Source organism: Mobula hypostoma, chromosome 16, assembly GCF_963921235.1.
Source record: "Mobula hypostoma chromosome 16, sMobHyp1.1, whole genome shotgun sequence".
NCBI lineage: Eukaryota > Metazoa > Chordata > Chondrichthyes > Myliobatiformes > Myliobatidae > Mobula > Mobula hypostoma.
In genome coordinates this window covers 11,296,522-11,584,879 of record NC_086112.1, presented here as the reverse complement: position 1 = coordinate 11,584,879, position 288,358 = coordinate 11,296,522, and the positions used below count along the sequence as shown (strand labels likewise).

Here is a 288,358-nt window from a genome sequence, read left to right as displayed (position 1 = left end):
TGCGTGGTCATGCACTTTGGTAGTAGAAATAAATGTGCAAACTATTCCCTAAACTGAGAGAAAATCTGAAAACTTGCAGGTAGAGTTGGTGGTGAGGAAGGCAAATGCAATGTGAGCATTCACTTTGAGATGTCTAGAATATAAGAGGAGGGGTGTGATACTGAGGCTCTATAAGGCACTGGTGAGACCTCACCTTGAGTATTGTGAACAGTTTTGGCTCCTTATCTAAGAAAAGATGTGCTGGCTTTGGAGAGGGTTCAGAGGGCATTCACAAGGATGATTCCGGGAATGAAAGGGTTATCATATGAGGAATGTTTGATGGCTCTGGGCCTGTACTCACTGGAATTTAAAAGGATGGGAGGGGGTCTCATTGAAACCTTTCGAATGTTGAAAGGTGTAGATGTGGAAAGGATGTTTCCTATAGTGGGGGAGTCTAGGACAAGAAGGCGTAGCTTCAGAATAGAAGGTTATCCATTTAAAACAGAGATGCAGAGAAATTTATTTAGCCAGAGGATGGTGAATTTGTGAAATCTATTTCCATAGGCAGCTGTGGAGGCCAGGTCATTGGGTGTATTTTAAGCAAAAATTAATAGGTTCTTGATTGGCCACACCATCAAAGATTATGGGGAGAAGGCCAGGGAGTGGGGCTAAGGAGGGAAAAAAAAAGGATCAGTCATGATGGAGTGGCGAAGCAACTCGATGGGCCAAATAGCTTAATTCTGCTCCTTTGTCTTATGGTCTTAAATCAGCCATGATGGAACGGTGGATCAGACTCTATGGGGTGAATGGCCTAATTCTGCTCCTATATCTAATAGTCTTATTTAAGAGAAGTTTGGGTAAGTACATGGATGGGACTAGTTTGGAGGTATATGGTACGGGTGCAGGTAGCTGACTAGGCAGAAGAACAGTTGCACATGGACTAGATGGGCTGAAGGGCATGTTTCTGAACTAATACTCTATGCCTCTATAATATTCAGTTTACAGCAGATGCAAACTATTTTTGGTCGCAAAGTTTCAAACATGGCTTCTTCCTACTACCTTTCCAGTCTGGCCGGAAACATCAACTGTTTATTCATAACCATAGGTGCTGCCTGACCTGAGATGCTCCAGCAATTAGTGTGTGTTGCTCTTGATTTCCAGCATCTGCAGAATCTTTTGTGTTTATAAAACATATATTTTAGTTTACTAAAAACACAGCTTGAGTAAGTTTTGCATTTCTGAGTTGCTAGTAGACTCTTTATTGGTTGCTTTAGGAGACGAAGCAGTGAATTTTCCGCTAATTCAGCACTTGCTTCGCTACAGGTATAGACAAAAAGAGAGACGTGATATCCATTTATTTATGAAATCTCTTTGGTAGACAGCTCCAGGCATATTCCCTGCTGGGGTCTGTTAATCCTTCACTGTAAACAAACTTAAATATGAATGAATTAAGTCCTGCACAAAGAAGCCAAGGGCAATGGCGGTGTACAGGAGGCCCCAAACTTTAAATGAAGTATGAAACAAAAACCTTCTCTCTTTCCCAGCATCTCAGGACCAACAGAAAGAATTGCCCTCAAGCAAAATAAGCCTTGTCATTTTCCATCCATCAACAGGTTAATCAGCCAGTCCAAATGATCCTGTTCTTGACTTTTACTTTTGAAAGTGCCTTATTCATAGTTTGCGCTTGATGCAAATGAATGCTTTGTTTCATACAATGTGTGTATTTAAATAAATTAAGCAATGTTGGTTCATTATTGGCATCTTACAATGAACAATTCAGTCAAACAGGATGCAAATTGAAAATCATTAACATATGCGACATAGGTGGCCTTGCACCCAAACTGACCCCCAACCTCTTTTTAAAATTATTTCAGATGTTTTGAATTTTAGATCTTGTAGGGATTCAATAGATGATTCCTTGGCTACTCTGATGGGTATAGTTGAGCCGTGCTTCTTTACTGCTGTACCCTCTCCACCCAGGACTATGCGACGAGGCACAGCTCAAATGCGATTTATAAATTTGCTGACGATACAACTAGTGTTGGCAGAATTTCAGATGGTGACGTGAGGGTGTACTGGAGTGAGATATACCAGTTGAGTGGTGTTACAGCGCAATGTATGTAAGACCAAAAAAATGACCGTGGGCTTTAGAAAGGGTAAGATGAGGGAACACACACCAATCCTCATAGAAGAAGCAGAGATGGAAAGAGTTGGCGGTTTCAAGATCTTGGGTGTCAATATCACTGAGGATCTAACCTGGTCCCAACAATTTGATGCAGCTACAAAGAAGGCACGACATCGGCTACCACATTTCTTTATTAGCTTGAGGAGATTTGGTATGTTACCAAAGACTTTTGCAAATTTCTACAGATGTATGATGGAGAGCATTCTAACTGGCTGCATCACCATCTGGTGTGTGTGTGTGTGTGTGTGTGTGTGTGGGGGGGGGGCTACTGCACAAGATCAAAATAAGTTACAAAGAGTTGTAAACCTAGTCAGCTCCATCATGCGCACTAGCCTTTGTAGTATCCTGGACATCTTCAAGGAGCAGTGCCTCAAAAAGGCGGCACCCATTGTTAAGGGCTCCCATCACCCAGGAAGGAGGTACAGAAGCCTGAAAGCACACACTGAAATGATTCGGGAACAGCTTCTTCCCCTCTGCCTTCCAATTTCTGAATGGACGCTGAACCCATGAACACTAGCTCACTACTTTTTTTAAATTTCTGCTTTTGTACTACTTATCTAATTTCACTAGTTACCATACATACAGTTTATATATATATATATACTTAGATGAAAGAAAAGTGGAGGATTGTATGGGAAGGAGCACTAGATTGATCTAGGAATAGGCTTATGTAAGTTGGTGCAACATCGTGGACCAAAAGCTCGATATCATACTGTACTGCTTTTTGGTTTATGTTCTTAAGTGTTGCAATGAGAGAATGCACTTACTTATAATTTCACTGGGTGAATTGGGTGCAACAATTATTTCTATGATGTTTTGCTGATGGCGGGGTGGAGACACGTCTCTACCACAGGAGGTGTAAGGTGCTCCTTCCCTCTGCTAGCCTGCAGGTCACCCTTGGGCAAGGGGTAGCACCTGCTTAACCCACCCCTACCCGATCAGGGTCACATGAAGCCATGGGAGCAGGTGGCGGATGGTCGTATGAGCAGCTGTTGCACATCACAAGTCCTGGTTATGCGACCACTGATGCCAGGCAGACAATCTCTGAACAGTATTGATAATGGCTGTGGTCACCTGTCTTGTAAAGACACTGAGCAGAAGGTGGCAATGGCAAACCACTTCTGAAGAAAAATTTGCCAAGCACATCATGGTCATGGAAAGACCATGATCGTCCACGTCATACGACACAGCACATGATGATGATGATGATATTTTAATGGACGGAGGTGAAGCTGTTTGTTTACTAACACAACACTGTTGAACTGACGTAAAGTTTGAGATTTCCACAATTCCACGGTGTGACATGTTCTGGAAATCATGGCACTCTGATAGATTCGAGCTCCTCTACAGAGTCTGTTACTTTGCACCGCTCTCCAAAGCATTTAAGGGAGAGTCATGAATTTGCCATGGTCAGATATTACAAACTATACTTTCATTAAAGTACCCTCAGACCCTGCATACTTTATACTTTATACTTTATTGTCGCCAAACAGTTGATACTAGAATGTACAATCATCACAGCGATATTTGATTCTGCACTTGCCGCTCCCTGGATTACAAATCGATAGTAAATATTAAAAATTTAAATTATAAATCATAAATAGAAAATAGAAAAATGGAAAGTAAGGTAGGGCAAAAAGACCGAGAGGCAGGTCCGGATATTTGGAGGGTATGGCCCAGGTCCGGATCAGGATCCATTCATCAGTCTTATCACAGTTGGAAAGGAGCTGTTCTCAAATCTGGCCATACGAGTCTTCAAGCTCCTGAGCCTTCTCCCGGAGGGAAGAGGGATGAAAAGTGTGTTGGCTAGGTGGGTCGTGTCCTTGATTATCTTGGCAGCACTGCTCCAACAGCGTGCAGTGTAAAGTGAGTCCAAGGATGGAAGATTGGTTTGTGTGATGTGCTGCACCGTGTTCACAATCTTGTGCAGCTTTCGGTCTTGGACAGGACAACTTCCATACCAGGTTGTGATGCACCCTAAAAGAATGCTTTCTACGGTGCATCCATAAAAATTAGTGAGGGTTTTAGGGGGCAGGCCCGCAGAGCTACGCCGCAGAGTGCTGATTCTTTACAACACAGTTATTCAATTATTTTATTGAAATTTTTTTTAAATGACAGAAATTCATTCCAAACTTAAAACTTCTCAAGAGTGGGCACCATTGAGGTAACCATTCAATCAGCCAATGAGAGCACTTTACATACACTCTGAGCCACTGCGATCACGTATGTATTAGTTCATGCTCTGCCTTCCCCACGTGTGCAAACATTCTTGCCCCTTGCCATTTCATTCCTTTTTTTTTCACCCATAATGTCTGGAAAGCAGCCTGCCACTTCCAGTGATGTTAATGATGGTGACGTTGAAGAGTTACTGCATTCTCGTGGTGACAGCCTTAATAACGAAGAGCATTGAGAACTGGCAGAGCAAAGCATCCCGGGCGAATCTGAGGACACGGATGGAGAAGAAGAAACACCAGCAAGAAACCTCGCCACAAAATTCCCCAGCACTGGCACCACCATGATCAAACGAATCATGGACCGGCTCATCAATAATGACCCTGACTGGGAGTGAAGTAATAAGGCAAAGAGGGGTGTCCTCGACATGATTTCTTGCCACCGAGAACTGCTTCATGAGTGGAAACTTAACCAAAGGCAGTCAAAACTTGATGTCTTCTTGAAGAAGAGGCCCCAGTTAGAGGAGGAGCCACAGTCTGGTCCCTCCTCTACGATGTAAGGACCAACTGCTTCCCTTTGCTGCTGCTGCTGTGATGTGTTACTGCTCCACTGACGCATAGATTAGACCTATCTGTGTGTCTGTTACTCCACAAATTACTGGGTATACATAAAATAATATATCATATATTTTGGTTTGGTTCCCTTTTATCAGCACACATCTTCATTTACACAATATTATAATATCTCCACATGGTGCTGATTTATATAATGCTTCACCTTCGAGCAACACGTCCTCAGCATCAAGTGGTGTCTGAGTGTATTGCAAAGTGACCTGACAAAGATTTGTGAAGCGTGGTGTAAGTCTTTATTATTACTAACAGAATGCTCTAAAATCTTACTATTTAAAACTAGAATCAGGTTGAATATCACTGACATATGTCATGAAATGTGTTTTGTGGTGGCAGTACAGTGTATTAAATGGAAGCTAAATTACAATAGAAATATGTATATCTACAATTTTTTATTAAATAAGTAGTGCAAAAAGAGAGAAAATATATATAAATATCCTCAAACAGTATTTAAAATAATACAACTTTTGTTCGTAAAATACTTCTTTGTGTTATTTCAATTTCTGCCTTATTCTTTTCCTTCATGGTTTGCTCTCAGTAAGAATTGGCTGGTAAGTGAGAATGGTGAAGAAGCTATTGCTAGAAGATAAGGCTTCTTAGAGAATGGTGCCCGAGAACAATTGGTCAGCAAGGGGATGTCTACATTGTGGAGTATCACAGCTTCATTTGATTATCATGGTTCAGGTGACTGTCTCCGCATGATATCAAAATAGCACCAGACATGATTATGGACTACACACAAAAAACTAGAGGAGCTCAAAGTTTGAAGCAACTTATTATCAAAGTATGTATACTTTATTCAACCTCAGCAGGTCAGGCAGCATCCATAGAAAGGAATAAAGAGTTGATGTTTCATAGAAACATAGAAAAACTACAGCACAATACATGCCCTTCAGCCCACAATGTTGTACCGAACATGTACTTACTTTAGAAATTACCTAAGGTTACCCATAGCCCTCTATTTTTTGAGCTCCATTTACCTATCCAGGAGTCTCTTAAAAGACCTATCGTATCCACCTCCACTACCATCGCCAGCAGCCCATTCCATGCACTCACCGTTCTCTGAATAAAAAACTTACCCCTGGCATTTCCTCTTTACCTACTTCCAAGCACCTTAAAACTGTGCCCTCTCGTTTTAGCCACTTCAGCCCTGGGAAAAAGCCTCTGACTATCCACATGGCCAATACCTCTCATCATCTTATACACCTCTATCAGGTTACATCTCATCCTCTGTCGCTCCAAGGAGAAAAGACCAAGTTCACTCAACCTATTCTCGTAAGGCATGCTCTCCAATCCAGACAACATCCTTGTAAATCTCCTCTGCACCCTTTCTGTAGTTTTCACATCCTTCCTGTAGTGAGGTGACCAGAACTGAGCGCAGTACTCCAAGTGGGGAAGACTAGGGTCCTATATAGCTGTAACATTACCTCTCAACTCTTAAACTCAATCCCATGGTTGATGAAGGCCAATGCCCCATATGCCTTCTTAACCACAGAGTCAACCTGCGCAGCAGCTTTGAGTGTCCTATGGACTTTGACCACAAGATCCCTCTGATCCTCCACAGTGCCAAGAGTCTTACCCATTAATACTATATTCTGCCATCGTATTTGACCTACCAAAATGAACCACCTCTCACTTATCTGGGTTGAACTTCATCTGCCACTTCTCAGCCCAGTTTTGCATCCTATCAATGTCCCGCTGTAACCTCTGACAGCCCTCCACACTATCTACAACACCCCCGACCTTTGTGTCATCAGCAAATTTACTAACCCATCCCTTCACTTCCTCATCCAGGTCATTTATAAAAATCACAAACAGAAGGGGTCTCAGAACAGTTCTCTGAGGCACAGCACTGGTCACTGACCTCCATGCAGAATATGACCCATCTACAACCCACTCTTTGCCTTCTGTGGGCAAGCCAATTCTGGATCCATAGAGCAATGTCCCCTTGGATCCTACGCCTCCTTACCTTTCCAATAACCTTATCAAATTCCTTGCTAAAATCCATATGCACTACGTCTACTGCTCTACCTTCATCAGTGTGTTTAGTCACATCCTCAAACAATTCAGTCAGGCTCGTAAGGCATAATCTGCCTTTGACAAAGCTATGCTGACTATTCCTAATCATATTATGCCTCTCCAAATGTTCATAAATCCTGCCTCTCAGGATCTCTTCCATCAACTTACCAATCACTGAAGTAAGACTCACCGGTCTATAAATTTCCTGGGCTATCTCTACTCCCTTGAATAAGGGAACAACATCAGCAACCCTCCAATCCTCTGGAACCTCTCCCATTGATGATGCAAAGATCATCACCAGAGGCTCAGCAATCTTCTCCCTTGCCTCTTACAGCAGCCTGGGGTACTTCTTGTATGGTCCCGGGGACTTATCCAACTTGATGCTTTCCAAAAACTCCAGCACATCCTCTTTCTTAATGTCTATATGCTCGAGTGATCCCTACAATCGGCAAAATCCTTTTCCGTAGCGAATACTGAAGCAAAGTATTCAGTAAGTACCTCAGCTATCTCCTCTGTTTCCTTACACACTTTTCCACTGTCACACTTGATTCGTCCTATTCTCTCACGTCTTATTCTCTTGCTCTTCACATACTTGTAGAATGTCTTGGGTTTTCTTTAATCCTGCCTGCCAAGGCCTTCTCACGGCCCCTTCTGGCTCTCCTAATTTCATTCTCAAGCTCCTTCCTGCTAGCCTTATAATCTTCTAGATCACTACCATTACCTACTTTTTTGAACGTTTCATAAGCTTTTCTTGTCTTCTTGACTAGATTTTCAACAGCCTTTGTACATCATGGTTCCTGTACCCTACCATCCTTACCCTGTCTCATTGGAACGTACCTATTCAGAACGCCATGCAAATATCCCCTGAACATTTGCCACATTTCTGCCGTACATTTCCCTGAGAACATCTGTTCCCAATTTATATTTCCAAGTTCCTGCCTGATAGCTTCATGGTTCCATCAGGATTCAAACGGTCTGAGGCACCAATGGAACCCTATTCCTCTCCATAGATGTTGCATGCCTTACAGAATCCCTCCGGCATTTTCTATGTGTTACTTTGGATTTCCAGCAACTGCAGAATCTCTTGTGTGTATCATGTTCTCACTTGGTAATCCTTGTATCGCAGCAGTCCAGGGAAAAAGAATTTTGGTCCTACAGATTTCACAAATCTCTACACAAAAATTTTGAGGTATAGAATATCATTCACTCTCTGGAAATTTTGCAAGAAGGAAAAGGTCAATAAATAAACACAAAATTTATTTTTTTCCATCTTGCATTTCTTGACACACATGCCAACAATGTGGCTTTGCCTTCTGGAATGCTGCGACACATGCAGATCCCTATCTGGGAACAAGGTCCCTCCCTACAGTAAGGGTTGCAATGTACAATTGTCTTTTGTAAAGAAATCTGGATGTTTATCGCAAACTTTCCAAATTACAGCACTCTGCTGCTACCTTTTCATTTAAGACAAAATAATTCCAAATTTTATCCCTTGGAGTGTGGGAGAATGAGGGGAGATTTGATGGATGTACACAAAATCATGAGGGGTAGAGATTCAGTAAATGCAAGTAGGCCTCTTTCACTGAGGGTTGGAGAGATCAGAACCAGAGGTCATATGTTAAGTGTAAAGGGTGAAATGTTTTAAGAGTAACATGAGTGGGATCTTCACTTTGTGAAGAGAGTGTGGAACAAGCTTCCGGAGGAAGTACTGGATACAGGTTTGATTTCACCATTTAAGAGATATTTGGATAAGTACATGGATGGGAGGGCTATGGTCTGGGTGTGGGTTGAATGGAACTAGGCAGAATACTAGTTTGGTATGGTCAAGATGTGCCAAAGGGCCTGTTTCTCTACTGTAGTGTTCTGAAAGCTCTATGACTCTTCTAGATAATGCAATCGCTTAAATTAATTATAAATCTTCTTCAATTTTCCCTAACATTTTTAAAACAGTTCCTCTTAAATCGATGATTCATATTGGAAAAGATTACATGGACAATGGACAAAGTATTTTCCTTATTTGGTCTCACGTCGTTGAATGTGTCTGACCTGTGGCTTTGAGGAACCAATGAGTGGGAAAGCTGGCCTGACTCTGAGCCAATGTCATCTTCATTGAATTTCTGTTGCAATCTTGGCACACTGCCTTTCATAATTCAAACTATTGTGTGCAGGAATTGGGATGCTATGTTGAAGTTGTTTAAGACGTTCGCGAGACCTAATTTGGAATGTTATGCGCAGTTCTGGTCACCTGCCTCCAGGAAAAATATCAATAAGATTGAAAGAGTACAGAGAAAATTCAGAAGGATGTTACTAGGACCTGAGGACCTGAATAATAGAGAAGCTTTTGAATAGGTTTTAACTTTATTCACTGGAGTGTAGGAGGGTGAGGAGAGATTTCACAAAGGTATACAAAATTATGAGGGGGATAAATGCAAGTAGGCTTTTTCCACTGAGGTTGGGTGAGACGAACTAGCGATCATAGACTAAGGGTGAGAGGTGAACTATTTAAGGGGAAAATGACTGTGAGCTTCTTCACTCAGAAGCTGGTGCAAGTGTGGCACAAGCTGCCGGTGGAAGTGTGGATGCAGGTTCCATATCAACACTTACGAGAAATTTGTACAAGTACATGGAAGGGAAAGTTATGGAGGGCTGTGATCCAAGTATTGGCTATTGGGACTAAGTCGAATAATAGTTTAGAACAGACTTGATGGGCGGGTGGGCCTTTTTCTGTGTAGTGCTCAAGCTACACTTGGAGCTGACCTGGATAATAAGGAAAATTAGGAAATGCTTCTCAACATTTATCAAACTTTGGAGGTGTAGCTACAACGAAACAATAATCCTATGGATGTTAGAGGAAAGGCAGAGGGCAGACAGAATAGCTAATCTTTGCTTGTCATTGTCTTTCTAATATTGCATAATCCTAGAGACAGGTAAAAGCAAATAGCACTGCACAGACATCCCACCCTGCAAAAACTCATTTCAGGGAGGTAGCACCATCAATTTGCGGGAGACTTCCGGGAGAGGTGGGATGTCTGCAATAGAGTAGCTCCTTAGCAGCTGGCCAGCTAGTTTAAATAATGTTAGCTTTGCTAATGAACGAATGACACCTGTTAAACTCACCTCAACATATCTTTTACAGACTTAACCCACCATGGGCAATAGAAAAGTCACTGTTGAAAACAGTGCAGCGAGCAACACTGTCATTATTTTGACCCCTATTAGGCAGGGGTACACTTTAGTGTAATCTGGGGTGACGTACGTTTTATATTTTTTTGGAACACTCTGCCATGGCGCGCTCTTGCTCACGCGTGCTCTCTCTCTCTCGTGGTCGCTCACGCGCTCTCTCTCTCTCTCGTGGTCGCTCGCGCGCTCTCAAGCGCTCTCGCTTGCTTTCTCGCTCGCTCATTCTCTTGCTCGCTCTCTCTGTTTCTCACTCGTGCTCTCCCTCTCTCTCTCTCTCTCGCACGCTCTCTCTCGTGGTCGCTCTCGCGCTCTCTCTTGTTTTTCTCTCGCTCGCTCTCAAAAAAATTGATTTCCGCGATATTGTATATAATTTGCGGGCATCAGGGAGCCACTATTAATATGCGGGAGAGTCCCGGAAGTTCCGGGAGAGGTGGGATGTCTGCATTACAGCGCAGTACAGACCCTTCAGCCCACAATGTTGTGCTGGCCTTTTAACCTACTCTAACATCAATCTGATCCTTCTCTCTCCCATACCTCTCTATTTTTTTTAATCATCCTTGTGGCTATCTAAGAGTTTCTTAAATGTTCCTAATATGTCTGCCTCCACTACCACCTTTCACAGGGCATTCCATGTGCCCACCACTTTCTGTGTAAAGAACTTCACTCTGAAATCCCCCTATACTTTTCTCCAATCATCTTAAAATTATGTCCCCCTGGTGTTAGTCATCCCCTCCTCTGCCTATCCACTCAATACATGAAAAGTAACTCTGAGTTCCTATTCACTTTTGTTTTGGAAAAACAATTGAAAGACTGCAAATAGTAGATTTTCTGTAATTGTCAAACAGAGTCCTCTTCAGAAATGTAGTTAAGAAGGAAAGGATTCTGCCGTAGACAGCCAGGCATGGGTTAAACTTGCTCTGAGTAGTGAGATTTATTGACAGGTTAAGTCACCAGCCAGCCATTTCCTCCATTTAATTCCGAGCCTGAGGCTTAAAGGAAAGAGCTGATGTGATTATCTGGGAACCACCAACCTCATATTGAAGGCTTTTCTGATGTTAGGGCTTTGTAGTGTCCTGTTACAGAGCAAACATGTCTTTAAATTCTGCTTCATCCCATCTGTGGCAGTAGGTTGGTTGGTCGCATTATTTAGATGATTTAGACACCTGAATTTAAAGTTTAGATTTTCTCACTTTTAAAGTGATTCAGTACAAAATACTTATACAATTAACAACAGTTAATTAAAGATTAAACTATTGGCCCATATAAATGATAACATATGATTAAGGACCCTGGATTAGGAAACGTGTCTTTTGAGGATAGGTTGAGCATGGTAGGGCATTTCTCTTTGGTGTGAAGGTAGATGAGGGGGGATTTTTTTGGCTTCTACAAGATTATGAGATATATAGATAGAGTGGACATATAGAGACTTTTTCCCAGGTCAGAAATGGCTAATATGAAGGGGCATACTTTTAAGATGATGAGGCATAGGGAGGATGTCAGTGGCAAGTTTTTTTACATAGAGAATGATGGGTACGTGGAACATCTTGGACTGAAGGACCTGTACTGCACTGTAGTGTTCTTTGTTCTATAACTTGTAGTATTGAATAATGAAGTGGTCTTAAAGATTTGAACAAATGGCAGTAGATTGAATCTTCACAGCTGGAGTTGGTGATTCTCCTCAGAGTAGCCATTGATGCAGCCATTAAAGAGCAGCCAGTCTTAGAATTCCATGCATGCATTAGCAAATATAGAGATATGAGATTTGGATTGCCAGATGGGGCTGTGTCCTTCTGTTGATGGACTGCACATGGAGTTCCACAGAGAGAACCTTTCTTGTCCAACATCATGCTCGGGAGCTGACAATCAGATCCCAAGACAAAGGATCTGGGAATCCATAATCTCAGTGAGGGCTCTGTGTGTGTGGAATTGGAGGCAAAGGGAAAGACAATCTTTAATTCTTATTTTAGTTTAACTTTTTAATTATTTCTGAGCATTTTCTTTTTAAGTGTTCTTTCAAAATGCTTCAATACTTCCTAATTTTATTTTGATATTTTAAAATAATAATTTCCCGAAATCTTACAAACTTTCAAATATTTTGAATGAAGCAAAATTGGAGTTCAGTGACTAGGATGGAGCAAGCTTGATTTTAAGTCATTATCACAGTAGGAGTGTTCTACCTGATAACAGAGTCCTGCACTGACAAAGTACATATATGCCAACATATTTTACTTTGAGGTTAATTTTCTTGCAGATATTTACAGGAGAATAAAGAAATGCAATATAATTTATGAAAAAAACTATACATAAGGAAAGTCTGACAAACAACCAATGTGTAAAAGATCATAAACAGGGAAAATATAAAAATTAAATAACATGAATTGTAGAGTCCTTGAGCGTGAGTCCATAGGTTGTGGTATCAGTTCAGAGTTGAGATAAGCGAAGTTATTACCCTGGTTGATGGTTGAAATGTAATAACTGTTTCTGAACCTGGTGGTGTTGGACATTAGGCTTCTGTACCTTCTACCAGATGGTAGCGTGGGAAGTGAGCCTGGCTTAGGTAGTGGGGGACCTTGATGATGGATGCTGCTTTCTTGTGGCAGCATTCTGTGCAACTGTGCTCACTGACAGGGAAGGCTTTGGCTGTGATGGACTGGGTTGAATCCACCACTTTCTGAAGACTTTTCTGTTCCTCACATTGGTGTGTCTCCAGACCAGAATGTGATGCTATCAGTTAAGATGCAGGCAACTGGTCCCTGTAACTTGGATGGAAAGATTCCTTGAAGATACTCCCACTTAAATATGACATCAGCTTAGGTGGTGCGGTGGGGGTGGAACTGTCTTCAGGTTAAAAAAAAAATCCAGTTCAATTCCTACCGTTGTGTGTAAGGAGTTCGTAAGTTCTCCCTGTGATCTCGTAGATTTCCCCCAGGTGCGCTGGTTCTTCCCACATTCTAAAGGCATACAGATTAGGGTTAGAAAATTGCGGGCATGCTTTATTGGCATTGTAAAACATTATGCTAGCTGCAGCTGAGCAAATGAACACAGATAGGATTAGATTCCTGAAGCATTTAGCCCGCCTGAGATAAAATAACCTGATATCCCGGGCTAAACAATAAGCAGCCAGAAACCTGTAAATTCTTTACCTGCTTTTTCCACAAAATATTATTAACTTTTAAGATTACTGTAAGTACTTGTAAACACCAAAGGAGTAATGCAGAAATATTACAATATGAAAATAGCAGAACTTAATATAAACTAATATATTATTGAAAAGGATTGTACAAACCTCAGCACAATGTTGTTATGTTGAGGGAGCTCAGGTTGAAGTTAAATATGCTTTATTTGGGGCAATCAGAATCAGGTTTATTATCACTAACATGTCATGAAATGTGCTGTTCTGCTGCAGCTGTACAGTGCAATACATAACCTGTACAATAAATTATAGTAAGAAATACAGTGGACTCCGGATAATTGGGCCATTGGTTAATCGGGGCAGATACTTATTTGGGACAACCCTTAAAGAACAAAAACTAATTGAAAAAATAGCCGGATTTTCTTTGTTTATTTGGGACAGGAAACTGTTGCCGAACAGTTTCCAACTAGTGTCAGTCGTGTGCACCTGTGTGGCCGTTAGACAAAACATTATGCGTAGAGTGAACAATTTTTAAATAGCGTCAGTTGCATGTGCTTGTATTCAAAAAGCAGTGGTTTTGTCACTGAGCGTTGGTGAGAAATAAAGAGTAAGACAATTTAGATAGTTTTGCTCACCGTGGTTTCAAGCATTCAGGCTTGGAGATGCGAGAAATGGTCAGGAGTGAAAATGAAATGATTCCACCACTTCAACAAGTTGGGAACTATGAAGAATTTGAAGGTATCCACAATCACCTTGAATGTTACAATGAAAATGAAGATTTTCAGGATAGAAAAGTTTCTAACTAATGCCGGTCATGTGCATTTGTGTAAAATTAGACACTACACCGTGCTTAGAGTGAACAGTTTTTAAATAGCACCAGTTACGTGTGCTTATATTATGCTATTTATTTGGGCTGGCTGATACCGAATAAAAAAGCAATGAGTTTAGACAGTACTATATGCAGGAAGGCAATGAAGGCAGTCCATTATCTGTACTGGTGTCTGCACTGATTTTATTCATTTATAGTTAATCAAAAGAACACAGCAGAGTATGAATTTCTCTGTTGATAACTATTACCAACTAATACACTGTTCCATGGTACTGTAGTTAAACTGGCAGTATTCTAATTTGTTCTGTATTCAATTTAAATACATAATTTGTTGCTCCGTTAAACAGTATTTTGTCTTTTTTGAACTATTTCCATGAAACTTCGGCTAATTGGTACGGCCACTTAATTGGGCCAAAGTGCACTGGTCCTGATATCCCCCAATTAATTGGAATCCGTTGTATATGCGAAAAATAAATAAGTAATGCAAGAAACAGTGAGCTAGTGTTCATGGGTTCGTTGGTCAGGCAGAAATCTGATGGTGGGTGGGGTGGGGGTGGTGAAGAAGCTGTCCTTAAAACATTGAGTGTGTGACTGCAGGCTCCTATACCTCCTCTCTGATTCTGATGATGTTTATGAAAAGAGGACGAATCCCAGATCGTGAGGGTCGTTTGTGATGGATACCACTTTCCTTAGGCATCACTATTGGAAGATGCCCTCTACGGTAGGGAGGGTTGTGCCCAGGGTGGAGCTGCGGGCAGTGGAGTTGGGAATTGTTTTAACGAGAAGGAATTTGAGTTGAAATTTATCTCCAATGTGATGTCACAATAGAATAGGCTGGAGGATGTGTAACATCTCTCTTGTGTTAAGCTGTTCCCTGTAGCATTTTCTTAATTCACTGTCACATTCAATTCACTGTCACATTCCATGGGCTCTTGCTGAGCGTTGTTACAAAGTCATTGGAAGCTCCCTTCTGGAAAGTGCTAGAGGGTAATAAAACATCATGCCATCTTAAAAGTTTCCTCCCCCAGGCCGTTAATCTGATCAACCATTCCAGTTAGCCCCCATCCCCTCAATGCTCTGCAATGTAAACACTTTAAACTACTTTTTGTAATACTGTTAAATTGTAACTAATGCTGGTATTTATGTATTTATGCACATTTTATTCCATATCCATACTTTCTAATTGTTCAGTGCTGTTTTTTGTTGAATGCTGTGCCAACACATCACAGTAAGTTTCTAATTCATGTAAATGTACTGTACATGGCAAACGAAGTTGATCATTGATGAAGGATCTCAGCCCAAAACATCAACTGTTCATTCCCTTTCCATAGACGCTGCTTGACCTGCTGAGCTCCTCCAGCATTTTGTATGCATTACACTGGATTTCCAGCTACTGCAGTGTGTCTTTCGTCCTTAATCTCTTTGCGTTAGGTTGCTTCTGTGGAGGAATAAACACCATTACTGTGTCAGGTCAATTACCTTTAATCACAGCTTAATATGGAGTGGTAATCCGTCGGAGGCTAGAAAGAATTACTTCCTGGTCCAGAGCACTGAACGCCCCAATTGAAGGACCAGGCAATTACTATGAGAGAATATCGAATTCTGCTTGTAAAACAGTTCCTTCTCTAACAAAGGTGTAAGGTGCTCAAAGATTCAAAGTAACATTATTATCAAAGCGTGCATATAGAATACAACTCTGAGATTTGTCCTCCCACAGACAACCACAAAATAAAGAAACACCGTGGAACCAATTCAACTGTAATGCTGTTAAGAATTTTACCGCTATGCTGTAGATATTTCATTTCAGCAGTTCTGTAAGGACAGTCTGTTCTGATTTCAACCTGTTTGGGTTTGACCTAAGATAGCAGGCTTTGTTGTTCAACTTAGGAATGTTGTGTCTGCCAATCAGGATGGTGGAATTGGGGAAAGGTTCTGGAGAACGCTGGGCGGAGAAGTTTTTGTGACGGACTGTGGTGTGGGTCGAGGTCTTTATGGCGGGAAATGGGAGAAGACAGGAAGGATGATGGCTGAGAATGCTGTCCCTGTTGCCCAAGGTGCTTTGGGCTGATGAATGGCTTCAAGGAGGAAGGACCTATACTTCCATGGGGCGCCCATTTGTTCGAGATGGATTTCAAACGATGTTTGGAAGGTGGTGTGTTTCACATAGACTGAGGGTCCAGTGCATGAGTTGTAGACAACTTCAAGATGAACTCCAACTATGTGCACATTTGGACTGGGTTAACTAATGGGCCCTTTCAAATTTTTTTTACTTTTCCTTTTTTACGAACTGTTCAATAAAGCTGACATTCGTAAATTTACTTTCTTTATGATTGTATGCAGTGTACGATCTGTTATTTCCTGCCGACGACTAATTGTATAGGGGCAATTATTCACACAGTATTCATGCAGACCGGGGTTTGGGTGTGCGAGACACCCCAATCTCTCGGGTTTGGTGGGTCACAAGTCACTTCTACCCTAGATGTACGAAGCCCGAGAAAGGCGGTTTTCTCATCGCTGAGCGAGAGCTAACAAGCCGCATCTATAGAGGTGCCTGGTGAAAGGGGTTTCACAAGAAAACACTAAGCACCCAATGTGCGATAAAAGAGTAAATTGCTCAAACGGCAAAAGGCAAACGAACGATACATAGAATATCAAACATCGAACCAGGAGTCCAGTAGTATTCAGATCTCTTTTCTTCCGCGTGCCTGTAGATCACCCTTGGGCAAGGTGTAGCACCTGCTTAGCCCCCCGATCAGGGTCATGTGAAACCATGGGAGTAGGTGATGGATGGTCGTATGAGCAGCTGGTGCACATCACAAGTCCTGGCAATGTGACCACTGACGTCAGGCAGACAATTTCTGAAGAGTATTGATAGTGGTTGGGGGGGGGGGGGGTCACCTGTCTTGTAAAGACACTGCCCCAAAGAAGGCAATGGCAAACCTCTTCTGCAGAAAAATTTGCCAGGAACTATCATGGTCATGTAAAGGCAATAATCGCCTACGTCATAATGATGATGGTGATTATAAAGTAATCGAACCAGAAGCCCCAGTAACATTATGGACTTCAATAAATAGTTAAAAAAAAATTACGAGTCTCTTCTTCTTACAGAGCATAGCAGCACATGTCAATTATTAGCTGCAATTACAGAGCAAGAACTAAAATTTCACTTGGAGATGCTTTTTATCTGAGTAATTTGATGTCTGTTATACCATCTAATTTTTGTCACAGCCATGTCAAGCCCACTTAGTTGTGACATCTGAAAGGAAAAGCTTAGTGGGATTAGTAGTGTCCTCGGGCTGTGCTTTAGAATGTGAAGGAACAGGCCTGGCCTGCCAGTCTTTTGTATGGAAAAATCTGAAGTTCAGGGGGGTGGCTCCAGAATATGCCTCTTGATTACAAGCCTCAATCAGCAAGGTTACCTTTCCTCCTCCTGAAGGAAAAAGTGAGGCAGAAATTCATCCTGGTTCCTGGTGCTGAAGATGTAGTTTAGTACCAGCTGCATACTGGAGTCTGTTATTGAAGTTCAGTTCTGTCAAAGTCAGAAATGACATGGAGCTAAAAACTGAGCCAAACCTTATTGTATGCTTAACGTTACAAATCAAGGGCTGATTTATTCCCTGTCAAGTTTGCCTATTTTGACTGGACTACTATACTTGCAGAGGCCTCTAAGGTTTCTAGAATTTGCAATCATTCGCTGATTTAATTATTTTTGTTCATTTCTTAACCGATTAGGGATATTTGAGATTTTCAGATGGGCACATGGATACAAGAAAAATAAAGCGTTATGGGGGAAAGGATTAGGTTTGGTTTGCGTAGGTCAGCACAACACCATAAGCTGAAGGGCCTGTACTGAGCTGCACTGCTCATGTTCTATGTATTTAGTGCTATTTGCTTTAAATGTGTCCTGATGAGGTTGTGGACTAGGGTGCTAAACGTGGATCCCTGGAGATCTGTGTTCCATTCAAGGCTTACCCTGCATTTATATATTCTCCGCTTTCTTATATTTTTCTGCTTATAAACTCAGTGGCCACTTTATTAGGGACCTCCTGTCCCTAATAAAATGGCCAGTGAAAGTGCGTTTCTAGTCTGCTGCCGTCGTAGCCCGTCCGCTTCAACATGTTGTGCTTTAAAGATGCTCTTCTGCACACCACTGTTGTAATGCCTGGTTCGTTGAGTTACTGTTGCCTTCCTTTCAGCTTGAACTAGTCTGGCCATTCAAAGTAAATTTATTATCACAGTACATACACAAACCTGAGATTAATTTTCGTGTGGGACTACTCAATAAATCCATAATAGAATAAAAACCATAATATAATCAGTGAAAGACCACATGAACTTGGGTGTTCAACCAGTGAGCAAAAGACAACAAGCTCTGCAAATACAAAAAGAAAGAAGTAATAAATAAAGAGAACATGAGATAGGCTGGGGAAACATTTCAATGATGGTACAAGTGAAACTGAGTGAAATTCTCTTTGGTTCAAGAGCCTGATGGATGAAGGGTAATAACTGTTCCTGAACCTGGTGGTGTGATTCTTGAGGTTCCTGTACCTTCTTCCCAATGGCAGCAGCGAGAAGAGAGTATGAACTGGATGGTGGGGGTCCCTGGTGATAGATGCTGCTTTCCTGCAACAATGCTTTTTGTAGATGTGCCCAGTGGTGGGGTGGGTTTTACACATGATGGACTAGATTGTATCCACTACTTTTTGCAGTATTTTCCATTCAAGAGTACTGGTGTTTCCATACCAGGATGTGATGTAGTCAGTCAATATACTCTCCACTACAGATCTATAGAGGTTTGTCAAAGTTTTAGATGTCACGCTGAATCTTCGCAAACTCTTTGAGGCGCTGCCCGGCTTTCGTCGTAATCGCACTTATGTGCTGGGTCCAGGACAGGTCCTTCAAAATAACAACACAGAGGAATTTAAAATTGCTGACCCTCTCCACCTCTGATCCCCCGATGAGGAGAGGCTGATGGACCTCTGGTTCCCTCCTCTTGATATGGCTCTTTGAACTTGCTGACGTTGAGAAAGAGGTCATTTCTGTGGCACCACTCAGTCAGATTTTCAATTTCCCTCCTACAGGCTGATTTGTCACCACTTTTGATTCGGCCAGTGTCAGCGGTGTTGTCAACAAACTTGACACTCTCATTAACAAGGCATTTTTGCTTACAGAACTGCAGCTTACTGGATGTTTTTTGCACCAATCAGTAAACTTTAGAGACTGTTGCATGTGAAAATCCCAGGCAATCAACTGTTTCTCAATAATCTGATTTATAAAAGCAAACTTGTCAAAAGCTTCCTTACAGCCTATCTACCTGTGACACGTCTGTTCCATGTAAAACCCCTATGATTGCTATAAGATTTACAGGATTTAAATTCCTGGGTGTGACTATTTCACAGGACCTGTCCTAGACCCAGCAGGTAAGTATAATTGTGAGGAAAGCACAGAGGTGCCTCTACTTCCTTAGGAGTCTTGGAGATTTGGCGTGGCATCTAAAACTTTGACTAACTTCCATTGATGTGTAGTGGAGGGTATATTGACCGGCCGCAGCATGGCCCAGTATGGAAACCACAGTGCCTCTGAATGGAAAGTCCTACAAAAGGTAGTTGACTTGGCCCAGTACATCACAGTTTAAGCCCTCCCAACCACTGAGCACGTCAACATGAAACGCTGTCATCAGAAAGCAGTCTCCATCCTTAAAGATTCTCATCACCCAGATCATGCTCTCTTCTCGTTACTGCCATCAGGTAGAAAGTTCAAGAGCCTCAGGACTCACACCACTAAGTACAAGAACAGTTACTACCCATAAAATTATCAGACCATTGAATAAAAGGGGATGACTACACTCACTACTTGCCTCATCACTGAAATATTCCTACAGCCAATGATCTCACTTTAAAGACTCTTTATCTCATCATCTCATGTTCTTATTATCTATTGCTATTTATTTATATTTGCATTTGCATAGTGTTTTTGTCTTCTGCGAAACATTGATCCTGTTATAGTTATTATTCTATAGATTTGCTGAATATGCCCACAGGAAAATGAATCTCAGGGTGACATTTATGTACTTCAATAATAAAGTTTACTTTGAACTTTGGAGATTTCCCCTCATTCTCCTGAGTTCCAGGAAATAATGTGCGTAGTTGGGTGTGAATAATGAAGGCCAGTATTGTCTGAAACATGCTTTTCTCACAAAATAATAATTAATGAAAAATAATTGAAAACAAGGAATTTAGATAAGGTACACTTTTACATGAGCTAATTGAAATTAGAAGTAACTTAAAAGGTTCAATGACTTTTTTTTACATTCTAATATCTCTTGCTGATTTATATTTTTGAACATTTTTTCAGATCTTGTAGCAGGAGAACCTGAAGTTGAGAAATCTACTCCAACAGAGCCACTGCCATTATCAGACAGACAGTCAACAGAAAGTCTGACTAAACCAGTGCATTCCAAGATACACGTCGTGCACATTCACATTGATGTGGGAGAAGCAGGCAGTGGAGTGCCAGACTTGTCGGACTTCTTCCTACCACAAGTGCCCACAGCAGCTCCCATTGAAGACGGCCAGCCGCCTCTTAGCTTTATTCCTGGGAAGACTCGGATGGAATTTGACCCGCCATATGGGAAGCTGGACGGCGAGGAGGCCAGGGGAGACCAGGTTGAAAAGGTATCTCCCAGTTTAAGTGCAATACAAGATTTGGATAATACAGAAAAGTACACTGAAATGGAGGAGTATTTGACAATTGAGAGCAAGACTGCTGAAACTGAGGATTTGGGAATTTCCACAGAAAGACCAAAAGTAGTTTCCAGTGCTGAAAGTCCAGCTGAACATACTGCAACTTTTGGAGTTACGGAGGACCAGATGAAAATTCATTTTGGCGCAGAAGGTCCTTTTGAGAGAGAGCATTGGCTCATCTCACCGGCCACCCATGATACGGACTTACCGCGAGGTATAACTGACTCAATAGAAGTGGAACCGCACCTCCTTGGAATTGTTACAACTGCATCAGAAGACATTACTTCACCCAAATCTACCGTGAGGATTACAACTGAAGGCAGCATTTCACAAGAAGCATTTGATAAAGAAGTGGTTGAGGGTTCTGGCGAAGGGCATAAACCAGCTTCAGACAATCTGAGTGAAACCTCAGTGAAGCCAGTTACTGTAAGGAAACCAGAAATATATTCAAAAATCATTGGAAAAGGCTCAATAGAAGAAATAGCAACACCGACTGAAATGCACGCTGAAATTTTAATGATGTCTACACCATACAAACCCGGAGATGCAGAAACAGTAGGTCTATCACCTATTACAAAGTTAACCGTCTCTCCCAGTATTACTGTGCCATCTTTAACCGAGGAAGATCGAGGCGTTATCTCGCAACAACAAACCAAAGATGTCACTGAATTATATGACAGTAGCGATCGCAAGACATTAAAGTCTGAAGAAAGAACAGAAGAACTAAAATATGAAATAGGATCCACTCCACCAATCAAGATGATAACAAGCAGCTTTGCAGTTGTTACCGACAAACCTGCACTGGATTCTTCAACATCAATAAAACCCACTGAGAAGAAAGTACAGCATACTGAGAAAATGGAAGAAGCCCCAAGCATAGAAACAGAGATCGGTTCTGGTGAAGTTCTGACCAAGGATACAATGATTTTATCACTGACGGAGATTCCCACAGTGATTGTTGAAAAGGAAATCTTGAACACATCTATTTCAGTAACAAAAGCAGTGGGTGAAGGAGTTCACCATGATGACCTTGCAACAACCTTTGAAAATAAAACTGAAGCAATCACGCCAGAAGAAACATTAGTGGTCCCTGAGCGCAAAACCATCCCAGGCAAAGCACTCACGGAACCTCCACCAACTGATGAGCATGCTATAACAGAAAAAATTTCAGTCAAACTACCTGTCATCCAAGAGTTTGAGAGTTCTGGTGAAGAAAGGTTTACAAGTGGACACGTTCAGTCTGATCCAGATCTTTCCACACTGGAGGTGAGCAGCACTGTGTCTCCAGTGACGAGCAGAACTGCACTGGATGGGAAAACTCTGCACACCGCTGTGCCAGTGCTGCCTGGTCGAGGGACTGCAACACCTGAGGCACAGAGCGAGAAAGAAGGTTTACTGGTAGAAGTCCACACACAGGTGCCAGACACGTTGGCCACAACAGTTGTGGTTGGTGATAAGGAAGCCAGATCAACATTGGCTTTAATGGCAAGCAAAATGGACGAAGGTGAACTTCCTGTCACTGCAACCCCAATAATTAAAAAAAAGTCCCAGGAAACCACATTGGAAACTGCTTCAGACATCACTGTAATCAAAACCATCCCAGAGAAAGTAGTTACGTCATCAACTGTGAAACCTCCAGCAGCTGATGAATCTGATAGAACGGAGAAAAATTCCATCAAATTTCCTCTTTCTCCAGAGTTTGAGAGTTCTGGTGAAGGAATGTCCACAAGCGGTCAGTTTGATCCAGGTCTTTCCACACTGGAGGTGAGCAGCCCCTTATCTCCAGTGACGAGCAGGATTTCACTGGTTGGGGAATCCCAGCACACTGTTGTTCCAGCAGCAACCAGTCGAGGGATTGGAACAACCATATCTAGATTATCTGAGGCACACAGAGAGAGGGAAGGTTTACTGGTACAGGTGTCAGACACATCGTCCACATCAGTTGTGGAAACCTTATCTACGTTAGATTCAGTGACAAGAAAAATGGACGAAGGAGAACCTTCTGTCACTGCTACCTCAGTAATTAAAAAAAAGTCTGAAGAATCCACATCAGAAATCCCATCAGTTGCCACTGTAATCAAAACTATACCAGAGAGAGTAGATACGTCATCAACTGTGAAACCTCCAGCTATTGTGGAATCATTAATTACAGAGAAAGTTTCAGTTAGAGACATTGCTTCTGCAGAATTTGAGAGTTCTGGTGAGGGACCGATCACATCCAAACAAATTATTGACTCTGGTCCTGATCTTTCCACTGTAGAAATGAGCTCGACTGTTCGACCAGTGACTGCTAAAGTGCCGGTGGATGAGGAAGCGCTCCATAGCACGGCTACAGTGGCAGGTGAGAGAGGGGAGGAATATTCAGGGTCTGGAATGATGGAGACACCCACAGAGATGGAAGGTGTGCCGGTCAAAGTCCACACACAAGCAGCAGACACGTCTACAGCAACAGTTGTGATTGGGGACAGGGAGACCAAGTATCCTTTAGTGTCCATCCCCAGTGAATTGGAAGAGGGATTTCCCCGTGATACTGTTACTCCTGTCATTGAAAAAGCATCTCAAGAATCCACATCAGAAGTTCCATCAATGATCACTGAGATCAAAACCATCAGAGACAAAGTGCAGATCAAGTCAACTGTGAAACCTCCAGCAATTGATGAAGCTGGTATAGCAGAGAAAATTTCCAAATTCCCTCTTTTTCCAGAGTTTGAGAGTTCTGGTGAAGGAATGTTTACAAGTGGACACACTGGTCGGTTTGATCCAGGTCTTTCCACACTGGAGGTGAGCAGCCCCCTGTCTCCAGTGACAGACAGGACTTCACTGGATGGGGAATACCAGCACACTGCTGTTCCAGCAGCAACCAGTCGAGAGCCTGGAACACCCACATCTGGGTTACCTGAGACAGACAAACACAGAGAAGGTTTACCGGGAAAAGACCACACACAGGTGCCAGACACATCAGCTGCAACAGTTGTGGTTGGTGATATGGAAACCTTATCTACATTAGATTCAGTAACAAGAAAGATGGACGAAGGAGAAACTTCTGTCACTGCTACCTCGGTAATTAAAAAAAAGTCTCAAGAATCCACATCAGAAACTCCATTAGTTATCACAGAGAAAATAGTTACATCATCAATTGTGAAACCTCCAGCAACTGTAGAATCTGGAATTACGGAGAAAGTTTTAGTTAAAGAACTTCGTCCTCCAGAGTTTGAGAGTTCTGGTGGCGAACTGTTCACTTCCAAAGGAATTCATCAGTTTGGACCTGATCTTTCCACCTCAAGAATGACTTCAACTGTTTCACCAGCAACGGGTAAAACTTTAGTGGATGAGGGAGCTCCGCAGAGCACTGCTACAGCAGCACATGAGGGAGAAGAGGAACTTTCAGGGTCTGGAATGATGGAGACACCCACAGGGATGGAAGGTGTGCCAGTCAAAGTCCAGACACAAGCAGCAGACACGTCTGCAGCAACAGTTGTGATTGGGGACAGGAAGACCAAGTATACTTTAGTGTCCATCACCAGTGAATTGGAAGAGAGATTTCCCCATGATACTGTTACTCCCGTCATTGAAAAAGCATCTCAAGAATCCACATCAGAAGCTCCATCAATGATCACTGAGATCAAAACCATCAGAGACAAAGTGAAGATCAAGTCAACTGTGAAACCTCCAGCAATTGATGAAGCTGGTATAACAGAGAAAATTTCCAAATTCCCTCTTTTTCCAGAGTTTGAGAGTTCTGGTGAAGGAATGTTTACAAGTGGACACACTGGTCGGTTTGATCCAGGTCTTTCCACACTGGAGGTGAGCAGCCCCCTGACTCCAGTGACGGACAGGACTTCACTGGATGGGGAATACCAGCACACTGCTGTTCCAGCAGCAACCAGTCAAGAGACTGGAACACCCACATCTGGGTTACCTGTGAGACACACAGAAGGTATACTGGTAAAAGTCCACACACAGGTGCCAGACATGTTGGCCACAAAAGTTGTGGTTGGTGAAATCAGATCTACGATAGAATCAATGGCAAGAGAAATGGATGAAGGAGAACCTTCTGTCACGGCAACCCCAGTAATTAAAAAAAAGTCCCAAGAATCCATGTCAGAAACTTCATTGGCTATCACAGAGGGCAAAATGATCCCAGAGAAAGTGGTTACATCATCAACTGTGAAACCTTCTGCAATTGTGGAGTCAGGAATTACGGAGATTGTTTCAGTTAAAGAAGTCCTTCCTTCAGAGCCCGAGAGTTCTGGCGAAGAGCTGTTCACTTTCAAAGAAATTCATCAGCTTAGTCCTGAAATTCCCACCTTCGAGATGACCTCAACTGTTCTGCCAGTAACTGGTAAAATGTTAGTGGATGAGGGAGCTCTCCACAGCATGGCTACAGTGGCAGGCGAAGGTGAGGAGGAACTTTCGGGGTCTGGAATGATGGAGACACACACACAGAGGGAAGGTGTGCCGGTCAAAGTCCACACACAAGCAGCAGACACGTCTGCAGCAACAGTTGTGATTGGGGACGGGGAGACCAGGTATGCTTTAGTGTCCATCCCCAGTGAATTGGAAGAGGAAACTCCCCGTGATACTGTTACACCTGTCATTGAAAAAGCATCTCAAGAATCCACACCAGAAGCTCCGTCAGTGATCACTGAGATCAAAACCATCAGAGACAAAGTGGAGATGAAGTCAACTGTGAAACCTCCAGCAGCTGATGAATCTAGTATAACAGAGAAAATTTACATCAAATTTCCTCTTTCTCCAGAGTTTAAGAGTTCTGGTGAAGGAATGTCCACAAGTGGACACACTGGTCGGTTTGATCCGGCTCTTTCCGCACCGGAGGTGAGCAGTCCCCTGTCTCCAGTGACGAGCAGGACTTCATTGGTTAGGGAAACTCTACACACTGCCGTTCCGGTGCTACCTGGTCTAGGGTCTGGAACACCCACATCTGGATTACCCGAGTCACAGAGGGAGAGAGAAGGTGTACCGGTAAAAGTCCACACACAGGCGACAGAGACATTGACCACAACAGTCCTCATTAGTGATATTGAAACCAGATCTGTAGCAGATTCAGTGACAAGAGAAATGGATGAAGGAGAACCTCCTGTCACTGCTACCCCAGTAACGAAAAAAAAGATCCAAGAATTCACATCAGAAATCCCATCCATCATAACTGAGATGAAAACCATCCCAGAGAAAGTAATCATGTCATCAACTACGAAACCTTCAACTATCTTGGAATCTGGGATAACAGAAAAAGTTCCAGCTAAAGTGGTTCCTGAATTGGAGAGTTCTGGTGAAGGACAGATCACTTCCAAACAAATTGTTGAGTTTGGTCCTAAACTTTCCACCTTAGAAATTAGTTCAGCTGTTCCACCAGTGACTGGTAAGAAGTTAGTGGATGAGGAAAGTCTTCAGAGCACTAGCACCGTGGCACTTGAGAGAGAGGATGGATTTTCAGGGTCTGGTATGATGGAGATACACACACACAGGGAAGGTGTGCCAGTCAAAGTCCACACACAGCCAGCAATGGTTGAGTTTGGGGACAGGGAGACCAGATTAGTGTCCATCCCCAGTGAAACAAAAGAGGGAGTTCCCGGTGATACTGTTACACCCGTCATTGGAGAAGCATCTCAAGAATCTACATCAGAATCTCCACCAGTGATCACTGAGATCAAAACCATCAAACTGGAGATCAAGTCAACTGTGAAACCTCCAGCAACTGATGATTCTGGTACAACGGAGAAAATTTCCATCAAATCCCCTCATTTTCCAGAGTTTGAGAGTTCTGGCGAAGGAATGCCTACAAGTGGACACACTGGCCGGTTTGGTCTGGCTCTTTCCACACTGGAGGTGAGCAGCCCCCTGTCTCCAGTGACGAGCAGGACTTCATTGGTTAGGGAAACTCTACACACTGCCGTTCCGGTGCTACCTGGTCTAGGGTCTGGAACACCCACATCTGGATTACCTGAGGCACAGAGAGAGAGAGAAGGTGTACTACTAGAAGTCCACACACAGGTGTCAGACACAGTGACTGCAACGTTTGGCATTGGTGATATTGAAACTGGATCTGAAGTAGACTCCGTGACAAGAGAAATGGATGAAGGAGAACATCCTGTCACTGGTAACCCAGTAATTAAAAAAAAGATCCAAGAATTCACATCGGAAATCCCATCCATCATAACTGAGATGAAAACCATCCCAGAAAAAGTAGTCATGTCATCAACTGGAAGACCTTCAACTATTGTGGAATCTGGGATTACAGAAAAAGTTCCAGCTAAAATGGTTCCTTTTCCTGAATTGGAGAGTTCTGGTGAAGGACAGGTCACCTCCAAACAAACTGTTGAGTTTGGTCCTAAACTTTCCACCTTAGAAGTGACCTCGACTGTTCCTCCTGTAACCGGTAAAACACTGGTCGATGAAGAAACTCTCCAGAGCAGAACTACAGTGGCATATGAGAGCGAGGTGGAATTTTCCGGGTCTGGCATGGCAGAGACACACACACAGAGGGAAGGTGCGCTGGTGGAAGTCCATACAGAGCCAACAGACACACCTACAGCAACAGCTGAGACTGGCAATATGTTAGTGGATGCTACTGTGACCCATGAGAGAGGGGAGGAATTTTCAGGGTCTGGAATGATGGAGACACACTCACAGAGGGAAGGTGCGCTGGTGAAAGTTCACACAGCACCAGCAGATAAGTCTGTAGTAACAGTTGTGATTGGGGATAAGGAAACCAAAGAGAGGTTAGAGTCGATCACAAGCACAATGGAAGAAGATGTTCCCCATGATACAATTACACCTGTCATTGGAAGAACATCTGAAGAATTTACATCCAAAACACTAGCAGTAATCAATTTAACTATGAAACCTCCATCAATTCCTGATATAACAGAGAATGATTTGGACAAAAATCCTTCTCTCCTGGACATTGGTGAAAGTTCTGGTGCAGAGGACTTTAAAGTCAGGGGAGTAATTGACTTCTCTTCTGATGTTACTCCTTCTGAAATTAGTAGCCAAACAGTTACCCTATTGAACAAATCTTCTTTGGCTGTGGAAGCGCTCCATCCTATGGTTACAGCTGCATCTGGAACAGGGGAAGGGACCTCCACATCTGGGCCAAAGAGCCACACAGGGGTGGGAGATACATTGGTGGCAACAGACCTTGGATCAGAAGACAGATTCCCAGCAATGGGTTTCGATGGCGAAGGAGAAGACAGATCTGTATCGGTTCCAGCCCCAGGTGTAATAGGCGAGGATGCTCACCCTGCTATTGTAACACCGCCGTTTGAACAATCCACGTCTACAGCAACCACAGGCAGTACAATGATTGAACGAATACAAGGGATCATGGTTACAGAGCCTTCTGAGATACCACCAGTAGCCAGTGCAACAGAGAAGGACTCACAGAAACAGGCCCCTTCTTCAGTTGTAAGGGGTTATGGTGAAGAAGCATCATCTTCCAAAGACTTTACCAAGACTTCAGCTTCAGGTTTGACAGGTGCTGTAACATTAGGTGCAAGTGTTCCAACTGATAAGGGAGTCCTCCATACTGACATTACCCTGGCAATGGAAGAAGTCATGTCTGCAAAGCCTGAAGCACACACAAAATCAGCCGAAGGATCCACTGCATCAATAATAGAGAGAGCTACAGAGATTCAGTCCAGGGAAGTTGAAAGTTCAGGTGAAGAAATTCTCACCATGACTGTTCAAACATCTGTCCTGGGTACTTCTGACATAGGTACCAAGGCCAAGGATATCACTTCGGAGCCCAGCCGGCAAATTTCAGTGACAAGGAAACCAACAGCAATACCATCGACGGACTCCTTAGTTGAAATTACAACCACAAGTAAGAAACTTACAGATGTTGAACTGAAGTCTGAGATGAGTACGGTGGGACTAAAACTAAAGGCAGTGTCAGAAGGAAGTGTTGAGTCAGTTCAGTCAGAAGAAGGAGGAAGCAGTGAAAGTGAAGAAGACTCAAGTGAGAGGACAGTGCAGAAAACAAAAGAATCTACAGGAGAAGGATTAAGCACAGGTTCAATAATTGAACAGGAGAGCTCTGGTGAAGAGGAAAGTCAGCCGATCACCATCGCTGCACATGTCATTTCAACACTGGGAACACGAGAGAAAACAGAACATAAATCACAACCGACTGAAACATACGATAGGCGTTCTTTATCTCCCAGGGAACCATCATTAGGTGTTCAAGAAGGAGTCAGTACATTGACTGAAGAAGTAAGTCCTTCTACCTTAACAGCGATAAAGTCGGATGATCAGCCTTCCACTCATTCTATTCCATACCTGACAAGTAAAGAGCTTTTATCAACACCTGTCCCAACTGAAGGGGTAAATGATGGATTTCAACCTAGACTGGTTCAACCAGTAAGCACCAAAGAAGGTGATCTCATGAATTATACCCAAGTCATCCAGAGCATTGAAGATAGTCAAATGGATCACAGGAAATTTGGAATTATGTTGCAAACAGTTAAACAACGGCTGAAGGATGGGATGACAGAGCCTTCAGTGAAGACACCAACATGGTCACCTGTCTTCCTTGAAGAAGATGATGACAAGCTGCCTGCATATGGGATTGGTGTTGGCTCTCCTGAAAATATTAGCATCATTTATATTAATGGGAAGGACAGTGGCATGAGTATTATGGAGGAACAGAAGATTGGGACCACCACAAAATCGGACGGTATGATAGATGCTGATAGAAAACTAGAAGATGTACGACAAGAAATTGAAGTAAAAATTTTGTCTTCAACTCATCTGCCAGCAGATAATGCATCAAAAAGTTCTGGGATTATCCAAGCTGAGACAGTGGAGTATCATGATATTGAATTACTCAGGAAGTATGTTGATGGGTCAGGAGAAATATCTTCACCTTTAAGGACAGTAACACCAGAGCTAACACAAGCAACCAGCACAACTGCTAGAGCAGTTTCCTTTGATGATATCAGAACAGGTGTGCCTGAGCTTCAGACAAAGGACACATTCCCTGTGGTTATGAGTACAATTTTTCCAAGAAGAGTTGAAGACACCTCTCAAGAAACCGTGCCTACTTCATCCACTGAAGAAACCAAGGAGAGTGTATCTCAAGTAGATTCTGGTGAAGAAGAGATGCATACAACTCTGAAGGCTTCTTTGAAGGAAATTGATGGTCCGACCATAGAAGATGCTCAGTCCGCAACTGAGCCTGCAATATCCTATATATTTGAAGAGGAATTTTCTGGAGACAGCATTGCAAGGACTGAAGATAAAATATTCAGCCACGTCCCAGTTGCTGTTAGCACCTCTACACCAACCTCATTTGAACTTGATTCTAAAATCATTATGACTGAAAGTTTACCAGCAAAATCAACTCCTGTGCATTCTACTGAAGAGCCATCTCAAATTTTGACACAGGAACCAGGAAAACATGTTGAAGTATCCACTGACAGCATTATCTCATCCTCTGCTAAAGATTTATTACAAGAAGAAGAAAGTACATCAGTAAAGTTCTCTGAAGATACACATGAGGATGAGTTTAAAGCCACACTACCAATAATACAGGGAGCTAAACTGGTAGAATCAGAAACATTGCCTTCACTGCTGACTTTAGTCAATGCTTCTACAAAGGAGGAGGCAGGAAAAAGCCAGGTAATTTTACAGCCAACCGTTCCTGAAAAGATTTCACAAACGCCAGAAAAGGGGACAGAGGAAGGAATGGATATCATTACTTCATCAGAACTTGATGTGACATCACGACACATGGAAAGCACAACAACAGACTCTGTTCCCCTTGAAACTTTAGAGGAAGGAATAATCACACAAACAATAGGTTATTCAGCAACGGAACAAACAATATCTTTACATGCAGCAAGAAGACCCGGTGAAGAGCTTGGTATAGGAACAACAACAGATTCCCACAGAGTCACGCTTAAAGAAGCAGAGTCAATAACACAAAATATTTATGTTGAGATTTCTAAAGAGACTGTTATCAGTGTAACACCTCTATGGCCATCTACGGAACGGAAAGATGAAAAAGGCGTAGCTGAATCTGTCAGAGTCACAGTTCCCCCAACTTTATATGAGAGCGCGACGGAGAAGCTGAAATCATTTGACGAGCAGGAACCAACGCTGGTATTAACAGGTCATCCGCCAGCGACCTCTGTGGTTGAGTCGTTGGGCCATGGTAAACCAATAACTGGTGAACCAATAACCGGACACGAGACATCATTAACTAGTGGAGAGGCTGTTCACATACCAGGTATGGAATATTAGAATATTTCTCTCTGCAGCTTATAACAGTGAAGAGAAATATTATGTGGAATATGTTTTGAATAAAAATCTCTTTACATTTGTTGGGAATTTATATTTCTTCAGGTTTATAAGGGCATTTTCTGAAAGAAAAATCGCAGGGCTCATTTCCCCACACACTCCTCTTCCCACCTCCCCCCAACTCTCAGCTCTCTAGGGATTGCTCTCTACATGACTCTCTTGTTCATTTGTCCCTCTTTCTTGGGACAGGTACTACACCTGCCCCTAGACCACCTCTCTCACCACAATTCAGGTCCCCAAACAGTCCTTCCAGGTGAGGTGACACTTCACCTGAGGGTTTGTTATGATCATCTATTGTATTCGGAGCTCCTGGTGTTGCGTCCGCTCTACGGGGGATGAATCCTACGTAGATTAGTGGACCACTTCCTTGATCTCCTTTGCTCCATCTGCTACAAAAGGCAGGATCTCCCAGTGGCCACCCGTTTCAATTTGGACACGTCTGTCCATATTCTCCTCCACTGTCGTGATGAGGCCACACTCAGGTTGGAGAAGCAACGTCTCATATTCCGTCTGTGTAACCTCCAACTTGATGGTGTTAACATTGATTTCTCAAACTTCCAGTAATTTCTAACTCCCATCTCTCTTTTTCAGTTCTCCATTCTGGATCCCCTCTTATCCCTTCTGTTCTCACCTGCCCATCACCTCCCTTTAGTGCCTCTCCTCCTCCCCTTTCTTCCATGGTCCACTGTCCTCTGCTAATGAATTTCTTCTTCAGTCACTTACCATTTCTATCTATCCCTCTCACAGTTTCTTACTTCATCTTCCTTCCTCCACCCTCTTACCTTCCCCCTCACCTGGTCTCACCTATCACCTAAACAACAGGAATTCTGCAGATGCTGGAAATTCAAGCAACCTGCCAGCTTTTGTGCTCCATCCTCTCCTTATCCCCTCCCACCTCCTTATTCTGTCTTCTTCCCCCCTTCCGTTCCAGTTCTGATGAAGGGTCTTGACCCAAAAATTTGACTAGATATTCCCCTCCATAGACACTGCCTATTCTGCAGAGTCCCTCCAGAATTGTGTGCGTGAACCTTAGGGCAGAGCCTCATTTGCCCGGAGAAGGGTATTTGGGAAAGATGAAAAATGGGAATTCCTTCCCTCTGTGCCCCAAGTGGACAAGACTCTGTTTCAGTACTGATTACTCAATCCCATGTCCATTTAGTTAAACAGAGAAACTTCAGTTATGGTCTGGTCCACTCTGCCAAATGAAATACTTTAACAAAAATAGCACACAAGTAGAACTGGTTTTGTCCCACATAAGTACCTAATATAGCCTAGGTGTAATATTAACAGAGACTGTAGAAAAGCCTGTTAAGTGGATCTGTCTTGTAGAAAAAATAGTTCTGGATTTTAAGATCATTGCTAGTTTTATTTTATATGCAATGCCAAATATAGCTTTTGATTGTCCTATATAAACTGAATCACAAGGATTCGTTTAACTGTTGACTCACCAAGAAGGTTTGTAGTTCTGAACAGAATAGACAGAAGAGATTCTGAAGAGACTGGAAATCTAGGGTAATGTATACACAAAAAGCTGGAGGAGCTTAGCAAGTCAGGCAGCATCAACGGAGGAGAGTAAACAGCTTCCAGTCCTGATGGAGGGTCTCGGTCCAAAACATTGACTGTTTATTCCTCTCCATTAATGCTGCCTGTCTGGCTGAGTACTTCCAGTATGGATAGCTACACATCTCCCCCTTCAAAGCAGCAAGGCTGATATGGAGGGTTACTGAAAGTATTCAAACTTAGGAACACAAGAGATTCTGCAGATGCTGAACTCCAGACTAAAACACACAGAAGTCGGCCGGTCAGGCAACATCTATAGAGAGGAATAAGCAGTCGGCATTTCAAACCATTCCTGATGAAGCATCTTGCCCAGATATTTTCAACTGTTTTCTCTCTCCATAAATGCTGCCTGACCTGCTGAGTTCCTCCAGCATTTGGTGCACTTGTCTATTCAAAATAATTAAATGTTTTGAAGGAATAGTTCTGTGGACTCACAACTGATAATGTATTATTATCACCATTAAATAACATCAAAGAATGAAAGTTACAGATACGGCTTTAAAGACCAGATAACTTTACTGTTAAAAACAGCAAGATTGGACATGAACATTGTAATGTAACGCATCATTATGTGAAAATTCACTTGACATAAAACAAACCAGTATCTGCAGTATCTCGGGTTTGTGACTACAATAATGAGGAACTATTAGCTGAGAAACATTCTTGCCAATTATTCAGTAAATTGACTTTTACGTAATGTGTATCCCTTTGGAGCTAACATGTGGAGGTCATTATTTAGATTGGTATTGATCTATTATTGTCACATATACTAGGATACAGTGTGCTCGTCTTGCTTAATGTTCATATGGATAAAAACCATTGCAGAGTGCATTGAGCTAGAGTAAGACATTGACAATGCAGAACAAAGTGTTGCAGCTGCAGGGAAGATGAAGTGCACCTAAACAATAAAGTACAAGAGTACATCCACTATCAAAGTATGTAGATGTCACCATACACTACCGCAAGATTTGTTTTCTCGTAGGCATTCACAGTAAATAAAAAGAAACACAATAGAATCAATGAAAGTTGCACAAAACAAGATGAACAGCCAATGTGTAAAAGACAATAAACTGTAAATACAAAAATAAAAAAAAGAAACAAAACTTATAACAATAATAAATAAGCAATAACTATCAAGAATATCGAAGTAGATTGTGAGCCTATAGGTTGTGGGAACAGTTCAGTGATGGGGTGAGGGATGTTATCCTCTCTGGTTCAAGAGCCTGATGGTTGAGGGGTAGTCACTGTTCCCGAACCTGGTGGTGTAGGTCCTGAGGCTCGTGTATCATCTTCCTGATGGGAGTAGGGAGAAGAAAGCATGGCCTGGATGGTGGCTGCTGCTTTTCTGAGACAGTGCTCCTTAGAGATTTTCTCAGTGGTAGGGAGAACGTTACCTGTGATGGACTGGGCTGCATCTACTACTCTCTGTAGGCTTTTCCATTCAAGGGGATTGGTGTTTCCATATCGTAATGTCAAGTGCAAGATCATATTGAGATGGTTGTTTTTATTAGGGACATTCTGTGAAATAAGGTTTGCTGGCTAAATTGTACCTGTGCTTCCTCATTTCTCAATGCTTCTGTTTGTCATAGTACATATTAACCCATGTGACGAAAGCCCTTGCCAACATGGAGGAAGTTGTTTCGCACGGGAAACCAGCTTCATATGTACCTGTTTGCCTGGATATACTGGAGAACATTGTGAAATAGGTAAGAGCAAGATTCGAGACTGCGACACCTAGGTGCTGCTCAATGCCATGATGTGCTTCTATGAGAAAGGTTTAAGGGATATTTGCTTACAATCTGAGCCTTACAGGAATGTTGTTTTAAACATAGTTTTACTGGGTGTGCTCTAGACATTATGCAGGGATTCAATCTTCTTTCCAACAATGCAGGTGAAGAAAGCCCCACTCTGTTTCCATTAATTCTATTAATATTACATTCCATAAATATTACACAATCTAACTTCTTTCCCTCATATGGAAATTGGATGCACGTATTATTACAGTTGTTTCAAACTTGACGTAATTGTGCAAAATGATTTTAAATATCCAATAATATTTTGAAGTTAAACAATGTGCCAGCTTCACCTCATGAACAACACTCTCCAGCATTGAGGAGATCTTCAAGAGGCCATAGCTCGAGAAGGCTGCATCCACCATTAAGGACCCTCACCATTTGGGATACGCTCTCATTCCTGCCATCAGGGAGGAAGTTCTGGAGTATGAAGTCCCACGTTCAGTGATTCGGGAACAGCTTCCTCCCCTCCACTGTCAGATTTCTGTGAACACTACTTTCTTTGCACGGTATATTCTGCAACTTATAGTAATTTCATGTCTTCGCATTGTACTGCTTCTGCAAAACAACAAATTCCATGTTTTAAAAACAGCTGCAGAGGGTTGTAAGCTTAGCCAGATCCATCAATAGCACTAGCCTTTCCATCATCGAGGTCATCTTTAAAAGGTGATGCCTCAGGAAGGTGGCATCTACTATTAAGGACCCCCACCAGCCGGGACATGCCCTCTTCTCATTAATAACTTCAGGGAGGAGCTATGGGAGCTTGATGATACACATTCAATCTTTTAGGAACCGCTTCTTCTCCTCCACCATCAGATTTCTAAATAGTCAATGAAGCTATGAACACGACTTTACTATTTTGCACCACTTATTAAATTTATGTATTCAACAGTCACCTGGTTACATTTTTCTTTTGGGTGTCATAGTAGTATAGCAGTTAGCGTGATATTATCATAGCCTGAGATAGTTTGGAGGTCAATTCCAGTAGCGTCTTTAAGGAATCTGTACATCCTTCCACAGTCCAAAAATATACCAGGGAGATTAGTTGGTTGTTGCAAGTTGTCCCGTGGCTGGGTTTGGGTTAAATCGGGGTTGTTGGGTGTTGTTGGGGTAGTACGGCTCAAGGGCCAGAAGGGTCTACTGGGTGCTAAATCTCTAAATAAATAAGTAGTGTGTTTCACTGTACTACTGCCACAAAACATATGTCAATGATAATAAACCTGATTCTGATGTACGGTAAGACCGTCATAAGCCTAATTCTCAAAACAGTTCTTTTAGAACTACATTCCTCAACCAATAGTTATTAATCTTACCTTTAAACTCAATAGATTTAAGTCAGATTTCTCTTTTGTTTGCACCCACACTTTGAGGGATCATTGAAGAATGTGTGGGGAATTTGCCTTGTTTGAGCCAATAGCATTCGTATGTCTTAATCACAAGGTTATAGATACAAGTCTGCTCCAAAGATTAGAACCTAAACACCTGGACAGGGATTTTAGTGTGCTATAGTCATGCTTTGATCAACATTAATCTAATACCCCATTTAGTCTTGCTTGCCTAGGACCTTTGCACAGTATTGTGTTTGTCAACGTGGAGTGGAGAGCGAGTTTGTAAATCTGGGCAGAGCAAAGAATGTTGGGAATGGTGAAGGATTGGAGCATTGCAGGAGGGTTGTGGGACAGGTGACAGAGGAGGAGTGCCGGGGAGGGGTTGTTGCGGGAGCAGACACACTCAGCACTGAGACACCAGGTAAGGTCATTTGATTCCAAACAATTGATTTCTTGATCATTACAGAAAGTCTCTCTGATGCTTCCTGCTCCCTCCCCTCTCCCTTCCCCCTTTCCCATCATGATTCCCCTTTCCCTACCCAATTCCCATTCTCAGCTGTCAATAGAGATCCATTTTAAAATCAGGTTTATCATCACTCACATATCAAGTCAAGTCAAGTTCATTGTCAGTTAACTATACACCTGTATACTGTCAAATGAGAAAATGTTTCTTCGAACCAGGGTGTAAAGCCCAGTAGTTCACGTAACACACATATAACACACAATAAGGTTAGGATAAGATCTAAATAACCTGGGATAAAATTGTGAAATTTGTTTTTGTTTGTATGTGGCAGCAGTACAGGGCAATGCATGAAGTTACCACAGTACTGTGTGAAAGTCTCAGGCACCCTACCTAACATTTTTACACTGTATGGTATGCCTGCACATTTTATTCTATATCTGTACTTATAATTTTGTTTTGTGTAATTCTTTATTCTTTATAATTGCTGTTTGTCTTGTTATTTGCATATTATGCCAACACACCACAGCAAATTCCTAATACATATAAATGTACAGTGTATGGCGAATAATGTTTGGAAGAAAGTATAGGGCAGGATTTTTTTTTACAGAGTGGTGGATGCACTGTCAGGGGTGGTGGTAGAGTCAGATACTTTAGGGGACATTTGAAACTCTTAGAGAGGCACATGGATCATAGAAAAATGGGGGGCTGTGTATGAGAAAAGTGTTAGTTTGGTCTTAGAGTAGCTTATAAGATCGGCATAGCATTGTGGGCTGAAGGGCCTGTACTGTTCCAAATTCTGTTATATGACCTCATTTAGGTATAACTTCCCTCTAGTGAATTCTGTGTTTCAGTACTCTATAGGTCTGGATGTACTCAAAGTACATTTATTGTCAAAGTCTGTATGCAGTGTACAACCCTAAGATTCGTCTTCCCCACAGACAGCCCCGAAACAAAGAAAACCATGGAACCCGTTCAAAGAAAAACAACAAACCCCCAATCCACAAAAGAGACAAATTGCACAAATGGGAAAAAATGAACGAAAACACAGAATATAAAAGATCAAAGTCTTTGAAAGAATCCAGGCATATCCAATTTAGCTCAGTTAAGTTCAGTCTAGCACCGTGTCGTACATTATTAGGTTTAGGCCACAGAGGCAGTCTGACCCAATCAAAGTCGCATAAAATAGCAACAAGCAAAGGAGTGATCAGATACACATCATAAAGTGAAGTACAGAGTCGAATCCAGTTGGTTGAGAGACTGGATGAGATTTAAGAGCTGAGACCCAGATGCATTAAATAAAATTGACAGTATAAAGCAGAGACCAGCTTGATTCAAGATGAACAGAGAGAGCTTTTTTCCCAGATTATACTGGGGTAGTTAAGTGCAGGGGCATTCGAGACATTACATGTATCCTTGGGAATGAAAGATGAGATGTTGTTTCTCAAGTTTTCATAGGAATTGGAATTGGTTTGGACCTTATTGTAGCACCACAAACAAGGCCACAGAGAGAAAGTATGACTTTATAAAAGGCAGATCATGTTTGACTAAATCATTTTTATGATGAATTAATGGATAGAGTTCTTAAATGGGATCTGACTTTTGACTTCTATCCCTGGCATTGGAGCCCAGATTCTCATAGCTATTCGTCAAAAAAAAACCCTTATAGCTGCTTGACTGTAACCTTCATTCAGAATCAGAATCAGGTTTATTATGACTAATATATGTCATGAAATCTGTTAGATTGTGACAGCAGTACAATGCAATACATGAAATATCCTGTAAATTATAACAAGAAATATATAAGAATAAGTAGTCTAAGAGGAGAACAAAAATACTAAGGTAATGTTCATCAGTTCATTGTTCGTTCAGAGATCTGATGACGAAGGGAAAAAAGCTGTTCCCGAATTGTTGAGTGTTTATCTCCAGACTCCTGTACCTCCTCCATGATGGTAGCAATGAGAAGGGGGAATATCCTGGATGGTGGGGGTCTTCAATGATGGTGTCATTTTTTGAGGGTAATGGGGTGGAGATATGTCTCTACCAAAGGAGATGCAAGGCGCTCCTTATTTCTGCTAACCTCAAGGTCACCCTTGGGCAAGGTGTAGCACCTGCTTCTCACCCCCGCCCCCCCCCCCCCCCGATCAGGGTCACGTGAAGCCACGGGAGCAGGTGGTGGATGGTCGTACGAGCAGCTGGTGCTTATCACACACCCTGGTTATGTGACCATGATGCCAGGCAAACCATCTCTGAAGTGTATTGAGAATGGCTAGTGTTGCCTGTCTTGTAAAGACACTGCCCAGAAGAAGGAATTGGCAAACCGCTTCTACAGAAAAAATTGCCAAGAACAATCATGGTCAAGACCATGACCGCCCATGCTATACGACATAGCACAAAACGATGGTGATGATGGTGATGCCATCTTTCGAAGGCATCACCTTTAGAAGATTTCCTCATGGTAGGGAGGCTAGTGCCATGATGGAGCTGACTGAATTTACCACCCCTGATCTTTCCGATCCTGTACATTGGCATCTACATGCCAGGCACAATCCTCTCCATGTTACATCTGTAGGAACTTACTAGAGTATTTGGTGACATACCAAATCTCCTCAAACTCCCAATGAAATATAGCTGATCATATTCCCACTTCATAGTTGCGCAATATGTTGGGCCTAGGATAGGTCTTCAGAGACGCTGAAGACCTCAGAGAAGTTGCTCTTGACCATTCTGACACTTCCCTGGACACCTGCTGATTTGAAAAGTTAGAGAATATTGTTGTTACCAATTTGAACACATTTTATGGGCAAAGTAGTTAAGTTTCTGGGGAATAAGACTATCTACAGTATTGTGCAAAAGTCTTAGGCATGCTAGATTTTTTATATGGTTTCAGATGGTATGGCCTCCCCAGAGTTCTGATCCCAACATCATCGAGGCTGTCTGGGATTACCTGGAGAGACAGAAGCAAGCAAAATAGCCAACATCTGCAGAAGAAACATAGAAACATAGAAAATAGGTGCAGGAGTAGGCCATTCGGCCCTTTGAGCCTGCACTGCCATTCAGTATGATCATGGCTGATCATCCAACTCATAATCCTGTACCTGCCTTCTCTCCATACCCCCTGATCCCTTTAGCCACAAGGGCCATATCTAACTTCCTCTTAAATATAGCCAATGAACTGGCCTCAACTGTTTCCTGTGGCAGAGAATTCCACAGATTCACCACTCTCTGTGTGAAGAAGTTTTTCCTCATCTCGGTCCTAAAAGGCTTCCCCTTTATCCTTAAACTGTGACCCCTCATTCTGGACTTCCCCAACATCAGGAACAATTCTTCCTGTATCTAGCCTGTCCAATCCCTTTAGAATTTTATACGTTTCAATAAGATCCCCCCTCAATATTCTAAATTCTAGCGAGTATAAGCCTAGTCGATCCAGTCTTTCATCATATGAATGTCCTGCCATCCCAGGAATCAATCTGGTGAACCTTCTTTGTACTCCCTCGATGGCAAGAATGTCTTTCCTCAGATTAAGGGACCAAAACTGCACACAATACTCCAGATGTGGTCTCACCAAGGCCTTGTACAACTGCAGTAGTACCTCCCTGCTCCTGTACTCAAATCCTCTTGCTATGAATGCCAGCATACCATTAGCCTTTTTCATCGCCTGCTGTACCTGCATGCCCACTTTCAATGACTGGTGTATAATGACACCCAGGTCTCGTTGCACCTCCCCTTTTCCTAATCTGCCACCATTCAGATAATAATCTGTTTTCCTGTTCTTGCCACCAAAGTAGATAACCTCACATTTATCCACATTAAATTGCATCTGCCATGAATTTGCCCACTCACCTAACCTATCCAAGTCACCCTGCATCCTCTTAGAATCCTCCTCACAGCTAACACTGCCGCCCAGCTTCGTGTCATCCGCAAACTTGGAGATGCTGCATTTAATTCCCTCGTCTAAGTCATTAATATATATTGTAAACAACTGGGGTTCCAGCACTGAGCCTTGCGGTACCCCACTAGTCACTGCCTGCCATTCTGAAAAGGTCCTGTTTATTCCCACTCTTTGCTTCCTGTCTGCCAACCAATTCTCTATCCACATCAATACCATACCCCAATACTGTGTGCTTTAAGTTTGCACACTAATCTCCTGTGTGGGACCTTGTCAAAAGCCTTTTGAAAATCCAAATATACCACATCCACAGGTTCTCCCCTATCCACTCTACTAGTTACATCCTCAAAAAATTCTATGAGATACATTAGACATGATTTTCCTTTCACAAATCCATGCTGACTTTGTCCGATGAATTCACCGCTTTCCAAATGTGCTGTTATCACATCTTTGATAACTGACTCTAGCATTTTCCCCACCACCGATGTCAGGCTAACCGCTCTATAATTCCCCAGTTTCTCTCTTGCTCCTTTTTTAAAAAGCAAGGTTACATTAGCCACCCTCCAATCCTCAGGAACTAATCCAGAATCTAAAGAGTTTTGAAAAATTATCACTAATGCATCCACTTTCTTGGGCAACTTCTTTAAGCACTCTGGGATGCAGACCATCTGGCCCTGGGGATTTATCTGCCTTTAATCCCTTCAATTTACCTAACACCACTTCCCTACGAACATGTATTTCCCTCAGTTCCTCCATCTCACTAGACTCTCGGTCCCCTACTATTTCCAGAAGATTAATTATGTCCTCCTTAGTGAAGACAGAACCAGAGTAGTTATTCAATTGGTCTGCCATGTCCTTGTTCCCCATGATCAATTCACCTGTTTCTGACTGTAAGGGACCTACATTTGTCTCAACCAATCTTTTTCTTTTCACATGTCTATAAAAGCTTTTACAGTCAGTTTTTATGTTCCCTGCCAGCTTTCTCTCATAATCTTTTTTCCCCTTCCTAATTAAGCCCTTTGTCCTCCTCTGCTGGACTCTGAATTTCTCCCAGTCCTCAGGTGTGCCGCTTTTTCTGGCTAATTTGTATGTTTCTTCTTTGGAATTGATACTATCCCTAATTTCCCTTGTCAGCCATGGGTGCACCACCTTCTGACAAGTTCTCCAAGATTCTTGGAACAACCTACCAGCCAACTTTATTATAAACCACACGACAGTGTGCCAAGGGAATTGATGCATTTTTAAATGCTAAGGAGGTCATACCAAATATTGATTTGATTTAGTATTTTTACTATTTACTGCTCTTTATAGTAAATGTTTTGATATTTAGGAACTTCCCATTTCATCATTTTTGAAAGCATCTCCAGTTTACAGGTTTTTTTTCACATGTGCCTAAGACATTTGCACAGTACTGTATTTATGCTATTTATATTTTAAAAAATTAAAAATCTACTTCTGTTGCACATTGTTACTACCCATGGCAGATGATTCAATGCATAAGACATCCAGTTAATAATGATCCTGTGAAGTGTCACCATGCAAGTGTTGCCCTGCTTCTGGTGTATCTTTGGAATGAAGAAGGAAACTGGAGTACTCAGAGGAAACACACAGGGTCAAGCGAAGAATGTATAAACTCATCACAGACAGCGGTAGCAATCAGATTTAATGGTCTAGTTTGGATTAACGCTCGCTGGCTCTGTATAGCAATTGTGCTGAGCACTACTCTCCCACGGTTCTCAACACAAAATTGTCCTTATTATACATGTACTGCATTTACTTTGCTTATGGGTTTTCTTGCAAGTGAATTGTGACAGTCTGATGTAGTATAAATTTTCAAAGCATTTTTCTCCCAAATACTTATATGATCAGACAGACAATGTCAGAAAAGATTTCGCATCTGGAGTGCAATCTTAATTATTCAAGGTTACTTCCTGAATTTAGAAGACCAGTCCAAGTCTTCAAAGAAGCCACTTCCTGATCTGTACTTTGAAGAAGTGTCTCTGATCTGAATAGATAACTTTGAATACTGATATAATTCTAGTGGGTTTACTGTGTCATTGCAATTGTGAAAGCTGTGCCTGCTTTAATTAACCAATAATCACTTTGTGTTTCATTCAGATATTGATGAGTGTCAGTCGAACCCTTGCCAAAATGGAGCCACGTGCATTGATGGCGTCAACTGCTTCACTTGTGTCTGCTTGCCAAGTTATGGCGGTACTGTCTGCGAAAAAGGTAAGCTGAAAGATGTATTAGACAAGCAACACTGTTCAGTGTTTAAGTGAGGTAACTACACCAGAAGTCTGCACATCTGTCAAAGTCATCCGCTTTCCATCTGCAGTGGTGTGGTGATTGATAGCGACAACAGGCAACATAGCCAAGAGATAGGTGGAGCAGAAAGAAACACCTGCCAAGAGCAATTCAGACACAAAGCCACAAGACACAGGAGCAGAATTGGGCTATTGGGCTCATTGAATCTGCTCCCCCGTTCCATCACATCCATTTATGATTCTTCCTAACCCCATTCTCCCGTCTTCTCCCCGTAACTATTGACACCCATAATAGTCAAGAACTTATCAACCTCTGCTTTAAACATACCCAATAGCTTGGGCGTAACAGAACTTGATTGGTTCAGACTTCAAAAGTCAGCAGGTGAAATTATAAATGGACGGTATCCCAAATTGGTATTGGTATTCCAAAAAACATCAGTAAAGATCCTGGAATTCCAGAGGTAGTTCATGAGAATTATCCTTGGAATGACAAGGTTATCCTATGAGAAGCATGGGATGGGTCTGGGCCTGTGCTCACTAGAGTTTAGATTCTAAACCCTCGCGAGTACAGGTCCAGTTTAGCTACAAGTGTTTAAGTACAAGAACTCCAGTGAGTTCTAAACTTTAGAAGAATGGTGGGGGGGCGGGGTGGGTGGATCTCATTGAAACCTATTGCATAGATAGAATGGATGTGGAGAGGATGTTTTCTATAGTGAGAGAGGGCTCCTTCTCAGAATAGAAGGATACCCCTTTGGAACAGAGATGTGGAGGAATTTTCTTTAGCCAGAGGGTGGTGATTCTGTGGAATTCATTAGTACAGACGGCTGTGGAGGCCAAGTCATTGGGTATGTTTAAAGCGAAGGTTGATAGGTTCTTGATTAGTTAGGGCATCAAAGGTTATGTGGAGAAGGCAGAAGAATGGGGTTGAGAGGGATAATAAATCAGCCATGATGGAATGGAGGAGCAGACGCAATGGTCCAAATGGTTGAATTTTGCTATTATGTCTTATCGTCTTATTCAACTGAACCTGTATTTATCCCTTTCACAAATTAGGTGGCCTGGGACATTGACCACATCCTTACCAATATTTATCTTTTAATCAACATCACGGAAACAGGTTATTTGGTTGTTATCACATCACTGATTGAGGAAGTTGTACTTAAACTGGCTGCGAAGTTTTCTACACTACCACGGTGTCCACACTTCAAAAGCACTTCATCAGCAGTTAAGTGCTTTGAGACATCCCGAGGTCATGAAAAGTACTTTATAAATGCAAGTCAAGTTTCTTTTATGTTGCAAGCACTATGCAAATGAGAACTGTTGCTTTTAATAATCAGTCCCAGCTGTGACATGCCCCAAAATTGATTCGTCTGCTGACACTCACAGTCTTGGCTTATGTTGGAAGGATGCCCAGCTCAAAGGGGTTCTTAATGAGTGCCTGTGAAAAATGAGGAAAAGATAAACGTCATAATTTATTTTCAAGAGCAAAGCATTTTGTATTTGAATCTAACTTTGGATTACTACCTCTCAACCACCAGGCTCTTGAACCAGTGGGGATAACTTCACTCAATTTCACTTGCCCCAACATTAAACAGACTCCCTTTCCAGGACTCTTCATCAAAAGTTCTCAATATTTATTGTTTATTACTTATTATTATTACTTCATTTTGTATTTGCACAGTTTGTTGCCTTCTGCACTCTGTTTGAACCCCCTAGTTGGGTGGTCTTTCATTGATTCTATAAGACAAGATAGAGAAGCAGAATTGGACAATTTGTCCCAACAGGTCTGCTCTGCCATTTTATCACAGCTGATCCATATTCTCTCTCAGCCTCAATCCTCTGTCTCCTCCTTGTATCCCTTCATGCCCTGACTAATCAAAAATTTATCAAGTTCTGCCGCAAATACTCCCAGTGACTTGGCCTCCACAGCTGCCTGTGGCAATGAATTCCACAGATTCACCACTCTCTGGCTAAAGAAATTCTGTTATGGTTATTATTCTGTAGATTTATTGAGTATGTCCACAAGAAAATGACTCCCAGGGTTATATATGGAGACATATATGTACTTTGAACACTCATGTAATATTAACTGTAATTCAGATGCTGCAGTACAATCACTCTCTGTATGATTTGTAGTTGTTAACCCGTCTGTTGATTACTACATGAACTAAGAAGGATTCAGCAAATCTAGAGTGACACATACAAAACACTGGAGGGACTCACCAGGTCAGGCAGCATTTATGGAAGGGAATAAGCAGTTGACATTTCAGGCCGAGACACGGTCAGAACTGGGATACTATCAAATTTTTTGACACGACAGCTAAGCATTCCTCCCCAATGAAATTTAACTTTGAAAGTATTGCCAGCAGGTATGCTGAAAGAGGCAGTAATTAACCGAGCATTAAAATCTATTCTCAGCAAAGATGTAAAAAGTAAACACAACAGATTCTGATTTAAAGTTTAATCACAAAAGGTATAAAGTGGTGGTAACTTCAAAACATTAAATTAATTCAAAGAAACTCACAGGATTCCAAAAAAAATGGGTATAATTCATTCTTTTATGCGAGGCACACATGTATCACGTGGTAGAGTGATGAAGTATGCAATTAACATACTTTTACATGTAACCCATAATTAATTGTTTAAACAACCAAGAATGCTTAATCGATGAATCTTTTAAGAGAAGTTACAAACACAGGAGATTCTACAAATGATTCAAATCCAGAGTACCCCACACAAAATGCTGGGGGAATCTCTGCAAGTCGGGCGGCATCTATAGAGAGAAATAAGCAGTTGAAATCTTGGGCTGAGAGCCTTCATCAGGACTGATGAGTTCTTGGGCTGAAACTTCCAGCTTTTATTCCTCTCTTTAGACCCTGGTCCGACTTGTTGAGATCCCCCAACATATTGTGTAACTTGAGCTGAGTTTCACAGCCCATTATTCATATTCATGTTCAGTGATTGGGGGGCGGGGGGGAAGTAAGTCCTAAATGCATTGGTAGACAGCAAACATGGAAAATAGAAATAAGTCATTTTGCTTCTGGGGAAATCCTTCTGTAGAAATGTTATTGTAAAACTTTCCAAATTCACTCCAATACACATTATAAATGTTTTCTAGCCCTCAGAGGCTTAAATATCTTATTAATTAGGCAAAGCTGAAGATAAAGTATTGCATCAGGATTTCCATTAGGAGTGGTTGTCAATGTTGGAAGGGAGAAAAGGCTAAGGAGTGCAGGATCTCTTCCCAGATTACAAAAATATTTCTTAAACAAGGATTGATTTAGGGGTATCCATGGATATAGAGCAGAGGAAATTCAGTGGCAGACTGCCTGGTTACAAATTTCATATTTGTATGCTTATATTCTTACAGCTATTTTTTTTTTATTAAAGAACCTCTCACTTACGTTGTTCCCTGTTTTCTCCATAATTAAATTGGGGGCTGTAAGCCAGCTCTGGAAAATAGAACAGGGTGGATGTTAGAACCCAGCGGAACTCTCAGGCCAGAGCACTACAAGCCAGATTTACACCACATCAGACAAAAATGTATTTCAAAGCACAGACAGAACTGTCTGGTGTGAGGAGGTGACCACAGAAGTGTATGTCATCAAAAATCTTACAGTATCTATATCTCCCTGCCATACAGATGGTGATAACCGCCCTTTGGTGGTTACATTTCAGGAGGAAAAATGTGCATTTTCAAATTGGAGTGGTGTGTCTGTAGATGCTTATCTGAGAAATGCATGCCAAGTCTGTTTGTCGTGTGTGATTCAGGACTGTGAGAGCTGTTCTAAATATGTCAAAGATCCTTTTAAGGCAGTGTGGGAAGGCATTATTTCTGACTGTTCGACTTCCTTTGTACAGTCTGCAGTTCACTGATCACTGCAGGCTGGGACTACATTGGTAACGTTGCACACCATAACTCACAGCCACATATTTAATATTTACTACATGAAATATTAAAGAACAGTACAGGTCCTTCAGCCCACAATAATGTTGTGTCGATCTTTTAACCTACTCTTAAGATCAATCTAACCCTTCCCTCCTATATACTGCTCCATTTTTCTATCATTCATGTCCTATCTAAGATCAGTCTCTTAAATGTTCCTAATGCGTATGTCTCTGCCTCTACCTCTACCTCCACCCCTGGCAGCACAATCCACACACCCACCACTCTTCGTGTAAAAAAACTACCTGGTCATTCCACCCGATACTTTTCCCCCATTCACCTTAAAATGATGCTGTCTCATATTAGCTATTGCCGGCCTGGGATAAAGGCATTGGCTGTCCACTCTATCTATGCCTCTTTTGATGGAGTGTGGGTGAGTTACCTCACTCAGCACTACTGATTTTATGATTATAATCCATTGTTTTGCTATAATTTAAAATAAGTGTCAAAACCTTGCATTATTCTATGAAGCATTAAGCTCTATCTGCTGGAAGGAGGCTACATTCATTAAGTGCATTTTATGCAAAATAATTTTTTTTCCAAATCTATTTTCTGTTAATATGGATCACTTTCAAATTCCTGTCTCCTTCAACTTTGACAATGCATTTCTAGTTTGATAGTCTGAGAGGTGCCATAAACTTTTTGTTCAAGCACTCTGGACATACCTGTGTACACAACAGACAGGGCAAATGTTATTAACCTTCAAAGAGCAACATCACACACTAACACGAATCAGCTCATAAACACAAGTGAATCTGCAGATCTGTGGCATTAGAGTGGTAGAAAAGTACAGCACAGAAGCAGGACCTTCAGCCCGTCTAGTCTGTGCCAAACCATTTAAACTGCCTACTCCCATCATCCTGCACCGGGACCATAGGCCTCCAAACCCCTACCATCCTTGTACCTATCCAAACTTCCCTTAAATGTTGAAATCAAGCTCGCATGCACCACTTGTGCTGGCAGCTTGTTCCACAATTGCATGACCCACTGAGTGAGGAAGTTTCCCCTCATGTTCCCTTTAATTTTTTTCATCTTTCACCCTTTAACCCATAATCTCTAGTTGTAGTCCCACTCAACCTCAGTGGAAAAAAGCCTGCTTGCATTTACCCTACCTATACCTCTCTTAATTTTGGATATCATCAGATACTGGTGATTCAGAACTTTTCAGGTATGATCTATGGAAGGCTATTTTAAGAGCAAGAAAGCAAATTAGATTGAAGTTAGAGATGGAACTGGGTGCACATCTGGCAGGGTTTGCAGGCCATTGCTTCCTAAAAGGCAAAATCAACTTCATGAGCTGTTGCAGCACAGTAGCATTGCGGTTGGCGTAACACCAGCAACACAGGTTCAATTGTGCTGCTGTCTGTACATTCACCCCGTCAACATGTGGGTTTCCTCCAGGTGCTCTGGTTTCCTCCCACAGTCCAAAGGCATACGGGTTAGTAGGTTAATTGGTCACATGGGTGTAATTGGGTGGTGTGTGCTCATTGCACCATAAGAGCCTGTTACTGCGCTGTATCTCTAAATAAGTAAAGTAGAATGTGCAATAATAACATTAAGGTAACAATTTTCAGTGATATACAGGTGACACTGGGTGGCAGGGTGGAGATACGTCTCTACCAAGGAGAGATTAGGTGCTCCTTCCCTCCACTAGCCTGCAGGTCACCTTGGGACAAGGTGAAGCACCCTGGTCAGGGTCATGTGAAGCCTTGGGAGCAGGTGGTGGATGGTCGTATGAGCAGCTGGTGTATATCACTAGTCTTGCTTATGTGACCACTGACACCAGGCAGACAATCTCTGAAGAATATTGATAATGGCTGGGGTCACCCATCTTGTAAAGTCACTGCCCAGAAGAAGGCAATGGCAAACCATTTTGATAGAAAAATTTGCCAAGAACAATTGTAGTCACTATGATCACCTACATCATACGACATGGCACATAATAATAATGATAATCATAGTAATAATCAGGGTAAACTGTGTACCATGTGTGGGGAAAAAAGAATGACATACGAGGAACACTTGATGGCTTTGGGCCTGTACTTGCTGAAGTTTAGAAGAATGGGGGTGAGGGGGAGGTGGGGGGGTGAGGATCTAGGCCCAGATACAGTGGACATGGCAAGGATGTTTCCTATTATGGGCGAGTTTAGGACTAGAGGGCACAGCCTCAGAGTAGAGGGATGTCCATTTAGAACAGCGATGAGCAGAAGTTTCCCTAGCCAGAGGATGGTGAATCTGTGGAATTCTTTGCCACAGATGGCTGTGGAGACCAAGTCATTGAATATATTTGAGGTGGAGGTTGATAGGTTCTTGAATGGGCAAGGCGTCGACAAAGGTTATGCGGAGAAGGCAGGTGAATGGGATTGCGAGGGATAATGAATCAGCTCTGATGGAATGGTGGGGCAGACTTGATGGGCTGAATGGCCTAATTCTGCCTCTGTGTCTTCTGGTCTAAATTTCCCCTTAACAGGCTTACATAAGTGGTATGAATGATCAAGTTTCGTGATAGAGCTCAGGGGATAGATATTGACCATGACAACTGGGACGTGGAAACTTCTGCACTCATCTGGGATAGCAGATGAAACCTCCTACTTTTTGACGGCTTATTGCTGTACCAGATTACCATCTTCAGTTTTGAGCTCAGGTCCCCAGAGTGAGACTTTAACTCACAACACTCTGATTTATGGCAGAATTGCTTCATGGAGTTACCACTGTAAAACCATTCCTTATAAACAGAGCAACACAGACACAAAATACTGGAGGAACTGAGCAGGTCAGGCAGTATCTATGGAGGGCAATAAAGGGGCCTTATAAATGGATTCACTCTCAATATGTAGAATGCTAAAGGAACTTCCTTCCTCCCTTTGAGCCGTGACCAATATTGTCCATTCTTTATCTAAGGAATTTTATTCTAATATTTCATTTGGATTTGCTCTGCACCTTTAAAGATTCAGCCAAATATTTTAATTTCTATGTGATCTTTTTATTTTTCATTTAAAATTTTAAGTGTAAAGCTTTGCTTTATCACATATACATTGAAACATACAGAGAAATATCCTGATGAAAGATCTCAGCTCGAAATGTCGACTGTTCATTCCTCTCCATAGATGCTGCCTGACCTACTGAGTTCCTCCACCATTTTGTGTGTGTTGCTCTGGATTGCCAGCTCCTCTTGTGCTTATAGAGTGAAATGAGTCATTTTGCAAGGACAAAATGTGATGGGGGCAACCTGCAACTGTTGCCATGCTTCTGGCGCCAACATAGTACGCCCATAACCTTCTGACCCTAATCTTGATGAAGGGTGTCAGCGCACACTGTCAACACTCTAGTCTTTTCCATCGATGCTGCCCGATCTGCTGAGCTCGCCCAGCATTGTGTGTGTATTACTGTGGATTTCCAGCTTCTGCAGAATCTCCTGAGTCTAACTTTAATCCAATTGTCATTTTTTGGAATGTCTGGAAGAAACCCAAGCGGTCACGGGGAGAACATATAAACTCCTTACAGACATCGGTAGGAATTTAACCCAAACCTCAATTGCTGGCTCTGTGATGCACTACGCTAGCCACTATGCCACCCTCGGCTAGAACATGATATATCAAAAAGACTTCTAATGTTTCTTGAAAAAAGATGCCTTTTTTTCCCTCCGATGGCCTGCTGTCTTTGGACATGACTTATAGCTTCTGAGCATTATCACAGGGTTTTTTGTCCACTTCCTTCCTGTGAAATGATGGTGAGTCTCTGACTGGGGTCAGGCAATAAATCTGCAGGGGGGTGGATGGTTCTTTAATCACTTCATACTCTGAGATTAAAGAGCAGGTCGTTTCAAATCCAGGGGGAAATATTTCATTTGGGAAGCTGAAAATCTGGAGAAAGAGATTATAAAGAAAGGATTTAATGAGAGCTTAAAATCATGTTCTCATGAACTGATTTAACACAATAGCAAAGCAATACTTTAAATTTTCTGTGGTTCACAATTTCTTATTTTGTTACACAATTATTGATTTTTAATAAGCCTCTGGTGAGCTTTACTGATTCTTACTTCATTGCTGCTGAGTTGTTGGATGGATTAAAGGTTTGTTGTAGTTCTGTAGGAGAGGCAGTACCTCACACATTTCTTCCCTGCTGCAATTAGGAAGGTGCACTGCCAATTTTGACGTTTATTTCAGCTTTATCCCAATTTGAAAGTAGATTTATTTTTGATAAACCTGTCCTAGTTTGCAAGTTTTTCTATTTAAAGTGCACTTTTAAATGTACCGTGATACAGAGAAGAGCTTGTCTTGTATAGTGTTATACAGATCAATTCATTACGCAGCACATTGAGCTAGAATAAGGTACAACAATAACCATAAGACCACAGGCTTAAGACACTGGGGCAAGATTACACCATACACCCCTTTGAGTCTGTTCCTCCATTCCATCAAGGCTGATTTATTAATCCTCTCAACCCAATTCTTCTGCCTTCTCCCCCCCCAACCTTTATCATCCTGAATTTATCAAGAACCTACCACCTTTTGCTTTAAATAAAGATGCTGAAAAAGTATGAAGGATACTGGAAGAGTGCAGTGCATGTAAACAATCAAGTACAAAGTCATAACAAGGTAGACTGTGAGGTCAAGAGTCCTTCTCGTCGTACAAGCAGCTGTCCTTGAACTTGGTGGTATGTGCTTACAGGTTTTTGTGCCTTCTGTCCAGCTGGAGGCGGGAGAAGAGAGAATGCCCAACTGATTGTCTGAGAAAAAGATAAAACCACACCTTCATTTTTGACATTCTTCCTCCACATCACTTTTCCAATTTTTCAATTTTTTTTAAAAGTTGATCACTTTAACCAAGTTTTTTGAGGAATATTCAATGAAGGGCCTGAAATATTGACTGCTCATTCCCCTGCCTGGGTGCTGCCTGACTTGCTGAGTTCCTCCAGCGTTGTGTGTGTGTGTGGGGGGGGGGGCTCTGGATTTCTATCCAGATTTCTTGTGCTGTGTCTCCTTCCCGTCACCTTGAACCAGTATGACCATTCTCCTCTGATTTCTCTCACTAACGAGACGTTTTCAAGTACAGAACCGTCACTCATTGATGTCTTTCTTTTGTTTTTTGCACCTTTCTCTAAAAACTCTAGAGACTGTTGTGTGTGAAAATCCCAGAAGATCAGCATTTTCTGAGATACTCAAACCACTCTGTCAGGCACCAACACTGAGATCACATTTCTTCCCCGTTCTGATGTTTGGTCTGATTATCAACTGATCCTCTTGAGCATGTCTACATGCTTTTATGCTGCTACGTGATTGACTGATCAGATATTTGCATTAATGAGCAGGTGTACAGGTGTACCTAATAAAGTGGCTCCTGAGTGTATATAGTTAGAAGTGTTAGGTTAAATAATTTCCCCGTAGAGTCTTCCTACTTTATTGCTGAGATGGTAATATGATTTTTGCTGTTGTTTCTCCAGAGCATTGACTCACCTTCCTCCTTTCTGGCATAGTTTAGTCCCATCTTGTACAAATCTGTGTTAGATGCCAGTGACCTACTAATTGCAAGTCTCAAGTAGCTTACACAGATCAGTGTATGCTTCATCAATAAGATTTTACTCTTTGCATTTTAAACTAGTCATCTCCTTGTGCTTTAAGCATCTACACATAAGTAAATAAACTTGTTAGAACTAGATTCAAATTAACAAGACAAAGAACCAAATCTTAATGTGCTAAGCTACATACGCAGATGTCCAAACACAATATTGAGGCCAGCATCTTTTATTAATTTAAGAACTTGGCAATTTGCTTGTTTTTCTCAAAATGAATATTTTAACTGTTTTGTCTCATGGAGACATTAGTTTTATTTGTCACACGTACATTGAAACATACAGCGAAATGCGCTGTTTGTGTCAACGACCAACACAGTCTGAGGATATGCCGGGGGGGTGGGGTAGCCTGCAAGAGTCACTATACTTCCAGGGCTAGCAAAGCATGGCCACAATTTACTAACCCTAAACTGTACATCTTCGGTGTATAAGATGATGAGAGGCAATGATCGTATGGATAGCCAGAGACTTTTCCTCAAGGCTGAAATGGCTAACATGATGGGGTATAGTTTATGGTGCTTGGAAGTAGGTACAAGGGTGTAGTCAGAGGTAAGTTTTTGACAGAGAGTGGTGGGTGTGTGGAATGCACTGCCAGCAAAGGTGGTAGAGGTGGATACAATAGGGTCTTTTAAGAGACTCTTAGATAGGTACATGGAGCTTAGAAAAATAGACTATGCGGTAAGGAAATTCTCGGCAGCTTCTAGAGTAGGTTACATGGTTGGCACAACATTGTGGGCCTAAGGGTCTGTAATGTGCTGTAGATTTTTCTGTTCTATGTTATCTTTGGAATGTGGGAGGAAATCGGAGCAGCTGGAAGAAACCCACGTGGTTATGGGGAGAATGTGCGAGCTTCCTACAGACAGCGGCAGGACTTGAATCCCGATCAGTGATGGCTGGAATTGTAAAACATTATGCTGACCTCTACACTACTGTACTGGTTGATGCAGTTGGTAGTCATTAAACAACACTCACTGACTATTTATGTAGGGTGGTGGGGTGGAGATACTTCTCTAACAAAGGAGGTGTAAGATAGCCTGCAGGTCACCCTGGGGCAAGAAGTAGCACTTGCTTAGCCCCCTGGATCAGGGTCACGTGAAGCCTTGGGAGCAGATGGTGGATGGTTATGTGGGCAGCTGGTGTATATCACAAGTCCCGGTTATATGACTACTGACGTCAGGCAGACAATCACTGAAGAGTATTGATAATGACTGGGGTCACTCGTATTGTAAAGACACTTCGCAGAAGAAACCAATGGCAAATCACTTCGATAGAAAACGCTTCCTTCACTAGTGCAGCATGGTCAAAGACCCATGATCGCCCACTTTATATGACGTGGCACCTAGTGATAATGAGCTATTTATAAAACCCAACAAGGTTTTTATAATGGAAATCAGAAATAGATCAAGCTGGGTTTCAAGTGCCATTTTACCCTTGCCCATGATAAGCAAATGGTGATAAGCCACACTTTTCAGGAGAGTTTTCCTAACCACCAGAAACCTAAGCTTCTTTCGACATGTTTGAACACTGCTGCAGAGGACTTAAGAATATTTGAAGAAATAGGATTATTTTGGAGTGAAGGAGAAGAAGAGGAGGGTTGATAGAGGTGTAGAAGATATTAAAAGCCATAGTGTGGACAGTCAGTGCCCTTCTCCTTGGGCAGAAATCGCGAATACAAGAGGACAAAATTTGAAGGAGATCACAGGAAAGTATTGGTTGGGGGGGGCGGTGGATGGCAGAGGTAAATTTTATTACACAGAGTGGTGGGTGCATGGAATACACTGCAGGGTGGTGGTAGAGGCAGATATATTAGGGACATTTAAGATGGGCAGATGGATGAAAGAAAAATGGAAGACTTAGTGATTAAGGATTTCACAGATTTCAAAGATCAACTTTATTTATCAGATGTACATCGAAGCATACAGTGAAATGCAAGGATTGTGCTGGACTGTCCACAAGTGTCCCCATGCCTTCACCATCACCAACACAGCATGCACACAACTCTAACCAGTAAGTCTTTGGAATGTGGGAGGAAACTGGAGCACCTGGAGGTAACCCCCGAGGTCACAGAGAGAACGTACAAACTCCTTGCAGACGGAGGTGGGAATTGAACCCTGGTCTTACAGCTAGCGCTGCAGCAGCATTATGCTAACTACTATGGTACTGTGCCACCTTGCGGGAAGAAAGAGTTAGATTGATCTTGGAGTAGGTTAAAAAGTTGGCACAACATCCTGTGCCAAAGGGCTTGTGCTGTGCTGTATTCTGAAGTGACATTTTTGTCTGCAGCCACTTAAACCTCTCTGTGGTGCCAATCGCTGCAAAGTAATCTCACGCAATGAACTGGAGGACGAGACTGCTCTGCCCCACAATTATAACTTCAACAGAGATTTCTCAGGCACCGCTGTATTCACACATTTTTCTTGCTCTTTATATCTCCAGTGTGACTGAATGATGGCAGGCTGCAAATGCAGTTTAATTAGTTCTGCACTACATTGTGAGCTGATGGGCCCGTACTGATGTACAGTATGCTCTATATTTAATGCTGCCTCTTTACAAATCTTACAGTGTTGGATGGTTTGTATTTTTCTTCAGATGTATTAGCACATTTATAATTTGGTAAGTGTTCCTGCACCTTTAGTTAAGAAGGTAGTAACTGGCCGTGCTGTGTCCAGTGGATTGATGCATCTGTCGTTTTGATTGTCAGACACAGAGAACTGCGACTTTGGATGGCACAAGTTCGAAGGACATTGCTACAAGTACTTCGGCCACCGGCGCAACTGGGAGGACGCGGAGAAGGATTGTCGCCTGCAGGGAGCTCACCTGTCCAGCATCCTGACGCACGAGGAGCAACTCTTTGTGAATCGTATGTACCTTGACAATTCAGAAACACTTCTTCTCGTTGATTCACGAGCCTTAGTGGATATGCACAAACAACAATCTCCAGAATGTGAATTCAGATTCATGGTATGGGTAATGGAATGTTAAGGCAGCTGGTTCTGATATTCACAACTGGAGAGAAAAATGTTGAAATAAAATATTTGGTAGGGTAACTACAGGGGGAGCTAATTAGCTTTTCAGCTCTTATCTTACTGTTTGTGATGTCATAGCTAGTCTTAACCTAATTCCACACGCTCAGTTTAAGAAAAGTTTATTATATGTAACAAGTGACCAGGCATCTATTCCGCTTTGAGGGACAAAGCTACAAATGTCTTCAACTTTAGTGTGTAGAAGTGTTTTCCAGTCTGGAAAGGCCATGCTTGATTTTTAATATATCTGAGAAGGTTCCTGGGAATGAGAGGGTTATCGCACAAGGAGCATCTGATGGCCCTGGGCTTGTACTCTTTGGATTTTAGATGAATGAGGGGTGGGGATCTCACTGAAACCTACTGAATACTGAATGGCCTGGATAGTGTGGATGTGGGTGTTTCCAGTAGTGGGGGAGTCTAAGAGCAAAGGGCACAGCCTCAGAATAGAAAGAAGTCCGTTTGGAACAGAGATGAGGAGGAACTCCTTTAGACAGAGGGCAGTGAATTCATTGGACAGAGGACACAGCCTCACAATGAAGAGCAATTTGTTTAATTGTGAATCTGTGGAATTTATTGCACAGACAAATGTGGAGATCAAGTTTTTGGGTATATTTAGTGAGATTGATAGGTTCTTGATTTGTGAGGGCATCAAAGGTTTCGGGGAAAATGCAGGAGAAAGGGGTTGAGAGGGAAAATAAATCAGCCATGGCCGAATGGCAGAGCAGACTCAGTGGGCTGAACGGTAAAATTCTGCTCCTATTTCTTATGGTTTTATAATAGAACAGCTAATTTAAGCATCTCTCATAATCAAACACTTAAAATCAGAGAAGACACGTCAGCTCTTAGTAAAGCAAACCTGGCAATCTTTGTTTCCCATATCTGTCGCAGAGGCCTGACAAATGTTTTCCCCTGATACTTTTCCAACATCCCTTTGACTGCGCTGCTTAACTTTTGTTTCAGCCACTCTTACAGGCAGTGAGTCACTTTGCATCACAGCTCTTTTCCAAAGCCAATTCGTCTGTTCTCAGCATGTTCCATCCAGCGGATTTTAGGTGTGGAGTAACCAAGTCCTTTCATCCATTTCATCATTTCCATCCCCAGCAGTTCAGCTCTCCAGATATAAAAGCTGGCATTCTACTGTTTACTATCGGCACTTGTCCATGGCATTTTAATGATTCACATACATGGATCCTTGGACTGAGAACCCATCTATTGCCTGTATCATTTTATTGTTGCAAAGACTGATCATTTTTAACTCCAAAGTGACGAGATGCCTGTTATGTTTTCTTGCCATTAATGCTGCAGTACTTATCAACACTATCTATAATAACAGCACCTACATTGTGATAATGATGGATCTTATCAAATGCCTTCTACATTAAATATACTGAGGCAGCCTTCAACATTATTTAGGTACTTCTCCAAAAAGTCAAAGTAAAATTAAAATTTATTATTTATCCAGAACAAGGGGTCACAGTTTGAGGATAAAGGGGAAACCTTTTAGGACTGAGATTAGGAAAAACTTCTTCACACAGAGAGTGATGAATCTGTGGAATTCTCTGCCACAGGAAACAGTTGAGGCCAGTTCATTGGCTATATTTAAGAGGGAGTTAGATATGGCCCTTGTGGCTAAAGGGATCGGGGGTATGGAGGGAAGGCTGGGGCGGGGTTCTGAGTTGGATGATCAGCCATGAGCATACTGAATGGCGGTGCAGGCTCGAAGGGCTGAATGGCCTACTCCTGCACCTATTTTCTATGTTTCTATATTTATCAAAGTACTTACGTCACCATATACTACCTTGAGATTCATTCCCTTGCAGGGATTTATAGAAAAATAAAGCAATACAATAGGATCTGTGAAAAATTATTAACAAAGACTGACAGGCAACCACTATGTAAAAGGAGACAAATTCTGCAGTTAAAAAATACTGAGAACATGAGTTGTAAAGAGTCCTTGAAAATGAGTCTGCAGGTCGTAGAATCAGTTCAGAGTAGTGGTGAGGATATTATCCACGCTGGTCCGTCAACTTGATGGTGGAAGGGTAATAATTGTTCCTGAACCTGGTGGTGTGGGATCTAAAGCTCTTGTACTTCCTGCCTAATGGTAGTAACGAGAAGAGAGCATGGCCTGGATGTCGGGGGTCTTTGAAGATGGATGCCGCTTTCTTGTGGCCGCATTCTTTTGTAAATGTTCTCGATGATGGGAAAGGCTTTGAATGTGATGCCTTGCCAAGCATGCCACACGTCTTACAGGTCCGTGCTGGCTTTTCTGATCTGCTGAAAAATCTCAAGGTGTTCAGTGACTCCCTTCTTAATTATCAACTCTAACATTTTTCCAAAAATAAATGCAAGGCTAATTGGTCTATAATTCCCTGGTGACCCTCTATTAACTTCTCTAAATAGCAGGGTGAGGCAAATGATTTGCAAGCTTTGGGACAACAGTTCTGGAATCTGTAGATCACAAAGAAGGAAAATGCTTATAATATACACCAGATTGAAAGAAAGAGTTGTTAATATTTTGTATCAAAATATGCAAAATAAAAGGATCGAATGCCAATAGGTATTCAGAGCATTTTCTCTTTTCTGGCTCCTCCAGTTTCCTCCCACAGTCCGAAGACGTACCAATTAATCATTTAATTCGTCATTGTAGATTGTTCTGTAAATAGGTTTGGGTTGAGTAGGTGGTGCATCCCAAAGGACCAGAAGGGCCTGTTCCGTGCTGTATCTCTAAAATAGAAAATAAGAAACAATCCTTTCAAGATGAAATAATTTTATAGCAGTAATGAGTAGCTGAGTTTTGGCTTATGTATTTGAATCAACTTTAGTGCACAAGTACACAGGATTTTATAATAAATTTACTTTGAGCTTTGATAAATTTATGTTGATTGAAAATCTTGATCGAACTCTAAAGTCAAGGTATGTGTTCACCAAAAAGAGGAACATCCTATAGTAGTCAAAGAGCAATACAGCATAGTTGTAGCACAATGCAGCCCAACCAGTCCATGGTGCTGACCCAGCCGGCCTCAATTTCCTGTGTTCAGCTTGTATCCCTCTAACCCCCATCCCTCCACGTACCCATCCAAGTACTTCTTAAATGATGCTGTAGTCCCCTTCCTCTGGCAGCTCATTCCATATGCTTACCACCTCTCTGTGGGAAAGTTGCCCCTCCGGTGCCGTTTAAATCTTTCCCCTCTAACCCTAAATATATGCCCTTTAGGTCTCCCCTGTTGTAGGGAAAAGACCACTACCGTTCATCTTATTCTATGCCTTTCAAACCTTTAATTATTCCTATAAGGTCACCCTTCATTTTCCTACGATCCAAAGAATAGAGATTTGGCCTGGCCAACCTCTACTTCCAACTTGCCACTGTAAACAGTGTGCCATCGAAATGGAGATGGTTGAGATGAATGTGAATGACTCCTGTAGATATAGTGGAAGTGTTACTGCTACCTTCTTTACTGGGATCTGGTGATAATGAGTCAGTCAGTCAGTCAGTGGGTGCCGTCCCAAATACAGGGTTGGCAGCTATGCACCTTCATCTTCTTCAATCTTGTGACAGCACGGAGTACAGCCTCGCCTCCAGTTTGTTCTCGTTGGCCACCTTGGCACTGCCCGCCGCTGCCCCCGCCGAACTCAAGCCCAAGGCTGTGTCGGCCTCCAGCCGCGGCCGCTTCTTCGAGCTCGGCCCTTCCTTAGGCGGAGGCCTTGGGCAGGTCCAGGCACACGGTGCAGCGCCCAAGTTCATCATGTCTCTTCTAACTATGTGCATAGCATACAATTCGTAGCTACGTGGTGAGGCTTTTATCTCTTCCACGGAAGATGGCCGTTGGCTCACAAGGAGCTCATCCGCCCTTTGTCAGGTCTTGTTTTTTTCAGTCCTGCTGGGTGTCCTCACACCCTCCTCACCAGACTAAGTCCGGTGGGGGAGCCGGCCCAAGTCGCCGACCACTCGACCACGACCACATCATTGGGATAATGAGCACAGATTTTCAAATACTCATATCACCAGATCCTACTGAAGAAGGTAGCAGTGACACTTATATTATAGATTGGGTGTTGGCTGGAAAGCAGTACAGAAACCTTGCCGTTGTTAACAGAGGAATGGTTACTCCGAGGACGAGGCTTTGCAGGGTTAGGGGCTGTACACCATGGATAGCTAACACTAGCAGCCAAGAGGAAGATGGAAACAACATTAAAACTAGAGTTACCTGGTATAGATTAAGACCATAAGATATAGGAGCAGACACAGGCCATTGTTCACCTTTGAGAGGAGCTAATTTTATTCTTATATTCTTGTTTGAGTTATTGAACAGCTGCAGATTCACTTTTTATCTTGATGGTGGTGTTATCTGTGCCACTGTTTTCTTCATACTGTGATCTGACATTAGGCCGACTGGACATCACTGATCTCTGTCCCCTCACATGGAGCTCTCCCTCGCACACACGTCGCGCCTGGCAGCTCCACACCGAGCTGACGAAACTCAAAGCCACTGGGTTGAACTCATCCAAATGGTCAGCAGCTCTGTGACACAGATCACCAGATGATCTGAACACACTTTGTGTGGTGAAATTACCCAGGCCTTATCTTTGAGAGACTACTTTTGCTTGCCATTGCACATGTGAGAGAGGGTTCAAATTTCACTGAAACTTACAACAGATTCTTGGTTATTTCACTAATAATATTCCTAAAGTTTTTAACCCTAGTTCCAACATTATGGTCTGTAGAGTGAAGGAGGATAAGAGCTGACTTGATAGAGGTATACTAGATGATAAGAGGCATCAATAGAGTGGACAGCTGGAGACTTTTTCCCAGGGTGGAAAACATCACTACACAAGGACATACTTCGGAATAAAGTTTCGGAGGGATGTCAGGCGTAGGTTTTTATTTACACAGGGAGTGGTGGGTGCTTGGAATGCACTGCTGGGAGTGATGGTAGAGGCAGATACAGTAGGGACATTTAGGAGGCTCTTAGAAAGGTACGGATGAAAGGAAGATGAAGGGTTATGCAGCAGGGAAGGGTTAGATTGATCTTGCAGTCGGTCAGAAGGTCAGCACAATATTGTGGGCCGAAGAGCCTGTTCTCTTGTCTATAACCTCTAGTATGTGTATGGTCTTGAAAGCCGAAATGTGATATTTAATGATTAATCCTTGTGTCAGCAAAATAATGTGCACACGTTTTCTTAAGTCTATTTTTAATCAGACCCCAAATATGTTGATTGTAGTTTGTAGGTATTACAGAAATTGGCCGGAGGTGGGCTTGTGGTCAGTAAAGAATGTTGCCAAGAAGTTTAGCAGGATACAGAGAAGTGGAAATGTGGACAGAGAAAAGGCAGATGGATTTCAATTTGGACAACTATAAGGTGTTGTACTTCCAGAGGTCAAATTAAAAAAAAAGAAAGCATACAGTAAATGGTAGGATCCCTTGGGAACATTCACATAGAGAGAGGGATCTTGAAGAACTAATCCATATCTCTCCTGAGAGTGGCGTCACAAGTGCGTGGAGTAGTAAAGAAGACGTACTGCATGTTCACCTTCATTGCTTGGGTCAGTAATATAAAACTTCGGTAAAGCCACATTAAGACGCTAAGATGCAGGAGCACAATTAGGCCATTCGGCCCGTTGAGCTTCCTCCTCCAATCCATCATGGCTGATTTATTTTCTCTCTCAAGCTCATTCTCCTGTCTTCTCCCAGCAAGCTTTGATGCCCTGATTAATCAAGAACCTATCAATTTTCATCTTAAAGATACCGAATGATTTGGCCTGCAGCACCATCTGTGGCAATGAATTCCGCAGACTCACTATCTCTGGCTAAAGAAATTTTTCCTCATCTCTGTTCTAAATGGATTTCCCTCTATTTCCCTCTGGCCCTAGACTCCCCACTAAAGGAAATATTCTCTTTGAATCCACTTTATCTAGGTCTTCCAACGTTCAATAGGTTTCAATGAGATCCTCCCCTCATTCTTCAAAATTCCGGTGCGTACAGGCCCATAACCCTTTCATTCCTGGGATCATTTGCACGAACCTCCTCTGGGCCCTCTCCAATGCCGGTTCATCTTTTCTTAGATAAGGGGCCCAAAACTGCTCTCAGTACTCCATGTGCAGTCTAACTAATGTCTTATAAAACCTCAGCATTACATCCTTGCATTTTGTATGTGTTAGTCAGCATAGTCTGATAACAACGTCTGAATAACTTTGAATAAGCCCCACATTACTCAGACACGTGAAATTTAAATTAGCATAACTGTGATGCATAAACACAAGAGGTTCTGCAAATGCTGGAAATCGAAACCCTGACGAAGGGTTTCGGCTCAAAAAGGCAACTGTTTATTCCTCTCCATTGATGCTGCCTAACCTGCTGAGTTCCTTCAGCATTTTGTGTGTTACAACTGTAATGCTTAGTAAGTAGTTTTTAACCTTCAGAGCAGGAGAATAAATGATGGTTGTAGAAAAGTAGAAATTCCAGAACCATTGGGCAATAGAATCCAATTATTCAGTGTTCCATACAAGATTGGAAAGACAGGACATATATCTTTGTAAACCAGTTGATTTTACTGGATGAATCGTTATTATGTACAGAATTGGAATTAAATACTTCCTTCCTTGTTGTGTCTGCCCCATAGGTATTGGCCAGGACTACCAGTGGATTGGCCTCAATGACAAAATGTTTGAACGCGATTTTCGTTGGACTGATGGAAGCCCTCTGGTTAGTCTTTGAAGCTTTGTTTTGTTTTATATATGTCAGGTGGAACATTCCTGAATGACTCATAGAAAGGCAGTGTGGACTAACTGCTGGATTGTGCTTTAGATTTGTCACTGTAAAGTATAATTACAATGAAAACTGTATTGCTGAGTTTCATATTGTTGCACTAGATGTGTTAGGGGAGCTAATAAAACAGCACATATGCTTAGTGGGCACCTCATTAGGTACCTCCTCTACTGAGTAGAGCATCTACTGAGTGTATGAGCGTTGTCTTCTGCTGCTGCAGCCCATCCAGTTCAAGGTTTGACGTGTTGTGCATTCAGAGATGCTCTTCTGCACATCACTGTTGTAAAGCATAGTTATTTGAGTTACCGTTGCCTTCTTATCAAGCTTGATTACTGAGCTTGAACCAATCTCAGTATTCTCTGACCTCTCTCATTAACAAGGCATTTTCACCCACAAAACTGCCACTCACTATGTTTTTTTTGTTTTTCCACACCATTCTCTGTAAACTCTAGAGATGCAAAAATCCCAGATGATAAGTCAGTTTCAGAGACAGACATACCACCCTGTCAGTCATCAACAATCATTCCGTGGTCAAAGTCACTTAGATTACTTTTTTAACCCCGTTCTGATGTTTGGTCTGAAGAACAACTGAATCTCTTGACCATGTCTGCATGCTTTTATGCATTGAGTTGCTGCCACATGATTGGCTGATTAGATATTTTCATTAACAAGCAGGTGTACCTAATAAAAAGAGGCCTCTGAGAGTAATATTTCTAAAAAGTACAAAAAATCAATTGTGCAGTAATATAAAAGTGTGGTTACTAGAATACTGTAGCCAAGTTACAACTTCTACTTTAGATTTTACTTTGTACGATTAGAAATCTAGGTTATCCAAAAGCAGATTGTTAAGAAATCCATTCAGGCTTAACAAGTACTGGTACTTCTCCCAACGGAGGTAGACGGCACTTGGTGTGCAGAACAGAATCTAATGCAGAGACCAACATCGGACTTTGATCATCTCTTTATAAACATTGGAATTGGACTTAGTTTATTATAGTCCCATGTCCCAAGATACAGTGAAAAACTTGTCTTGCATATCGTTCATATGGATCAGATCATAACATAATGCACTGAGGAAGAACAAGGTGAAACAGTAAATAAAGTAACAATAAAGCGTAACAACTACAGAGAAAGTGCAGTGCAGGTAAACAGCAAAGTGCAAGATCATAACGAGGTAGAGTGTGAGATCGAGAGTCCATCTTATCTCACTAGGGAACCATTTAGTCTTACAAGAGTGGGCTAAAAATTGTCCTTGAGCCAGGCGGCACGTGCTATCTAGCTTTCGTATCTTCTCCCCGATGGGAGAGGGTAGAAGAGAGAATGTCCGGAGTGGGTGTGGTCTTTGATTATGCTGGCTACTTTACTGAGGCTGCAAGGAGTGTAGACATTTGCAGTGAAGGCAGATGTCGAAAGCAGGCTGGTAACACTACTTACTGGAAAGTGATTATATACGCATACACAAAATCTGTATAACTACTTTTCAACTGAAGTGTAAAGCCCATCTATCCAGCATGAGGCCATTTCTACCTGAGGCTCTACAGGCACTTGATAAACATAGAAAATATAGAAAGTTAGAAAACCTACAGCACAATACAGGCCCTTCGGCTCACAAAGCTGTGCTGAAATTGTCCTTACCTTAGAAATCACCTAGGGTTACTCATAGCCCTCTACTTTTCTGAGCTCCATGTACCTGCCCAGGAGTCTCTTAAAAGACCTTATCGTATGCACCTCCACTCCCGTCACCGGCAGCCCATTCCACACACACATCACTCTCTGCGTGAAAAACTTACCCCTGACATCTCCTCTGTACCTACTCCCAAGCACCTTAAAACTGTGCCCTCTCGTGCCAGCCATTTCAGTCCTGGGAAAACGCCTCTGACCAACCACATGACTAAATGCCATCTCAACTGAAGAAAGAAAGGGCTGTGGAGCTTCTGCCATGGAGACAAGGATAATTACCACTGACAATAACTGGTTTAAAAATCACTGTTTAGTTAAGTCAGAAGACTTTTGTTGGATCTCCATTTTATATATGTTCCTAATTGCAAAGCTGCATTGTAGGAACACGTATAAATCATTCTCATCTCCATAGCTGTTCGTTCCATGATTTGATTAAGAAGCCCACAAGTGTGCCCACACATTCCTGTGCCAACATAGCATGTCCACCAGGCTCAGCAGAAAAGAGCACAGAACACAACAGAAAATGCACTACTAATCTCCAAGTAAAAGAATGCGGTCTTATTAACTAATGCAGAGACACAGGAAATGCCACAGTGGACAGATGTTGCTAAAAATAAAAAAAAGGGCTTCTTATTGTAGGGTAAAACATGAAATGATTCCAATTATTAAAAAGTTGGCAGACAAATCCAGAACACATATTTCCATGCAGGTTCTTTGTCGCACTTTCATACAATAGACTGACTTTATGTCTGTCATGCTGTTTGAATTATTAGCATTGTTTGACTATATAAGGTATTTCATTATAAAATGCTACTTCCTTATAAATCTATTCCTGAGTACATCCCAAGAAGTGTACTGTGCTTGGAGCCAAGTACTGTTGGTGATCTGGCAGAGGTCTTTTTAGGTCTTCTGCAGTAAGCCATTACCATGATCTGTCGCTGAGGTATACAGTGAGCTCCTGAGGTAGCTGTGATATAATTGAGCTTTTGTACAGAGCTGAGTCAATCACACATGTGGTAAACTACTTGAAGTCACCAATTTTCGTAAGTGTAAATTGAGACGCTGAACCCCGTAGACATTGCACAGAGCTGGCACTTTTGACGTCCTTACCTCACTGAGGTTAAACCCACTGGGAGAAATTCTCAGTTGGTTTATTTAGAGGCAGAGTAAAATCTCTAGATGGTATATTTGCTGCTGATGCAGCATAATAGGTCTAGTGTGGCTGGCCAGTCTCAACTTTGTGTAATGATGACTATGGAAAATGCATAGACACCTTCTAATATACCTTTCATTACTTTGTCACGATGGAATGGAATACAAATGCATTTTATATTGCTTAGTAAAACTGTTGATCTGCCTTTTTCTCTTCAATAAACTTTAAATCATTTGATCCTGTAGCCATTGCTCTGCTAGAGACATTTTATAAGCTCACAAGATGAATTGAGCTACCTTCCTTCACTTGAAAATCTAAAATTGATCCAGCTTCCCTAACTATTTACAGTCAAAAGGCAGTGTAGTGGTTTGCACAACACTCTACAGCTCGGGGCATTTGAGGTCAGATTTCCATTCCCACCATCCTCCGCAAAGGGTTTGTATGTCCTCCCTGTGAACGTATGGCTTTCCTCAGGGTGCTCTGCTTTCCCCCCACAGTCCAAAGATGTACTGGTTAGTAGGTTAATGATTTGCTGGGCAGAGTAAGCTTGTTGGGGTAGAAGGGCTTGTTCCACGTTATATCTCTAAATAATAACTAATAGTCTATACATTTATAAACTAATTGCAATAACAACACTTCACTTCTGCTTTAAGTCTTTTTTGGCATGGTAGCGTAGTGGTTAGCATAGTGCTTTACAGTACCAGCGGCCTGTGTTCATCTCCTGCCTCTTCCCATCTACCCGCACCCGGACTATACCACTCCCATTCACATACTTCACTTACATGCTGAAATCAAACCCACATCCACTATTTCTTCCAGAAGCTCATACAACACTCACCACCCTCTGGGTGAGGGAGATCCCCCTTATGTTCACCTTAAACATTTCATATTTCATCTTTCATCCTTAACCCATGACCTTGAGTTCTAGCCTCACCAAACCTTGAAGGAGATGATTTAATTCTATCACAACCACCCAGGTCAGCTCTCAAGAGTTCTAATGAACCCTGGCAATCCATTTGTATAGACCTGTTACAAAACTCTTATTATAATCCTATTGTTCACCTTTGAGTTTACTGAATTAGGTAGGTTCCAATTCAAACATTTTTACAAATATTACTTGTGGAAAGAAACATTGCAGGCATGCTTAGCACTGATGGCCCTACCCCAGTTATCCTTGAGAAGGTGGTGGTGTTGTGGCGGCTTCCTGAATGACTGCAGTGGTCTGAGACAGGCATCCTCACACTGCTGTTGAATAAGGATTACCAGTGGTCGTGAAGGAACAACTGAGCATTTCCGGTGCAGGTGGTGTGTGAATTGGGGAGGAACCTGCCAGTGGTTGTAATCTCATGGAAATGGTGCATTAGTCCTTCCCAGTGGGTGCGGCGAGCAAGTCTGGTGCTTTTCAGAGTGGAACTGAGAGTAACTTACAGATAACCCAGGAAATTCTCGACCAGTGAGTCTGACTTCAGTGGTGGGCAGGTTGTTGGGGAAGATCCTGAGAGGCAGGATTTATGAGCATTTGGAGAGACAATATGATTAGGGATAGTCAGCATGGCTTTGTGAAGGGCAGGTTGTGCCTAACGAGCCTCATTGAATTCTTTGAGGAAGTAACAAAACACATTGATGAAGGTAGAGCAGTGGATATAGTGTACTGTATATGGATTTTAGTAAGGCATTTGATAAGGTTCCCCATGCAAGGCTCATTCAGAAAGTAAGGAGGCATGGGATCCAAGGAGACCTTGCTTTGTGGATCCAGAACTGAATTGTCCACAGAAGGCAAAGTGTGGTTGTAGATGGTTTGTATTCTGCATGGAGGTCGGTAACCAGCGGTGTACCGCAGGAATCTGTTCTGGGACCCTTCCTCTTTGTGATTTGTATGAAGGACCTGGAATATAATACTAATGGTAAGACTCTTGGCAGTGTGGAGGATCTGAGGGATCTTGGGGTCCGTGTTGATAGGACACTCAAAGCTGTGGTGCAGGTTGACAGTTTTGTTAAGAAGGCGTACGGTGTGTTGGCATTCATCAACCATGAGATTGATTTCAATAGCTGTGAGGTAATGTTACAGCTATACAAAACCTTGGTCAGGCTCCACTTGGAGTACTGTGCTCAGTTTTGGTCACTTCACTACAGGAAGGATGTGTATACTATGGAGAGAGTGCAGAGGAGATTTACAAGGATGTTGCCTAGATTGGAGAGCATACCTTATGAGAATAGGTTGAGTGAACTTGGCCTTTTCTCTTTGGAACGACAGAGGATGAGAGGTGACCCAACAGAGGTGTATAAGATGATGAGAGGCATTGATCCTGTGGATAGCCAGAGGTTTTTTTTCCTAGGGCTGAAATGGCTAACAGGACGGGGCACATATTTAAGGTGCTTGGAAATAGGTACCAAGGGGATGTTAGGGGTAAGTTTTTCACACACAGAGTAGTGGGTGTGTGGAATGCACTGCCGGCAGCAGTGGTGGAAGTGGATACAATAGGGTACATGGAGCTTAGAAAAATAGAGGGCTGTGCTAGGGATATTTTAGGCAGTTTCTAGAGTAGGTTACATGGTCGGCACAACATTGTGAGCTGAAGGGCCTGTATGTGCTCTAGATTTCTATGTCCTGTATCTACTGAGTTTCTTGTTGATACTACACACTGCAGCCATTGTTTGCTGGCAGTGGAGGTATATCTGGCTCTGTAATTATGTTAGGAATGCACTTTCACTGCGGTTTTCAAACCCTTCCTCAATTTCATCTCTGGTATCTCTGTAACCTGGTTGGAGCTGGTTGGGGGGGGGGCGCGTGATTGGATGACAGGGTGGGAGGGAGGATCAGGGCTTGTTTTGCTGTTGTTGTTTTGTTGCTTGTTGTGTTCTGTGTTGCACTGAACATTGTGTGCACGCTGTGTTGGTGCCGGTACGTGTGGTGACTCTTGCAGGCTGCCCCCAGCTTATCCTTAGCTTGTGTTGGTTGTTACATAAATGACGTACTTCTCTGTATGTTTCCATGTACATATGATAAGTAAATGAATTAGCATCAAATGAGACCCCGTCTAACCCTAATAATAAATAGAAGAGATTCTGCACATGCTGGAAATCCAGAGCAACACATACACAATGTTGGCAGAACTCAGACGTCAGGCAACATTTGCAGAGGGGAATAACCAGTTCAGCAGGACAGTCCTGAAGGAGGGTCTCAGCCCAAAATGTCGACTGTTTATCCCTTTCTATAGATGCTGCCTGACCTTTTGAGTTCCTCCAGCACTTTGTATGTGTTATTCGTCTAGTACAGGGGTAGGCAACCTATGGCCCGTGAAGGTATTTTGACCGGCCCGCGAGCAAATATTGGGATACTGTGCTTATCCAGCCCGCGAGCGATTTTTCCTTACTCTGAGTGTTTCACGCAACCACACTGATGGACATGCATGGCGTCTTGTTACACTGGCCCCAGGTTCCGTTTTGTTCCAAACCAAACACTGGTATATATGAAAGACGGGAAGGCAGACTACCTTATTAATATGTATTAGATACTCTCCGTGCACGCCCAGGTTTTCAGATGGCATCGTTCAAATTTGTAAACAGAAACAGCATCACTGTGTTTTAACAAGAAATCCATGCTAAATGCCCAGATATTTACATGTGCTACGATACTTGTTCAATAACTTAAGTTTCGAAATAAAATTGGAGAAAAAAATTCCAATGGCAATGAATGCAAAACGCAGGAAGGTAGGAAAAGCAGTGAAAATGAAGGAAATACCCGTGCCAGCTACGAAGTCTCAAAACGTATTGCAGTAAAGATGAAGCCCTTTACAAATGGAGAGTTTGTCAAAGAATGTTTACTGGCAGTGGTGGATGTTATTTGTCCTGAAAAGAAATCTTTATTTTCATCTATCAGCCTGTCAGCAAGAACAATCACACGGCGAGTTGAAGAAATGTCAGCAGATGTTAAAAGTTGCTTAAGGGATGCCTGCAACGAATTACATTTTTTTTCGCCCAATTGTGCTTGATGAGAGTACAGACTTGAGGGACACTGCTCAACTTGCAGTGTTTGTGCGAGGAGTGACCTCAACTTTTCAAAGTTTTGAAGAGTTTATTCAATTAATTCCTATGAAGGACACGGTTACTGGAGCAGACATTTTTGAAGCTTTGCTGAAAATGATGTCAGAAATGAAACTTAATGTGTCGAAGCTAATTGGCATCACAACTAATGGGGCACCAGCAGTGGTGGGACAGAAAAACTAAACTGAGTTCTTTGATTACTAATTGGCAAACTTAGTTAAGCACAAATGATTTTCTAGCATGTGCTATTCATTAATTTGAGGCGAAACATAACTAGGTGTATTTAAATGGATAATTCCCATATTTCAAGTTTTTATGGCATTTATCTGGCCCACCGTCCGCTCATTAATACGCGATCCGGCCCACAGAGGCAAAAAGGTTGCCGACCCCGGTTTAGTACCACAATGTTCTGATATATCTCTACTATACATGTTTTCCTTCTTTTGTGCTTTCCCAATTTAAGCCTTCCCCAAATTGTTAACATGACAATATTCCTCAAGAATATAAATATTTGAGGATATTCTCCTAAATTTCTTTTTAACAAGTTTTGTAAAGCCACTTTGGCTCAGCTTTTTGCCATCTGCCAAAACACGACTCAGTTAAGTGTTTTCGATAATGCTCCTGTACGTCATCTAGAAACACCTCACTGGATGTAAAGGCATCCCGTAAATTCAGATCTTTATTTCTACAGCCATTTCAAGGGTCCTTTCCCTACACTGCTTTGTTAGTGAGTTCGGATTCTGCATCTAATGAGCACTGTGAATGATATACAACTCCTTTGCTTTCATATGGTTTATTTTGCCACTGCGTAGCTTAGAAAAAATAACTCAATGCCACATCAGTACTGCTGTTATTAGTTGAGCCAGAAGATGGTTAATATTACTTATGAAAGCCAGTGTTATTCAGACTTGGGCTGCAATAACCTGGTGCATTTTCCTTTCCACGTGGCTGCAACAATGATTGTACGAACACAAACTCAGCTGTTATATCTCCAGGTGGGAGAATTATAAAGCAACATTTTTTTTAAAGTGTCATCTCAGACAACTGAATGTGGGAGCTAATATTAAATAAATGTACTGCAAGATGTTATTATTAAGTTAAAAAAATAGTCCTGGCCATATGTAACCCCGGTTAATTAAATCGGAAGATGTAATGTTAAAAAGCTCCACCTGTGGAGGGATGAAAACAAGGTTTACTGACTTAAAGAAAAGAGAACTTGGGGAAAAAAGCTTTGTGAGCTATACATATAGTTTAAGTGTGAGCACGTGGCCAAGTGGTTAAGGCATTATTGAAAACACTATAATATATATATTATATTGAATTTGAATTTGTAGACCTCCTGACTTGAACTGAAACTGAAGTGAACCATAATACTTACGAATAGGAATTCAATTAGTTTTCTTATTGTTAGTTTGTAAACCTTTAAATAGGGAATAATACTAGATCTAATTAGTTAGAGTAATTGGAATAATAAAGGTTATTCTAATGAATCTCACTGATTCTAACCGAAAAGGAATTAGATTTTTATTTGATATCTGAGATTTGGAATCTGAACAGAATGTTAGAATTTTGAATTGTTCTTACACATGTAAGTATTTGTATATATTGCTATTTTTATAAGCTTATTTCTAGAAGTGTGTGTTTTCTATTCACTGCCTCCTTTTGATAGCTAGAGCTTCTGATGGCCCACTAACACCTAGTGTATTACTATGTAATTTGAGTTTCTCCTAATGAGTGTCATGACCTGTCACACGAGATAAGACAAGCGCTACACAGATCAAATTAAACTCAAAGGAATTTGCTATTCTTGGCTTCAATCACAGTTATACTTACATTTGCATACTTCCTCCTTTGACTTTTGAGTTTTGGTGAGTGAAACATGCACTAAGAGGCCATTTTATTAGGTACGTAATAAAGTGGCCACTGAATGTATGTGTATGGTCTTCTGTTGCTGTAGTCCATCCACTTTAAGGTTAGATGTCTTGGGTGTTCAGAGATGCTCTTCTGCATCCTACCGTTCTAACATGTATTTGAGTTATTGTCACCTTCCTGTCAATTTGAACCAGTCTGGCCGTTCTCCTCTGACCTCTCTCATTAACAAGGCATTTTCACTCACAGAACTGTCTCTCACTGGATGTTTTTTGTTTCTTGCACCATTCTCTGTAAACTCTAGAGACTTGTTCTGCATGAAAATCCCAGGAGATCAGCCAGCTTCTGAGATATTCAAACCACCCCATCTGGCACCAACAATCATTCCACAATCAAAGTCATTTAGATCACATTCCTTCCCCATACACAGAGTTGCTGCCACATGATTGGCTGATTAGATATTTGTATTAATTAGCAGATATATATGTGCACCTAAAAAAAGTGGCCACTAGGTGCAGGCTTAAACAATGAGGGCTAGCAAGATGTTAAACTAGAGAAAATATAATAGCTTAATGTACCTATAATGTTCTGATTCCTAATAACATCCAGAAGCAGGAGACTTTTCTAGCAGTTCATCGGCTGCCTGTTGACAGAAAACCCAGGAGAACACACAGATTCTACATCGATGCATTTGATCTAAAAGTTTCCATTTCATTCTCACAGTTTGACGTAGAGTGTAGACTGTGGAATGCTCTGCCCTAGAAGGCAGTGGAGGCCAAGTCTCTGGATGTTTTCAAGAAAAAGATGGATAGAGCTCTTAAGGACAGCGGAATCAAAGGTTATGGGGATAAGGCAGGAACTGGATTCTGGTTGTGGATGATCAGCCATGATCACAGCGAATGGTGGTGCTGACTCAAAGGGCCGAATGGCCTACTCCTGCACCTATTGTCTATTGACTTTCACACCCACTTGTTCTAAGAACTCTACCAGTCATAGCAAAGCAAGAGAAGAGAGTAACCACCTTAAGGCTAGTCCAACCTTGAAAGCAACTAGTTATTAATTTTAGGCATGTTTCAACTACTCTTTGAAGCAAAAGAGGATGAGAGGTGACTTGACAGAGTTATACAATGTTCCATGATCTATGTTCTACTGTATTTCCCTTTGTTTCTGATGGCATCAACATTGACATATACAACATGAGATGTTAAATGTAATTTTCCTTTGGCTCCTCACACTTTCTCCTAACTCAAGGAGTAGACATGGTCCCCAGCTGTGCGTGCCCTCTCGTTGGCTACATAGAAGAGTCCATGTTCCAAGCCTTCCCCGGCAATGCTCTCTAACTCTTCCTCTATACACACTGATGACTGTATTGGTGCTGCTTTTTTAACCCATGCTGAGCTCATCAATTTCCTCAACTTTACCTCCAACTTCCACCCCACCCTTAAATTCACTTGGCCCATCTCTGGTATCTCACTCCTCTTTCTTGATCTCTCCGTCTCCATCTCTGGAGACAAGCAGTCAACCTAGTCCAGCCCTGAAGAAGGGTCTGGGCCTGAAATGTTGACTGTTCATTCATTTCCACAAATGCTGCCCAGCTCAGGGTTAACTATCCTGACGGGTCAAAAACAAATTGTTACGGAAACAACAGTGAAGAACCCTTCTATGTCTGTCTGCGGCTGTATGGACAGACAGAGGTGGAGGACTTTCATTGCTGCCCTAAATGCCAGTGCCATAACGGGCAATTGGTAAGTATAGATTTCTCCAACATTTTGTATGTGCTGTTTTGGACTTACAGCATCTGCAGAATGTTGTGTGTTTAAAATGTGACTTAAATGTGTTTTTTTGAACAAAGCTGGACATTTATGAGTCCCTGCAAGTGCACTGGGGGCTGAAGGGCCTGTATCTTGCTGTACTGTTCTATGTTCTATGAAAAGGCGGCCCCAAAACAGTGCAAGCAGTATAGTATTTCCATACTCTGTTGTTTCATGAGGGAGGCAGTTATCCTACAAGAGGTCTACCTAAGCAAAGGAGGCTACTGACATGAGCTTTCCCTTCCTGATGGATCGATGACATTCACAGGGCACATCTGGTGGCCCAGCTGAGAGCTCATGCATTCCAACAGGGACCTGTGAGCTGCGCTGACTGACAGCCTTGCGGAACAGTCCTGTTGACATCTGCCAGCGATGCGAGCAACATCGACTGACAGGGCCTCCCTCGTGAATATTACTCACTGCGAAGGACAGAGGTGCACAATTAGACTGCGCCTGGTGCCTCAGAATTAAATAGATTGGTCCTAATTAATGTTCACTCCCAAATAGGAACAGGTGTTGGCAGGAGAGATAACATAGAGGGGGGATGCGCGCTAATGAAACAAGACTCTTCTCATTTTGACCCACTGCAGTGACAAGCCTTCCTCAGTGACAAACACCATGCTGTCAAGCTCAGGTCTGTTACCATCTAAATCCGTCTTCAATGTTTAATCAGTAAGCACACTGTGAATTTTTAAACTAAAAGATTAGCTTTATTTGTCACATGTACACCGAAAGATACAGTGAAACTTTCAGAAGAAAATTTAGCATCACTGGCACATGTCGAAAATCTGTCGTTTTGTGGCTGCAGTACATTGCAATACATAATAAGAAAAACTATAAGTTACAATAAGAAATGTATATAGTGGGGCAGCATGGTAGTGTAGTGGTTAACACAACACTTTACAGTGCAGGCAACTCAGGTTCAATTCCCGCCGCTGCCTGTGAGGAGCTTCTATGTTCATCACGCGGCCGTGTGGGTTTCCTCTGGGTGCTCCAGTTTCCTCCCTCCATCTGAAGATGTATGGGGTGTCAGGTCAATTAGTTATTAGTTAATTGGTCATTGCAAACTGCCCCTTGGTTAGCAGTAAAGACGAGTTGGGGGATTGTTGGGCATCGTGGCTCGAAGGGCCTTCCCCACACTTTATCCAAATAAATAAAAGTAAAAGTAAATTAAATGGGGAAGCTGTTCCTGAAATGCTGAGAGTGGGTCTATAGGCTCTCAGTTAAGGTGGAGTTTCTTTCCTTTTTGGGGTCTTTTCCTTTTATATCATCTCAATGTGTACTTAAGAATGTATAAATAATTGTAGTTTTATACATATAAAAAAATGGAAAAGGTTATATGTGTGAAAAAAGTACATGATAATTGTGAATTCCTTATCCAAATAAAAATAAAATTAAAAAAAAAATAGCATAACCAATCCCTTGATGGCTCAACCCGCTTCACTGGTCAAGCTCAGTATCCCTTCAGTTGTTCCTGATTATTCCTAGTTATTATTACAATTACAACCTTTTGACTTGTACCACTATCCTATCCTCCTCACCCCTAATGACATGCAAATCCTATAGCTGTTCTAAGTCTTTTCTTGGACCCTTAGCTCTCAGTGGATCAAAGGCCATTGATGAGCTCCCAGCTCCTTCGTCCAAATTCAACGGTGTGGTTGGAGTTCATCAATGCCTCTGCAATCCACCGCATCCACTGTACAGCGGATTGGCCTTTCCCGTTTCCATCTTTCACGACTTTGAGAGGCATGAGTTAACTGTACTGGAGTATTAACAGTGGACAGATATGAGCATGTGACCCATACTGACCCTGTCAAATTATTTAGTCTGGCTTCATTTCAATGCCTGAATCATCATAGGAAATATCAATGCTCCTGAGGAAATCAGATCTGTTTTGATAGCTCTACAAACATTGTGGTTGCAGACGCTACTTGCCAATTCTTGCTCTGAGATCTGAAATTAGAAGTTAAGTTTTAAAATTCATGTAACCACTTTGATAAGTGGAATAAGGAAAATACAGGAAGTGAGTCTCTTTTCATTCTTTTGTGATTCTATAAGTAGTGTGGTCACTCGAGTCGCAAGCATGATGTTCTCCCAAGGGGTTAGTCCATCGACTTGGACAATGGAGAATGCCTGTGGGAGACTTAGTTTAACACGAGGAGGTTGATGCATAAGCAGCCACCACATGATGCTTGACAGATACATGTCAGGATCAAGGAGTGCGGAATGCAAGACCACTGGGGACCTCTCAGTGCTGTGGCTTTCCTCCGCCTTCACTGTTGTTGCAATTTGTCCGCCAGCTCCACTGTTGAGGTCTTGGTTGGATTGTTCTTTGTCTGGAACCTTCCTCTTGACCTTACCACCATGGGTGACCCTACCAAGAGCGAAGCTCCAGAAAGCATCACTCTTGGGATCTGAGGAACTCACAAACCTCTCCACCACGACGAGGTGACAATCCATGGAGAAGGATCTGTGGAAAGGGCGTGCTACTAATAAAGGTGGCACTTATTGTCCACCCTATTCACCCTCAGATGTCAGTGATGGGGCTAATAATCAGGCCCATACTGTAATGTTCAGTGTTCTATGTTCTGCTCTAGATGGCAATTGGCATCAATTCAATGCAGTAGAAGAGCTCTACTGTTTTGGAGGCATTTCCACATTGCATTTGGATTTCCGCATTGTGTACGAAAGCTTTTAAAGATTAAAGATCTTAAAGATCCACTTCATTTGTCACATTCTCCCAAATCTGCAGCTGCTGCTGCTAAGAGCAAAGTCAGCTGGAGTTGACCTCTTCAAGTCGTGCACTGTCCTGGTTTGGATATACATTGCCAGCCATCGACACCTAATTAAAACCCTGAAAGTCCAGTCACGCTGCTGACCTCTGCAGCTCACCGGAATATCTTCACAATGTATGAAGGAGGCACTGCACAGACTTCTCAAGGGTAGTTAGAGTGTAATTGGGCGGCACAAACTCATTGGACCGGAAGGGGCTGTTAAAATAAAAAGCAAGTCTTTCTGTTAATTCTGATTTTGATAAGATTAGATTAGTTTTATTTCTCACCAGTACATCAAAAAGGTCCTTCACTGTGAACAGTAAGGTACTGAGGAGTGCGGCCCAGGTCCATAATTCATTGAAAGTTGCGTCACAGGTAGATACGGTCGTAAAGAAAGCTTTTGGCACTTTGGCCTTCGTAAATCAAAGTACTGAGTACAGGAGGTAGGATGTTATGTTGAAGTTGTACAAGATGATGAGGCCTAATTTGGAGTACTATGTGCAGCTTTGGTCACCTACATGGAGTGTTTCATGAAGTTGACAAATAGGCAGGCATAGCTGGGACCCATAAGCTCAAGGGGAACATGAGGGGGAACTGCTTCACTTGGAGGGTCATGAGTGTGTGGAACAAGCTGCTGGCACAACTGGTGCATGTGAGCTCAATTTCAATATTTAAGATAAGTTTGGAAAGGTACATGGGTGCAAGGGATATGGAGGGCTATAGTCCTGGTGCAAGTAGATGGGAGTAGGCAATTTTAATATTTCAGCATGGACTAGAAAGGCCAAAGGGTCTGTTTCTGTGCTGTACTTTTCTAATGACTCTATGGCTCTAAAACATACAGTGAAATGTGACCTTATGCTGGACTGGGCTGGCAACTGTTGTCACACTTCTGGTTCTGATATAGCATGCCCATAACACACTAACCTTATCCTGCATGTCCTTTGGAATTTGAAAGGGAACTGGAGCACGCGAGGGAAACCCGCCCAGTCACGGGAAGAATGTATAGGCTGCTTACAGACAACGGCAGGTATTGAACCCCTGATCTTACAGCCAGTGGTGTAAAGAGTTGCATAGAAAGTGCCGTTGTATAGTTCTGCACTAAAATGTAGAACAAATACACTCATCACACCTACAAGTCTGTCAGTGATTTCATGTAATTATTTGCTCTGGAAAATGGATTTTGCAGTAGCAAGTGAAAGATAATTGTTATAGGTCTATAATAATCTCTCATCTACTTTTTTCCTTGCCTCAGTAAAACAGCCAGCATAGTCAAAGAACCCAAGCCCCCTGGACATCCTCTCTTCTCCACTCTTCTATCAGGTAGAGGATACAAAACCCTGAAAGCATGTACCACCAGGGTCAAAGACAGCTTCAATCCCACTGATACAAGATGAATGAACAGTGATTAAGATAGACTCTTGCCCTTGCAATCTACATTGTTATGACCTTGCACCTTGTTGTCTATCTGCACTGCACTTTCCCAATCCTGTTCCACTTTATTCTGCATTGCTTTACCTTGTTGAACATCCATGGTTGGTTGGCGGGGTGGAGATACATCTCTACCAAAGGAGGTGTAAGGCACTCCTTCCGTCCACTAGCCTGCAGGTCACCCTTGGGCAAGGTGTAGCACATGCTTTGCCCCCCCAATCAGGGTCACGAGAAGCCATGGGGGCAGATAGTGGATGGTCTTTTGAGCAGCTGGTGCATATCAGAAATCCTTGCTATGCAACCACTGATGACAGGCAGACAATCTCTGACCATGGCTGGGGTCACCCATCTTGTAAAGGCACCTTCCAGAAGAAAGCAATGACAAACCACTCCAGTGGAAACATTTGCCAGGAAAAATCATGGTCATGACCATGATAGTCCATGTCATATGACGTGGCTATTAATGTTGATGCTGACTCCAATGGATTGATCTTTGTGAACCTTTTGCAAGACCAGCTTTTCACTATACTTGGGTGCATGTGACAATAATAAGCCAATTCAATAGGCCACCGTTTTCCTGTCTGTGCACAGTTTTCATTGCTGCCTACTGTAAGCATAATCCTTTCAGAAGGTCTCCATGTCTGATTTAGTGAAGCAACCACTGCCCCTAATATTGCTGACAACTGGTGATAAAGATTCACCACATTTGAGTAGAGGCGATAGCTAGTCTGGTCTGATAACAAGTCTCAGCAGAGGCAAAGAAAACTATCTACTTAATAATTCACTTCATTAGCTAAGTATCATGAGGAAATCTGCTAGAATTACAGTAGATTTGTTAATTAGAGCATTGTACTGCGCAACAGTGCACATAAAAATCTACAAATCTGTGAAGGAAAGTTGCTAAGTCAAGAAACCAAACTTTTATCTATGTGAATGATTCAGACAGTATAATATTGCTAAATTTAAGAAACTTGGTGGGAACAGCCATCTTAATAAATTTATTTATCAGATTTGGCCCGATTTAGACAAGGCATTAAGGTCTGATTCAATGTCTTGGCACTTGAAACAGTCTCATAATAGCCGCACAAAGCAGCATTGCCAAAACCATTTCAAAACCCGCATTTGAAATACCATGTCAAAAAATCTCAATGTTCTCAGAAACATTGTCCTCATTTTAAAGTTGGATTGACACACAATAAGTAATACTTCTTGTGCTCACAACAAATTTAAAAGAAAGTAAAAACAAGAGAAAATCTGAAGATGCTGGAAATCCAAGCAACACTCACAAAATACTGGAGGAACTCCGCACCTATGGAAAAGAGTACAATTGATGTTTTGGGCCGAAACCCTTCAGCAGGACTGGAGAAGGAAAGCTGAGGAGTAATTTTGAAAGGTGGAGAGAGGGGAGAGAGAAACACAAGGCAATAGGTGAAACTTGGAGAGGGAGGGATGAAGCAAAGAGCTGGGAAGTTGATTAGTGAAAGAGACAGAAGGCCATGGAAGGAAGAGAAAAGAGGAGGGGGTGGAGCACCAGAGGAAGACAATGGGCAGGCAAAGAGATAAGATGAGAAGGAAAAGGGGATGGGAAATGGTAAAGGGGGGCATAACTGGAAGTTTAGGAAATCGATGTTCATGCCATCAGGTTGGAGGCTACCCAAATGGAATACAAGGTGTTGTTCCTCCAACCAAAGTGTGGCCTTATCATAACAGTGGAGGAGGCCGTGGATGGACATAAGGGAATGGGAAGTGGAATTAAAATGGGTGGCCACTGGGAGATACCGCTATTTCTGGCGGAGGAGCATAAATGCTTGGCAAAGCAGTCTTCCAATCTATGTCAGGTCTCACCGATATACAGGAGGCCACACCAGGAGCACCAAACACAGTTAATGATTCCAACAGACTCACAGATAAATGCATACATACATATTGAGAACACGAGTTACTGAGTCATTGAAAGTGAGTCTGGAGGTTGTGGAATCAGTTCAATGTCGGGGTGAGTGATGTTATCCACACTGGTTCAGAAGCCTGATGGTTGAAGGGTAATAACTGTTCCTGAACCTGCTGATGTGGGACCCTAGGGCTCCTGTACATCCTATTTGGTGGTGGTAGTGAGAAGAAAGCATAGCCTGAATGGTGGGGGTCCTTGATGATGGATGCTGCTTCCTCGTGGTATCACTCAAGGCAAATGTGCTTAATGGTAACAAATACTCTCAGAGTATTGCACCTTTAAATAGCTTAAAGATCATCACAGCTGACTGAAAATCAGCACTATTTGTCATTGAGTTTTACTTTATTTATGAGTTTTATTTTATTTATAAGACCATAAAAGCATAAAATACAGGAGCACAATTAAACCATTTGGCCCATCGAGTCTTCCACCATTTCATCATGGCTGATCCATTTCCCTCTCAGAGATATATATCTCACTGTGTATCTATATACTTAGATATACAACGCGGAACAGGCAATACCAGCCCAAAAGAGCAATGGTCAATTACTGTACTAACTGGTACGTCTTTGGACTGTGGGAAGAAGCCGGAGCATCAGGCAAAACTTGTGTGCCAACAAGAAGGACATACAAACATCTTAGCCAGCATTGGAATTGAACTCCAAACTACAACACCCTGAGCTGTAAAAGCATTACACTAACCATTATGCCACAGTGGTGATTTGAAATTCATAGATGAATAAGAAAAGCAGAGATTGAAATGGTGGACATAATTTTCACTTCTTTTCAGCATCTATGGACATTGATAAACAGTTGAAGTTTTGGGCCAAGGCCCTACATCAGGACTGGAAAGGAAGGGGGAAGATGCCAGAATTAAAAGTTGGAGGGAGGGGAAGAAGGACAAGTTAGAAAGAGAAACTGGTGGGGCTGTCTACTCTATCTGGTGCTCCCAATGCGGTTTGGGAGACCCAATGTAGATCGGGGGACCGCTTTGTCGAGCACCTCCACTCCATCCATAAAAAGTAGGATTTCCCAGTGGCCAACCATTTCCAATTCCTATCCTCATTCCCAATCCAACATGTCGGTCCAAGGCCTCCTCTTCTGCCACGATGAAGCCAATCTCAGGTTGGAGGAGCAACACCTCGTATTCTGTTTAAGCAGCCTCCAAACCTGATGGCTTGACCATTGATTTCTCCATCTTCCAGTATATTTCCCTCCCCCTTCCATTTCCCCATTCTGGCCTCTTACCTCTTCTCACCCACCTATCACCTCCCACTCTTGCCTCTCCACCTTTCCTTTCTCCCCTGGTCCACTCTCCTCTCCTATTAGATTCCTTCTCCCATATTTTTACCTTTTCCACCTGTCACCTCCCAGCTTCTTACTTCATCTCCCCTTCCCCCACCCACATAGCTTCACCTATCACAGACGATTGTCCTCTAAATTGTCCTTTAGCTTGTCCTCTTTCTCCTCCCCACACCATATCATTCTGGCATCCTCCCCCTTCGTTTTATGGCCCAAAATGTCAACTGTTTATTCATTTCCGCAGATGCTGCCTGACCTGATGAGTTCCTCTTGAATTTTGTGTGTGTTGCTTTGGATATACAACATCTGCGGGATGTTTTTGCTGGGTGACCTGACAATTTCTTACATTTTCTGTTGTAATGAATGTACCTATCTTATTTTGTTATCATAAACCCACGGAAGCTTGAATATAGATTAAATCAGAGCAATAATTTTGCCCTTTGCTGGTCCCCATGGATTGTTTTGCTTAGGTCCTTGGAGGTCAACTCCTGATTCTAATGGACTCCCCTCTATTTTTTTGGATTATCAGTATTAATTACAAAATACTGTACATTTTCCCAAAATATATAATACTACAATTTCTAAGCCTCAACATTTGGAGCATTTTAAAAATGAGTACTGATTTACTAATTTATGTCAGATTAAGGATATTTATTTGACAGTACAGAAAGATATTTTATGCGATCAAGTGAAACAGTAAAGCACTGCCAATGCAAGCAAGGCAGGTAGAATTCAGGCCAAAATATTCATTTGTAAATTGTTCCCTTTGGAACATATGATCATTGTCCATTCTTTTCTCTGATGAAGGTGAAAACTGACACTATCAATCAAGATCTTAAAAAAATGAAATCAGTATTATTTAAAAATGTGAACATGAAATTTAATTTTCAAGTCATCTTTCGTTTGGTAAAATGATTTTCTCATGCGTTATTTCAAATGTTTGTGCATTTAGAAATAGTGAAACTAGCTCTTTACTATGGCACATATCCATTACACTCAGATGAAGAGAAGCATTCCTAAAACGTGTGATCACTTAGCCGATTACCACATGTACCACAACTATTCGTTAGGTGTTAAGTTCTTACTGTAATGTGCTAAAGTATGGGACTTTAGGCATGGAGGAGAAATCCTGTAGCCCCAACCTCTTGGCTAGTGAAATATAAACTCAGTGGCCACTTTATTAAGTACCTCCTGTACCTAATAAATTTGTCACTGAGTGACTGTCCATGATCTTATGGCTGTAGTAGCCCATCTACTTCAAGATGCTCTTCTGTTGAAATGCACAGATAATTGAGTTACTGTTGTCTTCCTGTCAGCTTGAACTAGTCCGACCACTGCTGTTATGTTTTGTAACTTTAAACTAATTCAAGGAAGACACAAGAGTCCGGGTATGCAGGTTTAACTTTAAGCTTACTTTTAACCATCTGCCCTGCTCTGCTGGGGGAGAAGCTGACAGCGATGCAGGTGGATGCTTCCCTGGTGTCATAGATTCTTGATTACCTGACTGGCAGACCACAGTACATGTGCTTGCAACACTGTGTGTCCGACAGAGTGATCAGCAGCACTGGGGCTCCACAGGGGACTGTCTTGTCTCCCTTTCTCTTCACCATTTACACCTCGGACTTCAACTACTGCACAGAGTCTTGTCATCTTCAGAAGTTTTCTGATGACTCTGCCACAGTTGGATGCATCAGCAAGGGAGATGAGGCTGAGTACAGGGCTACGGTAGGAAACTTTGTCACATAGTGTGAGCAGAATTATCTGCAGGTTAATGTGAAAAAGACTAAGGAGCTGGTGGTAGACCTGAGGAGAGCTAAGGTACCGGTGATCCCTGTTTCCATCCAGGGGGTCAGTGTGGACATGGTGGAGGATTACAAACACCTGGGGATACGAATTGACAATAAACTGGACTGGTTAAAGAACACTGAGACTGTCTACAAGAAGGGACAGAGCCGTCTCTATTTCCTGAGGAGACTGAGGTCCTTTAACATCTGCCGGACGATGCTGAGGATGTTCTACAAGTCTGTGGTGGCCAGTGCTATCATGTTTGCTGTTGTGTGCTGGGGCAGCAGGCTGAGGGTAGCAGACATCAACAGAATCAACAAGCTCATTCGTAAGGCCAGTGACGTTGTGGGGATGGAACTGGACTCTCTGACGGTGGTGTCTGAAAAGAGGATGCTGTCCAAGTTGCATGCCATCTTGGACAATGTCTCCCATCCACTACATAATCTACTGGGTGGGCACAGGAGTACATTCAGCCAGAGACTCATTCCACCGAGATGCAACACAGAGCGACATAGGAAGTCATTCCTGCCTGTGGCCATCAAACTTTACAACTCCTCCCTTGGAGAGTCAGACACCCTGAGCCAATAGGCTGGTCCTGGACTTATTTCATAATTTACTGGCATAATTTACATATTACTATTTAACTATTTGTGGTTCTATTACTATTATTTATGGTGCAACTGTAACGAAAACCAATTTCCCCCGGGATCAGTAAAGTATGACTATGACTAAGCGAGGCACCTGCTTATTACGTGGTAGCGTGATGACATTTGCAGTTCACGTATTTGTACTTAAACCCGTAATAAATTATTAAAATGCAAGAATATTCAACTAATATTTATACAAGATTATTCAAATATAACTGGAAGTATTAAATACACAATTGTCCTCTGACCTGTCCCACTAACAAGGTGTTTCGCCCACAGAACAGCTGTACACTGGATGATACCTGTTTCTCACACCATTCTCAGTAAACTCTAGAGACTGTTATGAATGAAAGTCCCAGGAGATCAGCGGTTTCTGAGATACTCAAACCACCCCATCTGGCACCAACAATCATTCCATGGTCAAAGTCATTTAGGTCACATTTCTTTCCATTCTGATGTTTGGTCTGAACAACAACTGAACTTCTTGACCATGTCTGCATGCTTTTGCTGCCACATGATTGGCTGATTGGGTATTTGCATTAATGAGGTGTACAGCTGTAAAGTGTCCACTGAGTGCAAAAGCCTTATTGCACGAGTGAACGAGGTGGATGGACTTTGAATATCTACAGCAGAGATCTGTAGGACAATCAGACCCTGTAGAATAATTAAGGGATTTTTTTCTGCATTAAAATTACGTCATCTTCCAACACGCCTACTATTCCAGCTCATTCCACCATTTAGGGCAATAATTTGTTCTAATTAGCATACAATTACATTAAAGTTAAAATGTATGAACTGCTGGGATCAGCCTCACAGCAATCAAAATTCACTAAGAATATAATTATCCAATTTTAGATCTTGTCATGGCTGCATTAGATTCAGTAGCATGGTTTTTTTTAAAATAGACAGCCTATGCAAATTTAGTGTAACTTGTCATTTGATTTCTCGCACAGCAATATGAAAACTGGCGGCCTCACCAGCCCGATAGTTTCTTCTCTTCAGGTGAAGACTGCGTGGTTATGATCTGGCATGAGGACGGACAGTGGAATGATGTTCCGTGCAATTACCACCTTACCTACACGTGCAAAAAAGGCACAGGTGAGTTTCCCGTTTATGGTCCACAGTGTGACGCGTTCAGAATCAGGTTCATTATCACTGACATAAGTCGTGACATTTGGCTGCAGTACAGAGCAATACATAAAACGATTATTAGAGGTTACAATAAGAAATAGTGTGATAAGAGAGCAACATAATGAGGTAGGGTTCATGGACAAATCAGTAATCTGATGGTTGAGGGTATAAAAGCTGTTGCTAAAATGTTGAGGGTGTGTCTCTCTTGTACCTTCTCCCTGATGGTAGTGATGAGAACAGGGCATGTCCTGGATGATTGAATTTTCTTATTGATGGAGCTTTCTTCTTGAGGTAGCACCTTTTGGAAGATGCCCATAATGGAGCTGACTGACTCTTAAACTCTCTGCAGCCTTTTCCATAGGGTGAATCACTTTCTTACCCTCTCCCCATAACCTTTGACACTCTTACTAATCAACAACCTGTCAACCTCTGCTTTAAATATACCCAATGACTCTGCCTCCACAGCTGTCTGTGGTAAAGAATTCCACAGATTCGCCGCTCTCTGATGAAAGAAATTCCTCCTCATCTCTGTTCTGAAGCAACATCCTTGTACTCTGAGGCTGTGCCTTCTGGTCCTAGACTCCCCCACTATAGAAACCGTCCTCTTCATGTCCACTCTATCTAAGCCTTTCAATATTATACCTCCACCCCCCACCCTTCTAAACTCCAGCAAGTACAGGCTTAGAGCCATTAAATGCTTCTTATAAGTTAACTCTGTCATTCCTCTGGATCATTCTTGTGATGTTCATCTCCAATGCCAGCACATCCATTCTTAGATGAGGGTCTCAAAATTGCTCACAATGCTCCAAGTGTGATCTGCCAATGTCTTGTAAAGACTCAGCATTACATCGTTGCTTTTGTATTCTAGTCCCCTTGAAATGAATGCTAACATTACTTTTGCCTTCCTCACCACTGACTCAACCTGCCAGTTAACCTTTAAGGAATGCTACACAAGGACCCCTAAGACTATGGCTTTATTCTTTCTACCAAAGAGCATGACTATACACTTCCCAACACTATATTTCATTTTCCACTTCTTTGCCCATTCTCCCAATCTCTTAAGTCCTTCTGCAGACTGCTTCTTGAACACCACCTGCCTCTCCACCTTTCTTTGTATCATCTATCAACTTGGTAACAAAGCCATTAATTCCGTTAGCCAAATCATTGGCATATAATGTGAAAAGAAGTGGATCCAACACTGATTACTGCGGAAAACCACCGGACACCAGAAAAGGCCTCACTTTATTTCCACTCTGCCTCCTGCAAGTCAGCCAATCTTCTATCTATGCTCTTTCATTTCTGTAATACCATGGGCTCTTATCTTGTCTAGTAGCCTCATGTGCAGCATCTTGTCAAAGGCCTTCTGAAAACATAAAAAGAGTGCCATGAATGAACTGTGAATCTGTTTGTGTTACTTATTGAATTATTGGTGAAGTCATGGTCTAGGTATCATGGTTTAGTGCTGTGCACTTTATAGCCCTGGATACATTACGAAATGCATCTGTGTGTCTGTTCTACACATGTTGATTATAGGTAGGCAGTTTCAAGTTAGTTGCTTGCCAGGAAGTGTTACAAATGATCCAGTGCTGTTGGCACTGGAATGAACAAATACAAAAAAAGAAGTGTTGCTTTTGGATTCTTTCTTTCTTTGTATTTTCAATTATTTTGGCCTCTTTATTACTAGTCTAGTCTTCAGTGCTAGTCTTTCGTTTCTTAATATTTGCCAAGCGTTTATGCCAGCTTTTTGAGGGAAGGGTATCAGGAGAAGAGGCAAAAAGGTCAAGGATTTTCTCAGAGCAGGGGTTCCCAACCTTTTTTTTAATGCCATGGACCAACACCATTAAGCAAGGAGTCCGTGGACCCCTGGTTGAGTACCCATCTTAGAGCTTTCTTGACTGAGTGCCACATCTTTCTCCAGTGTCTGAGGCTCTATAAGGCATTGGTCATACTGAATTTTGAGTATTATGAGCAATTTTGGGGCCCCTTTTAAGAAAAGATGAGTTCGCATTATAGAGGGTCTAGAAGAGGTTGATGAAAATTATTCCAAGAATGAAAGGGTTAATGAAAGGAGCATTTGACCACTCTGGGCCTGTACTTACTGGAATATAGAAAAATGGTGGGGGGGATCTCATTGAAACCTATCTGATTCTGATTGATAAGTGTGTCAAAGATTATGGGGAGAAGGCAGAAGAATGGGATTCAGAGGGATAATCTTAGATACAATGGAGATGAAGAGGATGTTTCCTTTGGTAGGGGAGGCTAATACCAGAGGACCTAGCCTCAAAATAGAGGGATGTCCAATTAGAGCAGAGATGAGGAGGAATTACTTTAGTTAGAATCTGTGAGGTTCATTGCCACAGGCAGCTGTAGGTTCAGGTCACTAGAGCATTTAAGGCAGAAGTTGATAGGTTCTCGATTGGTCACAGTGTGAAAGGTTATGGGGTGAAGATAGGGGAATGGGATTGAGGGGGAAATGGATCAGCCATGATGAAACGACAGAGCAGATTTGATGAGCTGGATAGCCTGATTCTGCACCCATGTCTTAAGGTCTGGCCATTCCAGGCTCATGTGACCTTAAGGTCGAAGTGAACCAATGAACACTGCTCATTATTTTTGCCCTTTTTGCTCTGGCCTGCTGGCGCAATACAACAACTTTCACGACTTAGGTCAGAGACAATAAACCTGATTCTGATGTGGATCTCGAAGAGAAACGTTCAGAATGAGATCGAAGATGTCAAGTCGGTGCTCAGAGAATGCACAGAGGCTGAGCACGAACAGTGGAAGGAGTGTGCAATCTCACAAACTATCTAGCCCCTTGTTCTACCATCCCATCTAGAGTAGAAGTCTCCCCTGAAGCCAAAGTGAAAACCAGTTATACTTGAGCCCAGGGACTGTCTAAGAAAAAGTTGTGAGGATGTAAAATTTCCTTTGTGATCTCTTCTGTTGTTGATTCTGTCTCATGTCTCAATGATTTCAAAGTTAGCCCACGAGCAGTATTGAAAACTTTGCTTTGGCTTTAATGGTTAAATTGTTAATTTTTTTTATAACTTGAGTAAGAACAGATTTAGATATTGTCTATACAAAGAGGGGACAACTAAGACAGAAGAGAAGAATTAAACCATTTGGCCTGTCAAGTCTGCTCCACCATTCTATCAGAGGGATTGTTTATCTCTCTGAACCCCATTCTACTGCCTTCTTCCTGTAACCTTACTAATCAATCAGATTCAGATTAATATCACTGGCATATGCTGTGAGATGTGTTGTTTTGCAGCAGCTGTATGTTGCAATACATAATGACAAAAACTGAGTTGCAGTAAGTAAATACATACATTTAAAAAAGTTAAGTCGTGCAAAAAACCAGAAAAAATGTCGTGAGGTAGTGTTCATGGGTTCAATATCTATTCATTGGGAGAGGGAGGAAGCTGTTCCTGAATCACTGAGTGTGTGCTGTTAGTCATAGTCATACTTTATTGATCCCAGGGGAAATTGATTTTCATTACAGTTGCACCATAAATAGTAATAGAACCATAAATAGTTAAATAGTAATATGTAAATTATGCCAGTAAATTATGAAATAAGTCCAGGACCAGCCTATTGGCTCAGGATGTCTGACCCTCCAAGGGAGGGGTTGTAAAGTTTGATGGCCACAGGCAGGAATGACTTCCTATGACGCTCTGTGCTGCATCTCGGTGGAATGAGTCTCTGGCTGAATGTACTCCTGTGCCCACCCAGTACATTATGTAGTGGATGGGAGACATTGACCAAGATGGCAGCAAACTCAGACACCACCGTGAGAGAGCCCAGTTCCATCCCCACAACATCACTGGGCTCCTGTACCTCCTTCCTGATGGTAGCAATGAGAAGAGGGTATGTGCTGGGTGCTGGGGTTAATTAATGAATAATGTCACCTTTTAGAGTCATTGCTCCTTGAAGATGTCCTGGATGCTGTGGAAGCTAGTACCCATGATGGAGCTGAGTTTACAACTTTGTGCAGTTTATTTCGATCCTGTGCAGTAGTTTCCGCACCCCCCCCCACTCATACCAGACAGTGATGTAGCTCTCCACAGTACACCCACAGAAATTTGCGAGTGTTTGGTAACATACCAAATCTCCTCAAATTCAAAATGAAATAGAGCTGCTGTCGAGCTTTCTTTGGAATTATATCGATATGTTGGGCCCAGGATAGATCCTCAGAGATGTTGACAGCCAGGAACTTGAAATTACTCTCCCTTTCTACTACTGATCCCTCGATGAGAACTGGTGTGTGTTCCTTTGTCTTACCCTTGCTGAAGTCCACAGTCAGTTCTTTGATCTTACTGATGTTGAGTGCAAGGTTGTTGCTTAGACACCACACAACTAGCTGATCCACCTGTATCCTTCTGACCCTTTATGCCTTCTTGTCAGCATCTGAAATTCTGCCAAAAATTGCTGTGTCATCAGCAAATTTATAGATGGCATTTAGGCTGTGCCTCACCACACAGTCATGTGGGTAGAGAGAGTACAGTAGTGGGCTAAGCACATATATTTGAGGTGCACCAGTGTTGATTGTCAGTGAGGTGAAGATGTTGTTTTCGATCTGCACTGACTTTGATCTTCTGGTGAGGAAGTCAAGGATCCAGGTGCAGAGGGGGGTACAGAGTCCCAGATTTTGAAGCCTTTCAATCAGAACTGTAGGAATGATTGTGTTAAACGCTAAGCTGTAGTCAATACACAGAATCCTGTCATAAATATTAGTATTGTTCAGGTGATCCAAGACAACGTAAGGATCCAATGAGATTGCATCCGCTGTATAAGAATCTATCAACCGCCTCTTTAAATATGCCCAAGGACTTGACCTTCAGAGCCGTTGGTGCCAGTGAATTCCACAGATTCACCACTGTCTAGCTAAAGAAATTACTCATCTCTGTTCTAAAAGAACCATCTTATATTCTGAGGTTGCCCTTTTGTCCTCAACTCCGCCATTATTGGAAGCATTTCTCCAATTCAGATAGTTGTCATCTCTTTATTTAGTCGAACAAATAACATGACAAACATAGAAACTTGGGCCAAGAGTAGGCCATTCTGCCCCTCAGACCTCTACCATCATTGGAAATTCCAACTCTGTGCTTCCATCCACAAAATCCATTCGGGTGCCATGGTAGAGTGTGTGCGTGAGGAAAGTCCAGAGGGGATGACACAGAGCAGAGAGAGTGGTGAGTGCTCGGAATGTTCTGTCAGCGATGGTGATAGAGGCAGATACATTAGGGACATTTAAGGAACTCTGAAGAAGGTACATGGAATGAAGAAAAATGAAGGGTTATGTGGGAGGGAAGGGTTAAATTGACCTTAGTGTAGGTTAAAAGTTCAGCACAACATTGTGTGCTGAAGGGCCGGTACTGTACCGTAGTGTTGCTTGTTGTATGCAACTCTTCACTCATACTTTTCTGGAGTATTAGAAAAGAGGAAGGTGAGAGACAAAATCAAAAATATAACCACCTATTAAGTTGAAAAGACTATTACATTTATGTAACACACATAAAAGTTGCTGATGAACGCAGCAGGCCAGGCAGCATCTCTAGGAAGAGGTACAGTCGACGTTTAGATTTATGTTATGTTTTTGACTTATTCTCCCACTAAATATAAAAAATGTTTCTCCATATGAGTTTAACAATGCAAGCTAAGGTGAGCACTGTGGACTAAACTTTTGGGGATATGGAAAATTATTTTCCAGAGAGCACTACTCATAAAGGCAACCTCTCAATGAATGGTGTCTGGTGGAGAGATGTCTCTACTAATAGAGGAGCAAGGCGCTCCCTCCTTCTGCTGTCCTGCGGGTCACCCTTGGACAAGGTGTGGCATTTGCTTAGCTCTCTGATAGGGGTCACGTGATGTCATGGGAGCAGGTGGTGGGTGGTCGTATGAGCAACCGGTGCATATTACAAGTCCTGGTTATGTGACCACCGATGCTGGGTAGACAATCTTTGAAGAGTTTTGATAATGACTGGGGTCACCTGCCTTGTAAAGACACTGCCCAGATGAAGGCAATGGCAAACTACTTCTGTTAAAAAAAAAAACTTGCCAAGAACGAAAACAACAGGAATTCTGCAGAAGCTGGAAATTCAAGCAACACACATCAAGGTTGCTGGTGAACGCAGCAGGCCAGGTAGCATCTCTAGGAAGAGGTACAGTCAACGTTTCAGGCCGAGACCCTTTGTCAGGACTAACTGAAGGAAGAGTTAGTAAGAGATTTGAAAGTTGGAGGGGGAGGGGGAGATCCAAAATGATAGGAGAAGACAGCAGGGGGAGGGATGGAGCCAAGAGCTGGACAGGTGATTGGCAAAGGGGATATGAGAGGATCATGGGACAGGAGGTCCGGGGAGAAAGACAAGTGGGGAGAAAGACAAGGGGGGCGGGGAACCAGAGGATGGGCAAGGGGTATAGTCAGAGGGACAGAGGGAGAATAAGGAGAGTGAGAGAAAGAATGTGAGTATAAAAATAAATAACGGATGGGGTACGAGGGGGAGGTGGGGCATTAGCGGAAGTTAGAAAAGTCGATGTTCATGATCATCGCATGAACATCGCATGATGGCATGAACGTCGACTTCTCTAACTTCCGCTAATGCCCCACCTCCCCCTCGTACCCCAACCGTTATTTATTTTTATACACACATTCTTTCTCTCACTCTCCTTTTTCTCCCTCTGTTCCTCCGACTATACCCCTTGCCCATCCTCTGGTTCCCCCCCCACTTGTCTTTCTCCCCGGACCTCCTGTCCCATGACCCTCTCATATCCCCTTTGCCAATCACCTGTCCAGCTCTTGGCTCCATCTCTCCCCCTGCTGTCTTCTCCTATCATTTTGGATCTCCCCCTCCCCCTCCAACTTTCAAATCTCTTACTAACTCTTCCTTCAGTTAGTCCTGACAAAGGGTCTCAGCCTGAAACGTCGACTGTACCTCTTCCTAGAGATGCTGCCTGGCCTGCTGCATTCACAACTTGGATGTTGCTTGCCAAGAACGATCATGGTGATGGAAAGACCATGATCGTCCACGTCATACAACATGGCACATAACGAACAAACAATGAGAACTAAAATGAATGGTAAAAACTTTGAAAGCTGTATTATATGAGGAGTGTAGTTATTAAGTTATTCCTTTGAACTGTGTGGCTTCAGCACCGACCCATCCTCCTTTGTGGGAACATTATTTATGTCTATAAAAACAAGAGATTTTGCAGATGCTAGAAATCCAGAGCAGTACCCACAAAATACTGGAAGAACTAAATACGTGAGGTAGCATCTATGGAGAAGAATGAACAGTCAACGTTTAAGGCCAAGACCCTTCATCAGAACTGAAAAGGAAGGGGACAGAAGCCAGAATCAGGTGGGGGAGGGAAAGTAGTACAAAGTGGCAGGTGAGGGGTAAGGTGGGTTGTCCTGAGGGGGGAATGAAGTGATAAACTGGGATATGATTGGTGGAAGCAGTAAAGGGCTGAAGAAGGAAAAATCTGATAGGAGGACAGTGAACCATGGGAGAAAGGGCAGGAGGAGGGTCACCAGAGGGAGGTGTTGATCAGGTGATGAGCAAGAGAAGGAATAGAGGGTAGCTAGAATGGGGAATGGAAAAAAGGGAGAATTACATTTAATATTGGTTTGCCTTTCATTTTGAAGTGGTAAGTATAGCCACCAGCAGTAGATGAGTGATTTTTAAGCTTTCAGTGCTATCTAATTACCTCACCCCAGGACTGGGCAGAACATGATTTAGAAGAATATATAACCATTTTTATTTTCATCCTTGAAGGAGACCAACATTACTGTGCACACTGCGAATGAGGAGTATTTTATGTATTTACCACATGAATTCATCGTCAATGTTAACATGCAAACATATTCTTTTTTGTTCAGTTGCTTGTGGCCAACCACCAGTGGTGAAAAATGCTAGAACATTTGGGAAGTTGAAGCCTCGATATGAAATAAACTCCATGGTCCGATACCACTGCAGCCGTGGCTTTATCCAGCGGCATTTTCCAATCATTAAGTGTCGGACCAATGGATACTGGGATAAGCCAAAGGTTGCCTGTTTAACACGTAAGTTTGGCCAATATCTTCTGATATTAGTTGGCATATGGGTGGGTGGGTGGGTGGGTGGGGGGAACAAAAAGACATCCTCTAAACTGTACATAAAATGTTTTAAAAAATATTTCTGAAGGATCAACTTTATTCACCATATATATTTACATGTATTATGAAATTCCTGTGGTGTATTGATCCACCATTAATCTTATTACTTATTCAAGGGGAGAGGGCAAGGTAATTTAATGCCCATCCCTGACCGTCCTTAAAAAGGGGATCATCAGTAGATTTTTTGAGGCTAAAGTTCCTTCCAAGGTAGCTTAGGTACATTTAAGACTTTCTAGCATTTGCCATTGAATGGATCAAGTTATCTGACCAATTGCCCAGAACCACAGGACTTAATACCAGCATCCCAGCTGCTCCATAGACCCAGCACTAGAACTGCATACGTGATTGGTACTTCTAGCTTTGGAACACAGCACCCTGCAAACTTCTCCAATAAGGTGTCTAGATATTTGGTTTCTAATTATTGTAAACACAGCTGTTGAAGTATCAGATTCAGATTCATTTAACTATCAGATGTACATTGAAACATACAGTATGTGTCATTTCTGTCAATAATCAGCATGCTCAAGGATACGCTGAGGGCAGCCCGCAAGTCTCACCATACGTGGCAGCACCAGCACAGCGTGCTCACAATATTCAGCAGAACAACCCCTTTTCTCAACTCCCTCTCACGCACCCTCTCACACATACAGGAAGGCCTCTAACTGCAGGACAGACAACCCCTGGGCCTCCAGTCCTTGGCCAGACTCTCTGACCTCCAGATACGCTAAGCCAGGGGCTTTTACCTTCGGGTTCTGCCTCAGGATTCACTGACAGCAGACTTTGATCTCCAGACTCGCTAAACTTTAAACCTCGACCTCGAGACTTGCTGACTGCTGTCTTTGACCTCCGGACCTCTGGATATCAACCGCAGGACTCAATCAAACTCAAAAGCCCCAATTTTCAACACTGTGTGGATGTAGGGTGTAGTGAATATTGTTGGGGTTTTCTGCCTTAGAGAACAAATAGTAATTATAATTTATTTCTCTTTCTCTGTAGCTTCCATATATCAGCAAAATGCCCCCAAGTACATCCAAGGATTTTATCGAAAAGGAACAAAAAGTTCAAATGGCCACGTCCGACACCAGCATCCCTGGATAAACAAATTATATTCGAGGCACTGACTACACCACTGAATGGTGGGAAAACTGTTCTTTGCAATTCGAGCCAAACCTGTTCCAAACAGTGCCTAGAGTAACACATTGGAGGGAGGGGTGGGTTGGGAGGTAAGAGATTGGGCAGGGTGGGGGATGATTTGATTTGATGAAACAAAACATTTGGGAGAGATCAAACAGCAGTTTCTTCAAATGTGATTAATAACAAAAGAGGACTGCAAAACTCTTCAAGGTGATATTAATGAGTTAAATTAAAATGAAATTGTAGTTCTGTTGCTTGTTCGTGTATTCCATGGTACAAATATTGCTACAGACGTTGCATAAGTTGACAATTCTCATGCCATTCAGTAATGCTTTACAAATAATGGGTAAACGTATTTATATGTGGAAAAAACTGTTCTTAATCTGTTTAGAGCATGTAGAACATTTTTGCACCTTTAATCCATCATGAGCTTTCCTTCGTTTCCTCCCTTTCAGTAGTTACAGCCATATCAGCAATCATAATTTAACATTAAACTCACCCTTTTCACTTTTCCAAGCTAAATTTTCAGATAGCAGAATGAATGAACTTTTTAAAAATTTCAAAACTGTTATTACATCATCTAGTGGAGCGTTTAATCCACCTTCTGGCAACATTTACAGTATTGCAAGCACCCTCATGAAGGGTTGGAGAAAGTGTTTATGCCATTATTTAAGAGGTTGCCCAAGGAGCATTTTGGCTGTTGTTCCCAGATATACAATTCTGATCTCTACCATAAGCAATGTAAAGTCTACAGATAATGGAAAAGGCTAACGGTGCATAAACATGAGAGAAAACTATTTTTGTAGAACTTGGATGAGTAATTGTCTGATTTACAAGTGTTCAACAACTCCCTTCCTCAAACAGTCTTTCACTCCTACAGCTGCAAGACCCCTGTGTAGTGTAATTCTAAGGATGCCAGGTGGGATCAAGCCCAGAGACTGCATTGTGAAGCTGCTCTTTAACTCACATGGACACAAGCAATCAAAATAGCAAATGCAAAAAGGACGCTATGTTACCTTTGCAAAAACCAGTTGGTTCTTTGAGGTCAAAGTGCTAATATATTAACTTTCTCAGATATGGCAGCTTTTTTGCGGCCCTCACTAATCACACTACGATATGGAGCTGCCTTTTTCTAAGGGTGAATATAAACCTCCAGTTTTTTTGTAAAAAAAAACCCAAAAAAATAAATTAATTTTTGTATATATCACCATCCTAGTTCATTTTTTAAATGAATGTTTGTCAGAATGTGACAGTTGTATAGTGTGTGATGATGACGTATGGCCATTTCGTTTAATTGATGGGTTTTTATTAATTTGCCTTAGAAGGACTGGATAGAATAAAAACAAGCTATATTTTTGTAACATTTCTGCTGTTAACCCTTGGGTATCTGTATAAAGCAACACATGCTTTTAAAATTAGCACAATGGAAACAGATTAAAATATTTCATTTTGAATTGAATTTCAAGGGAATAATTTTTATATTTTGAAAATTTTCATTCGATGTCTATGGGAATGGGTGGAGATTTTCTCACTGAAGGGGGAGTCAAATCTCACTGATTTATTTAAATTCACCTGTGGAAAGATTTGAATAGAAAAATTATTTCTAAATCCAAGGGTTAACATGGTCAGAGCAAAAAGAATGTCCGATAATTAAAACTGATCTGGCCAGCAGCAGATTTTTTTTTTTGAAATGTTTTGCAGTAAATTCATTTTTAAAAGGAAAATAACCTGGTTACTTCACCCAATTGTCTTTTTTTTCTTTTTATGAACAGCAATAGAAATGACTCTGTATGAAATTCTCCCTTTGCAATGCACACAAAGCAATACTGTATTTATATTTTAAATTGTATAGTGTATAATGTGAATGTTTGGAATTTTGTGACTGAAATGCTGATAAACTTTTGTTACTTTTTTTACATGTGTTTCACCAAAGAAACAAAAAAAACAAACTTGGCCATTCTGTTTCTACTTTCCTGCATTAGACCTACTGATAGAACTGACTTGAAACACATTATTAAAGAAAATAATGAATCCTCTGGTAAAACTGCTGTTTGGAGATGCACTGAGAGTCATTTCTTTACTTTGCATACTTTAAGGGATGCTGAACTTCTAGGGTGACCATGCGTGAATTCAAAATTATATTTCAGGTTGCTGCTCTTTATATTCTGGGAGAAAAATAATAAGGGGCAGAACATTAACAAAAAAAGTGTTTTTTCTCCCTCCTCTTTAATTCCCACTCAGGCTTCCCTCTTGTCTCTTATCTTCACGTCACCTCCTCTTGGTTTCCCTCCTCCTTCCCTTTCTCCCAGGTCCACTCTCCCATCAAATTCCTTCTTTTTCAACCCTTAACCTTTTCCACCTATCACCTCCTGGCTTCTCCCTCTCCCCTGACTTCACCTACCATTTGACATCTTCCCCTTCCCCCACCCCATTCTGGCTTCTACTCCCTTTCTTTTGGGTCCCAATGAAGGGAAGTCTGAGCCACACAATCGATGGATATCGCAGCTCAGCGCCATCTTGCCAAAGCTGGCAAGCCCTAGCCATCCTGACAAAGTCCTAGCCTGCTTAACATCTCCCAATGACTCAGTCCATCAAGTCCTTCTTGTCAATCTTTTCTGCACGCTATCCATTTAATTACATCTTTCCTATAGCTGGGCGGCCAAAAATGATCAATACTGAAGTGTGGTCTCACCAGTGTTCTGTACAACTGCACCATGACCACATAAGTTTTAAACTCTAAGCCTTGACTTTTGAAGGCCAGCATACCAAAAGCCGCCTTCATCATCTTGCATGGCTAAAGGGAACAGATTATGCAGGCTCAATACTTGCTGCAAGTTACAAGCTGGGTACAAAACAGAAAAACTGCTGAAGATATTGTTTAAATCTACTTAGTAAACCATGCATATATACGTAGTATATGTCCATCTTACTAAACATATAGCAAAGTATTAGCATAGTTCCACCACATAGACTCTTCTGAAGTGGTTGGCAAAGGTCTCACACTGAAGGGAGAACCATTTGTCCAACAGGTCCATTCTAGCTTCCAGCAGAAACCTCATTAGTCTCATTTCCATTTTTGTTCGTTCTCTCTCTCTCTCTCTCTCTCTCTCTCTCACCAACCTTAATACCACTTTTGCCACTTGCTCAGTCTAATGGAAAACTTATCACAGTCATTTATTGGAATACAAGAGATCTGCTAGAGGGATACAAATCATGAGGGGCATGGACAGGGTAAAACACAATATTTTCCCAGAGAGGGGATTCTAAAACAAGGAGGCATTGAAAGGTCTGGGTACTGTGGACATGGAGAGGATGATTCCAATGGTGGTATCTGTCTAGGACCATAGTCATAGTCATATTTTATTGATCCCAGGGGAAATTGGTTTTCGTTACAGTTGCACCATAAATAGTTAAATAATAATATGTAAATTATGCCAGGAAATAAGTCCAGGACCAGCCTATTGGCTCAGGGTGTCTGACCCTCCAGGGGAGGAGTTGTAAAGTTTGATGGCTACAGGCAGGAATGACTTCCTATGGCGCTCTGTGTTGCATCTCGATGGAATGAGTCTCTGGCTGAATGTATTCCTGTGCCCACCCAGTACATTATGTAGTGGATGGGACACATTGTCCAAGATGGCATGCAACTTGGACAGCATCCTCTTTTTAGACACCACCGTGAGAGAGTTCAGTTCCATCCCCAGATGGCACAGCCTCGATATAGAAGGGTATCCCTTTAGAACAATGATGAGAAGGAATTGCTGTAGCCAGAAGCTGGTGAATCTATGGAATTAATTTGCACAGACTGTTGTGGAGGCCAAAACATTGGGTATATTTAAAGCAGAGGGTGATAGGTTCTTGATTAGTAAGGGTGTCAGAGGTTACAGGGAATAGGAAGGAGAGTGGGGTTGAGAGGGAAAATAAATCAGCTGCAGTTGAATGGTAGAATGCAATCAATGAGCCAAATGATCTAATTCTGCTCCTATGTCTTATGGTCAGAGATGAGAGCTTTAAAGGCACTTCAGGGCCAGCTTCTTCATGCAAATGGTATTTTAGATGAACTGTCAGAAACAGCAGTTCAGGCGGACATGCTAGCAACATTTAAACGCTATCTAGATAAATACATGGATGGGAGAGGTCTAGAGAGACTAATGGTCCCTCAAGACTGCATCCGTTATTGAGGACTCCCATCACACAGGACACAGCCTCTTCTCATTACTAGCATCAGGGAGGAACAACAGGAGTCTGAAGACACACAAAGCATCCTCTCTCTAATCAGATTTCTGAACATCCATGAACCCTACCTCATTATTCATCTTTTCCACTACTGTATTTATTTATTCATTGTAACATAACTTGTTATGCCTGCATCCACTGCTGCTGCAAAACAAATTTTACAACTTATCTTAGTGATAGTAAACTTGCTTCTGACACGGCTGTTATAGATGAGCTTGGCTGAAGGGCCTCTTTCCGGAATCTCAATTAGGTTTATGATCACCGACATATGCCGTGCATCCAGTCGAATGCTCTCCATGGTACATCTGTAGAAATTTGCTAAGAGTCTTCGGTGACATCAGACTTCTAATGGAGTAGAGCCACTGGCATGTCTTCTTCATAATTGCACCAATATGTTGGGCCCAGGATTGATCTTCAGAGGCGTTAACATCTAGGAGCTTGAAGTTGCTCACCCTTTCCACTGCCAACCCCTCTCAGAGTGTTTGTTCCCTCAATTTCCCCTTGCTGAAGACCACAATCAGGTCTTACTGATGCTGAGTGGGAAGTTGATTTCTGTATGACTAGTTAAGCTTACCAGCACCTCTTTGGGATCTGGCAGGAAGTCAGAATACCTCACAGAAACCGAAACAACATGGAAACTACATAGAGGCAGCACCCGAGATTGGGATTAAGCCCGTGCCTTGAGGCTGTGGGGCAATGGCCTTTACTAAGGCACCAGTCTGCAGTTTGCTGCTCCACTTCACAGCAATGAGAGGGAGTATTCGCCACCAGCAGTTTTTTGGGTAGGTTGTCCATGATCTGTTTGTACGAGTCCTGTGTTGCCAACTGTAACCCCATTTCCTATTCACAAACTCATCTGCCTGCCATTGCAGAATTGGGGACTGTTACAGCACGCACAAAATGCTGGAGGAACTCAGCAGCTCAGGCAGCATCTAGCAGGAGTTCCCAACCTCACTTGTGCCTTGGACCAATAATATTAAGCAAGTTTGGGAACCTCTCTGCCTGAAACATTGACTGTTTATTCCACTCCATTGATTCACCATAGCAATAACAAACCAACCTCGTACATTAACTCAGAATGACTTATTTAGAGATACAGCATGAACAGACTCTTCCCACCCAATGATTACACCGCCCAGCAACCCACCTACTTAACCCGAGTCTAATCATAGGGCGATGTACAATGACCACTTAACCTACTAACTGGTATGTCTTTGCATTGTGGTACAAAACCGGAGCACCTGGCAGAAACCCACCCATTCACAGGGAGGACGTACAAACTCCTTACAGAGGATGCCGGCAGTAAACTCTGAATTCTGGCACCCTCAGCTGTACTACAGTTGTACTAACTGCTATGCTACTGGTTACCACTGACATATGTTGTGAAATTTGTTGTTTCATGGTAGCAATACAGTGCAATACACAAAATACACTATAAATTACAATAAGAACTACATATACCAAAATTAGGTAGTGCAAAGAAAGAGCAAAAATGGTGAGGTAGTGTCATGGGTTCATTGCCCATTCAGAAACCTCATGCCAGAGGGGAAGACACTGTTCCTAAAGTATTGATTGTGTGTCTTCAGGCTCCTGTACCTTATTCCTGATGGTACCTCTATGAAGAAAGTATGTCCTGGATGATGGGTGTCCTTAAGTGACGGATCAAAGTAAGAGAGGAGATTTTGCTTGACTTGTTCAGTTCCTCCTAGTGTGTGTTGGCTCAAGATTTCCAGCAGCTATAAAATATGTGGTCAAGATTGATTGCTGGAGTTACTAAAGAACTTGCCTCCTCAGCAACCAATACCCCTACCACCCAGAACATGCCTTCTTCTCATTGTTGCCATCAGGAGGAGGTACGGGAGCCTGAAAACACATCCTCAATGATTCAGGAACAGCTTCTTCCCCTCTGCCATCAGATTTGTAAATGGACATTGAACCCATCAATACTACCTCATTATTTTTTGCTTTACTTATTTAATTTAACTTTATAAACACTGATTACTGTAATTAACCATTTTTGTTATGTATTGCATTGTACTGCTGCCATAAAACAACAGATTTCACAACATACGCCAGTGATTCTGAAGACGTCGTATTTGCTTTGCATTTTGATTAAACAGAACTTGCTTGTGAAAGCTTCAGAATCAGGTTTATTATCACAGACCTATGTCATGAAATTTGTTATTTGGGGCAGCAGTACAGTGCAAGACGTAAAATATACTACAAGTTACAAAAATAAATACTACATGAGACGGGAGCTGAGGTAGAGTTTGTGGAATTATGGACTGTTCAGAAATCTGATGGTGGAGGGAAAGACGATGTTCCTAAAACATTGAGTGTGTGTCTTCAAGCTCCTGTGCCTTCTCACTGGTGGTAGCAAAACGGCCTGTGTTGCATGTATGTTTGCTGCATTAAATCTCAAGACAAAATGACCACAGCACAGCGTGCAGAGGGTGCTGGCATCCAGTGCAGGCAGATGCAGATAGTTTTGGGTGACAGCCTCCTGTACCTGTGGGCCTCACCTTAGCAACGGGTAGCATCTGCACAGGCAGGCTGCCAGACAACAGCAAAAGCGTTGGCTGGTGCCACCTGTGGGATCACTGAAGCCCTCCGCCTGACAGAGGATGGCAGATCTGTGCTCCATGCAGCCAAGGGCTTTCTCCAGATGGATTATGTAAATATTTAGCAGAAATGGTTAATACCATGGGGTTATACATTTAAGGTGATTGGAGGGAAGTATAGAGAGAGTGTCAGAGACAGTTTTTTTTTTAAAACACAGAGTGCTGGGGGTGTGGAATACCCTTGTCAGGGTGGTGGTAGAGGCAGATACATTAGGGACATTTAAGAAACTTATAGATGGGCTCGTGGATAGCAGAAAAAAAAATGGAGGGCTATGTAGCAAGGACGGGCTACTTTGATCTTGGAGAGGGTTTGTGCAACATTGTGTGCTGTACAAAACATGTAGCTATGTTCTATAATTCTAATTCTGGACCTATGACACTGCTATGGTTATAGGAGCATAGTGGAAGCGAGCAGTCATCACATGAATGATATTAGAGCTTTCACCTCAGCACTTGGGTGTTGAGGCACTTCCCGTGTCTGCTTCTGTGCAAGCTGAGACTTGGCCAACAGACACCACAGTCTTGTGGCGATTACACACAAAACGTTACAGCATAGTACAGGCCCTTCAGCCCACAATGATGTGCCAACATATTAACCTACTCCAAGATCAATCTAATCCTTCCCTCCCACATAGCCCTCCATTTTTCTGTTGTTCACGTGCCTAACGCGTTCTACGTGTAATCAAAACACAGCTTATCCCAAGCATGCCAGATGTGGCGATCAGACCCAAATGCTTCTCGATTCACAGGATGGACTGAACTGCCGGTCGGAAAAGGCAAAAGGGGGAGGTGTGTGTTTCGTGATAAACTCTCAGTGGTGCTCTGATGTGGTGGCTTTGTCGAATCCCTTGAACACCTGATGACTAAATGCCATCTGTTCTCCTCCATAACCCTGACCACAGTTTACATACTACTCAGTGGCTAACTATAATCAAGCGCTTGAGATACTGCATGTCTCGAAACAGGAAGCAGATGTATTTCAAATCATAGTCGGGGATCCTTAACCAGGTAGTGTGAAGAAAACCCTGCCCAATTACCATCAGCACAACCAGTAACACCAGAGGTCCCAAAACTCTAGCCCACTGTTATACTAAGATAAAGAATGCCTACCGTTCCACACCCAGACCACATTTTGGTAAATCTGATCACTTGGCTGTCCTTCTCATACAGGCAGAAGCTAAAGAGCAAAGCTCCCAAGGTTAGGACAACAAAATGGTGGTTGTGGTAGGCAGAGGAGCAGGTACAGGTACAGGATTTCTGCGAGACAGTGAACTGGTCTGTGTTTAAGGACTCATCTGTGTATCTGAATGTGTACACAATTGTTGTCAGGAACTTTATAAAATCAGCTGTTGATGAGTGTGTCCTCGCAAAATCATTCAGAGCCTTCCCCAGCCAGAAGCCCTGCATGAACCATGAGGCCTGCACTCTGCTGAGGGCCAGAGCAGAGACATTCAAGTCTGGTGACCAAGAAAGCTACAAGAGGAAACAAGAGAAAATCTGCAGATGCTGGAAATCCGAGCAACACACATAAAATGCTGGAGGGACTCAGGAGGCGAGGCAGCATCTAGGAAAAGAGTGCAGTCGGCTTTCCAGAAAGCCATCTCATGGACGAAGAGGCAACTCTCCAGACTAAACTTGAGTCAAAATAGGATACTCCACAGTTCTGGCAGAGCTTGTATACTATCACCTCCCTTCAAGTTAGGGATCTCTGTGATGTGTAAGGAATCTACAGCGTCTGAGCTATGAATGCATTTAATGGGGTTTGATGCTTGAAAATACACTTCTTTATTCTGACTCATTGTTAAGTGTTGTCGCTGAAGATCTTGGGACAATAGTTAACTCTCGCTGTCAACAATTACAACCTCAGTGCTTTGAGATTTTAGCTAAAGGCTTTCTGATTGTGTAGATACAACATGCCTTTCCAGTTACCCACCTCCAGATGGGAACAATTTAACATTTTCGCTATTGCATTTTGCGTGATGTATCAGTACTTCCCAAATCAGAAGGATTTCTAGGAAACCAACTGGCATAACCTACATTTATTTACTTACTTACTGAGATACAGCACAGAACAGGCTCTTCTGGCTCTTTGAGACGCACTGCATAGTAACCCCTGATTTAATCCAAGTCTAACCACGGGACAATTTACCTAATAACCTGTACGTCTTTGGAGTGTGGTGGGGGGGGGGACCAAAGAACCGAGGGGAAACTCACTGCATTCCACAGGGAGGGTGCACAGACTCCTTACAGATGACGTCGGAATTGAACTCTGAACGTCGACATCTCGAGCGATAAAAATGTCATGCTAACTTCTACACTAGAGTGGTGCAAGCTTGCTACAGTTAGCACAGACTAGTTTAGAATGGGTTTAGCCATTAATGGTTTTGAAAGCCCTGTCAAGCAGAAGACCTTGCTGTATGCATCACGTTGATTAACAGGCAACATGAATTTGGCATAGCAATAAAAAAGTTAGTGTATTGGTTTATTATTGTCATATGTACGGAGTTACAGTGGGAAAAACTTGTCCTGCATACTGTCCATACAGATTAACTCATTACCACAGTGCATTGAGATAGTACAAGGCAAAACAATAACAGAATGTAGAATCACCAACACAAGAAATTCTACAGATGCTGGAAATCCAAAGCAACACACACAAACTGCTGGAGGAACTCAACAGATCAGGCAGCATCTATGGAAATGTATGCATTACAGTTACAGAGAACCTATGGCGCAGATGGACATTAAGGTGCAAGATCATAGTAACGTAGATTGTGTGGTGGAGAGCCCTTCTTATCCATTAAGGAACTGTTCAATCGTGTGAAAGGAACAATGAACACCACTATTTACAGCCACTTGAGGGCCCACCAATAGATAACCCCTTAGGAGAATATCATACTCAGTTTGAGTGATCACATCGCAGTCTTATACTGTGTAGAAGCTGTCCTTGGCATGTGCTTTCAGGCTTTTGTACCCTCTACCCAATGGGAAGGGGGAGAACAAGAGTATGCCCAGTGTGGGTGGGTCTTTGATTATGCTGGCTGCTTTACCGAGATAGATTGTGAGATCAAGTCCATCCAGTTGCACTGGGAAACTGTTCAACAGTCTTAAAAACAGAAATAGAAAATGCTGGAAATACTTAGTGAATCAAGCTGCAACTAGGGGAAGAGGAATAAGTCTCTGCTTCTCTTCTCACAGATGCAGGTCAACTTGCTGAATATTTCAAGAATTTTCTACTTTCATTTTAGATTTCCAGCAACTGCAGATGTTTCTTTTTTGATTTTCACCAATATAAATTTGGCAAACTGTTTGCATTGAAAGCAGCAAGGATAATATCATAGTTTTTCCGATTGGGTTTCCAAGGTTGATTAACTGCAGCATTACACTCATGTCATACATCCTTAGGATAATGAACAACTTGTATTTCAGAGCAGTGTGTGAAGGTATATATACAGTACAGAGAGAGAGAAAACTGAGGAGCAATATTTACTGACGCATGAAGTGAGGGAAGTCAAAGCAGAAATTCTAAGCTTTGAAGTTCAAAATACATTATTAATGTATACATTATACAGCCTTTGAGTTGCATCTTCAACCTTGAGATTTATCTCATGCCGAGGCTGTGCCCTCAGCCACAAAACCACCAAAGAAGCCATTAATAAAAGACTGTCAAACATCCAATGTGTAGAGATTGAAAAATATCATGCAATCAATAAAATTATGCCAATGGCATTCAGAACTGAAGTTTTACGCAAGGCATGAGGCCAGGCATCACTGCAGCTGGAGCTGACCACAGCCTCAGTTCAGCACGGAGCTGGGTAAACATTATGGAGCAGCATCGAGCAGCACCAGGCAGAACTGGCCTGTCCTTGACCTCCAGTCTTGACACTCTGACCTTTTCAATCTGCCCCAGTGCTTAAACTGTCCAAATATCAGATTGTTTCTTGCTCTCTAACCACTCTGTGGCCTGGACCCTGCATCCACGATTTGGCCCGGTGCTTAAAACTATCAGACATTGGGGACTTTCCTTGCTCCTGCCTCCGCTTGCCTTGCCTTCACCTCCACTCACCTAGTCTCACCTCTTTACACCTCTCCTTTGTTAGCAGTCAATGTCATTAATAAGGGGTTTTGTAGTTTTCTTTGTTTTGTATTTTGCTGCCGATAAGCAGTTGCTGGACATCACCAGTGCCAGCTTAAACCATTCTCCTTCCGAAGTAGAACTAGAATAGATCAGAAAAATCCACCTGGTAACATGATAGTTAAATGCACGATTACCAAAATGGTAAGCTGATAAACTGAATTAGGACATAGAACATTAGTGCACAACACAGATCCTTCAGCTTGATCTTTTAACCAATTCCAAGATTAGAATCAGAATCAGAATCTAACCCAGGGGTTCCCAACCTTTTTTATGCCATGGACCCTGCGATCAACCATGGGTTCCATGGAACCTAGGCTGGGGAGCCCTGATCTAACACTTCCTTCCTACACAGTCCTCCATTTTCCTTTCATCCACGAGTCCAACTGAAGAGTCTCTTAAATGTCCCTCATGTTTGCTTATATATTAATTGAGATACAGTGCAGTGTCGGCCTTTCTGGTCCACTGAGCCACGCTGTCCAGCAACCCTCAATGTAATGCAAGCCTAATCACGGGACAATTTACCATGACCAGTTAGTTTACCAACCGGTTTGCCTTTGGACCGTGGGAGGAAACCACAGCTCTCAGAAGAAACCCACGGGTCACCGGGGGAACCTAAAAACTCCTTACAGACAGCAATGGGAATGAACCTGGGTCACTGGTACTACCTCTATATATCGGCTCTAAGCGTTTTAAATGTCTCTTACGTGCTATCTTCCTTAATCTCTTAAATGTCTCTAATGTATCTGCTTCTACTCTCTTAAATCTGATGATTTCAAGATTCAAGATTCAAAAAACTTTATTGCCATTCTAACCGTGTATCAGCTCTGCAGGGCAGAATGAGACAGCGTTTCCAGGAGCAGTGTAATCATAACATAACAAACGCAACACTAAATAATAAACATAACAATAAATAGTAAAACTCAACAGCCACATGTCAGTTAAAATCAAGTTATAAGTGTCCAGTGCAAGTTAAAAGTGTCCAAAGCAGAGTCAGGTAGAGCAGCTATTTAGCAGTCTGACTGCCTGTGGGAGGAAGCTGTTTAGTAGCCTTGTGGTTTTAGTTTGAGAGCAAACAACAGACTGGAAATTTGAAATCAAAATGGCTACTGGGTGCATTCAGCAGGTCACGTAGTGCTATGGTGAGAGAAAAAGCTGATGTTTCAGGTTAGTGATCTTTGGGAATAATTAGAAACAAAACAAGATCAAAGTTGCTGACAACTTTCACTGTGGCGTGGTCTCCCTAGCATTGACCCCTATCTGGTCCCAATGCCACCAGCTTCAATCCTGCTTTCATAAGACAATTGAATGGCTCTCTGGTACTATAAGATGGGCTTTTGTCCTCAGAAAGCTGGCAATTTGAGAGATGCTGTTAGGAAAAATTAAATGAGAATTGATGAATATTGTAGAAATTATTTTCTGTAACTTGTAATTGTAACTGAATGTATATATGACTTTGCCTTGGCCAGCTAAACAATTAACACTGACTGGATCAAATCATGTCAAAAGCCAGCTATTGTTATGCTGACCAAAAAGGGGATGTGAGATTGTGACACACTCCACATCTTTGAGGTCAATGTTATGAGTACCTGAAATCTCAGATTAATTGGAGATTAAATTATTCTAACTTACAAATGCCACATTGTATGTCTATTTATTAAACAGTACATAGGCAAAGATTTACCAAGAGTATTTTTAACAGAAAATGCTAGAGTTTTCACAGTGGACTTATTGGGCATGACAGCAACATCCAAAGTTATATTTGGCAACTTTAGTTGAGTTTGACAGTGGGTTCCATGAGTGATTCCAGGGACTGTTTTTAAGAAAGCAAATTGAATTGGAAAAGACAGTGAGATCTTTAACTCAACTCCAAGAAACAGTCTCACCTTTATTTTAACAAAATAGTATTCCTCTGAGAATGAGAAATGCAGGAGCTTAGATATTAGGACTGCTGAAAAAATATAATCTTATGCCAACCAATCCGGAGTAAAATTTTAAATATTATTCATGATGTCAACATTTCAAATATTAAAAACCTTCAGCAAAATCATCTGAATATTATACTCAGAGAAGAAAAGTTGTTGATGTTACCCAGGACACATAATACATTAGTTTACCAACATAAAATCAAGTACTTTGTCCAAAATTAATTATTTTCCTTCTCTGCAAGTCTCCACATCTTCAACATCTAGGGAAAGCTTGAATAGGTTAGGTCTTTATTCCCTGGAAAATGAGAGATTTGTAGAGGTCTACATAATTATGAGGTTATAGATAGAGTCAATGTAAGCAGGCTTTTTCCACTTAGTTGGGTGAGACTAGAACTCGAGGTTATGGGTGAAGGGTGAAAGGTGAAATATTTAAGGGGAACATGAGGGGGATCTTCTTTACTCAGGGGGTGGTGACAGACTTCTACAGATATGTGGTGTAGAGTATATTGACTGGCTACACCACAACCTGGTATGGAAAAAAACATGAATGGAAAATCCTACAAAAAATAGTGGATATAGCCTCTCCACCACTGATCATATCTACATGAAACACCGTTGCAGGACAGCCGCATCCATCATCAAGGATCCCATCACTGAAGCTGTGCTCTCTTCTTTCTGCTGCCATCAGGAAGGTGGTACAGGTGCTCCAGACCTCACAACACCAGGTTCAGGTACAGTTGTTACCCCTTAACTATCAGGCTTCTAAACCAAAGGGAATAACTTCACTCAACTTCACTTGTCCCATCATTGAGAAGCTCCCACAACTTATGGACTCACTTTCAAGGACTCCTAGAACATAGAACATAGGAATCTACAGCACATTACAGGCCCTTCGGCCCACAATGTTGTGTTGACCATATAATCTACTCCAGAAACTGCCTAGAATTACCCTACTGCATAGGCCTCTATTTTTCTAAGCTCCATGTACCTATCTAAGAGTCTCTTAAAAAACCCTATTGGATCTGCCTCCACCACAGTTACTGGCAATGCATTCCACGCACCCACCACTCTGAGTAAAAAAAAAACTTACCTCTGACATCCCCCTTGTATCTACTTCCAATCACCTTAAAACTATGCTCCCTCTGGCTATCCACATGATCAATGCCTTTCATCATCTTATACACCTCTGTCAGGTCTGAACCTCCACACTGCCAAGAGTCTTACCATTAATCCTATATTCTGTCTTCAACTTTGACCTACTAAAGTGAATCAGTTCACACTTATCTGGGTTGAACCCCATCTGCCACTTCTCAGCCCAGTTTTGCATCTTACTGATGTCCCGCTGTAACTTCTAACAATCCTCCAGACTATCCACAACACCCCCAACCTTTATATCATCAGCAGACTTACTAACGCATCCTTCTACTTCTTCATCCAATTAATTTATAAAAATCACGAAGAGTAGGGGTCCCAGAACAGAATTTTGAGGAACACCATTGGTCACTGACCTTCATGAAGAACATGGACCATCTACAACCACCCTCTGCCTTCTGTGGGCAAGCTAATTCTGGATCCACAAAGCAAAGTCTCCTTGGATCCCATGCCTCCTTACTTTCTGAATGAGCCTTGCACAGGGAACCTTATCAACTGCCTTACTGAAATCCATACACACTACATCCACTGCTCTACCTTCAATGTGTTTTGTTACATCCTCAAAGAATTCATTCAGGCTCGTAAGGCATGACCTACCCTTGACAAAGCCATGCTGATTATCCTTAATCAGATTATGTCTCTACAAATACTGATAAATCCTGCCTCTCAAGATCTTTTCCAACAACTTGTCCACTATTGAAGTCAGACTCTTCAGCTCATGTTCTCGATATTTATTGCTTATTTAGTTATTGTTATTTTTGTATTTGCACAGTTTGTTGTCTTCTGCACACCCGTTGACACCCAAATTGGTGCAGTCTTCCATTGCTTCTGTTATGGCTATTATTCTATAGATTTATTGAGTATGACTGCAAGAAAATGAATCTCATGGTTGGATATGGTGACATATGTGTACTTTGATAATACATTTACTTTTAAATTTGAGTGTAGAATGGATTGCCAGTAGTGGAAGTGGGTTCAATTTCAAAATGTAAGAGAAGTTTAGATAAGTACATGGATGGGAGGGGTTTGAACAGTTGAGGGTCCAGGTGTGGATTGATGGAACTAGGTAGAATAACAGTTTCATGAGGACCAATGATCTGACTAACAAGTTTTGGTCACATGCTAAAGTGTACTAGCCATGCAATTGATTGATTTGATGATGGGGTCTGGTGCTGAGAAAGAATTCTGCTGCAGTCTAAAAAATGAACTGTTTCCATGGGCTCGGTAATCTCTTGAGCCAACCATACTAAAGAAGAATGGTAACAGAAGTTTAACAATTTTGCCATTAGCTAGAGTTCAACCTGGAAAATAGAGCAAATGGAGTCCAACCCAGAAAAATGTGAAGTGATTCAGTTTGGAAGGTCGAAATTGAAGGCATAATACAGGGTTAATGGCAGGATTCTTAGCAATGTGGAGAAAGAGAGGAATCTTGGGGTTTGTGTCCGTAAATCAGTTGCCACACAAGTTGATAGGATGGTTAAGAAGGCAGATGGTGTGTTGTCCTTCGTTAGTCGGGGGATTGAGTTCAAGAGCCACAAAGTAACATTGCAGCTCTATAAAACTCTGGTTAGACCATTAATGGAGGATTGTGTTCATTTCTGGTCTCCTTATTATGGGAAGGATGTGAAGTCTTTAGAGAGGGTGCAGAGGAGATTTACCAGGTTGCTGCCTGGATTAGAGAGTATGTCATACAAGGACAGTTTGGACGAGGTAGGGCTTTTGTCATTGGAGTTGAAGAGGATGAGAGGTGACTTAATAGAGAAGTGCATGATAGGAGGCATTGATAGAATGGACAGCCAGCGCCTTTCTCCTAGGGCACAAGTTGACAAGGTAGTCTTTTTAAAACATCATATTAACTTGCATGGCAACTTTGAGGAATCTATGATCTTGGACTCCAAGATCCCTCTGTTCCTCCACACTGCTAAGAATCCTGCCATTAGCCTTGTAGTCTGCTTTCGGTTTTTGACATTCTGAAGTCTTGTACTGCCCAAAGCTTCTTTCTTTAGAGATAATGATACTTGGAAACAATGATTCTTAAAAATTGGAGGTTAAATCTTAAAATTCACAAACCTGAGACTGAGGGAGAAGAAGATGTCAGGATGACCAGATAAAGCCAGAAATAATTGTGGGGAGATAGAATGATACAAACTCACTAGGAAGATCTTCAATGTCTACAGTCCAGGTCTGTGTCATTATGGTACCCACAATGTAAGGCACAGTTTAAATACAAAAATGCAAAACGCTATTACTAAACGCCAAAGGTCCAGGAAAATTCATATGTCAAATATTGTTTTGGACTATGTTACATTCTCAATGAAATATTCATGGAGAAGGTAATGATATTTCTAATGAGAAAAATGAGACAAGGGTTCAGGACTTCTTGCTTTTGATTGCTACTTACTGTTATCCCAATGCTTCTGAGCACCAAGTTCAAGTTTAATTAGCATTCAACCATACATGAACACCCACGAATACTGGCAAACAAAACAGTGTTACTCTGGGGTCAAGATGCAAAACACAGTACCAACAACCACACACGGCACTAAACACAAATAAGGCAGTAAGCACAAATATCAGTAAAATACAGTCACACAAATAAAATAGTCCAAGATCCTGAGTCCCATGAATGTTGCAGAAATCTGTAGTCGGCCACAATGCAGCTTCTCTTCTGCCAAGTGAACAGTGGGGGGCAGCACTGACTGCAGCTTGGTTGCAGTGCCACATGGCCTCCAGTAGAGCATATCAAATCTGACGCCTCTCTCCTAGGCAGCTGTAAGTAGGTGACACCGGGGCTTGAGACCCAGACTTCACTATGTTTGAGGCCATGCAGCTGCCCAGTTGTCTGCCCCTGCCATCCACCGACAAATCAGTGAATTGGACTTGCTGCTTTCCACACTAATCATGTGTTGCAATCACAGAAAAGCGACTGAGGCGATCACTTGCTGTTAGACTGCATACCTCCTTCCCACACTCACTCCTCTCTGATGGAGACAGCAGCACGATCCACACCAAGTCCAGCTCCTTCAGATTCTGTGCCAATGAGCAACTCATTGATGGCATAACCTGCAGTACTTCAAGTTCTTAATGTCCAGCAGGGTCTTCAATCACAAAACATATGTTTGTCCCTATAGAAGCTGCTGCAACCGAACACGTTGCCATCTTACCTACAGTGAATGTAAGATCTGAGACCAATCTGAAATATTCACGAAGTGTGTGAGGAAAATTGACTGGTAAACTGTCATAACGCAGAAACCCAAAATTGAGGAAAACCATGAGATATAGAAGCAGAATTAGGCTATTTGGCCATCAAGTCTGCTCCAACATTTCATCGTGGCTGATCCAATTTTCCTCTCAGCCGAAATCTCCTGCCTTCTCCGCGTATCACTCATGCCCTGACCAATCAAGAATCTATCAACCTCTGCCTTAAATATACATAAAGACTTAGCCTCCACAGCTGCCTGTGGCAAGTAATTCCACAGATTCACCACTCTCTTGCTAAAGAAATTCCTACTCATCTCCTTTCTAAAAGGATGCCCCTCCATTCTGAGGCTGTGTCCTCTGGTCTTAGACTCTCCCACCATAGGAAACATCCGCTCCACATCCACTCGATTACCATTCGATAGGTTTCAATGAGGTCACCTCTCATTCTTCTGAATTTTAGTGAATACAGATCCAGAGCCATTCAATCCTGGAATCATTTTTGTGAACCTCCTTTGAACCTTCTCCAGCAAGTGAGGCCTACCAATGCTCTATGAAGTCTTAACATTACATCCTTGTTTTTACATTCTAGTCCTCTTGAAATGAATGCTAACATTGCATTCGCCTTCCTTATTTAATGCCCTAGTTAGCATTTTTACTGCTATGCTGTAGGTATTTCATTGTAGCAGTTCTGAAAGAGCAGTCTGTTCTGCTTTCATCCTGTTTGGGCTGGAGCTGAGATAAAGGGCTTTGTTGTTCAACTTAGGAATGTGATGTCAGACAGGATGGTGCAATCGGGAGAAGACTTTAGAGAACACTGGGCAGAGAGGTTTTTGTGACAGACACTGGTGTGGGTTGCCAACTTTCTCACTCCCAAATAAGAGACAAAAGTAGCAGTTAAATACGGGACACTTGTGTTTACCCCGAGAAAGAATACCACGACCATGAAGCCTTGCGCGGGCACCTGTGTGCGCATGCATGTACGTGCTGATTTTTTTCTACAAATCTGTTTTGGCTTAATCTTCCCAATTCCTTTTTTACTATATGTTCGTTTTATTTTAGGTTTTATGTGTTATATGGTATGATTTGGCAGGTTATTTTTTGGGTTCGGGAACGCTCAAAACGTTTTCCCAGAAAAAGTAATGGTAATTGTCTCTTCACTTCACGCCATTTCGGCTTACGAACGGTTTCATAGGAACGCTCTACATTAGCGGGGGAAATACGGGACAAGGGCAGTCCCTTGTGGGACAAACCAATATAGCCCAATATATGGGATGTCCCAGCTAATATGGGGCAGTTGGCAACCCTAGGGTCAAGGTCTGTTTTGGCAGAAGCTGGGAGATGACAGGAGGGAAGATGGCTGAGTATGCCATTCCCGTTGCACAAGGTGCTTTGTGCAGATTAGTGATTTCAAGGAGGAAGGACCAATACTTCCCTGGGAGAGCCCATTTGTTAGAGATGGATTTAGAGTGACATTCGGAAGTTGGTATGTGCTTTCACGCAGACTGATTGTCCAGCACGTGAGGTAAAGACAACTTCAAGTTGAGCTCTAACGTATATGCACATTTGACTGTTTAATTATGATGGGCCCTTTTGTTTTTTCTTTAATAACTCTTTGGTTAAATTAACATTCATAAATATACTTTCTTTTTAATTGTATGCAGTGTATGGGCTGTTACTTCTTGCCACCAGACAATTGCACGGGAGCAGTAAGTTACACAGTTTTCACACAAATCGGGGTTTGGTTGGGTGAAACATTCCAACCTCACGGGTTTGCTGGGACCCAAGTCATACCTATCCTAGACATACGGGGTCTGAGGAAGATGGTTTTCGCACCGCTGAGTCTGATGGGTGAGGGGCCAACGAGCCACATCTCTAGAGATGCCCAGTAAAAAGGGGGTTTCACTTACCCACAGACACAACCTGCAAAGTAACCTTCTCGGAATCCTGCTCAAGGACTCTCAATTCTCTTCGCAACTCAGATTTTTGTATTTTCTCTCCATTTAGAAAATAGTCAACCTTTCATTTCTTCTGCCAAAATGCATGACCATACACTTCCCAACACCATATTCTATCTGCCATTTCTTTGCTCATTTTTCTAATCTGTCCAATTCTTTCTGTACCCTCTCTACTTCCTCAAAACTACCTTCCCCTCTACCTATTTTCATATCATCTGCAAACTTTGCAACAAAGCCATCAATTCCATCATCCAAATCATTGGCATATAACGTAAAAAGAATTGGTCCCAACACTGACCCCTGTGGAACATCACTAGTTACTGGCAGCGAACCAGAAAAGGCCCCCTTTATTCCCACTCTTTGCCTCCTGCCAAACAGCTAATGCTTTATCCATGTTAGAATATTTCCTGTAATACTATGTGCTCATAGCTTGTTAAGCAGCCTCCTGTGTGGCGTGACGTGTCTGGATCAGATGTTCTGATTAAAGAGAGAAGACTTGGAACAGATTACAACTCTTCCACTGAAACAGCAATGCAATTTTGGAAAAATCAATTGTGTCAATATATATTGCAGTGAACTTTATCTTTCAGGTTCATTAGGAAAGAATTAATGGAAAGAATATTGGCTGCTAGCAAGCAACAAATCCAGTATGGTTTGCCCAGCTACTTTAGCCCACCCCAACTCTGCTAAAGTACTTTGTTTCAAGGTTCCTTTAGGAGGAGTCAAAATGAAGACAGCACATCTCCACTAGTTACAAGTTTATTGGCAGGCATTAACAATTTCTGAAATGTGGAGTTGGCCACAATAGGGCAGAAGTCAGAAATGGACGTCAGTGCTACCAGGGCTGGTCCAGAATTTAGTGACCTCACTGGATGTCATGCTGGGACATTACATTCCCTTCTGCTAGGAAAAGTAGCTGCCAACACCACCAGAGGCAATTGGACTTCAACTCAAGGCTGAACAGAAATTACACAAGCAGTTTAATGATTCATCAGATCTTGAAAGCCGGTCACAGTCAGACAGTGACCTATATCCTGATGTTTCCCAGATAGGTTTGACAGGGATATCAAAAATAGCAGGACACAAATTCAGGTTGAGAAGAAAGAGTTCTGTCTGTGGACCATGCTGCCAGGAGTGCTGGTTGAGGCAAATACATTGGGGATATTTACAAGATCCTTAGATTGGCTCATGGATGAAAGCAAGAGGAGGGTTATGTGGAGGGAAAGGTTAAATTGATCTTGGAGTAGGTTAAAAGGTTGGAACAACATACTGGGCTGAAGGGCCTGTACTGTTCTAAGTTCAGTTTCAATTCTAATGACCTGTGTCAGAAGAAAATGTGAAACATGTACTTATAAAAGTTCAAAGTATATTTATTACAAAAATTATGTATACATATAGAAACATAGAAAACCTATAGCACAATACAGGCCCTTTGGCCCACAAAGCTGTGCCGATTATGTCCTTACCTTAGAACTACCCAGGCTTACCCATAGTACACTATTTTTCGAAGTTCTATGTACCCATCCAGGAGTCTCTTAAAAGACCCTATCGTTTCCGCCTCCACCACCACCACTGGCAGCCCATTCCACACACTCACCACTCTCTGCTTTAAAAACTTACCCCTGCCATCTCCTCTGTACCCACTTCCAAGCACCTTAAAACTATGCCCTCTCGTGCTAGCCATTTCAGCCCTGGGAAAAAAGCCTCTGACTATCCACATGATCAATGCCTCTCATCATCTTATACACCTCTATCAGGTCACCTCTCATCCTCCGTCGCTCCAAGGAAAAAAGGGCGAGTTCACTCAACCTTTTCTCATAAAGCGTGCTCCCCAATCAGGCAACATCCTTGTAAATCTCCTCTGCACCCTTTCTATGGTTTCCACGTTCATCCTGTAGTGAGGTGACCAGAATTGAGCACAGTACTCCAAGTGGTGTCTGACCAGGGTCCAGTATAGCTGCAACATTACCTCTCGGCTCTTAAACTCAATCCCACAATTGATGAAGACCAATGCACCATATGCCTTCTTAACCACAGATTCAACCTTCGTAGCAGCTTTGAGTGTCCTATGGACTCAGACCCCAAGATCCCTCTGATCCTCCATACTGCCAAGAGTCTTGCCATTAATGCCATATTCTGCCATCATATTTGACCTACCAAAATGAATCACCTCACACTTATCTGGGTTGAACTCCATCTGCCACTTCTCAACCCAATTTTGCATCCTATCGATGTCCCACTGTAACCTCTCACAGCCCTCCACACTATTCACGGCACCCCCAATCTTTGTGTCATCAGTAAATTTACTAACCCATCCCTCCACTTCCTCATCCAGGTCATTTATAAAAATCACGAAGCGTAAGGGTCCCAGAACAGATCCCTGAGGCACAGCACTGGTCACTGACCTCTATGCAGAATGTGACCCGTCTACAACTACCCTTTGCCTTCTGTGGGCAAGCCAGTTCTGGATTCATAAAGCAATGTCCCCCTGGATCCCATGCCTCCTTACTTTCTCAGTTAGCCTTGCATGGGGTTCCTTATCAAATGCCTTGCTGACATCCATATACATTACACCTACGGCTCTACCTCTATCAATGTGTTTAGTCACATCCTCAAAAAATTCAATCAGGCTCGTAAGGCACGACCTGCCTTTGACAAAGCCATGCTGACTATTCCTGATCATATTATGCTTCTCCAAATGTTCATAAATCCTGCCTCTCAGGATCTTCTCCATCAACTTACCAACCACTGAAGTAAGACTCACTGGTCTATAATTTCCTGGGCTATCCCTACACCCTTTCTTGAATAAGGGAACAACATTTGCAGCCCTCCAATCCTCTGGAACCTCTCCCGTCCTCATTAATGATGCAAAGATCATTGCCAGAGGCTCAGCAATCTCCTCCCTTGCTTTCCACAGTAGCCTGAGGTACATTCCTTCCGGTCTCGGTGACTTACCCAACTTGATGCTTTCTAAAAGCACCAGCACATCCTCTTCCTTAATATCTACATGATAAAGCTTTTCAGTCTGCTCTAAGTCATCCTTACAATCGCCAAGATCCTTTTCTGTAGCGAATACTGAAGCAAAATATTCATTAAGTACCTCTGCCATCTCCTCTGGTTCAATACACACTTTTCCACTGTCACTCTTGATTAGTCCTATTCTCTCACGTCTTATCCTCTTGCTCTTCACATACTTGCAGAATGCTTTGGGGTTTTCCTTAATCCTGTCCGCCAAGGCCTTCTCATGCCTCTCCCAATTTCATTCTTAAGCTCCTTCCTGCTTGCCTTATAATCTTCTAGATCTCTATCATTACCTAATTTTTGAACCTTTCATAAGCTATTCTTTTCTTCTTGACTAGATTTACAATAGCCTTTGTACACCACGGTTTCTGTACTCTATCATCCTTTCCCTGGCTCATCGGAACGTACTTATGCAGAACTCCACGCAAATATCCCCTGAACATTTGCCACATTTCTTCCGTGTTTCTCTGAGAACATCTGTTTCCAATTTATGCTTCCAAGTTCCTGCCTGATAGCCTCATATTTCCCCTTACTCCAATTAAACGTATCTCTAACTTGTCTGTTCCTATCCCTCTTCAATGCTATGGTAAAGGAGATAGAATTGTGATCACCATCTCCAAAATGCTCTCCCACTGAGAGACCTGACACCTGACCAGGTACATTTCCCAATACCAGATCAAGTGCAGCCTCTCCTCTTGTAGGCTTATCTACATATTGTGTCAAGAAACCTTCTTGAACACACCTAATAAACTTCACCCCATCTAAACCCCTCACTCTAGGGAGATGCCAATCAATATTTGGGAAATTAAAATCTCCCACCACAACAACTCTGTTATTAACTCCTTTGCAGAATCTGTCTCCCTATCTGCTCCTCGATGTCCCTGTTACTTTTGGGTGGTCTATGAAAAATATCCAATGGAGTTATTGACCCCTTCCTCTTCCTAACTTCCACACACAGATTCCGTAGACAACCCTTCCATGACTTCCTCCTTTTCTGCAGCCATGACACTATCTCTGATCAACAGTGCCACGATGTCACTTCTTTTGCCTCCCTCCCTGTTCTTTCTGAAACATCTAAAGCCTGGCACATGAAGTAGCCATTCCTGCCCCTGCACCATCCAAGTCTCTGTAATGGCCATATCATAGCTCCAAGTACTGATCTATGCACTAAGCTCATCTGCTTTCTAGGACGAGGGAGATGTCTTCCTTTTTTAAAGAAAGGGGCTTCCCTTCCTCCACTATCAACTCTGCTCTTAAACGCATCTCCTCCATTTCACGTACATCTGCTCTCACTCCATCCTCCCACCACCCCACTAGGAATAGGGTTCCCCTGGTCCTCACCTACCACCCCACCAGCCTCCGGGTCCAACATATTATTCTCCGTAACTTCCGCCACCTCCAACGGGATCCCACCACTAAGCACATCTTTCCCTCCCCCCATCTCTCTGCATTCCGCAGGGATCGCTCCCTACACAACTCCCTTGTCCATTCGTCCCCCCCATCCCTCCCCACTGATCTCCCTCCTGGCACTTAACCGTGTAAGCGGAACAAGTGCTACACATGCCCTTACACTTCCTCCCTTACCACCATTCAGGGCCCCAAACAGTCCTTCCAGGTGAGGCATCACTTCACCTGTGAGTCGACTGGGGTGATATACTGCGTCCAGTGCTCCCGATGTGGCCTTTTATATATTGGTGAGACCCGACGCAGACTGGGAGACCGCTTTGCTGAACATCTACGCTCTGTCCGCCAGAGAAAGCAGGATCTCCCAGTGGCCACACATTTTAATTCCACATCCCATTCCCATTCTGACATGTCTATCCACGGCCTCCTCTACTGTAAAGATGAAGCCACACTCAGGTTGGAGGAACAACACCTTATATTCCGTCTGGGTAGCCTCCAACCTGATGGCATGAACATTGACTTCTCTAACTTCCGCTAGGCCCCACCTCCCCCTCGTACCCCAGCTGTTACTCATTTTTATGCACACATTCTTTCTCTCACTCTCCTTTTTCTCCCTCTGTCCCTCTGAATATACCTCTTGCCCATCCTCTGGGTCACCCCCCCCCCGTCTTTCTTCCCGGACCTCCTGTCCCATGATCCTCTCGTATCCCCTTTTGCCTATCACCTGTCCAGCTCTCGGCTCTATCCCTCCCCCTCCTGTCTTCTCCTATCATTTTGCATCTCCCCCTCCCCCTCCAGCTTTCAAATCCCTTACTCACTCTTCCTTCAGTTAGTCCTGACGAAGGGTCTCGGCCTGAAACGTCGACTGCGCCTCTTCCTATAGATGCTGCTTGGCCTGCTGCGTTCACCAGCAACTTTGATGTATGTTGCTTTATTCATAATACTCCTTGCATTAAAATAGACACATTTCAAGCCATCAGTCTGAGTGTGTCCCTTCTCTATCACCTGCCTATCCTCCCTTTTGCACCATCTCCAAGCTTTCTCTGTGAGCCAACCTCCCTTTCCTCCATCACTTCAGTTCAGTTCCCACCCCCCCAGCAATTCTAGTTTAAACTCTCCCCAATAGCCTTTGTAAACCTCCCCGCCAGGATATTTGTCCCCCTCGGGTTCAAGTGCAACCCATACTGTTCGTACAGGTCACACCTGCCCCAGAAGAGGTCCCAATGATCCAGAAATCTGAATTCCTGCCCCCTGCTCCAATCCCTCAGCCACGCATTTATCCTCCACCTCATTCTATTCCCATACTCACTGTCATGTGGCACAGGCAGTAATCCCGAGATTACTACCTTTGAAGTCCTGCTTCTCAACTTCCTTCCTAACTCCCTGTAGTCTGTTTTTAGGACCTCCTCCCTTTTCCTACCTATGTCATTGGTACCAATATGTACCACAACCTCTGGCTGTTCTCCTTCCCACTTCAAGATATTGTGGACGCGATCAGAAACTTCACGGACCCTGGCACCTGGGAGGCAAACTACCACCGACGTTTCTTTCCTGAGTCCACAGAATCGCCTATCTGACGCCCTAACTATAGAGTTCCCTATTACTGCTGCCATCCTCTTCCTTCTCTACCTTTCTGAGCCACAGGGCTGGACTCTGTGCCAGAGGCTCAGCCGCTGTTGCTTCCCCCAGGTAGGCCATCTCCCCCAACAGTATTCAAACAGGACTACCTATTGTTAAGGGGGAGAGCCACTGGGGTACTCTCTAGCATCTGCTTCTTGCCCTTCCCTCTCCTGACTGTTACCCACTTCTCTGTCTCCCCAGGCCCCAGAGTGACTACCTGCCTATAGTTCCTCGCTATCACCTCGTCACTCTCCCTGACCAGACGAAGGTCATCAAGCTGCATCTCTATTTCCCTAACACGGTCTCTAAAGAGCTGCAGCTCCACGCACTTAGTGCAAATGTGGCCATCCGGGAGGCTGGGAGTCTCCAGGACCTCCCCCATCTGACACCGAGCACTGAAACCCAGCCTCACACACATGCTTTCTGTCTGTATTCTAAACAGATAACCTACCTCTCCTCAACCCTTTATTGCCTGAGCCCCATTGAGCCAAAGCCTTCTTACTCTGTCTCCCGCTCCTCTGATACCCGCTCTGTAAAGCTGTCTCCTTTCAAACTCTTCCCGCTGCTCTCACTGGCTGACCTCCACGAACTTGCAGAGTCATGCCCCTTTCAAACCGCTGAAGAAATACATTATACAACCTTGAGATTTGTCTGACATGCAGCCATGAAACAAAGAAACCCAAAAGAACCCATAAAAAAAGACCATCAAACACCCCAATGTGCAGAGAAATGAAAGAAAAACAAACTATGCAAACATTAACTGCAAGCAAATAGCACTTTGAACTGAAGTCCACAAAGAGAATCCAAGACACATTGTTCAGCGCAGAGCTGAGTAAATGTTATGGAGCAGTGAGCCGAACCAGTTTTTCCCTTGCCTCAGGCTCTGACACCCTGACCTATTCAATTTGGGTTTATAGCAATGCAAGTAAAATTATAATTTACTTACTGCTTTCCATAGGTTCAAAAAAAGTATGACATTGCTAGTATCAAACATAATTAAATTGATCCCATCAACTCTATTGTGTTTGCGTTGCTGTAGAAGCGGCAAATTGATACTTAACAGCAATTAGCAAAACCACATTGTAAACTTAATTATCAAAATTAGTTGGGCTTTGCTAAGTAACAGTTAAACAAAGGTGCATTTAAGTTTGAGTTTGCAGCATCATGTAGACTCAACAAGATTATTTTGCAATTTAAGATAAGGGTGTTGAGGCTGTAATTGTATATCACAAGCATAGCAGATAAGAAGTTTCCCAGGCAAGCTGTGATATTAGACAATTTGAGACTACTCTGGCATTACTTCAGGCTATTTCTGGAGCAAGTCATCATCTTCTTCAGTTATCTTTATAATTCCAGATAATTTTACATTGACTTTGCTTTGGCTGTAGGACTTTAATTTCTCTGCGTGTTCTCCAAACGAGAATTTGCTTTCCCAGCTTGGATTTAACTTCCCTGGAATCGTCCACATAAGCTCAATTGTACAGCACTGACCTCAGAGGGGTGATTCAGCTTACCAAGCTGACGCCAACCTTTTCTTTTGTATTTACTGTGAATGCCCACAAGAAAATGAATCTCAAGGTTGTATATGGTGGCGTATATGTACTTTGATAATAAATTTACTTTGATCTTTTTGTCCATTTACACTAAGAAAACCAAGAAAAAGAAAAGCAACACAACCATCAACCCCCAACCCCTCAACCCCATATAAAACACAAGAACATTGAACCCCAAACCCCTTCCCCACACAAAAAGAACATCAACCTCATAATCTCCTTCTTCCCGCGCAAAGGAACTGATAACAAAAGACGCAACGAGAACATTGACCCCCAGGCTCCCCTCCCATGCACAAAATGCCACAAGAAGATCTTCCTCCAAATCTCTCTTCCCCACACAAAAAAACGAGAAAGAACGGGCAAAATCGGCGGGAGGAGGGAAAGCAGCGCACCGCACGTGCGCAGCCCTCTGGTGAAAAATGATATTGTATCCTTTAAATAGGGGCTGTGGACAATTCTGATTTGATGGAGACTGACGTGAAAGCACAGAGGAACATCTGGAAAAATTTCTGAAACGCTCGTTCGCTGCTGTCGTTACTGCGTGGTCGGGAATCCTTCGGAGGGTAGGCCTCAAAATCTCCAGCTTTGCCTGCTGTTGGTGACTGAGATGGAGGTCGAATCGCTCGGATAGAGATGGCGCTCAGTACTTGGTGTCAGAGAGCTGATCAGAGCTCGAAGTTTTTGGATGACTCAGAGTTGGACTGTGGTCGGGTATGGCAGGGAGAGTTTTTTCTTCCTTCTCCCGTGTGCGTGAGATGTGGGACATTTGAGAGACTTTGAACTTTTATTGTGTTCATGGATTTCTTCATCAAGTTATGGTATTGTTGCACTGTTGTAACTATATGTTATAATTATGTGGTTTTGTTAGTTTTTTTCAGTCTTGGTCTGTCCTGTGTTTTGTGATATCACACTGGAGGAAATATTGTATCATTTCTTAATGCATGCATTACTAAATGACAATAAAAGAGGACTGCGTGTCTTCCTAATCTAAAAAAAAAAGATTGTAATAAACTATAAGACTGAAAAAAAGGTCTATAGTCCATAGATGCAAAAAAAAAGGTCTCAGTAACATTCTCTGGGTACAGTGGCAGGCCACACAGGCTCCCTTCTCCAGCAGCAGAGCGATCCCACCAGCGATCAGAAGACAAGCAGCCAGTGCTCACCTTCTACCTTTGCCTCGGTGTTTCAATCTCAAACACTTTTATCAGTACCCCTAGCTCCAGTGAAAACAAGTCCCGTTTATCCAATCTCTCCCCAGAACTGAAGTCCTCTGATGCAGGCAACAACTCGGTGAAGCTCCTCTGCATCTTCACCAGTGCAATCGCATCCTTCCTACAGTGCAACGGCAACCAGAGTGCAAAGTGATGCATTTCAGTGTATGTTTTGATGTACGTGACAGATCGAGCTAATCTTTAATTTTTATCTACTTTAATTGCAGCCAGGCTTTCTAGGCTCTCTCCCTCCATGAATTAAAACCATGGAACCTCCTGGTTTTTAATCCATCCCACCTTTGCCAAACTTTCAACATGCTGGCACAATCTATGCTGAATAATGTCACTGAGTCACCAAAATGTTATTATATCATCTATGTCCGACACCGATATAATGAAAAGATAACACTGCTGACGTAATGTATTCATTATATACTAGTTTGGGTGTATTTTTTACACATACACACACACAAAATGTATATTGTAATATCATCACAATATCTCCATCTAGTGGATGTGCAATGCAGAAAGATTTCCTGCAGGGACAAAGGAGACTGCTGGAATGCTGGAGTACTCCAGATGCTGGAATTAGGAGCAACACACAATGTGTGTGGGTCAGGCAGCATCCGCGGGAGGAAATGAATCGTCGACATTTCAGGTTGAAACCCTGAAATCCTTACTTATCCACATCTATTTCTGGTGGTACTCATCTTCCTCCAGCAGCTCTCTCCTATCTTCACCTCCACTCCCCCTCCCCCATCATTCTCCAGCTGTATTTTTCTCTTTTCCTCTCTCACTTTGTCTGCCTCCATCTGTCACGGTCTCCCACCTTCAGCTCTGCTCACCTCCCACACCTGGCACGATTTGCCCATCATCGCACACTGTTCCCTGGTCCGCCAATCGCTGTAGGATCCTCCTTTCTGTGTGCCTTCTCCCCTCTGTGCTGGGCATCTCTAAACTCTGAGTGATGGTGCAGAGTCTGGCCCCAAAACACCTTCAATTTCTTTCCTGCAACCAATGCTGCCTGACCTGCTGAGTTCTGCCAGCAGGTTATTTGTTTTTCACCGCTGTCCGTTTGACACACGTTGTTAACTGTTTGCGAAATGTGGCCAGAGCTGGTGCTAGCAATGTGCATTAACTGACACAGGAACCTTATTATAGTGGGGATCTTCGTGGAGGTGAAGATGGGAGAGAGCTGCTGGAGGAAGACGACAGCTTATTAACTGACACAGGAACCTTGCCACAGTGGGGTTTTTCCTTGTACAGCAACACACATAAAAGTTGTTGGTGGAATGCAGCAGGCCAGGCAGCATCTCTAGGAAGAGGTACAGTCAATGTTTCGGGCCAAGACCCTTCGTCAGGGCTGTACAGTTGAAGCTCTTCTGTGAATGACCCTGTCACATTGGTGGTTGATTAAAATGTCTGAGATGATAGTGAAGTGGCAATGAAAGAGCCATTATATTCCCAGGTAAACCTATGCAGTGGAGCGGAGGCGAAGGCGGAGAACAGCAATGCAAACCAAGTTCCTTTCTCACCCACTCACACAAACGGGCCATCAACCCCCAGACACTTCCAGGCCTCCAGTCACTGGCTATCAGATTTCCATGTTCAGCTTCTTCCTCCCACCTCGCAAAGCTCTGGACTTTGATCTTCGACTTGGTCTTCCAGACTTTGCTAACCTCTGTGTATCGACCCCAGAATTCGCCGATTGTTTGGGCCTTGACCTGCAGACTCATATGGACCTCTGCCACCAGCGACCTGCGGGAGGAGCCACCAGGCCTTGTAACTCCCGTCCATATATACCTCTGACCCAGGCCTCATTGAATGGAGAGTCATTGGTCTCCCCTGCCTCAGATGACCCAACCTTCAAGATGATCAATGATGTTCCCTCATGAGTATTTTTATTTAGAGATACAGTCCTGAACAGGCCCTTCCACACATCGCCCAGCAACCCTCAATTTAACCCCAGCCTCATCACAGGACAACTTACAATGACCAATTCACCTACTAACCAGGACACCTTTGGACTGTGAGGAATCTGGATTTCCAGCACCTGTAGTCTTTTATGTGTTGACAATTTCAAGGCAGGGGTTCCCACCTGGGATTTACGGAGGGGACTCCTTGCTTAATGGTATTGGGCCGTGGCATAAAAGGTTGGGAACCCCCATTTTAAGGAGATCTGGATGAAAGTACAGTTTTTTTTAAAAAAACACACAGACAGTGTTGGGTAAAAGTAAAGACTGAAGATAAAGAAACATTGAAATATACAGCATTTGATTCAAATCAAATAAGCAAGGATCATGCTGGGGGAAACCAACAAGTGTTACAATGCTCTTGACACCAACATAGCATGCCCACAGCATACGAACCCTAACCATATTTCTTTTAAATATAGGAGGGAACTGGAGGAAAACCACACGGTCACAGGAAGGATGTACAAACTCCTTCCTTACTGACAGTGGCGGGAATCGAACTCTGATCTTACAACTGGCACTATAAAGCAAACGTGCTAACCACTGCACTACTGTGCTGCCCACACAAGGGGCATGGAGTGCACTGCCAGGGTGGTAGTAAAAGCAGGCGCACCTTGGGCTTTTAAGAAACTCTTAGATAGACATGTGGATGACTGGAAAATGGAGGACTATGTTGGAGGGAAGGGTTAGATTGATCTGGGAGTAGGATAAAAAGTCAGAACAACATTTGGGCCAAAAGAAGGGCCTGAATTGTACTGTGCTCTATGTAGCCTGGGGAAAAGCACACACTCAGGACAACAAAGACTTTTTCGGGTTTTAATTCCTTTATCGGTTTTCGATGATTAAGTGCCAGAAGAGGGTCGCGAAACAAAACAAGCGAATTTACAACCAGATCCTGGCGTTACAATCTCAGTTTAACTTCCGATCCACACCCTTGTGCATGGACAGAATTGCGTATGCAGTATAAAAAAAATACCAGAACTAATACGGTACAAATACGATAGTGGCAATCCTACTTGGATGGTGAGGAACTTGGTATAAGCCACGCTACCCAGCGTTGATTTCTTCACTCGTGGAAATCTTTCCTCACCATGCCCAGCCTCGGGATGGAAGAATCCAATTCCAATGCCTTACCACGTCTTCAGCAGAAAGCAAAATGGTCTCCCCACTATCCCGCGTGTGCATAATGATATCACCATCTCCCCTAAAGGCGCAGACAACTATTCTAGCATTACCTGGATGGATGCCCAAGTACACTTTCAACGATACTGAATAAGATCCAACGGTCACCCGGTTACATCTATGTCATTATAATTTAGGGGGTGGTGTGGAAAACATTGTAAAATATTTACAATGGGGTCAGCACAATGGTGTAGTGGTTAGTGTGATGTCTTACAGCACCAGCAATCAGGTTCAATTTCTGCCGTTGTCTGTAAGGAGTTTGTCTGTTCCCACCATAAATGTGTGGCCTTTCTCTGGGTGCTCAGCCTTCCTCCCACGTGCTTTCCTGACCTGCTGATTTCCTCCTGTATTTCGCGTGTGTTGCTCTACATTCCAAAGATGTACATGCGGTAAGCTAAAGGCACGCTATGTTGACACGGGAAGCACGGTGACACTTGCGGGCTGCCCCCAGCACATTCTCAGGCTGTGTTGGTCGTTGATGCAAATGACACATTTCACTGTATGTTTCGATTCAAGTTTATTTATCATGTGAACATCAAAACATACAGTGAAGTGTATCAAAAGTAACATCTGTTAACACAAACAACACACTTCACTCAACAGTTCAATGGTTCTATTTAATATTCGAGAACATATGCAGTATACAACCTGGAATTCTTACTCTTCACAGACATCCCCGAAACAGAGAAAACATATTCAAAGAATGAGTGACAGAAAATGTTATCCCAAATCTACCCTCCCCTGCACAAGCAGCAGCAAAAGCATTAACACTCCCCCCACCTGTCTCAGCAAAAGCATTAACCTTCCCTCCATCTGCCTCAGCAAAAGCATCAGCCCCCACCACCTGTCTCAGCAAAAGCATTAACCCTGCCTCCACCTGTCTCAGCAAAAGCATCAGCCCCCACCACCTGTCTCAGCAAAAGCATTAACCCTCCCTCCACCTGTCTCAGCAAAAGCATCAGCCCCCACCACCTCCCACCTCGCCAGGAATAGCAAAGCCCCCAGAGAGACAATGAACTAGAGCCCCTTTGACGTACACATGATAAGTAAGTTCGTACCTCGAAGTGAAATACTGTGAAATGCATTGTTTGTTTTAACGGTATCGATGTAAATAAAGCTACTCTATATCTCTTTAAGATACTTAGAAAATATTGTTACACACAGATATACTTTTTTGAGAATCCATTCTTTCTACCTGATGAAAATACATGGGTTGTAAGCATGAGGATTTGTGATAATTTCATACACAATACATACATTCATTCTGCTGTTTGGTAATGTAGCGAGTACAGCCCAGACAGCGTTTCTCTGTAAGCAGTGTTCTCAGAATTGCAGCAAATGCAAGTGCATGAAGTCAGTGTCACTGCACCTTCACCATCGCCTCCTCTCCTCCTCTCCCTGTAGGCCTGGAATGTAAATAATTCACGCCAGAGGATAATAGTTTCAACATGTACTGTGTATGTAATAGAAATGATTTACTGTGAATATCTAGATCTGCTTACAATGGTTTAATTTTTTGACCATAATATGTTTCCAGCTTCAGGGTAGAATACAAAACAATCTCTTTGTCTGGGTGCAACGGTATCCTTGTGACTTTCCTCTGGAGCTGCACTCTGTGGAGCTGTAATCAAGTGTTTTGGCAGAAGGCTAATGCCAGCAATAATTATAAACTGTGCCCATTTCTGGACTGACATACAACATTGGAGGCCCCCACACAATCTGACAGCTTTAACGTTTCCACAGCATCAAGTCCCACAGCATCTATTGAAACTACTAACACTGACAGTTTATGGTGTGCTCTACAGTCAGTCTCACATGCAAAAAATCATAAGTTCTTCTTTCAAACTTCCTCTCATCTTCAGGAAAAAGAGAAAATTTTATTCTGGGTAATCTGATAAAACTAAGGGGAGTGTGTGTTAGGTAGATGACCCTCACCTTCCCTCTACATCAGGGGGTTCCCAATCATTTTTGTGCCTCGGACCCTTACCATAATCCAGCAGTCTCTGGACCACTGGTTGGGAAACTCTGCTCTACATAGAGACATAAAGCACCATAGCATAGAACTCGAACCTTTGGCCCATCTAGTCCACACCAAATTGTTATTCTGCCCCGTCTCTTCACATGAAGCATCAATCTCTGTACCCTCCTATCTATATACCTGTTCAAACTTCTCTTAAATGTTGCAATCAAACCCACCTCTCATTGCACACTTGCAACAGCCTCTGGGTAAACTACAAAGCTTAAAGTGAATTTTTTATCAATTTATGCATATGTCACCATATACTACCGATATTCATTTTCTTGTGACACTCACAGTAGAACAAAGAAATGCAAGAGAATGAATGAGAAACTACAAAGAATGGCAAACCACCAAATGTGCAAAAGAAGTCAAACTGTACAAACACAAAAAAATAAATAATACTGAGAGCATGAGCAGTAGAGTCGTTGAAAGTGAGTCTGTAGGTTGTGGAATCGGTTCTGTGCTGAGGTGAGTCATTTGCAATGGTTCAGGAGCTTGATGGTTGAAGAGTAATAACTGTTCCTGAACCTGGCGGTGTGGGACCTAAAACTACTGTACCTCCTTCCTGATAGCAGCAGCGAGAAGAGAGCATGGCCCCCTCTGGTTGCCCAGAAATATTTCACCCTCAACATCTGGCCTCTAGTTCTATTTTCACCCAGACTCAAGCGGAAAAAGCTTGCCTGAATATGCACTCTCTTTACTCCTTCATAATTTTGTATAGTTCTATCAAATATCCCCTCATTGTCCTATGCTCCAAGGAATAAAGTCCCAATCTATTTAACCTTTTCCTATAACTCAGGTCTTCAAGTTCCAGCAACATCCTTGTAAGTTTTAAGACATGACCTCCTTGCACTAAACTTTGCAAACAATAGTTCAGAATGAATTTATTATCAAAGTGTGTACTTGTTACCAAATACAATGCTGAGGTTTGTTTTCTTGCGGGCATACTCAGAAAATCCAAGAACCATAAAAGAATCAATTAAAGAATGACCACTTTATTAGGTATCTCCTGATTTATACTCTGGAAGCCTTGGGCTTCTTTTTAATCCTACTTGCCCAGGACACTTCATGACCTCTTTTAGCCCTATCAATTCTTTGTTTAATATCACTTCTGCTTCCCTTCTCAAGGACCCTGTCCAAGTTCAGCTTTCTGTACTTTACATAGGCTTCCTTTACCTTTTTGATTAAGTTTATAACATCTTCTATCGTCCCAAGTTCTTGAACCTTGCCATCCTCATCAATGGCAGGGAGAGTTTTTCTTCATTCTCCCGTCTGCGTGAGATGTGGGACATTTGAGAGACATTGAACTTTACTGTGCTCATGGACTTCTTCATCAAGTTGTAGTATTGTTGCACTGTTGTAACTACATGTTATAATTATGTGGTTTTGTTAGTTTTTCCAGTCTTGGTCTGTCCTGTGTTTTGTGATATCACGCCGGAGGAAATATTGTATCATTTCTTAATGTATGCATTACTAAATGATAATAAAAGACTGCGTGACTTCATAATCTAATCATCGTTCTTCTTCAGGGGAAGATCTTGGAGCTGAATTTTAGTCAGCTGGCCTTTAGACAACTCCCAGATGTCAGACCTGGACTTGCCCAATAACAGCTGCTCCCAATACACTTTGCTCACACCCTGTTTATTGCAAATATTCCCAAATTTTATCTGAACTCTCTGTGTGGGAGATCCACAAAGCAATACAACTCAATATTCCTTTAATAGTTTATTATACTTAAATGCAGTGCCAAATACTGATCTGCATTAAACTTTAACACATTTATCATTTTACATTAATTATCACTCAAATTATTTTTAACGCCCAATGAGTTTTAGTTTAACCACACAGATGAATACAGCCAAATGAAACAGTGTTCCTCTGGAGCCAAGGTGAAAAACATAGTACTGACAGTATCCAGCATATACCACATACAGTTATGACAGCAGAAAAGCATACAGTCACAGAAAAAAGTAGCCTAAATCCCTGAATGGCATGGCCTGTAGATTGCTGGTGCATGGGATATTCTCCTCATCCAGCTGGTTTTCCACTAAAGGGCAGCCATGCTTGAAGAAGCCAGCCCCAACCCAGTACAGATTGCAACACACCCACGGGAGCCTCTGCACTCTCCCACGCTGCCTCCAGTGGCTCCTCTCCTGGGCAGTTGCAACAGGTGACTCCACGGCATGAGGGCCTGGTCCATGTAACAGCCGAGGCAACGCAGCTCCCCCACCATCGGTCTCACCAATGAACCAGTGAACAGGACTTGCGGGATTCTGCATTGCCAATGTTCAGCAGGGTCTGGCAATCACAATAAAAAAAAAATCCAAGAAATAACTTGCACTGTTCGTTGGATCATGGATTGCCTCCACACAACAATGCAACAAGTCCAGGCGACAACACCACAGTGGTGTGGAACAAGACCAACCCCATTGCTATTGCGCAATTCACTGATGGCGTAGACCTGCAGTAATTGATGTTCTTAGTCTCCAACAGTGACTTGCGCTCGTAAAAAAAAGCCAAAGGATGGACAACTACACCTTTGGTTGGACCTGGAGAAGCCACCGTAACCGTATGTGCCATCATCTTACCAGAAGTTTTAAACTCCATTCACCACAATATCACCCAGAACAGTCTGCTGTCATGAGTACAAGGAATCAGGAGCACCATTTTCCTTCCCCAATCCCAGATGATGTTAGCACAGTCATCTTAGAAGTTGTTAAAATTCGAATTGAACCTTCAAAATTTTATTTTAGAAAAGTAATACTCTTTGTCCATTTGATCAGCTTAATGCTCTCTTTCATTGTACCATCTTGATTCAATTTGGGCGGATTTCTATATGTCTGTGAAATGGTTCTCAAAGTTGAATTCTTAGACAGTTAAATTCATCCAGACTGGGAAAAAGTCTGGCATTACAGTTGCTTGCCCCACCTTTAGTGTAGGATTATTAAAGATTAGCTTTATTTGTCACATGTACAACAAAACATAGAGTGAAATGTGTTGTCTGCGTCAATGACCAACACAGTCTGAGGATGTGCAGGGTGTAGCTCACAAGTGTTGTCACACTTCTGGAGCTAATGTAGCATGCTATAACTTACAAACCTTAGCCTGTACATCTTTGGAACATGGGAAGAAACCACAGCACCTGGAGGAAACCCATGAATTCATGGGAAGAAGGCACAAGCTTCTTGCAGACAGCTGTGGATTATGTCATGTTAAGTGTGCTGTTGTTGCAGGTTGACTATAGGTGGAAAGGTCAACACATTATTAAATAATATTAATATTAAATAACACATTGATGAAGGAAGAGCAGTAGATGTAGTGTATATAGATTTCAGCAAGGCATTTGATAAGGTACCCCATGCAAGGCTTAGTGAGAAAGTAAGGAAGCATGGGATCCAAGGGGGACATTGCTTTGTGGATCCAGAACTGGCTTGTCCACAGAAGGCAAAGAGTGGTTGTAGACGGGTCATATTCTGCATAGAGGTTGGTGACTAGTAGTCTGCCTCAGAGATCTGCTCTGGGACCCTTACTCTTCGTGATTTTTATAAAAGACCTGGATGAGGAAGTGGAGGGATGGGTTAGTAAGTTTTCTGGTGACACAAAGGTTGGAGGTGTTGTGGATAGTGTGGAGGGCTAACAGAGGTTACAGCGGGACATTGACAGGATGCAAAAGTGGGCTGAGGGTGGCAGATGGAGTACAACCCAGATAAGTGTGAGGTGGTTCATTTTGGTCAGTCAAATATGATGGCAAAATATAATATTAATGGTAAGACTCGTGACAGTGTGGAGGATCAGAGGGATCTTGGGGTCCGAGTTCATAGGACACTCAAAGCAGCTGCACAGGTTGACTCTGTGGTTAAGAAGGCATACGGTGTATTGGTCTTCGTTAATCATGGAATTGAATTTAGGAGCTGAGAGGTAATGTTGCAGCTATATAGGACCCTGGTCAGACCCCACTTGGAGTACTGTGCTCAGTTCTGGTCGCCTCACTACAGGAAGGAAGAGGAAGCCATAGAAAGGGTGCAGAGGAGATTTACAAGGATGTTGCCTGGATTGGGGAGCATGCCTTATGAGAATAGGTTGAGTGAACTCTGCCTTTTCTCCTTGGAGTGACGGAGGATGAGAGGTGACCTGATAAAGGTGTATAAGATGATGAAAGGCATTGATCGTGTGAATAGTCAGAGACTTTTTCCCAGGGCTGAAATGGTTGCCATAAGAGGACACAGGTTTAAGGTGTTGAGGAGTAGGTACAGAGGAGATGTCAGGGGTAAGTTTTTTTTTAAATATAAACGCAGAGAGTGGTGAATGCATGGAATGGGCTGCCAGCAACGGTGGTGGACCCGGATACGAAAAGGTCTTTTAAGAGACTTTTGGGAGCTTAGAAAAGTAGAGGACTATGAAAGCCTAGTAATTTCTAGGGTAGGGACATGTTTGGCAAAACTTTGTGGGCCGAAGGGCCTGTATTGTGCTGTAAGTTTTCTATGTTTCTATAAAGATTTATATTATGGGATCATAGGACAAGTGTAGACTGGTTGATCGCCTTGAACATGCAGGTCTTTGAGCTGATCTGTGTCCTGCCCAATATACACATATTTGGGAAATTGTCACTGGTCCCCACTGCTGGTGAACAAACAATGGAACACATCGTCCAGTTTAGAAAGAATTGCTGGGAAAGTACCGGATCTAACTATTGATCAAAGATTCAAAGTAAATTTATTGTCAAAATAAGTATGCAGTATACAACCCTACGACTCATCTTCCCGCAGACAGCCATGAAACAAAGGAAACCATGGAACACATTCAAAGAAAATCATCAACCCACAACCACCGTCCCCCCTCCGCATCACGCGCAAAAAGAACAAATTGGGCAAATGGCAAAAAAGAGTGAAAAACAAACACAAAATTGAAAGAAGCCAGGCATATTCAGTTCAGTTCAATCTTGCACTGTGTCGTCTATTATCTGCAGGCCACCCCAATCAAATGTCATATCTTCACATATTAGTTCCTGGGAGGACACAGTGTAGTAAATTTATGACTATATCTTCCAGAACAAAGAACTGTATGCTACATGCAATATCTGAAATTAATAAACTGTTCCATATCTACAGCTTTTATCAATGAGAGAAAATGAACAGCGCAGACAGTGTTATTGTTGTGTGGTGAATTCACAAAAGAATTGCTCATTACGTTTGATGAAACATGATATGCTCTCTTCTCATTTCTACCATCGGGAAGGAGGCACAAGACCCTGAAGACAAGTTCAAGTTCAATTGTCATTCAACCCTACCCGTGATTCAGCCAAACGAAAGAGCACTTCTCTGGGGCCAAGGTATAAAACTCAGTGTCTCACACAGCACAAGACACATATAGTTACAAAAGCACACACAGTCCCACAAAAAAAGTATAATGCAAGTCCCTGAGTGGTGTAGCCTGTAGATTGATGGTGCATGGCCGTTGTCCTGGAGCCAAGTTTCTGCAAGAACAAACACGCAACAATTCCCATCATGTGCCAGTGCAGCTGCAGTCCAGGCTGTCTTCCTCCAAGTGAACACTGGAGGGCAGCACTGATGGAAAGAGACAGCCCCTAACCCAGCATGGACTCCACATTGCCCCACCACACCTCTGCTGTCTCCCGCATAGCCTCCAGCGTCTCTAGGAACAGCTTCTTCACTTCTGTCGTCAGATTTCTGAATGGTTCATAAACACTAGTTCATTACTTTGCTCTTGTAAAAATATTTTGCTCTTATTGCAACTAGGTTATTTTTCATCTTTACTCTGGACTGCTGTCATGAAGCAACAAACTTAAGACATAGGTCAGTGGTAATACACTCCATTCTGATAATTCCTTTTAGTGGCAGAGAAATTTCTTTCAAGTTTGCTGCTGCCATGTACAATTCTACAGTTTTTTCACGTAAAACCAATAAGATCAAACTGAAGAACTTGAAAGCAGGGTACCAATAAAGTAACACAGTAGAAAACCGAACAGCATGTTTATTAGGAAGTAAAATGCAGATGATATAAGAGTGATGCTTAAAAGGTTAAAGGTCAAAGTTTATTATCAAAGTACATATTGTATATATCACCATATACAACTCTGAAATTCATTTTCCGGCAGGCATACTCAATTAATCCATAAATGAATAATGTCATAATAGAATCAATGAACGACTGCACCAACTTGGACATTGAACCATGTGCAAAAGACAAGAAACTGTGTGAATACAAAAAAAAGTGATAATAATAAACAAATAAGCAATAACTATCAAGAATATGAAATGAGACGTCCTTGAAAGTGAGTCCATTGGTTCTGGGAAAATTTCAATGAAGGGGCACATGAAGCTGAGTGAAGTTATCTTCATTGGTTCAAGAGCCTGATGGTTCAAGGGTAGTAACTGCTCCTGAACCTGATGGTGTGAGTCCTGAGGCTCCTGTACCTTCTTTATTTATTTATTGAAGGACGTGGAATAGGCCCTTCAGCCCCTTTGAGCCATGCCACCCATTAACCCTAACCTAATCAATGACCAATTAACCTACTGGCCCTACCGGAACGTGGAACGAAACCTATACAATCATGGTGGAAAACATATAAACTCCTTACAGTCACGGCGAGAATTAAACCTGGGTCGCTGGTATTGTAAAACATTGTGCTAACCATTGTGCTACTATGCTGCCACTAATTCTTCCTGAAGGCAGCAGCAAGAAGAGGGCATGTCCTGGGTAGAGGTGGTGGGGTGCTCCTGATAGTGGATGGCTTCTTTCTTGCGACACCATTTTGAGTAGACATACTCAATGGTGGGGAGGACTTTACCCGTGATGGACAGGGCCTTATCCATCAACTTTACTCTTTTTTTAAAACTAAATACTAAAGATTGGTGAAAGATGAAGAACATTAAATTCAATACTTGGAAAAGACAAATTAAAGGGCAGAGTAAAAGATGGAATAGTCATAGACATACTTTATTGATCCCGGGGGAAATTGTTTTTTGTTACAGTTGTACCATAAATAATAAATAGTAGTAGAACCATAAATAGTTAAATAGTAATATGTAAATTATGCCAGTAAATTATGAAATAAGTCCAGGACCAGCCTATCGGCACAGGGTGTCTGACCCTCCAAGGGAGGAGTCGTAAAGTTTGATGGCCACAGGCAGGAATGACTTCCTATGACGCTCTGTGCTGCATCTCGGTGGAATGAGTCTCTGGCTGAATGTACTCCTGTGTCCACCCAGTACATTATGTAGTGGATGGGAGACATTGCCCAAGATGGCATGCAACTTGGACAGCATCCTCTTTTCAGACACCACAGTCAGAGAGTCCAGTTCCATCCCCACAACATCACTGGCCTTACGAATGAACACAATTTGAAGACATGCTAGTGGAAGAAAGGAAAACAGATACTATGCTGGATAATGTCAATAGACATGAGAACGTTCTACATCAATACACTGAGAACAACACCTCAACACCTACTTCAAAGCCAAATGAACATCAATAATCTGAAACAGGTTAACCATTTGCTGTCACTCCGATTAAACTATAAAGAGCAAGGACTCATTCAAAACATGTGAAATTCTGCATATGCTGGAAAACAAGAGCAACACACACACACACACAAACTGCTGGAGGAACTCAGCAAGTCAGGCAGCATCTGTGAAAAATGAATGAGCAGTCGACAATTGGACAATGTATAGGTCATCACACGACTTTATCTCTTCTCCTCCTTCCCATCAGGCAGAAGATACAAAACCTAAAAGCACTACCACCAGGCTAAACGACAGCTTCTATCCCATTGATATAAGACCTGAATGATTCCCTAGAATAATAAGGACTCTTGACCTCACAATCTACCTTGTTTTGATCTTGCACTTTAGTATCTACCTGCAATACTGTTTTCTGACGTTGTCACACTTCATTCTGCATTCTGTTACTGTTTTCCCATTGCACAACCTCAATTCAGTGTGTAATAAATGGATCGGAATGGATAGTATGCAAGACATGTTTTTCCACTGTACCTCAGTACAGGTGCCAACAATAAACCATATGCCATACAAATATGTGTTAACCTTTTTACATAGAACACCTCTGCACAGTACAAACCCTTTGGCCCATGATGTAGTGATGACTTTTTAACCCACCCTAAGATCAATCTAATATTTCCCTCTTGCAAAAGCTCTCTATTTTTCTATCATGTGTGCTTATCTAAGAGTCTCTTAAATATCCCCAATGTATCTGCCTCTACCACCGACCCTGATAGCACATTGCGTGCACCTACCACTGTGTATAAAAAAGTTACCTCTGATATCCTCCCTTCTTGTTCCTCCAGTCATCTTAAATTTATGCCGCCTGCTATTAGTCAATTCCGTCCTGGTAAAAAGTTCCTAGCCGTCCACTCAATCTGTGCCTCTCAACATCTTGTACACTTCTTTCAAGTCATCTCTCAGCCTCCTTCACTCCAAAGAGAAAAGCCTTAGCTCACTCAATCTAACCCCATAAAACAAAGATTGATACTCCATCTCAGCAGGAAGCTTAGGGAGAAAGCTGTGGATGGCAGCTACAGGGTTTCGGCACAGACAGAACATGTTGAATCAGAGAAGGTTTCAGTCACAGCCAGGATTGCCTGCCAAGGTCTCCAAGTGGGAGCGTGGGGAGGCCAGCTGTAAGCACCTGCCTGTAGATCTTCTGGGCTTTCCTCCAAGTAAGAAATTCAGCCATATTAAAAGGGAGTTTGATTTTTATTCTTGTATTATTCTATCAAGTAGATGGCCACTTTAAGGCTTCAGTTCAGAGAAGCAAGTGGTGCTGGTTGAGCTGGATGGCTTGCATGAATGAACTTAATTACTAATGAGTTCCATGCACTCCTTTGCCCAGTGAAGGGTCCAGAAAAGAACATCGTGCCATCTTTGATAACCTGAACAACCAGATGCCTTCAGGATGCCAGCTCGATAGTTCATCTGAATGATTCTAAAGTTTTCAGTGCCAGTGCAAAGGTAATTAATCTGGCAAGAACAGGAGGCCATACACATCACACTAGGTGCAGCACCACAGGGAGAAATGTATCGGTGTATTTCATGAAGTTGTTTTCTATCCTAGTCCTCCTCAACCTTGGTTCCCAGATCCATGAACAATGGGAAGACCATAAGACAAAGGAGCAGAAGTCGGCCATTCAGCCCATCGAGTCTGCTCCACCATTTTATCATGAGCTGATCCATTCTCCCATTTAGTCCCACTCCCCCGCCTTCTCACCAAGGAGAAATACACACATCAATATAGTTCAACATGCGTTTGACACGTTACCTTAAAATGCAATCCATAGTTCAAAGTAAATTTATTATCAAGGCATATGTCATCTTACTGCATACAACTTTGAGAATCATTTTCCTGAAGGCATTTACAGGAAAATAAAGAAATACAATGGAATTTATGAAAACTGTACATAAAAGATTGACAACCAATTTGCAAAAATAATACAAATAAAAATAAATAAATATTACTGAGAACATGACTCGTGGAGTCCTTGAAAGTGAGTCTGTAAGTTGTGGAATCAGTTCAGAGTTGAGGTGAGTGAAGTTATCCATGCCAGATCAGGAGAATGATGGTTGTAGGGTAATAACTGTTCCTGAATCTGGCGGTGTGGGACCCAAGGCTCATGTACCTCCTGCCCAATGGTAGTAGTGAGAAAAGTGCATGGCCTGGATGGTGGGAGTCCTTGTTAGATATTCCTTTCTTGTGGGAGCGCTTAATAGTGGGGACGGCTTTGCCATGCACTCTACCATTGGGCAGGGGGTACATGGGCAGTACTCACTATTCTCTGTAGACTATTCTATTGGGAGCACTCTTGTCCATCATAAAAAAGATTGTATCCCTTCCCTCAGTGCTAGACATCAGATATGCAACAGGTCCTGGCTCATGAATGGAGCCATATTCCTGGAAATTTTAGAAATTGCGATCAGATCCAATTCGACCCAAGTTCTTCTATTTCAGAAGGAGTACTGCCAATCTTTTAATAGAATAACATTTTAAGTCTTTAATGAAATATTGGTGGCATATTATTTACTGTCCCATTTATGCACTTGGAAAGATCCAGATGCCAATAGTCAACCGTTGCAAAAGGGCTAGGTCCAATGTGCACTGAGACATCTCATCAGAACTTTATTTTATTTCGTACACACCAGATGTAATCATTCCCACTGGAGATAAAGAAAACTTAAAAATGATGTTGAGAAATCTGAATATTCCATGTAGTTCGATTGTTTTCACTGTAATAATCATTGATAATAGAATATTTATATTCTCTTCAAATAATTGAGATTTGCTAAAGAACATCTTTACCTCCCAATTGTATGAGGGAGAATTCTATTTGTATTAATTTTCTCTGAAGTGATATGAAATTTGTAGTAAGGGAAAAATCATAGCCTTGCCACAAAGATCTATTTAACAGCAATGATAGAAAAATAAATAAATATAATATATACATTTTTTAAATTGTCTTGTGAATTATTGAGCTGGAAAACATTATCTACTTAAATGGTAGTTTCACAAAGGTGTGGTGCAAAGAACAGAGGAGGGCTGGGGTAGGGTTGCAAAGAAACAGATCAAAGGGGTAAGAAGTAGATCATCAGCCAAAAGCAGAACTTCCCAGTGCCCAAACATTTTAACTCCCATTCTGACACGCATGTCCATAGCCTCCTCTTGTATCACGATGAGGCCACCTCAGGGAGGAGGAAAAACACCTCATACTCTGCTTGGGCTGCCTCTATCCTGATGGCATGAATATCGATTTCTACTTATAATAAAAAAAATTCACCCCCCCCACCTTCTTCTATTTCCCATCCTGGCCTCTTACTTCTCCTCAGCTACCTATCACCTCGTCCTGGGACCCCTCCTCCTTCCCTTCCTCCCCTGGTCCATTCTCCTATCAGATTCCTTCCTCTCCAGCCCTTTATTTTTCCTACTTACCAGGCTTCAACTATCACCTTCTAGCTATAGTCCTTCCCCACCGCCCCCCACCACCTTTTTATTCTGGCATCCTCCCCCTTCCTTTTCAATTCTGAAGAAGTGTCTCGACCTGAAACATTGACTTTTTACTCTTTTCCATAGATGCTGTCTGACCTGTTGAGTTCTTCCAGCATTTTGTGTGCTGCTTTGGATTTCCTGCATTTGCAGATTTTCTTGTGTTTAGTGTAAGCATGTGTGTTCCTTTAAGAAAAAATGCAAATTACTTCTATATAATTTCTATATTACACTTAATAAAGTGACCACAAACATTCTAGTTAATATATTTGCTTATGAATAGCTGCCATATTTTTGGGGGTCCTTAGTTCATTATTGATAAGGGCTATGTGGGAGGATAAGACTAAATAAATCTTGGAGTAGTTTAAAAAATCAACACAACATCTTGGGCCAAACAGCCTGTACTGTTTTATGTTCCGTGTTCATAACTGTGATATATATTTAAATATACATGGGGCGATGCAGTAGTGTAGTGGCTAGCATAATGGTACCATCAACCCGGGTTCAATTCCCACCCCTTGTCTGTTAGGAGTTTATTCGTTCTCACCGTGACTGCATGGATTTCCTCCAGGAGCTCCAGTTTCCTCCCACAGTCCAAAGACCTACTGGTTGGTAGGTTAATGGGTCATTGTAAATTGTCCTGTGGGTTAGGGTTAAATTGGGAGTTGCTGGGTGGAGCGGATCAAAGGGCCTGAATGGCCAGTTCCACGCCATATCTCAATTAAATGAAAATAAATATTCATGCAAATTTGTACTTCACTTGTATTGAAAAAGCCATGATTTTCTTCAATCACCTTGTTAGTTAACTAGCCAGTAAAGATCATAAATGGACAAAATCTGATACATTTCAGATTCCTTTGTTAATCACACCTACATGGAAACGATACATTGTTTGCATTAACAACTAACACAACCCAAGGATGTACTGGGCCAACCTGCAAGTGTTGCCACATACCCTGGCACCAGCATAGCTTGTCCACAATGTTTGGCAGAACACCACATGCAACAACAACAGCAGCCAACATTTAAACATTCGTTTATTGTGGCAAAGATCTGGTTCTTGCCAAAGTCCAGTTTCCTTGCATTCCTGCATCTACATTTGTACTTCTACTTGTTTTCATGTCTCCAGCACTTTCAGTCCAGATTTTGACACGTTTGTACAATCGGCAAGAAAGTCTGTACCCTAACCATAGATTAAAGACCTTAGTTAGGGGTCTCCTACATCCTCCTCTTCACCTTCCAACACCTCACTACTCCACAAAGCACTTTTGACATTTCTTGAATTTTAGTCAGAAGAGAGGGTTGTCCCTTCAGAACAAAGATGAAGAGGAATTTCTTTAGCCAGAGGGTGGTGAATCTGTGAAAGATATTGCCATAGATGGCTGAGGAGGCCAAGTCACTAGCTGTATTTAAACTGGAGATAGACAGTTTCTTGATCAGCAATGGTGTCAAAGGTTATGGGAGAAGGCAGGAGAATGGGGTTGAGAGAGAAAATAAAGCAGCCACCATGGAATGGTGGAGTAGACTTGATGGGCCAAATAGCCTAATTCTGCTCCTACAGTATGTCTGATGGCATTATGGTCTTACCCTGACAGCAATAATAATGGGTGGACTCTGCACGTTTGACGAGCAGCCTGTATTTTCTGTCATGCTCTTACAGCGGACATGGAGAGCAGGTTTCCGAAAGATGGAGAGTCTATGACCAGCAGGCACAATCTCCGAATAGAGGGACATCCCTTTAGAACAGAGATAAGAAAGAATTTCTTCAGCCTGAGTGTGGAATTCATTGCCACAGACGACTGCGCAAGCCAAGTCTTTGAGTATATTTAAGATGGTGGTTGATAGGCTCTTGATTAGTCAAAGGTTACAGGGAGAAGGCAGGACATGGGGTTGAGAGGGAAAATAAATCAGCCATGATGGAATGGCAGAGGAGAATCAATGGGCCGAATGGCCTAATTCTGCTCCTGTGTCTGTTGGTCTTACCTTCTTTTAAATCTTTTGATCTTCCATCTAGGTATCAAAGAAAATGAAGCTGTGTGTCTTCTCACTAAAAAGCCAACATAATTCTTTTATTGCTCTTTGAATCTCTGCAACGTTTTCTAGTGCTATTGATACCACTTTCAAATGTAAATCATTATTATTTAATAGGAGCCAAGTAGTTCAAGAAAATTTAAATTCAAAAGCAAAAGTCAAAGTAGATTTATTATTAAAGCATATCTATGTCGCCATATACTAACTTGAGATTAATTTTCTTGCAGATATTTATCGGGAAGTAAAGACAGACATAAGAATTAATGAAAAACTAGACATAAACAAAGACTGACAAATGGCCAATGTGCAAAAGACAAATGGTGCAAATAAAATATAATAATAAATAATACCGAGGACATGAGTTGTGGAGTCCTTGAACGTGAGTCCATAGGTTGTGGAATCACTTCAATATTGAAGTGAGTGAAGTTATCCAAACCAGTTCAGGAGCCTGATGGGTGAAGGGTAATAAACTACTCTGGAACCTGCTGGTGTGGGATTTACGGCTCCTGTACCTCCTGCCCAATGGCGGCAGTGAGAAGAGAGCACGACCTGGAAGGTGAGGACCCTTGATGACGGATACTGCTTTCTTGTGACAGTACTCCTTTGTAAATGGGCTCAGTGGTGGGGAGAGCTTTGCATGTGATGGACTAGACTTGGTCTACCGTTTTCTGTAGACGTTTCCATTAGACATGCCGAATCAACTCAAACTTCCGAGAAGGTAGAGCTGTTCTCATGCCTTCTTTGTGATGGCACTTGTGTGCTGAGCCCAAGACATGATAACGCCAAGAAATTTATCTTCGTGGGCCCTCTCCGCCTCTGATCCCCTAATGATGACTGACACATGGTCATCCAGTCCCCTCCTTCTGTAGTCAATAATCAGCTCTTTGGTAAATTGGTTTATATATGTCATATGTACTAAGGAACAATGAAAAAAAATACTGTCTCACATACCATTCATACGTATCCATCATAACACCAGGCCACTGAGTCTTTAATTAATGCATAATTAATTGCGGCTTTCATTTCTCCTGTAATTGATGCATAACCACTATTTCAGCTGAGTTCATTACTGTTCTTCGAACCAGCTTACCTTCACTATGAATATAAAAATATTTCATGAACTATGCTCAAAGGTACTCCGGTGCCTAGTGACACTTTATGGACAATTATACATGTAGGATATAATCAATATAAGTATGCAAGATATGTATTTATATTTATGATTTTTATTATTATGTTCTTTATCTTATGTGTTTTTTCATGCTGCATTGAATCTGGAGCAACAATTATTTTAATTACCCTTACGCTTGTGTACTGGAAATGACACTACGCGCTCTTGAATCCTGAATATCACTCTACCTTTGGGATCATTAGCTTGCAAACCAGCTACAACAAAGCAAAACTGGCCCCCCGATACCAGGCTTTTAAAGACCGCGACTTCATTAAGAATGCCCGTACTGTGTGGTGTGAACCCTGCAGGATCTGTCAGCTCAGTGGATTTGTTTTGACAGCACAGTTTAATGAGAAGCAATATGCAAATCCACAAAAAAGACATTTCGTCAATGGGTCACTGCAGCAGAGGAGAACAAGCTTAAATCGAATGACTGGCACGTTTGACAGATTAAATCAAGAACCAAAGTTCAAAATTCAAAACCCCGTTACTCTTTCCATTTGGATCTTCAGAAATTTAAATAACAGATTTTCTTTATTTAGTTTGAAATACGGTGCAGAATAGGCCGTGCTGGCCAAGGTGCTTTGTCCAGCCACCCACTGATTTAACACTAATCTAATCACAGGACAATTTACAATGACCAATTAACCTACTAACCAATATGTCTTTCAGCTGTGGGAGAAAACGAGAGCATTCGGAGGAAACCCATGCATTCTACGGGGAGGACGTACAAACTCCTTACAGAGGACGCCAGGATTGAGCTCCGATCGCCGATACCCTGATCTGTAAGAGCTACTGTGGCAATTGGCATGATAGATTTTATATCCAACATTTTTGCTTTTACACTATTTCTTTTAAAAACAGAGAGTGCTGCCAGGGGTGGAGGCAGGGTGGACAGTCTGAGGCTTTCTTTTCCCCAGGGAAGAAATGGCTAAAATGAGGGGGCATAATTTTAAAGTGTTGGGGGGAAAATATGGGGGCAGTGGGAGGAGAGGTTAGGGGTGGTTAATTGTTTTAAAAACACAGAGAGAGGTGAGTGCATGGAATATATTGCCAGGGGTGGTGGTAGAGGCAGATACATTAGGGACATGTAAGAAACTCTTAGATAGGCTCATGGAGGGCCATATACGAGGGAAGGTTTAGATTGATCTTAGTGCAGGTTAAGAGGTTAGCACAATGTCATGGGTCAAAGGGCCTATATGACGCTATAGTGTTTTATGTTCTAAATTAAAGATTATATGTTTTATCCTTAGCTTTGCAATTCTGTATCATCCAAATACATGGAACACTGGTAGTATTATATATATATATATTTTTTTTTACATATGTAATATCCTTCACAGGGACACTTGTAAGTGCTGTACTGGTCAATGTAGAATAGATGTGTCACTCCACTGAGATTAGGGAACCATTAACCATTGCAGCAGTGATGAGGTGTCAACCATATGTAATTTCAACAAGGGAATAACAGAGCATCAAACATCTGTTTATGTGAAACTCGCCAGAGAGGAGATTCTGCCAGGGAGGACATCACAGCTGGAGAGATGAACACGCTGGCCTCAACGGGTACTGTGAAGCACACTAAACTTAATCTGAAAAGGGTCTTCTCTTCTCTCTCATTAATTAAATCCAAGTCTGCAACTCAGTGGATGCCAACTATTCCCATCCTAAGGTACCAACTAATGTCCTGTCATAGGATATCGATTTCAAAATTGAAAGGGTCCACGCTCTGAAATAGAAATGGGCATTGTTAGAGTGAGTTTTTGGGTAGATGATTCACTTACACTTAAATGACTCTGGCCACCAGTCTCCTATTTGACAAAGTACTGTGGATTAAGTTCACAACAATGCATTTCCTGAAAGTTGTGAATATTGGGATACTAGCCAGACGCTGCGGATGGAAGTGTGAAGTTTCGAAGACAGTATTATCTATACTTCATAATATTAATTGTCCTCTATGTTAGCACGTAAAATACTAAATAAATGTATTGTGGATTTGACTTGCACTCCTAAAGGCTGTGAGTACCAACCCAGACACGTTGGCATTGGAAGAAAAAGATGAAGTAAGAAGGTGTGATGTTTTGCATGTAGCTTCGAAAGGAAGCATTGTCTATGCATTGTCTATAACTTTTTAAATAGCAATTGCCCTTTGTGTTTAGCATATAAATATCGAGCCCACATTGGGCTAGCAGACCTTTCGTCTCCGTCTGTATGATGCCTGCTGTACTTTGTTGTGTTGAATAAAGAAGCTGCTTTGTATCTACGAGTAACTGTCTCTCCAGTGATTTCATCCACGTTACAACATTTGCTGTCAGGGAGAATGCGTTAGCCAAAGCTATAGCTGAGACAAGACAGACATGGGTTGATGTATTACCAGGAATCCTGATGAGATTGTGTGCAACTGCGAACCGCACGTTGGGTCTCAGCCCCTACGAGTTATTGACGGAGCTATGTGACTCCCTTATGGGGTAATTACGAGTTGCGGAAAACCTGGGGCTTACAGGGATAGAATGACCCAATATGTGAAAGACTTTGTAACCAACTGAAAGTGTTGAAGGGCCGAGCAGAACAACAGCAGCGAATCACTGATCAGAGAGAGCCAGAGGGAAAGGGGATAGTCCTTTCACAGCCCGGCGACCAAGTCATGGTGAGGGTGCTGCCAGAAAGGCCGGGTTTGCCCCCAAGTGGATAGGACCACAGATGGTACTCTTAGCCAATGATACGTGTGTCTGTGTACAGACTCAGCGAGGCAGCCAGTGGAAACACTGGACCCAGATTAAAGTATACGACTCACCCTCTTGTTGCTCCTACAGACAGAGCGGGGAACCAAGTGTACCCAGTAACCATGTAATTATGGAGAACCTAAGAGGGGAACACCAGCCGGCCATGCCAGATCTGACCACAGCCGATGAAAACATACCCGGAGAAAACGCAAAGGCTGTAAATACCGGGAATGTGGCAGAAGACACTGAGAACGTGTTGGAAAATCATGAACAGCCTGCTAAAGTGTGATACTCTGTAAAGAAGGTTGGTTGCTGAAGATAAATGATTAATTTTATAGCATAGTATAGAAATTCATTGGGAAATAGACCGGGAGGGATTTTTGAGTTAAAGCAGAGACAGCAAGTTCCACCACTTCGATGGCATCTCAGACTGCACACGACATCTGAAAGCAGTCACCCCGAGTCTGAGGAGCTGGGCCTTTTCCAGCAGTTGTGCCAGTGATTGACCGGACAGTTCGGAAGGGGGTGTCACTGGGGAGAGATCCTTGCAGAAGCCACCCCAACCCCTTCCTGTACGTCGATGAGAAGGCCTGTGCGTGCTCCTGGAAGGAGGGTTTCAGCGACCAGAGGATAAAGGGCTGAAGACAAAGGAATGTGATTCAGCTGCAGTCAGCCTGCAGGGAAAGAGCCGACAGGCACACGAAAGGAGTCGCATTCCCAAAGACTTGGAACAGCCCCTCTGCTTAACATTTGGTAGGTAGCAATTAGGGAATGCTAGGATAGATATCGAGGTACATAAAATGGGGGGGGGGGGGAGTTTCAAAACAGGGCATTTTTGTTGCCCTATTTGAACAGATCCTCCTAGGTTGGCCTTTCCTGGTACAAATTTAATTTTTTTTGTCCAGGAGGGCCAAGAGGAGGGACTGTTAGAGTGAGTTTTTGGGTAGATGATTCATTTACACTTAAATGACTCTGGCCACCAGTCTTCTGTTTGACAAAGTACTGTGGATTGAGTTCACAACAATGCATTTCCTAAAAGTTGTGAATATCAGAATACTAACCAGATGCTGCGGGTGGAGTGTGAAGTTTACAGGTAGTTTCTAAGACAGTATTATCTATACTTTATAATATTAATTGTCCTCTATGTTAGCACGTAAAATACCAAATAAATGTATTGTGGATTTGACTTGCACTCCTAAAGGCTGTGAGTACCAACCCAGACACGTTGGCGTTGGAAGGAAAGGATGAAGTCAGAAGGTGTGATGTTTTGTACGTAGCTTCTAAAGGAAGCATTGTCTTTGCATTGTCTATAACTTTTTAAATAGCCATTGCCCTTTGTGTTTAGCATATAAGTAGAGCCCACTTTGGGCTAGCAGAGTTTTCTACCGAAAGCGTCTCCGTCTGTAAGATGCCTGCTGTACCTTGTTGTGTCGAATAAAGAAGCTTATACTTTATACTTGCCAAACAACTGATACTAGAGCGCACAATCATCACAGTGATATAAAGCTGCTTTTTATCTACCAGTAACTGTCTCTCTGGTGATTTCATCCACGCTACAACAGGCATATGCTAACAATTTCCCTTCCAATTGGCTGCTTTGTTGGTGTTGCCAGGTCATGTTGTTTCCATTAACAACAGCACCTCCACTCAACCCACCTACCTTTGTTCTTATATGTATGCTTAACATGTCTGCTGAGTGCAGTACACCAGAACACCCCACAAATAGTTATACACTATTGTGTTTGGTGCTCCCAGTGTGGCCTCTTGTATATTGGCGAGACCCAACATAGATTGGAAGACCGCCAGAACAAGTCGGAGTTCCCTGTGGCCACCCATTTTAATTCCACTGCCATTCCCATATGCCCATCCATGGCCTCCTCCACTGTCGGGATAAGGCCACATTTAGATTAAAGGAACAACACCTTATATTCCGTTTGGGTAGCCTCCAACCTGATGGCATGAATATCGATTTCTCAAACTACCCGTAATGACTCCAACCCCCTTCACGGTTTCCCATTCTCTTGTTCCTCTCTCATGTTATCTCCTTGCCCACCCATCGCCTCCCTCTGGTGCTCCTCCCCACTTCTTCTTTCTTCTTTGGCCTTCTGTCTCTTTCATCAATCAACTCCCCAGCTCTTTGCTTCATCCCTCCCCCTCCAAGTTTCACCTATTGCGTGGCCTTTCTCTCTCCCGTCACCTTTCAAATCTACTCCTCAGCATTTTTTCTCCAGTCCTTCTGAAGGGTTTCGGCCCAGAACTTCGATTGTACCTCCCCCCGCCCAAAGATGCTGCCTGGCTTGCTGAGTTCCTCCAGCATTTTGCGTGTGTTGCTCAGATTTCCAGCATCTGCAGACTTTCTCTTGTTTGTGATTTTATACACTACTACTTGTTTTATTATACTGGTGCAAATAACATTATTCTGTCTTGTATAAACGTGCACCTCACACTTTATGCCAACCTGTCAATTTTCAGGCCATGTCACGCAGACTTGTGCTGATGTTATTTTGGGACTGTACCTGCTGAATCATAATTATATGTACTACGTGTGCTATGTGTGGTTCGGCTGAGTTGCTCTCCAATGTTGGAAATTCAGTTGTAAGTGTTTCACGGATGATATCTCCTCATATGGTGACGAAACATTTGCAAATAGATTGCCAAGATCAGAGAACAACTCAGCCCAACCATCAGCCTCCTGAGCTACACATTTTACAAGTGACTATACGTACTGTGCTTTGTACCCTGGCCCCAGAAGAGCAATGTTTCATTTAGTTATGTAATAGAACATAGAATAGTACAGCACAGTACAGTCCCTTCAGCCCACAATGTTGTGCCGACCCTCAAACCCTGCCTCCCATATAAGCCCCAACCTTAAATTCCTGTCTAGTAGTCTCTTAAACTTCACTAGTGTATCTGCCTCCACCACTGACTCAGGCAGTGCATTCCACACACCAACCACTCTCTGAGTAAAAAACCTTCCTCTAATATCCCCCTTGAACTTCCCACTCCTTACCTTAAAGCTATGTCCTCTTGTATTGAGCAGTGGTGCCCTGGGGAAGAGGCACTGGCTATCCACTCTATCTATTCCCCTTATTATCTTGTACACCTCTATCATGTGTATGGTTTCATGGCAATAAAGCTGAAGTATGATACTGTGGATCTTTTAATAGGAATGTCTTTGAAAGCAAACAGATTCAGATTGATCTGTCAGATGTGCATCAAAAGAAACAGGGAAATGTGTTGTTTGCATTTACAAAATGAAACAATTTAACCTGATAAATTAGCACAATACTGTGCTATTGAGTATTGCATTGTACTGGATAATGAGAAACTGGTATTGTGTTCAGTTCCGGTTGCCTTATTATAGGGAGGATATGAAAGCTTTAGCAAGGGTGCTGAGGAGATTTACCAGGATGCTGCCGGGTTTAGAGAGCGTGTCTGAGTGAGTGATCCAGGGCTTTTCTCTTTGGATTGAAAGGGGATGAGAGGTGACTTGACAGGGGTGTGCAAGATGATAAGAGGCATCGATTTAGTGGACAGTCAGAGACATTCTACTCCAGGGTAGTAATGGCTGATATGAAGGGCATAATTTTAAGGTGATAGAAGGAGAATATAGGGGGACGTATCAGATGTAGATTTTCTGGGGTACGGGGAACACGCTGTCAAGGGTAGTGGTTGAGGCAGATAGATAAGGGACATTTAAGAGACTCTCGGATAGGCATGTGGACATAAGAAAAATGGTCAATGTGGGAAAGAACAGTTAGATTGATCCTGGAGCAGATATAAATGTCAGTACAACATAGTGGGCCAAAGGGCCTGTACTGTGCTGTTATATTATACTTTCTATATCGGTTATTCTTCTCCATAGATTCTGCCTGACGTGATCTAGACACTAGGTGTTCTGCAGGTGAGGAAGATCCAGAGCACCATACACAAAATGCTGGGGGAAACAAATTAGCAGCTGTGGAGAGAAATAAACAAGTGACGTATCAGGCCGAGTCTCTTCATTGGGAATGCGGCATCTGCAGAATCTCATGTCCTCTGTTAATAATGAACACTCAAGAATAAGTTTCATATTTTTATTAGCATTGGAGTGCTCCTGTCACAAATGCAAAAAAAGGGTTAATTTTCTACTTGACATATGTCCATTCAAATATTGACTTTCTGGTTTATTACCGAACTTTCCATGTTATGCTACAATTTACATTATATTAAATCAATTGCTTCATTTGATAATGTACTTTAGTAATTTCCTAGAGGACACTTTAATAGTACTAATGCAGTACAGTGCAAATAGACGCAAGGATGGCATTCAAACATAGAAGCACATTGTAAATTCTATTCACGCAAAGCCCACCAAGTCCTGAAAGCTTCACTGCATCCATGAGCATAATCAAAATTTACTGATAGTAAAACAATTTTTTGATGCACATATTCTTAAAAAAATGAATTTACAATCCCTTCCCCTCTATGACACTGGATTTCTGTAGTTTTTCACAAGCTGCAGTGAAGTACCCAGGTCTCCGAGGGTTAAATTACAAATTACACAGATTGACAAAACGCTGCAGTATCTTGGAGCAGGAAAATAACAGAGCCAGCATCCTTCCCCGTGGGCACATCCTATGCAGCAAACCTTGACACCATTTTAAACAGACTCAGCAATAAACTTTCACCTTGTCATTGGTTCACAAGGATCAACGTAGAAATTGCTTGCTAATGGTGAGCTGTATTTGAATGATTTGCATGCTCAATGTACAACTGAAAACTTAATATTTGACAAAGGGTGATATGTTTGAGGTGAGATACTTAACTGTCAAAGAATATAAGATAGCATTGACTCTATATTGATCTGAAGATCCCTGCAGGGATTAGTATCTATGGCTAAATACATGCATTCAATCACATTCTGTACATTTCATTCAATTAATGATACAAGAATCCTTAAAGAATCATTCGGAAACATCGGTGTCATTGTTAGGTCTTTTACTCCAGCTCAAAATAACTAATATGGTTTCAAAGACATTAAAAGAACAAATCTAAATTAGAATTAATTGCATATGTTCCAGTCGTTGCTTAGGAAAATAAGCTCTCACTTATCCATATGCAATGCTCAAACAGGTTAAGAAAGCTAATATGTATACTTCACAGAAACTGACAGAGCTAAGGAATTACGGCACTTACTGAAACCACAGAGCTTCTATGATCACCTGCTGTACAAATAATAAATTCAACCCAATTCTTTGTAGCTTACACCCCATTATATTCCTTAATATAATTTATAACTTTCTCTGTCCAAGTCTCAAAGCAACTGTTAATTTAAATCTTTTTGAACAGATTCATACATATGGCTTTCTGTTCTTTAGATAACTGAAGTGAGTCATTGGTTAGTTAGAAACCTTGGGTTGTTTGATTAATAAAGTGGGTAACAGCTCTATTCACTAACTTAAAGGCAATTATATTGTGTTTTCTATGTTGCTATAGAAATATGATATATTAGAAATGCTGTAACACAAATATATAACTCATCATTTTTTTTTCTGCCCTGCAGTTTTGTTTTCAGATAGCTATCCTGAGTTCTTCAACAAATTTACCTTAGCATTAACAGATATGTATCTTTGTAAAGTCACGTAATACTTCCCAGGCAGACCTTAAGCAAAGCATTTTCAACATCTCACTGAAAGAAGTTTAGAGTATATGATATTTTGCAACTAAAAAAACACATGCACTGCCTAACAACGGCATAGTAGGAAAGCATATTGATCACAAACAGTAGCGTAAATAGAAACTGCATCAAGAACATAATTGAATTGCAGACTGAAGCTCCGGGACCTTTAGAGCATGCAAATTAGCTCACTATACACATGATTAAAATAACAAAGGATAGACCAAAAATCACTCCGTTATGAACTTTTAAACCTAACCTAGAGTTCCTAACCTGAGGCCTATGGACCCCTCAGGTAAAGGTAGGGTCCATGGCATAAAAAAGGCTAGAAATCACCATTTTAAACACACAAGCATTCTCAATTCCGACTCCTGTCCAAGACAAATTTCATCCAACTTAAAAAGCCTTTCCACATCCTAGAAACAATGTCCCTAGATCAAATCTTATCCTTTCTGGGAAAAAAAAACTTAACACTTACCAAAGCCAGATATCAAAACTTAGTATGCATTTTTAAATATACTTTCATGTATATAGCACCTTTAATAATAGAAGGCAGTTCACAGGAGTGTTATTAAAAAAAAAGTGATACTAACATTAGGGCAGGTAATCAAAAGCTTATCTGAAGAGGTAGGCAAATTGTCATATAGAGGGGTGGAAAGGTTTAGGGAATTGATATTAAAGCTTAGGATTCTGGCAGCTCAAGGCACAACCATGTATTATAAATGAATTAATTCTACAACAACCTTGACAAAGCAAAGCCACAGGAGGCAATTCTTCATTTCTCATTCACCACAAACATGGCACTTTAGTATTACCTATATTTTCAACATTAGACAGCAGGTGCTTTTTGTCCCTATAACTTCTCTGATTATAAATCTGGTAATAAACATAACTATTTTTTTCAACAGAAAGGACATTTATCACTTACTGACTTTCTGAATCACACCTTCCTTGAGTTTTCAATGGGCCACATTTCTTTAAGGTCATTCCTCCTGTCCCAGAATGAGGCAGCTGTCTAATTAGCACAGTTAGATTTCAATCCTATGCTAATTGGGAGGCTCAGATGCAATTTTCAGGTACCACAGGGTGGTGAGTGAGTGACACATACTCTTCTCATTGGGGGTAGAGCCAGCTAAATGGCATTTCCTAAAGGGGTTAGAGAACTCATATTCTTTCTAAATTAACAGCCCTCATGATATTGTGCAATAAAAGTCTGACAATCAAAAGAACAGTCTAGTTTCTACCAGCAGAGAGAATCAACCCCAATTAATAAACTCTTTGTGATGTCAAGGACAGCTGTGAATATAATCACCACAAAATCTTTGAATGTAATTAACTTTGGAAGGCTGAATTGAAGGTCAAGTTAGGAGAGGGGCAGGGAGGTGGGATTAAAATTTGTTTCCATCAGTCCAGCGCAGGGGCCTTTTGCGAAGCAATAGGAGGGATGATGTGTGGTTGGTGAGACTGAGGTTTGAACACATGGGTCTGTACTCCACTTTGGCACTTGTTGGTAAGCATGGGAATGAGTGATGTGATTTCTGTAAGGTTCTTTAGATGGTGGAATATGTGATCATGTGTGCCACAGATATTCATTGTAATGGTTGAAGCAATTTTTATCTGGAACACCTAGGTTGCAGGATATTCAGGCACCTGAGACAGGGACAGTTAAATGTGTAGGGCCTTGATGAGCTTTTTAGTTAAAACAAGTGTGGGAGGCAGGATCTGATTCCCACTGTGGCTCCTGCTATACTCCATTACAGCAGGCAGCAGTAACACGCCTTTCTGATAGGTGCGAGCCACCATTGGCACAAAAGAAGAAGAAGGGGAAGGTAGAACACAGGATTCTTAGCAGTGTGGAAGAAAAGAGAGATAGGGGTCCATGTCTGTAGATCCCTCAATGTTGCCATGTCCATTTATAGGGTGGTTAAGAAAGGCATAGGATGTGTTGGCCTTCATTATTTGGGGAACTGAGTCCAAGAGCTGTGAGGTAATGTTGCAGCTCTATAAAACCCTGCTTAGACCACACTTGGAATATTGTGTTCAGTTCTGGTTACCTCATCATAGGAAGGGCATGGAGAAACTTTAGAGATGGTGCCGAGATTAACGAGTATGCAGCCTAGATTAGAGAGTATGTTTTATGAGGAGAGGTTGAGCGAGTTAGGGCTTCTTCTCTTTGGAGAGAGGTGAGATGATACAGGTGTACAAGATGATAGGCATTGATTGAATGGACAGCCAGAGACTTTTTCCAGGGCAGAAATGACCAAGGCTAATATGAGGGGGCATAATTTTAAACTGTTTGGGGGGGGAGAAGTATGGGGGTGGGGGAATGTCAGAGCTGATAGTGGTGAGTGTGTGGCATACCCTGCCAGGAATGGTGGTAAAGGCAGATACATAAGAGGGATAAGAGATTCTTTGATAGGCACATGGATGATAAGAAAATGGAGGGCTTCCTAGGAGGGAAGGGTTAGATTTTAGAGTAGGTTATAATATTGGAACAAAATTGTGGGCTCAACAGCCTGTTCTATGTTTTCAACCTAAAAAATGAAACAAGTTAAAACCAAAAACAGAAAAAATAATCAGATACAAACAGGAAAACAGAAGAGCTCATCATATTTCATATACAGAAGCATTAGATACATTAGAAACATTTAAGAAACTCTTAGATAGGCACATGGATAGAAAAATGGAGGGAAGGGTGGATTGACCTTAGAGAAGGTTAAAAGGTCAGCTCAACATTGAGGACTGACGGGCCTGTACTGTGCCGATGTATTCCATGTTCTATGAACCAAATTATGTGAGTCCTTGTCAAAGTTTTAGATTTGAGTTTGGACGTTGAATAAGGCTGTCAATTGGAAGGACAGCAATTGTTCTATTTCCTCAAGAAATCAATTAAGTTCTTATGAAATATTATACTTAACCACACCAACTTCTCATTTTCATTCATGGCTGCTTGCTCTCTCTCGACCTAGATTTCCTGGTAAGCAGACCACATGGTCTCCATGAAGAATTTCATTCCTACTAGAAACTGCTTTTCCATCAGAATGTAACCTCAACTGATGCCATGTCCAGTATTTTATTACTGAAGTTAACATCAAGAATGTGGCGTCACAGCAAAACAGCACAAAGAGTAATAGATAGAGTCAAGGAAACAAGCCCCTTGGCATGGACCATCAGCTGCTGTCACCAGGGAAGAGGTACAGGGGCCTTAGGTCCCACACAACCACATTCAGCAACAGTTATTATCCTTTAAGCATCAGGCTCCTGAACCAGAGTATTATACTTCACTCACCTCAACACTGAACTGATTTCACAGCCTACAGATTCACTTTTAAGGTCTCTACAACTGATCCTCAATGATTATTACTTAATCATTTATTAATATAATATTTTTGTATTTGCACAATTTGTCTTTTTCACATTGATAGCCTGTCTTTGTTATGTGCAGTTGTTCATTGATTCCATTGTATTTCTTTCTATTTACTGTATGCCCACAAGTAATAATAATTTCAGGGTAGTATATGATGACATAAATGTACTTTGCCAAATTTATTTTGAACTTTAAACAATCTATTTACACTAAACCTCCATTGATCCCATAACATGCATTCTCCAATTTGCAGAGGTCAATTACTCTGCCGACCCATGTCTTCAGAAAATGGGAGAAAACAACAGCACTCAGAGGAAATCCACACTGTGAGTGGAGGAAGAGCAAACTGAGACACTTGGTACTTAAGGTCAGGTTTGAACCCCGGTCTCCGGCACTGCTAACTGCTCCACTCTGAAGTTGTGAGGCGATAACATTGCCCACCATGTTTGGGAAGATCTAAAATATAATGTTCTCACGAGACCAATGTCCAAGTATGAAAATATTCAAAACTACCCAGTTATAATTTCTATAACTGTAAGGTTTGTTTGATGTGATTTATCATAAGCACATGAGATATGGAAACAGAATTAGGCCATTTGGCCCTTCGAGTCTGCTCCACCATTTCATAATGGCTGATCCATTTTCCCTCTCAGCCCCAGTCTCCTGCCTTCTCCCCATATCCCTTCATGCCCTGACTAATCAAGAATCTATCAACCTCTGCCTAAAATATACATAAAGACTTGGCCTCCACAGCTGCCTGTGGCAAAGAATTCCATAAATTCACCACTCTCTGGCTAAAGAAATCCCTCGTCAGCTCCATTCTAAAAGAACGCCCCTCTAATCTGAGGCTGTGTCTTCTGGTCCACCACACAGAGGATTTATGGTCTTGTGCCTTATTTTTAAGCTCTAAATAATGTGCTTATTTTGTTTATAAACAATTTTTCAACTTGCATGCATTATTTCCTGCTCTGAAATTGTGGTTGCAATGCATTTGTAATCACTGACCTTTGTGGGAATTAACAATGAACCCATGGCTTTGCCAGCAAGTACAGCCACCAGGTGTTTGGAAGTGAACTAAATTTTTAAAAATAATCTCACAATAGTTTTAATTCCTAAATGCAAGAAACTATAACTAAGAGCAATTCTACCTTTTATAAATATATTATTGAACGAATATGAAAATTTGTTTAAAATAAGATCTATGTAATTTCTTCAGCTACAGAACGAGAAAATGATAGCATTCTATCAATGATTTTTATTACAGGAGTTCCTCAATAAATGATAACAAACCTCACAAAAAGGTCTGTCACCTCAAGGAAAGGGTTTTCTTTTGTTTGATATAAAATCTACTGACACACTGAAACTGACAGAATTTGTCCTTTATTTGATGTGTTTATCTTTGCTGGAAGAATATGTGCATAGCCAGACCTGGAAAGGATGGTTAACTGTACTCGAATACTGTTTCGTGATGTCACACACTCACTGACACCCACACAGTATGCCTCTTCAAAGACAGCTTGTCCTCTGTTTAAAGAAACACAGGTGACCTTCAGTGGAATGATATGAAGGCAGCAAAAAAACTGCTGTGTTTCTCCGACAATTCATCATTCAGCGCGATAATTTGCCCGGGGCGTCAGGGGAATTTGCACCATGCATTAAAGTTTAACAATAAAAATTTTGCTAGTAAATTCATTAACTGCAACATGAAACAGTTCTAGCTATCAATGGTTTTGTCAAAGCACACAACATCAATGACAGCCTGATCAAAGGGTTAAATTTTGGACAAGCTGTTAGTTTCTTGTGGAGAAAATAGTGTTGCATCATCTCTGTCCATGTTCTTGAATCACTAGAAATGCACCAAATTTTAATGAGCATACAAAGCAAGATGAATCCTGAAAATTTTCACAAAAACATTAAAATATTGCCTGAGAAATGCTCATTTTGAATGATATTACAATACTTAATGTCCAGCTATGGCATGCCCACTCAATCCCAAATATTCAATCCTTTAGGCACAGTCAGAACAGTGTTTAGGGTAGCTTTTGCTAAATGCTACTTAAACATAAAGCATATTGGTGCTAAATCTTGGTACAACTTCCTATAAAATTATATTATTTTTAATATTTAATGATTGTATGATACATTACAACAAAGAAAAAATGTTTTAGTTTGCATGAAAATGGCATTGTACAGTAAGAAAAAAATCTTTTTTTATCACAGTTTTGGTAACATGAGTTCATATTATTGAAAGTACATCTTTCACATGTGCAGAAGTAAAATAATACTCATCTCCGACTAAGCTTTAACATGAAGTATCAGTTGCTTCTGAAGCAGTAGACACCATATAACTGGTGCTTTTTATCGGGGAAGCCAACAAAACGCACTGCTGCCTCAGTTTCACTGCATCGACGCCTGGGTCTAGAGATCGGGTAGCGGACACTGCCATCCGCCAGCCAACCTGCATCACAGCGGTCGTAACCGAGCAACTTCCAGGCAGCGTACATTTGGCCAACTTTAGCGATCTTTGATCCATCCCTGATGCAGGCTTGCACAGCTTCGCCGTAGGTGAGCTTTCGACGGTAAATCAGATAGTAGAATCGACCTAAGAGCAATACAAAGTTGATAAATTAGTTAGAATAATTCATTACTTAAGAGGTAGATATGGAATGGAAACACCAATGCCCTTGAATGGAAAATCTTATGAAAAGTAGAGGATATGGCCCAGTTCATCACAGGTAAAGACATCCCCACCGCTGAGCATATCTACATGAAACACTGTCATAGGAAAGCAGCATCCATCATCAAGGACCCCCACCACCTTGGACATGCTCTCTTCTCACTGCTGCACCAGGAAGAAGGTACAGGAGTCTTAGGGCTCATGCCACCAGGTTCAGGAACAATTACTACCCCTCAATCATCAGGCCCTTGAACCTAAGGACTCACTTTCAAGGGCTCTTCATCTCATATTCTCGATATTTATTGTTTATTTATTTATTTACCGTTATTATTTCTTTCTTTTTGTAATTGCAGAAGTTGTCTTCTGCACACTGGTTGAAGGCCTTAGTTGGGCAGTCTTTCATTGATTCTGTTATGGTTACTATTCCACAGGTTTTTTTGAGTATACCCACCAGAAAATGAATCTCAGGGTTGTATATTACTTTGAGAGTACATTTACTTTCAAGTGTTCATAAAATCATTAACCAGAGTGCTTTGTGCACCTTGTGTGTTGCTCTGATTTTCAGCATAGAAACATAGAAACACAGAAAATAGGTACAGGAGTAGGCCATTCGGCCCTTCGAGCCTGCACCGCCATTCAGTATGATCATAGCTGATCATCCAACTCAGAACCCTGTACCTGCATTCTCTCCATACCCCCTGATCCCTTTAGCCACAAGGGCCATATCTAACTCCCTCTTAAATATAGCCAATGAACTGGCCTCAACTGTTTCCTGTGGCAGAGAATTCCACAGATTCACCACTCTCTGTGTGAAGAAGTTTTTCCTCATCTCGGTCCTAAAAGGCTTCCCCTTTATCCTCAAACTGTGACCCCTCGTTCTGGACTTCCCCAACATCGGGAACAATCTTCCTGCATCTAGACTGTCTAATCCCTTCAGGATTTTATACGTTTCAATAAGATCCCCCCTTAATCTTCTAAATTCCAACGAGTATTAGCCTAGCTGATCCAATCTTTCATCATATGAAAGTCCTGCCATCCCAGGAATCAATTTGGTGAACCTTCTTTGTACTCTCTCTATGGCAAGAATGTCTTTCCTGAGATTATGGGACCAAAACTGCACACAATACTCCAGGTGTGGTCTCACCAAGGCCTTGTACAACTGCAGTAGTACCTCCCTGCTCCTGTACTCGAATCCTCTTGCTTCTGCATCTGCAGAATCTCTTGAGTTTACATTTCATCTGGCTCTTGAGTTTGGATGTTCAGATATTATTTGCCATTTTCCTGCAGCTGGATCTCCACACCGCATTAAGTGTCATTGCTATTTCTTCCTTCCTGTTAGCTCTCTAGGTTTGCAGCAGCAATGATAGGACATTAAGTTAGATATGAGGAAATACAAGGAAATCTTGCAGAATGCTGGCAGCTTTTGTTAGCTTAGGAGAGATTATACAATGATTTGCATGTATTTGGTTCTGAAGGTTGTTGTAACCAGGGATGGTAATGGGGATAAGCTCCCACTACCTATTATATGCTCCCAATGAGATGCGCCTCAAATTGCCTCTGATAACCAAGTCCAGTTTCTCGTCTTTACGTGCGGCTTAGCTACTAAGCTTGGTGGAACCGTTTCTACTGATAGGAGAAGGGGCAAAGGTGGATTACTGGTACCTTAAAACCAGTTGCTTTGGGCAGATGATGCTTGTCGGCTATGGTTGGCAACTCATCTAGGAGAAGGAAAACTCTGATCTCAAACCTCTGCCACATTGTGGCGATACACACTCACGGGGAAGGCTTCGCGAGTAAACCCTGAGGGAAAAACCTGGAGCTGGAGTCCCTCAGGCAGTCCTACGTTGAGTTTAATGCTGACTGGCAGATGCGTGGAGAGTGGGGGACCTGCAACAGGGCAACAGCCTGCTCTCCACATCGTACTGCCCTGGCTTGTGTATCATGTAGGCAGCCGGGATGCAACATCCATGGTCGACCCTGACCATTGGAGGCCTCAGCAGGTGTTTAACATTATGAAGATATGAGGGGTGATTGATGTTAGTGGCCTAAGGTAGAAGGAGATGAGTTATACAACTCTCGTTACATGCACGTGCAGTTCAACTCTTTGAGTGAAAATGCAGAAAATTTGAAGTTAATAACTCATCTCCTTCTACCTTAGGCCACGAACTTATCAATCGCCCCTGCTGTGGACCACTTTCTGGAGGTCCAAGACGTCGACTTCTACAAAGAAAGGATCCGTATGCTCCACAACCGCTGGACCAAGTGTGTAAACGTAGGAAAAATAAATGTGCTAGGTTTTCTAAAATTGACTCCTTCTATCTTAGGCCACAAACTTATCAATCACCCCTCGTACATGACAAAGAACAGTGGCAGTAGAAACAATCTATTCTACATATTTTATCCTGACAGAAATGTTATTATAAGGCTGAAAACTGAACATAGAGCTTTACAATTTGTAAATGCTGACATTCCCCTTAATTAAGATTAGGGGTCTGCTGTTGGTTGGTGAAAGTACCTAGCGGCCCTACGGTTTTCATGTGAAAGAGAGATGCTATGGCATTTTAAGGCTCCACCTTAATTACGTAATTTTAAGTAATATACAGCTCCATCTCTTCTATTGCCAGGATATACTTTGGTGCCTGCTAAATGCCCCCAGTGAACCTAACTATGACTTGGGGGCTGGGGAGGAGTGAGCTGTAAGGTAATGTTGCTGCTCTACAAAACCCTTGTTACACCACACTTGGAATATTATCTTAAGTTGTGATCACATCATTATAGGAAGGATGTGGGATCTTTAGAGTGGGTGCAGAGGAGATTTACCAGGATGCTGCCTGGATTAGAGAGCGTGTCTTATGAGGATAAATTGAGTGCGCTTGGGCTTTTCTCTATGGAGCAAAGGAGGATGAGAGGAGACTTGATGAAAGTGTACAAGATGATGTTATCCCCATAAGGATAATTTAAGGATAACTCACACGTTAGGAAGTATGAAGAACTTAAAGGTATTGGTAATAATCTTGAATGTCACAATGAAGATGAAGTTCTGGAGGAGGCAGTCATTGAAAGCATTATATGAAGGCATTCCAGTATCTGCACTAGGTGTCAATGCTGATTTTGTTCACTGACAATCAATCAAAAGAAATGGCAGTGTACACCAGATGAATTCCTTCCTTGATAACTCTTAGGCACTGATACATAGTTTTATAGCATTGTAGTAGTATTGGTAGCATTCTAATTTGTTCTGCATTTCATTTAAATACACAATTTGTTACCAGTGAAACCATAGTTTGTCTTTTTTATACGTTTTTAACTATTTCCATGAAAATTTGGCTAATAGGGGCAGTTGCTTAATTGGGCCAAAGTACAGTGGTCCCGATGTGTCCCAATTAAACAGAACCCATTGTGCCTTGATACAGTGAAGCTGTAAGTTAGGAGCAATCCTTTGTACATTGTTTTATGGGGTTATGTTAAATACCTTTTCGCAATGATCGGGCAGTTGGTCGAGACGGATGCTACCGCACCTTCCAAGGGAAAGATGAAATGAAGGGAACTAGAGAGCCTTGGAAATGAACAAAGGATTAATTTTGGTATTAGCCCAGCAGGGAGCTGGCACAGGCACAATGGGTTCCTTCTCCCTGCATTTTTTTAATTGTCTTATATTTCAGACATTTATTTCAGGCCCATGTCTTCCTTTGAGTACAGCTAAGTTGAGTAATCTATGGAGAAGTAATTTTGACGATCTTGCCAGACTTATGCATGTCATGAAGTCTGCAATTGAACAGACTGTTTTTATATCTATTCATTCACAGAAAAGTTAACATTCAAACTAATTAAATGGACAATAGTTATCTATTGAATAGCGATGGTATAACACTTTGCTTTTGCTTCTCATCAATAACAGACATTATGGCACAACAGAATCCTATTAGTCACTGGCTGCGTAACTTGTAACTGTCGCCAAACCAAGCAAGCACAATTATTTCAAATTGCAATCCCAGGATCTTTGAGGAAATAGATTTTGCCAAATTCAAATGACTTCCACAAACCAGCTGAGAAGTCCACATCACACAGGATGAAAGGCCCAAATTCATCGATCCCTCAAAGTCGCTACTCAAGTTGACAGTGTAGTTACTAAGTCGTATTGTGTGTAAGCCTTCATTAGTTGGGGGACTGAGTTCAAGAGCAGCGGAGTAATGTTGCAGCTCCATAAAACCCTGGTCAGATTTGCTGGATGCGAGCAGGGGCGGACAGAGGGGATCTAGTCCTCAGTTGTAGCGAGGACTAGGCCTGAAGCCACTGTGTTGACTGTTTGCAGCTGCTCAGAGTGAGGGGACGAAGCCTCTACACTTCACCGGGGGTGGTGTGGTGCGGAGTCCAGAGAGGAGTCGGAGCTGCCCTCCCAGGGTTTCATTCAGCAGAAGACGAGCTCGGTTGTGGCCATTTGCAGATTTTTTTCCTTTTTTTGGTGGCACTCAGTGGTCTCGGGCCTCAGGCTGTGGGGTTGCGTGCTGTTCAGCCGCCGAAGAAGAGGTGTCCGAGCCATTGCGCTCTACTGGGGGTGGCGTAACGTAATCGTGGCAACTGAGGATTTAAAAATGGACTGAGGGGTCTGGCCTAGGTATATATATATTTGTGTTTTTACTAATCTATATGTGGTTGTGTATGCAAGGACTGGGCCTCAAAGCCCCAATTCACCTGACAGATGTGGTGGAAGCCAGATGACAGATGATATCATTTGGTTGGGGGGTCTGGACTACATATATACACATATTTGACAATGCTGTACTTTTTACTGATATTCTATATGGTTTTTTTGATCAGGATGCATGAATCCACGATGTCAAAATGGTGGGCATTGGGACTTATTATAGGATGGTAATCTTCTGTGTGCTCACTGTCTATGAATGTTGGTAATGTGCCTTTGCACCTTGACCCTGTGGAAACACTGTCTTGTTTGGCTGCATTCGTGAGTGTTCATGTACGGTTGAATGACAATTAAGCGTGAATTGAATTGAAAAGAATCCTTAGGGACACGTGATCACCCTGAGATTTGAGGAGGAGAAGCTGAAGTCAGATGTATCAGTAATATAGTGGAGTAAAGGGAATTACAGAGGCATGAGAAAGGAGTTGGCCAGAATTGACTGGGAAAGAACACTGGCAGGGATGATGGCAGAGTAGCAATGGCTGGAATTTCTGGAAGCAATTCAAAAAGGCACAGGACATATACATCACAAAGAGGAAGAAGTATTTTAAAGGCAAGATGATGCAACCATGGCTAACAAGAAAAGTCGCAGCCACCATAAAAGCCAAAGAGAGGGCATATAATAGAGCAAAAATTAATGGGAAGTAGAAGGCAACTAGAAAAATCATTGTCATGTGTGACACCAAGCAGAGTTACCGGATGGATGATGCTAATGAGAGAGATAACAGAAGACAATGGAGAAACATTCAAAATGCTAATGAGAGAGAAGGGAGAGATTAACGATAAAGAAACACAATTCAGATATTGACAGACCGGTTGCTTTGAACCTGAACTGTTTGAAGTTTGATGGACAGGTGATACCCCAGCAGGGGGTTAGAAGGAGCAGGTTTGCTAAGGCACGCAACACACCACGAGACCCTGGAAAGAGCAGTGTGCCCCCACAAGTGGTGGGATTTTGGAGGTCCGGTTCACGAGAACCGATCAGAAGCTCACAGGGTGTAAAGGTATGATCGGTGGGAACCTGGGGTGTGTGTCCGCCCTTGCCTGGGTGCTGGGTTCACCGTGGAAGAACGATCGTATCCGGAATGGAGGGGTCACAGTCGGTGACCACAGCGGGATTAGAAGACATCAAAAGGTCTGCCCGAAACCAACTGCGAAGGCATCAAAAGGTCTGCCTGAAACCAAATTGCATCTCTCTCTCCAATGGTACGTCAACAGCGATTACTGCAAACCGCACTAAACTGAACTGAACTCTGCTTCACTTAAGACTGATCATTTTACCCCTAGACTGCGATAGAGCTTGGTTGATTCCTAATACCCTAGTTCTGTATATAGGTGTGTATTATCGTTGCTAATCTGTTACATTTATATCCTTACGATAAGTGTACTGTATTACTTATTTCTTTAATAAAACTTTATTAGTTCCTAGTAATCACAGACTCCAACGAGTGTTCCATTTCTGCTGGTTTGGCAACCCAGTTATGGGGTACGTAACATCATTAAGAAGGTAAAGATGGAATACTAAGTAAGCTAGCCAATATATTATAGAGGATACCAACAGTTTCTTCAGATATATAAAGTGTGAAAGAAGGGTAAGAGTGGACATCACACCACCAGAAAACAATGCTGGGGAAGTAGTCATGGGGGCCAAGGAAATGGCAGATGAACTAATAAAGTATTTTGCATCAGTCTTCACTGTAGAAGACAGCAGTACGGTGGAAGTTCCAGGTGTTAGGGGTCATGAAGTGAGTGAAGTTACCAATACTAGGGAGGAGGTTCTTGGGAAGTTAAAATGTTTGCGGGTAGGTAAGTTTCCTGGAACAGATGGTGAACACCCCAGGGTTCTGAAAGAGGTGGCTGAAGAGATTGTGAATGCATTAGTAATGATCTTTCAAGTATCACTAGATTCTGGAATGGTTCTGGAAAACTGGAACATTGCAAATGTCACTCCACTCTTCAAGGGAGAGAGGCAGAAGAAAGGCAATTATAGACAGTAGTCTGATGCCAGCGGTTGGGAAGATGTTTGTGTCAATTGCTAAGGAGGTAGTTTTGGGTACTTGGAGGCACATGATAAAATAGACAGGGGTCGGCAACCTTTTTGCCTCTGTGGGCCAGATCGCGTACTAATGAGCGGACGGTGGGCCAGATAAGTGCCATAAAAAACTTGAAATATGGGAATTATCCATTTAAATACACCTAGTTATGCTTTGCCTCAAATTAATGAATAACGCATGCTAGAAAATCATTTGTGCTTAACGTTGCCGACCCCTGAAATAGACCATCATCAACATGGTTTCCTCAAGGAAAAATCTTGCCTGACAAATCCATTAGAATTCCTTGGAGAAACAAAAAGCAGGATAGACAAAGGAGAATTGGTTGTGTACTTGGAATTCCAGAAGTCCTTTGACAAGGTCCCATACATGAAGCTACATAACAAGCTATTACCCCCATGGTATTACAGGAAGGATTCTAGCATGGATAAAGCACTAGCTGTTTGGCAGGAGGTAAAGAGTGGGAATAAAGGGAGCCTTTTCTGTTTGAATGCTGGTGACTAGTGGAGTTCCACAGGGGTCTATGTTGGGACCAATTTTTTTTTACATTATATGCCAATGATTTGGATGATGAAATTGATGGTTTTGTTGCCACATTTGCAGATTATATAAAGATAGGTGAAGGGGCAGGTACTTTTGACGAAGAAGAGAGGCTACAGATGGACTTAGATGAGGAGGATGGACAAAGAAATAGCAGATGGAATACAGTGTCAGGAAGTGTATGGTCATGCACTTTGGTAGAAGAAATAAAAAGGTTGATTATTTTCTAAATGGAGAGAAAACACAAAAATCTAAGGTGCAAAGGGACTTGGGAGTGCTTGTGCAGGATACCCTAAAAGTTAATTTGCAGGTTGAGTTTGTGGTGAGGAAGCCAGATGTGATGTTAACATTCATTTCAAGAGGACAAGAATATAAAAGCAAAGATGTAATATTGAGACTTTATAAAGCACTGGGGAGGCCTCACTTCGAATAATGTGGGCAGTTTTGGGCCCCTCATCTCAGAAAGGATGTGCTGAAACTGGAGAGGGCTCAAAGGAAGTTCACAAAAATGATTCCAGGATTGAACAGCTTATCATATGAAGAGCATTTGATGACTCTGGCCCTGTATTCAGTTGCATTCAGAAGAATGAGGGGTGATCTAACTGAAACCTATCAAATGGTGAAAGGCCTTGATAGAGTGGATGTGGAGAGGATGTGTCCTCTGGTGGAAGTGTCTAAGACCAGAGGACACGGCCTCAAAATAGAGGGACATCCTTTTAGAACAGAGATGAAGATGAATTTCATTAGCCAGAGAGTGCTGAATCTGTGGAATTTGTTGTCATGGGCAACTGTGGAGACCAAGCCTTCACATATATTTAGACCATAAGACCATAAGACCAGCAGAATTGGGCCATTCGGCCCATCGAGTCTTCTCTGCCATTTAATCATGGAAGACCTTTTTTTTCCCTTTCTCAGCCCCACTCCCCAGCCTTCTAACCTTTGATGCTGTGTCAAAAACCTATCAAGCTCTGCTTTAAATACACCCAATGACCTGGCCTCCAAAATTGCTTGCGGTAACAAATTCCACAAATTCACCAACCTTTGGCTGAAGAAATTTCTCTATATCTTTGTTTTAAATGAACATCTCTCTATTCTGAGGCTGTGTTCTCTTGTCCTAGACTCCCCAACTACTGGAAACATTCTTTCCACATCTACTCTGTCTAGGCCTTGCAACATGCGAAAGGTTTCAATGAGATTCCCTGTACCCTTCGAAATTCTGACAAGTACAGACTCAGAGATATTAAATGTTCTTCATATGATAACCCGTTCATTCCCGGAATCATCCTGGTGAACCTCCTCTAAACCCTCTCCAATGCCAGCACATCTTTTCTTAGATAAGGAGCCCAGAACTGTTCACAATACTCAAGGTGAAGTCGTACCAGTGCTTTATAAACCCTCAGCATCACCTCCCTGCTCTTGTATTCTAGACCTTTTGAAATGAATGCCAACATTGCATTTGCCTTCCTCCGACTCTACCTGCAAGTTAACCTTTAAGGTGTTCTGCACAAGGGCTCCCAAGTCCCTTTGCATCTCAGATCTTTGGATTTTCTCTCTGTTTAGAAAATAGTCTGCACATTTATTTCCACTACCAAAGTGCATGACCATGCATTTATTTAAGGCAGAGATTGATAGATTCTTGATTGGTCAGGGCATGAAGGGATACGGGGTGAAGGCAGAGAGGAAAAATGGATCATTAATGATGAAATGCGAGACCAGACTCAATAGGCCAAATGGCCTAATTTAGCTCTTATATCTTATAACTATCTTATAACTGTACAAGAATAAGTATTCTTGTACAAAGAGTGGTGAGTTTGTGGACCACTGCGATTTAATAGTGGGAGATTTGATAGAGGCATACAAAATTATGAGTGGTACAGATCAGGTAAATGGATGCAGGATTTTTCCACTGAGACTAACACTCAAGATCATGGGTCAAGGGTGAAAGGTGAAATATTTAAGTGGTACATGGGGAAACTTCACATGGAAGGTGGTACAAGTGGTAATGAGGTGCCAGCAGAAGTGGTGGATGCGGGATCGATTTCACTGTTTAAGAGAAGTTTGGAACAGTACATGAACAGGAGGAGTATGAAGGGCTACCATCCAGATGTAAGTCAATGGAACTAGGCAGAATAATAGAGTTGAACTGTCTGTTTCTGTGCTGTAGTGTTCTATGACTCTGTACTCTAAAGCAGTTTGAGAGGGAGAAGCATAAATTACATGTATCAGTATTGCAGTGGAATAAAGGGATTTACAGAGGCATGAGAAAGGAGCTTTCCCAGGTGGATTGGAGAATGATACTGGCAGGGATGATGGCAGAGCAGAGATGGCTGAAGTTTCTGGGAATATTTCATCAGGCGCAGGATAGATATGTCCCACAGAAGGCAGAATAATAGATGAGTTGAACTAGGGTGGGCAACCATGGCTGACATGGGAAGTTAAGGACTTCATAAATGCTAGGGAAAGAGCGTATCATGTAGCAAAAATGACTCAGAAGTTGAATGATTGGGAAGCTTTTAAAATCCAACAAAAGGCAACTAAAAAGCCATAAGAAGGAAAAAGATAAAATATGAGGGCAAGCTAGCCAATAATATAAAGCAGGATACCAAAAGTTTTGTCAGTTACATGAGGAGTAAAAGGGAGGTGAGAGGTGATATTGGACCTTTGGAAAATGATGCTGGTGAGGTAGTAATGGGGAACAAAGAAATGGCAGATGAACTTAATGGGTACTTTGTATCTGTCTTCACTGTGGAAGACACCAGCAGTGTACCAGAGGTCCATGAGCGTCAGGGAGCAGGAGTGAGTGCCATTGCTATTACAAAGGAAAAAGTGCCAGGCAAACTGAAAGTTCTTAAGATGGATAAGTCACCTGGACCTGATGGACTACGTCCTAGAGCCCTGAGAGAGGCTGCTGAAGAGATAACAGATGCATTGGTCATGATCTTTCAAGAATCACTTTATTCTGGCATGGTCCAGGAGGACTGGAAGATTGCAAATGTCACTCCACTCTTTTAGAAGGGACTAAGGCAAAAGAAAGGATATTATAAGCCAGTTAACCTAATCTCAGTGGTTGGGAAAGTGTTGGAGTCAGTTACTAAGGATGAGGTTTTGGGGTATTTGGAGACGAATGATAAAATAAATCAAAGTTAGCATGGTTTCCGTGAAGGGAAATCTTGCCTGACAAATCTGTTCGAGTTCTTTGAGGAAATAACAGGTGGGGTGGACAAAGGAGAGGCAGCGGATGTCATTTACTTGGATTTTCAGAAGGCATTTGATAAGCTGCCACGCATGAGGCTGCTTAACAAGATAAAATCCTGTGGTGTTACAGGAAAGATACTGGCATGGATAGAGGAATGGCTGACAGGCAGGAGGCAGCAAGTGGGAATAAAGGGGGCCTTTGCTGATTGGCTGCCAGTTACTAATGGTGTTCCTCTGGGGTCAGTATTAGGACCGTTACTTTTCATATTGTTTGCCAGTGATTTGGATAATGGAATTGATGGCTTTGTGGCAAAGTTTGTGGATGATAGAAAGATAGGTGGAGGGGTAGGTAGTGCTGAGGAAACAATACGATTGCAGCAGGACTTAGACAAATTGGAAGAGTAATTAAAAGTGGCAGACGGAATACAGTGATGGGAAATATATGATAATACACTTTGGTAAAAGGAACAATAGTGCTGACTATTATCTAAATGCGGAGAAGGTTCAAACATCTGCACGAGGGACTTAGGAGTCCTTGTGCAAAACTCCCAGAGGATTAATTTACAGATCAAGTCTGTAGTCAAAAAGGCAAATGCAATGTTGACATTTATTTCAAGGGGAATAGAATATAAAAGCAAGGAGATAATGCTGAGCCTTTATGAGACATGAGTCAGACTACACTTAGAGTATCGTCAACAGTTTTAACTACCATATCTCAGAAAGGATGTGTTGTCACTGGAGAGAGTCCAGAAGAGGTTCATGAAGATGAATGCAGGAATGAAGGCATTAACATATGAGGAGCATTTGGCAGCTTTGGGCCTGTACTCACTGAAATTTGGAAGAATGCAGGGGGATCTCATTGAAACCTACTGAATGTTGAAAGGACTAGATAGGGTGGCTGTAGAGAGGATGTTTATTATGGTGGGGCTATCCAGAACTAGAGGGCACAGCCTCAAAATTGATGGGCGGCCTTTTAGAACAGAGGTAAGGAGGGTTTTATTTTTAGCCAGAAAGTAGTGAATATGTGGAATGCTTTGCCACAGATTGCTGTGGAGGCCAAGTCCGTGGGTATACTTAAGGCGGAAGTTGATTGTTTCCGGATCAGTCAGGGCATCAAAGGATATGGCAAGAAGGCAGGTGTTGAGTTGGATCCGGGATCAGCCATGATGGAATGGCAGAGCAGACTCGATGGACTGAATGGCCTAATTCTGCTCTTATGGTCTTATGAATGTTTGATGGCGCTGGTCCAGTACTTGCTGGAGTTTAGAATAAATAGGGTGGTGCCCATTGAAGCCCATGAAATATTGAAGGGCCTTGATAGAGTGGACATAGCAAGGATGTTTTCTATAGTGGCAGAGTCTTGGAACAGAAGGCATAGCCTCAGAATATAAAGATGTCCCTTTAGAACAGAGTTGAGGAGGAACTATTTTACCCAATGTGTGAACCTGTGGAATTCATTGCCACAGACAGCTGTGGAGATCTAGTCATTGGGTATATTTAAAGTAGAGGTTGATAGATTCTTGATTAATAAAGGTGTCAACAGTCCTCTGGAGAATGGGGTTGAGAGGGATAATAATTCAGCCATGATGGAATGGTAGAGCAGATGCAATGGCCAAATGGCCTAACTTTGCTCCTGTCTTATGAAGAACATTTACTCTGCTGATGTTTCAGTCGATATTGCAGTGTACAGCTACGTCTCAAAAAGTCAACACATTACTACTATTCTGTAATTAGGGGATTCAAAAGCAACAATTTCTTAATCTATTAACAACAAGCCATGAGGATGATTATGAGACTCTTTTACATTAACTGATTTTCTTTTCTATTGATGTAGAGAAATCAACATGAATCTACTCAATCCTCACATCTAACAATAAGGTTAAGGTTAAACACCACAGTTGCTCCAGTCTTTTTTTTGGCAAAATCTAAAGCTGCAGAATGTTGTAATCTCAGCAAGCTTCATCATGGGCACTAGCTTCCTCACCATCGAGGACATCTTTAAAAGTTGATGCTTCAAACCACCATTGGAGACATCTTCAAAAGGTCATGTCTCGAAAAGGTGACATCCACCATTAAAGACCCCCATTACCCAGGACATGCCTTCTTCTCATTGCTACCATCAAGCAGGAGGTACAGGAGCATGGAGACACACACTCAGTGATTCTACCCTTCCATCATCATATTTCTGAAGGGACAATGAACCAACCCATGAACACTACCTCACTATTTTTTTTTCTCTTTTTGCACTACTTATTTAATATATTTTATATACAGTACATTTCTTACTGTAATTTATAGTTATTTTATATATCGCTCTGTACTGCTGCTGCAGAACAAATTTCTCAACATATGTCTTGATAATAAAAGTGATCCTGACCTGAAACCTGAACTGTTTAAATAGAAGGAACTTTAGAACTCCTTACCATTGAAGTTGGACGTAAAGCAGAACACATCATACTTGTTCTTCATCTTGTCTCTGTATCCATAGCTGCGGATACCTGGCACTGTGTTTTCCCCTCCGCATGGCTCCCTGGGTTTGGTGATGGGGTACTGTACGGACCCATCGTTCAGCCAACCTGCATTACACCAGTCCAGCCCTCCTCTCCACGCATCATAAAGTTGATCAAATGAAGCAATTATCGCATCTTGATCTTGACATGCCTTCTGAGCCTCAATAAAGTTCAGATTATAGCGACCTAGTCGTGGGAAGTATGGGAATATCACCCCTAGAAGCCAATGCAGGACAAAAAGAAAGGAAACAAGTAAGGTTAAAGGATGTTTACCATATGCAGTGCAATACTGTTTACATTGTAAATACATGCTGGTATTTCATTCAACTTTACTTGACCCATCATTGAAGTATTCCCACAACCTATGGACTCACTTTCAAGGTCTCTTCATCTCATAATATTAATTGCTCATTTATTATTATTATTATTTTTCTTTTTGTATTTGCAGTTTGTTGTCTTTTGCTCATTGATTGAGCGACCAAGTTGATGCGGCCTTTCATTGATTCTGCTATAGTTATTACTCTATTATTGAGTTTTCCCACAAGAAAATGAATCTCAGGGTTGTATATGGTTATATATATGTACTTTGATAATAAATTTATTGTGAACTTTTGAACTTTCCTTTGAACCTCCCCCTCCCGGTTTCACCTAACACCTACAACCTTGTACTTCTTCCTCCCTTCCCCCACCTTCTTACCCTTACTTGGCACGTGGCCAAGTGGTTAAGGCATTCGTCTAGTGATCTGAAGGTCGCTAGTTCGAGCCTCAGCTGTGGCAATGTGTTTGTGTCCTTGAGCAAGGCACTTAACCACACATTGCTCTAGTATCTGTGCGAGGAGTGGCGCCCCACACAGACCTCTAATCTGCGCCTTGTAAGGCATGAAAATGCCCAACGCAGGCCTCTCATGGTCTGGTTCGATGTTTTCTCCCCCTCCTTTATTCTACTCCTGATGAAGGATCTTAGCCTGAAGTGACAACTGTTTTACTCTTTTCTGTAGATTCTGCCTAGCCTGCTCATTTCCTTCAGCATTTTGCATGTGTTCCTTTGACCATTTTATTCCATATCCATATTTTAACATCCATCTTGATTGGTGATGGTGATATTCACATAACTCAATCACTTCACAAACATTCTAACAAACTTCTACAAGTTTGATCAACAATTATTGAATGTATTCTGTCTGGTTGCATTATGGTGTGGTACAGCAATTCAAATGCACAGGAATGTAACAAGCCACAGAAGTTGGTGGACTCTGCCCAGTACATTCCAAGCACATACCCCCACACACCCCACCCCCCACCATCAGTAGCATCCACAGGAGGTGCTGCTTCAAGAAGACAACATCCATTATCAAAGGTGCCCAGCATCCAGGCCGTGCCATCTCTCAGCTGCCATCCGGGAGAAGGTACAGAAAATTGAAGTCCCACACCACCAGGTCCAATTGCAGCTACTTCTCATCTACCACTTGATTCTTAAACCAACCGGCAAGACCTGTGTCACTACAATTCCACAACACTTTGATCACTTTGCACCAAATTGGACTTTATTTTTTGTTGTTCTAATTTTGTACAATTAAAAACAGTGCATAGTTTATATTTGTCTTGTGTATGCTTCTTATTTGGTGCTATGTGACTGTGATGTTACAACAAGTAAGTTTTTTGTGCAGATGACAATAAACATGACTTGCATGTATTTCCTGCAGAAAAACCCCAATTAATTAATTAATTTATTTTTATTTAGCGATACGTATGAAATAGACCCCTCTGGCCCTTTGAGCCATGCCACCCACAACTCCCAATTTAATCCTAGCCTAATTCCGGGGCAATTTACAATAATTAGTTAATCTACAAACCGGTACATTATTGGACTGTGGGAGGAAACTGGAGCATCCAGAGGAAACCCAAGCATTCCACGGGGAGGACGTGCAGACTCCTTACAAAGGATGCCGGGATTGAGCTCCAAACTCCAATGCCCTGAGCTGTATTAGCATCATGTTAAGTGCTGCACTACCATGGTGTCCCATTTCTTTATTGTATCTCTCCAAACTCATTGACCATGAGTTCTAAATTCTGTCCATCACTATTAATTGTCTGGCATTGTCAAATTACTGTTCCTAAATTCTGTTATAAGGACTGCAAATGTACTTGGTTACACTGGTGTCATTAATATAAATTAATTCATATATACATATGCATGCCAGCAACCATTCTGCATAAATCAAGTCAAATTAATCAAATAAATTGAAGTGTGTCAACTTTCAAAGCAGAAAGCAAATTTAAATAATTTATGACTGATTAGATTCTGCAAATCTTCTCACTGCGTTGCAGCAAACTGGTTAGCCTCCATCTCATTAAAATCTTCATATATACTTAGTGGCCGATTTACTAAGTACCTCCTGTTTTAATGAAGTGGCCACTGAGTTCATGTTTGTGGTCTTTTCTGCTGCTGTAGCCTGTCAATATCAATGTTCACTGTGTTGTGCATTCAGAAATGCTCTACTGCACACCACTGTTGTAACATGTTGTTATTTGTGTTCCCGTTGCCCTCCTGTCAGCTTGAAGCAGTCTGACCATTCTCCTCTGACCTCTCCCTTTAACACGGCATTTCCACGCATCGCACTGCCACATTGGATGTTTTTTATTTTTCGCACCATTCTCTGTAAGTTTTTGAGACTGTTGTGCATGAAAATTCCAGGAGTTGAGCAGTTTCTGAGATATCTAACCACCCTGTCTGGCACCAACAATCATTCAATGGTCAAAGTCACTTGGATCACATTTCTTCCCCATTCTGATGTTTGGTTTGAACAACAAATGAACCTCTAGACCATGTCTGCATGCTTTTATTCATTGAGTTGCTGCCTCTTAGAGTAGATTATAAGGTTGGCACAGTATTGTGGACTGAAGGGCCTGTACAGTATTGTAGGGATGTTCGAGGGAACATACACCAGACCTCGTTGAGGTATCAGCAGTGGAAAAGGTGAGCAGTTTCAAGTTACTGGGTGTCAGCATCTCTGAAGATCAATCCTGGGCCCAACATTTACAAAGAAGGCATGACAGCAACTCGTATATTTCATCAGGAGTTTGATGGGACTTGAGATGTAACTGATGACATTTGCAAATTTCTACAGATGTACATGGAGAGCATTTTAACTGGTTGCATCAACATCTGGTATGGAGGGGCCACTGCACAGGACCAGAAAAGGCTGCAGGAAGTTTTAAGCTGCCAGTTGCATCACGGGCACGAGCATTCAGGATCCTTTCAAAAAGATGACATCATCATTAAGGACCAACCACCCCCCTCTCTCCATCACCCAGGAAATGCCCTTTTCTGACTGCTACCATCAGGGAGGAAGCACAGGAGCCTGAACACGCATACTCAACATTTTAGGAACAGTTTCATCGCCTCTACCATCTACCATCAGATTTCTGAATGGACAATGAAACCATTGACGCAAACTCACCATGTGTTTACTTTTTGCACTACTAACTTAATTTAATTTTTCAAATATATTCTTAATGTAATTTATATATATTTTTATTATATATTGCAATGCAGCTGCCACAAAGTAGCAAATTTGATGACATACTGTATGCCAGTAATATAACCCGATTTTGATTTTCATTCTATGCTCTTTTTTTTTAAACACACCAGCACAGAAACAGGCCATTCAATCCATCTAGACTATGCCAAACTATTAATTTGCTTAGTGCCACTGACCTTCACCAGAACCATAGGCCTCCGTACTCCTCCCATCCATGTACCTATCCAAATTTCTCTTAAATGTTGAAATCAGATCCAATTCTGCTGGCAGCTCATTCCCCACTCTCTTCTATGGTCTAATATTTACTTTGGAACTAGTTTCCAGAGAATGAATCTTTGTATAAGAATGATGAACTATTTAATTATTTGGTATTAGTTTTGTAAAGGGATTGGCTAATTATTCAGTTTTGTATCAACCCTTGTCTGCCTTCTAAGCAATTGACCCATGTGTTAAAGAGCCGTCCCATCAAATCACTGTATTTTATTTAGATAATGCTCATGAAACACGAAGCCTCTTTTAATAGATTCCCAATGTTTTACTCTCAGCTTTACAATGGAGAAATGCGGGGCTGTGCCAAAGTATATAAGGCAGGCTGTGGCTTTATTTAAATGCAACACATAGTTCTCAGTTAACTCTAACAGCAGAGAGCAGGGAGGACACAACTAAACTTCACAATTCCCCTGTAACACAGATCTGAGTAGATTTCACCACATTTGCAAGATGGAATTCTTAAGTTTTGTTTGCAAGATTAGCATTGTATTTCACGTGTACATCGAAACATTGCAACATGTGGTGACAAGTGCAAAATGTAGGAGGAACTCAGCAGGTCAGGCTGCAGCTATGGCAAGGAATAAACAGCTGACAATTTGGGTTGAGAATGAAACCTCCTGATGAAATGTTAACTGTTAATCCCTTTATAGATGCTGCCTGACCTGCTGAGTTCCTCCAGCATTTTGTACGTGCTGCTCAGGATTTCCAGCTTCTGCACAATCTCTTGTGTTTAACATGCGCTGAAAAGTGTCATTTGCATCAACAACCAACACAGTCTGAGGATGTGCTGGCGGCAGCCTGCAAGTCTCAGTATGACTCCAGCGCCAACATAGCATGCCCTAACTGACCCTACTGACCCAACTGACCCAACAACTCACTGACCCTAACCTGTACATCCGTGGATTGTGGGAGGAAACCCATGCACATAGGGAGAACATACAAACTCTCTGCAGACAGCAGTAGAACTAAATCTGAGACACCGGATGTCATGATGAGCACTGGCAATGTCATAATTCAAGTGTAGAGGAAAGACTTACTCCAATGTCGAGACGGCAACCAGAGATTATTTATAAGAATTCCGACAGAATATCGGTGGCAAAGCGACACCGTGAGACATAACATTCTCAAAAACTAGGACCCCGTGATTAGCTCTAATCAGGTGTCTGCTTAAGAAATACCAGTAACATGAATTCTTAAATAAACGGAACAAGTTTAAACAGAAAGCACCAGGAGACTGCATTACCAAGAGCGAGTCGCTCAGGAAAAACACACGGAACTCTAAATGATTAGCAACTTTCCTTAAATAACAATTAACCAATTCAGGTGCTTTAAAAACTTCAGAGCCCAAAGCTCTCTGGTGCCCTACATAGGCCCAAACAGCTCATTACACCAGCACTATGATAGCATTACACTAAGAACTACGCTATTGTGCTACCCAAAGTTAACTGGAAAAGCACAAGGAATTGAGGACACAGCTAATGTTCACAATTCCCCCACATAACACAGGTCTGAGTCAGTCATACCACATTTGCAAGATGGAGTTCCTATGCTTGCTTAAAGTTTGGGCCAGCATCTTGCGATAATTTAGCAAGGGACGTAAAGATCTGATTTGCGTTTCTGTTGCTGCTGGATTCCCCAAGTATTGCTGTTTTCTCCTGCCCTAGTTATCAGATGTATTGCTGGACATTTTCTAACCTCATTCCTGGATCACTGGCTGCTCCTTACCCTACACATTAATTCTCTGCTGATGTTTTATTGATTTGCTGCCCTGAATTCTAGACTTCCCAATTTTTCATTCTAGATGCCCCATTGTAACATCACTCCTCCCCTGCTGTGTTTTCTCCTTTCTCCTCCCCGGGTCCTAATTTTCTATCTGATCTCTCGCCAAAGTTTTTTTAAAATTCCCCCTTTTTTGGGGGGGTTCACTGGCAAGGACATTATTCACTGCTTCATCCTAACCGTCCCTGACAAAGTGGTGTTGAACAATCTTTTTAAAATTCTGGCATTCTGATGTGCTGTTAGGGAAGGGAGTTAGATCCAGCAGGGCTGAGGGAAATGATTTATTTTCAAGTCAGAATGCTATGCTACTTGGAGGGGAATGAATTTTCCTTTAGTACGTTGCATTTTTCCCAAAGCACAAATATTATTTCGGGTTTAGTATGCCTCAGTGAAATATTGAGACATCTGAGCATCACAAAGCATCAAAAGCGACAGACCTAATGAAGGCAAAAAGATCAGTGTGGATGTGATAGATGAAAGGGCCCATTTCTGTGCTGTTCAACACCATAGCTCTCTGACTCGCTCTCTGTGAAAGCATATTGGAAGTAACTGTTAAACACAGATTATGAACAGAAAAGATGGCAGTAAGATGTCAGCGTGCTCAGACGCAGCAGCCTCTCAGGGGCCAACCAAAAGTGTTTTTCTCTTTTTTTAAATGTCTTTTTTACTTTTACAATACAATGCTTCACTTTAAGAACTTTGGGTACTGCAGGGCTACCCTGACAGTGAGCTGGACTTGGTGCAGACCATTTGCTGACAGCTACAGGAAGCCATCAAAAGCATTGGAGTTGGTGTCGGAAGGTGGCATGCAGCATAACAGCGGGTGGTTATCTTGGCTATTGCTCTTGTGATCGCAAGACCCTGATGGACATTGATAGTGTAAGGTGTCGCAGGTATTGCTATTGGTGCAACAGATGGCGGGGAAGCTGCGTGGCCTCAAGACGTGGGCTTGCCTGCTGTTGTAGTCCAGGAGAGGAAACACTGGAGGCAGTGTAGCATGGGGTCCATGCTCGGGTGGTTGGGGACTGGCATCTCCTGTTGGTGTTGCCCTCCACTGCTCAATCGGTGGAATGACAAGATGGATTGCGTGCATTTGTGGACTGCCTGAACCACAGCATTAATTTGTGGGACATGTCACTCAGGGAATTGGGTTACATATGTATGTATTTTTGTGTGACTATATGTTTGCATGCTATCTTGAATGTGCTATGTGTGCCTTGCCCTGTGCTGTGTTGTGTATGTTTTGCATCTCAGCCCTGAAGGACTGGTGTTTTGTTCTGCTGTATTCATGTGTGGTGGAATGATAATCAACTGGAACTTGATCTCATCCTTAAAAATAAATCAAAATCAGGTTTAATATCACTGACATTTGTCATGAAATTTGCTGTTTTGTGGGTGCAGTGCAGTGCAATTAAAAACAAACTATAAATTACTGTAACGGTGAACTGAAACAACCAACACATATCGGTCAGCTGACAACCAATCCCCGACTGACTTTTAATGACAGGTTGTTGGTCTTACCAACATCTCAAATGTTCTTGGGTAAACCATTTAGATCATCAAGCTTTGGGATGCACTGTTGAGTTTTGAGGGTTTTTTTGTAGTTGTAAGGTTTACTGAATAAAGGTTTATATCAAGTTCTGGCTTTGTTTTTTTTCTCCTGGTTTCAGGTCCAATCAGAAGTTATACATGAGTGAACACAGCAATTACAATAAAAATGCAGCACGGTGCTGTGTTGAAAGTGTACTGTGTGTGTGTATATATATATATGAGAGAGAGAGAGAGAGAGAGAGAAAGATATAGATATATATAGATAGATAGATAGGGATATATATAGATAAATATAGATATATAAATAAATATATATCTAGGATGCCTTAGACTTTTGCACAGTACTGTATTTGTCAATGTGGAGTGGACAGTGAGTTTGTAAATCTGGCGGGAGCAAAGGATGTTGGGAATGGCAGGTGTGGAGTGCTAAGGGAGGTGTGTGGGACAGGTGGCAGAGAAGGAGTCCTGGGGGGGTGTGGCATGGGCGCAATTGGTTTATTGTCCCTCTGGTGCTTCCCATTATCTCCCCTCTCTCTTCCTCATTTCCCAACCATGATTCCCCTCCCTCTGCTCTCAGTCCACAACAGAGACCCGTATAAGAATCAGGTTTATCAGGAGAAGTGTTTAAAGCAAATAAATGTTTACAATTAATAATTAATTTAGTGCAGTTTCTTCAGGTGAAACTATATTATTTTACAGTGGGGGTGGTCTGATAGCGTTACGTTTAGCACAAGGATTTACAGTGCCGGCAATCATCGACTGGGTTTCAATTCCTGCCACTGTCTGTAAGGAGTTTGTACGTTCTCCCCGTGACCGTGTGGGTTTCCTCTGGGTGCTCTGGTTTCCTTCGACAGTCCAAATACATACAAGTTAGGGTTAGCAAGTTTTGGGTATGCTCTATTACACAAGAAACATGGGGGCACTTGTACACATCACATCATTGGACCTTGTTAGTCGTTGATTCCAACAACACATTTCACTGTGTGTTTCGTTGTTTCAGTATACATGTGACAAATAAGGTTAATCTTCTAGAACAGGGGTTCCCAACCTGGGGTCCATGGACTCCTTGGTTAATGGGAGGGATCCATGGCATTGAAAAGTTTGGGAAGCCCTGACTTAGAGCAACAAACACAAAATGCTTGAGGAACTCGGCAGGTCATGCAGCATCTATGGAGAGGGCTGAGACCCTCCACGCTAATCTTCTAATCTTGATAGGAGCTTTGTCAATTAATTTGATCATACCTGCTGTTAATGATATCCTAAAGATGCAGCGAGGGAACCATTTGTGAAAAACGTGTTGGTCACGATCTAAAACTGCCTTTCGCTACCTGGGTCAGGCTACACTGCAGTATCCATTGGATCAGATTAACTCACCGTTGATCAGGAATTTGTTATGAGCATGACCGTCAGCCTTCCTCAACCTCAACAACGATCAAGAACTTCAATTAACAACCTCAGAATAGAGCAGGGTTTCCTAACCAGGGGTCTACGGAACCCTTGCTTAATGCTATTGGTCCCTGGCAAAAAAAGGTTGGGAATTTCTGGAATAGAGGGACATCCATTTAGAACAGAGATGAGGAGGAAATTCTTTAGCCAGAGGATGGTGAATCTGTGGAATTCATTGTTGCAGTTGGCTGCGGGGGCCAAGTCATTGAGTATATTTAAAACAGAGTTTGACAGGTTCTTGTTTAGTCAGGGCGTCAAAGGTTACAGCGAGAAATCAGGAGAATGGGGTTGCGAGGGAATAAATCAGCTACAATGGAATGGAAGAGCTGACTCAATGAGCCAAGTGGCCTGGTTCTTCACCCATGTCTTATGGTCTTAACTGTTGTCCAACATGGTCTTTGGGGCTTGCTCTTTTACAAATGTGGATAAGAATAATGAATCAATCGAAATAAATCAAGACACATGTTATTATACCTTGGAGATCCAGCAGTACGGTCCCAGTGACATCATCGAGCCCCTCAATGATTTCACATTTGTATTTGCCGTAGTCCTCCAGAGTTAAATCTGTAATTGTTATAGAGGCATCATTCTCATCATCGTCATTCAGGAAAACTCTTCCCTCATAATTTCCAAAACTTTTCCAGTTGTTTCCCAATGAAACAAAGACATCAATTTCCTTGAGGTAATCTGAGGTGAGTTTGGTCCACTTGATCCTGACCTTGAAAGGACCGAAAAATCCGCGAGCAGGAACCGGCTTGTAGTAGAACTTGCAGGGCAGAGTGGCGTTGCTACCCCGAAAGGAGATAACTTTAGGTTGATCTATCGTTATGCCCAGCCGTGATTCACTATCTACAAAGCAAGACAAAAGAAACATATTAACAGAGGTTCAGTTGTATTACTTTTCTGTAATGCTTAGAAATTGGTACCAAACCAAATCAATTTTGATAAGTGAAAATCAAAATCATGGGTATTACGGTCTTGACTAGTATCTTCATGTCCTCTCCAGGCACAGGTGAGGCTCTGGAGGACTGGCGAATGGCTAATGTTGTACCTCTATTTAAGAAAGGAACAAGGGAAAACCTTGGGAACTATAGATCAGTGAGTCTCTTGTCAGTAGTGGGGGAATTGCTGGAGAAAATCCTTAGGGATAGGATATATGAGTATTTGGAAACCCATGGCCCAATTATTGAGAGTCAGCATAACTTTGGTACGGAGCAGGTCACGTCCTACTAGTTAGATCTGAGTTTTTTGACAAGGTGTCGCAGAAGAGTAAAGAAGGTAGGACAATGAATGTTGTCTACATGGATTTTAGTAAGGCATTTGACAAAGCCCCTTCTGGGAGGCTAATCCAGAAGATTGAGATGCATGGGGTCTGTGGCAAATTGGCGGCTTGGATTCAGAAGTGGCTTGTGCACAGAAGACAGAGGGTAGTGATTGAAGGGACTTATTCGAGTTGGAAGTCTGTAATTAGTGGTGTTCCGCAGGGATCTGTGCTGGGACCTCTGGTATTTGTGATGTATATAAATGACCAGGATGAAAATATAGATGGGTGGGTTAGTAAGTTTGCGGATGATAACAAGATTGGTGGAGTTGTAGATAGTAAGGCCTTTGACAAAGTTCCACATGGAAGGTTAGTTAGGAAGGTTCAATCGTTAGGCATTAATATTGAAGTAGTAAAATGTATTCAGCAGTGGCTGGATGGGAGAAGCCAGAGAGTATTAATGGATAACTGTGTGTCAGATTGGAGGACTGTGTCTAGTCATGTGCCTCATGGATCTGTACTGGGTCCAATGTTATTTGTCATATACATTAATGATCTGGATGATGGGGTTGTAAATTGGATTAGTAAGTATGCAGATGATACTAAGATAGGTGGAGTTGTGGATAATGAAGTACGTTTTCAAAGCATCAATAAGGAGAGTACAGAGAAGATTTACTAGAATGTTAACCTGGGTTTCAGCACTAAGTTACAGAGAAAGGTTGAGCAAGTTGGGTCTTTATTCTTTGGAGCATAAAAGGTTGAGGGGGGTCTTGATAGAGGTATTTAAAATTATGAGGGGGATAGATAGAGTTGATGTGGATAGGATTTTTCCATTGAGAGTGGGAGAGATTCAAACAAGAGGACATGAGTTGAGGGTTAAAGGGCAAAAGTTTAGGGGTAACATGAGGGGGAACTTCTTTACTCAGAGAGTGGTAGCTGTGTGGAACGAGCTTCCAGCAGAAGTGGTAGAGGCAGGTTCGATGTTGTCGTTTAAAGTTAAATTGGATAGATATATGGACAGGAAAGGAATGGAGGGTTATGGGCTGAGTGCAGGTCGGTGGGACTAGGTGAGAGTAAGGGTTTGGCATGGACTAGAAGGGCCGAGATGGCCTGTTTCCGTGCTGTAATTGTTATATGGTTATATGTAGAAGACCAACAAAAATATAGCACGATATAGATCAGTTGCAGATATGGGCAAAGAAATGGCAGATGGAGTTTAACCCAGATAAATGTGAGGTATTGCAAATGTCAGGAGGCAATACACTGTTAAGGGTGGTTTAGAAGGCTTGTGGACTGCTTGCTTTTATTAGTTGAGGCATAGAGTTCAAAAGTCAAGAGGTTATGTTGCAACTTAATTAAACTATAGCTGGACCACATCTAGAGTACTGCATACATTTCTGGTCACCCTACTATAGGAAAGATGTTAAGCCTTGGGAGAGGGTGCAGAAGAGATTTACCAGGATGCTGCCTGGTTTAGAGGGGAAAATGCTATTACAAGAGGCTGGACAAACTTGGATTGTTTTCTTTGGAGCAGCAGAGACTGCGAGGAGATCTGATAGAGGTTTATAAGATTATGAGTGGCATAGGTAGAGCAGACAGGGAGTATCTTTTTCCCAGGTAGAAATGTTTAATAACAGAGGGCATGTATTGAAGGTGAGAGGGGGTAGGTACAAAGGGGATGTGAGGAGTAAGTTTTTTTACTCAGTGAGTGGTAGATGCCTGGAATGCGCTGCCTAGTGGTAGCAGAGGCAAATACACTAGAGGCTTTTAAGAGATGTTTAGAGAGGGACATGAATGTAAGAAAGATAGAGGAATATGGACATTGTGTACATAGGAGAGATTAGATTTTTGGTTTTTGATTTATTTTTTGCTGGTTCGGCACAACACTGTGGGCTGAAGAGCCTTTTCCTATACTGTACTGTTCTATGTTCTGTGCTAGGTGAGATTTGCTTTAAATGCAGAACACCGGGCCAAGAACGTACAAGACCCCACTTGTACATTTATCACTGTTACATAACCTCACTCTTTAACTTATTGGATGATTTGGATGATTCACTGGGGCTTTTCCTGTACAAAAGAGATTCTGCAGATGTTCGAAATCCAGAGCAACACACATAAGGTGTAGGTCAGGCAGTATCTGTGGAGTGGAATAAACTGTTTCGGGCCAAGATCCTTCATCAGGAATAGAAAGGAAGGAGGAGAAAGCCAGAATAAGAAGGTGGGGTAGGAGAAGGACAAGTCAATTGGATTTAAAAGTATGTGATTCTGCATCATTTCCAGGAGAGAGAAGTTATGTGCAGGAAAGGACAATGAAGTTCTCAGTGGCACTACATCAGAGACTGGAGCCATAGATTTTTATTATTATCCATTTTAAAAATATCCATCAAAATAGCATGGTATTTTCTACTTGTGATCAATTAATGGTCAAGAAATTACCCATTCCCTTCAAATCTTTTACAAATTAAGAGTAGCACATATAAAATACTGGAAATACTCAGCAGGCCAGGCTGCATCTATGGATATGAAGAAATAGTCGATGTTTTGGGCTGAGACGTTTCATCAGGACTGGAAAGGAAGGGGTCAGAAGCCAGAATAAGAATAAGGTGGGTGGAGCGGGAGGAGTAAAGCTGGCAGGTGATTTGGTGAGATCAGGTGAGGGAGTACGTGGATGGGTGGGGGAGGGAGGGATGAAGCAAGAAGCTGGGTGGTGATAGGTGAAGGAGAAATCTGATAGGTGAGGAGAGTGGACCATGGGAGAAAGGGAAGGAGGAGAGGGAACAGAGGCAGGTGATGGGCAGAGAAGAGGAAGAGGGGAACCTGAAGGGGAAATGGGAAAAGAGAGAAGGAGTAAGGGGCAAATGGTGATTTTCTGATGCATTGGGAAGCCTGCTTGAAGGTCATCCAGACTCAGAGTCAGTGTGGTTCTGTATACCATGAGCACCCAGAAGAAATCCATGCAATCATGGAGAGAACATACAAACTCCTCACCAACAGTGATGGGGATTGAACCCCAATCACTGGTGCTGCAAAGCAATCCACTAAGCATAACACAACTAAAATGACATCATATTTTCACAGACATTGGACTTCTTACATCATATCCATGGGGTTGGAATAATCCCTCCACTGGGAGTCCATATTTTTGTTCTTAGCCTCAAATTTCACTATTTAAGGTTTATTGATTAACTGTTACAGGAGGATTGCCAGTCACAATCAACCAAAGGTTTCCTTGCATCACGAGACCCTCTGTTAGTTGGAGTTGACCTTGGATGTTAGGTCCCAGCTCTCTACGTGATATGCAAGCCAGGGTAGTACGATGTGGAGAGCCCATGTGGCAAGCTTCCCTTCTCCATGCAGCTGATGAATCCAAAAGAACGGTGGAGACCAATAGAATTTGGCGCCAGCAGCCTTGCAGGAGTTACCAGTCAGTGTACAACTCAACGTCGGACTACCTTAGGGACTCTGGCTCCCGACTTTTCTCTTGGCGTTTACTCCTGAAGCTTTCACCATGAGTGTGTATAGCTACAAGGCAGCAGAGGTTTGAGATCCTTCTCTGAGACGAGCTCTCAACCTCTATCAGTCCAAAGCAGCTGGTTTTAAGACAGTAACCTGTCTTTGCCCCTTCTCTTGTCAGTAAAAACAGTTCTGCTGGGCTTAGTAGCTAAACCACACGTGAAAGCCAGGAGCTGGACTTGGTTGTCAGAGGCTATTTGAGATGCACGGTTTTTGGGAGCATCTAATAGATAGAGGAAGCTTGTCCCCACTACCATACTTGGCTATAATAACCTTAAGGTACTTTCCTTGCCAACACATAGGCTAATGCCACAAAATTCCATTAAACGGTGTAGTCAATATTATGGATTTCCATGGCTACATCTGTCTAACAACAACTGGGATATTTGTCCAGCTGGTAGGACAGGACATTCCTGCAAATGGTAGGACAGGATGTTCTAACAGATGGTAGGACGGGGCGTTCTGACAGATGGTAGGACAGGGCATTCCTGCAAATGGTAGGACAGGACATTCTGATAGATGGTAGGACAGGGCATTCCTGCAGCTGGTCAAACAGGAAATTCCTCAACTGGTAGGACAGGACATTCCTGCAGTTGAAAGGACAGGACATTCTGACAGATGGTCGAACAGGATATTTCTGGGGATTTTGATGCTGGAGAGTTGGTTGAATGATTTGATTCTATGCAAGAGAATATGGATATTTTGTGACTGATCTGTGAGGCAGCTCTCTCAGTTTTGACAAAGTCCTCATGTGTATTGTGCTCTGCCAGTGTTTACTCCTACTTTTTTTCCCAGTCCTGACAAACGGTCTTTGACATGAAACCTTAACTCTGTTTCTCTTTTCGCATTTTCCACCTGACCAGCTAAGTGTTTCCAACAATTTTTGCTTTGATGAGTCTTGGCTTGTCTGGTACTCAGTTTGATGCTCTTAGTCCATCTGGATTCATTGTTTTAATCATAGTGTTTCACACTAGTTCGATATAACTGGCTAATTTGGCAAAGTCTTACAGAGGGTAGTCAACTGTTAACAACATTACTATGATCTGGAGTCAGATGAAATCCAGATTAAGAGAGGGAGAGACCACATGGTCTTTTAACTTAATTAATTGAATTTAAATTTCAATGCGGCCGCGGTGGAATATTAACCCATGATTCCAGATCATTTGTTGAGACCTTATGATATCTGTCCCAGTAGTGTAAACAGTTTATTTCTATCCCCACTTATACCTGAGCAGATCATAACACTTTTTCACTGCATCTATTATTAATTTCTGGTAATTCTCAGTAAATCAATTCATGCAGCATAATATTTACTGGTACCTCTCTGATCAGAGTACACTATTGAGGCACACTTGAAGTACAATTTGACAGGTCTATAAGCAACATGAGACATCATAATACAATGCAATTATTGATTGGCTATTTCAAAAATTAATAAATGATCAAAAGGTTAGAATGATCGCTTTTTCTTTGTGGTTCTCTGCTTGTATTTGAATAGCTCACTGAAGAATTCTCAGGAGAATAGTTAACATGATCTCCACTGCAGAGTAATAAGCCATGTGTAGACAACACGCCTAGGAGCTTCGAACACAGACCATCGACATTACAGCACAGTAGAAGCTCTTCAACCCACGATATTGTGCTGATCTTTTAACATTCCCCAAGATCAATCTAACCCTTCTCTTCTATATAGCCCTCCATTTTTCTGCAGAGAGTTGTAGACACAGCCAGCTCCATTACAGTCTTAACCCTCTAAACCAGCTATTCTCAACGGGGACCAAATGGCCCCCTTGGGGGCCCTGGCACATTTGAAGGGGGCCACCGACTGAAAACTGTGAGAAGGGGAGCCCCAAGGGTTTATGGGGGCCCTGGTAACTGAACCGATGAAATACCCAAGCAGCAAACTTCATTGGGGTCAATAGTTTCCCTCCTATTTATCATATCTTTTCAACACACCGTTTGCATTTGGCGCACCTGGTAAATTCATTGCTTAAGCTCCTCCCACACAGCAGAGTCAGTCGTGAACCAGACTGCACCGGGTCAACGTATTCAATCAACAGTTCTCGCATCTATTATCGCCATACTGAATTCTCCGAAGAACAGCATGTCTTGCCAGGCCTTTTTTAGCCTAGTAACTTTAAAGTATACGTGTTTGGATATATTATATGTAAAGGTAGGTTGTGAAAAGTGTTTATTACTGCATATGAAGTCACCGAAAAAAAAAATCCCTGGCTCCGGGTGACAGCATGTTTTGTTAGTAATGTATCTGTATTTTGCACGCTTATACCCAAGTCAAAAACATTTAGGCAGCCTTCCTAAGCCATTTCCCAGTCGATGTTGTCAATTTAGCCAGAAAAAAAATAGAAAAATCATTTCTTTTATTTTTTTCATTTTTGGTAGTTTTTAGCCAATGCAAATGAGAAGGAGAATTGAAATACTGTATTATTATGCATTTATACTATGTCATTTGCTAAATCTCAGTTGAAATTGTAAATTTTCACAGTAATTTGTTTAATTTGGCGACTAAACATACGTAATGAGTTTCCCCAAGTCACTTGAAGGGAGGGCCCTGACACTTGAGAAGAGCTCCTAAGGGGGCCGTGGCCAAAAAACAGTTGAGAATCACTGCTCTGAACCATCGAGGACATCTTCAAGAGGCAGTACCTCAAGGAGGCGGCATCCCTCATTAAGGATCTTCACTATCTGGGACATAACCTCTTCTCATTCTACCATTAATGAGGAGGTACAGGAGCCTGAAGACCCACACTCAATACTTTCTTCCCCTCCACCATCAGATTTTTGAGTGGTCCAAGAATCCATGAATACAACCTTGCTAGTCGTCTTTTGACATGTGTTGGCACGTGGCCAAGTGGTTAAGGCGTTCGTCTAGTGATTTGAAGGTTGCTAGTTCGAGCCTTGGCCGAGGCAGCGTGTTGTGTCCTTGAGCAAGGCACCTAACCACACATTGCTGTGCGACGACACTGGTGACAAGCTGTATGGGTCCTAATGCCCTTCCCTTAGACAACATCGGTGGCGTGGAGAGGGGTGTCATGCAGCATGGGCAACTGCCGGTCTTCCATACAACCTTGCCCAGGCCTGCGCCCTGGAAACCTTCCAAGGCGCAAATCCATGGTCTCAAGAGAGTAATGGATGCCTATAAAAAAAAAGTCGTCTTTTGCACTATATTTTAATCGTAAATTACAGCAATTTTTTATATCCTGCACTGCTGCCACCAAACAACAAACTTCATGTCGTCAGTGATAAGAAACCTGATTCTGTTTCTCACTCTGCATCAGACCAGAACTCTGGCGGGAGTTGGTAAGGGGTAAGTGATATTCCTTCTACACAAGTGTGACATCAAGGATCAACTTTATTTTCCATATACATTTACTTGTATTAGGAATTGGCTGCAGTGTGTGGATTGGAGCACAACATGCCACAAAATGAACAACATTCAACAATTACAAAGGATTGAGAATTATATAAAATAAAGTTAGAGGGTGAAGTGCGGGTATGGAATAAAATGTGCATAAATACATAAATGCCAACATGCATTTACAATGTAAACAGCTTTATAAAAAGTGGTTTAAAATGTTTAAAGTGCAGTGCAGTGACTGTGGTGATAGAAGGGAGTGGGGGTGGTTAACTAGGATGGTTGATCAGATTAAATGCCCAGGGGAAGAAGCTTTTAAGATGGCATGAAGGTTTTGTTTTAATGGTGCTACAGTGCATTCCTGAAGGGAGCTTTTGGAAAAGAGAGTTTGCAGGGTGGGTAGTGTCTACAATGATTTTTTTTCTGTCCATTTCTGTGTCCTGGACACATACAGGTTCACATTGACACATTGTAACTGGTTCCCCATATCCACTCCATCCAGGCCTTCTAATATAGGTTTCAGTGAGATTCCCACCCCCCCGCCCCACCACAATTCTTCGAAACAGCAGTGAGTACAGGCCCAGATACTTCAAATGTGCTCTAATTATTTATACTGTACATGTGACAATCAGAACAATTAAGAACATATTTTAGGATCGTGCGAAGGAAGAATAGAAGATGAAAATAAATCTTTTCAGCAGAACAAGAACTAATCAAATATGCCAAAGAGGCTAGATAATACAAGACTAACAGATATAGCATTACAGAATCTAAGAGTTATAGATCAAAACACCACACATACAAGTCCTTCAGCCCAACCAGACCATGCTCACCACGGTGTTCACACAGCTAGCTTCAATTTCCTGCACTTGGTCTATATCCCTTTATGCCCCTCCACTCCACATGCCTTTTCAAGTGTTTCTTAAATCCCACCATTATACCTGCCTCAACCACTCCCTCTGGCAGCTCGTTCCATATGCTCACCACCCTCCCTTTAAAATCTTTCCTCTCTCACCACATATCTATGCCTCCTAGTTCTGGACTGCCCAACCCAGAGGATAAAACTGTCACCATACACCTCATCCTTGCCTTACCTGCTGGCCATCTGATTTTAACAAGGAGTTCAAAGCTATACAGTGCTGGCATAACTATTAATTTTAAACACAAGAGATTCTACAGGTGCTGGAAATCCAGGACAATAAACATAAAATGCTGGAGGAATTCAGAAGGCCAGGCGGTATCTATGGAGAGGAACAAGCAGTTGACATTTCAGGCCAAGACCTTGCATCCCAAAACACGTTCTCCCCGTGTTTCTTCTCTCAACAGTTTATTCCCTTCCATACATGATGCCTGACCTAATGAGTTCCTGCAGCATTTTGTGCATTGCTCTAACTATTAATTTGTTGGTTAATCAGGTTTACTTTATATAGCGATATGGCAAGGTAGGTCCTTACAGCCCAAGGAGACCACGCCATAAATTACACCCATGCAACCAATTAAACTTCGAACTGGTACGTCTCTGGAATGTGGGTGGAAACCAGAGGGCACAGAGGAAACTCACGCAATCACGGGGAGAACGTGCAAACTCCATACAGTAATTGCAGCCGGCTCGCTGGTACTGTAATAGCATTATGCTGACCGCCACGTTATTGAGCTGCTGAATGGAAACGGTCTTTACAGAACAACATGAAAATGCAGCTCAGGAGGGGATCAATGAAAGTAGGCATCCGATTCCAAATACAAAGCAGGAGGATTGAACAGGATCTGATTATGAGACTATACGAAACATCTGTAAAGGGAGAAAAATGGACAAGTAACAATGATTAAAAACTGGCAGACCAGCTCAGACAGATCAAATGATATCATCAGCTACAACGGCAAATGGCCCCAGGATGAGATTACAGACTTGAAGCGCCTCCAAGATTTTTACTACTTTCCTCTATTTTTGCTGGCAATGGCTGTGGTGGAACTGCCGACAGACTGTGTGCACAGTGTTTTTTTAATACATGAGAGAATCCGCCCTGACAAGCAACAAATCACAGCAGGCTTTCATCAGAAATATATCACTAACTACTAACAATCTTCAGAGACACATTTCAGAAAGGGTAAGATGAGGAAACACACACCAGTCCTCATCGAGGGATCAGAAGTGGGAAGAGTGAGCATTTTCAAGTGCCTGGGTATCAACATCTCTGAGGATCTATCCTGGGCCAAACACATTGATGCAGCTACAAAGAAGGCACAACAGCAGCTATGTTTCATTAGGAGTTTGAGAAGATTTTGTATGTCACCAAAATCACTCGCAGATTTCTACAGATGTACTGTGGAGAGCATTCTAACTGGCTGTATCACCATCTGGTGTAGGGCATGGGGGCACACCGCACAGGATTGGAAAAAACTGCAGAAAGTTATGAACTCAGTCACCTTCATCATGGGCAGTATCCACCACCCCCCCCACCCCCAGCACTCACGACATCTTCGAGGAGCGATGCCTCATAAAGGCACAGCATCCATCAGGACCCCTACCGCTCAGGACATACCCTCATCTCTTTGCTACCATCAGAAAATACAGGATCCTGAAGGCACACGATGACTCAGGAACAGCTTCTTCCCCTCCGCCATCTGATTTCTGAATGGACATTGAACCCATGAACACTACCTCACCACCTTTATTTTTCTCTTTTTGCACTACTTATTTAATGTGATATATGTATATTTACTGTAATTCACAGGTTTTTTTCTATTATTACGTAATTCAATGGACTGCTCCTGCACAACAACAAATTTCACAACATATGTCGGTGATATTAAACCTGATTATGAAATAATGGCTATGAGTTAATTTGTACAAGTGTCCTCTCAAATGAATGCCCTGAGCCTGTAAAATACTGGATTGGTGCTGCTTATTCCCTGGGACTTTTGGCAGGGATTACTGACTGAATTATTTACTCAGGTATGAAATACATCGTACAGGAGAACTGCCTTTCTTCGAATGTATGGAGATTAGCTTCATTTGTCACATGCACTTCGAAACATACAGTGAGAATGCAGTTTCGAACAATGAGTTTTTGTAAATAGTTATCATGCTTAACCCAGCCTGTCATTCACATTTGGACCTCAGAATATCCTTGTGACCATGCTGGTTTATTGTCTACAAACAGTGACTGGGGCTTGGATGGCATATCCTGAGGTTTAACTCCCTGGAGCATCTTTAATGGCAGCTTAACATTTTAACACCAGTGACAGCTATTTAAATGATTAAAACCTTAAAATTTATTAAAACTAAGCACATCTCTTAAAAAGATGGACATAGAGTCAATATGTTCATGGTAATTGAAGATTAAAGATCAGCTTTATATTTCACGTGTACGTTGAAATAACCAAACGTATAGTGAAATGAGTTATTTTGTATCAACGCCCAGCACAGTCTGAGGACTGCGCTGGGGGCAGCCCACAAGTGTCACCATGCTTCCTGCACCAACATACGAGGGCTGATTGATAAATTCGTGGCCTAAGGTAGAAGGAGTCAATTTTAGAAAACCTAGCACATTTATTTTTCCTACATTTACACACTTAGTCCAGTGGTCATGGAGCACACGGATCCCTTCTTTGTAGAAGTCGGCGTCTTGGACCTCCAGAGGTGGTCCACAGCAGGGGTGATTGATAAGTTTGTGGCCTAAGGTAGAAGGAGATCAGTTATTAACTTCAAACTTTCTACATTTTCACTCAAAGAGTTGAACTGCACGTGCATGTAACAAGAGCTGTATAACTCATCTCCTTCTACCTTAGGCCACAAACTTATCAATCACCGCTGCTGTGGGCCACCTGGAGATCCAAGATGCTCTCATTACATGCACGTGCAGTTCAACTCTTTGAGTGAAAATACAGAAAGTTTGAAGTTAATAACTCATCTCCTTCTACTTTAGGCCACAAACTTCTCAATCACCCCTGCTGTGGACCACTTCTACAAAGAAGGGATCCGTATGCTCCACGACTGCTGGACTAAGTATGTACAGGTAGGAGGGGATTATGTTGAATAATAAATTTGGTAGATTTTCTAATATTGACTCCTTCTACCTCAGGCCACAAACATATCAATCACCCCTCATAGCATGCCCATAATTCACTAAGCTAACCCACATGTCCCTGGACTGGGGGAGGAAACTGAAGCACACAGGGAGTTGGATTGGGGAGTTAAATTGTCACTTTTCTTGTAGGTTAATTTCCCTAGCTTGCTTGTAATTTTATACTATATTATACTGTATTATCACCCATATACATGTAATTTTCAGTGATTTCTCCAGTAATTCTGTACTTCTCTAGAAGCATCTTAGTTTTCAGTAGCAGGTGGCATGGTATTTGAAATTGTAATTGAACCTATAATGAAATAATTAAAGGTTAATTGTCGTCAATGGAAATTTTGTTACCTCTAGTTTGGGTATAAGAAAACCATGACCGCTTTTTCCTTTGTTCTCTCAGCTCTCCCTTGTTCAGATTTTGTTCATGTAACATTTAATAAAGTAGCCATAAAGAACTAGTACTATGGCTTATTCTTGACTTCTCAAGAACCTAAGGGCGGGAGGAGAGAGAGCAGCGCGCTGCGTGTGCGCAGCCCTCCGGTGAAAAATGATATCGTATCCGTTAAATAGGGGCCGTGGACAATTCTGATTTGATGGAGACAGGTGTGAAAGCACAGAGGAACATCTGGAGAAATTTCTGAAATGCCAGTTCGCTGCTATTGTTACTGCGCAATCGGGAATCTTCCAGAGGGAAGGCCTCAAAATCCCCGGCTTTGCTTGCTGTTGGCAACCGAGATTGAGGTCGAATCATTCGGATAGAGATGGCGCTCAGTACTCGGTGCTGGACAGCTGATCGAAGGCTCGAAGTTTTCGGATGACTCAGAGTCGGACAGTGGTGGGGTATGGCAGGGAGAGTTTTTCTTCCTTCTCCCGTCTGCGTGAGATGTGGGACATTTGAGAGACTTTGAACTTTTACTGTGCTCATGGACTTTTTCATCAAGTTATGGTATTGTTGCACTGTTGTAACTATATGTTATAATTATGTGGTTTTGTTAGTTTTTTCAGTCTTGGTCTGTCCTGTGTTTTGTGATATCACACCGGAGGAAATAATGTATCATTTCTTAATGCATGCATTACTAAATGACAATAAAAGAGGACTGCGTGTCTTCATAATCTAATCTAACCTTTGGATCACAAGAGCACCAGGATCCAAGAGGAGGAAACCCACACAGTCAAGAGGCGAACACACAAAATCCTGACAGACATCATCGGGATTTGAACCCAGGTCACTGGCAATGTAACATGTTACACTAACCGCTTCACTACCATACCACCCCATGGACTGTGATACACCTAGCAGCGGAATGCAGTGTAAAACCATAGCCCAGGACTTACGTGAGCATGGCATCAAGCTGAAATGTAAACACCACTCATCTACCCACTGCTCTTCGGCAGGATGTACAGAATCCACTGTCTCAGCTGACCACCCAGTCTTACGCCAGAATCACCGTGATGACAAGTACCCCCAGCTGTACCTCAGTCCTGAACCCTCAGATTTACACCAGCTCTCTGTTGTGGTCCCGTTCATTAGAATTAATTCACCGACCTGAACACTAAAGCAAGCGAGGGTGGGTGTGTTGTCTTAGAGTCCTTTACTTTCTCCCCGTGACCATGCGGGTTCCTCCAGGTGCTCCAGTTTCCTCCCACAGTCCGAAGACATACGGATTTGGATCAGTAAGTAGTGGGCCTGCTGTGTGGGCGCCGGAGACTTGTGGAGACCAGTGCATCATCGGACTGCGTTGGTCATTCACACAAATGATGCATTTCAGTGGATGTTTCACACACAAAGTGCTGGAGCAGCCTCACAGTTAATGTAAAGCTTTAAAATACCAGCGATCAGGGTCCAATACCCACTGCTGTCTGTAGTGAGTTTCTATATTCTCCCTGTGACCACATGGGTTTTTTCTGGGTGTTCTGGATCCCTACTGTGTGTATTTAATATTTTAATAATACTTGAGTAATATTATAAGTATATTGTTTGATTAAGTATTCTTGTTTGTTTAATTAATTATGGGTTATACTTAAAAATATGTGAATTGCATACGTCATGTTACTACCATGTCAAACATGTGCCTCGCTTAAAGTAAAAACGAACGGACGCGAGTTATCTCCAGGGTCAATTGTTTTCCTTTCAATTAGTTTTTATGTTTTGGAGTTACAAAAAAAAATGTACTGTACGAGTTAGGGTTAGTAAATTGTAGGTAGACTATGTTGGTATCAGAAGCATGGCATCACTTGTGGACTGCTCAAAGCAAATCCTCGGACTGTACTGTGCCTTAAAGCAAAATGATGCATTTCACTGTATGTTTCCAGGGAGAGGAAACTCAGGAAATGCCATCCGAGCACCAGTTACTGTAGGCATTAAACTAGCACAGCCACAAGGATATTCTGAGATCCAAGTGTGAACAACAGGCTGGGTTATGCATAACCTCGGAGGGTTCCTGTGCTGTGGAAGACGTCCTGCCTTGTCCCTGTGCCGAAGATGCCACGCCCCAGTGGCCTCAATGACTACAGACCGGTGGCATTGACCTCCCACATCATGAAGACCCTGGAGAGACTTGTTCTGGAGCTGCTCCGGCCTATGGTCAGGCCACACTTAGATCCCCTCCAGTTTGCCTACCAGCCCTGACTAGGAGTTGAGGATGCTATCGTCTACCTGCTGAACCGTGTCTACGCCCACCTGGACAAGTCAGTGAGCACTGTGAGGGTCATATTTTTTGACTTCTCCAGTGCGTTCAACACCATCCGCCCTGCTCTACTGGGGGAGAAGCTGACAGTGATGCAGGTGGATGCTTCCCTGGTATCATGGATTCTTGATTACCTGACTGGCAGACCACAGTACATGTGCTTGCAACACTGTGTGTCCGACAGAGTGATCAGCAGCACTGGGGCTCCACAGAGGACTGTCTTGTCTCCCTTTCTCTTCACCATTTACACCTCGGACTTCAATTACTGCACAGAGACTTGTCATCTTCAGAAGTTTTCTGATGACTCTGCCACAGTTGGATGCATCAGCAAGGGAGATGTGGCTGAGTACAGGGCTACGGTAGGAAACTTTGCCACATGGTGTGAGCAGAATTATCTGCAGCTTAATGTGAAAGAGACTAAGGAGCTGGTGGTAGACCTGAGGAGAGCTAAGGTACCGGTGACCCCTGTTTCCATCCAGGGGGTCAGTGTGGACATGGTGGAGGATTACAAATACCTGGGGATACGAATTGACAATAAACTGGACTGGTCAAAGAACACTGAGGCTATCTACAAGAAGGGTCTGAGCCATCTCTATTTCCTTAGGAGACTGAGGTCCTTTAACATCTGCCGGACGATGCTGAGGATGTTCTATGAGTCTGTGGTGGCCAGTGCTATCATGTTTGCTGTTGTGTGCTGGAGCAGCAGGCTGAGGGTAGCAGACACCAACAGAATCAACAAACTCATTCGTAAGGCCAGTGATGTTGTGGGGATGGAACTGGACTCTCTGACGGTGGTGTCTGAAAAGAGGATGCTGTCCAAGTTGCATGCCATCTTGGACAATGTCTCCCATCCACTACATAATGTACTGGTTGGGCACAGGAGTACATTCAGCCGGAGACTCATTCCACCGAGATGCAACACAGAGCGTCATAGGAAGTCATTCCTGCCTGTGGCCATCAAACTTTACAAATCCTCCCTTGGAGGGTCAGACACCCTGAGCCAACCGGCTGGTCCTGGACTTATTTCCTGGCATAATTTACATATTACTATTTAACTATTTATGGTTTTATTACTATTCAATTATTTATGGTGCAACTGTAACAAAAACCAATTTCCCCCGGGTTCGTTAAAGTATGACTATGACTAATCATTACTTACAATAATTCATTATTGCAGTTGGAGTGTGGCCAAGTGGTTAAGGCGTCGGTCTAGTGATTGGAAAGTCGCTAGTTCGAGCCTCAGCTTGTGTCCTTGAGCAAGGCACTTAACCACACATTGCTCTGTGACGACACCGGTGCCAAGCTGTATGGGTCCTAAAGCCCTTCCCTTGGACAACATCGGTGGCGTGGAGGGGGGAGACTTGCAGCATGGGCAACTGCCTGTCTTCCATACAACCTTGCCCAGGCCTGCGCCCTGGAAACCTTCCAAGACGCAAATCCATGGTCTCATGTGACTAACGGATGCCTATGTATCATTATTTCTGAACAAGCTAAAATACATTCAAACATAGGGACCAGGAATCCAATTCAGTCAGTAGTAAGGAAGGAAATTGCAATTTTAGCTTTCATTTAGAGAGGACTAGAATATAAAAGCAAAGGTGTAATTCTGAGGGCTTATAAGACATTCAACAGAGCACATTTGGAGTATTCTGAGCACTTTTGAGTCCCATATGTAAGAAAGAATATACTAGCACAGGGGAGCGTAGAGAGGATGCTCATGAGAATGATTCCAGGAACGAAAATGTTAACTAACGTATGAGGAGCTTTTGATAGCTCTGGGTCTGTAAAACCATAGGCCATAAGACACAGCAGCAGAGTTAAGCCATTTGGCTCATAGAGTCTGCTCTGACATTCCATCACAACTGATTTATTATCCCTCTCAACCCCAGTCTCCAGCCTTCTCCCTCTAACCTTTGATTCCCTGATTCATCAAGAACCTGTTAGAATCCACCTTAAATATACTCAATAATTGGCCTGCACAGCTATCAGTGGCAATGAATTCCACAGATTCACTACTCTCTGGCTAAAGAAATTTTTCCTCATCTCTGTTCTAAATGGATGTCCCTCTATTCTGACTGTGTGCCCTCTGGTCCTAGTCTGAGTCTCTATATTTAGGAAGCATCCTTTCCACATCCAGGCTAACAAGGCTTTTCAATATTCAATAGGTTTCAATGAGATTCTCCCATCCCCTCCATTCTTCTAAACTCCAGTGAGTACAGGCCCAGAGCCATCAAACACTCCTCATATGTTATTCCATTTGTTCCTGTGATCATTCTTGTGAACCCCATTTGAACCCTCTCCAATGACAGCACATCTTTTCTTAGAAAAGGGGCTCAAAACTGCTTACAATACTCCAAATGTGGTCAGACCAATGCCCTATAAAGCCTCATTCACTGGAGTGTAGAAGAATGATGGGGGAAATCTCATTGAAATCAAACAAAACTCAAAAGGCATGGATAGACTGGGCATGGAAAAGTTGTTTCTATTAGTGAGAGAGTCTTGGAACAAAGGGCACAGCCTCAGAATAGAAGGATGTCCCTTTAGAACAGAAATGAGGAGGAATTTCTTCTTACCCAGAAGGTAGTGAATCTGTAGGAATTCTTTGCCACAGATGGCTGTGGAGGCCATGTCATTGGGTATAGTTGAAGCCTAGGTGGATAGATTCTTGATTAGTAAGGGTGCTAGAGGTTACAGGGAGAAGGCAGGAGAATGGGATTGAGAGGGATAATAAATCAGCCATGATCAAGTGACAGAGTAGACTCGATGGGCCGAGTGGGTTCCTATATCTTGTGGTCTTGGTTAGTAAGGCTGTTACTGGTTACAGAGAGAAGGCAGGAGAATGAGGTAAAGAGCATTGTTCCCTCTAAGCTGTGTGCATGCATGGCTGTGCAGTAACTGAAATGCTTCTGTGAATATAGCGTTTGTTGTCATGCAGCCAGAACTTTCTTTTATATACGATGAAAACGTTGCCTCAAAAATATTTCAGTAGTACTATGATTTCAAATTTGTTGTTTCTGAGAAAGTTAAGACTGGCTCAATTGAGGCGTTCACTGATATGTTGAACAATGGACTTAAAAACTAAGAATTTGAAGAACTGTCTATACTTGTTGATATTATTGGAACATTTCAAGCTTCTAGTGCTGATTGCGAACATGGATTCAGTCTTATGCAATCAAACATAAATCCAGAAACAGGCTAGAAGTGGAAAATTTGGATGATCTAATGAGCATTAAGACATATCCTTCATCTGGATGCAAAAGTAATCTGGACATTGTTTATAGACAAAGAATTTGTAATAAAGACAGACGAGAAAAAGTTTACGAAACGTGAAAGATTTTCCATATTGTATTGTATTCCATTATACCCTTCAATTAATAATAAATAAAATCAAAAGTGTGTGATTTTTCAATTTTCATTGTAGATATTCATAGTATGCATATTACAAGAAAAAACATTTAAAGTGCCCAAGCAATTTTCAGGCCATGTAAAAATTTCCTGCTCAGAGCAATGGTTGGTCCGTACAGATGTAAAAAAAATTAGAGGGAACGTTGGTTAAGAGGGAAAGTAAATCAACCATGATCGCATGCTGGAGCAGAGTCAATGGCCTAATTCTGCTGTTACATCTTATGATCTTAAGCATAATCTAACTCATTATTTTTAAATAAGCTAAACTACTTTTAAATTTAAGGACTAAGAAACCTGCACCATGATGAGAACGATGAAATGAGTATTCAGAGTTACATTTGAACCTCTCATTAACTGGGTCACTCAGTAAGTAAAATAAATCTGGCCTACATAATAGAGATGTGTCTCATGGTACTGTTGGATGTTTTCTCTAGTATTAAAGATATTTTTATCTCAAGTTTGATGAATTTCAATATAAGTACATTGTTAAAGTACTATTATTTGAGCTCATAATATGTGTGGTTAAATTATAGTTTAAGTACTGAAAGAAAATTTAAATTTTTTTGTCACATACGGGGGGGGTGATTGATAAGTTCGTGGCCTAGGTTAGAAGGAATCAATTTTAGAAAACCTAGCATATTTACTTTTCCTACATTCACACACTTAGTCCAGCAGTCGTAGAGCATACGGATCCCTTCTTTGTAAAAGTGGTCCACAGCAGGGGTGATTGATAAGTTCGTAGCCTAAGGTAGAAGGAGATGAGTTATCACTTCAAACTTTCTGCATTACCACTCAAAGAGTTAAACTGCACATGCATGTAACGAGAGTGTCTTGGACCTCCAGGTGGTCCACAGCTGGGATGATTGATAAGTTTGTGGCCTAAGGTAGAAGGAGATGAGTTATACAGCTCTCGTTACATGCACATGCAGTTCAACTCTTTGAGTGAAAATGCAGAAAGTTTGAAGTTAATAACTCATCTCCTTCTACCTTAGGCCATGAACTTATCAATCACCCCTGCTGTGGACCAATTCTGGAGGTCCAAGACGCCGACTTCTACAAAGAAGGGATCCATGTGCTCCACGACCGCTGGACTAAGTGTGTAAATGTGAGAAAAATAAATGCGCTAGGATTTCTAAAATTGACTCCTTCTACGTTAGGCCACAAACTTATCAATCACCCCTCGTATACAGTATATAGAAATATCAAAACATACAGTGAAATATGTTGTTTGCTTCTTGATTAGTAAGGATGTCAAAGGCTACAAGGAGAATGGGGTTGAGAGAAATAGTAAATCAGCCATGACGGAATGGTGCAGCAGATTCGATGGGCTGAATGGCCTAGTTCTGCTCCTATGTTTTATGGTATTCTAACATCATGGACTAATTGGCATTAACTGGTAATTATTTTTGAAGATGCTTGTTTAAATGTAGAAATTTTATAACCCATTCTGTTGGTTTCAGCTGTTTTCAAGTTATTTTGGGTTTGTATAATTGGTGTGAATAAGCCTTTGTCCTCGTCATAGAGTCAGAGCACACAGGGTCATCGGAAGACGTCGAGGACCATTGATTATTCTTTAATAATCTCCACAGAAAAGAACTATTTCCTAAGTGAAGCCATTATAACTGATAATTATCTTTTGTATATATGAAATTAATTAATTATCCAATTTATAATTCTGCTGTTTTCAAAGCTACTCCATTAAAACACAGTCTATTGTTTTATTTATTGCTGTTTCGCCTCAGGGCTGTTTCTTCCCTCCCATTCCATCCAGGATTTGTTCACTGCGGAAGTATTAGTGGTGAGGTTGAGATACCTTATTTAATGTGAGCTGTCACAGATTGCTGGACACATGGCACCACTTCACAATTAGCCTTGTGATAGCTACATCTCACCCTTAACTCCCATGAGATTTTCAACAAGTTGCTGTATTTAAACAGAACAAGCAATTAAGATGAGCTAACTTGTCTTCTTTAGTTGCCTTCTATGTAAGATGGCAGCGTGCACGGATGCAGCAGCGATGCCAGATCCAGTCAAAGATGTATTTGTTCATCCTTTACGTCTTTTTTATGATTGCAAGTCATTGTTGGAGACTAAGAACATCAAGTATTGCCAGACTAGCCCATCGGCGAGTTGCTTGATAGTGATGGATCTGGACTTAGTGCGTATCATTGGTGTGTTGTGGCCTAGTTACGTAGCACTGTGCCGCGATGCCGCACAGTGCGAGTGACCGCCTATGATGTTTTTATTGCGATCACGAGACATTGGTAATATACTATACTGCAAATCCGGTTCACTGGTTCATTGGCAAGACTGGTGGCGGGGGAACTGCGTTGTCGCGAGGACTAGGCCTTTGCCTTGGGGTTGCCTGTTGCAGTCACCCAGGAGAAGAGATGCCAGAGGTGGTGTAGGAGAGCGCAGAGCCTCTATAGGCATGCTGGAATTCGTACTGGCTTAGCGGCTGGCTCCCCCCATCAGTGCTGCACTCCAGTGATTGCTCGGTGCTGCCCTCTGATATTCCATCAGGGCTGCCCTCTAGTGTTCATTCAGTGGAAGAACGAGCTGCCCAGGATAACTTACCATCATTCTAGAGTCATGCCACTCAGGGACCTGGCTATCTAATTATTTCTTTGTGACTGTTTTTCTGCAATCATATGATTTTTGTGCTATGCGCTATGTGCAGGGTGCTGTGCACTGATGGTAATGTGTTTTGCACCTGTGGAGGAACCCTGTTTCACTTGAAGATATTTACTTATGGTTGAATAATTACAAAACTTGAACTTGAAAATGCAATCAGTGGCCACTTTACTAGGTTCATGAATGGAACAGGGTGTGGACTTCTGCTGCTGTAGTCTATCCATGCCAACGGTTGATATGCTGTGTGTTCAGAGATGCTCTTTTACACACCACTGTTGTGACATGTGGTTATTTGAGTTACTGTCGTCTTCCTGTCAGCTTGAACCAGTCCGGCCATTCTCCTCTGACCTCTCTCATGAACAAGGTATTTTCACCCACAGAAAGACTGCTCAGGAGATGTTTTTCGTTGTTTTTCACACAACTCTCTGTGAAATCTCAAGACTGTTGTGTGTGAAAATCCAAGATCAGCAGTTTCTGAGATACTCAAACCACCCCGTATGGTGCCAACAATCATTCCACGGTCAAAGCCACTTAGATCACATTTCTTCCCCATTCTGCTGTCTGGTCTGGACAACAACTGAACCTCTTGAGCGCATCTGCATGTTTTGAGTTGCTGTCACATGATTGGCTGATTAGATATTTTCTGGTGTCCCAATCAGAGGAGGTTTCTCGCAGGTTGGCTGAGCTCATTTAAAAGGAGAGCTACGCGGGCGCTCGGTGTCATTCCGGTGGCCCAGTCAGCGGCAGGAGCAGAGCAGAGAGGAGTAAATAAAAGTACAGTAAGGACAAGCAGAGCAGCCATTGTTGGGAGTGGGGTGGTGAGAGGGTACTACCTCTGTGTGGAGTGCATCCAGCCGCAGGGCCTTGAAATGATCTGGAGCAGCAGCTGGATGACCTTTGGCTTGTACAGGAGAGTGAGGAGATCATTGACTGAGTTACAGGGAAGTTGTCACCCCTAAATTGCAAGAGGTAGGTAGTTGGGTGACTTTCAGGAGAAGGAATGGGAAGGTGAATAGGCAGTTAGTGACCATAAGACATAGCAGCAGAATCAGGCCATTTGGCCCATCAAGTCTGCTCTGCCGTTCAATCATGGCTGATCCTTATTTGCCCTCCTCAGCCCCATGCCCTGGCCTTCTCCCCGTAACCTTTGATGCTATGTCCAATCAGGAACTTATCAAGCTCTGCCTTAGATACACCCAATGACCTGGCCTCCACAGCTGCCCGTGGTAACAAATTCCACAAATTTAGCACCCTCTGGCTAAAGAAATTTCTCCACATTTCTGTTTTAAATGCACGCCCCTCTATCCTGAGGCTGTGCCCTCTTGTCCTAGACTCCCCCATCATGGGAAACATCTTTTCCATGTCTACTCTGTCTAGGCCTTTCAACATTCGAAAGGCTTCAATGAGATCACTCTGATCCTTCTGAATTCCAAAGCCATCGAACGTTCCTTGTATACCCATCTAAAAGTTTCTTAAATGTCTCGAATGTATCTTCCTCAACGCCATCATCCCTGGCTATGCATTCCATGCGCATGTCACTCTCTGGCCTCCACAGCTGTAAAAAAAAACACCTTTGACATCCCCAGTACTTTCTTCCAATCACCTTCAAATTATGCACACTTCTATTTGTTACTTCCATCCTGTGAAAATGTCTCTGCCTATCCACTTTTGTCATCTTGTAAGAATGAGACCTAAACACGACATCTTTGTAGGTTAAGCAACACACATCAAAGTTGCTGGTGAACGCAGCAGGCCAGGCAGCATCTCTAGGAAGAGGTACAGTCGACGTCTCCGGCCGAGACCCTTCGTCAGGACTAACTGAAGGAAGAGTTAGTAAGAGATTTGAAAATGGGAGGGGGAGGGAGAGGGAGAGATCCAAAATGATAGGAGAAGACAGGAGGGGGAGGGATGGAGCCAAAAGCTGGACAGGTGATTGGCAAAGGGGATATGAGAGGATCATGGGACAGGGGGTCCGGGGAGAAAGACAATGGGGGGGGGTGAACCAGAGGATGGGCAAAGGGTATAGTCAGAGGGACAGAGGGAGAAAAAGGAGAGTGAGAGAAAGAATGTGTGTATATAAATAAGTAACGAATGGGGTACGAGGGGGAGGTGGGGCATTAGCGGAAGTTAGAGAAGTCGATGTTCATGCCATCAGGTTGGAGGCTACCCAGACGGAATATAAGGTGTTGTTCCTCCAAACTGAGTGTGGCTTCATCTTTACAGTAGAGGAGGCTGTGGATATTCATCTTTACCGTAGAGGAGGCCGTGGATAACACCTTATATTCCGTCTGGGTAGCCTCCAACCTGATGGCATGAACATCGACTTCTCTAACTTCCGCTAATGCCCCACCTCCGCCTCGTACCCCATCCGTTATTTATTTTTATACACACATTCTTTCTCTCACTCTCATTTTTCTCCCTCTGTCCCTCTGACTATACCCCTTGCCCATCCTCTGGTTCCCCCCCCCCTTGTCTTTCTCCCCGGACCTCCTGTCCCATGATCCTCTCTTTCTTTCTTTTTAAATCTTTTTATTGAATAAGTATACAAAAAAGGTAAGCCATATAAACATTAATACAATGTTAAAGTATAATAAAATTCCAAAAGATAACAATACCAAAAAGAAAATACTACAAACAATGTAATTTAAGCATAAGAAACCAAGATAACATAATAGTATACTAGATTTTATATATATCAATGGAAAAAAAAGAAAAAAAAAACCCCAAAAAAAAACCCACCGTGCAACTAACTAAAAGCAAAGCAAAGCAATGGGCTAACTTGAAACCAAACAGAGTTAAACTTAAAATCACGTCCTCAATCCCGACCTCCATTAAAACAGTGAAAAAAAACAAGAAGGGTAAATATTACATTAAATGAAAATATCGAATAAAAGGTCCCCAAATCTGTTCAAATTTAAATGAAGAATCATAAAGGTTACTTCTAATTTTCTCCAGATTCAAACATAAAATCGTCTGAGAAAACCAAAAAAAGGTAGTTGGAGCATTAAGCTCTTTCCAATGTTGTAAAATACATCTTTTCGCCATTAAAGTAAGAAATGCAATCATTCTACGGGCTGAAGGGGAAAGATTACTAGAAATTTTAGGTAGTCCAAAGATAGCAGTAATAGGGTGAGGAGAGATATCTATATTTAATACCTTAGAAATAATATTGAAAATATCTCTCCAAAAAGTTTCCAAAGTAGGGCAAGACCAAAACATATGAGTTAAAGAGGCTATCTGCCCCGAACATCTATCACAGAAAGGATTAATATGCGAGTAAAAACGCGCTAACTTATCTTTGGACATATGTGCTCTATGAACCACTTTAAATTGAATTAGGGAATGTTTAGCACAAATAGGGGAAGTATTAACTAATTGTAAAATCTGCCCCCAATCATCCACAGAAATGGTAAGCCCCAATTCCTGTTCCCAATCTACCCTAATCTTATCAAATGGAGCTTTCCTAAGTTTCATAATAATATTATAAATCATAGCCGATGCACCTTTCTGACATGGATTAAGGTTAATTATCGAATCTAAAATATATGTAGGAGGAAGCATTGGAAAGGAAGAAAGTATAGTACTTAGGAAATTTCTAACTTGTAAATATCTAAAAAAATGTATTCTTGATAAGTTATATTTATTACGAGGGGGAGGCCCCACCTCCCCCTCGTACCCCAGCTGTTACTCCTTTTTATGCACACATTCTTTCTCTCACTCTCCTTTTTCTCCCTCTGTCCCTCTGAATATACCTCTTGCCCATCCTCTGGGTCCCCCCCCACCCCGTCTTTCTCCCTAGGCCTCCTGTCCCATGATCCTCTCATATCCCCTTTGCCAATCACCTGTCCAGCTCTTGGCTCCATCCCTCCCCCTCCTGTCTTCTCCTATCATTTTGGATCTCCCCCTCCCCCTCCAACTTTCAAATCTCTTACTAGCTCTTCTTTCAGTTAGTCCTGACGAAGGGTCTTGGCCTGAAGTGTCGACTGTACCTCTTCCTAGAGATGCTGCCTGGCCTGCTGCGTTCACCAGCAACTTTGATGTGTGTTGCTTGAATTTCCAGCATCTGCAGAATTCCTGTTATTTGCATCTTTGTAGGTTACTCTTTTTCCCATTCCCCATTTTGGTTCCCTCCTCACTTGCTCCCTTTGGTGCACCTCCTCCTGCCTTTTCTCCCATGGTGTAGTGATCTCTCTAATCAGATTCCTTCTTCTTCAGCCCTTAACCTGCAATGTGTCCCGTGGGCCTCTGTTGTCTAGCGTAGGGCTTCTAGGTTTCTTCAGCACATGTGCTTACTAATTGTTATCTTAACTACAGCCATTAAGTTCTTGTGCTTTCGGTTAAATCTTGTCAATTTATGACTGGCTCGGGTTTCCTGCATTCTGTGATTATCGAAAGGGGCTCTCGCTTAGTGCTGGAGCAGAATCCTCGTGTTTGTGGAGAATGATATGTCTCATGTGTCACTCTGTTGTGCTTCCAATGCTTTGTTGGTATTTCTATGTGTAACCTCTTGTTTTATTCTCTGCATGGGGAGTCTGCCGTACCCCCCGCATCTGGGTTGAGTCGTTGCCAGTGCTCACCGTGACAGAGTCTGCTATTCCTCCGCACCTGGGACCACTGTGACATTTACCTTTTCCACTTAGTCTCCCCCCCCACCCCCCCACAGCTCTCTACTTCATGGAGGAAACTACAGAGGGGACGTTAGTGGTAGGTTTTTTACACAGAGAGCGATGGGTGCCTGTGACACTCTGCCGGGGTGGTGGTAGAGGCAGATACATTAGGGACATTTAAGAGACTCTTAGGTAGGCACATGGATGATAGAAAAAGTTAGTGGGCTATATAGGAGGAAGGGCTAGATTGATCTTAGAGTCAGTTAAAAGGTCAGCACAACATCATGGGCTGAAGTGCCTGTACCGAGTTGTAATGTTCTGTGTTCTACAGTTTTTACAGTACGTTATCAACATTAAAAGTCACGGAATAACTATATGGCTGGCACGATGTTTAATGCATCCCCTTCCAGATCCAGCTCTAAGATTGGAGTTCAATTCCTGCCGCAGCCTGTAAGAGGTTTGTATCTCTCCCGGTGACTGAGTGGATTTCCTCCGGGTGCTTTGGTTTCCTCCCACATTCCCAAGGTGTGCAGGTCAGGTTAGTGAGTTGTAGGCTTGCTATGATGGTGCCAGAGAAGTGTGGCAACACCTGCAGGCAGCCCAGCACAATCCTTGCGGATTTGATTCAGCGCAGACAATGCATTTCACTGTACATTTCAACACTCTCTGTACGTTTCACTACATGCCTAAGACCAACGGTGTTGCCCTCCAGTGTTCTGTCGGTGGAATAACAAGCTGGGTTGTATTCCTGTGTGGTTGAGCAATAGTTAAACTTGAACTTGATCTCAACATTAAAAATAAATCAAGTTCAATATCACTGACATACAGTACTGTGCAAAGTCTTATGCACATGTATAGAGAAACTGTGCCTAAGACTTTGGACAGTACTGTAGTAAATTTATGTATTGCACTGTACTGCTACCTAAAAAAAAACAAATTTTATGACATACGTGAGTGATGATAAACCTGATTTTGATATGACTCTCTGTTGTGACTGAGAGTGGTAAGGGAGCAGGGAGAGAGGAATCACGGTTGGGAAAAGGGAAAGCAACAGAAAGACGCTCTGTAATGATCAATAAACCAATTGTTTGTGATCAAGTGACCTTGCCTGGTGTCTCAGGGCTGGGTGCGTAGGCACCCACACCACCACCCCCACTTGGCAGTCCTTCTCTGCCACCTGTCTGCCACCCCTCTAGTAGTGCTCCAACCTCACCATTCCCAACGTCATTTGCTCCTGCCAGATTTACAAACTTGCTCTCCGCTCCACATTGACAAATACAGAAGTCTGCAAAAGTCTTGGGCACCCTAGCTATATATATGTGTCTAAGACTTTTGCACAGCACTGTACATGTGACAAATAAAGCTAATAAAGTGGGTCTTTATGGTTACAAAAACGTATGCTTAATGCCAATGTTACAACCATTGGGGTTCCTGTAACTAAAAGTACAAATTATAAATTAACCAGGTTATAGAACTCAAAGGAATAACACACAGGCTTAGAGAGAAGTCTTTATGCTCCTGAGAATGTAGGAATCCGTGGTTCTATCCTTGTTGCATAACATACAGATCCATAAACTCCACAGGGATTAATGGATCTTCCATTGCCTCATCTTTTACAGTCATATTCCACTGTTTCTCTATGGTATAAAACCACAAAAACCACAGTGGAATTTCAAGACTGCTGAGAAATATTATGATGGACTTAATTCAAACATATTCACTGTGCCTTCTTTATATCCAGTTTCTCTATATTAAGACAACTGCAGCTAATATCATTTTGTGTCTGTATGTGCAGGATTGTAGCTATATGTGCTTTGTGTGACTGTATGTACTGTGTTTTGCACCTTGGTCCCAAAAGATTGATGTCTCGTTTAGCTGCATACATGTGTATGGTTGAATGACAATAAACTTGAACTTGAAATACAATAAATTTCCACAATGCACAATTCACTCAGCAATCATGGCTGGCCCAATATCTTCTTGGGAGCATCAGGAAAGGAATATGAATCATGTTTAACAGTCCTGACCCAGGGAGGCTCCATGGCAGATTTCCCCGCCAACAATAACACCTGTCTCTTCCAGTGAAATGTAATTATTTTGAGCAGAATGTGAAGAAATTTTACTGTGGCACTGCATGAAGCATGAAGGTGAGACACTGCAGCTAAATCATTTCAGGTCCTGCGCATTTTGCAAATAAATATGCTACCCATCACTGAACTGTTGTTTTACCTCTTATTTGTGTGGTCTCATATGTAGGTCTTTATATTGTACTCCATTAATTGTGTCATCACTGGCTAAGAGTGCCTCAGGGCATAAGGGCATAGGGCGTTTAGGGCAGGGGTTCCCAACCTGGGGTCCACAGACCCTCGGTTGAAGATAACGGTCCATGGAATAGAACGTTGGAAAGGGTTTCACAGTTGGAGTATTGAGTTCATTTCTGGTTGCCCCATTATAGGAAGGATGAAGACACTTTAGTTTAAAGTAAATGTATTATCAAGGTACGTACTATATATGTCACCATATACTACTTTGGGATCCATTTTCTTGTGGGCACTCACAGTAGAACAACGAAATACAATAGATTAAATGAAAAACTATACATGTAAACAAAGACTGACAACCAACCAATGTAAAAAAAAGACAAACTGCAAATAATAATTAAGTAGATAGATCGATGTATAAAGCTGAGAAGTTGAGTTGTAGACTCCTTATGGAAGCGAGTCCATAAGTTTTAGAAACGGTTCTGAATTGAGAGGAATGAAATTATCCATACTTATTCAGAAGCCTGATGGTTGAAGGGTCATAACTGCTCCTGAATCTAGTGATGTGGGACCTAAGGCTCCTGTACCTCCTGCCCAATGGCAGCAGCAAGAAGCGAGCATGATCTGGATGGTTGGGGTCCAAAGAGGATGCAGAACAGATTTGCTAAGATGCTGCCTGGATCAGAGAGCACGTCTTACAAGGAGAGCTTCAGCAAGCTATGGGAAAAGTACCAGCATCCTTTCCCTGCTATGGTTCACAGCTACTGCACATGGAGAGAGAAGCACGTCAATGGCTGTAAGGGCCATTTTGACAGCCTGTACCATCTGGAGACTGTAGACTCTGCAAGCCTCCTTTTAGCAGCCAGCAGGGACTACTCATCCATTTGTTTGAAAGCATTGTTCTGAGGTAACCGCCCCCCCCAACCACTTCAACATTTATCAGCTAAATGGAGCGAGGACCCGAAACAGAGTCATTAGCCTGACAATGATACTGTCTCATAAGAAATAAATAGGCCGATTTGTCCCTGCAGGATATTCTTCTAGTTAATAATATTGTGCTTGATCTGATCTCAGCCTCAGCTCCAAAAATCTCTCTGTCCCAGCCAGGAATAACTTTAGTGACTCAGCCTCCTCAACTCACTGGGGCTTCCAAACATTCAACAATCTTTGGAAAGAAAAAAAAATTCATCCAAAATGTGTGATATTGGTTTCAGAGTTCTGCCATCTGGCTCTAGATCTGTTTTATGAAGGGGACCATCCTCTCAGCTTTGCTCTATCAAGCCCCATTAAAGTCACATTTACTTCAATATGGCTGGCAAGATGGAGATATGCCTCTACCAAAGGAGGTGTGAGGCGCTCATTCCCTCTGCTAGCCTGTAGGTCACCCTCGGGCAAGGTGAAGTACCTGCTTAGCACCGCCCCCCCCCCCGATCAGGGTCATGTGAAGCCATGGGAACAGGTGGTGGATGGTCGTATGAGCAGCTGGTGCAGATCACAAGTCCTGGTTATGCGACCATGACGCCAGGCAGATAATCTCCGAAGAGTATTGATAATGGCTGGGGTCATCCATCATGTAAAGACCCTGCCCATAAAAAGACAATGGCAAACCACTTCTGTAGAAAAATTTGCCAAGAACAATTATGGTGAAAGATCATGATTGCCCACATCATATGACACAGCACATAATGATGAGGATGATACTTCAATAAGATAACCGTTTTTATAAACTCCTGTGAGTACATTTTCAGTCTCAAACATTTGTGAGAGGACTACCTCATCACAAGACCATAAGACATTGGAGTAGAATTAGACTTTCCATCATGGCTGCTTTATTTTTCCTCTCAAACTCATTCTCCTGCCTTCTCTCCATAATCTTCAATGCACTTACTATTCAAGAACCTATCACCATCCACTAAATATACCCTATGATTTGGCCTCCACAGCCATCTCTGGCAATGAATTCCACCAGAGTTCACCAGAAAAAAGAAATTCACCAGAGTTCTCTCTGTTCTGAAGGGACATCCTAATATTCTGAGGCTGTGCTCTCTGGTCCTAGACCCTCCCACTAATAGAAATGTCCTGCCTTTTAAATTTGATGGTTTCAATGAGACTTCTCCCCCTCTCCTATTAGTTTAAACTCCAGCAAGTACAGACCCAGAACTAAGAGACACTCCTCATATGCTAACCTTTTCATTACCGGAATCATTCTTGTGAACTTCCTCTGTACCTTTTTCAATGCCAGCACAACCTTTCTTAGATAAGGAGCCAAAAACTGCTCACAATACTCCAAATGCAGTCTGTCTAACGCCTTATAAATCCCCAGCATTATATCATTGCTCCTCTAGAAATGAATGCTAATATTGCAATTGCCTTGCTTACTAATGACTCAATGTGCAAATTAATCTTTAAAGAATCCTGCACTGGGACTCCAAGTCCCTGTACCTCTGATCTCCAAATTTGCTTGCCATTTAGATAATAGTGAACGTCTTTATCCCTTCTACTGAAGTGCAAGACCATGTGCTTCCCTGCATTGTATTCTGTCAGCCATGCCTTTGTCCGTTCTCCCAATCTGTTTAAGTCCTTCAGCACACTTTCTGATTCCTCAACACTACCCGCCCCTCCACCTATCTTAGTGTAATCCACAAACTTGGCCACAAAGCCATCAGTTCCATGATCCAGATCAGCAGTCCTGATACCAAACCCTGTGGAACACCATTAGTGATATGCAGTCAACCAGAAAAGGCCCCTTTTATTCCCACTTTCTGCCTCTTGCAGTCACCCAATCTTCTATCCATGCTTGTACCTTTCCTGTAATTACATGGGATCTTATCTCGGTTAGCAGCATCATGTGTGGCACTTCGTGAAAGTCCAAGTTGGGATTAATAACCTGGAGCCCACAGACCCCTTGGTTAGTGGTAGGGGTTCATGGCATAAAAATGGTTGGGAACCCCTGTTCCAAGTAAATAACATTCACTAACTCTCCTTTGTCTATCCTGTTATTTCTGCACTGAATTCCTACCCTTCCAAAGAAAATGCATTTTTATTAGAGGAAACTAAAAGATAGTAGTCCAGATATGGTCTATCCAATGTTCTGTTTAATTCTAGCTTGCTTTTCCTAATATTTACTTCCATCACCCCTTCTGATTATTCAATCAGCTGCATGTCCATCTTGACTACTTGTAAACAGAATATAGACAAAGACATTGGAGCAAAAGAAAGGGCATAGTTTTGTGAAAACATCATCAAAATCATAAAAAAAAGAATAAAGAAAACAAGGAAGAACCAATTTGATGGTATGTGCTATTTGTTGGATAATAGCTGTTAACCATAGAGAGGAAAATTAGTTCTGATGAAGGGTTTTGGCCCAAAATATTATATGTTTACTCTTTTCCATAGATGCTGACTGGCCTGCTGAGTTCCTCTAGCATTTTGTGTGTGTAGCAAGGAAAATTAGTCATGTTTCTGAAAATTCATGAGGTGAATCTAAACTTGCTCTGTTCACAATGATCAAGAAGGTTCTTGCCTCTGGGATTTTTTAGCCAATGGAATTCAACAAGGTGTTTAGAAAGTCACACACACAAAATTTTAGAGGAACTGAGTAGGTCAGGCAGTGTCTATGGAGAGGAATAAGCAGTTGACAATTTGGGCCAAGACCCTTCATCAGCACTGGAAAGGAAGAGGGAAGAAGCCAGAATAAGAAGGTGGGGGGTGAGGGGAGAAGAAGGCGTACAAGCTCGCAGATGACAGGTGAAGCAACATCAATGCAGTCATCAATCAAAATCAGAATCAGAACCTCTTTACTGCCAGAATGTGAAACTTACCAGAAGTAATTATGGGTTGGTGTCAAGCATTTAATAGACAACACAATAGCAACCAACAATTTCCAAGACAATAGCACAAACAGCCATGAGCAATCAACAATTGGCAGATTGGTCACATGAGCGTTATCCACTGAAGGCTTGGAACATGGACTGTTCCATGTAGCCAGTGAAAAGGCAGCCATAGCTGGTGTCCATGTGCATGTCCGTGGCTACACCTTGTCTTTGGAGAAGGTGGGAGGAGCCGAAAGAGAAATTGTTGAGTGTGAGGACCAATTCCACCAGATGATTGAGGGTGGTGGTGGAGGGGAACTGGTTAGGTCTGTTATCCAGTGGAGAGCGTTAAGGCCTTCCCGATGGAGGATAGGAGGGACTGGACATTCATAGTGAGAATGAGATCAGAAAACTGAAAACGTTTGAAAAGATGTTTATAGATCTCTGATTAAAAAAAAGCGGCCAAATTTTGGTGCCAGTTCCATAATTGTGCCTTAGCAAATGGGATGTTTAGTTTAGTAAATTGTGCTATCTGTAAAATGTCAGAACTTGAAAGACAGCTAATCTGAGACAGATGCTGATAGCATTCTGACCATGACTGTATTACCCACGAAGACAAGACATTCAATGGGTGAGTTATCTAAACAAGTTCTTACTCATCTATTCCATTGACCTGGGTGATTTTTTAATGATCACGGAGTGCTAAGTACAGAGGGACAGGAAATTCCCCAATGATAATTTCACCTCTTAAACATCTCATTTTTCAGTTCAATTGTCTTGCAAAATGGCCGCCATGCTTACTTAAGGACAGCCACATCCCTTATCTGAAAGATTTCTGTATGTGTCTTAAAGGCACACAAATGAGAGGAAACTTGAGGGATATCGGCATTGTGAAGGCATGAGGGATTAGCTTAGATGGCCATTTGACTACTAGTTTATTTGGTTTGGCACAACATTGTGGGCCAAAGGTCTTGTTCCTAAGCTGTACGTTTCTATGTTCTGTGTTCTATGTTTCGTAGTGATACGCTAAGCTGGGTTTCCTGCTAAGTGTGAATTTCTTTTCACACAAAAGGAATTGGCAAAATCTGGGAAGGTTAGAATCTTGCAGTGTGATCTGTGCTGATTCAAGGCCATGCATCTCATTTAGATCAGAGACATTCACGGGGTGGTGGTGGGGGGGGCAAAGGAACAACAGCTGGCAAAACAGATCAAAAACTGAGAACCTACTGTGAAGAAGACAAGTGTTATGTTATTGAACAGAATATGCTAGGGAAGGAAGAGGTGAAGAATCCTGCTTGGTACCTTGTGAGTGCTGCTTAAAATAGTACAAGTAGAATAATTACCAAGCATATGTGAGAACTGTGGTAAAACATGAAAAAGCAATAACAATTTGACCTCATAGTTCATATATGATGTATAATTAATTGAATTTACTGCACAATTTATGATACTTTAAATATTAATGTATACTTTATAAATTAAATGCTTTCAGTAATCTTTAAAAGCAGAATGAGTTAAAGAAAACAGAATCCATAAATACAAGAATTAGTGGATGCACAATACATCTGATATTCATGAAAGCAGGGATTTCCAGCCATTTTTATGCCACTAACCCCTACTATTAACTGAGAAGTCTGTGGACCTCAAGTTGGGAAGCCCTGGTCTAAAGGAAGGTAAATTGTTCAGCTCAGCGACCTCTTCCTCCCCCCCACCCCCACCACCGTCCCCAATCCATATCCTGAGTGCCCTTACCTGCAATGTAGATCGTTCTGAAGTACTTAGACCCTGTAGAGTTCAGGTTAAAATGGGAATCAGCCCAGCAGACGGACAGCAGAGCAAGTAACAGCAGAGAAGTCATTGTTGAGGCTGCAGAGGTTCACTTCACTGTGGGAAAAGCTGAAAGTATTTGGGTTAATTGAATAAATGAGCAGAGATCCCGGCAGCTGCAAAACTGAGCTGAACCCTGCTGCAGTCAAATAATCGTTATCCTACTCCACAGTTAAATTTGACCGGTTAAGTAATAACATGAAGCATGGATTGTTATGAAAGTCTAATTTTTGTAAGATTAACAAAATTCATGCATAAATTACAGAAAGAAAAAAAAGCAGCTGAAACACAGTTGCTACGTTATTTAAGAAGAGCCGTACTATAGAGACAAGTAGAAACAGTCTTTTGTACAGCATTAGTCATGTTATTGCACACAATATTTTCAAATGACATCCATTTCATATAGATCACTTTTGGCTTAAAACCCCCAGAGTTAAAAGGGTGATGAAAAGTGCAATGAACAGTTCAGCACAGTAATCAGTATCATGCTCAGAACTGCAGGAAACCCTTTGCAGCATTTTAGTTTATCCCTTCAGACAGAGCCAAAACATGAAACTAAAACTCCTGAAGTCTACTTACCATTTTAACCAGTGCTATCACTTGGGGTAGCAATGTAGAATAAGATGAGGAAACTAGGTTAGAGTGGACAGTGCTCGCACTGCAGTCATACAGATTGATTTTTCATTCATTTTTAACCTAGGATGCTGACGCACAAACTCATTGTGCTAGGTAGCATGTCCGCAGTCAGCAAGCTGCATGCAGCAGAGGGGCACACCAGGCTCTCTGTACAGCCACGAGATTTAAGCTGAATGCCAGCATAGATGTACAGGGTACTTAGAAAGAGATCTGGAATACTGCATTGCAATGAACAGACTGCAACAAAATAAGGCAGATTCCATTTATAACTCGTTTTTACAGCAGTTGCAGGGTACTTCGTCTGTCTCTGCTACTGTACTTGTGCTGCCGAACAAGAGAACGACAGGCAATAATATGGAAATACACAAGCATGTGCTGCAGTCCACATGGACTGAACCACATCATTAAAGACATTGTTAAAACCGAACAGCACTCATTTTACAAGGTCAAAGTGCATTAAAGAAAGATCCTGAAACTCCATCAATCTCTCTACGGCCTGTTACGTCGCTGGTGTTTGGAGCAGCAACGAAGATCCTCCATCCCTGATGGTGCTTGGGGCTTTCTTCTCCATGTCGGTAGCTTCCTCTCGGTTTTCACTACTGTCAGTCATGCAAGTCCTGGGTGGAGACTCAGGAATACCGTCGCACTTGAAGGATTCTTCATTGTTGTTTCCGTAACAGTTTTGTTTTACCAGCTGGGTTGTTAGCCCTGAGCTGAACCCCCAAACCTGGAAGACCGGTGGACCAATCCTTTGACCTATTTAGCAAGGGTGACCCGACCAAGAGCCAAAGCACAAAGTCCTGACTCCAGCCAACATAGCTCTTTGGATCATTGAGGCACACGAGCCTCCAAACCCAAAGGCTGTGGTCCTCTTGGAGAAAACGCCAGCAATGAACACCAATCAATGTGTAGATCAGTACAATGCAGCACAGTTCAGCCAACAATATTGTGCCAACCCTTTAGCCTACTCCAGGACCAATCTCACTCTTCCCTCCAAAAGAGCCTTCTGTTTTCCTGTCATGCAACATTGAACATAGTACACGGAACATTACAGTCCTTTGGCCCACAATGTTGGGCTGAAACTTTAACCTACTCTAAGATCAATCTAACCTTCCTCTCCTATACAGACCTTCAATTCTCTCTCCATAAGCCTATTAAGGAGTTTCTTAAATGCCCCCAGTGTATCTACCACCACATTTCCCTTACCTACTACTCTCTGAGTACAATCTTACTTCTGATATCTCACCCTCCCCAGATACTTTCATCTGATTACCTTAAAATTATGCTTCCACGTATTAGCCATTTCCATGCGAGGGAAAAAAAATCTTTCTATTGTAGCGGTGTGCTACACACAGCGCTAGAATAACGACACGCAGTCGGTGAGTTGGAGTTGTGATAAAAGAGATTTATTCAAACTTTGCGGCCTCCTTTAAAGTCTTCTCATTCCCGCCCTCCCCGGGGAATACATATTTGCAGACCCTTTCCACGTGCGGGATTTTCCCCCTGCTGGTGAAGATGGCCTGGCGCCCTTTTTGGGGCCGGCCTCTCTGTCTGCGCGCGCTGTTTCGTGAGCCGGTTCGAGTGTGTTGGAAAGTGGGTCGCCACACTATGCCCTTTATCATCTTATGCATCTCTATCAAATCACCTCTCATCCTCCTTCACTCCAGAAAGAAAAGCCCTATCTCTCTCAGCCTATCACCATAAGACATGCTCTCTAATTCAGACAGTGTTGAGGTAAATTTCCTCTACACCAACTCCAAATCCTCCACATCCTTCCTATAATGAGGCAATCAGAAATTCCCTGCAGAGACCATTCCATAATTGTAGAGGCCAGTTTAAAAAAAATAGAATATAGAACACAGAGTATTGTGCCGACCTTTTAACCTACTCTAAGATCAATCTAACACTTCCTTCCCACATAGCCCTCCATTTTTCTATCATCCATGTGCCTATCAAAGTGTCCCTTAAATGTTCCTACTGTATCTCCCTCTGCTACCACCCCTGGCAATATGTCCCAAGCACTCACCGCTCTCCCTGTAAAAAACCTACCTGTGACATCACCACCACCGTACTCTCCTCCAATCATGTTCAAGCTATGCATTGAAATTGTCACATAAGATGATATTAGAAATTGAATTTTAGGCATCATTTTTTGACTTTTCAACTCACTGGGGTGAGTTGCTTCACATGAACTACATTGCTTCTGCGCTGGTATGGTCTTCAACTGTGGTCCAGTGGGATGTCTCCTTAACCATCTGTCCACCTTGACAGGAGAGAGAGCCACTTATGCGGTCAGGCCAATGTGGTATTGGAATTAGAATTGGTTTATTATTGTCATATGTATCGAGATACAGGGGCAAGCTTGTCTTTCACACTGTTCATATGGATCAGATCATCACACAGCACATTGAAATAGAAGAAGGTAAACCAATAACAATGCAGAACAAAGTGTAAAATCTACAGAGAAAGTGCAGTGCAGGTAAACGATGAAGTATAAGATGATAACAAGGTATTAGGAACCCTTTGGGAACAGCTTCTTCCCCTCTGCCGTCAGAGTTCTGAACGGTCCCCAAATCCATGAACGCTGCCACACTGTTTTGCTCTTTTTGCACTATTTATGAACTTATTGTCTCTTCTTATTGTGATTTATGGTAATTTTTGTGTATCGCACTGCACCACTACTGCCAAGTAACAAATTCCAAAACAGCTTTCTGCCTGAGGCTCCTGATTAAAAAATGCGAAGTCAATCACACAGATTTGGATTCAGATTCGCCTCACTTATAACATGCATATCGAAACATATAGGGAATTACATTGTTTGCATTAACAATCTACGTTGTAATGCGGGCAGCCTGCAAGTGCCGCCACACATCCTGGTGCCAATGTACAGTGCTCTGCAAAAGTATTAGCCACATATTAGATTAGATTAGATTTAGAGTACAGATACAAAGCCAATGAAATGCAATTAGCATCTGACCAGAAGTGCATAAGAATAGTGTTATTTAAAAAATAACTGTGAATAAAAAGTAAGTGCTACAGCATACAAATATATAAGTACAGACACAGTACAATACGGATGCAATAGTCATAGTCATAGTCATACTTTATTGCTTAGCGCTGTGATGAGGGGTTCAGCAGAGTCACAGCCTCAAGGAAGAAGCTCTTCCTGAGCCTGCTGGTGCGGGAGCGGAGGCTCCTGTAGTGCCTACTGGATGGGAGGAGAGTAAAAAGGCCATGGTTAGGGTGAGATACATCCTTGATAATGGGAGGAGGAGATGACGGTGGGAGGAGAAGATGGCGGCGCTACGCAGCTTGCAGCGGCCACTCCGGTGGTGATGTCTGTTATTTGTCAAGTAGGGTGCCGTGCACAATCCTGATTTGATGGAGATGGACGTGAGAGCACGGAGGAACATCTGGTGAAACTTCTGAAATGCCTGTTTCACTGCTGCTGCTACTACTGTGTGGTCCGGAATCGCCGGAGAAGGCCCCGAGCCCTCGGCTTTGCTTGTTGCTCGGCGGCCGCGGCGGGGTCGAAGTGCTCAGCAGAGGATGGTGCTCGGAGAGGCTGGTCAGAGGGGCTGGTCGGAGGCTCGAAGTTTTTGGACAGACTTAGAGTCGGCTGCAGTCGGGTGCTTCCAATGCATCGGCAAGTTGTCGGCGCATGGAGGTTCACGGCAGAGAGAGTTCCTCCCTTCTGCCGTCTGCGTTAGGTGATGAGTCGATCGGGACTTTGAGACTTTTTTTTTACCGTGCCCATGGTCTGCTCTTTATCAAATTATGGTATTGCTTTGCACTGTTGTAACTATATGTTATAGTTACGTGGTTTTGTTAGTTTTAGTCTTGGTTTGTCCTGTGTTTCTGTGATATCATTCTGGAGGAACACTGTATCATTTTTTAATGCATGCGTTTCTAAATGACAATAAACGAGGACTGAGTCTTCTCATAATCTAATCTAATCTAATAATGCATTTCGCCCTGCCCAGGCAGTGTTTATGGTAGATGTTCTCAATGGTGGGCAATTGGGTGCCGATAATATACATACACGTATATGTATATACATAGCTAGGGTGCACAGTACTGTATTCGTCAACGTAGAGCGGAGAGCAAGTTTGTAAATCTGGTGGAAGCACAGGATGTTGCGAATGGTGAGGATGGAGTGCCATCACCCAGGTCATGCCTTGTTCTCATTGCTACCATCAAGAAGGAGGTACAGAAGCCTGAAGGCACACAAACAATGATTCAGGAACAGCTTCTTCCCCTCTGCCATCAGATTTCTGAATGGACATTGAACCCACAAACACTACCTCACTACTTTTTTATTCTGCACTACTTTTATTTTGTACTACTTATTTAATTTAACTATTTTGTGTTTATATCCTTAATGTAATTCACATTTTTTCTTTATTATTATGCTTTACAATGTACTGCTGCCATAAAGACAATTTGCATGACATATTCCAGTAATATTAAACCTGATTCTGATCGGCCTGTAGATTACTGAGTTTATACCTGTGTAATATTTTGAAGAGTTCCTTTAGGTTGTCATAGTCAGGGGTGGTAGTGTGGATACCTATTAAATCCTCCCAATGGCATGCACCTGAAATAGCCTCTCACAACCAAATCCAGCTACTTGTATTCACTTGTGGCTTAGAAAGGGCAAAGGCAAGTTATGGGAGCCTTAAAGCCAGTCAGTTTGGGAAGATGGGGCTTGTCAACCGTGGTTGGCAGCTCATCTAGGAGAAGGAAATCTTGGACCTCAAATCTCTGCAGCCTCTGACTATACCCACTCACGTGGAAGGTTTTGGGAGTAAACTCCGATGAAAAACCTGGAGTCCCTGAGGCAGTCCTATGTTGGGTTGGTTATAGGCAACTACTATGATGGGCAAATCCTGCGACCCACTGGTGCCAAACTGTATTGGTCTCTGCCGTTCACTGGAATTCACCAGCTGCATGGAAAGAGGGAGCCTGCTGCATGGGCAGCAGCTGCTCTCCTTATTGTACGGCCCTGGTTTGCGTATCACATCGACAGCTGGGTCACAACATCCATAGTCAACCCTGACTAACAAAGTGCATCAAGATAAGTACTTTCAAGCTGTGGACATTGGCAGAGAATTGGCTCAGGAATGGGATAAACAATGAGTTTCAGTTCTGCAATCCATAACTAAGGGGGTGTCTCAATTATTTATTAAGTTCAAAGTTCATATCTCAAAGTAAAATTTTATTATCAAAGTACATATATGCCACCACATACAAGCCTGAGATCCATTTTCCTGTTGGCATACTCAGCAATCTATAGCATAGTAACTATAACAGGATCAATGAAAAATCAACCAGAGTGCAGAAGACAACAAACTGTGCAAATATAAATACAAGAAAATAGCAATAAATAACGAGAACATGAAATAACAAGAAAAAGACCCTTAAAGTGAGATCATTGGTTGTAGGAACATCTCATTGGATGGGCAAGTAAGTAAGTAAGTGCAGTTATCCCCTTTTGTTCAGGAGCTGATGTTTGAGGGGTAGTAACTGTTTGTGAAGTTCCTATACCTTCTACCTGATAGCAGCAGTGAAAAGAGAGCATGACCTGGGTGGTGAGAATCTTTGATGATGGATGCTGCTTTCCTATGACGTTGTTTCATGTAGATAGTTGGAGTAGATAAAATGATTGAATGCATGGTGTCCAGTGATTCAATCTCTGACAAAAGAAATTCCTCCTCATCTCTGCTTTTAGTCTGAAACTAGTTCCCTAATTCCAGATTCTCCTGCAATGGAAAACGTTATCACAGCATCTGCCACTTAAGCCCCGCAGAATTTCACTTGGATCAAATATCAGTAAGATGTCTCATCCTTCAAAACTCCATTGAGCGTTGTCCCAGCCTACGCAACTGATCCTCATAAAATAATCCCTTCGGCCTACAAATCAAGCAACACACATAAAAGTTGCTGGTGAACGCAGCAGGCCAGGCAGCATCTCTAGGAAGAGGTGCAGTCGACGTTTCAGGCCGAGACCCTGAAGGGGTCTCTTCCTAGAGATGCTGCCTGGCCTGCTGCGTTCACCAGCAACTTTTATGTGTGTTGCTTGAATTTCCAGCATCTGCAGAATTCCTGTTGTTTGCGGCCTACAAATCAACACTGGTGAAGTACTCCTGAGCTATCTACAACGCAGGAAAACCTCCCTTTAGATGGAAGTAACTAAACTGTGCATCTTACTCCAGGTGTACGGCGTGTCGAGGAAGGGATAGCACCTCTGGTGAAGGGGCCTGTTGTGCCCATTCTGAGGCAGCTCACTTGCCTTTGGTCCCCACCAGACACTCAGCTCTTATATATGGCTCCAAGTAAGCACTTTCATGTGACAGCGGCCACACCCCGGTACACTGCTCGACAACAGGCTAAACCAGGCGAAGGTAGCCGGCAGCCTCATACTCTGGTGAGATAGGAACACGTCTGCCCTAGCATGCGTCGTCGGCTCCGGCAGACTGGGCGAATGAGATCTACAGTGAAATCTAACAGTCAGGAGGGTGGTTCTGCAACACTCCACAGAGAGCAAAGGGTTTGACAAGGCAGAGAAGGCGTCATTCACCGCAACCAAGGAAGATCCCAATTTGTGATGCTTGTTTGTACCACTGGATGTCACTCTGGTGCTTCCCACTCCCTCCCCCACATATGTCAAGAAATTTGTTTTTTTGTGTGGCAGCATACAGTGCAATACATAAAATTACTGCAGTACTGTGCTAAAGACTTAGGCTCTCTAGTGACATATATGTGCCAAACACTTTTCTACAGTTCTGTACAGTAAAAGGATGGAATCTACATCCATTTAAACAATCTGCTGATTTTTTATTAATTTCCCCCTAAACAAATGGACTGTCATACAATTCCCCATTGGACAACTTTATTACACGTTCGCTCAGTTGGTTTCTGGCTCTTCGCAGACTCCTTGTGTTCTCTCACAACTTGCTTTTCTGCCTACCTTGGTACATTTCAGCACCATACACTCAATCTTTTCGTCTCATGAGAATGGCCCTGGGGAATGAAAGGGTTAATGTACGACGAGGTTTAGAGGTTCTGATCCTGCACTTTGCTGGAGTTTAGAAAGGTGAGGGTGGTGGTGGTGGGGGTGGGGGGGAATCTTAATGAATATTGCAGGCCATTGGGGGAGGATGTTTCCTGTAGTGGGTGAGTCTACCATCGGAGGGCATGGTCTCAGAATACAAGGATGTCCCTTTAGAACAGAGATAAGGTGGAGTTTCTTTAGGCATAGGTGGTGAATCTGTCGTATTTACTGTCACAGATGGCTGTGATGACCACATCACTGGGTATTTTTAAAGCAGAGGCTGATAGATTCTTGATGAGTAGGAGTGTCAAAGGTTACGAGGAGAAGATAGTAGAATAGCTTTGAGATGGATAATACATCAGCCATCACACATAAAAGTTGCTGGTGAACGCAGCAGGCCAGGCAGCATCTCTAGGAAGAGGTGCAGTTGACGTTTCAGGCCGAGACCGTTCCAGCAACTTTTATGTGTGTTGCTTGAATTTCCAGCATCTGCAGAATTCCTGTTGTTTGCGTTTTAAATACATCAGCCATGATGGAATGGGACTCGATGGGCCAAATGACCTAAGTCTGATCCTATATTTTATGGCCTATGGTCTTATCTACTCCATTAATGTAGCTAGTAAATAATTGAGACTGTAACATTGGTAACCATAGCACCTCATTAACTATGGGTTGCTAACCATCAATCCCAATTTTGAGCCAACCCTCTATCAATGCCAATATCGTCAAGTATTTACATAGGAGCAACATTGTAATGACAGACCAGTCATTTTAACTTGATGGGGAAGTTATGAAAACAATAATCAGGAACAGAATTACAATCCAAGATGTTGGCCATTGATACAAGTTATGCAATTCACTGTATGTTTTGATATTTCGGTGTACATGTGACAAGTAGAGCAAACCTCTTGAAATGACTGCTAATTCTGTTCCTCATTATTGTTTTTGGAACTTCCCCATTATCCTGCGACGAATAAAACTAATTATAATTATTCCTTCACTATCAATGAATCTCAAACCTCGAATCCCTGTCTCAATAACACCATGGAAACACATGCGGCAAACGGCTTGCCATAGCTCAAGAACGATCCTGCGCCATCTTTTCCAGCGCTATTTACAAAAGACAAAAATTGTTAGCCTTACCAACAAAACCCAGCTTAAAATGTAATTTGCAAGAAAAGTATGATTTGCATTTTTGTTATCACAAGCAATCTTCCAATAACTGTATGAAATAATGAGCTCAAGATGATTGGTGACAATTTTACTGGCAATTAGTTTGGCCATCTGGAAGTTTGCAGAACTTATTACATTGCTGGGTCGTGTTCAAATTTCTGTCTGTATCCCATAAAGAAACAACGACCGTGTAGAGGCTTATAAATGCCCAAGTTTTCCTTCACAATGTGTAGAAAGTTAACTCTCTACACAGGAAATAAAGGCAGAATTTCACTCATTGTCACTGCAAAGTGTTAATATTGTAAAAAAAAATTGACAAAATGTAGAGAGAGAGTGACAGAGAGGGAGAATGAGAGCGAGAGAGAGAGTGTGAGAGGGAGAGAAAAAACAGAGAGAGGGGGACAGAGAGAAAGAAAGGGAGAGAGAGGAGTGAAAGAGAGGAGAGAGGGGAGAGAGGGAGGGAGAGAGAAACAGGGAGACAGGCAGAGGGAGAGAGAGGGACAGAGAGGGGTGAGAGAGCAAGAGAGAGAGAGAGAGAGAGAGAGGGTCAGAGAGAGAGAAAGAGGGGGACAGAGAGAAAGAAAGGGAGAGAGAGAGAGGAGTGAGAGAGAGGAGAGAGGGGAGAGAGAGCGAGAGAGAGAAACAGAGGGAGACAGGCAGAGGGAAAGAGAGGGACAGAGAGGGGGAGAGAGCAGGAGAGAGAGAGGGGGGGACAGAGACAGAGAGAGAGAGAGGGACTGACAGAGAGAGACGGAGAGAGAGAGGGAGAGAGAGAGAGGGATAGAGAGGTGGAGAGAAAGGGGAGGGACAGAGGAGAGAGAGTGAGGCAGAGATGCTCGGGAGAGAGGGAGAGGTGGGGAGAGAGGGAGATGGAGAGGGGAGAGAAGGCGGGAAAAGGGACAGAGAGGGGAAGAGAGAAGAGGAGAGGGGGGAGACAGAAAGAGATGGAAGGAGGAGAGAGAAAGAGGGAGAAGGAGTGGGAGAGAGGGGTGAGGGGGTGAGTGAGGGGTGGGGGTAGTTGAAGGGAGAGAGGGAGAGAGGGGAGAAAGAGAAGCGGGGGAGAGAGAGAGAGAGAGAGAGAGAGAGAGAGAGAGAGAGAGAGAGAGAGAAGGAACATGCAAAAGAACAGCAAAAACCCAGCAACTGAAACAGTCCTGACGAAGGGTCTCGGCCTGAAACGTCGACTGTGCCTCTTCCTATGGATGCTGCTTGGCCTGCTGCGTTCACCAGCAACTTTGATGTGTGTTAACTGAAACAGTGTTAGTTTACCTGAAACCTGATAGGTTATAAGATTTTGAGAGGCATAGATATGGAGTGGACAGACAGTATCATTTTTCCCAGGGTCAAAACATCCAACACGCAAGGGCATGCATTTAGTTGAGAAGGGGGTAAGTTCAAAAGGGATGGGCGAGGCATATTTTTATCAAACTGGTGGGTGTCTGAAATGGGCTGTTGGGGAAGGCAAGTATGGCAGAGACATTCAAGCGGCTCTTAAGGCAAGCACATAAGTACAGACCATGGAGGGATGTGGACATTGAGTAGGCAGAAGGGATTAGTTTGGTGAGGCACTTAATTACTAGGTTAAATAGTTCAGCACAATATCATGGGCTGGAGGACGTGCTGCTGTGCTGTACTGTTTTATGTTCTAAAGAGAGACAAACTGACTAATAATTGTATCTGGACACACTGCTGACCACTGAACTCAGTTTCAAAATCAACAACTCCAGGTAACTTGCCATCTGTGTTCAGAGAACATAGAACATTACAGCTCAGTACAGACCCTCGGCCTACCATGTTGTGCTGACCCTTTAACCAACTCTAAGATTAATCTTATGGTGATTGAAAGAAAGTATAGGGATGATGCCAGAGGTACATTTTATTTCACCTAGAGGGTGGTGGGTGCATGAAGCAACTTGCCAGGGGCTGTGGTAGAGGCAGATACATTAGAGACATTAAGAAACTCTTACAGAGGCACATCAATGATAAAAAAAAATGGAGGGCTTTGTAGGAGGGAAGGGTTAGATTGATTTTAGAGTAGGTTAAAAGGTTAGCACAATATCGTGGGCTGGAGGGTAGGTACTGTGCCATAATGTTCTATGTGCTATGTTTTAAGCTCAGTAGCTCTGTCAGCTGAAAAACTTCAATGCGAGCAGGAAAGTAACTTGCTTTCATTACAAGTGACCAACAATTTTTATTAATCTTCACCTTTCTGAAAAAAAATGGGCTGAAGGTCCTATACCTGTCTGTACTGTCTCCGCACTAATCCTAACCTTATTATTAAACCCGCTGATAAGGGGGGTGCTGTTGTAGTCTGGCGTACTGACCTCTACCTTGCCGAGGCACAGCGACAACTCGCGGATACCTCCTCTTATTTACCCCTCGATCGTGACCCCACCAAGGAGCACCAGGCCATTGTCTCCCACACTATCAACGACTTTATCCGCTCAGGGGATCTCCCATCCACTGCTACCAACCTTATAGTTCCCACACCCCGCACTTCCCGTTTCGACCTCCTACCCAAGATCCACAAACCTGCCTGTCCTGGCCGACCTATTGTCTCAGCTTGCTCCTGCCCCACCGAACTCGTTTCTGCATACCTCGACACTGTTTTATCACCCCTTGTTCAATCCCTTCCTACCTATGTTCGTGACACTTCTCACGCTCTTAAACTTTTCGATGATTTTAAGTTCCCTGGCCCCCACCGTTTTATTTTCACCATGGATGTCCAGTCCTTATATACTTCCATCCCCCATCAGGAAGGTCTCAAAGCTCTACGCTTCTTTTTGGATTCCAGACCTAATCAGCTCCCCTCTACCACCACTCTGCTCCGTCTAGCGGAATTAGTCCTTACTCTTAATAATTTCTCCTTTTGCTCCTCCCATTTCCTCCAAACTAAAGGTGTAGCTATGGGCACCCGTATGGGTCCTAGCTATGCCTGCCTTTTTGTTGGGTTTGTGGAACAATCTATGTTCCGTGCCTATTCTGGTATCTGTCCCCCACTTTTCCTTCGCTATATCGACGACTGCATTGGCGCTGCTTCCTGCACGCATGCAGAACTCGTTGACTTTATTAACTTTGCCTCCAACTTTCACCCTGCCCTCAAGTTTACCTGGTCTATTTCCGACACCTCCCTCCCCTTTCTAGATCTTTCTGTCTGTCTCTGGAGACAGCTTATCCACTGATATCTACTATAAGCCTACTGACTCTCACAGCTATCTGGACTATTCCTCTTCTCACCCTGTCTCTTGCAAAAACGCCATCCCCTTCTCGCAATTCCTCCGTCTCCGCCGCATCTGCTCTCAGGATGAGGCTTTTCATTCTCGGACGAGGGAGATGTCTTCATTTTTTAAAGAAAGGGGCTTCCCTTCCTCCACTATCAACTCTGCTCTTAAACGCAACTCCTCCATTTCACGTACATCTGCTCTCACTCCATCCTCCCACCACCCCACTAGGAATAGGGTTCCCCTGGTCCTCACCTACCACCCCACCAGCCTCCGGGTCCAACATATTATTCTTCGTAACTTCCGCCACCTCCAACGGGATCCCACCACTAAGCACATCTTTCGCTCCCCCCCTCTCTCTGCATTCCGCAGGGATCGCTCCCTACACAACTCCCTTGTCCATTCGTCCCCCCCATCCCTCCCCACTGATCTCCCTCCTGGCACTTATCCGTGTAAGCGGAACAAGTGCTACACATGCCCTTACACTTCCTCCCTTACCACCATTCAGGGCCCCAAACAGTCCTTCCAGGTGAGGCATCACTTCACCTGTGAGTCGACTGGGGTGATATACTGCGTCCGGTGCTCCCGATGTGGCCTTTTATATATTGGTGAGACCCGACGCAGACTGGGAGACTGCTTTGCTGAACATCTACGCTCTGTCCGCCAGAGAAAGCAGGATCTCCCAGTGGCCACACATTTTAATTCCACATCCCATTCCCATTCTGACATGTCTATCCACGGCCTCCTCTACTGTAAAGATGAAGCCACACTCAGGTTGGAGGAACAACACCTTATATTCCGTCTGGGTAGCCTCCAACCTGATGGCATGAACATTGACTTCTCTAACTTCCGCTAGGCCCCACCTCCCCCTCGTACCCCAGCTGTTACTCCTTTTTATGCACACATTCTTTCTCTCACTCTCCTTTTTCTCCCTCTGTCCCTCTGAATATACCTCTTGCCCATCCTCTGGGTCACCCCCCCACGTCTTTCTCCCTAGGCCTCCTGTCCCATGATCCTCTCGTATCCCCTTTTGCCTATCACCTGTCCAGCTCTCGGCTCCATCCCTCCCCCTCCTGTCTTCTCCTATCATTTTGCATCTCCCCCTCCCCCTCCAGCTTTCAAATCCCTTACTCACTCTTCCTTCAGTTAGTCCTGACGAAGGGTCTTGGCCTGAAACGTCGACTGCGCCTCTTCCTATAGATGCTGCTTGGCCTGCTGCGTTCACCAGCAACTTTGATGTATGTACTGTCCTAATTGTCTTTGCATTATACGGTCATTTTGACTGAAATTTATTGTTTCCATTTTAACAATTTTATTTGCTTTTAGGTATTTACATCATATTTAATAGTTTTTAAAATTCTCCGAATGTCAATGTGATTTAAAATCCATAAAAACTCACCTAAACATATCAACGCCCCCTGCATTGCTGGTTCCTTGGCTTTAACCAAGCTTCGTAACAAGTTATGGTTCGTACCGACATGGTAGGCATATCTATACCTTATTGCTTATCACTAAAGTTTCTTGTTCATGTAAATTATTATCAATTATTTCAAGTTCAAGTTCAAGTTTTATTGTCATTCAACCATACGTGAATATCCAAGAATATGGCCAAATGAAACAGCATTACTCTGGGGCCAAGGTGCCAAATCAGTACCAACAGTCACACACAGCACAAGGCACATATGAGACAGCAGTAAAATACCGTTGCACACACAAAAAAATATCTAATCCAGGTCCCTGAGTCCATGAATGTTGCAGCTGTCTCCAGTTGAATACAATACATCTTGTCTTCTGCTGAGACAACACCGGTGGGCAGCACCGAGTCCAGCATGGACTCCACCCCTCACCACCTCTGGCACTCTGACGCCTCTCTCCTGGGTGGCTGCAAATAGGTGATACCCTGGTTAGAGGCCTAGTCCTTGCTATGACCAATTACAGATCAATTTAGATGCACATTCTATCTTAATACTTGTGGACGAAAAATGGACAGTCAACATTTCACATGCTGGGGGTGGTGGAAGAGGCAAACACATTGGGAACATTTAAGAAAGTCTTAGATGATCAAAAAATGGAGAGTTATGTGGGAGAGAAGAGTTAGATTGATCTTGGAGTAAGTTAAAAGGCCAGCACAACATTATGTGCCGATGGGTTTGTACTGTGCCATACCGTTCTATGTTCTATGTCCTACCATCATCCCCTGTCCCCCACCCCACCCACCTTCCTCTTCGCCTGGCCTCACCTATCACCTGCCAGACTGTACTCCTTCCTCTCACCCTACCGTCTTATTCTGGCTTCTGTCCCCTTCCTTCCCAGGTCTTCATAAAGGTTCACGGCCCAAAACATCAACTCTTTTTTCCCCTCCGTAGATGCTGCCTGACTTATTGAGTTTTGATTATGGTTATGGTGCAAACTATTGTGGCTGGTGTTGATGGACCCAACCAAGCTACAAAAACTTGGTATGGTTGTTCTGTGAGTTCAAGGCATCTGCCGGTAGACTGTGGGGTGACCTTCAGGAGGGAATGGGAAACAGCAGAAATCCCCAGTGAAATGATGAAAATATCATTTATCCTGATGTATGAATCATCAACTTTTCTCCTGAACTTGTACTGATCAATAAATATTTTGCAAGTATTTTAAACCCTGTCTTCCCTGATAACCCTCTCAGATGGTAACATCGTTTTCTGATAATTCATTACCATTGTTAATCACACCCGGTATGCCTCAAAAGTTATTTTTCACCACATTGAAAGTTTAATTTTAAACTGAATATTTTAATACTAAATATTTATTCTAAATACACAACTTATAAATAACAAATCTAACAATAACCAGCTGTGTGTGACTTTGTGTTAAATTATCCATAAAAATGTTTAAAACCCAGTCGGTTATAACTGCAGAACTTGCTTTGAGCTCCATGTAACACCCCCCTTGTTTCATTGATCAACTCTTATAGTAACGTAGCAGTTAGTGTAATGCTTTACAGTGCTAGCAATCGGTGTTCAATTCCCGCCGCTGTCTGTGACGTTCTCCCCGTGACCGTGTGGGTTTCCTCTGGGTACTCTGGTTTCCCCCCACATCCCACACATGGCTAGGGTTAGTAAGTTGTGTACGTGCTATGTTAGCGCTGGAAGCATGGCGAAACTCACGGGCTGCCCCCAGCACAACCCCAGAATGTGTTGTTTATGACACAAAAGTCAAATTTCACTGTGTGTTTTGATGTACATGTGACAAGTAAAGTGAATCCATCTTTATAAAATCTATCTTTATCTGTCTTAGAAAATTCCTGTAAACCATGGATCAGTAATTTATATTATCATCCACATCTGAAACAAAATAAAAGATTATTATTTATGAGCTCAGATATACAGCATTACCCTTCAACCATCAGGCTCCTGAAGCAGTGTGGATAACTTCACTCACCTGAACACTGATCTGATTCCACCACCTATGGACTAACTTTGAAGGACTCTACAACACAGGTTCTCAGTATCATTTATTTATTTGCATGTTTTCTTCTTTTGCACACCGGTTGTTTGTCAGTCTTTGTGTGTAGTGTTTCACTGACTCTATTGTATTTCTGTGTTCTACTATGATTGCCTGCAAGAAAATTAACCTCAGGATAGTATATGTCGATATATACATACTTTGATAATAAATTTACGTTGCACTTCAAGACTGATTAAGATTCAACATTGATTAATGTCATTTCCAGTACACAAGTGTAAAGGAGAACAAATTACTGTTGATCCGATGCAACTTAAAAACACAATAAGATAAAGAATAAAGAAAATAATGATAAAACTATAAATACACAATATAGCTTATCTTCTACCCACAAGCAGTGAAATGTATAACACCCCCTTCCCTTCTCCTGCCCCCCTCCTAAGATGGCGGCAGCTAAATGTATCTCACTTCCAGGAATGGCAGGTGTGCAATAGTCCTACCCCCCATCCATATATTATTAATTTTGGACTGCATTCCTGAGGTATTAGAGTTTATTTTATGTATATATTCTTTGTCATGCTGCAAAACATTGAGCTGCTAAACTGTGTTTCGTTGCTCCACAACATTCTATTCTATTCTATTGTGTCTCCATAAAGAGACGCTGGGCACAGGAGTGTCTGTACATAAGGTGATTGACAGGAAATGATAAAGTAGTGGTGGCTGGGAGTGTGGAGGGGTGGGTTAGTGGGTGGAGGTGTCGATCACCCTTACTGCTTGGAGAAGGTGATTGCTTTTGTGTCTGGTGGTCCTGGTGTAGATGCTTTGTAGCCTTGTCCCTGATGGGAGTGGGGCAATAGTCCATGAGCAGGGTGGGTGGGATGTTGCTGGCCCTCTTCTGGCAGCTTTCTGTATATTTTTTCTTAATGGCGGGTAGGCTGGTGCCCGCGATGCGCTGGGCAGTTTTGATTACCCGCTGTAGAGCCTTCCTGCCCACTGCAGTGCAGTTTCCGTACCAAACAGTAATGCAGCTTGTCAGGATACTCACTCCTGCACACCTGTAGAAAGACTTGAGTATTGATGTGCATAGTCCAGCTCCCTTCAGCCTCCTCAAAAAGAAGAGGTGTTGGTTGGTGAGCTTTCCAGACTGTGTAGAATGTGTTCTGGGGCCAAGGGAGTTTGTGTGTGATGTGCACTCCCAGGAGTTTTAAACTGCTGTGTCGAGGATGTAAAAGAGAGTGTCAGAGTGTGAGTTGTCCTGAAATCAATAACCACCTCCTTTGTCTTGTCTTAAAATAGTTATTTGCCTGGCACCAGGCCTTGAGCTCCTTTGCCTCCTCTCTGTAGGCCATCTCATCGTCGTTGGTGATGAGCCCCAAGACTGTCATGTCATCAGCAAACTTGACGATGTGGTTACTCAGGTGTTTGGCCATGCAGTCACGTGTGAGTAGAGTGGGCTAGGGGCTCAATGCACAGCCCTGGTGGGGGGGTATCCATACTTTGGATGATGGGGAGGGAGGAGCAGTTGTGCATCCCAACTGTTTGAGATCTGTTCATTGTTAAGTCCAACCCTCAGTTGCACAGTATGCTGGTGTTCCTACTTGGAAATGTTGATGAGTGGAATGGGAGTACACTGAAATACTAGCTCTGTCTGAGATATTTAGTTTGTTACTGTGGGTCTATATAAACAAACTAAAAGATAAGTTTAGCTTTATTTGTACATATACATATGTATCAAATGAAATCAGTGAGGATTATGCTAGGGGCAAGGGTCGCCACACTTCGGGCATTGATATAGCACGCCCACAACTTACTAACCTGTAACTCTCTGGGACGTTGGGACGAAACTAGAGTACCCGGAGGAAGTTCTTCAGCAATCTTCCTGATACTAGCCAGTAATCACTTGTACTAACTTGGCTTACCTAACATACTGACTCGTCATATATCTTGTTTTGCAATATGGCTACGTTCCCGGCATTGGCTAGCTGGGGATCGACACCAAAGGTTGGTTAGAAGTCCAGATATTATAACCCAATGGCACAAGACTGGAGGCCCAAAGTTGGAGGACTGTCCAAGTGTGTTGGGAGGGAGGAAAGGGACTTGTTTTATTGTTATTTTGTTGCTTGCTGTGTTCCAATTGTCATGCTCTGTGCTGTCCTGCTGAGCACTGTGGGTAAGGCATGTTGGCGCTGGAATGCGAAGTAACACTTGTGGGCTGCCCCCAGCACATTTTAAAGTTATGTTGGTTGTTAATGCAAACAACACCTTTCATTGTTTGCTTCAATGTACATTTGATAAATAAATTTGAATCTGAATCTGTTCCGAATGAATATCGATATGTGTAACTAGGGGTGCCGTGCACAATCCGGATTTGATGGGGACAGCCGTGAGAAGCGCAGAGGAACATCTGGAGTAACTTCTGAAATGCCTGCTTCGTTGCCGCTGCTACTGTGCGATCGAGAATCTCCGGAGATGTAGGCCCCAAATCCTCAGCTTTGTGTATCGCCTGTTGCCGGGGCCGGGGTCAAAACGTTCGGCAGAGATGGTGCCCGGTGCTCAGTGTCGAATAGGTGGACAGAGGTTCAGAGTTTTTCGGACAGACTCAGAATTGGACTGTGGTCGGATGCTTCTGGGATGCTGCATTGGCAAGTTGGCGGTGCTGGGGGCTTACCGTCTGCGTGAGATGATGGGACTTTGAGAGACTCTGAGACTTTTACTGTGCCATGGTCTGTTCTTATCAAATTACGGTATTGCTTTGCACTGTTGTAACTATATGTTATAATTATGCGGTTTTTGTTAGTTTATAAGTCGGTTTGTCATGTGTTTTCGTGATATCATTCTGGAAAAACATTCTTATCATTTCTTAATGCATGCATTACTAAATGACAATAAAAGGGGACTGCGTGTCCTCATAATCATAATCATAAAAGTATGTGGAGAGTGCTATATAATTGCAAGTTTTTGCTTCCTTCCTTCCCGGTGTCTTGGACTTTTAGAAGCTCAGCAAATTACAGGACACAGTTAGTGTGTTGTTTTACTTTGAGCAGAACAAGCTTCTATTAACTATAAATATCTCTCAGTACAAAATGACTTGCCATTCATCAGGGTACATCAGCTTGGTCCAGGTACCTTAACAGCTTAATCAGGTCAACCACTTCCTTCCTGAACTGTGACTATTTCTATCTCTGTAAACAGTATTTATTCACTCTGCAGATCCCATTCAACACTGACAGACTAGACTTCCCTGCCTAGTTTTCCACCTCATCACTCCCTGCTGAGTCTGTGGAAACCGGGCCTGCTCAAAGATCTAAAAGCTCAAGAGTTAGCGATTCTGATAGGCCATATCGTAGGGGGAAGAATGGTGAGGGCTAATTAACGGTGAATCGGGAGGTGGATTGTATGGTCATGTGGAAACAGTGAACCGTGGACAAAGTCTAGAAGCGGAGACATGGAATGCAGAAGTGACAACTTCCAAGTTTCGGCAACTTCACCAGTTCCATTATGGCGTGCACCTGTTGTAATAGAGAACTGGAGTTACTGTTAGACTTGTGGATCATCATTTGTTTCTGTAATGAGGACCTAGTCTGTTACTTAATTAAGTCGTCCTGTCTGGACCATCGAACAGTACAGCACAGTACACACACACACACCATGTTGTGCCAATGCTTTAACCCGCTCCAAGGCCAATCTGACCTTTCCTTCCCACGTGACCCTCCATTTTGCCTTCATCCATGTGCTTACTAGCCTCTTTAACGTCCCTAATATATCTGCCCCTATCACCAACCCTGGCAGTGCGTTTCACGTACCCACTGTCCTCTATATGAAAAACCTACCCTCTGACATCCCCCTTATAATGAATATAGAATGGATCAAGTGACCATCCAGGAGGTACCGGGACACAGCACTCAGGCTGGATTTGATTCTGCTACCCCCACCGCCCCCAGTGTTCGCTCAGCAGAATGATGGACTCAGGGTCTGGATTATATACATATATATTTTGTGGGACTGTATTTTACTGATATCTACAGTGGAGCTAGAAAGTTTGTGAACCCTGCAGAACTTTCTCTGTTTCTGCATAAATTTGACCTAAAATGTGATCAGATCTTCACGCAAATCCTAAAACTAGATAAAACGAACCCAATTAAATAAATATCACAGAACATTTATTTATTAGGAGATGGGTCGTTTATTTATTGAGAAAAATTATCTAATCCAATATTACATGTATTTGTTGGAAAAAAGTATGTGAGCCTTTGCTTTCAGTAACTGGTGTGACCCATTTATACAGGAATAACTTCAACCAAACATTTCCAGTAACTGTTATCAGTTCTGCACATCAGCTTGGAGGAATCTTGGGCCGCTCCTCTTACAAAACTGCTTGAACTCTGGGACATTGGTGGGCTTTCTTTCATGAACTCCTTGCTTCAGGTCCTTCCACAACATTTCTATATGATTATGGTCTGGACTTTGACTCAGCCAATTCCCAAACACAAATTTTCTTCTTTTTAAACCATTCTGTTGTTGTCTTACTCTTGTCTTTCAGATCATTGTCTTGTTGCATTATCCATCTTCTATTAAGCCTCAGGTGATGGACAGCTACCCTAACATTCTTCAGCAAAATGTCTGGATACAATTTTGAATTCATTGTTCCCTCAACCTTTGCAACCTGTCCAGGCCCTGAGGTAGCAAAGCAGCCCTAACCCATGATGCTCCTTCCACCATGCTTCACAGTTGTCGATGAGGTTTTGGTGTTGGTGTGCAGTGCCCTTTTCCCTCCAAACATAGCAATGTGTATTTCTGCCAAAAAGTTCAACTTCGGTCTCATCTGTCCACAGAACGTTGCCTCAGAAGAGTTGTAGAACATCCAGGTGGTCTTTTGGAACTTGAGATGTGCAACAATGTTTTTTTTTTCGAGAGCAGTGGTTTCCTCCGTGGTGTCCTTCCATGAGCACTGTTCTTGTTTAGTGTTTTTCTTATAGTGGACAAATGAATAGAGACCTTCTGAAAGTTCTAGAGATTTCTGCAGGTCTTTTGCTGTTACCTTTGGGATCTTTTTCACCTCCTTCAGCATTGCACGTTGTGCTCTTGGTCTGATCTTTGCAGGATATCCACTCCTAGGGAGACTAGCAACAATACAGAGTTCCTCCATTTGGCGCCCCACACAGACTTCCAATTTGCGCCTTGTAAGGCATGAAAATGCCCGACGCAGACCTCTCATGGTCTGAGTCGATGTTCCCTCCCTCCCCATTTGTAGACAATTTCTCTTACTGTGGGCTGATGAACATTCAAGTCTTTAGAAATGCGTTTGTAGCATTTTCCAGCTTCATGCATCTCTACAATACTTCTTTTAAGGTTCTCTGAAAGTTGTTTTGATCGAGGCATGGTGCACATAAACAGATCTTTTCTGAAAAGATCAGGCTTTGTCAGTAACAGGACTTTGTGTGTCTTTTTATAGGATAGAGCACCTCTGCAACCCACACCTCCAGTCTCATCTCATTGATTGGAACATCTGACTCCAAGTAGCTTTTGTAAAGGCATTACCCCAGAGGTTCACATACTTTTCCCATCAAATACATGTAATATTGGACATTTTTCTCAATAAATAAGTGAACAAGTACAAATTTTTTGTGTTATTTATTTAATTGGGTTCTCTTTATCTAGTTTTAGGACTTGTGTGAAGATCTGATATATTTTAGTTCATTTTATATATATATATAAAAAGTTCTACAGACTTCACTAACTTTAAGGCACCTCTGTATATGTGTTTGCTATTATGTAGGTGCGGACTAGGCCTCAAGTCGTGGTGTCGCCTGTTTACAGCTGCTGGGGGAGAGGGGTTGGAACTGGTGTGCTCCACTGGGGTCGGTGTGGCGTGGTGTCCAAGCTGGACTTGGTGCTGCTCCCTTCCCAGTGTTCACTTAGCTGAAGACAAGCTCTGTTGTGGGCATGTGCAGATTTCGGAGGCATTGGATGGCTTGAATTTGGTCTCTTTTATTGAGTGGCTGTATCTTTCTATCTTATATATGCAATGTGGTGTTTTGTGCTCTGTGTATGAGCCTGTTGGTACTGACCCCAGATTAACGCCATCTTGTTTGGCTGTATCCATTTATTGAATTGAATTGAATTAGGCTATCAAATTTCTGAACAGACGATTAACCCATGAACACTACCTTAGTATTTTTGCTCTGTTTTTGCATTAACTGTTTATTTGTTAGATATTTATTTCAAGTTCAAGTTCAAATTTAATTGTCATTCAACCATACATGAACACCCATGAGTACAGCCAAACAAACCAGTGTTCCTCCAGGACCTCGGTGCAAAACACAATACCAACAGTCATACACAGTGAAAGGCACTTCGAGCATATATAAGATAGCAGCAAGCGGGCAGACACAAAACAAAATATATAATATAGACCAAGTCCCCGAGTCAATGGATGTTGTCAGCAAGAACAAGCCCCCAACTGTCTGCAGACCAATGCAGTCCAGCTTGTCTTCCACCGAGCAAACACTGGAGGATGTAAATGGTAGAATAGGCATTACGTTTATGTAATTTATAGTAATTTTATGCATTGCACAGTGCTGCTGCAAAACAACAGATTTGACAACATATGACAGTGATAATAAACCTGATTCTGATTTGGAAATGGTCTGAGGACCTATATCCAGTCAGCAGGGTCAAATTGACTGAAGACGTTCACTGATGAGAAAGCTATGGGAGAGGAATTACATAAACCAGCCTGGGACGATGAAACAGAGCAATTTAATGCCTGGAACAGCCTCGGAGGTGGGGCTGTAAGGATTTTAAAGGGAAGAACAAGAAGATTCAGATTTAGATTCCGATTCCAATTCTGATTTAGACATTTATCACACATACAGTGTCTTGAAAAAATATTCAGATCCCACAGCTATTTTCACATTTTACTGTCTCATTTTCTAAATTTAAAATACGTTGAAGTAAGATTGTTGAGCTAATCTACAAAACATGGTGCATCATATCAAATCAAAAGAAACATTCCAAATCATGTCCATAATTTACATATAATTATAAACCAAATTTGCGAGGCTGAAGTAGTATTAATTCCCTTTGTAATTCACTAACTTTCCTCAGATGCAATACTGTACCTTACCAACTCATCCAACCTGCTGAGAATTGGAGGGTCACCTGTTTTCAAGGAATTCATAAGAATAAGTACCCCCTCGCTCTGTAAGGTCCAACAGTATGGTAGATTTTCGACAGACCAAACCAAAACAAAGATAAGAGAGCACTCAAAACAAGTCAGGGAAATGATAATAGAGAAGCACAAATCTGGGGAAGGTTATAAGACCATCTCAAAGGCACTGAACATACCTTAGAGCTCAATGCAGTCCATTGTGAAAAGTGGAAAAAATATGAAATCATAGTCACAGTGCCTAGGTCAGGCCACCCTCCCTAAACTTAGTTGCTGGAGAAGTACACACTTGTAAAAGAGGCTACGATGATACCAACAGTCACCCTGAGTGAGCTGCTGAAGCCAATGGCTGCAGATGGAGGTGAAGCTTCATTGCTCCACCATCTCTAAGACTTTGCACTACAAGAGTATTTATGGAAGAGTGACAAGGAAGAAGTCCTGGCTAAAAAAAAAACATATTCTTCTTTGTAAAGACTTTGCAACATATTACTTCGGAGATACTGTAATGGTATGGAAGAAGGTCTTGTGGTTGTTTGAGATTAAAAGTGTAACAGTTTGGCCTCAGCACTAGGTGGAACATGCGGCGTAAATCTAATATTGTGCATCAGCCAGGTAACACCATTCCGACTGTAAAATATAGTGGAGGTAGCATCATGCTAGGGGGGTGATTTTCAGCAGCAGGGACTGGAAATCTGGTCAGGATTGATAAGAAGATGAATGCTGCTAAATACAGAGAGAACCCAGATAAAAACCTGCAAGCCTCTGCCAGAAAGCTTAAACTGGGGAGGAAGTGGCTTCAGATGAAGAAAGTTCATCTTGAGTGGTCCAGTCAGAGACCTGAGCTCAAACAAATTGAACATCTCTGGCAAAACCTTAGGACTGCTGTCTACCGCCATTCCCAACTAACCTAGCACAGCTTGAGCAATTTTGCAAGGAGGAATGGAAAAATCTTGCTCAATCACATTGTGCAAAGCTAATAGAGACTTAACCAAAAAGACCACTGGCTGTAATAGCCAGGAGAGGTGGTTCAACTCAGTACTGAGCAAAGAGAGATGAATACTTTTGAACTGCTGACATCTCAGTTTTTGAATTCTTAGTTTTTCATGGATTATAGTTTTCCCAGTTTTTTGGGGCTCTAAGGTGAAAAAAAAGGAGCAAATGAGTCACAAATAAAAATTCTCGTAAAATTGATTAAAATCCCTGGATGTAATACTCATTTATGTGAACAAAGGGTTGGTGGCTGAATACATTTTCAAGGCATTATACACTCAGTGGCCACTTTATTAGGTACAGCTGTTCCTAATACTTGTTAATACCCAATATTTGCTTGTTAAGGCAAATATCTAATCAGCTAATCATGTGGCAGCAACTCAGTGCCTAAAAGCATGCAGACATGGTCAAGAGGTTCAGTTGTTGTTCAGACCAAACATCAGAATGGGGTTCTAAGTGACTTTGACTGTGGAATGATTGCTGGTGCCAGACAGGGTGATCACAAGCTGCTGACCTCCTGGGATTTTCATGCACAAGAGTCTCCAGAGTTTGCAGTGAATGGGGCGATAAACAAAAAAAAACATTGAGTGAGCGGTAGTTCTGTGGATGAAAATGATTTCTAATGGAATTTATTTTAATGAGAGAGGTCAGAGGAGATTGGCCAGACTGTTTCAAGCAGACAGGAAGGTGGCAGCAACTCAGATAAACATGTGCTCTAACTGCGGTATGGAAGAGAATCTCTGAACTCGGAACACGTCGAACCTTGAACTGGACAGGCTTCAGCAGCAGAGGACCATGGACATACACTCAGGGGCCACTCTATTAGGTACAGGAGGTACACTGAGTGAACACTAGAACATGTCAAATGAAGTGCAGATTGAAATAGTAAAATGTGCTGCTTCTGTTAACAACCAACACACCGAAGAGTGTGCTGGGGTCAGCCCGCCAGTGTGGCCACTCATTCTGCCGCCAATACGGGAAATCAGTGAAGGGCATTGAACACAGTACAAAAGATGAGGTATGAGTCCCAAAGTTTTGGCAAAATTGTAGATTCTGAAAGGAGGGGTAAAGTGATAGAACTTGCTGAGGAGGCACTACTCACTTGATCAGTTAGTCAATGATACTTTTCTAGCCAGCAGTAGCTACATGAGGAAAAGATTAGGTACAAAAATGGTGGTATTTATTGATATGGGAATTTGTGATGGCCATGGAAGTTAAACTTATTGTGACACAGAAAATACACTTAAACTTCAGGTAACTTGTAGAATGAATCATTCTACAAGTATGTGAAGAGCAAGAGGATAAGATGTGAGAGAATAGGACCAATTAAGTGTGACAGTGGGAGTGTGTGTATGGAACCGGAGGAGATAGCAGAGGTACTTAATGAATACTTTGCTTCAGTATTCACTATGGAAAAGGATCTTGGTGATTGCAGGGATCAGGGCATTTGATAAGGTACCCCATGCAAGATTTATTGAGAAAGTAAGGAGGTATGGGATCCAAGGGGACATTGCTTTGTGGATCCAGGACTGGCTTGCCCACAGAAGGCAAAGAGTGGTTGTAGATGGGTCATATACTGCATGGAGGTCGGTGACCAGTGGTGGGCCTCAGGGATCTGTTCTGGGACCCTTACTCTTCTTGATTTTTACAAATGACTTGGATGAGGAAATGGAGGGATGGGTTAGTAAATTTGCTGATGACACAAAGGTTGGGGGTGTTGTGGATAGTGTGGAGGGCTGACAGAGGTTACAGTGGGACATTGATAGGATGCAAAACTGGGTTGAGAAGTGGCAGGTGGAGTTCAATCCAGATAAGTGTGAGGTGGTTCATTTTGGTAGGTCAAATATAATGGCAGAATGTAGTATTAATGGTAAGACTCTTGGCAGTGTGGAGGATCAGAGGGATCTTGGAGTCCAAGTCCATAGAACACTCAAAGCTGCTGCGCAGGTTGACTCTATAGTTAAGAAGGCATATGGTGCATTGGCCTTCATTAATTGTGGGATTGAGTTTAGGAGCTGAGAGGTAATATTGCAGCTATATAGGACCCTGGTCAGACACCACTTGGAGTACTGTGCTCAGTTCTGGTCGCCTCACTACACGAAGGATGTGGAAGCCATAGAAAGGGTGCAGAGGAGATTTACAAGGATGTTGCCTGGATTGGAGAGCATGCCTTATGAGAATAGGTTGAGTGAACTTGGCCTTTTCTCCTTGGAGAGATGGAGGATGAGAGGTGACCTGATAGAGGTATATAAGATGATGAGAGGCATTGATCGTTTGGATAGTCAGAGGCTTTTTCCCAGCGCTGAAGTGGCTAGCACGAGAGGGCACAGTTTTAAGGTGCTTGGAAGTAGGCACAGAGGAGACGTCAGAGGTAAGTTTTTTTTTACAGAGTGGTGAATGCGTGGAATGGGCTGCTGGCGACAGTGGTGAGGGCAGATACAATAGGGTCTTTTAAGAGACCCCTGGATAGGTACATGGAGCTTAGAAAAATAGAGGGCTATGGGTAACCTTAGGTAATTTCTAAGATAAGGACATGTTCGGCACAGCTTTGTGGGCCGAAGGGCCTGTATCGTGCTGTACGTTTGCTATGTTTCAGGAGACAAAATGGAGAACCTTCAGAGCATTTTAACATAGAACATATACTCATTGACCACTTTATTAGATACGTACTGTAACACACACAAGATGCTGGTGGAACTCAGATACCTACTGTACTGGTCTTCTGCTGCTGTAGCCCATCCACTTCAAGGTTTGTCATGTTGTGCATTCAGAGATGCCCTTCCGCACACCACTGTTATAACACACGAGGTTATTTGAGTAACTGTCGCCTTCCTGTCAGCTTGAAGCAGTCTGGCCATTCTTCTCTGACCTCTCTCATTAACAAGATGTTTTTGTCCACAGAACTGACGCTCACTGGATTTTTTTTTTATTTTTTTCACCACTCTTTGTAAACTCTTAAGACTGTTGTGATTCAAAATCCCAGATGTGCAGTTTCTGAGATACTCAAACCCACCCCATCTGGCACCAACAATCATTCCACAGTCAAAGTCACTTAGATCACATTCCTTCTGCATTTTGATGTTTGGTCTGAACAACAACTGAACCTCTTAACTATGTCAGCATGGCTTTATGCTTTGAGTTGCTGCCACATGATTGGCGGATTAGATATTTGTATTAATAAGTAGATGTACAGGTGTACCTGATAAAGTAGTTGCTGAGAGTAGAACACCACAGCACAGTACAGATCCTTCATTCATGATGTTGTGCCAACCTTTTAACCTAAGATTAACCAGGCCCTTTCCTCCTCTATAGCCCTCTATTTTTCTATCACCCATGTGCCTATCTAGGATTTTCTCAAATGCCCCTAAAATATCTGCCTCACTGCCACCCCTTGCAGGGCGATCCACACATGCACCACTCTCTGTGTTAAGTCATATCTTTGACAACGACCTTTACTTTCCTCCAATCACCATAAATTTATGCCTCTCCTGGTATTAGCCATTTCCACCCTGGAAAAAGTCTCTGGCTGTCCACTCAATCTATGCCTCTTGTACACCCCTATCAAGTCACCTCTCATCCTCCTTCACTCGAAAGGAAAAAGCCCCAGATCACTCAGCCTACCTTTAAATTTTACCTCAGGCATAAATTGTAAATACTTTTATTTTTTGTAATTCCACTGAATTCTGCTGATTAAGCAGAATAAGGCTAAATGACTGTCCAATTTATGGAGTATTTATGGAGGAAAAGAGGGTCACTGATAGCAGAATCTAGATTTTTACATTCAACTATGCATGTGCATTTTCCAGAATTTTTTTTTTCTGATCTCCTCCAACATACTGTTAAGCACTGGGAGACATACTGTTATTTTTTTTTACTGAAAAATGTTGATATATGATGATATGAAAGTGTTAGAGTTATTCTCACACTTAGAGCAGTGTAGCGCTTAGAGCCAGCAATCAATACCATGGTCCAATTCCCACCACAGTCTGTAAGGAGCTAGTGCGTTCTCCCCATGTCCGCGTGGATTTCCTCCTCCTGATCCGGTTTCCACCCACATTCCAAAGACGGTTGGGGTTATGATCTGTGGGCACGCCGTGTTGGTGCCAGGAACATGCTGACTCTTGCAGGCTGCCTCCGACACATCCTCGGACTGTGTTGATTGTTGACAAAAACAACATGTTTCACTATATGTTTCAATGTGACAAATACAGCTAATCCCTCATCTGTGGAGGAATTGAATATTTCACCAGGATCAATTTGCAGAGCGGATTGCACTGAGACGCATAGCTGTTAAAGACATTTCATAACAGCGTATTATACCATGACCTGTGCAAAATCAATGCACATTGGTAGAATGGAAGCAAAGCATAGGAACAGACAAGCACAGAAGACTAGTAGTAATCACTCGAGTTGAGTACGATGTTTTCCTAAGGTGTTGTCTATTAGTGGGTCCTCAGCTGGCTGTAGAGATGTGGGATTTGCATATTCAGGTGCGGTGTGGGCAAGAGTGGGTGGTGGCTGGGACTCTTGGTTGTTTGGTCTCTCCTTCTCGCAGCTGCCGCTCGTTGTCTGCAGCACAGCGGAGGTCGCTCTCATGTAGTGCATGAGGACTCTTGGTTGCTCTACCAAGTACAAATGCTTGAGAATTCCTGGCATTTCCTCAAAAAGACAGATCAACTGTGCAATACAAGTAATGAGAAACTGCTGTTTCAGATCATCAAAACACTGCTCGTGAATTTGTTTCTTCCTATCCTAAGCTATGCAGAGTTACATTGTTTTCCGTTTTACTAGTGGGTGCGGGGGGAAACCATCTGCTCTCCGAACAAGAGACATATTTACTCTTTCCTGCCTGGGAAGTTTTACAAAGCAGTATATATCTCAGTCCTAATAAAAATGCATATTTAGATTTGAACACTGCATTTTGAACTCTTTAACAATATGCACAGATCCAATTCTCAACCCCACTATGCTTTTCAAATGTTCAAAAACCAACAATCATTCTACAATGAAAGTCACTTAGATGACATTTCTTCCCCATTTTGATGTTTGGTCTGAACATTAACTGAACCCCTTGACCATGTCGGCATGCTTTTATGCACGAGTTGTTGCCTCATGATTGGCTGATGAGATATTTGCATTAAGGAGGTGTACAGGTGTACCTAATAAAGTGGCCACTGAGTATATATCTTAGTACTCATAAATTTGCATATTCTCATTTAGATTTGCACCCTGCATATGTAATTGTTAACAATATGCACGGATCCAGCTCTCAACTCCCTCCCCAACCCGCTGTGCTTTTCAAATGTTTGAAACCAGAGAAATAGATTATTCACAGACTTTGAAATGAAAACCATTGACAGGAGAGGTCTTGGGACACTGAAATCAGCTTCTATTGAATTAAGCAATGGAGAAATACATCAAACTGGCATCAAGATAACAAGAAATGTAGTAGGTACTGTATGCCAAAAGCTACATTCTGGAAATCCTCAACTTCAAAATTATCATCAGATGTGTTCAACAGATTATCGTGAAATAATCTGTGATCAGAATTAATAGTTCTCATTTTATGCACACACCATAACTCATAGCAGTAGAATTAGGCCATCTGGCCCACCATATCAGCACCAATTCCACCATGGCTGAAATGGGGAGGAGAAGATGGCAGCGTGACGCAGCGCGCACAGCCGCTCCAAATTGATATCGTATTTGTTAAATAGGGGCCATGCACAATCCTAATTTGATGGAGACAGACGTGAGAAGCACAGAGGAACATCCGGAGAAATTTCTGAAATGCCTGCTTTGCTGCCGCTGCTGCTGTGCGATTGAGAATCTCCGGAGGGGAAGGCTCCAAATCCTCGGCTTTGCCTATTGCCTGTTGCCGGGGCAGGGGGCGAAGCGCTGGGCAGAGATGATGTTCGCTGCTCGGTGTCTGAGGGCTGGTTGGAGGCTCGAAGTTTTCGGATGGACTCAGAGTCGGACTGTGGTCGGATGCTTCCAGGATACTGCACCGGCAAGTTTGCGGTGCTGGAAGCTCATGGCAGGGAGAGTTTCTCCCTTCAACCATCTGCGTGAGATGATGGGACCTTCGAGAGACTTTGAGACTTTTTTTTACCGTGCCCATGGTCTGTTCTTCATCAAATTACGGTATTGCTTTGCACTGTTGTAACTATATGTTATAATTATGTGGTTTTTGTCAGTTTTTTTTAGTCTTGGTTTGTCTTGTGTTTCTGTAATATCATTCTGGAGGAACAAGTTGTATCATTTCTTAATGCATGCATTACTAAATGACAATAAAAGTGGACTGCGTGTCCTCATAATCTAATCTAATCTAATCTATTAACCCTTTCAACCCCATTCTCCTGCCTTCTCCCTGTAACCTTTGCCACCCTTACTAATATGAACCTATTAACCTCTACTTTAAATATACCCAGTGACTTGGCCTCCACAGTTGCCTGTGGCAATGAATTCCACAGATTCACCACCCTCTGGCTAAAGAAGTTCTTGCTCATCTCTGTTCTAACGGGACATCCCTCTATTCCGAATTTGTGCCCTCTATGCCGTCCGGTCAGGACTATAGGAAACATCCTCTCCATGTCCACTATACCAAAGGCTTTCAATATTCAATAGGTTTCACTGAGATCCCCCCTCATCCTTCCGAATTCAAGTGAGATCAGGCCCAATGCCAATCAAATGCTCTTCATTCCCAGAATCATTCTTGTAAATCTCCTCTCCAATGCCAGTAAATCCTTTCATAGATAGGGGAGAGGGCCAAACCGCTCACAATACTCCAAATGCGGTCTGACCAATGCCTTATAAAGCAGCATTACATCCTAGCTTTTCTATTCTCTTGAAAAGAATGCTTTCCTTATCACAAACTCAACCTGCAAGTTAACCTTTAAGGGATCCCACACAGACGGGGGTTCTTCTCTCAGAGTTAATCTTAAAATGTTTGTACGTAAATAACATTTTTGCCTTTCACAAGTAGAACACAGAACCATACAGCACTGGAGTGACCATTCGACCAAAAGTGCTGTGCCTATCTTGATGCCAATTTACAGTACACTTCAAAGATTCAAAGTACATTTATTAGCAAAGTATGTATGCAAAATACAACTTTGAAATCATTCTCCCACAGGCAGCCACAAAATAAAGAAACACCATGAAACCTGTTCAAGAAAACATCAAAAGGCCAACGTGCAAAAAAAAAGAACAAATTGTGCAAACAGCAAAAAGCACAAGTGGACAACACAGAGAACGCTTATACACTGAGTCATAAGTCATGGAGCCATGGAGCACTACAGTGGAGAAACTGGCCCTTCAGTCCATCTGGTCCATTGCAAACTGTTAATTGGCCTAGTCCCGTCTACCTGCCTGGACCACAGCCCCCCCCCCACACTCCTCCCATCCATCTTCTTATCCAAACTTCTCTTAAATGTTGAAATTGAACCCGTATCCACCACTTCCACTGTCCTTCTCCTGGTATCATCCATATCCCTCAATTCCATTCATATTCACGTGCCTATCTAAAAGCCTCTAAACTCCACTTAACTGACTGCCCCGGTAACCTATTCAAGACACCTACCACTCTCTGTGTAAAATACTTGCCCCTCATGTCACCTGTAAGCGTCCCCTCTTCTATCATTAAAAGCGTAGAATATAGAACATTCTAGCACAGTACGAGCAGGCCCGTCGGCACATGATGTTGTGCTGACCTTTTAACTTTCTGCAAGGTCAGTCTAACGCTTCCCTTCTGCATAGCCCTCCATTTTCCTTGTCAGTCTGAGGTCCATAAATGTCACGAATGTATCTGCATCTCCCGCCAGCCTGGCAGTGTGTTCCACACACCCACCACTCTCTGAGTAAAAAACCTACCTCCGACATCCCCGCTATACTTCACTCCAAAACATGTCCTCTGGTGTTTGAAATTTCTTCCCTGGGGAAAATATTTATTTATTTATTGAGACACTGGGTGAAACAGGCCCTTCTGGTCCTTCGAGCTGCGCTGCCCTGATTTAACCTGTACCGTATAGTCTACATTATAATAAGGGACTACTTTATGTTTTAGTAACACATCGTTGCATGTGCTATTAGGCACATATTGATCTATATGTGTGTGCCGAGTTTGGTTTCTGCCAGTAAAGAACCATGAAACTTAGCTCCCGTCTCCAGCGTTTTTATTAATAGCATTGTTGTGTAACCCGGCCACATACACAACATAACCCTAGCCTAATCATGGGACAATTTACAATAACCAATTAACGTACTGAATGGTAGGTCTTTGGACTGTGGGAGGAAAACCACGTGGTCAAGGGGAGAACATACAAATTCCTTACAGACAACAGTGGTAATTGAACCTGGGTTGCTGGTATGGTAAGCGATGGCCTACTCTGCTTGCTTTCATCTAATTGTTTGTGCTGCTCACATTTACAACCTACTGGACTGCCTCCTTCAGCACTGGGCAGAGAAATTGTGTCCTGTACGTCGCATCCTGAGTTTCTTCGGTTAGTGGACGATTTCCGTCCACGCCTCTCTGACGTAGTGGGGAATCGTGTACGAGGCATGTTACAGCAGTGGTTTGCCAATGCCTTCTGCCGGGTGAGTTTCCAAAGAGATCACCAGCTTATAGCCCAGCACGGATGGAAAGCGTGCAGGGGAGCTGGCTGGATTCGAACTCGGGACCTTTCGTCTCGAAGTCCGGCGCTGATGCCACTACACCACCAGCCAGGTCTGTGTCCTGTAATATTCGAATAACTCTACTGTGATCATTCATTTGTCGTTCACTCAATCTAGTAGCTTGTTTCTGAGACTAATTGTCCAATAGTTCTTCTGCACAGTTCTTTAATATAAGTTAAATTCATTTGATCAGAATGAAACTTTTTTTTTCAGAAGTGTAAAAGTGATATTAGTCACTGTGCGTGCATCCACCTCTTTTACATGCAAAAACACTTCAATCTGCCATGATATTATGCAACATTTCGCAATGATGGAAATAGACTTGGTCTATTTTATGCAAATGACTTTTGCTCATTAAGAGTTATCTCATTAGAGATATAATATAGAACACAGAACAGTACAACACAGTATAGGCACATTAAGTACACCAATTAACCTACTAACCAATACGTCTTAGGAATGTAGGTGGAAACAAGAACACCTGGAGGAAACGTACACAGTCAAGGGGAAAATGTACGAACTCCTTACAGACAGCGGCGGGAATTGAAGTCGGATTGCGTGCGCTGTAATAACATTACACCAACCACTACGCTACCACGCCATTAAACATAGCTAACGTGTTAATCCTTTCATTACTGGCATCATTCTCGTGAACCTCTTCTGGGCCCTCTCCAATGTCAGCACATCCTTTCTTAGATAAGGGGCCCAAAATTGCTGACAATACTCCAAGCGTGGTCAGGCCATAGTCCCTGTAGTCAGGGCTCTCGAGCTATCATTACCCTCCTTTTCCTTTTCATTCACAGTTAATTTTCTTTTTTTACGTCAGCTGACTGTTACAGCCCCATGACTAACTGACAGACAGTTCCACCACAGAAATTAGTCCACCACACTCAGATGTTTACCCTCTGGGTAGGGACCACAAGAGTAAATGTACCGACCTAGACTGCCAAAGTAAACTGTGCTCACAGGAACTACAGAACTGACACTAATTGTGCTCGAACCCTGCCCTCTGTGTGCATTCTCTTCGAGCACTTCTCTGCGCTGAGACGGATGATTAATAGGTTTCAAGAATAACTTTATCTTTGAATTTAGTTCACCTGACGGCAATTTCTTTCTGTCACTTTTGATTGATTTATACCATGAATCTGTACCCGAACTTAGAAAAGTTTGCCTAGATTTATTTGAGGAATCTTTGGCGGTGTTTTTTTGGTATTTTTCCAAAGGCACGTATTAATCACCTGGAATTCCCACTGGGCCACTTCAGAGCCAAATAGATCCGTGTGTTCAATCTACTCTCTCCTTCAACTGCAGAACATAAAACATAGACCAATACAGCAAAGGAACAGGCCCTTCGGTCCACAATGCTGTGCTGACCTAACTAAATTAGTAATCAAGTACAAAAACTAATCAAATCCCTTCTGTCTACACAATGTCCATATCCTTCCATTTTCTTCACATTCATGTGCCTACCTAAATCCTCCTGAAGGTCCATGATATCTGCTTCTGCCACCATCCCAAGCAGCAGATTCCAAGTGCCCACCACACTCTGAGTAAAAAATTTACCTCTCACATCTCTTACAAAATTATTCCCTCTCACCATAAATGCATGCCTTCTGGTATTAGACGTTTCAACCCTAGGAAACAGATCCTGTCTGTCTACTCTATCTATGTCCCTCATAATCTTATAAACCTTTATCGGGTCTCCTCTCAGCCTCCACCATTCCAGAGAAAACAAACCAAGTTCCTCCAACCTCTTGTTATAGCACGTGCCCTCTATAGAAGATTAGCTGACTGGCAGGAGGCAAAGAGTGGGAAGAAAAGGGAGTCTTTTCTGGTTGGCTGCTGGTGACCAGTGCTGTTCCACAGGGGTCTGTGTTGGGACTGATTCTTTACACGTTATATGTCAATGATTTGGATGAAAGAATTGATGGCTTTGTTGTCAGGTTTGTGGACAATACGAAGATAGGTGGAGAGGCAGGTAGTGGTCAGGAAGCAGAGTGTCTGCAGAAAGGCTTAGTCATTTTGGAGGAATTGGCAAAGAAGTGGCAGATGGAATATAGGGTAAGGAAGTGCATGGTCATGCACTTTGGTAGAAGGAATAAAGACATGGACTATTTCCTAAATGAGGAGAAATTTTAAAAAATCCAAGTTGCAAAGGGTCTTGGAAGTCTTTGTGCAAGATTCCCTGAAAGTTAACTTGCAGATTGAGTTGGTGATGTGGAAGACAAATGCAATGTTAGCATTCATTTCAAGAGGACTAGAATACAAAAGCAAGGGTGTGATGCTGATGCTCTGTAAGGCATTGGTCATATCGCATTTGGAATATCGTCCCTATAGAGAAATGGGATAAATTTTTTCTATTAGTTAGTTCTTCCTCTATATGTGCCATACGCTAATACAATTTAAAGTAGTGCATAGGGCCCATATGTCTAAAGATAAACTAGCTCGTTTTTATTCCCATATAAACCCTATCTGTTGCAGATGTCACTGAGGTGGCTTCCTTAACTCATATGTTTTGGTCCTGTCCTCTCTTGGAAAAATTCTGGAAAGATATTTTTGATATTATTTCAACAGTTTTGCGTTTTGACTTATAACCCCATCCTATTACGGCAATTTTTGGTTTGCTAATGACAGAACATAGATCTTTATCCTCTTCAGCCTGTCAGATGATTGCACTTGTTACTTTAATAGCCAGAAGATCCATTTTATTGAACTGGAAGGAGACCAACCCTCCTACCACATTTCAATGGTTTTCCCAAACTATATCATGTTTAAATTTTGAAAAAAATTAGAAGTGACATTTTTGATCCTTCAGTTAGATTTGAAGAGACCTGGAAACCATTTAGTCAACATTTTCACATGATGTAATTTGACCTTTTCCGAATTCTTCTTATTAACTTAAAATATATGAATAGAGGAGCGGAGTTGATGACATTATTGAATATATTCAATTTAAGATATTGGTCCAGCCTTGTTTTGTTCTGTTTGCTTTTGTTTCAGGTTTAGTATTTAGTTTTTTTTTTGTTTTTTTTTGGGGGGAGGTTTCTTTGCATTTTTTAAAATTTCTTTTTTCTCTATGATTAACTATATTAAGAGTTTGGAAGTCTATTACACCTGTATTATTTGAAGTCTTTTTTGTACATGTTTGTCAACAATAAGATTATTCCAATCGCTCTGTATCAATACTGTTATTCTGTTTATAATTTTGGAAAATTAATAAAAAGATTTAAAAAGAAAGAAAGGAATATCGTGAACAGTTTTGGGCCCCTTATTTAAGAAAAGATGTACTGTCAATGGAGAAGGTCCAGAGGAAGTTCATGAGAATGATCCCAGGAATGAAAGGGTTAACATATCAGGAATGGTTGATGGCTCTGGGCCTGTACTTGCTGGAGTTTAGGAGAATGAGGAGGTCCTCATTGAAATCTATTGAATATTGAAAGGTCTAAATAGAGTGGATGTGGAGAGGATGTTCCCTAATGTGGGGGAGTCCAGGACCAGGGGCACAGCTTCCGAATAGAAGGACATCCATTTAGAACAGAGATGAGGAAAAGATTTTTTTAGCCGGGGGTGGTGAATCTGCAAAATTAATTGCCACAGAGAACTATGGAGGCCAAGTCATTGGGTATATTTAAGGTGGAGGTTGATAGGTTCTTGATTAATCAGGGTGTCAAGGGTTATGGAAGAAGGCAGGAGAATGTGGTTGAGAGGGATAATAAATCAGCCATGAAGGAATGGAGGAGCAGACTCAGTAAGCTGAATGGGTTAATTCTGTTTGTATGTTTTATAATTTTATGATCTCTAATCCAGGCAACATCCTGGAATAACCACTTCTGCACCCTCTCCAAAGCCTACACATCCATCCTGTAATGGGTAGCCCAGAACTGTATGCAATACCCCAGACACAGCCAAACTAGACTTTTATAAAACCGCAACATAACTTCCTAACTTTTGAATTCCATGCCTCAACTAATAAAGGCAAGCATGCCACAAGCCTTCTTCCCCACCCTATCGATCTGTGTAGGCACTTTCAGGGAACTATGAACTTGGACCCCAAGATACCTCTGTTCATCAACACTGTTAGGATCTTGGCTTAACAGTATACAGTCTCTTTACACTTGACTTACCAAGGTGCAACATTTCATATTTGGCTGAGTTAAACTCCATCTGCCGTTCTCTGCCCATCTTTGCAACTGATCTATATCCTGCTGTATTGTTTGCCAGTCTTCTACACTATCCACACTATCCATCTTCGCATCATCTGCAAACTTACTAACTCACCCATCTACATTATCGTCCATGTCTTTTACAAACATCCCAAACAGCAGAGATTCCAGTACAGGTCCCAGCGGAACATCACGAATCACAGACCTCCAGATAGATTAAGACGCTTCGACCCCAACCCTCCATCTTCTACGGGCAAGCCAGTTCTGAATCCGAATGACTAATTCATTATGGACCACATGCACCTTAATCTTCTGGATGAGTCTTCCTCGAGGGACCTCGTCAAACACCTTATGAAAATCCATGGAAACAACATCCACAGCTCTAACTTCATTGATCACCCTCACTGTAGAGTAAGTTTTAAACTGAAGCGTTCTTGAATATGTTAAGCTAATAGTTCTGAAGGTAACAGTCATTACTACATATGCTTTTATATTTTTCTTTGTTGAATGTTATTTGCCAGTATATTTGGAAATGAATAGAAATTGAAATATTTCCAGCTACATGATGCCTGACATTAGTTGACAATCTTTGCGATCCACCCCAACTACTAATTTATAAATGTTATTTATTGATTGATTGATTGATTGAGATACAGCACAGAACAGATCCTTCTGACCCTTTGAGGGCACTGTCTACAAATCCCCCACTTTAACCCTAGCCTCATCACAGGACAATTTACAATGGCCAATTAAACCACCAACTGGTACATATTTAGTCTGTGAGAGGAGACCGGAACACCCGGAGGAAACCTACGTGGCCACAGAGAGAACGCACAAACTCTTACAGATAGCGGTGGAAATTGAATCAGCATTGCGGGTACTGTAGGGCGCTGTGCTAACCACCATGTTATCATGCCACCATAAAGATATTTCGACCATTGATGTCAAAATAAAGGTCACTCAAAAACTCAGTTGTTCATTTGAAGAATAATTTAAAATGAACATACATATACTTGAGCATTGAGTATAGGAGTTGGGATGTAACGTTGAAATTGTATGAGACATTGGTAAGGCCAAATTTGGAGTATTGTGTACAGTTCTGGTCACCGAATTATAGGAAAGATGTCAATAAAATTGAGAGAGTACAGAGAAAGTTTACTAAAATGTGCCTGGGTTTTATCTCCTAAGTTACAGAAAAAGGTTGAACAAGTTTGGTCTTTATTCTTTGGAGCGTAGAAGGTTGAGGGGGGACTTGATAGAGGTGTTTAAAATTATGAAGGGAATTGATAGAGTTGATGTGGATAGGCTTTTTCCATTGAGATTGGGGAGATTCAAACAAGAGGACATGAGTTGAGAGTTAAAGGGCAAAAGTTTAGGGGTAACATGAGGGGGAACTTCTTTACTCAGAGAGTGGTAGCTGTGTGGAAGGAGTTTCCAGCAGAAGTGGTTGAGGCAGGTTCGATGTTGTCGTTTAAAGTTAAATTGGATAGATATATGGACAGGAAAGGAATGGAGGGTTATGGGCCGAGTGCAGGTTGGTGGGACTATGTGAGAGTAAGAGTTCGGCATGGACTGGAAGGGTCAAGGTGGCCTGTTTCCGTGCTGTAATTGTTATATGGTTATATACATATACACACACACACACACACACACACACACACATATGTATTTTTCTTTCTTTATTTATTCAGAGATGCAGCATGGTTACAGGCCTTTCCAACCCACTGAGGTCCTCACCAACCTGTTGCACCCACATGACCAATTGGTCACCTAACATGCCCGTCTCTGGGACATGGGAGGAAACTGGAGCACCCGGAGGAAGCCCACAGGGCCACGGGATGAACCTGCTAACTCCTTACAGACAACAGTGGATTTGAACCCGGGTCGCTGGCTGTCAGAGCATTAGCATATTTTCATCCATGAATTGTTGTCTCATGAATTCACTGTTTATGTCTTCGGATGATCTTATGGTTCACCATCCCCCTGATGTGTGAAGTTTGATTGAAAACAGAAGTTTTATCTTTTCAGTTCAGAGAAAACAACCAAAGTCATAAATTGACAGGAAACCAAGACATACATTTTTGGAAAGATCTTCAAAAGGAGGCTTTCTGCTGGAGGTTCTGCAGAGAATTCAGTACCAGGCCTGAGCATTCTCAGAAATTCACTGGTGGACAGATGCACAGCCTACAACTGAGCTCAGCACAACTGCCCCGAACTAGGGGACAGATGCACTTTCCCTCTGCCTTCAAAGTTTTTCACAATGTAGAATATCGAACACAGAGCAGTACAGCACAGCACAGTACAGGCACTTCGGCGAACAATATTTTGCTGGCCTTTTAACCTACTCCAAGGTCAATCTAACTCTTCCCTTCTGCATAGCCCTCCAATTTCCTTTCATCTGTGAGCCTGTCTCAGATTCTCTTACATGTCCTGAATGTCTCCACTTCTAGTATCACCCCTGACAGAGCGTTCCGTGCACTTATCACACTGTGTGATAAAAACTTACCTCTAACACTCCCCCTATACTTTCTTCCAATCACCTTATTAAACCTTTTTCTATTAGCTACATCTGCCCTGGGCCACTGGGTCAAAGGGGCTGAGTGTTCACTCTGTCAATCCCTCTGATTATCTTATACACCTCAAGCAAGTCACCTCTCCTCCTCCTTTGCTCTAAAGAGAGAAGTCCTATCTTGCTCAACATTTCCTCATAAACATGCTCTCTAATGTAGGCAGCATCCTGGTAAATCTCCTCTGCACCCTCCCTAAAGCCTCCACATCCTTCCTATAATGAGGTGACCGGAACTGAACACAATACTCCAAGTTTTATAGAGCTGCAACATTACCCTATAGCTCTTAAACTCAATCCCCCAACTATTGAAGACCAACACACTTTCTTCACAACCCTATCAACTCGCACAGCAACTTTGATGGATCTATGGACTGCTAAGAATTGTGTTAAGAACACTGTTCTCTGCCTTCAAATTTGACCTTCCAAAGTGAATTACTTCACAGTTTTCCAGATTGAATTTCATCAGTCACTTAACCCTGGTGATCGCAAGAAAACGCAATTCACCTCAAACACGAGGAAGTCTGCAGATGCTGGAGATCTAAGCAACACACTCAAAATGCTGGAGAAATTCAGTAGTCCAGGCTGCATCTATGGAAAAGAGCAAACAGTCAACTTTTCGGGCTGAGACCCTTTAGCTGGGCTCGTGTCTCGATGAAGGGTCTCAGCCCGAAACGTCAATTGTTTATTCATTTTCATAGATGCTGCCTGACCTTCTGAGCTCCTCCAGCATTTTGTGTGTGTTGCAATGCAATACCACTCTTTAAAATGGGATTACCTATCCTTAATTGTAAAGGGAAGTGCACACACTCATACCTTATCTTCTTGTGTACTTAATATTAATGTCTTTAAATAACTTTTTGTCACTTAAATATATATTAATGTAATATTTTAATTATTTATGTATATGGTGTCTATATATTGCTTTTCATTCCTGTCACCTAAACTGTGAAAGAAGTTTTTATGACAGCACCATAGTGGGCCGTATCCGAAAATACCATGAGTTGGAGTACAGGTAGGAGATAGAAAGCTCAGTGAGATGGTGTCATGACAACCACCTCTCCCTCAATGTCAAGAGCTGGTCACTGACTTCAGAAAAGAAGAGTGGTGCAGTCACAACAAAATACAGCCCAAGTCTCCGAGTGTCTTGGCCGATAGATCGATGGTGCATGAGATGTTGTCCTGGAGGTATGGTTCTGCACGACAAGTACACAGTCCCGCATCTGACTGGAAGTGCACTGAGAGCGGTAAGCGTAAAGGAGTTGGGTGCTTACTGTTCTGGCTAACAACAGATGGTGCAATCTGGGTCATATTACGATCGAGGAACGTGTTTGTAGACCGGATATTGAACTTTGTACTGTTGGACTTCCGCCACATTCCACCGAGATACAACACTGGGCGGCACGGGAGGTCGTTCCTGCCTGTGGCCATCGAACTTGCAGCTCCTCCCGTGGAGGGTCAGACACCCTGAGCCAATAGACTGTTCCTGGACTTATTTTCCATCTGGCATAGTTTGCTTTTTGCTGTTTTATTGTTTGTGGTTTTTGTATTGCTATGTTTACGCTCTATTCTCGGTTGGTGCGGCTGTAATGAAACCCAATTTCCCTCGGGATCAATAAAGTATATCTATCTATCTATCTCACACGAGTGCAGCCACAGATGAACGTAATATAGCTTGTCTTACACTGAGCAAACACTGGAGGGCAACACCGACACAAATGAGGCTTTCTTGAGGCAACATCTTTTGAACGTGTCATTGACTGTGGGGAGAGTTGTGCCTGTGATGGAGTTGGCTGAGTTCACAACCCTCTACAACCTCTCTCAATCCTGCACATTGGAGCCTCCGTACCAGGCAGCAAGGCAAACCAGTCAGAATGCTCTGCATGGTACATCTGTAGAAATTTGCGGGAGTCTTTGGTGATGCACAAAGTCACCTCAAACTCCTAATGAAGTATAGCTGTTGGTGTGCCTTCTTCATGATTGCATCAATATGTTGGACCCAGAATTGACCCAGATGTTGATGCCCAGGAAATAGAGCCATCTCTATTTCCTGAGGAGACAGAGGTCCTTTAACATCTGCCGGACGATGCTGAGGATGTTCTATGAGTCTATGGTGGTCAGTGCTATCATGTTTGCTGTTGTGTGCTGGGGCAGCAGGCTGAGGGTAGCAGACACCAACAGAATCAATAAACTCATTCGTAAGGCCAGTGATGTTGTGGGGATGGAACTGGACTCTCTCACGGTGGTGTCTGAAAAGAGGATGCTGTCCAAGTTGCATGCCATCTTGGACAATGTCTCCCATCCACTACATAATGTACTGGTTGGGCACAGGAGTACATTCAGCCAGAGACTCATTCCACCAAGATGCAGAACAGAGCATCATAGGAAGTCATTCCTGCCTGTGGCCATCAAACTTTACAACTCCTCCCTTGGAGGGTCAGACACACTGAGCCAATAGGCTGGTCCTGGACTTATTTCATAATTTACTGGCATAATTTACATATTACTATTTAACTATTTATGGTTCTATTACTATTTATTATTTATGGTGCAACTGTAACGAAAACCAATTTCCCCCGGGATCAATAAAGTATGACTATGACTATGACTACTTGAAACTGCTTACTCTTTCCACTGCTGTCTCCTTGAAGCGTGTTCTCCTGGCCTCCTCATCCTGAAGTCCACAACCAATGCTATGGTCCCACTGACGATGAGTGCAAAGTTGTTGTTGCAGCATCAATCCACTAGCCAAACTACCACACTCCTGTACGCCTCATCGTCACCATCCGAGACTCTGTCAATAATAGTGGTGTCATTGGGTGACAAAAGTTACAGGGTAAAGGCAGGAGAGGGAAAATACATCAGCCATGATTGAATGGCAGAGCAAACTTAGTGGGTCGAATGGCCTAATTTTGCTCCTATATCTTATGGTCTTATTTCTGTGTGATGGAGCACCCTGTGTTTACTATATTGAGCACATTCAATTAATACACATTGTTGTTTTTGCAGGAGAGTTTGAAAGCTGAGTTAAACCTTTTGTATTTCGCTTTCTTTTCCATCTCTCTTATTTTAATTACAGTCATCTTGTCCTCAATTTTTGTTACTCAGCCATGCTGGCTGACTGATCAGTGAACAAAATTAAAACATATACATAAATTGTAAAAGGAAAAGGTTATTCATCAACTGAAATCGGATTATTCCAGTGAGTCCATAAACTCGATCATACAAAATTATTAAATTTACTCATGAAGAATGTTCTCCTTGTCTCATCGAAGTTAGCTAATTAAACTCTAGAACAGTCATCTAATCTCACATCATACATTATTAACACCAGGCCAGTTGACTTCAAAGCAAGTCAGATTTATTATCAGGTGGTTCTAAAGTAATCACACCGCCAACTGCAGCTAATCCTTAGTGTCTTTTTATTTGTCTTCAATTACTTTTCTACATCTGCTGCTAATTTCTTCCTCAGTATCTTGCCAGTTGTTTTCTAAATGCGCATTTTTTCTAAGATTCATATTAAAACTAACAAAGCAACTGGGCTTGAATGAAGAATTCATTGCCATATAATGCCATTTGCAGTACAGACGTGCAAAGGAAAACAAAATAATTGTTACTCCGGGTCCAATGCAGCACAAAAAACATTATAAGGTCAAGAGCACAATAATTTAAAAAACAATATATTCTTGACTAATCTTAAAGCATAAAAGACATGCATGTATTGCAGTTTTATATTGTTTTCCTGTTGGTGTGTGAGACATATGTACTGCACGTGTGATAGAAGTCTTTACTGAGAGATGATTGTAGATATTTAACGTGGGAATGTAAAGATTACAGTGGTGTTCTAGATTACGTAGTATGGCAGCTGTCAAATATTGCTTTGCAGTGACCAGCTTACAATCTTAAAGTAAAAGATTGTTTTTGTAAAACATAGTTGTTGAAAAAACACAGAAAATGATAAAAGAAAATACTCAGCAAACCAAACAACAACTGTGAAAGAAGAAACTATTCAGCTTATACTTCAAAAGATTCAAAGATTCAAAGTACCTGCAGTATACAGCCCTGAGATTCATCTTCTACACAGACAGCCACAAAACAAAGAAACACTGTGGAATCCATGCAAAGAAAACATCAAATACCCAACACGCAAAAAAGAACAAATCACACAAATGGCAAAACGAAAGAGTGAAAAACGCTGAATATAAAACATCAGACCACAAAGTCACTGGATCAATCTAGAAATGTACAGTTTAGTTCAGATCATTTCAATTTAGCATGGTGTTGTTCATTGACTGTAGGCCACAGAGCTGATCAAAATTACACAAGTTAGCAATAAAAAAGGAGTAACAAAAAACCGGAAACTCATCATAACATGAATTACAGTGGGAAAAATTAAAAAGGCTTCAACCTGAAAAGTTAGCTCTCTTTCACTTTCTGCAGATGCTGCCTGACTTGCTGAGTATTTCTAGCATTTTCTATTTTTATTTCAAACATAGAACACAGAAGAGCACAGCACAGTACAGCAACACACACACAAAATGCTGGTGCACGCAGCAGGCCAGGCAGCATCTATAGGAAGAGGTACAGTCGACGCTTTGGGCCGAGACCCTTCGTCAGGACAGTACAGGCCCTTCAGCCCACAAAGTTGTGCCAACCCTTCAACCTAATCCAAAATCTATCTAACACCTGCAGTTTATTTTTGATATTCATTTCTTATTTAGATATTAATGTTTCAAGAATGGATGCAGGGCGATTCCCATACAAACCTCACGTTCAGTTGTAGAATGGAAAGAAAATGAACTGAGGAAATTAAAAAAAACTGTGTCTACTCTGCCTCAGTAAAGCAGGCAGCTAAATCAAAGAGTCCTCTCATCCTGGACATTCTCTCTTCCCTTCCTCCCCGTGAGCAGAGGATACAAAAGCCAGAAACCACGTACCACAAGGCTCAAGGACAGCTTCGAACCCCATTGTTGTAGGACAATTGAGTGTTTCCCAAGTACGATAAGATGGATTCTTGACCTCACAAGCTGACTCGTTATGGCTTTGCTCCTTATTATCTGTATGAACCGCGCTTTCTCTGTAGCTGCAACATTACATTCTACAACCTGTTATTGCTTTCCCCCTTCAACCTCAATGCACTGACGTGAAGCCAACAGCCTGGGTCTCAGAGTCCCCTGGGGAATCAGGTACCTAATGTCTGTGACATTAGAATGTGAATCTACTAGAGGCTGGAGGCGTGGAGGTGGCCTGTCCTGGGGTTAAAAGGTTCTCTGTGTACGTGTGTGTGTGTGTGTGTGTGTGTGTGTGTGTGTGTGTGTGTGTGAAGGTGGAAAAGGTCTTCTTAGCTCAAATAATGCATTTTACTCTATGTTTTAATGTACATGTGGTAAATAAATCTTAATTTGAATCTGATGAAAATGGTCTGTATGGATGGTATGCAAATTGAAGTTTCTCACTGTTATTCCTCAGAACATGTGAGCATAGATTAGATTAGATTATGAGAACACTCAGTCCTCTTTTATTGTCATTTAGAAATGCATACATACATTAAGAAATGATACAATGTTTCTCCAGAGTGATATCACAGAAAACAGGACAGACCAAAGACTAACACTGACAGAACCACATAATTATAACATATAGTTACAGCAGTGCAAAGCAATACCATAATTTGATAAAGAACTGACCATAGGCACAGTAAAAATAGTCTCAAAGTCCCGAGTCGATTGACTCCCGAGTCCCCGATAGCAGGCGGCAAAAGGGAGAAACTCCCTGCCATAAACCTCCAGGCACCATCAACTTGCTGATACCTTGGAAACAGCCAACCCCAGCCGACCCTGAGTCCATCCGTCTGAAAACTTCGAGCTTCCAAGCAGCCTGTCCGATACAGCCTCCCAAGGGCCATCCTCATAGAAACATAGAAACATAGAAAACCTACAGCACAATACAGGCCCTTCAGCCCACAAAGCTGTGCCGAACATGTCCTTACCTGAGAACTACCATAATAAACTAATTCATCATATTAACTCAAGGTCAAACAGTTTATTGATTTTTGAACTTTTGTTTGAGAGGACCAGAAGAGGGGATGGAATTGATTGTGTGGGAATATGCCAGAGTCCAAAGACAATGGATTTGTTTCGTCGGCCATAGCAGATTTGAAATATGGATGAAAACATTGAACCTGAATGGCTCAAGGACATTGGAAGCAGACAACTCAATCTTCTTCATTTTTGCCATGGGCTTGAATGAGATGGAGATGCGCATTTTGTGAGACCGTCCTTGCAGTCTCCCCCCTACCTTCCCCACCATTTGTGGACTCTGAAATGATTCTTGTTCTGGGATAATCTAGTCAGATCAATTATATATAGACACAAGGAACTTCAGCTCATGACCAGCTAAACCTGAGAGCGTTCTCAGGCAAGTAGCTATTCACTATGTAAATTGACCTGCTGAACAGGCAATCCGTAATCTCTAGACTGGGTCACCTACTTTGATGGTTTGAACCAGTCAATGTTGAAAGGTAGAAGGCTGGGGCCAGAAACCATAGAACATTGCTGCTGGTAACCCTGGACCAGAGCCAATAAAAATGTGTCAAGGGTCAATCAGGTGATATATATTCAATGAAACTGCTACATGCTACATTGAAACTGCTTCAATGCTACGTTAGAATTGGTAAGGAATAAATGTAATGGTGGACACATCGAGTGCACTATCAGTGATAACTCTGGAGAGGTGTTATAAATTGGAAAAGTTGTCTGAGCGAGTACAGTATTGATACAAAGGGAACAGTAGGATTCATGTTCTAAGTTGTTGGCTCAGGGTCAATATAGTTACGTTGTCATTTGTGCAGACGTATGAGCTTCGATTAATTACAAGTTGTGTAGTGAGTTTCTTATCCTAGTTCCGTTGATGAATGGACAACAGTTTCTTTTTATATATTTAACAGGAAGAGATGACTGACTGAGTAATGTGTGCAGATGAGCTGTACGATAGATTGGAAGGTATGAGGGAGGTGCTGGTGAGGAAGGGTGCAGTTAGAGTAAACGTGGAAACTGATGTTATGCTTTCCGCTGATGTTGCCAAGGGGCAAGGCTGATGAGAAATGGAGTCAAAAGGTTCTTTCAGTGAAAACATTCATCTACTCGTACTTCTTAGACACTCCACCTGCTTATTCAACTAAGGTAAATATTTCTGCAGCCAAGAGTGTGTCATCTGTAAGTCAAAGCTGGCTTAATGGCATATGTTTGCTCTTGACAGAACTATAAATCATGTAACTACAATCACAAGGACATACACTCCCCCATAATCCATTGCGTGCAACATCCAGCGAGTCATCAGTAACTCCAGCAAACCAGCCGAGATGCCCAAATGCGGCTGGTGGCCACTGTGACAACCTTAATAGTAAACACAGCAGATTCTGTAGATGTAAACATGAGGAATTCTGCAGATGCTGGAAATTCAAGCAACACACATCAAATTTGCCAGTGAACGCAGCAGGCCAGGCAGCTTCTCTAGGAAGAGGTACAGTTGACGTTTCAGGCCGAGACCCTTCGTCAGGATTCTGTAGATGCTGGAAGTCCAGAGGAACACATACAAAATTCTGGAGGAACTCGGCAGGTCAGGCAGCATCTATGGAGAGGTAGACCTATAGTTCCCCCAGTAAATTCAGTAGCATATCACCACAGAATATCTTTGGTATCAGACACAAGATGCTGGAAGAACTTAGCATGGCTGGAGGAGAATAAACTAAAACCTAAGAAGTTTCACAGCTGTAGGTAGGAAGGGACTGAACCAAGGATGGCAAAATGTAGTTGAAGTATGTGGATGTAGGTTCAGGGGAGTCAAGGGGAACAAAGTGGAGCAAAATTAAGCAGATGTGTGTTCAGTGGGGGAGAACATGTGAAGTGTCATGGATATTTCCTCAGCTGAAGATTATTATCCAAAGCATTGTAAGTGAAGGCATGGCTGCTGATACAAGGGCTATCACAGAGAATGTTTGCCAGCCCCACTGCAACACGCACAAAATGCTGGAGGAACTCAGCAGGCCAGGCAGCACTGATGGAAAAGAGTAAGCAGTCAATGTTTTGGGCCGAAACCTGTCATCAGGACCCGAAACTTCAACAGTTTACTCTTTTCCATACATGCTGTCTGATCTGCTGAGTTCCTCCGGCATTTCATAGGTGTTGCTTTGGATCTCTGGCATCTGTAGATTTTCTCACGTTTACGATAGCACCTAACCGTCTTAGAAGTTGCCCTGATTTGGCATGTCAGCTAATACTTCTATAGATGCACAGTGCAGAGTATCCTGACTGGCTGTATCACAGCCTGATAGGGAAACACCAATGCACAAGAATGGAAAAGTCAGCAGAAAGCGCTGCATACAAGCCCAGTCCATCACAGGGAAAAGTCCTCCTCAACAATGAGTATGTTTACAGGGAGGGCTGCCAAAAGAAAGCAGCATCCATCATAAAGGACCCACGCCATCCAGGCTGAGCTCTCTGCTCACTACTCCCTTTAAGCAGGAGGTACAGGAGCCTTAGGTCCTACACCACCATGTCCAGGAACAGTTACTACCCTTCAACCATCAGGTTCTGGAACCGCCGTGGATAACTTCGTTTCATTCATCTAAACTCTGAACTGATTCCACAACCTATCGACTTACTTTCAAGGACTCTACTACTTATGTTCTCTGTATTATTTATTTATTTGTTTGTTTCTATATTTCCACAATTTGTCTTCTTTGGCACATTGGTTGTTTGTCAGTCTTCATTTGTGTGTAGTTTTTGATTGATTCTGTTGTATTTATTTGTTCTACTGTGAATGCCACAAGAGAGTGAATTACAGGGTAGTATATGGTATATATTTCAGGGTACCATATGGTAGTATATACATATTTTGTTAATAAATTTACTTTGTACTTTGAACTTACAAGCAGCTTGGAGAAGATAGTAAGGTAGTGGAATCAAACTTCATTTTCTGAAATAAACTGTCTTTGACTGCAGACTGTATACCACACAGTTCTACCACGGCAACTGGACTATGTCTGCTTTGCTGAAAATTGTAACCAAGTACCTACATTTTATTTTGAAACTGCAGACTTTGTACTGGGGATGAAATCTTCTGGCTGGAGCCCTGATTATTGCCAGCTGATGGCAGCACATACCTCAGTGAAACATCTGCATATGTTTGGAAAATCTGGAGATGTTTGAACATGAAGTTGAAACATGTCCGTAGCAGGCCGAAGCCAGGGCCTGGTGTATTTTGTTAAACTTTACAAGTAGTTACTGTGGTTAATCTATCATGTATTCAAAGTGTTCACATCTTACCGCCTATTTCTTTCTGTATGGATGCATTGATGGACTGTCTTTAGTGTTTTATATTCTGTGCTTTTTGCTCATTTTTTTTGTTGCCATTTGTACGATTTCTTGCGTGCAGTGTGGGGGGGGGGGTTGATGTTTTTCTTTGGACAGGCTGGTTCCACGGTTCTTCTCTGTTTTGTGACTGTCTGTGGGGAAGGTGGATCTCAAGATTGTATACGTACTTTGATAATAAGTGTACTGTGAACTTTGATAGGTCATAGAATCACAGAGCGCTAGAGACAGAAACAGAGACAGGCCCTTCAACCATCTAGTCGATGCTGAACTATTATTCTGCCTAGTCCCATCACCCACACCTGGACAATAGCCCTCCCTCCATACCCCACCCATCCATGAACTTATCCACATTTCTCTTTCATGCTGAAATCATACTTGCATCTACCATTTCCGCTGGCACTGGTACCCAAGCACAAAATGACAATTTGCAATTTGTTACGCTATTTAACCACTCACAGTCTACGGCTTCTTTGCAGTTAAAAGGTCAATTATTCTGCGGAGGAACAGCAAAGCTCCATCTCAGCTGGTACTTGCACATTTATACCGCCGCGCAAATGAATTTCTAATCAAGAACAAACAGAAAACAATCGATGATGGAACGGAGGAAACAATTTTCTACGTAATTAATAGAGTCCATCTGGAAACCACTGACAATTTAGGAGCACATAGTTCTTCAGTGAATCATAAAACCATGCAATTAAGTGTGATTAATTGTGCTTTCCTGGTTTTATTACTTCACAACTGCCCATACATAATTTAAATGAATAGCCAGACTTATAGATAACAATTGCAACACTGTTACTCAACATTACACATATATTTACATTTTTCAAATGTTGCCAGGACTGGCATGTTAAAAGTTGGAAGATTTAGAATTACCTCTAAAGTCTGTGGTGTAGAACATCTTTAAGAACTGCATATATACTCAGTCCTCCAAAGAGACCATAAACTTGTCTTTGTGTTCGGAGGCTTGCATGCCTCACTAATTCAGACAGCAATGCAGACTGGAGTCAGGACTTTATGCTTTGTCTCTTGGTAGGGTCAGCCCTGCCAGACAGGTCAAGGGGTACAAAGGGTAGAGGCCAGACTAAGAGAGTTTGGGGGTTCAGCTCAGGGTTAACAAAATTGTTATGGAAACAGTGAAGCAACGTCCTCCTACATCTGAGTGTGGCAGTATTCCTGAGTCTCCACCCGAGACTTGCGTGACTGAGAGTAGTGAAAACTGAAACAAAGTTACTGGCATGAAGGAGGAAGCCCTGAACACCGCCAGAGATGGAGGACCTTCATGGCTGCCCTATTGGGCAGTCAGTAATACACTCAGGGGCTACTTTATTAGGTACCTCTTGTATCTAATAACGAGGCCACTGAGTGAATGATAATGATTGGAGGTCCTCATTGGATGACTAGTGGAGAAGGTTAGCAATTTAAAATTCCCTGGTGTTATCATTTCAGAGAATTTGTCCTGGGTTCAGTACGTAAATGCCGTAACAAAGAAGCCACTGCGGTGCCTCTAATTTCTTAGAAGTTTGTGAAGATTTAGCAAGTCATCTAAAACTTTGACAAACTTCTATAGGTGTAGGGCGGACAGTACATTGCATCCTGGCCGGGTATGGAAACACCAATGCCCTTGAATGGAAAAGCCCACAAAAAGTAATGGATACGGCCCAGTCCATCACAGGTAAAATCCTCCCCGCCGCTGACCACGACTACATGGAGCACTGTCACAGGACAGCAGCATCCACGATTAAGAACTCCAACCGTGCAGGCCATGCTCTCTTCTCGCTGTGTCATCAGAAAGGTCGTACAACAGCCTCAGGGCCCCTACCATCGGGTTCAGGAAAAGTTATAACCTGTCAATCCTCCCCTCTTGATTCAGAGGGGTTACTTCATTCAACTTCACTCACCCTGATACTGAAATGTTCCCATAACCTATGACCCACTTTCAAGGGTCTTCATCTCATGTTCTTGATATTTATTGTTTATTGATTTATTATTATTCTATTTGTTTTGCTTTCTTTTTGTATTTGCACAAATTGTTGTCTTTTGCACATTGGTTGTTTGTTGGTCTTGTTGTGTGTGGTTATTCATTAATTCTATTGTGTTTTTTGTACTTACTGTGAATGCCCACAAGAAAATAAATCTCAGGGTTGCATATGGTGACATAAATGTACTTTGATAATAAAATTACTTTAAACTTTGAATCTCCATTGCTGTAGCCCATTCAGTTCAAGATTCGACATGTTATACATTCTGATTTGCTCTTCTGCACACCACTGTTGTAACATGTAGTTATTTGAATTACTGTCAGCTTGAACCAATTTGGCCATTCTCCTCTGACCTCCCTCATTAACTTGGCCTTTTCACTATCAGAGCGACTGCTCACTGGAAAATATTTTTTTTTAATCACACCATTCTCTATATATTCTCAGGAGATTAGCTGCTTCTGAGATACTCAAACCAACCCATCTGGCATCAACAATCATTCCACAGTCAAAGTCACTTAGTTCGCATTTCTTTCCATTTCCGATGGTTGGTCTGAACTGCAATTGGACTTCTTCTTCTTCTTCTGGCTGTTTAGATGCATCTAGGCGTATCACAGCCCTCCACAGGATGTATAATTAATTATAGAACTTCAAGGAACTCAAATTCTCGAATATAACCTAGTCTCACATATAAACTGAATAATAAACTCTTCAATCAGATGTTGCTTCTCTTGATGGCCAAACAAAGATTTAATAGAAAACCAAAATAAATTTAAGCCAAATAGCCTCTTGAACGACATGCTTCTTTCAACTTTCGTATCGATTACAGCTCAGCAAAACATGCTGGACTGTCTCTGGACTACCACAGTCACATAATCCAGTAGGATGTTTTCCTATTATCTTTAAATAATAGTTTAACCCACAATGCCCCAACCTAAGTCTTGTTAATTTCACCATATCTCTACGACTTAAAAGGTAACAGTCTGAGACCTTTTTAACTAGTGGGTGACTAGAAAAATAATGCCTGCCCCTTAATTCATTTTCCCAATCCTCCTGCCACTTCTTCTCTATACCTTTTTTAATCCTACTTCTCAATTCTGCTCTGCCTAGGGGAACTCTAATTTCTATTTGCCTGCTCTGCAATGCCATCCACAATTTCATTTCCCTCCACCCCAGCATGCCCAGGTATCAATGAAAACCTAACGGCCCAACCCATCTTCCCTACTCTAAACAACACTAAGAGAATCTCAATAACTATGTCAGGACGAGCTTTTGATTTATTCCCTTTTTATAGCCTCTAAGGCAGCAGCAGGAGCCGAACAGATGATAACCCTACATGGTCAGGAGTCTTCTATCCACCATAATGCCCAGAGGATTGCTAATAATTCTGTTGCAAAGACAGAAACACCATCTGAAACCCGGTGAACAATCTTAACTCCAAGTTGAGACGCATACATCCCAAACCCTCCCCTACTGCTCTCTAAATGAACCTCTTGACCATGTCTGCATGCCTTTATGCATTGAGTTGCTGCCACATAATTGGCTGATCGGATATTTACATTAATAAGAAGGTGTACCTAATAAAGCAGCCATTGAGTTTAAGTGTGTATTTGCTGAATCAGAGGAGTGTGGACAATAATCCTGAATACCGACAAATGGTTTTAAGTAAACAGATAGGACAAATCACTAATTCAGCTGAAAATAATTTCCATTACTTTATCTTTATTGCTTTTAGTTTTATCCCAATTAAAATTAATTTCTGAATCTCACTGTGGACAAGACAAGAAAGATGCTTCTGGATTCCAGGAAGGTGTAGGTTGACCACTCCTCATTGTATGCCAATGGTTCTGCCATGGAGAGAGTGAAAAGCACACAGCGTTCCTTGGTGTACACATAATGGATGATCTAACCTGGCCCCAGAACATCTCATTAGTTAAGAAGGCACACAGTGTTTGCAGTTTCAGAGAAGATTGAGGTGTGCAAGGCTCCCTTTCCCCCATTCTCATAACTTTCCGCAGGAGCACCATTAAGAGTCTCCTGACTGGCTGCATCATTGGGTGGCGAGGAAGCTGCAAGGGATCAGAGCACTAGACCCTGCAGAGGACAGTAAAAACTGCTAAGAGGATCATCCGAGGCCCCCTTCACCCTACTTGGGATGTTTACTGCGAGTGTTGTATATGAAGGGCCCAAAGCATCGTTGAAGATCCCTGCAACACACACAAATGGCTGGAGGAACTCAGCAGGCCAGATAGCATCTATGGAAAAAAGTACAGTCAACGTTTCAGGCCAAAACCCTTCGTCAGGACTGGAGAAAATTAGCTGAAGATCCCTACCACCCATCCCACAATCTCTTTGACCCACTACCATCAAGAAAGAGGCACTGGTGCATTAGGACTAGCACTACCAGACTGGGTAACAGCTTCTTCCCTCAGGCTGTGAGACTAATAAATACCCTTCCACCACTGAGGCCTCATCACTAGGACAACCAGCTGTTTACCTGTGTTGTGCAGTACATGCATTTTAAATTAGATTTTAATTTTTTTTGTGGTAATATATTGTTTTATGTGCCACGTGTGATGTATATTTTGTGGGCACACTGTAGTCTGGAAGATTGTTGTTTAGTTTGGTGGTAGATATGTAAAGTCAGATGATGATAAACTTGAACTTGATTTGCTCAGTGGTATGACCCAGCGTACTACTCAACACAGCCTCAAGAGGGCAACATATATCAACAAAGATCCCTGCCGTCTGGGCCATGCCATTATTTTGTAGCAGCCGTCAGACAGGAGGTACAGAAGCCAGAGGTTCCACAACTCCAAGTTCAGGAACAGATACTTCCCTTCAGCTACTGGATGTGACCCAATCTGTGATACCCTGATCACTGCAATTTATCAACATTATGATCACTTTGATGACTTTGCACGAAAATGGACTTTTTTGTTCTAATTGTGTTCTTTCTGTTAAAACTTGCGTACTATTTACATTTTTTATCTTGTGAACGTTGTGGACCTGACACTGTGTGGCCTGTGATGCTGCAGCAAGTACGTTTTCATTTCTCCTGTGCACACATGGACCTGTGCAGATGATAATAAACTCGACTTTGACTTTGATAAATGTAGATTAGGTTATCAAAGGCTGAAAGTTTGCCGAAAATTCTCTTAAATTTCTCAGAGAACCTGCAGATTGTAAGATGGCAAAATAGTTCACACATTTGTAAACTGTCATCAATGCGCCCATATAGAAAGAGGTAGGCAATAAGTTCTGAGGAGGAAATGGAAATGAAGGTGAAGGTGGGGGACCAATTACTCGAAGTTTGAGAAATTGATGTTCATGCATCATTTCAATTCTACTTCCCATTCCCATTTCTATATGTCAGTCCATGGGCTCCTCTACTGCCACGATGAGGCCACACTCAGGTTGGAGAAACAACACCTTATATTCCCACCTGGGCAGCCAACATCCTGATGGCGTGAACATCAATTTCTCGAACTTCCAATAATTGCCCCCTTCCCACCTTCTCCAGTTCTTTATCTCTTTCACCTATCAACTTCCCAGCCCTTTACTTCACCACTCCCCCCTCCCAGTTTCACCTATCACCTACCAGCTTGTACTCCCCCCATCTTCTTGCTTGAACTTCTCATCTTTTTTTCCCATCTTGGTGAAGGGTCTTGGCCTGAGACGTCGACAGTTTACTCTTTTCCGTATTGGCTGCCTAGCCTGTTGAGTTTCTCCAGCGTTGTGTGTGTGTGTTGATATTTAAAGTGTATTCTCTGTCATAGTGTGAGAGATTAGCAAAAAAACTTTTAATGACCGGGATCGTCCTGTTTTGTTGGATTTGTGTTCACAAAGTAAATCAGGAAAAAGTAATAAATTCAGGAGTAAGTTTGTGAGAAATGATATGATATTTGGTATTAATTTGTCTATCTGCTGTGAACTGCTCAGAAATAAAGGACAGTCCGGCTTGAGGCCCTGGTGTGATTGCTGTTCACAAAGTGTACTTTCCTGACTCTCCAAAATATTCCCGTATCTGACACCCTATTTGCGTATCTTTAAAATGACAATCAATTGAAAGGAAGGAGGAGAAGATGGCGGCGCGACGCAGCACGCGCGACCGTTCCAAATTGATATCGATATGTGTAACTAGGGGCCGTGCATCAATCCGGATTTGATGGGGACAGCTGTGAAGCGCAGGGGAACATCTGGAGAAGCTTCTGAAATGCCTGTTTCGCTGCCGCTGCTACTCTGCGATCGAGGATCTCCGGAGGGGAAGGCCCCAAATCCCTCGGTTTTGCGTATCGCCTGTTGCTGGGGCCGGGGTCGAAGCACTCGGCAGAGATGGTGCTCAGTGCATCGGTGTCGGAGAGCTGGTCGGAGACTCGGAGTTTTTCGGACGGACTCGGAGTCGGACTGTGGTCGGATGCTTCCGGGATGTTGCATTGGCAAGTTTGCGGCGCTGGAGGTTCACCGTCTGCGTGAGATGATGGGACTTCCGAGGGAGTCTGAGATTTTTACTGTGCCATGGTCTGTTCTTATCCAATTACAGTATTGCTTTGCACTGTTGTAACTATAGATTATAATTATGTGGTTTTTCTTAGTTTTTAAGTCGGTTTGTCATGTGTTTTCATGATATCATTCTGGAAAAACATTTTTATCATTTCTTAATGCATGCATTACTAAATGACAGTAAAAAGGGACTGCGTGTCCTCATAATTATGATTTTAATTAACTTTTTAAAATTCAGAAATCAGAGATGTAAAGGGAATTGGGAAGTCGTCGTGCAGGATTCCCTAAAGGTTAACTTGCAAGTTGAGTTGATGGTAAGGAAGGCAAATGCGATGTTAACATTCCCCTCAAGAGGACTGGAATACAAAAACAAGGCTGCAACGCTGAGGCCTTATAAAGCCATGATCGGGCCACACTTGCAGTACTGTGAGCAGTTTTAGGCCACTTATTTAGAAAAGGATATGCTGGCAGTGGAGAGACTTCTGAGCATGATCATGAAAATGATCCCAGGAATAAAAGGGTTAACATTTGAGGAGCACTTGATGGCTCTGGGCCTGCACTCACTAGAGTTTAGAAGAAAGAGGGGGGATCTCAGTGAATATTGATTACTGAAAGGTCCAGATACGACGCTGAGGATATTTTCTATTGTGAGAGAGTCACAACTTCTCAGTGGAGGTATGCCAATTTAAAACAGAGATGAGCAGGAATTTCTTTAGCCAGGGAATGGTGAATCTGTAGAACTGATTGCCACAGATGGCTGTGGAGGCCAAATCATTGGGTACATTTCAAGTGGAGGTTAAAGGGTTCTCGGTTAGTAGGAGTATCAAAGAAGGCAGGAGCATGGCGTTACAGGGAGAGGGCAGGAAAATAAACCAGCCATGATGGACTGGCACAGTAGACCTCAAAGGCTGCATGACTTAATTCTGCTCCAATGTCTTATGGTCTTGTAGTACCAACAGTGCATGAATACGCTGGCACCATTACCCCCTATATCAGCTTCTGTGAAGATGTTTGCACCCCCAGTAAAACAATCACCAGGCTTCAGCAATAATAATCCCTGGTTCAACGCAGAGCTTACACAGCTGTGTCTGGCGAAGGAGGAGGTCTACAAGGGTGGAGATAAAGGGGAGGTCAAAAAGGCCGGATACAAGCTGGAAACAACATTCCAAGCTGACAAAACTGATGTTCAGTCAAAGTAGAAACCACTTCTTTGCAAGTGACTGTTCTTCAGTCTGGAAAGACCTTCAGTCCTTTACCAACTACAAAAGAAAAATTCATGTAAATGTGTATGGCAAATAAAATTGAACCTTGATCCTTGCAGAGAATGGTGTTCAATAATAATTCTTGATTCAAATGTACATCACCTTACAGCATGCAAAAGGAAACTGGGAATATGTTTTATATATCTTATGTATACAAAAAGGAAAAGGACTGTAGGTTTATACGGAACTAATTAGAATATTCTTCCAACGATCAACTGCACGGTCATGGGAGATTGGAACATCGAGACGGGGTGCAGCTTTTAGAGGCCTCTGCACTCAAGTGACCTCTCTCACTCTCTCTCTCGATGGGGAGATGAGAGTCTGCTGGTTCCCAAGTCAGGTGGGCTCGAATAAGTGTCGCTGCAGACTCTAAAGTTGAAACAGCGATCTGTGGGTCTCCCTCTCACTGTGGGAGGGTGACACCTCTCTCTCCCTGGTTAGTGAGAGAGAGAGAGCCTGTGGCAAGTCGAAGTGCTGGGTTATTGACTGTAGTTTTTGATGGACCTAGATCATGGTCTCTTTGGGGGCTTTGCTATTGCTTGCTCGGTGGTGGTGGTGGGGGGGGAGCGGGATGATGCTTCCCACTGGGAAAGTGGAGGGAGAGGAGGGGGAGGGTTGATACTTTGCTGCTGCTTGTGAGTGGGAGGGGGGCTTTGGGCTTCTAATGTTTTTCTGTCATTCATTCTGCTGGGTTTTCTTCTGTTTCACGGGTGTCTGCAGAGAGCAAGAATTTCAGGTTGTATATAGCATACATTCGCTGTTATTAAATGGAACCACTGAACCAATGAACTTTATCAATGATCAACTTTATTCACCAGATACATTTACATATATTAGTAATTTGTTGTGGTTTGACCTGCAAAAAACAACAACATTCAACAATAATAAAGAATAAAGAATCACATGAAAATGAAGTTAGAGGTACATGGGTAGGGAATACAAGGTGCAGGAACACATGAATACTAGCAGGTATTTACAGTGTGTGTGGGCACATGGCCAAGTGATTAAAGCACTCGACTAGCGATCAGAAGGTCGTGAGTTTGAGCCCCAGCCAAGGCAGTGTATTGTGTCCTTGAGCAAGGCACTTAATCAAACAGTGCTCTATGATGACACTGGTGCCAAGCTGTATGGGTCCTAATGGACCTCCCTTGGACAACATTGGTGTCGTGGAGAGGGGATACTTGCAGCATGGGCAACTGCTGGTCTTCCATACAACCTTACCCAGGCCTGCGCCCTGGAGAGTGAAGACTCACGGATGCCTTTATTTACAGTGTAAATAACTTCATATAAGGTGTTTATAGTGCAGTGAGTGGGGTAAAAGACTAGAATGGTTGATCAGATTAACTGCCTGAGGGAAGAAACTTTTATGATGATGTGAAGTTTTTATTTTAATAGCCTTTACTGCTCTCCTGAAGTGTCTGCAATGATTTTTCCCGTCCACTTCAAAATCCCCAGCAGAACTCGATATGACACATTATAGAGTTTTAGTATTGAACTGCATTACATTTGCACAACATTCTGGGCTGCCTCAGTGAAGAGGACATTGTGCAAAACCTTGTAGGTTATGCGATGGACTAAACTGCTCAGTTCCAGATGAATCCCATTAAAAGCTTAAACTTGCCAAACAGCACCGGCATCTGACCAACTATTTAATTAACATGACAATATTCCTTTCTTTAAGAATAAATGTTTTTAGAAGCTTTCAGACGTTATTAGCATGCCAAAGATGACTGCAAGAATTGGTATGGCATTATTAAACATGGGCACATGTTATGCTGAGATCTACATTTTGATATTGCCAGCCAGTGGTGTAGAGGCATCTGCACCAGACTTTGGGGTGAGTGGTCCTGGGTTTGAATCCAGCTGGCTCCGTGCACCCTTTCCATCTATGCTGGGCTGAGCATCGAGCTAGCAACTCGGCCTCGTAAAAACGGGCAAGTGCTAAAGAAATGGCTCGGTTGCCACCTGGTACGCCACATGGAGCGGAGAGGAACAACACAGTATTTTGCATAATGTGTATGTGTGTGTGTGTGTGTGTGTGTGTGTGTGTGTGTGCGTGTGTGTGTGTGTGTGGGAAGGAGGAATGGATGTTGTTTAGTTTTTGCTGTTACTGTTCGTTGTGTGTTGTGTTCTATGTTCTTCTGCAAGCATTGTGGACATGATAGTTTTGCGTTGGAATGTGTGGTGACACTTGTGGGCTGCCCCCAGCACACCCTAGGGTGTGTTAGTTGTTAGTGCAAAGAATGCATTTCAATGTACAGTACCGTGTAAAAGTCTTAGGCACGTATATATAGCTAGGGCACCTAAGACATTTGTACAGTACTGTATTTGCCAACATGGAATGGAGAGCAAGTCTGTAAATCTGGCAGCAGGAAAGGATGTTGGGAACGGTGAGGGTGGTGCGCCATGGTAGGGTTGTGGGACAGGTGGCAGAGAAGGGGTGCCAGGGGCAGGGGGTGGCGCAGGTGCAGACACACCCAGCCCTGAGATACCAGGCAAGGTCATTTGATTCCAACACTCATAACACACTGGAGGAACTCAGTAGGTCGGGCAGCATCCGTGGAAATGACCAGTCAACGTTTTGGGCCAGAACCCTTCGTCCAGCCCGAAATGTTGACTGATCGTTTCCACGGATGCTGCCCGACCTGCTGAGTTCCTCCAGCGTGTTGTGAGTGTTGCTTTGACCCCAGCATCTGCAGAGTATTTTGTGTTTGTCATTTGATTCCAAACAATTGGTTTGTTGATCATTACAGAATATCTCTCTGGTGCTTCCCACTCCCTCCCCTCTCCCTTCCCCTTTTCCCCAACTATGACTCCCCTCTCTCTGCCCCCTTCTCACTCTCAGTCCACAATCGAGACCCATATCAGGATCAGTTTGATCATCACTCACATATGTCATGAAATTTGTTTTTTTTATGACATATATTTTTTGCACAGCAGTACAGTGCAATATTTAATATTATTACAGTACTGTGCACCCAAGCTATATACATGTGCCTCAGACTTTTGGACAGTACTCTGTTCTGATGTACATTTGACAAACTTGAATGTTGCACTCAAAGTATTCTGCCTGGTACAGAGATTCCACAAGATACTGGGAATCCTAGGACACAACAAAATCCTGAGTTCTGCATGTTTGTATATGTTTACTTCAGTTAACTGTGTGGACTGATATACTGACCAGTAACGTATGCACATACATAGATTGACACATTGGAATCATTAACAAATAAAAAGATGTCCTCTTCATATTAACATTTTCAAAAGGGCTTTCCTGTGGTATTTGAGAAGTGAGAATCACAGACATTGCAACCCAGCTGCCAGCCACCTTTATAATTCGAAATGTGACGGGGCGCCACAGTAGCAATGGAGGTTAGCACAACGCGACTACAGCTCGGGGATCTGTAACGAGTCTGCATGTTCTCCCTGTGACCGCGTGCATTTCCTCCCACAGTCCAAAGATATACCAGTTGGTAGGTTAATCGGTCATTGTAAATTATCCCGTGATTTGGTTACGATTAAATCAGGTGTTACGGGGTCCTCCCCGTATTGGACCAGAAAAGCCTGTTCCATGCTATATCTCTAAATAAATTAAACAAATAAATACCTGGGTACTGTTAATTTATTAATTAATTTATACATTAATTGACCAACTAATTTGTTCTGAGAACAAAGCTTGAAATTGGTTTAAGATCAGAGGCGTGAGATTTAAAAGGACACAGAGTCTGATGTGTATTCGGGGTTGACAACTGGCCCTTTAACAATATTTAAAAGTCATCAAGGGGAGGTTAAGAGGACTGTGATCCAAACGTGGTCAGATGAGCTCAGCAAGCTGGGCAACACAGTCAGTATGGACTAGTTGGGCTGAAGGGCCTTTTCCACGCTGTGTCACTCTAAATCCATACATCTAAAAAAGGCCGTCGATATTAAGGCTGGTGAAGCCAGGTGAGGGGGAAGGTGGGTGAGGGAAGGGTTACTCTCAGCTTGGAGGAGCAACACCTCATATTCCTAAGCAATATATAGAAAATGCTGGTAGAACTCAGCAGGTCAGGCAGCATCGATGGAAATGAATAAACAGTCAATGTTTTGGGCCGAGATCTTCTTCAGGGCCTCCTTCATATTCCTTCTGGGTAGCTTCCAACCTGGTAGCATGAGCATCAATTTCTCCTTCTTCCGGTAATTTCTCCCCATCTCCCTTCCCTACGCTGGTTTCTCTCTGCTTCGCTTTCTCCCATGGTCCTCTCTCTTCTCATATCGGGGTCCTTCTTTCCCAGCCCTTTACCTTTTTCACCTTTCACCTCACAGCTTCTGAGTTCACGCCCCTCCCCTCACTCGCCCTCACCTGGTTTCACCGATCTCCACCTGCCAGCCCGTACTCCTTCCCCAGCCTCCATCTCCTTATGCTAGCTTCTTCCCCCCTTCCTGTCCAGGCCTGATGATGGGTTTCGGCCCGAAACGTCGACTGTTTATTCATTTCCATAGATGCTGCCTGACCTGCTGAGCTCCTCCAGCATTTTGTGTGCGTTTCCTGCCGTCGAGACGGAAGAAAAAGGTTTTCCTGATTAGCACTAGGTGGCGCGTAGCCTCCGTATAAAGTTCCCAGCGCGCAGAGCGAATCTCACAAGTACCCATTCACTCGAACAAAAATAAGGGAATTACTGTACTCAGTGTACAGTACTGGGTTCCCTCACACTCTACGCCAACTATTTTGCTTAGCGAACCGCCTCTCCATATTTTTGAAGCTGGCCAGATTAACTGATCGTTATTTCGGCCTTCCAGAGTACCTTGTGAAGAAAAACAGACTGTTTGGACATAAAACGCACATCATTTATTTGCACGTGCGTACGGGGTTTTCGCAACAAGTTTAAGTGAAAATAGCGCTGGAGATGTAGAGGTTTTGCTAATGTATCAAAACGGGCGATACGTACTAGAAGTGGGATTTCTAGATTTTCGTTATTAGATAGACGCTGGACTATGCTGGTTTGGTTTGGGGAAATTTTATTTTAGATTTAAAAAAATGACTTCCCTCCATCACCACCCGGACAATGTCAAAAACTTGACAATGTCACGCTTGATGAATCTCAGTATAGACTTGGATCTGATTTCTTTTTGAGTATTATTAAAGAAGACCACATAATAATCCTGGGAAATTTTAATGCCCAGAATTTTTGTCACTATGATAACTGCAAGGTCCTTTTTTTCATATAAATATTGACGTTCCCTATCTAAAACAGGTCAAACAACATATATTTAAATTCTGTTACATCTGCAGATTTGGGAAGGGTTTTTTTTTTGCAAAGAATTCGCTAACGAAATCCACATGAATCAAACGCGCAGCCAGTCACAAATATCGTATCTTCCCTAGAGATGCCTCGGAGCTCTTGTTAAACTGGAATGTCCCCTCTCGATCTCTAAAATGAACTTTGAACGCACAATCGGGCTCTGAGATGCAACGTGAACAGACAGCTGTACCCGTGAACGCCGGGCTAGGTACTCCGCGCCGCAGCGGAACACTTAATATTTCCTCACGGAACGGGAGCTGTTCGGCCCATCGAATCCATGCCGGATCTCACAGCAGAACTATCAATTCCACTTCTCCACTTGTAGACCGCAGTTTGTGTATCTCAACCATCACCTCCCCATCTACCAGCATCAAGCTACCAACTACACACCAACAACTTGCGCTCAACATCCCTTTCAAGTCACCATTCAGTCCGACGCTGAGGATACGAACGTTAGCTTTCTGATGCCGACGATGAACCACTTTTCAAAAAAAGTCATTTCATTCTCTTTCAAAATCTTAAATACTTTTCCTGGATTGTTTTGGCTGGCTTTAATGAGAAAGGCGAGGCAGTATCCCGCACGAACTGTCATTCACTATCTCAATGCATTGATCAGTCAAGAATCGGATGCAGTCACACTCCAAGGTCTACGACCCCCTTGTTTTACCACGGACCCAGTTCTGTGGTGAACTGGGCACCTACATGTTGCTCACACTTACTTGATAGCTGTCGTTCAGTCTGAAGACCTGTCAAAAACAGACAGACAGACAGACACACACACACACACACACACACACACACACACACAAGCACCTTGCCGGGGTTTCCGCTGAATTTTCCGCGTTGCCCGGTGTCTTTGCGCCCGCCTTTGGTTCCCCAGCAGAGTTCATTCAGATTTGCACTGAGCTCACCTTCTTGGGATCTGTGTCCGTCTGTTGCTCCGGGTGGTGGTGTTTTGGGTTCACAGAGGAAGAAGAAGAAGACACATTTCCCACCAAGAGGAAATAGCCACGACGTCATAAATAGCTTCGCGCGTCGGCCAGAACAAGGAATAAAGTCAACTATCCTATCAAGTTTGGAAAGTGCGAGAGACCGGCGGGAAACGTGCGGCGATATCTGATACTAATACATGGCCATTTGCAAAAGCAAGCAACTGGAAAAAGCAGCTTTGATTTTACAGCAAGAAGGGACAGTCCAGTTTAAGAAAGGAATGGCTTAAGCGACAGTCGCGCCGCGCGAACACAGGGGCATTTTATGAGTTCAAATGTGGTTTTGAAGTGTTTTTCCTCCCTCTGCCTGTTTATTCAGTGTTGGTTCCATGCCCTGACAACGGGTGTGGCGTTGTGTAGGTTCGGTGCCCTTTCATAGTGTGTGGGCTGTCAGTAATGCTCCTTCTTTGGACAGAGAGAGAAGTGGGGTCTAATGTTTAACGGAATGGCCGTTCATGCTTCCATCAAACGCACACACACACACACACACACACACACACACAAATAAGCGCAAACCATGTATCAGAAGTCAGCGCCGCTAAGAAGTGAGGTTTAAGGTTCAGTCAGTCCTGCCCAAAGGAAATCGCTGCATACTTTGAGCACAGTGCATCCTTTGATTCTCTCCTTACAAACGGACTTTTCATTACTTTTATCGTTTTCTCCAACTGAGAAACCCCATCTCAAACATGTTCCGACAGCAGTAATACCCCCCCCCCTCTGCAACGCGTAACTTTCTCCTGAAAATAAAACGAAAGAAAAAAAAACACTCTCGTGAACTGTTGTTTTCCCAAACGACAAGGATTTGTGCCGAGCGGTGCTGAACAGGGCACAGTACATACAGCACAGTTCGGGCTCTTCGGCCCACGATGTTGTGCCGAACTTTTAGACTACTCTAAATTAAATCTGCCCCTTCCCTCCTGCACAGACCCCTATTTTCCTACATTTTCATGCTCCTATCTCAGAGTGTGACTAGCCGAATCCGCGGATCCCGATCACTCCCCGTTTACGGCTACGGAACTTCTCTGAAACTTGCAGCCCATGGTAGCTGCGACAGGCGGCGCTGTTGACTCAGGATAAGGTACATACATCCCCATTCACCAAAGCAGATTTCGCGGCGGGCAAAAGCAGAAAAGGACAGAAGAGTGTTGTAATTTGTCCTTAATCGGCACAGACTGTCTCCAATTCATCTTCCAGGGAGATCTAACCCCGGCCGTTAAAGTATTTCGGAGTATTAGCGTGACATTGCAATGTGTAATTTTATGCCAAATACCAGGAGCTGGTAGAGCAGTGCCAGAAACAGGGGTGGTGGGGGTCACGTTGTGAGCCGAGAGAGGTGAGGTGTAGAGAATTTGCTGGCTGTACATAAATTATTCTTCCCCTGGCATTTCGAGGGCTGCAATGAGTGGAGCCAAAAGGACGGCCACTGTGGCTGCTGAGCGAGTCTCCAGATGGCGATGGATCAAGAGGTGTGACCCGTGGACCAGTACCGCTGGGACACAAGCCAGGGCCTGATGGATGAACCCTGGCTGGGTCGCCGGGATGTGGGGGTCTGATGTTGAAAGCTCGAAACGCCCGATGACCCCGGGGTTACATCACCGACAATGTGCTCCAGCGCATCCTTGGAGGAATCTCCGCTTCATATGTGGACCTTTGCAGAGGGAAACGTTACTCGCTCTCCTGAAGAATCTTTGCCTGAAACGTCGTGTTTATTCCTCTCATCAGATGCTGCCTAACTTGCCGAATTCCACCGGCATTTTGTGTGTGTTGCTCTGGATTTCCAGCATCTGCAGAATCTCTTGCGTTTGGAAAATGTTACCCGAAACCAATGCCGCTTACTCCTTTCTGTGAAAGCGCTTTGAATATTTCATACAGAGCGGCAAATAGTTTTATTTATTCAACGTTGCGTTCTGGTGCATTTCCCAGATGGGCTGGAGGCCGGTTGTTCCAAATGATTCAGTGTTCGCCTGCACCGCTCCCGCCCAAAGTCATTAACTGAAATATACTAGACATCTTGGCCGCGGAGGCTGCAGCTAATTTTATTCTCGCCGAACGGCCAACTGGCCTCAAACGCACACCTCTTCTCACAACATCTAGATTCTGCAACGGAGACAGGGTGTTGCTGACTCCCTTTGGAGTTGCCAGTGTCCCAGGCGAACCGCTGCGCCGAGGACCGACCCAGGACAGCTCACTGTCACGGTGTCTCACTGATGTGCGCCGGGAGAGACCGAATGCAACCCAGTCTCGCCACGTCTAAGTCGGCATACGCTCAGTGGCCACTTTTTGAGGTGCGGTTGTCCACCTGCTCGTCAGTGCAAATACCTAATCAACCAAAAAAGCGGCAACGCAATGCTTCAAAGCACGCAGGCACGGTCAAGAGGTTCAGCTGTTGTTCAGACCAAACATCTGAATGGGGAAGGAATGTGATGTCAGTGATGTTGACCTTGGAATGACTGTTGGTGCCAGACGAGGTGGTTTGAGTATCTCAAAAAATGCTGACCTCCTGGAATTTGCATGCACAACAGTCTCTAGAAGTTTCACAACCACAAAAAAGTCTGCAGATGTTGGAAATCCAAAGGCAACACACACACACAAAATGCTGGAGGCAGGCATCCCACCTCTCCCAGAAGTTCCGGGAGTCTCCTGCATATTGACAGCGGCTCCCTGACACCCGGAAATAATATACACTATCCCGGAAATCGATTTTTTTGAGAGGGAGATGGAGAGCGAGAGCGAGCATCCTGATTGGTCTCTCTTCGTGCTAAGTAGACCTATCAGTTTTCTCTGTGGGTGGGCTTTACAGTCGACCTCAAAAATAATGACAGTGTTGCTCGCTGCACTGTCTGCAACAGTGACTTCTTTGTTACCATGGTGGGTTAAAATGTAAAAGACATTTTGTGTCATGGTCCAGTCCGAAGTCCACATTCCAGTCCGCAGACTCCGGACTCCGGGTCTTCTGGCTGTCTCTTGTTTCGGTTCGATTTAACCATAAGCACCTGATGCTCATCTTGGGGCTGGGAATATAAGTGGCCCTGGGATCAAGTGTGGTGGCTGAGTCGTTCTGTCACAGTGGGGAGGGGGGGAATGTTGGGAATGGACCCAAATGCAAGACACAGACACTGAAGTACTAGGAACAGGAATGGACAGAACTATGTGATGGCACAGGATGCAGACTAGGAGTAGGGACAGGAACACCGACTAGGCTAGGGAAGCAGGACCAGGATGAGGGACTCCTGGACGGGAGAAGGGAACCCCAGCATCTGGCTGGGCAAGGTACTCCTGAGCTGGGCGAGACACATGGACAAGGCGAGAACACAAAGCCATGGCTTGGACAGGACAAAGTTCTTGGACTGTGGCTAGGACTGGATGAGACACCAAAGCCTTGACTTGGTTGAGGGAGAGACAGGAACATGGAACACAGAGCCGGGACCCCTCCTTGGAAACAGGACGTAGGGCCGGGACTCATACACAGAACACAGAGCCGGGATCGCTGTCTAGTTCAATCGCCGGAGCAAGATAAGGAACTGTCTATCGTTGTTTTGAACTGTCTCTGTGTCCACACCTTCGCTAGGTAGGTCCGGCTGTTTGCCACTACCTAGTGTTGGGAACCGTCTATGTCCACACCTTCACTACGTAGGTCCGGCCGTCTGCCGCTGCCTTGTGTTGGGAACCATCTCATCATATTCTGCATTCTGTGTAATGAGTCCCAGCCCTAAATCCTGTACCCAAGGAGGAGTTCCGGCTCTGTGTTCTGTGTATGAGTCCCGGCCCTGTGTCCTGTTTCCAAAGAGGGGTCTCGGCTCTGTGTTCCATGTTCCTGTCTCTCCCTTGACCAAGGCTCTGCGTTCCTGTCTCTCCCTCGACCAAGTCAAGGCTTCGGGGTCTCATCCAGTCCTAGCCACGATCCAAGAACTTTGTCCTGTCCAAGCCATGGCTTTGTGTTCTCGTCTTGTCCATGTGTCTTGCCCAGCCCAGGAGTACCTTGTCCAGCCTGGTGCTGGGGTTCCCTTCTCTCGTCCAGGAGCCCCTCATCCTGGTCCTGCTTCCCTAGCCTAGTCAGTGTTCTTGTCCCTACTCCTAGTTTGTGTCCTGTCCCATCATTTAGTTTTGTCCGTTCCTGTTCCTAGTACTTCAGTGTCTGTGTCTTGCATTTGGGCCCGTTCCCAATGCCCCCCCCCCACTGTGACATGTTGAGGTGAGTTTAACAGGTGTCATTCTTTCATTAGCATAGCTAACGTTATTTAAACTAGCTGGCTAGCTGCTAAAGAGCTACTCTATTGATGTCCTACATGATGAGGCTAAACTCCCTATAGACTTGCTTGAAGTTGTATTAGAATAAAAAAAAACTCCATGATAAAAAATATAAGCACATATTCTAATGTCACATTTTCTGCATTTACCCAACTTGGTTTATAGATTAGACAAAATCACTAAATTACATACACCCTTGGAGGTCGACTCGGTGGGGGGGGGTGGAATATGGGGTTGTGGGGGCTGCTACTTCCCTGAAATGGTGGTGCTATCTTCCTGAAATGAGTTTTTGCAGGGTGGGGTGTCTGTGGAGGAGTTCAGCATGCCAGGCAGCATCAGTGAAAAAGAGTGAACAGTCGACATTTTGGGCCCAGATCTTTCATCGGGACTGCAAAGAAAGAGAAGTCAGATTAGGAAGGTGGGAGGAAGGGAGGAAGAAGTACATGGTGGTAGGTGATAGGTGAAACCTGGAGAGGGGGAGGGGGTGAAGTAAAGAGCAGTGAAGTTGATTGGTGAAAGAGATATGGGGCTGGAGAAGGGGGGATCTGACAGGAGAGGATAGAAGGCCATGGATGAAAGGAAAGGGGGAGGAGAACCAGAGGGAGGTGATGTACGGGTAGGGAGATAAGGTGAGAGATGGAAACAGGAATGGGGAATGGTGAAGGACAGTGCCAGGTATTATCAGAAGTTCGAGAAATTGATGCTCATGCCATCAGGTTGGTGGCTACCCAGATGGAATGTGAGGTGTTGCTCCTGCAACCTGAGAGTGGCCTCATCGCGACAGTAGAGGAGGTCATGGATTGACATGCCAGAATGGGAATGGGAAGTGGAATTGAATTGTGTTACCACCAGGAGATCCCACCTTGTCTGGCAGATGATACATAGGTACATGGTGAAGCAGTCTCCCAATCAATGTCGAGTCCCGCCGATATACAGGAGGCCACACCGGGAGCACCGGATACAGTATATGACTCCAACAAACCCACAGGTGAGGTGTCGCCTCGCCTGAAAGGACTGTTTGGGGCCCTGAATGGTAGTGAGGGGGGAGGTGTAGGATCAGGTGTAGCACTTGTTCAGCTTCCAAGGGTAAGTGCCAGGAAAGAGATCAGTGGGGAGGGATGAATGGACAAGGGAGTCGCATAGGGAGCGATCCCTGCGGAAAGTGGAAAGTGAGGGGGAGGGGAAAACGTGCTTAGTGGTGGGATCCCATTGGAGATGGTAGAAGTCACAGAGAATTCTGTGCTGGGTGCAGAGGCTGGTGGGATGGCAGGTGAGGATAAGAGGTGAGGTGGCAGAAGGAAGGGGTGAGGGGAGATGTGTTGCAAAATGGAAGAGATGCGGGTGAAGGCAGTGTTGATAGTAGAGGAAGGGAAACCCCTTTCTCTGAAGAAGGAGGACATCTCATTAGTTATGAAATGAAAAGCCTCACCCTGACAGAGAAACTCAGAGAAGGGGATGGCATTTTTGCAGTGACAGGGTGGGAAGAGGTATAGTCCTGGTAGCTGTGACAGTTAGTGGGTTTGTAAAAGATATCAGTAGGTAGACTGTCTCCAGAGATGGAGACAGATTGAGAAAGGGGAAGGGTGTGTCTGAAATGGGCCAAGTAAATTTGAGGGCAAGGTGGAAGTTGGAGGCAAAGTTGATGAAGATGACGAACTCAGGAAGCAGCACCAACACAGACACCAATAATAGTGTAGGAAGAATTGGAGAGCAATGCCGGTGTAGGCTTGGAACATAGACTGTTCCACGTACCCAACAAAAAGACAAGCATAACTGGGGTCCATGCGAGTGCCCATGGCTACATCTCTAGTTTGGAGGAAGAGGGAGGTGCTGAAGGAAAAATTATTGAGGGTGAGGACCAGTTCTGCTAGATAGAGAAGAGCGCTGGTGGGGGCAACTGGTTGTCTGTTGTCCAGAAAGAAGTAGAGAGCTTTAAGACCTTCCTGATGGGGGATGGAGATGTATAGGGACTGGAAGTCCATGGTGGAAATGAGATGGCTGGGGCCAGGGAACCAGGTTATTGAAAAGATCTGCTACTTACACTGATGCTCACTGACCCTTTGACGACACGTGGTCATCACTCCCAAGTCAACGTTGATTAAATCAGGCGTGAATGTTTGATAGCTGTAGATCAGCTCCCTGCCTGCAAACCGAGATATTTTAACTGTTCAATTGCCTTAAGTTTGCATCGAGAGAGCCAAGGAATGGCAGCACAGTTGGGAGAGGGTCCACAACCTCCCCTGTGTCTGCTGTCAGCGGCAGACATTGGGGGGGGGAGGGTGGTGGAACAAGAGTTAAATGACCAACCTAGTATCTACAGTCAAAAATCCAGAGACCAGAGTTCAAATCCCTGGGGCAGTGGTGCCAATTAAATCTCTCTCTCACATACCAAACAATGGAGGAACTCAGCAGGTCATGCAGCATCTATGAAGGGGAATAAATGGTGGATGTTTTGGGCTGAAACCCTTCATCAGGGCTGAAAAGGATGGCGAAAGAAGAGGCGGGGGGGGAGAGGGGATGGAATACAAGCTGGCAAGTGAGGGGAAAGACGGGCGGATGGGGGAGGGAGGATGAATTGAGAAGCTGGACGGTGGCAAAGGTAAAAGGCTGGAGAAGAAGGAATCTGATAGGAGAGGAGAGTGGACCATGGGAGAAAGGGAAGGGGAAGGGGAACCAGAGGGAGGCGGTGGGCAGGTGAAGTGAAGAGTAAGGATGAGAGGGGAACCAAAATGGGGAATGGAAAAAGGGAAAATGTGCAGGAGATGCAGACTGACCTGCTGAGTTCCTCCAGAATTTTGTGCATGCTGCTCTGGATTTCCAGCATCTGCAGAATCTCTTGTGTTTATGATTCGCCGTTACTCAGTCATTCCCAGTTAAATAAATCCTGAATTGACGTCGAGCTGTCAGAGTTCCTGATAAACTGAATGGTGAACAGTGGCCAACCGTCCTGGCCTCTGATCAGAATCCCCATTCACAGCCTGGAGCTGGGGAGGATAAACAGTTGTTGATTTGTTTTAATGTTATTGAAGATTTCCAACTGCTTTAACTTTTTTTCCCCATTTAAAACATTGAAAATGTTTTAGTAACTGAAAATCAGAATCAAGTTTCAGGTCACTCACATATGCTGTGAAGTTTGTTATTTAGCAGCAGTACATTGCAGTGCATAAAATACCATAAATTACAATAATAAATATATATAAAAATTAAACTATATTTGTGCAAAATGTGAGGTGGTGTTCATGGGTTCAGAAATCTGATGGCGGAGGGAAGGGACTATTCCTAAAATGTTGAGTGCATGTCTTCAGCCTCACAGATAATGCCTGACAGAGAAATTAATAACCTTAAAATAGAGTTCCCAGCTTTAACAGGGGATAAGGGTCTGAGTGGCCCTTCTGTCAAAGGCTGCTAGAGTATTGCAGAGGAAGAGCCCCAGCATTTTAACGCTCGAGGCTTAAATAGTATCCAGGCCTGGCTACTCGATTTTTGGGAGTGGAATGTCAGCTCTGTCGGCATCTGACCCAGGTAAGGGTGGGGAGACAGGGTCTACAGGTGACCAGTTTCTTGAGGATCCTCAATCCAGGTGTTGGATCTGGTGTTTTGCAATCGAGAGGTTCCTTGGAACTCATGAATGAGGCTTAAAACCTGTAGCCTGCAGCCATTTTGTTTAGTGCTCCAAGAACAACAAAGAAAAAGATCAAAGATTTGAAATTTGTTTATCACATATACATGGAAACATACAGTGAAATGTGTCATTTGCGTTAACAACCAATACAACCAAGAGTGCGCTGGGGACAGCCCACAAGTATCACCACACATTCTGGTCTCCACATAGCATGTCCAGCATGTTTGCAGAGCAACACCAAGTTATAAACCAAGGAATCATGGTTATCCTGTACAAACACTAGCTCTGACTTCAACGATAACAACAGCTCAGTGATTAGAATTAGCCTATGAAGTAGCCAGATTCAAGTGACAAGGCACCTGCTACAGAAAAACTAAGAAACTTCGAGTAATATACAGACTACAATTTCTGGAAAATTCTCTGAACAATTACATTTGTGTAGGTGATAATATCAAAAATACAAACAATCATAGGAATGTTAAAATACAAGGAAAGCAGCATTTCTAATCCAACACAGGTTAACTTAGCACAGCAAAGTTTCAGATTTACTTCGCCATGGACGGTCCCAAGTCTGGCGGTGAAAGGAGGAGATTTGAACATGGGGCTAGCAACCCCATCCAGTGAAAACCCAGTGCTACAGAAACAGCAACAAACGCTCCAAAACCTTTTTCCTGGTAGAGGAAGATGGGCTACTTGAAAGACTGGCCCAGGACGGGGAACTCTGGCCAATGGCCCTGTCGGGGTGATGGGCTGAAGGAAGTAAGTAAGTAGTTCCAAATTATTAACAGCTGGGTTTCTGCCAGTGGTAGTATATTTTAGCCAAAATCACATACCTTCAGGAATGTCTAAATCACGTCAACGAAACGTCCATTGAAGGTTTTATAAAATACTAATTCATCTGCTTAGTCAAGCTTCTAAATGGTCCAATTATGCATTTTCATGATTAGACCAAATAGAGCAGGAATGTTGATGTTTTTAAACATCACACTGTTGATAAAATATCACTCACAATGAAAATAATTTTAAAAAACAGAAAAAAAGAAACTTAAACCAAATAACATAAGGCTAAATCAGATGCATTAAGTTAATATGAATTTCAGAAATAGAGGTTCCATGAAGCCTGAAGCCGCTCACTCAATGTTTAGGAACAGCATCTTCCCCTTCCCAGATCTCCGAATGGTCTACGTACCCCTGAACACTTCCTCACTGTTTCAGCCCTTCTTGTGCTCTACTTATTCAATTTGTATATGTCCATTGAGTGTATAAAACTATACACAAGTCTTAAGCACATATATATAGCTCGGGTGCCAAAGACCTTTGCACAGTGCTGTATTTGTCAACGTGGAGCGGAGAGCGAGTTTGTAAATCTGGCAGGAACAAAGCATGCTGGGAATGGTGAGGGTGGTGTACCGTGGGAGGGATATGGGACAGCTGGCAGAGAAGGAGTACCAGGGGCAGGGGGTGGGGGTGGTGCAGACACACCCAGCCCTGAGACACCAGGCAAGGTCATTTGATTCTAAACAATTGGTTTATCGATCATTACAGAATGTCTCTCTGGTGCTTCTCACTCCCTCCCCTCTCCCTTTCCCTTTCCCCAAATATAGAAACATAGAAACATTGAAAATAGGTGCAGAAGTAGGACATTCGGCCCTTTGAGCCTGCACTGCCATTCAGTATGATCATGGCTGATCATCCAACTCAGAACCCTGTATCTGCCTCTCTCCATACCCCCCGATCCCTTTAGCCACAAGGGCCATATCTAACGCCCTCTTAAATATAGCCAATGAACTGGCCTTAACTGTTTCCTGTGGCAGAGAATTCCACAGATTCACCGCTCTCTGTGTGAAGAAGTTTTTCCTCATCTTGGTCCCAGAAGGCTTCTCCTTTACCCTCAAACTGTGACCCCTCGGTTCAGGTCAGAATTCCATTAATGTTTAGAAAATCATTATTGCTGTAAACATGAGCACATATTTTTGGAATAACTTGTATTTGATCAAATTTCATGTATTTATGATGTTATCAAATTTTCTTACAATATCGAAGACAGCTATTCAGCCCATCAGATCTATGCCAGACCTCAGAGCAATCCCATCAATCTCTTTTCTTCACTTATTTTTCCTGTAACCTAACTTCTTTCACACAAAAATGATGAGCATCCCAAAGAACTTTACAAGCCCTGCCAGCAAAATGTCAAGTAATTTATGAGGAGCAACCATTGCAGTTTCATCAGACCATAAGACATAGAAGCAGAATTAGGCCATTTGGCCCATCCAGTTTGCTCTCCCATTCCATTATGGCTGATCCATTTCCCTCTCAGCCCCACTCTCCTACTTTCTCCCTGTATCCCCTCATGATCTGATGAATCAAGAATCTATCTTTCTTAGATAAGGGCCCAAAACTACTCACAATACTCCAAGTGTGGTCTGTCCAATTGCTGATAAAACCTCAGCATTACATCCTGGCTTTTATATTCTGCTCCTCTTGAAATGAATGCTAACATTGCATTTGCCTTCCTCACCACAGACTCAGCCTACAAGTTAACCTTCACCTATCTTTGTATTGTCTGCAACGTAGGAAAATATATCAACACAACAATATGTAGCAAGGTTCTCGAAGCAGCACAAAGATTCAAAGATAATAATTTGTTCAGAATATTGTTCAAAGGTTAAATATTGGTTAGGGCATTGAGAGCACTCTCTGCGTCATCTTCAAATTATGTCATAAATGCCCAGAAATTAATACTGATTACTAGAGGATCAATGGATCCAGATTCCATAATCAGAATAAAATATGCAGTTTACACCAGCACCAATTTCTAGCAAGAATCTCTTACATTCATGAGAGGGAAGACATGCCTTGTTTTTATATCGCATCATAATGTCCTCTGCCAGTACCGCATTAACTTAGCACTCTACTGAAGAGTCAGCCTGGATTATATAATTCCATTTCAAGATTGCAGTTTCTTCATACAAAGCTTTGATTCAGGAGAGCAAGATCTAGGTTCGAGAGGGAGAAGGAGAGGGTGAGAGGTAGAGAGAAGGGGAAAGAGGGAGAGAGGGTGAGAGGTAGAGAGGGGGAAAGAGGGAGAGAGTGCAAGAAATAAGGAGACAGAATGGGGGGAGGGAGGGAAAGGGTGAGAGGTAGAGAGAAGGGGGATAGAGAGGGGGAATGAGAGAGGGAGAGAGAGAGAGAACTGCCACTGAGCTCTGAGCTACACATTAAAAACCTTTAATATTGAAGTAGTTAACAGCTGATATTGTTCAGGAACATTTCTGAAGTCTTTGCCTTTCATACATGGACTTGGTTTGAATTCATCAGCAAAATTTAAATGTCTCATTGGTAAACGCTAACGTAATTCTGCAAAGCACATCTCAGTTCCAGGGTTGTGATCTCAGGATTGCTACCTGTACCGTGTGCTAGTGAGGCTAGAACTAGGAGGATTGTACAGTTTAATACATGGCTAAGGAGTTGATGTAGGAGAGCATAAGATTTTTGGATCACTGGGCTCTCTTCCAGGGAAGGTGGGACCTGTACTGAAGAGATAGTTTGCACCTGAACTGGAGGGGGACTAATATCCCAGTGAGATGGTTTGTTAATGCTGCACAGCGGGATTTAAACTAGAATTGCAGGAGGATGGGAACCAGAGTGCCAGAATAGTTAGAAGAGGGGTTGTGAAAGCAGATGTTGATAAGACCGCGGATGAAGTTAGAAATCAGAAGGTTGAGCATGGTGTGATTAGTGTCCTGAGCTGCATAAATTTCAAAGTGAGAAGTACCGTAGGAAAGGTGGGTAATAGTGCTGAAACTGAGGCAGCTGGTTTACAAACAGAGGCAATGTGTAGGGAGGACAGGCTGTTGATAGGACAAAATGGCTTTCAACAGGATGAGTTGTCATGTAAAAGGTGGAGAAAATTGAAAAGGGTGAATAGAGGACTGAAGGTGTCATATTTGCATGTGCACAGTATATAAAATAAGGTAGATGAACTTGCAGCACAGTTGCAGATTGACAGGTATGATGCTGTAGGTACAGTATCACTGAATCATGGCTGAAAGATTACAGCTGGGAGCTTAATGTCCAAGGATACACATTGTATCGTACGGACAGGCAGGAAGGCAGAGGAGTGGCATTGCTCTGTTGGTAAAAAATGAAATCAAACAAGTAGGAAGAGGAGACATTGAGTCAGATGGTGTTAAATCATTGTGGATAGAGCTAAGAAACTGCAAGGTAAAAAGGACCCTGATGTGAGTTGTGTACAGACCCCCAAAGTAGTAAGGATGTGGCCTACAAATCACAGTGGGTGATACAAAATGCATACCAAAAGAGCAATGTTACAATAGTCATGGGGGATTTCAATATGCAGGTAGATTGGGAAAATCAGGTTGGTGCTGGATTCCAGGAGGGAGAATTTCTCGAGTGCCTACACAATGGTTTTTTTAGAGCAGCTCATGGTTGAGCCCACTAGAGCATCAGCTATTCTGGATTGGGTGTGGTGTAATGAACCAGAATTGATTAGAGAGCTTAAGGTAAAAGAATCCTTAGGAGTAAGAGATCGTAATATGATAAAATTCATCCTGAAGTGTGATAAGGAGAATCTAAAGTCAGATGTTTCAGTATTGCAGTGGAGTAAAGGAAATTACAGAGGCATGAGGAAGGAGTTGGCCAGAATTGATTGGAAATGAATCCAATAGGGATGATGGCAGAGCAGCAATGGCTGGAATTTCTGGAAGCAATTCAGAAGGCACAGGGTACATGCATCCCAAAGAAGAAGTTTTCTAAAAAAACGATGACAAAACCCTGGCTAACAAGAGAAGTCAAAGCCAATATAAAAGCTAAAGAGAAGGGATATAATAGTGCAAAAATTTGTGGAAAGTTAGAGGACTAGGTAGCTTTTAAAATTCAACAGAAGGGCCAATAATATTAAAGAGGATACCAAAAGTTTCTTCAGATACATAAAGTGTAAAAGGGGGGCAAGAGTAGATATCGGACTGCTGGAAAACAAAGCCGGAGAGGTAGCAATGGGGGAGAATGAAATAGCGGATGAACTGAATAAATATTTTGCATGAGCCTACACCGTGGAAAACATTAGCAGTATGTTGGAAGTTCCAGGTGTTAGGGGTTATGAAATGTGTGAAGTTACACATGTGAAGTTATAGAGAGAAGGTTCTTGAGCAACTGAAAGGTCTGAAGGTAGGTAAGTCACCTGGTCCAGATGGTGTACATCCCAGGGCTCTGAAAGAGGTAGCTGAAGAGATTATGGAGGCATTAGTAATGATCTTTCAAGAATCACTAGATTCTGGAATGGTTCTGGTAGATTGGAAAATTGCAAATGTCATTCCACTCTTCAAGAAGGGAGAGAGGCAGAAGAAAGGAAACTATAGGCCGATTAGTCTGACCTCAGTGCTTGGGAAGATGTTGGTGTTGATTATTAAAGATGAGGTCTCAGGGTACTTGGAGGCTCATGATAAAATAGGCTATAGACAGCATGGTTTCCTCAAGGGAAAATCTAGTCTGACAAATCTGTTGAACTTCTTTGTAGAAATAACAAGCAGGAGAACTGGTTGATTGAGCTGCCTTAATGACTATTGCCCAGTAGCACTCACATCTACAGTGATGAAATGCTTTGAGAGGTTGGTCATAGCTAGACTGAACTTCTGCCTCAGTAATGACCTGGACCCGTTGCAATTTGCCTATCGCCACAATAGGTCAATGGCAGACGCAATCTCAATGGCTCTCCACACGGTTTCAGACCACCTGGACAACACAAACACTTATGTCAGGATGCTGTTCATCGACTATAGATCAGCATTTAATACCATCATTCCCACAATCCTGATTGAGAAATTACAGAATCTGGGCCTCTGTACCTCCCTCTGCAATTGGATCCTCGACTTCCTAACCAGAAGACCACAATCTGCTGATTGGTAATAACACCTCTTCCTCGCTGACGATCAGAGGGATCAGAAATGGAGAGAGTGAGCAGTTTCAAGTTCCTGGGTGTCAAGATCTCTAAGGATCTAACCTGGTCCCAACATATTGATGCAGTTATAAAGAAGCAAGACAGCAGCTGTACCATCCGGAGTTTGAAGACGTTTGGTATGGTAACAAATACAATCAAAAACTTCTATAGATGTATCATGGAGAGCGTTCTGACAGGCTGCATCACTGTCTGGTCTGGAGGGGCTACTACACAGGACCGAAAAAAGCTGCAGAGGGTTGTAAATTTATTTGGCTCCATCTTGGGTACTAGCCTACAAAGTACCCAGGACATCTTCAAGGAGCGGTGTCTCAGAAAGGCAGCTTTCATTATTAAGGACCTCCAGCACCCAGGGCATGCCCTTTTCTCACTGTTACCATCAGGAAGGAGGTACAGATGCCTGAAGGCACACACTCGGTGATTCAGGAACAGCTTCTTCCCCTCTGCCATCCGATTCCTAAATGGACATTGAACCCTTGAACACTACCTCACTTTTTAAATATACATTATTTCTGTTTTTTTACACGATTTTTAATCTGTTCAATATACACATACTGTAATTGGTTTACTTACTTATTTATTTACTATTATTATTATTTTATTTTGGTTTTTTCCTTCTAGATTATGTATTGCATTGAACTGCTGCTGCTAAGTTAATAAATTTCACGACACATGCCAGTGATAATAAACCGGATTCTGATTCAGATGTTGTGCACTTGGATTTTCAGAAGGCCTCTGACAAGGTGCCACAGATGAGGCTGCTTAACAAGCTATGAGCCCGTGGTATTACAGGAAAGATTCTAGCATGATAAAGCAGTGGCTCCTTGGCAGGAGGCAAGCAGTGGGAATAAAAGTAGCCTTTTCTGGTTAGCTGCTTGTGTTCTACAGGGGTCTGCGTTGCCACCAATTTTCTTTTACATTATATGTCAATGATTTGGATGATGAAATTGATGGCTTTGATGCAAAGTTTGTAGATGATATGAAGGCAATTGGAGGGGCAAGTAGTTTTTAGGAAATAGAGAGGCTACAGAGCAATTTAGACACATTAGGAAGATGGACAAAGAAATGTTAGATGGAATGCAGTTTTGGGAAGTGTATGCACTTTGGTAGAAGAAATTAAAGGGTTGACTATTTTTTAAATGGATAGAAAATACAAAAAAATCTGAGGTGCAAAGGGACTTGGGAGTCCTTGTGCAGGATTCCCTAAAGGTTAATTTGCAGGTAGACTCTGTGGTGAGGAAGGCAAATGCAATGTTAGCATTCATTTCAAGAGGACTAGAATATAAAAGCAAGGATGTAATGTTGAGACTTTATAAAGCACTGGTGACACCTCGTTGGAGTATTGTGTGTGGTTTTGGGCCCCTTATCTTAGAAATGATGTGCTGAAACTGGAGAGGGTTCAAAGGAGGTTCACGAAAATGTAGTGTCCATTATTAAGGACCTCCAGCACCCAGGGCATGCCCTTTTCTCACTGTTACCATCAGGTAGGAGGTACAGAAGCCTGAAGGCACACACTCAGCGATTCAGGAACAGCTTCTTCCCCTCTGCCATCTGATTCCTAAATGGACTTCGAAGCTTTGGACTCTACCCCACTTTTTTAAATATACAGTATTTCTGTTTTTGCACATTTTTAAAAATAATCTATTCAATATACATAATTGATTTTCTTGTTTATTTATTAAGTTTTATTTTAGTTATTATTATTATTTTTCTCTCTCTCTGCTAGGTTATGTATTGCATTGAACTGCTGCTGCCAAGTTAACAAATTTCACGTCACATGCCGGTGATAATAAACCTGATTCTGATTCTCATTCTGATTCCAGGATCGAATGGCTTGTAATATGAAGAGCATTTGATGGCTCTGGGCCAGTATTCAGTGGAATTCAGAAGAATGAAGGGTGACCTCATTGAAGCCTATCAAATGCTGAAAAGGCCTTGATAGAGTGGATGTGGAGAAGAAGTTTCCTTTGGTGGGAGTGTCTGAGACACAGCCTCAGTATAAAAGAGCGTCCTTTTAGAACAGAGATGAAGAGGAATTTTTTTTTTTAGCCACAGAGTGATGAATCTGTGGAATTCTTTGCCACAGGCAGCTTTGGAGGCTAAGTCTTTATTTATATTTAAGTCAAAGGTTGATAGATTGTTGATTGGCCAGGGCACGAAGCGATACAGGGAGAAGGCAGGAGATTGGGGCTGAGAGGAAAATTGGATCAACAGAGCAGACTTGATAATTCCTAATTCTGCTCCTATACCTAATGGTCTTATGGTCAAATAGATTCTTCTCTCCTAGTTGAAGGAAAATCAGCAAGGCCCTGGTTTGCAAAGGAAATGTTTCAAAGATAACATTAAAATTAGCCTGAAGAATTTCAACATTACCTCTAAAAACTGGGAGGACATTGCCCTCAATGGATACACCCGGAAGAAATCTGTTCTAGAGGGAGCTGCACTACACGAGAGCGACCTCCGCTGTGCTGCCAAGAACAAGTGGCAGCT

At 42.6% G+C, this 288,358-nt stretch overlaps 2 protein-coding genes across 13 annotated transcripts in view; one reads left to right on the top strand and one right to left on the bottom strand.

Annotated features, from left to right (window-relative positions):
* Positions 1-94,703, top strand: part of LOC134357221 (versican core protein-like) — a 207,601-nt gene extending 112,898 nt beyond the window's left edge. For 4 of the 5 annotated variants that reach the window (XM_063068523.1, XM_063068525.1, XM_063068522.1 and 1 more), the window contains exons 9-16: positions 20,481-31,118; positions 34,339-34,455; positions 42,338-42,451; positions 54,706-54,864; positions 61,649-61,731; positions 83,189-83,333; positions 91,246-91,428; positions 92,518-94,703. In XM_063068523.1, the coding sequence (XP_062924593.1) occupies positions 20,481-31,118; positions 34,339-34,455; positions 42,338-42,451; positions 54,706-54,864; positions 61,649-61,731; positions 83,189-83,333; positions 91,246-91,428; positions 92,518-92,642 (11,564 nt within the window). In that variant the 3' untranslated portion in view covers positions 92,643-94,703. The remainder of the gene's footprint in view (positions 1-20,480; positions 31,119-34,338; positions 34,456-42,337; positions 42,452-54,705; positions 54,865-61,648; positions 61,732-83,188; positions 83,334-91,245; positions 91,429-92,517) is intronic. The other variant, XM_063068526.1, reaches the window with a different exon arrangement.
* A 52,174-nt stretch (positions 94,704-146,877) lies between these two features.
* LOC134357220 (hyaluronan and proteoglycan link protein 1-like) lies at positions 146,878-282,403 on the bottom strand. Of its 8 annotated transcripts, XM_063068517.1 has the most exons (6): positions 282,301-282,370; positions 279,047-279,256; positions 209,470-209,613; positions 176,560-176,934; positions 167,411-167,713; positions 146,878-154,427 (listed from the first exon to the last, which is right to left on the bottom strand). In XM_063068517.1, the coding sequence occupies exons 3-6, from the start codon at positions 209,573-209,575 to the stop codon at positions 154,141-154,143; spliced, it is 1,071 nt and encodes a 356-aa protein (XP_062924587.1). In that variant the 5' UTR covers positions 209,576-209,613; positions 279,047-279,256; positions 282,301-282,370; the 3' UTR covers positions 146,878-154,140. The 8 variants fall into 8 exon arrangements, with proteins under 8 accessions (XP_062924587.1, XP_062924584.1, XP_062924588.1 ...); XM_063068514.1 differs by lacking the exon at positions 279,047-279,256 and having other exon boundaries at positions 282,301-282,403; XM_063068518.1 differs by lacking the exons at positions 279,047-279,256; positions 282,301-282,370 and adding an exon at positions 280,728-280,921.
* Between the last annotated feature and the right edge of the window lie 5,955 nt (positions 282,404-288,358).

Coding starts and splice junctions, on each gene's coding strand:
- LOC134357220 (XM_063068514.1), bottom strand. CDS start 209,575: ATGACTTCTCTGCTGTTACTTGCTCTGCTGTCCGTCTGCTGGGCTGAT. Junction 176,935..209,469: donor CAGAACGATCTACATTGCAG/GTAAGGGCACTC, acceptor CTTGCTTTGTAG/ATAGTGAATCACGGCTGGGC. Junction 167,714..176,559: donor CGTACTGCTGGATCTCCAAG/GTATAATAACAT, acceptor ATTGGCTTCTAG/GGGTGATATTCCCATACTTC.